A 288358-nucleotide genomic window follows, 5' to 3' on the forward strand; every position below is an offset into this window, starting at 1 on the left:
TGACATATAAATATTCTCTTTGAAACTGTAATATGATACATACTCTGGCACACTGCACCACCTACAACACTACTTCACCTCGGTTCATACAGTATTTCTCACTGACCCCATTTTACACCTGAAATGAAGTATGTCCTGGCTTGTAGATTAGATGGACCAAATAAAAAGAAATTATATATTTAGTAAAAAACAGAGCATGTAAATTTGATAGTAACTGCAATATGTCTATGTACGTTACTGACATGCATTTTTGGGGATACTCAAATGTATGCAGGTAAATTATGTCTTGATATCTTGAAATGAGACGGTTCCAACATAGCCTTCCTTTGTCTAGGATTCTGAACCACATTGGTGGACCATATGATTTTTGAATAGATTTTTGTTTGTCTGACGAGAGCTATTTTAAGTTGACACAACCTTACTTTGCGGTGGTAATTATATTGTCTGGCTCGTGCGGCATGGTGAAACCGTGTGTATTGTTTATTTTTTTACTTTGACAAGTAATGAGCATCGCAAAATGTGATTCACATATATCCAAAAGGTAACAAGATTGCTCTGACGAGCACCGCATGAAACTCCCATCAGGACACGCTCCCATTAAAAATCAACCAAAGTAATGGTTAAATACGATGCAGAGATAATCATTTGAACTTGTGAGTCGATTTGTTTTAATGAGTGTAATTAAACGCTTCCTGATGTTTCATCTTAATTTATGATTTTGATTGGCCCCCCTCACTACGTCTGTCTTTTTGCTCTTGTTCCTCTTTCTATACCTCTTTAAATATCAAACTGATTTCTCCCGTGGCTCTCTTTTTCCTCTCTTCTACCTTTTTTTGTCTTTTTGCCCTCATTTCTCTGCTCCCTGCGCTCTTGTTTTTCTTCGCTCTGCTCTCATTTGAGAATTGTTGAAATCAATGGGACAAAGTGGAAGAGTGAACCTCTCTGTCAAGGCTGAGCGAGGGAGTTAAAGAAGGGCACTCACCCCTGAACTCACCCCCCAATGTAACTAATTGCCTATAATTACACCGACAACTGCCACAGAATGCAAAGCAGCTGAGATCCAAACGCCTAATCTGTAATGTAAATCAGTTTCATGTCAGCGTCTGACTGAGCTGTGTAAAGTACTATACACAATAGCATCAGTGTTGAAAATGATAGCATGGCTTGAGCTGCATTATATTGATCATTTACAAGAATGTCAATTGTTTTCAGGAATCTCTTGCAATTACAGGAGAAGGAAGTCTATTCGGAGGTCTTGTTCTCAGCTGTTTTTTGTTCTTTTTGACCCTCAGGAGGAATATTTGAATCCATTGAAAGCGGCCCTTCTGGAGCAGAGGAACTAGCCTTTAAATTTGCCTTGAACACAATCAACAGGAACCGCACCTTGCTCCCCAACACCACGCTTACCTATGACATCCAGAGAATAAACATCTTTGACAGCTTTGAGGCTTCCAGGAAAGGTGAGTCAGGAGATATGAAAAGGACATTTAGCAGAACCTAACAATAAGTACTTTTTTTTGTAAATGTTGTAGTTTGTAGTAATTTCTTGTTTCTTGTTTTTCATTGGCTAAATCTGTCTGTGAAAATAAAAGGTTTGTCATATGGCTCCTATGCATTTAGGAAATGTATTCTTAACAGGTTTGTTAACACAAAAGTAATGAAAATGATGACACTTCTGAAAGAGGACATTAAGCATTCAATAAGAGGAAAAAACTCCATCCAAAACTCAGTTACAACATGTTAAATGTTTGCTATTGTCTGTTTGGTGTAACAGCTCACAAATTATGAGAATTGAATATTAACTACTAACGATTGGAGACAAATACAGAAAATCAATTCAGGCAATCATGGGCTGTGTCTGAAATAAAACAGTATTTACTGTCCACTATTTAATTTGAGTGTGAAATGTATGCACTATACTGGAATAGTAGTCTGACACCATCTAAATGTCCACAACGGCTTGACATTAAATTGATGAAATAGGCTGCTACATTTACAAAGATTTTTTGCTAGTTTGCAACCTGCATTTTAAAATCAATGTTTTCATTGCTAGCCTAGTCTTCTTCTTCTCTGCCTTTGCTGGCACAGTGCTACATTTTTGGAACATTACAGCCACCAAGTGGATTAGTATAAAACCATTGGCAGAAATGAGTATCTCATCACCCATAGGGTTGTGTGTCCTCGCAAACAAAACCAGCCCCCCTCCACATCAGTTAGGTTGTGACCATTATTAAGCACCGGATTTTATATATGGGCAAAAATTAAACAACACCAAAGACATTTAGAAGCAGTGGAATTTAAAAGCCCAACTGAAACATTAATCTAACTTGTTGCTTCTTCCGCTTGTTACCCTCCCAGCATGTGATCAGCTTTCCCTCGGGGTGGCGGCCATTTTTGGCCCCTCACACAGCTCGTCGGCCAACGCCGTCCAATCCATCTGCAATGCTTTGGGAGTGCCCCACGTCCAGACCAAGTGGAAGCATCAAGTGTCAGACAACAGGGACTCGTACTATGTCAGCCTGTACCCCGACTTCTCCTCCCTCAGTAGAGCCATTCTCGACCTGGTGCACTTTTTCAAGTGGAGAACAGTCACTGTGGTGTATGACGACAGCACAGGTACAGGTACAGTCGGTGTCTGTCTTTATCTTTCAGTGGTGCTTTTGTTTTGCATGCTGAGCGCGTCAGTGTTTAAAAAAACCTGCGGCCTTTAAACTTTAAAATGCCCAGAAAAACAAGAGGCACCAGGTGAACTACAAAAAGTCAGAGTTCAGGGAGTGCTTTGTAACCTGTCAAGTTGATTCAGAAATCAATAGCTTACTGTTCTGCCTCAGTCCTGCAGGTGCTGCCCATGTCAGTCTTCCAGGAGAGTGAGCAGCAGCATTAAAAAAAGAGAACCACATTACCCAAAACGACCCGGTGTCTCTTCAGATTAATGCAGTGCAGAATTGTAGTATGTGGGGGCTGACAACAGACGTTAATAACACAGAGACACTTGATCTCTGAGGGTGTCTATCAAATGTGTCTGTGAGCCATTTTGTCTATCCTGTGACTTTGTGGAGAGTGGCTCGTAATATGCATTTTAAAAGACGAGTCATATTTTAGCTGGAGTGCAATAATATTTTTATGAGGTAAAAGAGAAGATAACAATATTCAAATACTCATTTGCAATTTATGAGCTAGTTGGCATGATGTGGTTGACAGCTTAATGTAGGTAAATTAGACCGAGTTGAGAGGAGGTTTAAATTTTAGACAGGTTGCGTAATGAATTCACTCCCTACTCTGAGCAAATTAATATTTTCTTGTAGTTGTCCCAAATTGTGCCATTTAATAAGAAATTGAACACCTCTTCTGTTCCTTTTTATAACTAATAGTTTTACTGCTATTTTGCTTCTTCCATCATCTCTACTTTCACTGATGCATAGATTTAAGGAAACAGCCAATCCTGCAGCATGCTAGCGCCTGTGTGCTAACCCCGGACGAAATCCCAATGACTTGTCCCACTTGCCACATTATTCTGACTCATCTCCTTGACCTCTCTTCATTTCCTGCCTTGGGGCTTAGTATGTTAACACCCTCATTCTCCAGCAAACTGCCCCAGTGAGATGCCAAAAGGTGACCTCTCGCCTCTCTCTCTCTGTCAGATAGGAGCAGCTTGGGCCTCCTCTGTAGAGCATTTCTGCTATAACACACCTGACGCCCTGAAAAGTGTGACAGCTGCATATCAGCCACGTTGCTTCCCCCCACAGCTTCCACCTGGTCCCAGGCTGTAATCACACAGCTTCATGCTCCAGGGCCCCGCACTGCTGATTGGAGCCTATTTGACGGCTGGCAGGAAAAACTATCGGAGGGGATAAAATATTCACACACAGCCGTCCAGGGGGAAAGTCTGAAGGCATTAGCCAGAGCCTACAAACATCTACACTGACAGTGTTTCCCAAACGTTGAGCTCCCTTGACAGATTTTTTTTTCTTGCTTAACACCTCCCAAAGTGTCAGTACGAACAAAAACAGGGAGACAAGGACATGCCCTAGAGTAGGGATCTATTGGGATTACCTGAGGAAAGTGCTAGATGGTTCAGTATTCCTCCCTGCAATGGTACTTTTCACAACAAGACCTGCATGCTCCTATTTCACACCAATATTTCTATAGGCCTCAGGGAGACCCAGCCCCACTCACAGTAAGACCATTAAACTGCTCACACAGCACTTCATTTCAAAATAAAAAAATAGGCTGAGCTATCTTAAAGTGGTTCCACAAAGAAGAAAAAAAAGAAATCCCATCTCTCTCCAGTTCCCTCTCAAACTATCCTCAGAGCTCCATCCATTTTTATACATGACAAGTAATCATCTCTCCTATCAATCCAGCCTCTTTCATCCCTGCACTCTGAAGTTCTTTACTGAGGGAGAAACTCATTGTAATCTCATCGCAGTATCTCCCGGAGAGCTTTCTACCTGAGTGTGTGGCCAAGAAATGAAAGGTGAAGATTGTAGCTCAATATGTGACGGTGGCGTCAGGCTCCCTAGGGGCAAGTACAAGCTGGGCAAACAGAGCCTCTCTCATCAGAGCACATCTGAAGTGTGTGTGTGAGAGAGAGAAGGCAGGAATGGCCGCAGCTTTCCATCAGGATAAAATTGAACCTATTCCATGCTGCTGTATGGTATCATGGAAGACAAGAGCGAATCAACATTTCGGAGGCTTCTGTGGGATTGGAAGTTTCTGTAGGAGGGTGCAAATAGAGGTTCTTTCCATTTTGTGCGTTTGGTATAAAAGAGTGCAATGTGCTGGGTTGGTGTTAAATTCTCTTGATACGTCTGTAGCAGTCCATTTGCTTGCCAAGCATGAGTAGGAGGATCAATAGACTGTGGATTAGGAAGTCATACATATGGGCCTATTTTCTGCTGAGAAAACCTGAATCCAGTTGTTTTTTGTGGCCTCCTCAGCTTCGGAGATACTTCAAAATGGCAGCAGATCAAACACAATATGTAGCTGCATCTTTATAATTCTTTTTTCACACTATATGTGTCCTCTTTGTCTGCAGGTCTCATTCGACTGCAGGAGCTGATTAAGGCGCCGTCACGATACAACATTCGTTTGAAGATCCGACAGCTGCCCACAGAGACCAAGGATGCCAAGCCACTTCTGAAGGAGATGAAGAAAGCAAAGGAGTTCCACGTCATCTTTGATTGTGGACATGAGATGGCTGCATGGATCCTAAAACAGGTATGAACCCAACTTAATGAGCCAGGATAGTTCATTAAATTCATTTCAAATACCAAACCTGGGGGGACTATTTATGGCTAGTGATTAATAATAGATGAATGAATTATTATGAGATTAATATTCAAGTCAACCCATTATTATACAAATCAATTTCTTCATTGTTATTATTATTACTAATTCTAACAGAGTTTTATTTTTTTATTTTTTTACTAAAGAGAGTTTAGTAGAGTTTATTCAAAAGCCTGTTTTTATTTCACAATGTCATATTTCTGATTTCATAATGTCACCTTTCATGACACCGCCCGCTCATCTTTCAACCAATCACGTGCCTCCTGATTCTTAAGCCTGCTAGCAGCCCTAGAGAAACAACAATGTCAGTTATTCTGGGCTTTGTGATTGGCTGAGGGGAGGTGACTGTTGACAACGCCACTGTCATGAAAAATGACAGTATATATATATATATATATATATATATATATATATATATATGAATAAAACGTCACATGAAGTAAAAGTGCACGCCAATATGAAATAAAGCAGACTTTTTAAATTGTCTATAATTAAATTAAAATGAATGATGAAATAACATTTCCTACTGGTATGTGAAATTATTCCACAAATTGTTGGTTTGTTTATATATTTTACACAATTAATGTCATTGGGGTTCCATACCATTTACATTTAAGTTTAATATGTAAACAGTAAGAGCAGTTAAGTTAATGCAAACGTCATTTGTGAATAAGATGAGTGATATATCTTCCTGAATTAAATTAAATATTAAATTACTGAATTAACTGCAGTCCCAAAATGTGCGTCATTTCCCCTTATAGAAACATAGACTCAGTACAGACTCATAGTTCATTCTTTATGTATATGCACTAAAACAATAAGCTCATACAGTATGTGTTCCCTTTATTGCTCTTTCTCTCTTTAAGCACTGATGCAAATGATTCAGATATATACTTTCTGCTCTGTGCGTCTTTAATCTCTTTGTAGAATATTAGATCTCTACTACTGACCCATCATAATGGAAGCCCTCCGTTGTACAATAAAGGTTTTTTAATTAGAAAGTCTAATTCTGCTCACAGGCATGTTAAATTCATTTTACAGAGGCACATTATTTATGAGAAAGGTGGGGGTTCTTTTTGAACTGAAGTCTTCTCAGAAATGAATTGCACTGCTTGAATTCTCCATACAGCTGTGTGTCTACGGGAAGCAACAAGAATGATTATTTATTGATGGCCAATACTTGGTAGGCACAACAAAACAAATACTGTATGTCAACAGCTCAATTCAGTGGCTCTTCCAACACACTCCCTACTATTGGCTTAAAGTTGGAGTATACATCTTTGTCCAATAACTGCAATGCTTTCTTGTATTTGTTATGGCCTCACAGTGATTTCCTGACTGTAAGTGTAATAATAATTCTATACATCTTTAATCAATCATCAACCCCACCTGGCCGCCCAATTCAAAATGGTCTAGCACGATGCTGTTCTCTTTTAATGTGAAACATTTTCTTTTCTTAGCTAGCTTCCTGGTCAGTGAAGAGATCTCAGTATCAGACTATACAGGTTAAATAAAAGCTAACCGCACATTTAGAATTAATTGAATAGTGTAATACTTTCATCAGTATTAATCTAAATTAGAAATATGTATTAATTTTTACTTACTACACTGATGTTTTTTTCTTCCTGTAGGCCCTGGCCATGGGTATGATGACAGAATACTACCATTATATTTTTACTACCCTGGTGAGTACGCTTTTTTATGTTGACAAAATGCAATTATTTACTATGTTGCCAATTTTTTGCACAGCACTATCCACCTGAAAATGTGTGTGGTTTGAACAGTTTTGGAGTTTTTGTTGTGGCTTCTTGCCCTGCTTGTTGCAAGGCAAAAATACAGCTGTCTGTCTATGTCTGAAAGCAGTGTTTCTTCTCTGAGAATAAAGTTAAATATGAGTCAACCAGGAGCCAGAAAAAGAACAACATGCTGTTATTACTACTTCAAACCCATATTTGTGCTGATAGAAATAGATGGCCTTTAAAAGCTGACTCATTGTCATGTTGTTGATTATAAATATACTCTTTCGATTGCATGTCTACAAATCTGAGTGTAGGAAAAAGCAGTTGGATATATTTAATTCTGACTCTAGCAGCGATTGAAGTTCTCCAAAGTTCTTTGATCTAGCCACTACAAAGATTGCTCACCACTCTGCAGATGAACAGCAGCACATCTTCCCTGAGCCCAGAGAACAGAAGACTGAGAGCTCAGATAATAGCCCTAAGCAGATGAGACTGTCACCCATTTGGTCCATTATAGCTAACAAATAAATGGCATGCTGTGTTGTTTGGAGCACAATTGGAAAGTCTGATGGAAAGGTCGGTGAAAACTGACCTGAAAAAGACATTTATTAGTGGACAGGACATGTAACTATCCCTTGTACACATAAGAACCTGGCAAGATGAAAGTGGAGTGAGTGACACCAGGTATGTCATTGGAAAAGGAAAGAGAATAGTGATTATAGGCCTCTGTCAGCAGGCATGCTTCTGCTTGTCGGGGTGGAAACATGCCTAACATCAGCCAGTGTGTTGGCTGGTTTGAGGCCACTGTGCCGGCCAAAGCTGCTGTATACTGGTGCCGAGCCACGCATGCTGCTTTCGGAATAGGACAGCAAACATTGACCGTGGCACCCCCATTCTGCGTCCATCACCTGCTGTTGCTCTGTCAACTGTGTTGTTGCATCCCAAAGACATCTGCCTGGTGAGATGCCAGACATGCTGTATGCAGGACAATTGGGTTGTCCTTTCACTTCCACATGATAGATGGCAGTCCACCAAAAGCCTGCCTGTAACCTTGAAAGCCTTGCCTTCATTAAGGCTGCTGCCTCCGCATGAGATAAAATAACTCCTGAAATACCTTCAACTGCACTCTTCTGCTCTCACTTGCTGCCACTCAAATGACTGCTCTTAATTACTGAGGACACATGAGAGATGTACAGTATAGAGGTGTACAAGCAAAGATGAGAAATTAATTATTTATGCAGCTTAAACACATCTAGATTTGAATCCTTATGTATCCAGGACCTTTTTGCCCTCGACATGGAACCGTATCGTTTTAGTGGAGTCAACATGACCGGGTTCCGCATCCTCAACACAGAAAACTCTCAGGTGTCGTCAATCATCGAGAAGTGGTCAATGGAGCGGCTACAAGCCCCGCCCAAACCAGACTCAGGCCTGCTGGATGGATTCATGACGGTAGGCTCAAACCTTTTTATGCTGCTTACATAATATGCTTATAGCTGCACTTCATCCTTGTATGTCAAAATGACCAAATCAATCTGAAGCCATATGAAATGTAATGGCTCCTTTGGGGGTTTTATGCTGCAGGCACTTGTGTGTGTGTATATAGAATGATGTTTAAGAAGCAAGGTGACTGTACTTTGTTTTAAAATCATGTTTTGAAATATACAATAATTGTTGATGAGAATAAATGAGCACCAGTTGTCAATCACAAGTTCCATGGTAAAGGGCTTCTGGGGTGAGCACGGGAGCAGAATGAATGCCCACTGTGTGGTGCATTCGGGCTGGTGCTCCTGGGTCTAAATGCTCCGTAATGAGGTGGTGTGAATGGTAATAGCCGTTTATCTGCCCTCCTGCCTCTCACAACACTCCTCTGGGAGCGTGGCCAAAATATGACAATCTGTCAGTGTTCATGCAGAGAGAGGGAACAAATTGGATGGAAATTATGGCCTTGGTTTTTTTAGGATGGCATCCAAAAAATCATGGGATAAGGTGATTTGAAAGTGAATGGAGCTTATCATGGACATTCAAGGTCCCTCTCTGGGTCTGGGTGTAAACAGTGAGTTTACGCCACCTCCCTCGCAACACCTTCCTTGCAGACAAACACCTTTTTTTCTAGTCTTTCTTTATCTAGTATCAGAAACCTGTGTAATGAAAGATGTGTCTTTTCATCAAAGACTAAAAGAAAGAAGTGCCTATTCATATATCAGTCACAGCTTTAATTTACACTTACATGTGATAAAAAATGAAAACACACAATCACTTATAGAAATCAATGTGTCTTTCCTAAATAAAGCCATGAAAATATACCACAGTTTACTTTCTTGCCAGAAGCATACAGTAAATATAGACATATATTTTATTTCCTTCAAACAACAGTATGTGTATCCTTTTTTCTCATTTGGCACCAAAGTGTGCAAAACCAAGCGAAGCAGTTATTGTACGTTTGCAAAAAGATTAATGCAACGCACAAAGAGGTTAAATCACTTGATTTATTTCCTCCGCCGGAAATTACTGCATATTAGTGGAAATGTTAAATTGATTAATTAGCATTGCATGAATCATTTTGTCAGATCCTATACTACATATTGACATATCTCACTGGACCCAAAGGCTCATGCAAGCTTGATAAAGTACTTCATTAGAGTGCTCTATTTATAAATCCTGGCTCTGATGTATTTTATTCTTTAGAGTGTTTCGTCTTAAAAGGATTCCTTATAATGCGTCAATGAAGAAACGGCAGCATGAATATAAAAACATTGTCATTTTAATGGTATAATAAAGGAACAATGGAGAAGCAGTTCTGCTGGTGATTTTGAAAAATAGCCCGTACCTACATTATAAACGTGTGGGGTAGAATAATGGTTTGGTTTCTCTGCAACTCAAATGTGTTTAATAACTTTGTAGATCTGCCTGATATTTATGCTGCAGTGCTCTGGGCTCAGAAGCCACCTTGAAGGGTATCATTAAATGAAAGAGGACTGCAGCAGCCAGTGTGTGACCTTCCACCCCCGACCCTCCCTCCAGCCTTTTATTTCCCCTCTCTCATGCCTTGTTCTCATTCTCTGCAACAGAGAAGCCTTGCTGGGCTCTGGGCTTGTTTGTGCTCGGTGACCAGGCAACAGTTGTGTAGCGATGGTTACCAGGACAACGCCGTCCATGTCACCTTGTGATTTCATGAAGGATTGATTGATTGAGATGGGAGGAGGAGGAGGAGGAGGAGGGTTGGGGGGTGAGATGGAGGCGGCAGGAGGGGAGTTGATGAGGAGAACGGGCAGGAAAGATGGGGGTGTGGGTGTTCCGAGCATTCGAGTGGTGCATGCGATGTTTTGCCACGCCACTAGGCTCCCATTAATGCAGGGTAGTGTATAATCACAGTGACACTCGGAGCCTTGGGTGAGGCCGAGTGTTGTCTCAGGGAAGGATGTATAATGAGAAGTCCCTCCTCGGCCCAGGCAGCCTCGCGGCCACAAACACACTCGGCCCCTTCCTCTTAACGCTGTTTGTCAGAGATATCTCTGACATGGAGCGGTGCATAATAAGAGCAGAGATGCTAATCAGTCCAGTTCATTTGTGTGTGGACGTGAAAGTGTTTGTGCTGACTCTTTAACCATATCCCTAGAGTAATTTGGAGCTCAAATTGTTGTAACCTCGATCTTAATGTGAATTAACAGCAGTTAGAGACCCAAGACCTGTTTAATTAAGATGGATGGATGGATGGATGGATGGATGGATGGATGGATGGATGGATGGATGGATGGATGGATGGATGGATAGATGATTATTTATTTTTTTCAGATCTGTGGATAATTATTGCCTGGAGCTAATTAGATATTTGGTTTAATGCTTCGTTGTAATTTGCATTCTTTTAAATCCCCATTCACTGAGCTAAGTATATACTTAGATTTAATTGAGGAAAAGACAAAAACAGTTTCCCATGTATGCCTCACTGAGGCTTTAGGGCCACATATATTCTACATCGACATCATTTCATTTATGTCTACATTTCGTTGAGCTATAATTACCACAACAGAGGGTGGGATGTTCTCCAGTGACAGCAATGCAATTCTGGTGTAATAGCTCATAATAATGATGGGGCTGCTGCTTGACTTCGCATGGGACACTGTAAAATGCATCTTAGCGCAACACAGGCTAAATGATTTAGAAACACAACAGGCACATGAAGATACTTAAGATATTGGCATCAGTAAAGAGAATCCGCAAATGTGACTGTTTTTGTTCCTTTCCATCAGCAGATATTGCTGCGATATCCTTGAGCAAGACACTTAAGTTGAAATCATCACAACATGCCTGCTCAGCAAGCTTTCACAGGATACTGTACAGTAAATAATTGCGAATGACAATGATTTAAAAAAACAACAACAAAGCAGCATTTGTCCCCAACACAGAAAAGTTAATTGCCTTTTTTTCTTCCCCTTAAAAAGCTGTTCAGTCATAAAAACACTGTTTCACTGTACATTGTACACAAGGAAAGCTAGTTTTAGTGACATACAAATAACGAAAGAAAGGAAGAGAGAGACAAATACATAATGAATGTAATTTACAAATGAAAATTTACTTATATGGTTAAAATCCTTAAAGGGATATTTCACCGTTGGAAAGACGAATATATCTTTAAATTGGGTCACTTATGTAGTAGAAATATGAAAAAAGTATAGAAATTGATGCCTTCTAGGCCGATATAAGCCAGAAAATGTGTTTTTGGCTCATATGGATGAAAGACACCAAATCCTAGAATGCACTTGCTTCGCTGCTTTAGACTCCACTCCCAAGCCACGCCTACCGTTACAGACAGACAGTGAGGCAGCATTCAACTCAAATGTGTTTTATTGTCATTTCAACCATATACACGAAACAACGTTTCACCGTGGCTCTAGTGGTGTTACACATTTAAAATATATAAAAACGACATTATATAAAAAACGACATATGAAACAGGCTACATTTAGCTAGTGCACACACATGCTCCGTAAAGTTCAGCTAACGCATACTAGCATTAGCGCTTGGTAGACTGTAAACACGATTACAAACACAGTCGTACATTTGCATGGAATGTAGAATGGTCAGCATTTAATAGTCACAAACTCCACCAGCAGGACCAGGGTAGGTGAATTTAAACAATGTCTGAGTTGAAAACGCATCTTGTTGACACGTAAGGGCCCTGTTCATGTGGCACAGACATATTAATTGCATGTTGTGTCTTTTAAGAGGCACAAAGGCATTCTAAAACTTGCCCCAATAACTGCCGTTTTAGCTCAGGGGACGCTTGTACATGTAGCTGCAGCTTCTCCGTGTTGCCTGAAAGTACTCGCGTAGTTATAGCAATCAAGATTAACATAGAAATTGGCCGGAATTCTCCTTTAACACAGGCGTGCACCTACATAGTAAGCTTTTTTAAATTTAAATTCAAAAAATGTTCAATGCCTTATCGCGCTGATGTGACCGAGCCCAACCAAACATCATTTCTAAATATCTGTCCGAACCCGGCCCGGCCCGGCCCGGCCCGGCCCGTCGGGTCCCGTCGGGTCCCGACGGGCTCGGTTCGGGTATCCATCCTCTAATGCACAAGGGATTAACAGGAAATGATGCATTCACATATACTGAGTCCAATTTTTCACCAGATTTGCAAGCTGTGATTTGCAACGAGATCATTTCCTGTCATTGTAATTCGGACACATTTCACTAATTGAAACCAACTCTGTACCTGTACCTGCCAATTTATCTGCATTTGTGAATGACAATCATTTGACAAGCTTTTGTGAAACGTGGCCCCTGCACGTTATTCTTGAAACAAAATCTGAAGCATACGTGCATTTTAATAAGAGACAACATTAGATCGTGAGTTCAGTGGACTTCTTTGTTAGACTTCGATTAAAACAATGATCCAATGGATTCCTCTCAGCCAGTGTTTGTTTGAGCGGCCACTCATGGTGTGTTTGCTGTCCTCAGTGATCGATACACGTAATTATGAACTGAACTCTGGGACCTGTATTATTAAATAACACTTACCGGTACCACAAGTGACCCCCAGATTAATAAAGGTTTTAGTTTAAATTTTTAACTTTTCAGGGTGGATGATTTGTTTATATTAAGAGTAAAGATTGTGTCTTTGGAAGGCATAAAGGGATATTGTGTACAGAGGAAGAGAAACATGGAGGGAGCATTGTTGCAGAGAAATATACAGGGGGACAGACAAAGAGGGAGAGAGGGGGGAGAGAACAGATACCTTGTGGCATTAACAAGCACTGCTGGGAGTAGAGTAGGAGCCACGCACATAACAAGAACAGTGTAGAGGAATCTGCTAGATGTGTTTGTATTGTACTGTGTGTAACTGTGAAGCACATACTGTAAGATGTCTGATTCACTTCCCCACGTTTGGTGGCTCCTCCGAAGGGGAGGACTTGGCTCAGGTTTGTTGTTGGGGAGCACATGGCTGCCTGCAATCTGACAATGGCAAGAGAATAGCGACACATGAATCCCTCTCCCTTGTGAGCTTCATTCATGCAGCATTTCAACCAAATGAGAGTCCTCATTACACAGTCTGTTATTTTTCCTGATATGAATCAATGCACAAATAAACTATACTGGAAATTAGATCCAGTATTTGGGGATTCATTTTATTTTTTCAAAAACAGAGTTTTCCCCTGTAGCTTAAATAACTTCCACAGCATATTGGAAGTGCTCAGTAAATACCCACATACAGTGCAGCAGATTCCATTTAATTCAGCAGCCAACCGATGCATTAGCATGACTGTTATTATCGGCCAATTTTAGCTTATCACATTAGTATCAATATTAATGTCAGCTTATTAGTAACAAAGGATAAAAGTACATAAATGCCAAAAATGTCTAAAAACAGTGAAGCAATGACATAATTTGGCTGTTAAAGGTTTGTCATATGTATCACCTATAGCCAATTTATCATTTTAGATTTTTTTTTCCTCAAATATATATATAAAATATATATTGGTAAATGTCAGGCTCTAATAAGGTGTTATTGCAACCTGCTCTCAGGTGCTTTGATAACACATTTTCTTTGCAGCTAAATAGAATAGTGCAGTGCTTCAATGTTGTATTTGATATGCAGAGCTAGCAGGCTGCACTCCACACAGGTTCACAGGTTGGTTGCTTCCATTACAGCAATGTGATCTCCCTCCCTCTGATCCCAGTTGGCAGAGGAGAGAGCCTTTTAAAGACAGCAACTGTGGAGAGCAGACACTCGATGCCCTGTGCCGGACACCACCAGCTGGGCTTGGCACAGCATCAACATTATTAGCACCAATGCTCCCTTGGTCCATAGAAGCCTTTTGTGAGCGAAAACAGGCAGCGGGAGAGAGATGGAGTGGTGGAATTTAGAACGAGAGATTTTTGTCAATAGGTTAAAACGACAAAACACCGGCTAACAGATTACCTAACAATATAATTTGAATTCCAAAAGCTTTGTTACTATGGAAATTTTGGAAACTGTATTTATCTGATGAAGTGAGGGGAAGAAAAACCCGTTGGCACCTCCAAGCTTCTTAAGCTAAACGTGGCTGGAGGCTGACTAAATATGAGGAAAGGCCATATGTTAAACAGCCACTTAATCAGATGTAGGTTAGGCAGCGTAGTGCTAATTATGGTGAACTCTGAAGTGGACGATGCTGCCAACAGCATGCTGTTGCCTGAAGGGTCTGGTGGGACACCACTGCTCCGAGCATTTACTACCTCTTTTGTCAGACTTAATAAAATAGTGAGGCACGTATCATATTTGATGTTTCTATTGTGCACTTACTTCCAATAATAATCTGTGATCTCCCTCCCTCCATTTCTAGCCTAGCTAGCGGCATGACTCTAGGGATGGCAATGTAGGTCTGTATGTCAGTTGGTCCACCACTTCTCCACTGAAATATCTGAACAACTATTGGATGGTTTGCCATGAAATTCTGTACACATAGTTATAATCCCTAGAGAATGTATCCATAACTGATTGTGGTGATCCCATGACTTTTTCTCCAGCGCCACCATGAGGGTAACATTTGTGGTTTTGAGTGAAATTAAAAGGATTCTCATGAAATGTCCCCCTCAGGATGACTTTGGTAAACCCTTGATTTGTCATCTAGGAAGTCAAATTTTGAATGTATCCAATATTATGGTTTATGACCAAATACCTATGCACAAATCACATTCCTATCAGTCTCAGCTGTACTTTGTGTTAACTTGCTAATTTGCAAATGTTAGCACGCTAACTTGCTTAACATCAGCATGTTAGCATTGTCCTCGTAAGCAAGTTAGCATGCTGACATTAGCTTTTAGCTCAAAGCACTGCTGTTGATAAATGCAGCCTCACAGAGCTGCTGGCATGGCTGTAGACTCTTAATCTTGTTTTGTGCAAAATTAATATATTCTGCTTATTACTTTCGCTTTCACCCAAAATTAGACATTTCTGTAGGGAAAAATCGTGTGTGCAAGAATGTGATTCTGGCAGCATCAGGGGTTTGTTTGGAACAAACAGAAGCGTAAGGTAGTTAGTATGAGCATGTTTTCTCCCATTTAGCTATGTATACAAATTGTTTGTTTTCAGCGTTTGATAAGGTCACTAACTCTCTCTCCCCTTCTGACTATTTTTCCCAAGTTCAAATATACTATTTATTGGTGTTACAGAATATAAATATACAGTGTTGAGGCAAGTGTTTCGGTCACAGTGGGGATTTGTCATCATTCACACATCTGTCAGTATTTAATAAGATACTTTAATAGCACCACATCAATACTGAATACACATACACCAAAGAGAGTTCAGCCCACTCTCTCACCACTCTCACAGGGCAGTTTCTTTTAAACAAAAAAACTCTGCAGTGTAGTCCTTTATTCCCCTTTAAAATGTGCTTAAATCTACAATAAAACCATGAATGTGCTTTCACATAAATCCTGCACCATCAATGGATCCGTTGCCCAGGGGTCCTCGTCGGAAGAAGCCAGTCTTACTTCCTTGTGAAAAAAAAAACAACTAATTTAAGAAAAGAAAGAAAAATGCAACAAAGCTGCTGTGTTGCCAAAGCATGTGGAAATGCAATGTGAGAAAGGGATTAAACCTCCAACGCACAAAAAAAGAGGGAAAATGACAGTGACACTACTGGCAAAGCCCCAAATATACCCACACTCTCAGCAACACTCATGCACAGCTCAGTAAAATACTGTAGAGAGCAACCAGGGAAGGCAGAGTGAAGACAGAAAGACAAAAGGGATGAAAGAGAGAAAGAGATACAGTAGAAGTGAAGGGAGGCCGGACTGAGGAGAGGCAGGGGCAGAACATTGGCGGCCAGAAAGAAAGAGACAAAGAGAGACAGAGTGGAAAAGTTATGGACAGAGAGAGATGGCACCATACGGAACAGCAGTCACCCGAGGGCTTTTTCCCCACCGAAATGATTTGACACTGCCTGCTTTCCCTTCTCTGCTGCGAGGCCTCAAACAGCCATAATATGCCCCATAAATCACATATGTCACATTTCAGTGTTTTTCAACTCCCGTCTTTTCATTTTTGTCCTAGAAGTGAAGGTTTGCACAATTCTTAGTGCACTGACTCAGTTTCATCCCCCAGGGTCTAATGTAACACACCAATGCCAGAAATACATGGTTACATCTTGCATTAGAATTTAATTACTACAGTAGTACTAAAAAAAGCAAAGGCGTAATAATATTGAGAGAATTTTGAGGCATCAGAAACATCTGTAAACTGTATGCTTCTTGGACTTTAAAGGAATAGTTACATTTGGGAATTACGCATATTTGCTTTCTTACAGAGAGCTACGAGGGGTACCAATCTTCTCATGTTACTCTCGACAAGAAAAGAAATACATGTATTTCCCAAAATCCTCATTGTAATTGATATGACAGGAAGTGTTATGGAGCCTCATCCATTTTCAGAGAATCCACTTTTGTTAATGTGGTTTGCTCACCCACTAGCTGCTCTTTAAGAGGCCATATTTCTTGCTACGTTTAAAATTCATCACTAATTATGTGAAGACATTTCCCACCAGTGTCCATCCTCCTCGTGACAATTTCATCAAATTCATTGTCTCACTTAGTGGGGGGTGAGTTAAATTTAAATATCATGTTGTAGTTATTACAGACAATTAACTAACAAAGATTTAATTGCTAAACATTATAAAGTTTAGAAAAGCAGTAATGTGTCTGACAGCAGAAAGTGTGACTCAAAGACTTGCACCGACTGTGCAGTGAAGCAGCACAAATACATATAAACTATGGAATGAAATGAATAATTACCTCCTTCTTCTATCAAATCATCAAACCCCATGGGTCTGTCTGTGATCTGAGGGCAGAGTGACTTCGGCTCCAAGAAAACAATGAGTTTCTCTCTCTCCCGCTGACACTGTGACTCTGATGCTGATGGCAATGCTGCGTGCGCGTGCGTGCGTGCATGTGTGTGTGCGTGCGTTGCATTGCGTTGCTCTGGGCCTGGCAGCTGGAGCCCAGTGATGCATGGTGAATAACAGGTCAGTACTAATCTCATTAGGGCTAATCAGATGTATATGATATGTATAAACAGTGGAGTTCTACTGTACACAAGCAACGGCAGTACAGGTCCATCACCAGACAGGTTGTGTGTGTGTTAGGGCTGCACAATATTTATTTTTTTATCGTCATCGCAATATCAACTGCCGCATTATACATATCACCAAAGGCTACGACATATCGCAATAGACACTCAGAGATTTTTTGTGTTAGTTTAAAGAAAATATCAGTAAAAAATTACACATTAAAAAGAAAATGTCATTCTTTTTTTAGTGGTGCCTTTTACAGTATATTCAATGTTCAATTTGTTCAATATTTTAGAAAAGTGTGTGTGTGTGTGTGTGTGTGTGTGTGTGTGTGTGTGTGTGTGTGTGTGTGTGTGTGTGTGTGTTTTTAGAGGAATGCTGGGGAGAGGACAACTGATTGAGAGAGAGATGTCGTTTTTCAGGGTGCAACATTATGAGAGGAATTATGCACAGGTGGAGAACTGGTGTGAATACTGATGCAGTGAAAATTTGTGTAAATACACACACATACATAAACAGACACACAGCGGCAAGTTCAGTAGAGTTTGCATATATCTGTTATAAATTTAGGAAACTGCATGCAACTACAACAAACAAGGCATGCCTCTGGGAAGCTTGATGTTTGTCACTATGTCTGAGCGTGTTCCTGTTTTGGTGTGTGGCGTACACACATCTTGCTAATTGGTTCCTGCATGTGTGTGTTATTATTTGTATGCTCCTCATGTATCATGTTTATGAGAGCGAGAACATGCAAAGATGAACTAAGACATCATGGGGTGGAAAGGAGGATGTAATACGTGGAAAAAAAATATGAATCATTAAATGTAGCCTAGGAAAAGGGCATCTTGGCTGGTATTTTTATTGAAGCAGAGAGAGCTCTGTGTGTGATTTCAGATGGTTATGTGGGTGTTTGAGTGAAAGAGAGACAGAGAGAGGCGAGAAAGTCAAGGCAACAAAGGTTTTGGGCATCTTGTTTGAAACCCTTTCCCCTCTCTGTCTGAGTGTCCCTGGGGTTCGAGATTGGTTTCACTTAAAGCACTTAAAACACCCCATAGGACCCATGCTTGGCTCTGAAAAAAATATCAAGATCACTCTTGGATTGTTTTTAAATTGAATGCAATCTGCCAGAGCTGTGAGCCATCATTTCACTTGCCCCCCCCCACTTCTCTTGATCTCTCCTTCTTCCACTTGATGCCAGCCTCTCTCTTTGTTTCTATCACAAAGGGGTTTTCAGGAATTGTTCTGCTGCAAAGGCAAATAGGAAAAAGATCTTTGCCACATAAATCCTTAGAGCCAGACAATATTTGATATATCACGGCAATCAAAAGTTAAAAGATGGAGGAACTGTTTCCAGGAACGGTTGTTAAGTCTGAAATAGCAAATAGATCATCATTCAAACAAAGAGGCTGATGGGGGATTCGGTGGAATATTTGGCCTCAGAGTGCAAACACTGCAGCAAACACAACTGTGTTTACAATGTAAAGCATCTGATAAACTCCTGTTCTTAAATAAACTGATATATCTTGAAGGCAAATCGATCATTATGTTACAATAAACAATTTCCCGTCTATATCGTTGCCTAGACAAAAAACTGGACAGGGCCACGAGGTATGTATTATTAGAACGCGATACAATTGTCATTGTAGCATGTTTAAGGCGTCAAAGTTTTATTTTGAAACAGTGTACTTCACATACCATATGCAATATGTGATTCCTCATGAAGTAGTCCCTGTCATTTTAAAAAAAATCCTAAATTATCAGCCTTCAGTCACGCATCAAGGTTGTGCTAAAAATATCCCAGCTGGATTTAAAACTCGGTCATTAGTCAGTAGAAAAAGGAGAAAATAAAAATAAACTTGCAAGCAGAACTTTCAAACTCTATCTAATTTTAGTGAACAAGATGTCTGATTTCTTTTCCCAGAAGTGTTTTTCACCGAATATATTTATAATGTTTTATTAGAAAATACTGTGCATGCTGTAGCTTGACCCAAATTAATAAAGAGTTTATAGATGGAAGAATATGAATATGAATGTAATATTGATTTGATTTTGGAAGGAAAAGGTCAAAAGCAAAAACTAAAGTAAAGAGGTCGCCAAAAAATCTTAGTAGAAAGCTGCACAGATTTTATTTGACTTGCAGGAATTCAACTCTGTCACTGTCAAACTAAAACCATTTCCAAAGTGAATTTGCTGAACAAATGAATTCAAAATATATCATGCACTTTAGAAGTGGACTGAAACTGAATGTGATTATTTCAACTTTTCTCAAACCAGATTGAGCCGTTTAAAAATAAAAAACTTGTATATAGTTTATAACAATAATTGGATGATTGGACATCCAATCTTTCCCTTCAGTTGAGAAAGTAGTGTTTGGATACTGACTGTGTGTAGAACTCCACCCCCATATTCAATAAAATAGATTAGCAGAATGACTTTTCCTAATCTGCATTTGCCATTAACACCACAACACTAGCACGCACTTGCATCCACACACTGCCTGCCTGCACTGGGAGAGCAGATATGGCAGTAGCTGTCCCCTTTCCCAAGGAAGCAGTCAGGATGAAAGAGTGCAGAGATGGGTCTCCCATCCTCTGATCTGCTGCTGCCTTTGACATCAGCAGTCACCAAACTCCAAAAGCAGAGAACTGAGGGGATGAGCTAAAAACTGATAATCTGCCCACCACCACAACCACACACCACTCCCTCCCCTCCTCTCTAACTTGAATGTTCTCTTTTCTTGCTGTTGGGGGTAAGATTTATTTCTTTAATTGACTTGCCACTATAAATATAGGTTGGATAAATTGTACATGTAGCACAATTTCTGCCCCTCCCAGACCCTTCCTGCATTCCTTTTCTTCCACACGGATGGCATGGACGCTCCACTGCGCCTATAGAGACAACATAGGGAATTAATATGAGCTGAACAGCAGCTCACTGGTCTCCTGCTGTGTGCCTAGCTCTGCCGAAGCCCCGCTCATTCTCTCTGACAGCGGGCCCATCCACAAAGACCCTATAGCTGCGGATACTTTGTGGTCTCAAAGTCATTTTTCATACTCCCTCGCAGGTTGGTCATCCAGGACTTGTCAAATAAGATCACCACAGTGTATTTCAGCCTGTGTGGGACCATAGAAAAAGCATCTGAGCAAAGCTGTAATGTGTTGACCTGGGTAAATGTAGAGTGTCTCAAACTGTGAGGACAGACGGCATGAAAGGAACTCATGTGTGCCAGGCAGAAAGTAAAGATAAACCTCAGCATCGCACTGTCAGTGTGAGAAAATTTAGCTCAAGCATTTACTCTCTTTGATGACTTATTACTGGGATTTTATGGATGGCTATCATATGTGTTTTTCAATGCATTTAAACATGTATCCCAGCTATGCTTTGTTCTGTGTACTTAGCATGTTACACCAAGTCTGCCAGTCAGAGTTGTCCCTTATGCACAGGTGCCTGGTTTGCGTTCCCTCCCTCTAGAGAGCAGGCTCACCCATCAGGAACCATTAGTCTTCACAGTGACAGGCTGGCCTTCCACTGAGAGACTCTTCCTGGCGGAGCTTTCTCCTTGCCTTAGACAGTGGTTGGGTATTTTTTACTAACAGGCTGAGACACCGTGCCATTTGTGCGGGGCATTTACTGCTGGCATTACTTCTAATTTATGTTCTCTTGTCATGACAAAAGAATAAAGCAAGTCACCCAAGACTTCACACAGCTTCTGGTATCCCTCCGCAGGTGAACAAATGGACGGATTAAAGGTAATGTGGACAGATGTATTGGCAGGTGTTGTGAAAATGTCTAATGACATCACCTTCCTGTTTGCAGACGGATGCAGCGCTGATGTACGACGCCGTGCATGTGGTGGCGGTGGCGGTGCAGCAATCGCAGCAGATCACAGTCAGCTCTCTGCAGTGTAATCGCCACAAGCCGTGGCGCTTCGGGGGGCGTTTCATCAGCCTCATCAAAGAGGTACAAAGCCATCAGTGCTATCAATGTGCGCCCTGTCTTCACCTATGGAATCTGCTGAACACTGTAGCTTGCGCATGTTGTATTGATCAGCGCAATTATATGTTTGCAAGCATTTCCTTTGTGAACTTCCTTTCAGTTGCACATTTTACATTACAGTATTATTGTCTTTCTCTTGAAGGGCATTGCGATCCTCATGATAAAACCCATATAAACATATTGCCTAATCTTAACAATACACAACACAATAATCTTCATTGTAATATAATCTAAATAGCAACCTTATTATCCACAGTAACAACATGTTTTTTTGTGATGTTTCACACCCTGTCTCCCACTCTGTCTCTGTGCATGTCTCCACCGTGTTTTTATCAAAGCCTCTGTGTGTCTCCTTAACTATAGTCGGGGTCAGCCATTTGCTTTGTTCTACAAAGCTCTTTCATTCTGTGGATGGTATCATTGCAGGTAATTTTCAGAATGAGCCATTGTAGTAGCTGGCGCTTCCTCCCCCTCTTGTGTCTGCTATCGCTCTCCATGCCCGTCTGTTCCTCCAATGGCTTTGAAGTGAAACTTCAAGCACAATGAACCACATGCATAATGAACTCTTACCTGTCAAACCTGCTTCTATTCCGGCTGCTTTATTGTTTCTTGTTATGTTCTTGAGATAGACAGTGAAGGGAGAGCCAGACGAAATTCATAATTGGGACAAAAAAAAGTGTTATGGTTAGCGGTTAGATTGATATTGTTGCAAAAGACGATACATTGAGGTTAATGGAATGGCGGTGCTGAGGATTTTAGCTTATAATGCTGTGTGCTTCTGACTGCAGGCTCACTGGGACGGTTTGACAGGACGTGTTCTCTTTAACAAGACCAATGGACTGAGGACAGATTTCGACCTGGATGTCATCAGTCTGAAGGAGGATGGGCTGGAAAAGGTGTGTCACACAGTGGTGTAGTTGTTGATGTGTGACTTCTGAGTCTTACAGAAAAACATTAATATTATTTTTATTATCGGTAGACAAGGTGATATAAACATGACACTGAACTATGTCAACAGATTGGAACATGGGATCCTCCCAGCGGTCTGAATATGACAGAATCTCACAAAAGCAAGACATCCAACATCACAGACTCTCTGGCTAACAAATCCCTGCGTGTATCCACCATACTGGTAGACAAAGACAAATGAAAACACAAGCAGCACACACAAAGAAAAGAACGACAGCTAAACTTGTTTTCCCTGTACAGGGGGAGCCATATGTAATGTTTAAGAAGTCAGACAAGCCTCTGTATGGGAACGACCGTTTCGAGGGCTTCTGTATCGACCTGCTGAGGGAGCTCTCTGGCATCCTGGGCTTCCGCTATGAGGTGCGATTAGTGGAAGATGGGAAGTACGGAGCGCTGGATGAGAGCACGGGTCAATGGAACGGCATGGTGCGGGAGCTAATGGACCATGTGAGTCAACTATCACCAGGGCTGCACATAGTAAGAAGGGAAAAATCTGAAATTTCCTGCATTTTCTAGCCAGTTTATTTACTTATAATAACCAACAATGCAATGACCTAATCATGCCTGAGACACGTGGGTAATTTTTGCTTTAATTCATTTTCGTTTATTGCGACTTCACCACTAGTTAGTTAGCATTAGCAACATAAAAAGAAAAGAGCGCCACCCACAGAATTTCAAAAACCTTGAGCAGGAAATCTAACAAAGAAAAAGAAAACAGTAAAACTGGCACTGTTTGATGAATAACTTATTTCTTGGAGGGATTATGCAAAAAAAAAAACTCAAGGCACCAAAAACGGCTAATTTTACGTTTGAGGGGGATAATCTGTCACAGATTAATCTAATCCCCAAATTGCCTCAGTGACTCACCTTTGACACCACATAAGAAGGATCCGAAGGACATATAACCTGTAATTTCCAGAAAAACTCAGCTTCCTAACTGCTAATCCATCTGAACTAATGACCCCAGCTATTTTCTCTCCTCTGTCGCGGCTCTAATTCCTGTACACATTGGCCAGACCAGCTGTCGATAGAAATCAGACGTTAATTCGATTGATGTTTTTTTATTGGTTGACTCAAACACCTACCCCCCCACCCCACTCAACCCCTTATTATGTCATTGCAGAAAGCAGACTTGGCAGTGGCTCCTCTGGCCATCACCTACGTCAGAGAGAAGGTCATCGACTTCTCGAAGCCCTACATGACGCTGGGGATAAGTATCCTGTACCGCAAGCCCAACGGCACCAACCCCGGGGTCTTCTCCTTCCTCAACCCCCTCTCACCCGATATCTGGATGTATATTCTGCTGGCTTGCTTGGGTGTCAGTTGTGTGCTGTTTGTCATAGCCAGGTAACATGTCAAGTACAAGTACAATGCTGACATTGTAAGAGTACAATTCCTACAATTATCATGATGAACTCACCCCCCCTAAAACTCCCAATGCATGACCAATGTGGAAAGATGTGTGTTAAGCCCAGGGCTCCTCTTCCGCTTTGATTCCTGAGAGGTTTGGATTTAATGCACATTTCATCAAATGTTACCGGCACAATGATCACATGAGAGGAAAGCAGCAACTGTCACCTAAGTTAGTTCAGAATATGCAAATTATACCCGTAGCCCTTTGTTTCCACGGTTGGTCAGGGTAAGTGATTAGCATGCAGTTATATTGATATTCTTCTGGTTGTAATGAAATGGCCTCGCTACTTTTATTAAATTATAATGCTCTTGTCTGCATGCATGCATTGTGCCTCTTTTTTGCCCACCATGGCAATAAATATTGCTTGTCCTTACACTATGTGTAAAAATATTCAGCAAAGTTTAAATCTGAAGTACAGTGTTTTCTTCTTCAGTTCGCTGAGTTAGTTTTCTCATAATTGTAGTATTGATTGGACGGCCACCGATTGATTGGTCAATCCCCCTAAAGCAGAGTATATTATTTTCTTTAATCCCCTGCAAATAGAGTGAGTGGAGTGAGCTTATGAAGGTCTGGTTTCCCCCCCCCCCACCCCCCACACACACACACACACACATCTTTTCTGATTAAATAACATATCTCATTTCAAGCTCCAGAGAAATACATTTCACTCAGTGGTTCCTTCTAGCTCTGTTTGTGGTTGAATTGATTCCTCTGTTTATTAACAAAATTGTATTCTCTCAGATCGCAAAACCTCTTCCAGTCTAGAAAATGTCCACCTGCCAAGACGAATAAATGATTTAAATTGCATTATAAAATGTTTACATGTAATTACAGGATGTTGCAGTTTGGCAGTCCAAGTCCCAGACACCTGTGATTTTAACACCCCCAACACAGCCTCTTCACTTGGCCTGAAGAAAGGCAGCAGATCTATAATGCCAGCCAGAGTAATTGAATCCAACAGACAGTTAATGGAGGGAGCGTGTTGTGTTATTGTGGCCGGGGACGGACGAAGGAGAAGTGGAACAGGAAAGGGTGGGGGGATCTTTTTAGAATTCTGTGCACAATTCGACATGTCCCTCGTACTCGATGTGAGGAGGTGACCTTAAGTCCGCCTGTTTCACATCCCCTTTTTCCTGGTGATCGGTGTGCAAAACACGGCCCGCAGGAATACGGGCCGGCTGCAGGCAAAGGTCATCCAGAGGAGCCACTAGGCCTGTTGCATACAGAATACATGTGTAGTCACTGAGAGGGACAAACGCAATCCAATCAAGAACATATTGTATAGATTTACACAACCTCACCTATGGCACATATCAGATGTCACTCACAATTGGCCTCCAGCTGCAGCTCAACATTGTTTTTCTGTAAACAGCAACGTAAATAAATCATCATCGAAAACATTTGACTTTGAGATGGATTTGGTTGAGCAAATGCAAATACACAGTTGCAACCACAGACAAATGCACAAAGCTATAAAGGCACATGCGCAAACAGCCATAAAACCACACACTTATACGAACACATGCGAGCGCACACACTGCATTCTGCACATCCACAAGGCCATTGTGCTGTTTCAGTTGCCTGTGGTTCCAAGGAGACCAAGCTCATTGACATTCCAGCAAATCTGACATCCTGATGGGGCTGACAGCAAGAATTATTGTGTGTCATCACAACCATGTCCAGGTAGATGATTATCAAGGGGATGGCATAGCAAATAGCTGTAAAGGCAGAGCAAAATGACAAAAATGTTGCACATTTACGATGCTTGTTAAATAAGGCTGTTAATTAGGCTGCTTCAACAACAAGGAGAGATCAAATGACATATCTGTATGTAGATCTACAGCAATAATGTTGTATCTGGAGCAAATAGTGCTACTATAAAACTGCCGCCATGTAACATTTGGTTTGGTAATGTGAAATACTGCTCTGTGCCTTGTAAACACAGTATATATCTATATATTTCTCTGTTCGTCTCTAAAAGCTGCAGCTGACAAATGGCATCACATTTTGTCGCAGTCTGAACCTTTAAGACTCGGCCCGTGGGCTTATTAGCATGCCGCATGTTGGGGGGGAAAGCTGCTAAACAGCCTTACCTGATGGGCCCCTCAACTCTGCATAAGCAATGTTCCCGCTATCACCCACTTCAGCACAAACTCAATCAGTTCCTGATGCTTAACACTAACCCAATCACCCTGCACTAATGCCATGCCACTTTTGCTTAGGATAATAAATGAGAAATGCCCACGACTGACCTGCAGAAACTGACAATCATCCAAGGCAGGCAGTGGGAGGCTGAGGGTAAAAGGGGGAGGTTCATAGGGAAAGCAAGGTAATCAGGGAGGAAATGCGGTGTTGGGGTGGGAATGGTGCAGGATGGGGAAAATAGATGTGAGGGGAGTGTGAGAAAGGAGTAAAGCAGCTAGGGGGTGGAAGAACAAAGACGGCTGTTGGGAAACCAGAAGAAACAAGAAGACAAGTCCCATGTCGGGGGTGTGAGGAGGACGTGGCATTTGCAGAGTAACGGTGATTGCAGTTGCTCGGGGCAACACATTAAAGCTCCCGAGTCAGTGAATCCAAATGAGCTCAAAAGATCATCACGTACTGGGACATTATCACCAGTGACAGTGTTATCCCAGCCTATTGATCTGTTCTCACAATAAACTGATGGCATTTGAATATGCCAATAAGTTGATCTCGGTGAAAGCCAGAATGATTTGCTTTGGTCTCTGCAGCAGCTTCCGACCCTGAGGCCACAGGATTCCCACACATTTACATTCCTTTTGTTTCTACTCTCAATGTTTTGAAATGTATGTTTTATGTGCTGTTTAATCTGCAGCGGGGAACACACTGTCCATTGCTTTGTGCTGAAATATGTGTCTCTGTGCTCTCTCCTTTTATAGGTTTAGTCCTTACGAGTGGTACAACCCGCATCCATGCAACCCAGACTCGGATGTAGTGGAAAACAATTTTACGCTGCTCAATAGTTTCTGGTTTGGAGTTGGGGCTCTCATGCAGCAAGGTAGTTGCCTCAGTCTGTGGCTGCTGTTGCTCTGTAGAGCTGAAGCTCTCTTTATCCCACTGTCTCTGAGGGTTGGGTTGTTTTGTCCAAGCCAGCGGCAACAGAGAGAGACCTCTGGGGGTCCACTGATAGGAAGACAGAACTTAGACTAAATGTGCATGTCATGTTTTTATTTATTTAATCAATTTAGCTCACAGGAACACAGAATATATGTGTATACAGGGTAGATTCAAATACCACTTAGAGATGACATTTTGAAGAAATGTTAATCAATGTTTTTTTATCAACAGCAGCTCAAATAGCGTGGCTATTGAGATTTATTCACATGATACACAGTCTATTATTATGCTTTTTATCAAAGTAATGATAGTACTATTATACCCAGCGTCCTCTCCTCTTGCCCTTGGCCCATCAGCACCTAGAGATCAGTGGGGTGTGGAGTCAGGATGTGAGGTTACCTTGGGTACATGACTCTCTGGCCCAAACAGCCTGTCACTGTGTTTGATTTTCTAGGATTGATTTATGCAAACACCTTGTTCTTAGGAGACATTTTTAAATAGTGTTTTTCTGCGTTTCCTGCATTATTTAAAGCACTCACTTGTGACTGAGACAAGATAATTTCCATAGTTTGAAATCCAACAATCATCTTGTTTAGAGAGCTCTCTCAAGTGATTTCTTCTTGAAGCGAGTGTTGCATCTGCCTGAGCTGAAAACTTTTTTTAACAGGAACAAATCTAATCTTGATTCTTTTTTTACATTTTAAACAATGCTTCCTGCCACCTCCCTCACACCAGGCTCAGAGCTCATGCCCAAGGCCCTGTCGACTCGAATAGTGGGAGGCATCTGGTGGTTCTTCACCCTCATCATCATTTCCTCATATACGGCCAACTTGGCTGCCTTCCTCACTGTGGAGAGGATGGAGTCACCCATAGACTCAGCCGATGACCTGGCCAAGCAAACAAAAATCCTGTACGGGGTGGTGGAGGACGGCGCCACCATGACCTTCTTCAAGGTAGCTGGGTCCCCCAGGGTGTTTACAGGGTGGCTTTATGAGGAATCCTTCTTTCTCACTTATTCAATTTATAATCCTTAAGATTTTAGACATCCATGGTCACCTGTGGTAACAGCAAGTGTTGTTTAATACCCCAGAAAACTCTTTAAGCAGCTACTTTTTTCATAAATACAACACAAGAGCAACTGCTGTTTCTGTTTTACTGTGCAGCTAAACAAACTCATTTTGTTTTATTAAAGCAGTCACTCAATAATTATTGCAATATTTAAAACTGATCTGCTGTCAAAAAATTACCATGTTCTGTTTTCTAGATGCATTTTTTATGAAATCATGTTTAGCACTAACCTTGGGGACAAATGTATTGTATTTCCTGTGACTACTTCACAATAAAAGCCACCACCTGTTTTGCCAGTTGAACACTTTTATTGTGAATTAGCATCAGTAGGAAATGTTCAGTTTGCATTAGCAGTAGCTCAGTGTTACGAGAGTGAACAGCAAACAGTGAGACTGATATCAATGATAACATTTGAAAACATAAACGCTGGATTACATCCATGCATTGCGTCCTGTGATTCCCTCATGTTAAGGTAGGCAATTTGAACTCAGCGCAGGATTGGCAGACCCCGTCACTAACAATGAAAGCTATTGTATAAAATGTATTTACACAATGTGTTGCTGGAAAAATGCCAACCCTAAATAGTCTCAGGCCGTTGATTTCATGAAAATCTTAAGGATTATAACTTTAATTTCCTTTTTTTTGTCATAGAATTATGAAAGTATGTCTCTTTTGTTTATCAAGCTAAGTTTGGTAACTGCATTCTGCAATGATCTTAAACAAATAGTCTGCATAATAAAATGTTACAAACAAACCAAATGATCATAGCTGCAGAATTTAGTGTTGACCACCACATTTATTCCTAATACCGGCACCAATCTCATTCCCCTTCTATTCTCTGTTATCTTGTAGAAAACTAAAATCTCCACCTACGACAAGATGTGGGAGTTCATGAATAGCAGGAGGCAATCTGTGATGGTGAAGAACGTGGATGAGGGCATCCAGCGCGCCTTGACCTCAGACTATGCTTTCCTCATGGAGTCCACCACCATTGAGTTTGTCACCCAGCGCAACTGCAACCTCACACAGATTGGAGGCCTCATAGACTCCAAAGCCTACGGAGTGGGAACACCTATGGGTAAATAACCTCAAACCTCTGTATGCCTCTGTGTGGCTGCCTGATGTGTTTATGAAAACGTTTGAAAAGCTTTAGGTCAGAGAAAGAGACGGCAGATACTATGCAACAGATAAAGGTATATACATGTAGTGTGGATGATTGATAAGCTCTGAGAATGAAAAGGTTGACCTTTATTGATGGGGTCACAGATATAATGCTTCAACAGTGCGAGGTGTAAAAGGTATGAAAAGCGAATGGCTGAAGAGGTTGAATTTATGGATAAGGTTAAAATGTGCCCAGAGCTCAAGAAACAGGCGTCCTTTGGTTTTTTCTAGCCATAATGATTTTTAACGGTGTGTTTTAGCCTACTTTGCAGTCACGTAAGGCAGTGAGTGCAAGACAGTGAAACAATCACAGAAAGCAACCAGTAAGTCAATTTAGTGCAATTCCCTGTGACTTACTTGACACTGTCTGAATTATGTCTGAGCATTAAACCACAAGAACAAAGCCCTTCAGAGAGTATAAAACGAGCACTAAGAACTTTCCAAACCTGCTTATTTGATCCAGCTTTTGTCAAAAAATCGCATTCTGACATCTTAAGGTGCCATTATCCTATGATGAGACAGAGGAACCAAAACCGTTTCCACTTTCTGTATTATGATAACAGTTTTGTTGCATATAGAGCAGTCTTTGTTAATTAACATGCTGCTTACAATCCTGATACTCCAGGGAAAGCTGGTGATGGTTTCAATCCTCATGTCACAGAGGTTAGAGTGGTCATGACGAGGCCACAGAGAGCATTGCAACCAGCTGTAATAGCCACATATATCATCAGTGATATGAAGGCTATCAAAATATGGAGGATTAATTCTGGCCATCCACATCTGGACCCGGCTACTGCTGATGAGTATGGGCCGGTTATGGATCTGCAGGGATGCCATGATTGCCGTGGCTGTAACAAAGCTGAGGTTATGCTGTGAAATATAGTCCCACTGTGGCACCGTAAGTGCAAAAGTGCATACACTGATGCCCTTGAGATGGACACAGTGGATCAGCTCTATTTCCATTCATGTGGTGATATAGCATATCAAATATATGACCACAAAATATACCCCAAATCGCTTCAATTCCACGATAAGTGGTTTAGTATTTTAATGCATGAAAAATGATTAAAAACGTCCACTTGCAAAGTTATTACTGCCCTGTAACTCATTTCAATCTCTAATTCTGATGTTCATTGCTCAATATTTCAGAAATAAAGCCTCTAAAATGTTTCTGCTGTAATAGAAGTGGTCTTGTTAATTGCTTCATTAATTCAAAGTGAGTTCTGTTTTCATGCCAGATGTCGTCTTGGAAGAATAGGACTATTTCATTTGTTTCTTCTTGTTTCCTTGTCCCAAACACCATGAAGACCTCAGCCTTTATGTCAACCTCTAGACTATAACTTTTGCCCTGCTCAACACTGTTTAGCGGTGCATTCCCTGTAGGGCTGTTACAGCAATAAACCAGAGCAAGTCGTATAATAAGTCTTAACCTTTTAGTGCTTGACGGTTTTCACACGTCCTGTTCCCAAAACGCAAATGCGTCATCTACGGCTATCGACTTAAACTATGATCACATTAATACTTGAAGCCAGACAGTGTGGGAGTGATGGATGTCCTCTGCTGTTGAACATCTGTCAGGTAGTTGTGTATGCACAGTGTGTCAAGCACAGTGCTTTTCCATTTGCCTGGGCCCCGCTCTCCATATCCTCCTCTCTAAGGACCCATCCTATTAGCATTTATCCAAGGCCTGCTTTGTTAGGCCATCATTAATCATTTGAAATATGAGGGGAGCCAGAACCAGGGGACTGGGATACTTGATAGATTTCTCATCTTCAAATAAAGCAAGCATATGCTTTTCACATTCCATTCTGTGCATGTACAGTAGATATGCACAGCTCTGAATATGCAGTCATATCTACTGTACATGCACAGAATGGATGGATGTAAGGTATATGTCTCAAAGTGTGCATGTCACATAGAACAGCACATACACCCAGAAACACACCACTGATACACTCACAAACATGTCATGATCAAAGAAGCAAACACTCTTATGCTGTTCACAAATCAGCTGCACTTTGTATAATTTTCCATTTTTGTATTAATGTCCCCTTTGTCAGTCTAAATACACAGAGACATGGAGATGAAAGAATGATGGATGGTAGCAGATACATGATAGATGAGACAGAGAGGGAATCATCTAAAGGGGCTGACAGACAAAACTGTATGAGAGCAACAGACACAGTGATGCTACCTGCTACCTGGGGCCATATTGAATTAATTCCCCCCAAAGTTTTAGCTCAAAATGTTTCCATGTCCGTAAAATGATTTCTATCATGTCGATAGTATAATTATTTTTACATTTTACTACTGTTTAATCTCTTTTAAGTCACTCTAAATAAGCACATTAAATGGAAATGTGCAACCAGGCTTCATTATGTATGAGTTTGTAATCATATCAATACACTAACAAGCTTTTAAACCAGTTTATAAATGAAACATGAATGCTCACTGTAAGTATGAATCTTTCCTGGCCTGGTTCAGGCGGGGTGCGCTGCGTCTGGTTTAGCCGTGTGTTGTCTCACACAAGCTATGGATGGGAGAGGAACACGACCCCATTCGGGTACTCCGCAATGATTACTCCTCCTTTGATCAAGCCAGCACCCGCTGTGCCTTAATGCTTTGTCGCTAATTCTGGCGCCTTCCCACTGTCTGCGGATTTGGGTTCTTTTACTCATAATGACACTAACATGCATAAAAACACACTGATAGGGCAACCCTATCTCAGATACACACATTTAATCCCATACACATATGCACCCTTGTAAAGTAGACTCCACTGGGCTTCTCTGTTTTTTCCTGTTTATACACACAATTTATGGCACATGAAAGCGTGTGCAAACAGCAGCTAATTCGTCAGAATCAACAGCAGCTCTGATACACAAAGCCAAGTCTTTGTTGCCAACTCCCTGTGCATTATAATTTGAGGAGTGAGAATTTTGGAATCACTTCGTGAATATAGGGATTAGTGGGATTTGAAGAAGGACTTACAAAAGAACTCCCTCTAAGCAGCCAACAATAACATAACAGGTTATATGATCACATGCAAGCCAGAGTGTGTTTCATACAGTACACCCACCACCGCTGGTTAAATATACACATAAACTCAACAATAACTTTGCAAGGCATAATCTGGTTTTATCATATCCTGCTATTATCCGTGCTCGCTAATCTCATGTCTCCTCACAGGCTCTCCGTACAGAGACAAGATCACGATAGCCATTCTGCAGCTGCAGGAGGAAGGGAAGCTGCACATGATGAAGGAAAAGTGGTGGAGAGGGAACGGCTGTCCCGAGGAGGAGAGCAAAGAGGCCAGCGCTCTGGGGGTGCAGAACATCGGCGGGATCTTCATCGTGCTGGCTGCAGGACTGGTGCTGTCAGTGTTTGTGGCTGTAGGGGAGGTGCTTTACAAGTCTAAGCAGAATGCCCAGCTGGAAAAGGTACTGGAGTCTTTTCTGATGCATGTTAAGAATTAAAGCTTTTGCCAATTTGTCTTAAAGATGATTCTTTAAGGTAAAGCAAACCATACATCTGACAAATTAAACCAAACTATCAAATACAACATACATACTGTGTTGTACACTTGTAGTGCATTTTTAGTTTACATGTTTGTTCTTTTTTGCAGGTTTGGGAATGAGTTGGTGATGAAACAATACTCACATGCCCATATGTACGAGTCATTGGTCGCTGTAATTGTTCCTTCTGTCCATACCAGCTGTGAAGTAATCCCTTGAACTTTTGCATGGACTGTGGATTTTTTCCCCCATCTCTTAATTTTATGCCACATCAGGATGGGATCTCTGCACAGCCACTATGGACGAGAGGAATCATTACAGCGAACAAAAACTGCATGTAAGACAGACTTAAGAAAATGCGAATTTATCCTTTAATCTCGAGATTTGTCTGAAGACATTCACCATGCGCATAGTGCAGCATATTTGCAGCCCCCCACCCCGCCCCTCTGGTTATGTTTCTTTCTAGCAAAAGACAGAATATATTTCAGACTGTTTAATCTGTGCTCTATTTTAGTAATGAGTGCACATGATTCATCACACAGTGTGGAGTATGTATTTTAGTGTTCTTTAACTCTTACAATGATGTTCCCAGATAATTGTGAAAGTTCTTTTGATAGCGTGTTTTAATTATTTACATCTACAGAATTAGCACAGCCCAGTGGCATGTTACTTTATTGCAATAGTAATTAGTTTCTGGCTTTTTTAAGGTCTGCATATGTTTCAGAACACATCTCAGCTTCAGCTCATCATTAATCAAGAGCCGCAAGACTGGGTCACAATATTCAGATAATTTGCAAATGCCACAGTCTCTAGGCTGCCAAGGTGCTAGCAATTTGCATGCAGACAACAAGCCTTTTTTTTATTCTCTTTCCCTGCCAACCTCCTTTTTTACCCCCTTCGTTCTCCTTCGTTTCTCCATCACTCTAATCCATATCCCTCCATTTCACCGTTTCTTTTTTTCTCACCCTTTCCTGCCCCTCTCTACTTCTGTAATCACTCATCTTCCCAAGTGTGCGAAATATCTCATTCATGCACCAGACAAATATATGTAAAAGATTTTGAGAAAAACAAAAATACCTGGTGCATAAGCCACCTACAGATATCCATCTCACACACCTACACACATACACAAACAGAAAAATAATAGCTTCATATTTTACTGCTCTCCTTCTTCTTTCATATCGTCTCTCCTCCTACACCCTCTAAGAATTTGAATTAGATTTTGCATAATCAGAGAGTGAATGCATGGGAATTTGTCTTGGCAACATTGATGCACAAGCATATTGACATTTTATAGGATTTCACACCACATACATAATCCAGGGATGAACGAGGCACATATCACTGATGTTACATAACACGTGTCACTCTATGAGGGGGTGATTGATGTGTTAAAAGAAGGTACCAATATTTTTGGATTTAATCTGCTGAAATGGATATTTTGTCCTTTATTCAATATATTTTCATTTTCTGCTAGCACACCAAAAATTGCAAGTGTTGAATGTTTCTCTTAGTTCTTGGCAGGGTGCAAAAGGCTCTGAAACACCATTCAGATCTTTGTGTGATAGTAAAGCTGTAAAGCTTGTGTCTACATAATTGTGTGTACTTTTGTTCTGAAACAGTTTTTATAGTTTGTTTTTTAATGTTCAACATAAAGGGGTGATGTTTGAGTGTGCACATACTTTTGGCCGTGTATTGTTATATGATACAAACAGAAGAAATACTTTAAAAAGGGAGGCTAAAAAGGCTTTGGAACGCTTAGTGGTGTTTTAAGCCTCCAACGTCGCCTTCCAGGCAGCTAACCTTAACCCTAAACATAACCATTGCCGCGCTGCCTGGAAGGCGACGTTGGGGGCTTAAATCACCAAACACCCTTTGGAACACACCATTGTCTTAAGAAAATATACATTGAAACAATAGAATTAGTATGGACATGAATAGCCCCACCACAATGTTACCAATGAATGCATATTGTATGTAGAAAAAAATAAAATAATGGTTATATTTTGTGCAGCAGAGTTGCATAGATTTGTCTAGTGTGGCAAAACAGCATGGTGCCAGCAATAACTTTTCCCTCTTTCCTGTTGCCTTCTGCAGCGATCATTTTGCAGCGCCATGATGGATGAGCTTCGTGTGTCTCTGAAGTGCAAACGCCGCCTCAAACAGAAGCCTCAGCCGCCCGTCATCGTTAAGACAGAGGAGGTCATTAACATGCACACGTTCAACGACAGGAGACTCCCAGGAAAGGAAACCATGGCATGAACACTGAGCATACCCCGAACACACCCCTCGATAAAAACCATGGAGGGGAGACGGGGTCAAATGAACGCGTACTTAACCGCAGACTAAGGGTTAGTAGTCAAAACAGGATTCTTTTCGAACCCACTTGCTTATGTAGATGGATGTTTCCTGTGGAAATATAGATACCTGAGCAGTGTCACCTAACTGTGACGTTCATTTTTTGAAGGGAGCTGGAAAGGAAGGACTCAAAAGTATGTAAATTGCAAAGGGATCCAAGCAGGTTTGGGTCAAAACATAAGTCTGGTCCACACTAGAAGTGGACTTAAACACATACACATAACATATACTGTATACATACACACACACACACACACACACACACACACACACACACACACACACACACATACACCTACACACTCTCATCTGACACACCTGTTCAGAAGGGAAAACTCTATTGTGACAGTAACACCAGATGTAGTTTTTCTGTTGATGTCAATGCCCTTTTGTCTTACCTCCATGTGTGTTTGACCCCATTGGTCCCTCCCATCAGTGGCTTGAGTTTCTTTCAAATTATTTAAACAAACACTAATCTCACATCAACAAAGGGAACGGTAGTCAGTGCCAAATGGTTTACTATGAACCAATGTATAAAAGTGATGTTTAGTTTGGAATCACCTATGCTGACCTTGTCAAATACTCATTGTTTTCTTTTGTAATTCCTTTCTCGTGCCAAAGTTCGGCCATTGTGAAGAACTTAGTTTCTACCATGCCTGTTATTATGTTCAAAGCCTCTACAAGCAATGTATACTGTCAAAGTCCTTATTCATGTCCATACATACACGCGGTCTGCAGTTTTCACTGTATCAGTTGTTGTTTAAAAATGCAGGATTTCTACAAAAAATGTTTGTTTTTGTACAAGAACAAGAGGTTTTGTAGTACTTTGTATCATGGTAGCCCCTCCTGAGGACAAAATATGTAGCAGATACCAACTCAGCCCTCAAATTCTGTCAACTAGTGGCTGTGGGGCTTCAAACTCTGCTGTGTAGGGTTCATTTCTTTCATCAATCAGAGATTTAGTCTTTTGTCTGTCAGTATCAAGGGGGCCAGCAGGTACATATTGTCTGGGGGCAATGTGGTGGTTTTTGTTGGGTAAGAACAACGAAACTGTAAACTAAGTGGTGCTCAAAGTTGGAAAGGTGGTGACTCATTCTGGAAATAGAAACAGAGCTTCTATCAGAAAACTCTTGCTGACAACAAGTGGTTAAATATCTGTAGCTATGATGAGTCACCATGTAAGACATAGTAAAACATGCAAATGTTGCTTGTGAAAGTAAACATGTAAACAATGCTGTTACCAGGCTACATTCTAGCCCTCGTTGACAGCAGACAATTCAAGTTTTATCATGGGATCTTTCACAGTATCGAGTCCTAAAAGTCCTACTTAAGACATAATGAGTCAAACTGCTGCACTAGAAGAAGAAAAACATCACTTGATACGAGACGTATTGAAACTAGTTGACTTGATTGAAAAGAAAAAGATTGAAATAATCCCACAGCACTGACAGATTATGTTTTAGAAAAAGAAGACTTGTAAATAAATGTAGATCTTTGCATTGTGGACAGGCAGTGAAAATGAATTATTGGCTATGAATAAAACACAAGTCTCAACCCAAGGTCCATTTAGTAGCTGGTGTGCAGCTTTCGATTGTATCATGATCTTCATCAGCAGCATCTAAGATTTGCTCAGTTGCCATGTCAACATCTAATTGTCAACTTTTGAGCCGATGGATGAGAACGCCTAAAAGTACTCATAAAAAAATGGAAAATTGTAACATCTACCATTTCAACTGAGCAACTCTTTTCTGCTGAGGAAGATCATGTAAAATAAACGAAAGCCCTAGTGCAGCTACTAAGTGGTATTTAACTGCTGTTTCCATGGGCAGGAATGAATTTTAAACCTCAGTGATGGGCGACCTGTGAATGTATGTAACAACTGCAGTAAATGTGATGTGGGAATAATCAGCAGCTTTGAGGCACTTCCTGTTTGTTACCATAGTAAATGTCTCACCTTGGCTCGTTGCTTCGACCATGTTCCCTTAAGGGGACTTGAGCGACCCAGGGGGCATGTTGTTGATGATAACCTACGGGCGGAGCAGATCATTTATCCACTAATTGTCTCCAGATTCTCGTCACATTAAAGTGACACAATCACATTTGGCCCCACGACACTTTTTGTCTGTTAACTCTGTCCCATGTTGTGAAATGACAAGCATACTTGGTAGCCTACTTCTTCACTGCCCCTGTCTTCTTAAACTAGGTAATCATTGGATTGGTTATTCCAGGGATTTCAGAAACAAAAAAGACACACAATGCTAGTGATGACATCTCTGCTGTACATGAATGGATTTAGTCAATGACTTATTTAAAACAACCACATATACACATTAAGAAAATTGACAGGGAAGACATAAATCCTGAAACTCGTTGGCGTTCTATCAGTGCTGCTTGTCATTTTTCCATGCAGCTAAATCTAGTGGCGCGAGCTGAAGTGATTGAATACCTGGATACATTTATTAAAAAAACGATTTCAAAGGCTTGGCTGTCCTGTCGAATACAAATATGAGCTCATGGAATTTGACATTGATGCAAGGTTTTACAAATAATGTCATTAAAAATGTCATAATTGTAGTTTTGCCTTTTATTATTCATACAACTTTTTTCATATTCTTTTGGTAACAAATGAACTGACGACAGGAAATGTTTTGGTAACTCAGTTTTACTGATGCCATCAAGCATAATGATGAGCATTATGACTTGCAACATTTTGAAATGTCAGGCTCTTCTTATTGATTAGAGGAATACATTAGGTATTTGCTACATTGTTAATCAAATCAAGATTGTAAACATGTTGAGCAGCTATTTTTCTGACTGGCTCATTGATCCATCTATCCACCTGTGCCAGCCTGTATCACACTCTGATCCAGAGGTTTTGAAATACCCCTCTGAGATCCAGCAAATCCAGATGACCATAAGTATATAGCATTCACAATGATACACAGGAGACTACACAGCTTGATAATATGTTCCTGAGAATGTTCCACACCTCCTGACTCTCTGATTTTTTATGTTTTATTGTTATTTCCCTCCCACAGGTGGTTGCAGGCAGGCGGTCAGACAGCTCTGGGTTTCTGACAAGGTTTTTCAGGAGTAATGACGAAAACTGTTTCTGCAGCCCGAGCTCTGCCGCCACAACATAAATGGCCACCCTGTCTGCCCTCCAGATTGACAGGGAAGGTCAGAGCATGCGTCAGTGCGTTCAGCAGGGACCGTTTAGTCTGTCACACTTATTTCCATCATATTAAGTCCTCTTCCTTCTTTTCCTAAATGGTCATTGGAAAGGTATCCTTGAATAACATCTTGTTCATTAGGCAATTAATGGCTGAGATTGCGTTGTGGACTGGAAATTGCTTTCTGAATGTGACTTTGGTTTGTCATACAGATATTATAGGCTAATAGCACCTGCCAAGGAAGGTTTTGTGAAGGAGGAAATGTATTTCTCTGCTCATTTCCCAGTGCTTTTAATAATTCAGGATCCCAGATTAAGAATCATGTAAATCCATTTTTTTCCTGTGAAACAAGTAGCAGTACATGCACTTGTTAAGTCATTACAGTAGCGGAGGGTGATATAACAATACACAGTCTACCATGACATTTTATAAATGCATCAATCGTCAGAGATTTCCATACAGTTTATACTTTGGTATTTATACCCTAATGGTTCAAATTAATGAGCAGGACTGCTTTATGGCAACATTTGATTTTTATATTATTAATGCACCAATGTGATGAAGTAGATTTGTCATGTAATTAATTTGCTTAAATAACGGTAACACATTCCTGTTCTGTTATTGTATCCACAGTTTTTATTGGACACTTTTGATGGCACCACCATGTTCACATATGTGGTTTTGAGTGTTGCATCGATTGCCATGAAATTTTGTACCGACATCCTGTAAAAGTACCACTAGCATAGATGTAAACTTTCATAGTCTTGTTCACTTGATTTTTCAGAAAAAAATACAATATCCTAAGATATAAAGATAGAATTAGAGGCCAAGAGTAATTTGGGACAAAGCGCCACCTGCTGGAAACTTGAAAAAGTTTGTTTTTAATGGTACTGAGTAACTTAGAAATTGATGTGATTCTGGATGAATGCATGACATAAAAATCCTCGGTTACTGCTGTTATTTATCACTATTATACAATTTATGGTCAGTGGCTGGATGAGTTCGGCTCCAAAGTGCCCCGAGTGTGGGAAAACAACAATGCATGCTCAAAGCCTTTGGCAATGAAAGTGCACACATTTGATACCATGTGGGCCTGATTGCCTGCTGCCCCTCTGCAATTTAATTGGCTAATGGCTATTTCCCAGGTGACGTCATTTGCTCGTAGTTAGCAGAAGTTTGTTAGTTGTTTGTAGCATAGTAACTGCAGTCACCATGAACAATGTGAATAATCTTCTACACATGCCTTTTGCAGAAAAACTAGAGATTAAACACCAGATTAAATGCTGCGGGATATTGTTATAAACCAAACTGCTGGTAAAAAAAGAATAATCAGATTTAATTTGGGGTGGTTCTCCAGAGGGGAAAAATGGCTAACTCCTAGCTTTTCAGACCAAATGCTTTTTTGCTTCCTGTGTGTGTTATTATTCAGAGGGGATGTAACCTAGTAATAGTAGTAAAATTGTGTAATTACAGTTACAGGATTTTATCTATATCGCTCACCCCTAGCACTGTATAATAACTATACTTGTCACACCTAGAACAACTGCCGACTGCAATTAAAGATGAACAATCAAATCCCTGCAATTTAAAGAATAAAGCTTGGAAATATCACTCATCTAAACATCTATAATTGGTTTCATTTGAACTCAAACATCTGAGCAAATAAATAAAATAAAGTGTTGCTAAATAGAATCCTTGTGTTTCAGGTAAAAGTTAATGTGCAAACTAAAAAAGCACTTGTTGCTTTCAAACAAAAAGGCAAAAAAATCTATATTTAACACCATTCGATACACCCTCCCTAAAGCAAGTCACTGATTCCTGGCATGGTCCATGTAAATAATTTAATGATTTGTTACCATGTGGCTCATATCAACAAAGCCAGTAGCAATTGTTGGTGCAATATTCAGCCTGCGGTAGATGATCCCCCTTCTGTAGACATTTCAGCTCGAGAAATGAGCTTTGACTCCTTTCTGTGGAGTTCAGCATGTATAATATGAAATCCTGGGGAAATATAATAAAAGGGGAATAGCAGTAACTGTCTGAGCTGGGCAGGCATTGTTGGTTGAAAACGTGATGATTTGGTACGCATTAGGGTCTTGCCCAGCAGTGGCATGTGTCTGCCCAGAGATATCACAGGTGGGTGTATTGGTAGAACCATTGGGCCCACACAAATAAATCTAATGGTCTTACTGGAACTAAATGTATTATCTGTGTGTGAGTGTGTGTGTGTTTGTATGCACAGTCTCCAGCATTTGCCACCTGTATGTGGATTTCGGCAGTCACACATTTGTGCCCAGTGGGAGAAACCCCAATTCGGCTGCAAATGAATTTCAATTTGAAGAAGTGATCTTTTGTGTCATGTAGCTATTTTTTTGGATGTGGTTTTCTATCGGGATGGGTTTTTTTTTCCCAGTGGCAGATGTGTTGTGGTGGGTGGCAGCTGCAGAATGGAGGAGCACAGCTTGCTAAGTGATTCACCCTGTTTCTGGCGTCTCCGTTACCCCATGAGTCTTTTCACTGACAATGTTTTCATTTCTATTTGCTTTATGTGTAACTAGGATGGTTAGCTCGACGCTTTGACAGCTCTGTCAGGAAAATGACAGTGCTGGTTGAGGTGAGAGAAACTAATGGGATGTTTGGAGGCTATTTCATTTTCATGACCTATTCTGCACTTGTCCTGTAAAAAACAAGGTTGTGGATGAATATGAAACCAAATTTTGCGATAGACATATTGATGGCACTCTTTCTGATAAAACCCCCAGACTGATACTGCAAATGAGCTCGCTATCTGATGACATCTCCTGTATTTTTGTATGCCCACACCAGAAATAACAGTGCTGAGTGTTGAACCAGTCACATCTCCTGACAGGGGAATTGCTTTTTTGTTCACTGTTGTCAAATAGCACTCTCCTTCCTCACCAAAATCCCCCATTAGGTTCACTCAAACAAATGTTCTTTCTCTCCCACTCTCTCTGCCTTTGAGTCATTCATACTGTTGATTCCAGCTCTGAAGAAATACATCTGGCATAACGCCCTTTTCTTTCATCAAGGCAGCAGCTTTAAAGTAATTTTCCTCCTCTCATAGGGAGCCAAATGGAGACGAGAAGATGTTGATTCTCTCATCTTTGTCTCTCCCCTTTGATCTCTTTCAACATGAATTCCCGATGCACAAAAAGTAAATGGGATTTTTTTTTTTTCTGTCTTTCTCTAGAGCATGGTTGATCATACAAAATTGACCACAAATGACTCCTAATGACCCCTGTGTTTTACTCAACTCTGGCACACACTGACTATCATTACCTATAGTGCATTTTAATGAAGGATGAATAATTCAGGGTGCACTTGTCGATGTAATAGCCCAGTGATGCTGATGCTGTGAACATCTTTATGGAGGCTTGGCCATCTGCATGCCTGTATGTGTGTGTGTGTTTTTGGGGATGCTGAAGGTTTTGTGAGAAAGGACAAAGGTTTTAACGGTGCCTGCATGCCACTGTGTGTTTATGTCTGTCGCATTAACAGACAGCAGTTGTGATTTATCTTGTATTCCCAGTGCAGGGGCCCCCTCTACCTCACTGGAAAGGTTAAAGCATACAGCCCGGAGGCGGTACTACAAAGGTCAACATGCAGTTTAGAAATGAGGAATAGAACGATAGAGAGAAAGACTAAGAAGAAATTTACTCCTCTCCTCTCTTCGGCCTCCATACTGCCACTGACATCCTGAAAACACACACTGCACTGTTTGCAGCCAATTTCCAGCAATATGTATCCTTTAGTTCTCTCTATCCTTTCTCCCCTGTGTTCTTCTTATCACCGCCTCCCTGTGATACCTCCAATATCCAATGCCATAAAAATAGCTGGCCTTGACAAAGTCATCTCCAGAGATTGTGTATGAAAAAAGGGAGCTGTGTAGGAAAATGATGGTGGGTAACAAAGGAAACTGTAAACAAAGAGCATTCATTTAATGGACCCCCTCAAGCTTGGATGTGCTTAGCAGAGATACTGTGACAGAGACAGCTGGTTATAAAAACCAAGGTGCTGGGCAGGAGAATAGAGAGAGGGCTGTGAAGAAATACCAGCTTCTTTGGTGAGTCAGATGCGTTGAGGTGATTCATCTGTTATGGATGTGTCCTTCACTGGCCTGAGAGGAAGCAATGATACAGTAGCACTAGGTTTCCTCCTAGTGGAGAAGAAGAGGAACTGATAGAATCAATTTCATTTTTATGACATACTAATGTTATATATACTGAATTTTGCTTGTTGCCTCTTTTTTTTTGTTCCCTTTAGCCCTGCCAAGTTCACCTGCAAGTCTGCCACACCCAGCCTCGTCTTTGTTCACCACTGTCCTCACTCGGATCCCCAATTCACTACACCTGGACACCGGCTCCATGCCCAGAGACGCCCTGTTATTCACCTTTTTGCCCATTTTACTTGTTTTTTTGTGGAACAGTGGAACTGTGTCTGCATTGTGTCTTCTGTTCTGGTTTATATGCAACAATACTATAACTTTTTTATGACATACTACACTATGACTTTTAAAAAAAAAATACTATACTACAATTTTTGTTTAGATTTTTATGGCATACTATACTATGATGTTTTGTGACTTTTTAATGACATTCTATACTACTGTATGTCTTTTTATGACTTTTTAATGACATACTATACTATGTCTTTTTTCACATTTTTATGACATACAATACTATGACCTTTGTTTACATTTTTATAACACATAAACTATGACTTTTTTAGATTTGTATGGCATAGTATACTATGATATTTTAAGAAATGACTTTTTTATGACTTTTTATGACATACTATACTATGACTTTTATTTACTTTTTCATGATATACTATAATATGACTTTTTATGATAGACTATGACTTTTATTTACATTTTTATAACACATACTATGACTTTTATTTTATTTTTTATGACATAGTAATGTTATATATATATATACTGAATTTTGATTGTTGCCATTTTTTGTTCCCTTTAGCCACGTTCACCTGCACGTCTGCCACGCCCAGCCTCGTCTTTGTTCACCACTGTCCTCACTCGGATCCCCAATTCACTACGCCTGGACACCGGCTTATTGTGAATAAATTGTGGAACTCCTCCCTGTGTCTGCATTGTGTGTTCTGTTCTGGTTTATATGCTTAACAACTATACTATGACTTTTTTAAGATATACTATATTGTGACTTTTAATTACTTTTTCATGACATACTACACTATGACCTTTTATGACTTTTTAAAGAAATGCTATACTACTTGTTTACATTTTTACGACATACTATTATATGACTGTTTTCGACATGCTATACTATGACTTTTTTATCACTTTTTCAACATACTATAATATGACTTTTTATAATTTTTTTCAACATATTATAGTTTGACTTTTTATCACTTTAATCGACATACCACACCACACCATGACTTTTTTCAACATGCTGTACTATGACTTTTTTATCACCCTTTTTTCGACATACGATAATATGACTTTTTTCGACATGCTGTACTATGACTTTTTTTTATCACTTTTTAAGACATACTATGCTATGACTTTTTTCGACATGCTATAATATGACTTTTTTCAACATATTATACTATCACTTTTTTATCACTTTTTTGACATACTATACTTTGACGTTTTTGACATACTATGCTATGACTTTTAATATTTTTTTCGACATACTACACTATGATTTTTTTCGACATGCTATGCTTTGACTTTTTTGGACTTACTATACTATGACTTTTTTTTAACACTTTTTTAAACATAGTATACCATGACTTTTTTCAACATGCTATAATATGACTTTTTTGACATGCTATATTATGGCTTTTTTGACATTTTATGAAATACTATACTATGACTTTTTTTAAGAGATACTATACTGTGACTTTTATATGATGTTATATACTATGACTTTTTATAGAAATACTATAGTACGACTTTTGTTTAAATTTTTATGACATACAATACTATGACTTTTGATGACTTTTTTATGACGTACTGTACAATACCTTGACTTTTTTTGTGATTTTTTTATGACATACTATACTATGACTTTTTTCAACATACAATACTATGTGTCACAGTAAGGGACAGAACTTAGGCGCAGAACAGGAGTTTAGTGCCAAAGAAGCTGTTTATTTGACAGTGAGAGTGAGTTGGCAGTGGGGCGCTGAGTCCGAAGCAGGCTGGGGATAGCAGTTAAGGAGGTGGGTCCGGTGATGGCTGAGCAGGAAGTGGAGGTACTGGTTCTGGAGAAAGCAGAAGAGTCTTGAAGGTGAGTAACTCTAGGAACATGGAACAGACAGATCAGATTCACGACAAAAACTAGACTAGAAATACTGAGTGTAGGCTGGAGGAAACGCATACTGATGGTAAGCTAACAATCCAGCAGGGAAAGGAAAGTCAGACTGGTCTTTATAGGTGGATGAGATGAGTTGCAGGTGCGCTGATGAGTAACTGGTGTCAGGTGCAGGGAGAGAACAGCAGGAGGGGCGTGTCCACACACTGTGGAGAGTGAGGGTGACAAACAGAAAACAAAAACACACCAACCACACTGCAGGCATAACAAACTGAAGAAATAAAACAAAACACATTCACACACGCCAGACTGTCACTGGGCGTGACACTATGACTTTTTTTCGACATGCTATACTATAGCTTTTTTATCACTTTTTTCGACATACTACACTGACTTTTTTCAACATGCTATACTTTGACTTTTTAATCACATTTTAGAAATACTATACTATGACTTTTTTGACATGCTAAACTATGACCTTTTTTCACGTTGTCCGACATGCTATACTATGACTTTTTCATCACTTTTTTTTGATATACTATACTATGACTTTTTTAACACTTTTTTTCGACATGCTATACTATGACTTTTTTATCACTTTTTTCGACATACTATACTATGACTTTTTTATCACTTTTTTCAACGTACTATTCTATGACTTTTTTATCACTTTTTTCAACGTACTATTCTATGACTTTTTTATCACTTTTTTCAACATAGTATAAAATGACTTTTTTAGCACTTTTTTCGACATGCTATACTATGACTTTTTTAGCACTTTTTTCGACATGCTATACTTGGATTTTGTATCACTTTTTTCAACATACTGTACTATGACATTTTTATGACATACTATACTATGATTTTTTTCGACAGACTATACTATGACTTTTTTAACACTTTTTTTCGACATACTACACTATGACTTTTTTATCACTTTTTTTGACATACTATACTATGACTTTTTTATCACTTTTTTCGACATAGTATACACTGACTTTTTTCAACATGCTATACTTTGACTTTTTAATCACTTTTTCGAAATACTATACTATGAGTTTTTTGACATGCTAAACTATGACCTTTTTTCACGTTGTCCAACATACTATACTATGACTTTTTCATTACTTTTTTTTGATATACTATACTATGACTTTTTTAACACTTTTTTTCGACATACTATTCTATGACTTTTTTAGCACTTTTTTCGACATGCTATACTGTGACTTTTGTATCACTTTTTTCGACATGCTATACTAGGATTTTTTATCACTTTTTTCAACATACTGTACTATGACATTTTTATGACATACTATACTATGATTTTTTTCGACATGCTATACTATGACTTTTTTATCACTTTTTTCGACATACTATATTATGACTTTTTTCGACATGCTATACTATGACTTTTTTAATTTTTTATAAAATACTATACTGATATTTTATGATGTTTTTATGACATACTATACTATGACATATTAATGACATACTATAGTATGACTTTTTATGATGTACTATACTATGACTTTTATTTACTTTTATATGACATACTATAATATGACTTTTTATGACTTTTATTTACATTTTTATAACATTCTATACTATGACTTTTACTGGACACCGGCTCCATGCCCAGACCAGTTATTCACTTCATACATACTATATTACACATAACATACTATACTATGACTTTTTTCGACATGCTATATCATGACTTTTTTATCACTTTTTTTGACATACTATACTATGAACTATGAATACTATGAATTTGTTATCACTTTTTCCAACATACTATACTATGAATTTTTTCAACATACTATACTATGACTTTTTAACACTTTTTTTCGACATACTATACTATGACTTTTTTATCACTTTTTTTCGACATACTATACTATGACTTTTTTCGACATACTATACTATGACTTTTTATGACCAATAATACTATGACATTTTATTACTTTCTTGTGACTTTTTATGACTTTTTTATGACATACTATACTATGACATTTTTTGACATACTATATTATGACTTTTTATGACATACTATACTATTACTTTTTTAGATTTGTATGACATACTATGACTTTTTATGTAAACATTATACTATTACTTTTTATGACTTTTGTATGACATAAAAGACTTGTTATGATAGATTATAACTTTTTATGACATACTATACTATGACTTTTTTATGACATACTATACTATAACTTTTATGACATATTATACTATGACTTTTTTCACATTTCAATGATACTAAACTATCACATTTTTATGTCTTTTTGTGACATACTATACTATGACTTTTACTGGACACCGGCTCCATGCCCAGACCAGTTATTCACTTCATACATACTATATTACACATAACATACTATACTATGACTTTTTTCGACATGCTATACTATGACTTTTTTAATTTTTTTATAAAATACTATACTGATATTTTATGATGTTTTTTATGACATACTATACTATGACATTTTATATGACATACTATAATATGACTTTTTATGACTTTTTATTTACATTTTTATAACATTCTATACTATGACTTTTACTGGACACCGGCTCCATGCCCAGACCAGTTATTCACTTCATACATACTATATTACACATAACATACTATACTATGACTTTTTTCGACATGCTATATCATGACTTTTTTATCACTTTTTTTGACATACTATACTATGAACTATGAATACTATGAATTTGTTATCACTTTTTCCAACATACTATACTATGAATTTTTTCAACATACTATACTATGACTTTTTATCACTTTTTTCGACATACTATACTATGACTTTTTTATCACTTTTTTTCGACATACTATACTATGACTTTTTTCGACATACTATACTATGACTTTTTTCACTTTTTTCGCCATACTATACTATGACTTTTTATGACCAATAATACTATGACATTTTATTACTTTCTTGTGACTTTTTATGACTTTTTTATGACATACTATACTATGACATTTTTTGACATACTATATTATGACTTTTTATGACATACTATACTATTACTTTTTTACATTTGTATGACATACTATGACTTTTTATGTAAACATTATACTATTACTTTTTATGACTTTTGTATGACATAAAAGACTTGTTATGATAGATTATAACTTTTTATGACATACTATACTATGACTTTTTTATGACATACTATACTATAACTTTTATGACATATTATACTATGACTTTTTTCACATTTCAATGATACTAAACTATCACATTTTTATGTCTTTTTGTGACATACTATACTATGACTTTTTATGACATTCTATTACTATTCATATTTTTTACATTTTTATGACATACAATACTTGTTATGATAGACTATACATGTTTATGACATACTATACTATGACTTTTTATGACATACTGTACTATACCTATTTATGACATATTATACTATGACATACTATACTATAACTTTTGTGACTTTTGTATACTATGACTTTTTATCAGTTTTTACGACATATACTATGACTTTTTTCACATATGACACACTATACTATGTAAGGGATAATGTAGAGCGAGGCGGTTGTTATAGAAAATACAACCCCGACAGGGTGATCAGGACCCCCACACAAGGCGAACGGGTCTTGAATCAGCCTTGAATGAAGCCATGTAATAAGACTTTTTAATGATATACTATAGTGTGACTTTTTATAACATACCATAGCATAACTTTTTTTTCATGACGAACTATACCATGACCTTTTATATAACACTTACCATAACCCAACTGCTCTGCAGCATCTTTCGTTAAAGCTCCCCATTATGGTAAATACCCATGGCTTAAACTCTAAACCTTGGGTTTGTAGTATAAGATGTTTTTTTTATTTGTAGTCTCCAAGCTCAGATAATCACTTACATTATCTTGTTAGTTACTTTGTAGTTCTGGAGAAGCTTCATCAAGACTATTTTCAGTATTACTTCCCATAATTAGTAAACTGTTCTTGATGTGTCCAATTGATGGAATTCCCCTTTAACTGTGAAACATACCTATAATAATAAGAAAAGTGTGTGTGCAATTGTGTATGTGACAATCTGAATTACATAGAAAAGAATATCCGAGCAAGCATTAAACCACTTCAATGTCTAGTAGGAAATTATACATACTTTAATGCCAATATGATAGGTTTATTTTCCAATCAAGTAAAACATTTAAGACATATTTAAAAACCCAATCCAAGATTCACAGAAATAAAAAGGCAGTACACTTACATTGGGGCTAAAATAATGAGTGATATGCACATAGAAGAACATTTTTCCCCATTCAAAAGCAATCAGTGCTCGGCTCTAGACATACTCCAGGGAAGGAGAGCCCAGAAGACACCCTCTGGCCACGATGCAGAAAGTAAAAACATTAACAAACGTGAGAAATGTGAGGTTATTAGTCAATACAAGGAGGTATCTGCATTTTAAACTGTTTGGATGTATAGGTCCTTTCGAGGTCCGATGTTCCAGTATGATTTCATGTACATAAACACAACATCAGACATAATACAGTTCAGTTAAAAAAATAAACATCATAAATGATCATCCCCTAGAATACATTGTTTTTCCAGACAAGGCAAAGCACAGAGCAGCTGTCAAAGGCAACAAACCTACTTACGTAACAACCACATGAGGGAGCACTGAGACTGGCTGCTGAGGTTTTCCTGTCTGGCATAATGGCATATTACATCCTGTCTGTCTCCAGAGGCTGTTGATACATTGTAATGGATAATTCAGGTTTTTTGTCTACGTTTTATAGGCCTAAATGTGATTTTTATATCCATCTTGGGTTTTGGGGTAGTCTTTGGACCATGAGTGCATGGTTTCATTTTAGCCATTTATCGTTAAGCATTTCAAAATGTAGATGCTGCTAACACAATTGTTCCTTCAATCACATTATATTAGTTGATATAATTATAATTTCATTAGGATTAAGTCAAATGAAAACCTCAAATTAAGTGAGTTTGAATTTTTAAAATAAACTGAATGTTTAAATGTTCCTGTAAGGTTTAAGAAAAGGCCAATAAAACCCTTTTTAAATTGAACTGGATTATCTCGAAAATACAGTGCCACAGAGATTAAAGCAAAAATTTGAGATTTTGGAAAATATACTGTACTTGTATACTATTCCAGCAGCTGGTTAGCTTAGCAAAAAGATTGGAAGCAGGGGAAACAGCTAGCTTGGCTCTGTACAAGCCAAGGGTAAGTTTGCCTATTAACATCTCAAAAGCTCACTAATTAAACAAGATATAACATTTTCACTAATTAAAATGTTACATTCACTAGTTTGCTAACACATTCACTATTTTTAAAACTTCAGACAGAGCAAAGCTAGCTGTTCCCCTTTGCTTACAGTCTTTGTTCTAAGATAAGATAAGATAAGATAAGACAACCAGCTGCTCGCTGTAGCCATATATTTAAACCGACAAAAGTGAGACCGGTATCGATCATCTCATCTAACTCTCCACCAGAAAGCAAGTAAGCATTTCCTAACATGTTGAAGTATTCATTTAACATTTGGAGATACATGGTTTTCACTGGATAGCAACAAATCCAGCCCAATTTTAAATATACTTTTTGTGTCCAAGTGAAACCAGAACTTTCCATTTCTTTTCCAGAGGTAAGAGAACCTCATTTAAAATCCCAATGACATTTGTAACTTTTCTAATTACTAAAAATACAGCCTTGGAACACAGCCTTTCTCAACAGTATGTTGTGTGGCTCACTTCATATGTTTAGATAAGGACGGTCGTTTTTGAAAAACTATCTAATATCGTTGTTTATTCCAATCTGTATATATCTTTTAGCAGCCTTTAGCTAAGACAATTTCCCATAAACCCTGGACATTCGCATGCTAGCATCAAAAGACGAGTCCATGTGCGAGTCAAGGGTTCACGGCCAGCTCAGCTCATTTTAGACAGCAGAGATTACAACTGGAAAGTAGAAAAAATTATATAGTAGTATAATTAGTAGTAACTATAATAGTGAGTTTTATGGATATGGACGAAATCAAGTTACGATGACAATACCCATGCTGCCCCGCTTGTAGTTTTTCCTATGAGAACTGTAGTTTTTACTATGCTTAAAGTAATCGTTAAACTTTGTTAAAGTCACATTGCCAAGTTTAGTGTTCCTATGAAAGGAACACTAAATAAGAAATTGCATTGAATGAAGCCTCTTAACTTTTAACTACTCATATGCTAGTCTCGTATTGCCAGACCTACTTTCACAGCGCTCCATTAGAGGGTCTGGCTAGTCCACACAACATTCCGAGATTAGAGAAAAACGTGCTCTGGTTTATTGGCATTTCCTTAAACCAATCATAATCGTCTTGGGCGGCGCTAAGAGCCAGACACAATGACGGTGCCTCTGCAAAATAGCCTCAGGAAGGAACTTGTTTTGGTAGAACGTGTACGTTCAAAAGTTGTTTGAGTCGTTCAACAGAAAACTCAGATTCGACAGATAGTCTAGCTAGCTGTTTCGATTCACCCTGCAGAGATCTGAGGAGCAGTTAACCATAGCCCTTATAAATCGACGGAGTTTAGAATGCCAACACAAAGAAAGCAGAAGGTGAGGGACATCCGGCCGAAAATGAGGGACATCCGGCAGAATTACCGGCGGCACCTGAACAATCCCGGAAATGAAACGATATAGACAACGCGTACACAAACGCATGGTGGCTGCCTTGCGTATCCTGGGTCCGTTCACTCTGTCGACTCATAAAATGAACGCACCGCGGTTAAACAGCAAGTATACAGTATGTCGGGCTTTACAGAAGCTCAAGGAACAGAGGCTAGCTTGGATGTGATCTTGTGACCTTGACTCTCTATTGTTTGGCAAAACTAAATAAACAGTAGACCACAAAATCCTGAATTATCCCTGACTCATTGCTTGTGTTGTCTAGTGTTTGCATGATTCAAAACTTAAGACAAGTGGGAATATTAATAACATGATTCTACCAATTTGTTATCCTACATGCAGCCTTGACAAACCGCTATGATAACCATTTCATTATTATTAGGTTATTCTCTTGTATGAGAGGGTTTTCTTGGCTGTGTTGAATACTGAACAGGACAATAAACAAGAGATCAATCAGTAGTTACATTGATTGGAAGAAAATATAAAGCTACTAACAACAATAATATCACTATGCTTTACTGTGGTTGTGTATTTTGTTCATAACTGGCATAAACAAGCTTTCAGTTCCATATGTAGGCCAACTGAAACATAGTGATTCTCTCAGCTGAGTGTTAACAGTAATACTACAGCCATTATGCAAAATCAATCTTTGATCTCATGCGTTAGTTTTTTTAAAAGAACTTTTAACAATATTCATCTTCATTACGCCTATGCGATGTCACCGTTAGTACAAAATCTACTGATTTAATGTTAACTGTTAGCAATGCCGCTCTAAATTACAAATATAGTTTGCAACAAGAAGGGGATTCATCTCCAAACCACACAACTTCTGATTATCTGAGGCTGTAAAAATGGTTGACAAAGGCCATTACCATGGAGCCCAAAAAGAGGAAAATATCTATTTGGTAATAGGGTCAGACAAACAAAACAGAGATAGGCACTCCTTGTGCGAAGTACAATCCTATTCTTCTCCACCTTAAGCCCATCACATGAAGTGGTTACAAAAATGGTTATGATAAAATACTTAAAAACAGTCCATGTCTTTTCAAAATGTGTTCACACTGAAATGTTAAATATTTCATATTTAACACGTCTATAGCTAGCCCAACAAACTGAGGTAAACCCACATGCTGTCTGCAGCTAAGTGATGAGTGTATACTGACGGTATAACACAGAGCTGGCAGAAAAACTTCACCCTGGATGTGTGAGACAAACTCGCCCGTTCTGAAAACTTGTGGATACCCTTTAAAAAAGGGGCTTTGATTGTAAGATATTTGGAGTCACGAGTGACGAGCCATTTCAGGGCTGATTCATTGAAAATGTGGTGTGACTCTAGTGCGACAAGTGGCAATTCAATGAACAAACAACTGCATGAAGGAGGTAGAGGGGGTCTGGGAGGAGGTAAGGAGTTTGTGGAGGAACAGCGCATATGAGGTAGGCTTTTGCTGTAAACAAAATAAAAAGTTTTGCAGTAAAAGAAAAAAGTAACTCATCAAATCTGGGAAGGAAGACCAGGGAGTCTGTGGCAACACTAGGGAACTTCTCACACAACACCTCAGTACAATAGAGACCTACAGTTAATCATACAAGCTCATCAAAAAATATACAAGACAAAAGGAAATGCACAACTATGTATAACTCAAGAGGTAGTTGCTAATATCAGTACATGAACTGGTTACATACGTCTCTTTACCATTGCTTAACAGTTTGTTGAGTCATTCAGTGGATGATTCCCAAAAGAATAAAATACACTTTTTTTGGTTAATTCCCTGAGAACAGTTCATCATCCTGAGAGGAATTGTGTGTAAAACTGTACAAATACATCATACAAAAAGATGTTGTTTCCATAAAGATTTGAGCATGGGCTGTGCTCCTTATGTGGTTTGGTCTTTCACTTTTTTCTGTCATGCTGCATTGTTGAGATTTGATTTTCTTTTTTTTTAACGCACACACACATTCAAAAAGCTGTACATTAAAAAAAAATAACTGCAGTGTTGCGCTTTCAGCAATAAGTCCCTCTTATTGTGAAAGAGCGAGGATAACAAACACTTCAGCAAGTCTAAACTTTAAATGCCTTCAAAAAATAAAGCCAAACTCTTTGGTATAGAAATATACCAAAAACAGTTGGTTGTCTACTTAGAGCTTTTAAAAACACACAAGCTAGTTTGATATCATCATACAAAGTTATTTGATTTGTCAGAACATTAAGATACAACTCCAAAGCGACCCGACATGAACTTTGTGAGGAGTCGACTTCAGATAAGCTCTTTTCACATTCAATATGGTCAGAGAAGAGTTGTAAGGTCACAAATAAGTGCTACTAAAGCCATGCTTGGGATTCAAGTTATACCATTAGCAGCACTCTTTCTCTCTCTCTCTCTCTCTCCCTCTCCCTCTCTCTCTTCAGTGAGTCTGAAGAAGCAGCAGCAGCAGCGACGGCCTCCCATCCCAAAGAGGACTGAGCATTACCTGGCTGGTGCTAACTAACAACTGGTAGGCACAGATGGAAGAGGAACAGGTGGTTGGATCGTACTGCAACACAGCTATGAGAGCAAACAGCTTGGCGTTCTGTGACATTCTTTTCCAAGAGGAAGTATTGGTGAGGTATTAAATAAGTAGAGCAGCTGTGATGACACTGTAATGGTCTGCACCTTTAATCGAACAAGGTGAGTCTTTGTGCTGGGTCAGAGGTGACTGCTGACTATTTGAACTAATGAAGAAGGCGTGGCGTCATTTTCTTTTTTTTTTTTAAAAGGTCAGTTTGATTTGTCATGGATGAAAACAGTTAAATAGAGAGCAAGTTACGAGTTTTCACACAACAACAAAGTATCCCATGCAATATACAGGGCTATTCACCTATGTCAGAGCCGATTCCTTATATATGCATTACTTAAAGTTAATATAATTTTAATTATATTAATTATGATAACTGTGACTTTACATATATTAATGACTTATACTATGATTTATAAACTGTAATGTTATTTTCAACTAATTATGCAACAACCAAAATGTCTAATGATCAAAACTAAACTATGATCTAACTGGATTATATGATAGTCTTATCTAAAATGGTCTATCTCTAATAACAGGAAACTGAAACGTTATTAGTGTTGACTCGCACCTGGAGCAGAGGCCAGTCTGACAGTTATGCTTTCTTTCAGAGCATGCACAACACACACATACAAGCACACACGTTCCTGTTTCCTCTCTCAGTCTTGCAAAAACACACATGCTCACTCTGTGACAATCAGTTGGTCCAGTCTATTTCATGTAAGAGAGAGGTTTGTTGCGAGTGTTTCCAGATTATAGAGAATTTCTTTTTAGCAGCTCACCGTCGTTTTAAAAATTCCCTCTGGAATCCATAAAGTTTCCCTCAAGATCTTCATAAGCCAAGCTAACAATCCTATGGGTCTGGATTATTGCTTAGAGGGTTCTGAGCTTTTAAAAGTCCTCTTCTAATCCTTTTTAAAATCTACCGTGTGTGCCAAAAGGATGCAACATGATTTTAGAAATGATTAAGCTTACAGGATATAAATTTGTGGCTTTAAAATCGACAACATCTGTAAAGAAAAAACATTCGAAATGGCCAACACTTAGGTCCAAGGAGAGAAAAGAACAAGATTCATACCACGTTGTTTCACTCTTGAGCTGCACTGATTGAAACAAGTCATTCCCTGCAGTCACCATTCCAGCGGTGGTTTCCATAGCTGCACAAGATGACTGCAAGTCAGTCACACACATTCACAAACGTCCGTACCCCATTGATCGTTGCCATAGCTGCGCTGGTTAGAAAAATAAAAATAAAATAAACAGTAAAGAAATCAAGACCTCCCATTTTTTTCACAGGTGTGAGGTAGATGAGGGGGGGGCTTCAGGTATCCTTGATTGAGGGGAGACATGAGGGTCAGGAGTTTGCGGTGAAAGGTTCACCTCTATGGGCTGTCTTCAGGATTTCCTCCACCTCTGGATCCGGGGGCCGCGGTGTGTGTGGGGCTCCTCGGGGGAAGAGGAGGAGCCCTCCAGGGGAGACGAGGCGGCACGCTCCTCCTCCTCTGGGGGGCAGAGGTAGGGCCCGGTCCCTGGGCTGAAGGCCGAGGTAGACGCATGTTGGTCCTGAGAGCCTGTGGCGGGCGCCAGCGCCTTGTGGGGACACTGAGCCACCATGTGCGTGATGCTCTGGCAGTAGTGGCATTTCTTTGGCTGGGGGGGCAGGCCACACTCCTTGGCATGGTGATCCAGACCTCCACAGTTATAACAGCTGCCGGGGATGGAGGAGACAAGGATGAAAGACAAGAAACACGGGGTGATGACAAACATATCCAAGAGCAACAAAAAGTAGAAACCCTCATCACATTAGGTTTTTACGTTTCTTGTTTCATGCAACACAACTCAAAGTTTTAAAAGTGACATTGTAGCAGAAAAATGTAACTATCCTTTTTTTTAACTAAATAAATACATGACTCAAAGGCTACGTTCACACCGCAAGTCTTAATGCTTAATTCAGATTTTTTGCTCAGATCCGATTTTTTGTTTGGCTGTTCACATTACCTTTTAAAAAGTGGTCTATATCAGATTCCAGTGTTTCGAACTGACCGGCATGCGCAAAAGAACAATGGCATCAGAAGTAGCAAGCTGTTGCACTAAAGTTAGGGAGGTTATGGAGGAAGTAAGCATTTTCGCTTTTATTTCAAAATGTTTGTGTAATGGCAGCCGAACATTAATGAGCAGGTGCTGAGGAGGAGACGGTTACGGTATGATCCTTCTAGTTTTGATTGAATTGAAGTATCTTCCCATACACTAATTAGGTCTAACACCTCACTCACCCTCCATTGACTTGCTCCATCACTGTTCACTGTTGTAAAAGTCGCATTAAATCCGCCTTGGTTGTTCACACTGCGGCCGCATTGAAAAGAATCAGACCTGGGTCTGATTCAGGACCACATATGAAAGTGGTCTAAATCTGATTTGAAAAAATCTGATCTGAGCAATATTTGAGTGTTCACACTACTTCTGAAGAAGTCTGACCTGGTCACTTGACCCCAAAAAAAAAAATCAGATTTGGGCTACTTTTGCCTGCAGTCTGAACGTAGCCAAAAAAATAGAAATACACAGTATATCCTCATAAAACATCACCACTGTGGAGTTGAAATGCCGGCTCCAAGTAGGATTCACCACTAGATGGCAGTAGGAAACAGGATATTGCTCTGGATCAAATGTGAGAAGCCCTCTGTGGTATGCCAAACTACACTGTGTTATTAAATTTGACAAGAAGCAATTGGGTGCTGAAAGAGTTAGAATTAAAAAAGAAAATATTTCATCCCATCAGGTATGCCACAGACGGCTTTTGCTCTTTTAGGCGTTATATGCTCGTATTTCAGGCTTGATGTCACTTTACAGGGTTCAATGTCTTTGTTATTGCTAATCTGCTGTGCAATGCTCCACAATGTTTTGAAATAGGGCACCTGGGTAGCTCACCTGGTAGAGCGTGCAACCATATACAGAGGCTCAGTTATCAACGCAGCGGCCGCAGGTTCGGATGCGGACCTGCGGCCCTTTGCTGCATGTCATTCCCCCCCCTCTCTCTCTCTCTCTCCCCTTTCAAGTCTAAGCTGTCCTGTCAAAAATAAAGGCCTAAAAATGCCCACCAAAAAAGAAAAAAAAATATAAAATATTTCTCTAACACATCTGTTTCACAGTGATTTTAATTGAAAAATACTGCTAAACACAGTTTGGTTTTCTTTATGTAAAAGCTGAAAGCAGCAGTAGCTCATGAAACAATGGTTCACTATCAGGGTTTTAAATACATCCAGTTTGACAGCCAATTAACAAAACGAGCATGGACACACAGTGAAACAGTATGTTAGCAAATTTCTGCCACTTCATAAGAAAACAAATCATGCCAGGTTTTTCTAAAGAAGTCTGTTTCAGTCTTCATTGCTTTGGAACATGGGCTGAATTATTTCCAGAGAGCATTTAACATCCATGGATGGATGGATGGATGGATATTTCTTTGATGCATTTCTACAATGCTTCCTAATTACAGTAAAACCTGGGGAATATATCATAAATAAATCCAGTTTAAACACAACCTGGATTCAATAGCGTAATTTCAATTAACAGCCATAACCATAAAAACAACAATACAGCAACTCCAATGGTACCAACAATTATGTATTAACCTGTAGTAGAATTAGGGTTATATTTTGTAGTTTATTATATTAAAGAAAATGATTCAGAAATCATTTAAATTCATGTGTCAGATTATGCAGTTATAAAACAAACAGCTTAATCTCAGCTAAATTGACCTAAAGGTTTTAAAAAGAAAAACAACGTTGTTTCAGAAATACAATTACATGTTTATTAGCAATAAAAAAGTTGTCATTTCTAAAGCTTTTTCTTCTAAAGATTAAATAATGTATTCTGTAAAACTTTTTTTTTTTTTTTTTAAAGTAATTGTTTTTGATACCTTGTATTTATGGTGATTCATAAATCACATGACCAATTGATGAACTATATTGTCTATAAAGAAACAGGAAATAACTTCTGATACCACCCTAATGAACAAGGTAGATGAAAACATTTGGGGAATAACGCATGGTATACCAGAGAACAGTTGTAATGTGCAGTGTGTTTCATTTTGATGGAGACATTTTCTGGCAGTGGTTTTGTTTTTGCACAGCTTTCATAATAACTGTCTTCACTTATTATTTCCACATAAGCTGAATATTTCGACACCAGTCTTAAATTAAACACCTTAAGAGAGCTGAAAACCACAGAGCAGTAACAAAAAAAAGGACTAGGACTACTCAACAATGGTTAGTTGCATAACAGAGTGACCAGCAGGGGTCAGTCAGAGCAGCATGACTGCCACAGGAGCCGCTGGCACTGAGCAAGACACAAGTTGACATCACAGACATCTACCTGCCATCTCTGAATCCAATACTGCCTTGCTACCACCTTAGTAGAAGGTAGAGACACTTGACCTAACACTGGATCAATTACCCCAAATAAACTGAATTATTCAGCTGTGTAAAACAATCAGGGAGGCTTCTCTCCCAGATACTGTTTCCTCCTTTCTAACAAAAGCTTTTCTTTTCACACCTTAAAAAAAAACGTGACGATGCAGGGTTGTTCCACTATAGCAGCTGTGGCGCAGAAACAAAAAGAGTGGCAGAGCTCGACTTTCTAATATAAATGCAGCCTTGTAGTCATGTCGTGCCTCCCCACATCAGATACTACACATACTCGGTTCTGCCTGGCAGCGTTAGCTATACATCGTTCTCTGTCAATAGGAGGACAGGCAAAACAGCCTCTTCTGCTTAAACCACCAGGCGTTTTCAAGGAGCTCCATATCGCTCCCTCTGACAGATATTAGCAAAGCACCCTTCAGTATTTTACTGAGGACAAAACAATTGATTGAGCTACTGCCGCATTGAGATGCATTGAGATGCATATAAGCCCCATCCATCCCTGTGCTAATGCCGTCTCTACTGTAAAAGCTGGCAAATTGATTTAAAATATTGGCAAAGGAAGGCAAAGTGCCCTATTCAATTCCTTATTATGGTGCACAATAACCATAGCAACAGGCATGTACTCGGGCAGATTGAATAGATTTAATCTATAATCTCAGCCCACTCAGAAATAGCTCACTGCTGTGAGATGTACATATAACATATGTCTCCTTCTACTATAGAAGCCCTGCTTTCCAAATGCAAGCTGGCAACACTCACATATATTCAGCTTTTGTTGGATGAAGCCAAGACTGATGCGTATGAATCATTAAATTCCTGCAGACACAAAAAACATAAAAAAAATAAAAATAAAAAAAAAAAATAAAAAAACTTTCCTTTTTTTCATTTCCATGTTTCTTAAATTTTATCATACTCACCGGTCTCCCTTTGGTTTGCGTTTCTGGAGTGGGACCTTCCCTTTAGGTCTTCTCTCGCTGCCTGCGCAGGGTCCCCCACCAGGTCCGGTCACCCGCAGGGACTCCAGGCCCTTACAGGACTTCTTATAGGTGAACTCCACCTGCTCACCCTCCTTTAAGCTGCGGAAGCCCTCCATCACCAGTTTGCTCTGTTGGGAGAAAAAAGCAATTATCCATTTAAAGGTGGCAGGCACTAATAGCTCAATGAATTCTTTGCAAAAATGATAATGCCTGCAATACACAAGGGTCTGTATTTAAGTCAGGGGTGCCCAGTTTGTTGCATACACTAAAAGAACAATTCAAGTTAGTCCTCATGTATATACTGTAGTGGTATCAAGATGTACTTCACCATGACTGGTTCTCCTTGTATTTCTTAACCTTGAATAAACTGTTACCTGACCAAGTCTATGTTTTACACATGAATGGTCTCCGATAAGCAGGTGAAAGGTAAAGAGCCTCTGTCTTGAGCAGAAAAGGTAATATTTTTTAATGAAAAGACACAATTTAATGTCTTAGTTCTTAATTTCTGTCTGCAAAGCATAAAGCTCAGCATTAATGTTTTTCAAGTACACACCCATCACAGCTAATTTAACACTTAAATATTTAGCAGTTGCCTGAGAGCATTATCAGGTACCCGATCAACACTTTTCATCTCTAAATAATTGTCGCAGAACAATCAAAACTTATGAAGACATGTGGGTGGTTACTGTGGGGAATTGTACGCACTGCTGCATAAAGTAGAACACAATGTACACAGAAAGTCATCATTCAAACATGGTAGATTGACTGTATGTGGTTTGGACCAACTGCCATGACAGTCTGTGCACAGAGAGACTTATCTCACAAGCGTCCTTGCTTTTCTCCCTTTATCTACTTTTCGCAGAAGCACCACTTCCTATTCCTTCAGCAAAGAGAAAAGACAAGTACATTGCACCAATGCAATCATTTTCTCCCAGCACACCCACCATCCATCTTATCTACATGATCGGCATTATTGATTTAGTTAATACATAACCACTGGACAATGATTTATTTCTTGTTGATCGATCAAACAGAACGGACGACTGATAGGCACTGTATCCGTGACCTTCATGAATCGCAGCGAGCCCTGCAGATCTCAGTATAGGCAAACACCCACCCACATGAGCACGCAGTGTGCAGAGCTAACCTACTACTATACATCCAGGCCTATAAATAACACGCAGGCTATCTGTAGATCACGGATGTGAAGGAGAAAATGGCAGAAAAAGGAACAAATGATCAGAGGGAATCAAATGTGAACCTGTACAGGAAGGAGAGAAAATGTGCTCAGCGGCATTTTTTTTTCCATCTCTGTGTCAATGCCTGCAGTAACTGGAAGCTAAAGGTGCTCTATAGGTTGTCTATTAGTGGATATATATATATATATATATATATATATATATATATATATATATATATATATATATATATATATATATATATATATATATATATATGTAAGAGAGTAAAAAGGTGGAAGTGTATAAAGCAGTGAGACAAGACAAAGTGACAAAAGATGTGTGAATTAATTGCAGAGTATTATCAAAGAATACTGTCTGAGTTCACTGCACTCTGATGGATATCTATCATACCCGTACAATGAAATAAAGATAAAAGTGTAAGATTGGAATAAATCAGGGATTACATAAGAAAGGAAAAATTCATTAGAAGACATTCTGTTTCATTGTATGCTTCTTAAAAACAAGTATGTTGAGAATAAAATTGGAAAAAAAAAAAAGGTAAATTGTTTAAGCCATGTTTCATTACGAAGCTCTTAATTTGTTAAACATAATTTAAAATAAAAACAATATAAAAAGTAAAAGGAGTAAAACAGTAATGAAAGAATTATCTTCGTCAATTAGTACAGCTTAGAAAAAAATGGCTTTTAGACAAATGTCACAACAGCATCTTCATTACCGTCTCACTGCAACATTTTTATTCAAAAACTTTAAACTCTCATAATGTGGAATAAGACTTCTACGTAATGCACAAAAAGCTTTTCAGAATATTAAAATGTATTAATATCTATTTATTTATATTAAATTAATCCGTTTTAGGTTATCTTAAAAAGGAAGTTTTCATTCAATTCCATTTTTAAAACATTTTGACAACTGAAAATTAGATTTTGTATGTATTAGCTTTAAACCTAACTTTAACTTTATACATAAAACATTTTGTATGAAAGAAACCTAATACACAAAAATTACTTTTGATTAAAAGGAAAATAGGTTAATACAATTTATTATTTTCTGTCTGAACTAACACTTTGCTACTGTAGATGTTTATGAAGGGCCAGTATGGACATTTAGAATTTCAAAAATCCTTATGTATTTTAGAGAATTTTAAACTACTGTGTATATTTGGATTTTTACATTAATAGTTTTGTTAGTTATAGTTTTTAGTCCATTTATCTTGAGTAAAAAGGAGTAGCTACAAATGGTATCAAATTCAAAAGGCACACCACATATATCACACTGACTCAATCAAAGCAACCACAAGGAACAAAATAGTGGTTCAGAACAACTGTGCCTTGTGCCTTAAAAATCTTCCAAATGACCGAAAGGGATTCCTGCAGCAGGAATCAGCAGAAAGTGAATAAAAAATGGTGCCCATCCCCCACAAAACAAAACGGATTCTGAATAATGATGAATAATCATCCACTCGTCTCTAGACCGGGTGGCACATGAGCCTTTCCTGTTCCTCTCCTGTCTTCAGTCTACAGGCAGCATGTCTCTCCAGGTCAAAGTTGAGTGGTTTGTCTCAGCACCCTACCCCCTCTTCAACCCTGTCAATGCCCACAATGCACCAGTGAGGAAACCACACAACCTCTTTTGTTCTGCAGAAATGCAGGAAAACACACACACGTCCTCCATATAAGACGTGGTATCACACTCATGCCTTCATGCCTCAGATCATTTCTGAAGCAGGGGCTTGCAACAGCTCAGTCTCTGCACAATTATGTAATAAAACTCAGCATGTGGATTTACATGTGTGTGTGTGTGTGTGTGTGTGTGTGTGTGTGTGTGTGTGTGTGTGTGTGTGTGTGTGTGTGTGTGTGCATGTGTGTTCACAAATCAGAACCTGTAACCCGAGTCCCGTCCTCTCGAGTGACCTGGCGGGTGTCCTGACCCGTTTCAGTTTACGCACAGAGGTCAGGAAAGGGCACGGCCAAGGAGAGGGAACGAGAGAACGTCAGAGAGGGAGAGAGGGAGAGAGGGAGAACACAAAATGGAGGAGTGGCCTGGAGCAGGGGGGGAGGTGGATGAGGGAGGGAGTTTGGAGGAGGAGGGGAGGGGGTTGATGGAAATGCCTCCAGCGCATTCTGTTCAGCTCCAATGGAGGAGCAACTCCTGATCAGTGGCTGGACCTGGGGGGAGCCCAGGAACAAAACCCCCATTAGATCAGGAGCCCCACAGGTCAGCAGCAGAAATCCGTGGGTCAGTGGCATAACCATCCCAGCACCACCCCCTGCCCGACTGGTGGACCACACCAGCTCTCATCCCTTTAACTCAGAGCCACCAGCAGCTATTGTCACCCTAAAAAGAAAGCTGAAGAAACTGAGCCAACAAAATGGATACCGACATACTCTAAAATGGCTTGATTATGCTTACGAGCTTCCTTATATGTAATATATATCTTCCTATGGCTCGGTTTGTGTGTGTATGTGTGTGTGTGTGTGTGTGTGTGTGTGTGTGTGTGTGTGTGTGTGTGTGCGTGTGTGTGTGTGTGTGTGTGTGTGTGTGTGTGTGCGTGTGTGTGTGTGTGTGGGAAGAAGCCAGCGATCAATAACGGACTCCAACATCATGGATAGAAATAGCCCTCCTTTTCATCAGCCAGGACCTCGTCATCACCAGGCCCAACAATCAATACAGGAAGTTGTAACGTGAGGGGATGGGGAAGCGCAGAGAGGAGACCCACCATCCTCCACCAGCCTCTCTCTGTGGTGACCACCGGCTATGGAATGGCTAATTACGGGATGCTTTAAATCAGAGGTGGCCCACGCAGAGCCGCACACTGGATCGTACTCGTATTGAGAGGAAAGAGGGGGGGTGAGCGTGAGGGAGATGGCGGTCTCCATGTGGCATGGTGCCATTAAGTAGCTTTTTACACACAGGAAATGCTAAGTGGACAAAGCTGGGCCAGATCAGCTCAGATGGACATAACCCAACAGGACGCATGTAAACCAAAGAAGAAAGGGAAGAGATAAAAAAAAAGGAGCGAGAAAGCTGGACGAAAGAGGAGGGGGAAAAAAAGAACACACAAATATGCTGACAAAAACCACCAACAGAGCCGCTCCTATGACGCTGACACCCCAGTCCTCCTCAACACGTTGTCATTAGCGGCCCTGACCCTTGAACCCTCCCCAAGCCCCATCAAACACTTAAAAGCCTTCATGTTTTCCCCTGCCTCAAATTAACAACATCCAACACCCCCGATTATGACTGGGGCAAATATTTGATCTGAGGGAGGAAGCACTAGATCATCTTGCTACGTTTATCAGCACGAGACGGGAAATGAACCTCGCTGAGGTGACTGGTGATAAAACACACAGCCTGCTAATAACTGGAGCTATTCAGAACAGAAGCACACTTATGAATCTGTTTTTACACAAATGGTTGTGTTGTGACACTTATACTCATAGGAAATTATGAATGGCAAAACAATACTTATATATATATATATATATATATATATATAAGTATATATGTATATATATATATATATATATATATATATATATATATATATATATATATATATATATATATATATATATATATATAAACTTGAGTAGTTTGAGAATAAAAAGGTTCTTATTAAACATTCTTTTCTACTAAGTCAAGTCAAGTCAAGTCAGCTTTATTGTCAGATGTGCTATACATGCATGATGTACGGCACAAATGAAATTTCAGTCCTCTCGGACCTATATTCTATATAAATAGAAAAGACATAGAATAAACAATCAACAATTTAACATGACCATGACATGCATTCACCATGATGCATAGCATAACTCAGACCTATTGTTTCAAATATTGACTGTTTGTCTTTAAGTTTAAGTTGTATGAACAATATTAGTATAACACATTCAATTAAAATCATTATATAATGGATGCTGTTGTTGCCAAAATATACAGAAGCAAAAAGCAGCAGCTAGTTTTTCTTCTGTATATTTTGACACTGAATTTAACCTAGTTGTATTAGCATGATGCATGTCAAACGTCACTGACGTGGGATAACGCTTATTAGTTGATTTGCTCGCTTATGACGAAGATATTAACAGATTAATATGATCAAAGTAGGTCTATCTACCGTGTTTTTCAGAGAAAAGGTGCAAAGGTATTTTATCTCTTTCTCCACCTTTTCAAATTCAAACTCAATTTCCAAATATACTCTGGTCCCTGCTTTCCTAAATGTCACAATTTGATGCTTTTCTTTTTCATATAAAATAGTAAATTAAATATATTTGGCTTGTTTTGGTTGGTCAGGTTAAAAAAAACTACTGGAATAGGTCACTTAAAAGAAAAGAAAAAAACGATTAATAAAGAAAATAACCCGCAGAATAATCGAAAATGAAAAGAATCGCTAGTTGCAGCTCTATTATTTTGTTGCTGTAATGGATACGTTCTTTATTCTGCTAAGAAATTAAACAGACAAAAAAAAGCCTCTTTCAAACACAGATCTTGTTTGCATTATTTATGTTTTATTGTTGTCTGTTTAGATGTTTTAAAACAAATGAAATAAACAAATACCCAACACTGTGAAGGCGTTTTTTGGGGGGATTTCAGGTGAACTGCGTCTTGTTTTAGCCCTGCTCTGCTTTCTACTCCGCCACCTTTCCAATTACCAATCATCTCCGCTGTATATGGCCAGCTCCTCAAAAGGAAGTCACATGACTAGTCTTTCTTCTTCTTTTGCGTTTTTTGATGAGGGTGGGTTGGTGGAGGGGGGGGGGGGGGGGGTTTTGCAGTGTGGCTGCAGGAGAGACAAAGCCTGATACTGGCTATCTGGAGGCAGAGATGGGTGGGGCCTGCATGCCAAACGGTGACACGGACCAGAGGTTAATCTCACTAGGGGCCCACTTTAACCTCGCTACACAAAACACACACACACACACACACACACTCTCGCGCGCACGCACACACACACACATTCAAAACCTCAAACATCTTACAACGGTTCACATGTAGGCACAACCTGGTGGTGGAGAGCAGAAAGTAAGAACCACACACACACTCACGGGGGCTCCATAAATTGAACACACACTCTGGAGGCTTTAGGAGAATAGCAGCAGCAGCAGCAAACTGTTCAACATTTCAAACTGATTACCGACAAAGGGCAAGCAGCCCCCCACCTCACGGCCACACACCCCCTCACCCCACCCAACCCTCCTGCCTTTTTGTCTTTAAAGAAATTCCTCTTTTTAAAAGAATGCCTGAGAAGAGAGCACACCCCCCCACCCCACTATGTCCCAGCAGGAACTTACACACACAGTTACACGCAGAAAAACACTCAGTCCAGGTAGAGAAGGGGTTGACAAACAGAGATAATGAAAATGTTTTGTGTGTGGAATCACTAAGCAGAAAGGTAAAGTGGGCAAAGAAGCTTAATTACCCCCCCCCCCCACACACACACACACACCTTCCAAAAGGAAGTGATCAGATAGGAGCCCTGATGAAGAGGCCTCCCAGTAAGCAAACTCGTGGTCGGGCAGGGACCCTCTCGCTGACTCACACACACACAATCTCACCCTCCCTCTCTTAACTCCTGCTCTTTCACTCACTCGTCTTTTTCCAACATCTTGCTCATGTTTTTCTCCTCGACTACCACTAGCAGCCCCCCACCCTCCCCCTGCACCACCACCCCTCACTAACACTTATTTTCCCAGATCCCTCCTTTTTCCTTCTCCTAGGAAATCTCCTCCTCTTTCTCCTGTCCTCATGCTCCCTCTTCCTCTCTCCATCGTTATTATCTCTACCTCTCTTCTCTCTCGTGCATATAGGGAAATAGTTGTGTAGGAATAAATCTGAAATCTCTCCACTATTTCTAGTAACTGACAGCTAAACTTGTATCATAAATGCAGAAAACATTGCATGACCTTTTAGTCAAGCCACAATCTCTTTCAATAGCTTGTACAATAAAGGCCTGTTATTTATGCATCAAAGATTTCACAGATTCCCCATACTTATCATTAAAAATATAAATTTCAGATATATGTCCAAAGGTCTTCAGGCTGACAGCAGAGACACAGAGAGAGAGGAACCGGGAACAGAGACTCTTTAATGAGAGTGTACAGTATATGCAAATACTGGAGTGTTTTGCATCCTGTATGACAATGTGCTTATGAATGCATATTGTCTGCTCTTTGTGCTAAATGACAGCTGTATTATTTTAAACACGTAGCTGGAAACACTGGGAGGGGGAAATGCACTAGTGTAAACATGATTCATTGTGTGCTAGATAATTCTTCTATTATAAAAAAGGTTTTAGTGGAACAATTCGCATTTTTTTTTTAGAACATGTAAAAATGCATCTAGCTACACATAATTTAAGAAAATCATTATCCAGAGTAGAAAGTGACAGTGATTAACTGCAACCATTTTCAAATCTACACCTTTATAATCCAAATACCTCACTAGATGGCATGCATTTGAAAAATATTCCCACAGACACCTATATGGCACCAGCTACCCTTTTCTATAGGTTACAAACTGCTGAGACAGACAGCATTTATTTGACTTCTGCTCAACTCTTCAGGCTGTTTTCTCAGACTACATCTTCCTTCTCAATTGCTGATCCCCTTCTAAAACCTTTCTGGCCAGCAGGGACATTGGCAATGCTGCAATATACACCTTCTCTCCTTTTCAAATATGCACTACAGTGCTCACATATCAAAAACTGGATCCACACACAAATAAAGGCTGAAAAGAAATATGAAACATTATTTGACATAGGCCTACACATGATAATCCATGCTATGACAATGGAGACAGATGGAGCAAAGGTCAACATATTGCACATAATTCACTTAAAATGTGAATGATTTTTTTAGCACCAAGTTTACAGTAGATTTCAACTTATTTTATTTCCAACAGAAAAATCTAAATTCATTTTTATCGTCAGTATAAGAGATCAAAAATAACTAACTTGATATAGATTAATGGTACCTTTATAATGAAAATAAGATGCAAATCACAAAATATATATAAAAAAATAACAAAATAAAGGGAGGATAATGCAACAGAAATGAAAGAGAAATGTTAAATATAGCAGTATTAAAGACCTCATTTCATCACTGCAAAGTGTCCCACTGGTGTACAGCTGAGGCACAACAAATAGGTTAACAAAATCTTCTTTTTTTCAGCAAACCATGCCAAACTCAGAGCTCCCACTTTCTATTTTAAAACTAGATGCAACTTAAAAAAAACAAACAACATATGATCAAAAGTTATTGAAGTTCCAAAAGAGTGGCATGATAAGGAAATAAATCAATTACCTTTATGAAACCATAATTTACAGATCTCAGTACTCCTAGTTTGCCTGATGAGTGGATTATTCACCACTGCTGACATCTGACCCATAATATGCCCCCCTCCCCTCTTGCCACCAGTTCAGCACTAACATCCCATGAGTCCACAATAAAAACACCTCTAGGGGAGGGTGTCACATGAAATGGCGAAAATGCCTCTCCTCATCCTTCTTCACAGAGTATTTTAAAGCAACTTTATAGGACCGTAAAAAAGGGCGATTAAACGTGAGGGAAAGAGAAGTTGAACGAAGGGAGACTCTTTGTGTGCTGCAGAATAAGTCGAAAACAAAGCCTCAGAACTGAACAATAAATCAACAGTAGCTATACATGCGGTGGAAACAGGCCAAATGTAAAGGGAGGTTTCGAATACATCCAAAAAACAACAGCAAAAGGAGCAAAACGCCTCCTAGAACAGCTCGAGGGTTCACAGTTTGACTTTTTAAAAACATGTTTTCCGACACGTTAGCTGGCTGCATATGAATCCAGCTCTGCTGTCCATTAGAGCCAAGTGTGAATCTAACCAGGTCATAGCCACACCACATTTCTTCCCTTCCCTTTACAGTGCAGAGGGAAGCGAGGGAGGGGACGGCTTGGACACATGTGGCTTAAAGAGGAAACTTAACGTTTTTTTTTTTGTTTGTTTTTTTCACAGTAACATGTTGGGCAATGCAAAACATCCGGGTGATACAATGTAGCTGGCGCTCTGAGAAGAAATAAAAGGGGGGCCTGCGGGGATCAAAATGGGATTTGAAGTGACAGTGAAATTGTTGGAAAATGAAATGCAACTAATCAATCATTCATCGCTTTAGAAAACCAAATCCGGATGAGGCCGGTGAGCACCATATCACTAGCCTACACCGCAGATGTTTACTCCTCCGTGGTTTACGGCGTCAACTTACTTGGTGGACGAAAACATCCAGAGGGGGGTCAACGGGGCTCTCTTCGCTGCTGGTCATTGAGATAAATCCAAAGCCCATCCGGACGTTGAACCATTTGCAGAAGCCCGATCCCGACAGGATCTGAGGTCGAGTCCGGTCCTCCTGCTCGGTGGACTTGGCGGGGTCTTCTCCGCCACCTTTACCCGGCCCTCCTGAAACACACAGGAAGCAAGTTACATCATATGACAGGCTCGGATACGTTACAGGACGGCTACTTCACTACGCGCATGAAGGTTTATATAATGGGCTCTGTTACTTAAAAAGAACTTCTTGGAGAAGCGTGGGGGGAATCCCCTTCACTAGCAAAGACGGGCTATGTGAAGTTCAGGGCCGGTAGAAATTCCCTACACTACTATTTTCCACATCACATAAGCGATCAGGGGGCGCGTGGTGCTGTTGATCCGGTGTGCATCAACGCATACATTCCCTCAAAAAGTTGTTTGTTACTCCCTGACAGATGATCGTCTCGGACTCGTGCACATGCATCTCAGTCGGTAACTTGTGGAGGATTTGTCTCGTGCATCTACAGCCCGCTCCTACAGTGGAGTCGCATGCTATAGGATCCAAAAAAAGGGCAGGTGTACACATGGTTCCTCGAGCTTTACCAGTGGGCAAAGTAGCATATACGCTCTAACAATGCATATCTTAATGCAGCGAAACGTGATAAGACATGGTGCTATAGGCTACAGGGGCGGTTCGGCTCGGGTTTGAGGTTTGGAACAACAATCACGTTGCACCTTGCCCCACCACTACCTCCTTCCCCGCGCGAGCAGATAGGGAGGAAAAACTAAGCAGAAAATAGAAAATAATTGCAGAATAACCTTCGGCCATGTTTCCCCGCGGACCCTCTGCGCCCAAGTTGCAATAGAGAAGCTTCCTCTGCGAAAACGGGCTGCGGTCGTCACCATTAATCCGACATCCTCGATCCCATCGGTCACTAATTTAGCTCGCATGGTACGGCGTGCTTTCTGCCTTTTGATATTTTTGTCATGTCTCTCTTTCTTCCCTTCAATCCCTTCCTCACTCTCACCACCTCTGCACTGCTGTACCTCTTTCTCTCTCTCTCTTTCTCTCTCTCTCTCTCTCTCTCTCTCTCTCTCTCTCGCTCTGCCTCCCTCTCTCTCTCTCCCTCTCTCTCTCCTTCACTCTCATTCGCTCTCGAGCTGGCTGTGCCCGTTCCCGTAGTGAGAACACGTGACTTTGTCAATTACATGCTTTCTTGCTGCTAATTCCTGCCCTTAGATTCAGGAAGAGGGGAATCGGACTCGCAACCACGAGCAGGATATACTCCAGTTGTGTTATTATAATACAATCAAGCCCTGTGTTAATAATAGCCTCGAACATACAGTAGATTGTACAGTTCATACTGTGTTTGTACTATTTATATACTGTGTTTTGTTGATGATAAAGCTGTCTGTAAGGGGTTGGTGTAGCTACAAAAGCTATTATACTCTGAGATTAGATTAGATGGGATTCAATTACATTTTAATGATTCCTTCGGGGGCAATTGGGTGGTCATAGCAGCAGGACAAAAGAAAACATGGAAAAAATATAAACAATGAGGCAAGAAATTAGCAAAAGCAACAACCGGTTTATGGGCTTTTAAAAAAAGATTATTATTATCAGGCATGAACATGCAGCACTTGTTTTTGTCATTCGTGCTTTATAAAATTGAAAACCAACATGTAAATAGATTTAAAAACAAAATATGAATATTAACTTGCAGGTTAGTTAGTTAGTTAGTTAGTTAGTTATATAGGCCTATGTACATAAGTGCCCAGCCCACATGGGCTTATAAAACACCAAAAATATTTACAAGGTTAACTTACCACAAAATCATAATACCAATAATATCACTTCTGTGGAGACACAGCACATAACAACGTTTTTCTATATCTTTGTCTTACCCTACACTAACACTGAACTCCAAGTCAGCAGTGGTGAACAATCTACTCATCAGGCAAACTAGCAGTACTAAGAACTGTAAATTATGGTTTCATAAATGTAATTTATTTATTTTCTTACCAGGCTACTCCTTTGGAACTTCAATAACTCTTGGATGGTATGGTTTTTTAGTGTTGTATCCGGCCTTAAAATAGAAAGTGGGACCTCTAAGTTTGGCATGTTTTTAAAGTCTGATTTATATTTCAGTTAAATAACCTCACATCTTTGTTACAGAAATAACCAACCACACATTGGAGACCGAAAATCCCTTTACCTGAGAGCAAAATAACTTGTAATAACAATGCAGAATAAAAAATGTAATGCTCATTTTCTATGCATAGAACATGTTTTTGAGCTCATGTTCCTCACATACGACCAGTTACCTCCCAGCATCATAGTGGGCACCAGAGGAGAGCTGAACTCACAGCTTTGGAATGTGACTGGAAAACCCAGAAAAACAAACCTGAAAACTGATGTGTTCACTTGTCAGTGTAGAAAATTAACCCTCAGGCCAACGGACACTTTGCAGAAGCTTTTCAGAGATACTTAAAGGGATGTACAAAGTGATGATTAAATGGTGAGTGCCTTGTGTTTGATTCTCCTCTGCATTACAAAATAATAAAGCTACAGCAAATGAAAGCTTGTGAAGACATTTCTTTTGCTCTGAGTGCGAACCAGTTTACTTTCAATACAAGTTTGGCATCACCAAGTGATCCTAATAAAGCAAAAAAACTAAACAACAAGAGACCCTTGATCTTCATATACATAACTTGTGTCCGATTGATACTTATTATGTTATTGATGCTTATTTTTTTGAGAAAAGCTATGCATTTACATCATAAAAATGCATGTCATTCCAACAAAAAACTAAACAAATGTGTAAAGCCTATTCCACAAAAGTAAAATCAAGTGTTTAAACTCGAATACAAGTCTCACTGCATATTCAAATTACACGTTATGTCCACCTATATGCGACAAACACTAAGTCTAATCATAAGCTGCGTTACTCAAGGCCACACAGCAGATCAATAACAACAAGCCTGAAAAATACTACGTCTATTGAGAAACTGCCCTTCTTATCTCACATCTACCCTGGTGGGGCGTTTCTCGAGGAAGTTATTCCCGGGTATGAGCAAAGAGGAAAACACGTTGGAGGAATGAAACAACAATAAGCCCATCTCCACCCACTAGGCCTAAAGAGCCCACCCTCTGGAATTCACAAGCTTTAACCCTACCCCCAATCCATCCATCTCAGCCCCAGCGCAAAGGCCTGTTTTGGAAGATGCTTGTAGAGGAGGCCTCTGCAGTGGCCATAGAATTACTGTTTGGGTCACAGGGTTGGATACCAGTGTCAGATGTTATCCACTCACTCATATCCTGACAGGACCTTTCTGATTAGGACAAGTCAGTGGAAATCCCCATAGTGCAGCTCACTGACGTGTGCAAGCTAATGGTGAGGAATAATTTAAATATGGGTGGCTTGGGTGTGCCTGTTAGTCAAAGGAAGCAACTGAAATACCAAAACAGAGATTAGTGGAGATTTAAAGGTACCTTAACTCAATGTGAACACCTTTAAATGGCTGAGAAAAATCTTGTTAATGTGAGCTGAAGGGGAAATATTAAATAAGGTGTTTTCAGGGGACAAAGTCCTTAATTAAAGCTTCACTTAAACACATAACTTCTTTTCTTTATATTAGTTGTTTGTTTTCTAATAAACACCAACTAGATATAATCCATGTACATTTTTATTGTCTTTATGCTACAGGATAAGATTGTTTTCAAACTTGTTTTAACTTCAGATCTTTTCCCCCACTTTTTATTTGTGGAATACAGCACGTGGACTAAAACAGACACTTTTCTTATGAAGTTTTGGAAAATAAAAGTTAGGGATCGACACCTTTGGTTTACATTGTTGTTTTTATAATTAACACTAAATAAAAGGCTTATTTAAGCCATCTTTTTGTTTGCCTTTATTGTTGAAAAGATTGTTTTTAAACTTCTCATAATTTTTTTTTTCTCCACTGTTGTGCGAGTGTGTGGAATAGCATCGAACAAAATGGCAACCTTTTATATAAACTTAGGGAACTCAGATGTGTAACATGGCCATTCCTTTTTAGATGATCTGAAGACACAAACATTAGATGTTTGTTTTAAAATGACCACCAACTAGAGGTCAAACATTTATTTATTTTATCATTCATTTGTTTTAGAATCACCACCAGGTACAAGTTATACTTTGGCTATACCTTTTTTATTCTGCAGGATAAGGTTGTTTCCAAACTTCAGACTTTACTTCAATCTTTTTTCCACATTTGTATTTGAGGAGAAATACATTTAAAGAGTAATTTTTCATATTAAGTTCCGCATAAAGTTAGGGAATTTGTATTTGTTACATAACCATTCACTAAGATGAACTAAAAATACAACTTGTTGGGTTTATTTATTAGTTGTTTATCTTATAATCAAAATACTTAAAGTCAACCTTTGGCTACCTTTTTATTTGCCCTAATGCTGCTAGTTTGAGCTTCAGATCAATCTTTTTTACACATGCATATTTGTAGAAAAGAGTAGCATGCATAAACAAACAGAGCAACTTTTCTTATGAAGTTCTGCAAAAAGTTAGAGAACTCAAATGTCTATGAATTGGCCTATTTCTAAGATCCAGTTAAAACGTCGTTATTTTGTGAAATGTATAAGCTTTGATAATAATGGCATGAAACATTGGTAAGGGTAAGCTATTTTGGCAAAGTTAAATATAAGATTTTGAAGTTTGATGTACAAAAAAAAAAACTGCTTGTATAAGAAAATGTTATCCACTTATGATTAAAACGTTATAATAGAAATGAGGTACATTACTTTTTGTAACTATAACAAGAACAGACTTGTGCAAACCCTTTCAAGGTGAAAATTTAGATTGCATGGAATTTAGATTTAGAATCAAGACAGTGTGTAAGTATTCTGGTTTGGTGTATTCATAACATTTGAATATATTTATAAAACACAACATATCAGACATTCATAGGCATATATAATGATGTTTTCACAGTCAGTCATAATCAAACTTGTGTATGCCAGATATGGGGTCTTTTAACTTAAAGACTTAAAAAAGAGAAAAGATTTATATATATATATATATATATATATATATATATATATATATATATATATATATACCCTTTCTAATAATGTAGGTGATTGTTTGCTGCAATGAACACCAACAGGAGGTCATACATTATATTTAAATACTATTTTCTTTTATTTATCTGTACATAAGATGGGTTTTTAAACCTATTCAAACAATCAACTCTTCAGAAAGAGCCATTAAAGGAAAGTGACTGCAAAATGAAATCAGTCTGAGATGTATAGGCAGTTAGTTATTTTGACCATAAGAGATAATTATATGAGCATTTAACCTCACAAGCATGAGCAGATTCCTGAGCTGTGTGAATCCCAACTTTCTGAGCAGACTTTGGACTCCATCACCCCAGCTAACCTCACCCAACCCCCACTGCTCACCCTGAAGGCTCCCAGAGGAAATTTGCTTTTACCCTGCTGCTGTCAATGCAGTTCAAAGGGTTCACTGGGTTGGTCTCTCCCTTTTCTCCTTTCTTTTTTAGTGAAGGTGTTATTTTTTTTGTCGTTTTCTTCATGCATTCCAGCCACCAATCCTTCACTTTTTTATATCCTGTGTAGGGAAGTGTAAACAGTGTTGGCAACGCATCTCCTCTCAGTTATTTTTCGAGAACTGGAGAGTATGAGCAAGAAAACGGTTTTTACACGTAAAGGGTGATTGTCCTTTTCATTTTTTTTTATTTTTTTTATTCATTTAAAATTGTAAACACAGACCAATATGGCTTAACTTAGTTTTAAATAACACTCTTGGAGATTTCTGCCTCTATATCTGTAAAAGAAGAAAACAATATTGTTTTCTATTTAAATGAAGTTCTTTATTGGGCTTGTCTATAGATTTCGTTAAGGGATATTTTGAATCAACGAAAAACATGACAAGTCTCACAAAAGCGCATTGATCTGTGCCATGTGCTCCATACTTGACCACCAAAGTAAACCAAAAACTTGTAGGACATGTTCTTCATTTCCTCGCTTCATTTAGCAACAAAATTAGCATTAAATCATTCGTTTAAAATCAGATTGAATATGTGTGTTGATGCAATACATGTTTTGTTTTGTTTTAAGATACTTTAAATCCGACATATTTTCAAGAGCCTGTGGACTATTTTTTATTTTATTTTTTTTTACCATGTCTGGAACCAGCAGGATGGTTTTAGGTGGGCAACACCGAGAAACATTACGAAAATAAACTTTTTGGTGGGTAGATCCCGGGATTTTAAATACCTTTTTTTTCAATCCGAAAAAGTCTCCTCCAACAGGAGTAAACAGGGTGGAAATATGTGAATGAAATATCGGTGACGTCAGAGAGAGGGGGGAGGTTTGCAGAAGAAGCGCCTCTACAGCCGGTGCGCCACAAATTGCGCACAAATGGGACAAAATATCCGCGTACACTTCTCCAATTCACTGTTTTATTTTTCTTCTGCTCGGATTCGGCGGGTCAGTACTTTATTTGCCTCTTCTTAGGTTCATTTGACATTTTAAAGTTTTCCATTTGTTGATCACCTAGGCTACAGCATGTGAATAGACTTCTAACCTAATGATCGATGCATTTCCTTAACAAAATATCATGCTAATATTCCTATAATATTCTTAGAATAAGTCTGAGATGGCAATGATCCATTACGTTTGTGTTTTAATGTTCGTCTTCGATCTCTTCTTTTGTATTATGTCCTTATAAGGATCAGTTTTGATTTATATGTGCTATTTATTCTTAAACAATAGGCTTCAATATAGGCATTTGCGCGTATCTGTAACTTCATAACTTTATTGAATGGGTATCATCAAAGAGCCGATCCATCACTTTCTCATGTTGTTAGTAAAAGCCGGTCATTTCAGGTCAGTGGTAAAGGAGGTTCTACAGCTTCACAGGGGTGAGCTGAGTGTAGCAGCAACCATTCAGTGCTTCTTTCTGGACATTAACATAAGTCGAAGAAAATACTCATCAAAAGTGACTCACCTGTAGGAGACGGAGCGGACATCCTCCTTTTCTTTCCTCCGTGAATGTAAGAGATGGCAACGGCAGAGCAAGCGTTTCTCCCGGTGTCCCTTTGATGGAGCAAATGTGGGGGAAAAGTCGAGGTTCAGCCTGCTGGACTTGAAGCCTCCCGACGCTGTAGTTTAAATGACATGTTTAGGTTGACTTTAACCTGGGGTATGAAGCCAAGTGACCGGCTGGAATCAAAGAGATTTTCCATGGATGAATATTTTATATAGTGCACTGTAACATAAGCTGCAGCAGGGTGAGAAGGGGCAGGAAGACTTTGTTTTTAAATGTGTCACCAACAGATTGCTGGGAGCTTGTGGCACACATCTGGAGAATAATCTCCAAAATGATCTATAGCCTTTATGAGAGACATATTTCATTGTCAGCTCCCAATTTTTCACAAAAGCTTGCTTCTGAGCTCAAAGGCAGTCAATCTACTGCTCCTCAGCATTTTGCATTTATGAGAAAGACTTCCAGGTGAATCAGAGGGAGAGATTAGCTACAAAAGAAGCATATTTTTTTTTTGTTTTCTTCCCAATAGCCAAGATAATGATAGATCATTGGTAAATTTAAACCCAATCCTCTGCATGCCTTAGAGCTTTATCATGGCTCTTCAAACCATGTGACATTCTTGGCCTCCCCCATCATGCCCCTAGCCTTCCCCCATCTCTTTCTCTCTTGTTGATAAAGATCCATACTTCACATCCCCCACCCAGCTTGTTTACAAGCAGTATTCAACTATTTAGAAAACCTGAAAAAAAAAGACCATGACAATAAGTCATTTGACCTGATCACACATAAAACAGGATTACAAAAGGTCTCATACCTTAATGTATAGCCTAATACTATAAATGAACAACCCCAAACCTTCCCTACTGATCTGACATCTGCTCTTCACTCACTCAGCCTTGTGTCCTTACCGAGCAGCACAAATAAACTGTTCCCAGACCAGTGATTGGGAGTCGATAAGACCAAAGAGTCAAGACAGAGAGAGAGAGAAGATTAAAATAAATAGCGCCACCCATTGGCTCGCTACACACGATCCTGTGATAGATAGATAGATAGATAGATAGATAGATAGATAGATAGACAGACAGACAGACAGACAGACAGACAGACAGATAGATAGATAGACATCACTTATTTATATTTTTTAACTGCAAGGTCCACACTTTTCTATTTTTATCCTAAGTTATTTTTACTGTAGGCCTATATTAGTTAAACTTTACCAATTTATATATTTGACTACAATGTTGACTACTAGGCTATGTGTTTTTTAAGGAGTATACAAGTCTGGAAATAACGATGTAATAAAAATAGACATAATGATTGAAACATGCCTAACACATAGGCTAAGGACCTGCTGTTTCAGGGGGAAAGCAAACAAAATAAAAAAAATTATATATATATATATATATATATAGTTTAGTAGTTTTGGTGCAGTTGATGCAGTTGAGTGTTTGTCCTTCTTATCCTCTTAGAGTGCAGATTTTAACTACAGAAATAAATAAGTAAAATTACAACTTTTATAGCAATAGGCCTACTATAGTTAGGCGATGTAACAGGGAGTTATTTCATTACTGCTCTTCCGCCGAGTAATATAGTTCCCCAGCGGTGGCTGAGCGGCGATTTCCGGTTGGCGGATTAATATCTCAGTATGGTCCCAGGTGTGTGCTCATTGGGTATTTTAGAACGTCTTCAAATGTGTCAGCCAATCAGAAATTAGGACCCGTCCAAGCAGTTTCAACAGACATATTAGGACGTATGGTTGATAAGAAATATTACAGGATCCATATTAAATGTGTTAAAAGTTATATTCTAGAATCTATAATGTTATAGTCTATACTCGGCGTTATGAAGTCTGTAACATACGCAAGCAAATCAGCTGGTCTGTACTTGAATGCACCACCAGCTTCGGTTTAGAGAATTTGAAACAAGGTTTGCTTTTTAAAAGTCTGCACATCAGTTTGCAGTCATATGTAGGACTACAGGGTTGGTTTTACAGGACTGTCAAGCGCCCTCTGGTGGTTCACTACTCTCTCGTGCACGTGCACGCACATAGGCCTGCATTACACAGGCCTACATAAATTGCTTGTTTAGTTGGGAGATGATTAAAAGGACATTGGGCTGATTATCCTCTTTATTCTTTCTTGTCAAGGACGTGATCAATTTACACAGTAGTTGTATTGTGTATGCCACCTTTTGTTACCAAATCCTATTAACTTGAATTTTGTAGGCCTATTTCTGGTCTGCATGGGGCTTATTTTTTAGTATTTTTAGAAAATGATTTTTAGTAGGCCTAAATGTAAGTCTAATCCCACGTGCATACTCTGTGTTTTGCAAAAACCTGCAAAGATTTTGAATTGTTCACTCATGGGCTATGATGTGAAAAGTTTAAAATGTATTTAGTCTATTTTAAAAAATAGCTTTTTTTTTACTGTAAATATTTAGTCCACTTAATTTTCAGGGTTTTGTGTTTAAGTTTTTAAAACCATTTCTTATAGAGAAGCTGAGGAAACATTTAGATTGATGTGTGATTGAAACAGGTTCATCTCAGGTTTGTTTTACTGGATCATTTTACAAAAACAATCACTTTTATTTTGTGGAATTGAATAATCTGAATATTTTCATGAAATTATTAAAATCCCAATCTCAAAACTTTCAGCAAAATAAACATTTCAGTTTTGATTTTTCCACTTTCATCCAGACGTTTGCCAAAAAAATGATTTAACATTTCAACCTTCCTAAATTTCCACTGCCCTGGTTTAAAAGAAAGAGAAAACATGTATGGGCATTTAATGAATCGAGAATGACTTATAAGGTTATTTTACAAAACTTTACTGAGAATTGTGCATTTATTTGACATAATGTGAACGTTTATATTCAAATTAAAAGGTAAGTGTGTTGTGTTCATTGTAAGAATCTATGGATCTTTTGCTCAGACAGTTTCATCCTCCTGAATTCTCTTTTCATGCTGTAGTTGTCCACAGCTGTGTAGGCCTAACAGCCTTTTCTCACTGGCCTTAAGTGATTGAAATGTTGTATTTTGAGAAAATGTCTTAATAGAAGAAGAAAAAATGAGTGAAAATGTGACTGTTTTAGTACATTAAAATGGTAAGTTAAAACAATTTGTTTTTTAAATTATTTTTTGTTTACAGTTACAGCCTTTCACATTTTAATGTTGAATGTTTGCTATAAATCAAACAGGAAGTTATGAATTTAAAAATGAAAAAATCCATAAAATCCATAGAAAAAAGTTTGTCCAAAGTCTTTTGCTGAATTTAATTTTCACTCTGAAATAAGTCGTGAGTAGGAAAAAGTCAGATTGAGAACATGTAATTTGTCTTTCAAAAGTACCTGCACTTTAAAATCCACCTCCATAAACATGAAAGTGGGACATCAGAGAAGATCTAGAACATGAAACATGTATGTTGAGTAATCCATATGGCCCCCTGTCAGACCACCCTCATTTTCTATTCCTGCTGCACGTGTTGGTCATTTTTAAAGTGACTGCCCCCTGGTGGAGGGCCAGACACTTACAGCTTCAGGTGCTTTGTTGTCTCTTCCCATTTTTGTGTGTAAACAGGGACTTGTCTCACAATAAAATGCTTTGGATAAATTAAATACATTTAAAATATGTAAATTAAATTGATTGAAAAGACCCAGTTCTCTTTGTTATATAGTTATGATAATAATCATGAGATAAATGTGGATACAAATTTATCAATTTTGTGGATACTAATTTATCAGTTCAAATCTTTTTGTTTTGTTGAAGTTAAATATTTCACTTTGTGAGTGACAAACGCGTCAAACTACAGCAAACTTTCTTTCTTCAAACAGTCGTTCTCCACGTTGTAGTTATTAACTCTTTAAATGTTAACTTTAAACCAGAATAAATGGGCAGGATTAATCACCGTTTAAAAAGTTTATTGTAGTTGTGGCATTGTGTTTTGTTCCCTTTAAAAGGCAAACAATCAGCACATGTCAAGAGGTAGAAACAATTATCAGTCTAAAATAAATGTGGAAGGACGGACGGACGGGCGCACACACACACACACACACACACACACACACACACACACACACACACACACACACACACACACACACACACACACACACACACACACACACACACACACACACACACACACACACACACACACACACACACACACACACACACACGACTTGCGGATTTGCACTATACTTGTATGTGCTGGACGCCATTCAATGCCCCATAGCCTACATTCTGTGCACTAACGTAAAATAAATAATATGCATCATGTTTAAGCACCCAAAGGATGCAGATGTTCAAATAAACCTTTGCCACTTCGACCTCATGACTGTAACTGCTGATTGGCTGATTACTGTAACTGTGAAAGTACCCTCTCCCTTTACACACACATTTACACACGGAGAGGGACAAAGATAGATAACCACAAAGACAAAAATAAAAGATGTAGTGATGGTGGCTGGGTAAACATGAGTTGAAAGATCTGGCACTGTGTTGGCGTGAAGTTATAAAGAAAGTGTGAACAGCTGATGATATGAACAGCATTCAGAAGATGGTTTGAGAAAAGGAACAAAAGAAAACACACACACACACACACACACACACACACACACACACACACACACACACACACACATTAATGGGTAGCACAGGTTATTTGACCCAGGAGATGTTGAGACAGCGAGCGATAAAGGCGTATGTGTCGGCCACCTCCTGGATGACCTTGCTAGTGGGCTTGCCGGCACCGTGGCCTGACTTTGTGTCCACAAGGATGAACAGAGGGTTTGTCTGCTTGGGGCTGCGGCCTACGATGTGCTGCAGGGTGGCGATGTATTTGAGGGAGTGGAGAGGCACCACCCGGTCATCGTGGTCCCCTGTGAGCAGTAGCACCGCAGGGTACTGGACCCCGTTGCCTTCTGGGATGCAGATGTTATGGAGTGGGGAGTATCTGGCAAAGAAGAGCAGTGGGAAGGTGCAGAGTTCAGATTATAACACGCATAATACACAAAAGTGTTAATAAGATATTTCATATCCAAGTGTCGGGAAATATAAACAAGCTGTATGTTGGTTAGGGCTGAAAATAATCTGCAGTTTATATTGTCTGTCAAATGTCAGAAAATGGTGAAAAAAATATTCCCAGAGTCCAAAATGGTGCATTTAAAATACCCTGTTTGTACAAATAACAGTCCAAAACCCAAAAATACTAATTTTACTAACAAATATGACAAAGAAAAGCAGCTATATGTGTTTTTATTAGACATGTCTAATAAAAACATTGATCTTAAAGTGCCCATATTATGAAGAAAACACTTTCTGGGATTTGGGGTGTTCTTTTGTGTCTCTGGTGCTTCCACACGCATACAAACTTTGAAAAAAATCCATCCATGCTGTTTTGAGTGAGATACGGTTTCTGAATGTGTCCTGCCTTCAGTCTCCGGGTGAGCTGTTCAAAATCGGCACGGCTTGTGACGTCACAAGCCGAAATGAGCTTGCTAACCGCAACCATTAGCTCGTAGCGTTAGCATGCTAATGCTAACGCTAGCATGCTACCTCGTTCTCAATAGCAAAGCACTGCTACAACACACACAAATTCACCATAATCTACAAAAGAACTACTTACATGTGCGCCCCCACCCTTCATCCCAGCTAATCCTGCCTTGTAACTGACCGAAGTTGGAGAAACAGCCTTTTTACTGTCTATGGAGCTAGCTAGCTGACATGATCTACATCTGAGCTACTGCACATGTGCGAGTGCAATCAAAGATAGTACAGAAGAAGAAAAGAGGTCTCACTCTGTAGCTAAAACAGAGACCAGGCGAAAAGAGGATCTGCAGCAGTGAGAGAGAACGGTGCAGTACAACAAAAATATGGTGTTTTTTGAAAATTAAACCATGTAAACCTATTCTGGTACAACCTTAAAATACAAGTATGAACCTGAAAATGAGCATAATATGGGTGCTTTAAGTAGGGCTGTCAGCATTAAAGCGTTAATTGCGATGCGAATAAGGGCCGAGCATAATGAGTTCATTTTTTATTTAAATCGCATGCCGGCATTTATTAATTTATTTTACACTTCACTCGGCTGCAGGCATGATGGAGAAACACAGCAGCAACACAATCTGAATGGAGCTTTTTATTTTCCAGAACTCCCAGACGGCTCAGTAGACAAGTCGAAAGCTATATGCACACTGTATAAAGCCGAATTAAAATATCACCAAAGCACGTCAAGCTTGAGCTACCACCTACGGAGCTAAGCATATAGTTCAGTTAACTACGGTTGGTGTGGGGGGGGGGAGACAGTAGTTTCACCACACACAGCCTGTACCACACGGAGAAAGCAGCCACAGTGGAACCGGTGATCACTGGACGTCAGTGAGTAATCAACATTATTTAGGAGTTACTAAACAATATACTGACTCCGGTAAGGATAGGGATTTTTAGTTTTTTAGTTAGGTACTTGGATGAATTGTGCAATAATGACAGATTCACATATTTTTCTTTTGTTTACACAGTAAATAATTACAAATCTTAAAATCAAGTTCATAAAGTAACTTTCTTTGCATTCTTTTGATTCCCAATCAAGATACACTGGTAAGAATTGCTTTCGATTGTTAATATGTACTTAAAAACTGTTCTGAAATGCAAAATAATAGAATTTTAATCATGCGATAAAATATGCAATTAACTATAGAAATTCAGCTGTCAAATTTATCGTTTGACAGCCCTAATCTTAAGACAATGTGTCTGGACCTGGTTGGTTTATTACTGCTGGTGAACAGTATGGCGGGGAAGCACAATATTCTTTTGTGTGGAGCATGTTGTGGTGACTTTAAGAAGTGGCAGGTCCCGGATGAGTGCAAATAACATGACAAAAATAAACATGATAAATATTTGCAATCAGCATTCAACTCATAAAACTAATCTATAATATAACATTTAGTGTCAATACAGAGATGAGGAAAATGGAAACCCAACTCATTCCCAATCAACACAGCTACAGACAATTCAACAGAAATGCTTGCTTCAGTAAGGTAGTTGATATGAGTTTATTTTAGAGATATATATATATATACTGCCGATTTTGCAGGTTTTCCCACTTACAAAGCATGTAGAAGTCTGTAAAAATAAATTAATAAAATATCATAGGTATTCTTCAACTGTGAGTGACGGAATCCAGAAAATCGCATTGTATGATTTTTAAGTAATTCATTTGTATTGTATTGTATTGCATGACATAAGTATTTGATAAATCAGAAAAGCAGAACTTAATATTTGGTACAGAAACCTTTGTTTGCAATTACAGAGATCATACGTTTCCTGTAGTTCTTGACCAGGTTTGCACACACTGCAGCAGGGATTTTGGCCCACTCCTCCATACAGACCTTCTCCAGATCCTTGAGGTTTCGGGGCTGTCGCTGGGCAATACAGACTTTCAGCTCCCTCCAAAGATTTTCTATTGGGTTCAGGTCTGGAGACTGGCTAGGCCACTCCAGGACCTTGAGATGCTTCTTACGGAGCCACTCCTTAGTTGCCCTGGCTGTGTGTTTCGGGTCGTTGTCATGCTGGAAGACCCAGCCACGACCCATCTTCAATGCTCTTACTGAGGGAAGGAGGTTGTTGGCCAAGATCTTGCGATACTTGGCCCCATCCATCCTCCCCTCAATACGGTGCAGTCGTCCTGTCCCCTTTGCAGAAAAGCATCCCCAAAGAATGATGTTTCCACCTCCATGCTTCACGGTTGGGATGGTGTTCTTGGGGTTGTACTCATCCTTCTTCCTCCAAACACGGCGGGTGGAGCTTAGATCAAAAAGCTCTATTTTTGTCTCATCAGACCACATGACCTTCTCCCATTCCTCCTCTGGATCATCCAGATGGTCATTGGAAAACTTCAGACGGGCCTGGACATGCGCTGGCTTGAGCAGGGGGACCTTGCGTGCACTGCAGGATTTTAATCCATGATGGCGTAGTGTGTTACTAATGGTTTTCTTTGAGACTGTGGTCCCAGCTCTCTTCAGGTCATTGACCAGGTCCTGCCGTGTAGTTCTGGGCTGATCCCTCACCTTCCTCATGATCATTGATGCCCCACAAGGTGAGATCTTGCATGGACCCCCAGACCGAGGGAGATTGAACTTCTTCCATTTTCTAATAATTGCGCCAACAGTTGTTGCCTTCTCACCAAGCTGCTTGCCTATTGTCCTGTAGCCCATCCCAGCCTTGTGTAGGTCTACAATTTTATCCCTGATGTCCTTACACAGCACTTTGGCCATTGTAGAGAGATTGGAGTCTGTTTGATTGAGTGTGTGGACAGGTGTCTTTTATACAGGTAACAAGTTCAAAGAAGTGCAGTTAATACAGGTAATGAGTGGAGAACAGGAGAGCTTAAAGAAAAACTGACAGGTCTGTGAGAGCCGGAATTCTTACTGGTTGGTAGGTGATCAAATACTTATGTCATGCAATAAAATGCAAATTATTTAAAAATCATACAATGTGATTTTCTGGATTTTTGTTTTAGATTCCAAAACTCACAGTTGAAGTGTACCTATGATAAAAATTACAGACCTCTACATGCTTTGTAAGTAGGAAAACCTGCAAAATCGGCAGTGTATCAAATACTTGTTCTCCCCACTGTGTGTGTGTGTGTGTATATATGTGTGTGTGTGTGTATATATATATATATATATATATACTAAGCACTTACTTGATGAGCCAATCAAACTGCTCTTTGTCTTCAGAACAGCCAAAGTCTGTGGTCCAGGCGTGGCCGATGGTGAACTTGTGGAATTTCAACATGTCCATGACGCCTACCTGAGCGACGGCACAGCCAAACAGCTCGGGCCGCTGGTTCACGCAGGCCGCTGAGAGGGGAACGCACACAGTCAGACACACCACGGACTGATGCCTGTGCAGGTGAAACTCGGAGGCTCTATTACAAAAGGATTCTCGCTCTATGTATATTATATTCCTCAGCCAGCAGCGTACATACCTACAAGCAGGCCACCGTTAGAGCCTCCATTTATAGTCAGCTTGGAAGGAGAAGTGTATCCCTCCTTGACGAGATATTCAGCTGCACACTGGAAGTCTGTGAAGCAGTTCTGCTTGTTGGCCAGCATGCCAGCTAAAAGGGCAACATACAACGTATGTAAATGAGGAGTTTGTTAGTTTGGTATTATTTTCCAAACAAGATAGAGGAGCACAATTCCCCTCACCTTTGTGCCAGGTCTCCCCGTACTCTCCTCCTCCCCGAATGTTGGCAACAGCCAGGACTCCCCCCAGATGTCTGACAAAGATGAGTCGGGAGACGCTGTAGCTTGGCGTGATGGAGATGTTGAAACCACCATAGCCGTATAGAAAACCTGGATGGGAGCCGTCCAATTTGATGCCCTTCTTGTGAACGATAAACATGGGGATTTGAGTGCCATCCTTGGAGGGATAGAATATCTGAGACATAGAGAAAGACACACCATCAGGGACACAAATAGGACTTGAAACAGAACCAGGAAATAACAGAGAATGGGTATCTAAAGACACATGGGAGCAGTGAATATGGTATTCACGCAAACATCTTTTTCAGTGTTTGTCCTGGTGCTAATAAGGTTTGGCAGTGAAGCTAGACTTGAATCATCTGTCCTTGTGTCGGAGTCAGGTGAAAGGAGAGGACAAAGAGACTCCAGAAGTCCTCAGTGCCTTGCTTATTTTCACTTTTACAAGGTTATTTCTAGGGTCACTGTCCTCAGTAAGAATATAACAGTACATCTGACTCAGACAGTCAACTGCCTTTACTTAAAAAATAAATAAATAAATTAAAGCTGCAAGCAGCGATGAACGGGCCCTCGCCTTCTTGCAGTCGGGGGTACTGGCAGACGCAACATCACATGTAGACCACACATTCTAAGTTTCATGTAAATCGGAATAACTTATGCCAAGATACAACCGTTCATGTTTTAACAGCCACCTACAGGAAGTTGTTCCTCCAACTCATGTCAATCGGAATCAATCTTGGTAAGATACGCAACTTCCTGTTTCGACAGCCACCTACAGGAAGTTGTTCCTCCGTAACTTAGTTTTAGCAGTTAACTCCGCATTGTTTTAGCTATCAAAATTCTTTTGATAACTTTTAGTCACGAGGTTCCACCGAGTCTATATCCAAGTCTTCGTGCAGATTGGACTCACAGCCCAGGAGGAGTTAGACAAAGTATGGCGATATATTCCCATATATCGCGATGTGGCTAATTAATAAAGAAAATTGTAACAGCGCCATCTAATGGCCGATTCACTCTAAATTTGGCATGGATGCATGCTCAATGCGGAACAACTGTGTCATGTTTGGTGTCAATCGGAATAAATCTTGGTAAAATACGCAACTTCCTGTTTCGACAGCCCCCTACAGGAAGTTGGTCCTCTGTAACTTGCGCATTGTGTTAGCTATTAAAATTCTTTTGATAACTTTTTGTCACGAGGGTTCTCCGAGTCTATATGCCAGTTTTCGTGCCGATCGGACTCACGCCCCAGGAGTAGTTAGACAGAGTAGGTTTCCCATGTATCGATATTTTGCTTATTAATTAAAAAAAATTAAAACAGCGCCATCTAATGGCCGATTGACGCCAAGTTTGGCACAGATGCTAAATCGGCCATGACGAACAACCTTGTCAAGTTTCGGGGCATCGGAATAATTGTTGCCAAGATAACGCAACTTCCTGTTTAGACAGGAAGTTGCTGTAACTTGCGCATTTTTTTCAACTATCAAAATTCTCTGGATAACTTTTCGTCATGAGGGTCAACAGATACTACCTGCAAAGATTCAAGAAGATTGAAATCACGGCCTAGGACGAGTTCGAAAGAATGTAAAACACATGAAAAATGCATAATTAAAAATGGCGCCTTCCGGTTGGGCAGAGCTAATGAAGGTAAATGGGAAATATGTCCGCAATGATTAGAGCAATATGGGTATTAAATATGGTGAAGATCAGAGCAACTATGTCAAAGTTAAGGCCTTCCAGGCATTAGGGGGCGCTATGGAGCCCACTTACAGGTTTGGGCCAAATCGCTGTACAGTCTCGCAAAGCTCCCAGGTGTTTATGTGGGCGCCAATTTTTGTGAGTTTTCATATATATTGAGGCCGTCAAAAATGTGCCCAATGGCTAAAACCAATTAGGGTCCCATAGGCCACGTCCACTTTGACCAATCAGTACCTTACTGTAGGGGTGGCCTCATGAGTGGCCCTAAATGGTACCCTTCAAATTTTGTAAAAAATCAGATGAGCCGTTCATGAGCTATAAACTTTATGTACTTGTAGCGCCCCCTTGGGCCAATTTTCGTAAATTGTGTGGGGCATCTCCAGAGGGTCATGGCAAATAAGAATCTTAAGTTTTACATTGATAGCAATAATTTTGGTCGAGATAAGGCAATGTTGGTGTTTTCATACTTAGCTACACAAATTTGTTTGTGCGTAATATGTGCAATTTTTATCCTATAAAAATTCTTTGGATAACTTTTTGTCAGGTCCGTCTGGAGATGCTACCTGCCAAGTTTCGTGCAGATCGGTCGCACGGTCTAGGAGGAGTTCGGCAAAGTAGGTTTTCGATAAATCGCGATTTTTCACGCATAAAAGTCTAGTCTAGTCATTCAGGCACAAACAGATGTGAACATTTCTCGGAAAACGTTTCACACAGCTACACGAGAGTTCTTCAGTGATCAGGAAAGAAAATGAAAAGAAGGAGAAAAGAATCTTTTCTAGAAAATCATGGAAATACAATAGTGCACACTGAAACACTGAAATGTTGTAGTTACCTGGGTGGTCTGGTAGTCCGAGGGGCTGAAGCCTTTGACAGTGACCTCTCTGAAGATGTGGGGCTGCAGCGGCTCCTTAGTCAGGTCGCAGTGGTAAATGATGGCTGGATGCCAAAGAAGAAAATCATCTCATTTGTTCTACAATCTTTAAATCACTTTGACAATATGAGGGAAATGTATTTTTCTGTAGCACATTTATTTCATCCTTATACAGCCAGTTTCAATATGAAAATACTAAATGCAACCCATAAATTAAACCAAATGTACTATGCACTGCAGCAGGCCACAATAAAACCAATTACAAAGCACACTGAATCGCACTGGCTTTACAGTTTATGTGTCAAATGTCACAATCATGTTATCCAGCATTGTTAGGAGTTTTTTCTTTTGCCCGTTCCCTCATACATTACCCTGTGCATTTTGCAGCACCTGATGTCTAAACCTTTCAAACTAGAATGATTTTCTATTAGGGCTGGGCGATATGGAGAAAATCAAATACCACAAAATGTTTGACCAAATGCCTCGATATTGATACCGCAACGATATTGTAGTGTTGACTATTGGTGCTTTCACAAAATACTTACACAGTGAGATGTTTGATAAATAATCATCAGTAATGTGGATATAATGACTAAGGGGTAAATGCAAATAATAGAACTGTTACAACAGTCTGGTAAGTTCAGAAAATGACATCACTTTACTGTAATGCAGCCTTTAAAACCAGGAAAACAACACTTATGCCATATTACAATATCCAAAATCTAAGATATCTAGTCTCATATCACGATATCGATATAATATCGATATATTGTCCAGCTCTATTTTCTATAGCAACAAACGTGACATAGCATTCACAACTACTACACAAACTGAGCAGTTATGATAATAAAAAAATAAAACACTAAGTTTGTATTTAGCGTTTCCGTACCTGGGGAGAGGAAGGAGGTGAAATAGTAGAAGATCTCAGAGTCCCTCTTCCGTCCTGTGAAACCCACCACGGAGCCCACGTCAAGAGGGAATGTCCTCAGCTCCTCCCCCGAGCTCAGACGGTACATTTTCAACACATTCTTCACGTCGTGGAGGAAACACACAAACAGGTAGCTGGAGTATGTACAGGTGGCAAACACTGCAGAGAGGAGACACGGTCAAGGAAAGACAACAGATCAGAAGTTGTGCATTTCTGGGGGAAAATGTAACAGCCATTCCTAGTATGTTAATAGTACAGGTCACTAGGGCTGTAACAATCCCAAATTTTGCTGTGCAATTAATTGTCAATATAATTGTCTTTTTCAGGCAAATTTAACATGTATTTATTTATTTATCACTTTTTAAAACTAAATTAAAGTTTTAAATAAATCCCAGGATACATATGTTGGCTATATTACTGTTATGTGACCCAGTTAATGTAATAACACAAATATCCAGCCTATGAAGTAAACAACGCCTCTTTATTATCATAAAACATTTTTACTAACTGTATCCCCCTGCCATTTTTGCTGCTATGAACGTGTATAAGGTCAAGTGCCAACAATTAACAATTGATATGGTAATAAATAATATATATAGTCTGACCAATAATCACTTATATAATTACAATTTGGCATATCTAAACAAAATCAACAATTACCAGTCATACGCCTCAAGACCTTAGCTAATGTATGCAATTAATTGCGGTTACACAAAGAAACCGCGATTATGTTAAAAGCTCACCAATAACATCCTTGTCATGTTGAGGGATGAGCTCTTTCCAGTTGCTCTGAGCTGGAGAGGCAAAGTCGATGTTGATGAGGCGGTAACGTGGGGCGTCCAGGTTGGTCTTGAATGTGAACAGCGTGCTCTCGTTGGTCACGTACTCATACTCGGCGTCGAAGTTGTCGATCAGCTTCACCCATGGCAAAAGTCCTAAACATAAAAAGGAGTATTTTAGTTCAATAATGAGATCAATGAATATACACAGACAAACTATAAAAAAACTATATTGGACTATAAAAAACGAATGGATTTTACAGTGATGTGACACACAAATGGGAATTTGTTCCCCTTTTTTTGTGGATAGAAATTGAGACTATATATGCCAATATAACAATAGTTACTAGCTAATGGTGAATACCAACTGAAAATGCTGAAATGAAAAACCAAAAAACACAAGCATTACAGCAGGCACAGATCAAGAAAATAAAACAAACCAGTGTAACATACCTGTAATACCCTGAGGAGTGGTCTTAAGGTCACAATACCACAGTCGGTTGACCGGATCACAACCTTCCCTGATAGACAGCAGCACGTAGCGTCCATCGTCTGATACCTGCAATATACCTGTATTCACTAAACCATACCTTAATATGCACACATAACACAGGCATTCTTCTTAAGTCATTTGTTTTAGGAGAAGAAAAAAAAACAAAAAAAAAACACGTTCTGACATGCCTCAGCTCCACCCATCCATTTGGGGTGGTCAGGAAATTCAGCGCACAGCACGTCCTCAGACTGCGGAGTCCCCAAAACATGGAAGTATAGCTTCTGGTGCAGGTTGGTGGAGGTCTCAGTGCCTAGGAGACAAAGCATTTTACTTCTAACATCTGTGGTCTCTAGTGGTGACAAAAAAAACTGAATTTGTCTGATGAGAGAGGTAAGGAGATGTGAAGCGGGGGGGGGGGGGGGGGGTGTGGATTGCAGAAATAACACGGATACATCAACGGTGTAGGAGCAGAGGAAGCTACAAATCCATCAGACTAAACAAAGAAGCACGTAAAAGTGTGTTGATTATGCAGCCTAACACTGTCTTCTTGACCTCACCGTCACTCTTGCCCTCCTGCTCAGGGTAGGAGTTGTAGAAAAGTCCCTTCCCATCATGAGTCCAGGACATGCAGCTGAACTTGACTCGCTCCAGGAGGTCCTCCAGAGGCTTGGCGCCTTCAACCTGCAGGAAGTGGATCTCCACCCAGTCCGATCCACTGGCGCTGGTGCCATATGCCAGGTACTCACCGTCCTCGGAGAATGCATAGCCTCAAAGTAATCGGAGGAAGAGAAAAGGAACGTTAACAAAGACATCAGGACTCAGTTAACATTCTTTATTTAGCTGTCAATGTGGATGCTATAAATAGCAGGCTATTTCTAGACATGAAGACATCACAGATTCAAAATTCAGTCTTTTTTTTTTTTTTTTATACCATATCAAGAAACAATTCTGTAAAATCTGTTCAAGTGCATTCAGCAAAGGCAGTGCAATGAAATGCAAGAATTACAATGAAATGCATACTGTAAATATATAATGCAATATAATTACTATCGAGTGCAATATCTATATGAACAGAAATATACAGTGCTTTGTTGATACCTCGCAGGGCAACAGTCCCATCATCAGAAAATGTGTTTGGATCCAAGAAGACTGTGGGCTCAGCATCCAGGCTCTCCTGCACGTACATCACACTCTGGTTTTGGAGGCCTGTGTTGTAGAAGTGAAAGTACCTGAAAAGGAGGAGAGGAATGTTAAGTTGCCAAGGATCTTCACAGATATGTGCTCCACAGATGTGTTATTGAAGTGCTAAAACATGATTGTGTTGTGGCTCACCTATTCCCCCTCTTGAAGGGACAGCTATACTTGGGGTAGTCATATAGCTCAGTCATGCGCTCCTTGAACAGGTCTCGCACCTCACAGCGCTCTAAAAACGGCAATGTCAGCTGGTTCTGAGCGCTGACAAAAGCCTGGTGGAAAAAGACAACAACAGACGTTTTTCACATCGTAATATAATCTCTGCAGCCAGTTCCGAGAAGCAGATGTACTGATTTATCTGAATACTTCTGCTGAGTAACAGGTGCTTTTACATCATGTTCCAGTCCAAGCGGATTCCAGGTTTTACTCAGCAAAGTTACCCAGATCACTCAGTCAACAGGCTTCTAGTGAAAAGGCCCCTGGTGATATTAACAAAACTTGACGGTGGTGGATATGAGTGTCTTTTTAAGTAATCAGATAACACAACCAGCACCAATATTTTGTTTACAGAATGGCAAAAGTGACTTGTGCCAATAAGAGATCAAGAAAATATCAGTGCAGAAATAGTACTAAAAAATCATGTGTGTCCTCAGTCTGTAACAAACTGACATTTTACCTAAATATGGAATGAGGATTACCTGTGTCTTTTCACTGTCCGGGTCCTCCAGCCAGCTGTATGGGTCTGGTACTTTGGAGCCATGATAGCTATCCACCTGAGACAGGTGAAACAGTAATGACAGCGGTTAAAATCTGAACTAGCTAGCTAGCTAGCTAGCTAGTTAGTTGTGGCAAAAACGACAGACTTCTGCTACCAAGCTGGCACGTTGAGGTTGGTTAGCAAACAGTAAAGGAAATATTAGCTACTAATAAGCATAATATGAAGACATGTACATGTAGTAAGTAACGGCTAACGGGGAACAGCTGCCCATGCATTTGTCAACAAAGACAGTCTGGGTTTTCAGAGCAAGCTAAGCTAACTAGCATGCTAACAAAGCAGGCGCTTACTTCAATGAATGAAAAAGCATGATGATTAAGCATCCCGGCTTATTAGCACGCTAGGCTAGTTAGCTAGCCACATTTACTTACAACTGCATCGTCACGGTAAGCCTGTGGATACTGAAAAGCCATTTTAGAGGTCAGTTTTCGGGAATTGCGTAAGAAAAAAAGCTGCCCCAGAGATTGAAATTGTGGTTGAGAAATGACCCTCTGGATCCTGTAAAACATCAACTTTAGCACTGAAGCTTTTTGACAGGAAAAGATGCCCTGCTTACACACAGCCAACAAGCACTTTGAAGACAATACTCCTGGTTGCTGGGGCATCAGCCCAAATGTTATTGCGCCCTCTACTGACAGAAAACGAGAACAGCACTCATAGATGAATGGCTGTGCCACACATTTTATTTGCCTATGAATAAAATAATAAATAAATGAGTCTGTGACTAATTGACACATGGTGTTGGAGCAGTTTACCATACCATACAGCACACAGGATATCTTTATGCTATTTCAGTTCAGCCAACCTTTCTAAAAGCACTTTTGGAAAACTGCTGTGGCAAATCCAAAAGTAAATCGTCAGAAAAGCCTATAGGCCTACACTGTATATGTAAATTCAAAAGTGAGGTTCAGTATCACCCATCAAACAGTTGACGGATTACCTAGTGGTGTTGCTTTGGGAATGTTTCAGTGATATATTGTTAGCCAATATTTTATAGTAGCCTAGTAGCTATAGTAGGCTACCTATTTATAGTTTCATTTAAAACAATGTTGGTATAAGTAAGAAAAGCTCAGAATGACACTTGACCGCTTTTTTTTCCATTCATTTCTACTTTAAAATCAGAAAATAAATATACAGTCAAAAAGCTCAGTTGTATGCCACCTCACTGTTGATGTTGTGAATATAAACAGTGCACACTAGTTAATAATTATAGAAATGGGAATAAAGCTCTAGCAAATCTAGAAAGTGGCCCTATTTCTTTCCAAAAATCTTTATGCAGAGAAAATAGCGAAGTTGTAAAAAGTGACATTGCACCTTTAGTTAAAGGTTATCTAAGTCCAACAGGAATCTCCATCACCACTCTTATCTAGTGACAGAAGAGGATAGGGGTCAACCCTTCACTCTTCTTTCTTTCTGCTCATCATCCTCCCCTCCCTTCCTTCCTCTCTTTACTTAATCAATCAATCCTGATTTGAACATCATTATCACTGGCGCCTACTCTTACACAATGACTGATAGCATGAGACAAGGCACACTCAGGTAGCACGTTACTTGAGGAAATGAGTGGATTTGCTGAAGTGAATGGTTATTTTTAAGTGATGAATTTCTCCAATAATGAACACCTGGGATCTTTAGTTGTATTTGGTTTATTAATGCAAACATAATTGTTTCCAGCCAGTCTTTATTATTGAATGGTTACGTACAGAGGCCATCCCGTTGAATGTGTTGTTTTAATCCACCATGACGCAACATTGTGACTGTAAGTCATTCTACAGCTATGCAGATAAGAGCCTTGGGACAGGTTTAATTACACAGTTGAAAAGGAAATGCATTGTTTGGATACCACTGCTGATCATAGTTAGATGTCTTCTGGGAGATTCCAAAGAAAGTGTTGTTACAGCTATCATGCTGCTGAGCCAGATTTTAGAGGAAGACAAGAAGCTTCTCAACTATCCTCTCATGGGTGAATGCACAGTAAAAGTGGAGAATGAACGGAGCTGAGTGCAGGTGGAGGGAAAAACAAGTTTTGTTTTTCTTAGTGAAGAAAATGTAGTTGTTGGTGTGTCGATATATTCTTCCTCTTTTGGTCTCTTCTGATGGACTTTTGGTATCGTAAATGTTTGTAGGTGGAGGTTTGGGTCAAAGGATGGTCTCTGTCCCCCCTTCCCCCCAGCTCCATTCTTCTTCCCTTCCCGTCAGGAATACCCCTTTATGCAAAGGGGATCTCTTCCTGTTTGCCTATGTCAGGCTCAGATATGGGTCAGATAACTATTGTCCTCTGACGCCTCTGTTTCCCTAACAAACCAGGGAGAGAAAAACACTGACAGTTTGAATGAGCGTGTTTGTGTTTGCATTGAAATATGGACTTTTTATTCTCATAGAGTGGGTGGGTTTATGCATTTGTGTGTTTTAGGCTACATAGAGTTGGGCTGGGAAGTGGCCATGCATGAATTAAACCTTCTTGTCGCCCTGTTTTCCTTCATTGTCCAGAGTCAACAGTGATTTGTCCCGCGTAGTCGGAAGCACCTGTCTCTGTTGCGGTGGACAAAGGAGCATGACCACCTGTTGTGTTTCACTGCATAGGGTTACCGCAAGGTTAACTCATTCATAAATCTCTATGGCTTCACTCTGAGCGGCTCCTGTGAAGCAGTGCATTTTGTTAATGGTGTATAAAGCAGGAAGAAGGCTGTTGATCATGCCAATCAATGGAGATGAGTAGACATAACATTCCAATTCTAACATCATGAGATTGGATAAACCGGTACCAAGATGCACAAAGAAATTATTTCTTGTGAACCCACGTATGTTCACCTCATCAGATCCTATTTGAAGGAAAAACTCTGATAAGATGCCAGCTTCTTCTGCTATCAATCAGACTTTTGCAACATGTAGGCTTCTTAATACCTTCACTTCTGGTTTGACTGTTCAGACTCACAAAGGACTCTCCATTCCTTCAAATGTAAAACCAACAAATGCACTTCAAAAACAGTTTATTTTTTACACTTAATATTTACTTCATGTCATATGTATACAAGTATACATGCTAAACATGATACATTATACATGCTAACCATCAGCATGTTAGTATTGTCATTATGAGCATGTTAGCGGGTTGTAGATTTTTACCAGATTTTATTTTTGAGTTTTTCCTTATCTGAATCCAAGGTCAGAGAATAGATGTTGTATGTTATAGAGATTGTAAAGAGACAATTGTTTTTACTCAATATTATTGTAACATGCTCTCCTTCTGTCCTATATTTTTTTTAATTTATGGAACATTTTGACTGTGGACAAAAATGATTGTTATTTTTGTTCATAGCAGCAGCGATACTAGGTTGCATATAATGTGGACACTAGCCTGCTCAGTGCAGGTTAATGTGGCAATTTCTTATAATAATATACAATGGGGTTTTTTTTCATCACAAAAGCTATGTGCAATAATCCATGTTCCTTTTATGATATCTCACCAGCTACAATCTACTGTCACAGTCAAGTCACAGTCTTCGAACTTAATAATAGTAGTGCAAAGGGATCCCAACGCGACAAAACAATACACAAGTAATAATAAGGACGCTTTTAAATACAGAGATCAGAGGGGACAGCTTCCTGCCTGTTTCTCTCATTCGGCTGTCATTAGCCGGGGCCAGGATAACAGTCTCTGCTCTGTCCTGTGTGTGATGTGGTGGAGGGTCAGTCCAACCTGCCCCCTCAGATGTCCTCAGACAACAGGATGTTATTGAGGATCCAGTGAGGGAAATTATAGCACGCACGTAAGACGGATGTGATCAGTGCACAAATTATAGGAAATGCTAACTGCATTTGTCATCATGCATATACAGCATGTTGGCTCACTAAGGTAAAGTTGGTTGAAGTTTGAGGCTGTGCCAGTTTCATTGATGCCCCGGATAAAGGCAAAATACAGTGACTAATAGGGCTGCACGATATGACCTAAAAACGATTAATTAATTGCACATTTTACCTCGATAACGATAAATTAACGATAATTAAAACATTTTGTGATTCTTTTTTTTGTCCTCATAGTTCATTGGTAAGTTTGTACTGTAAATAGGATCAAATATCGAAGGTGAGCTATTTTTCTAATTCAAAAGTGCTTATTTTTGTTATTTTAAAATAATTGAAGGAAACACATAAAGCGCGAACTATTATGGCTATTTATTGAAAAAGTATAACATTTAAATGAAAGCACACATTGCTTGAAATAAAAATGTCTTGTGAAAAAAGTCCCATTTTAGTTTTATAAAAAATGATCGAAATTATCGTCATGGGAAAAATACGTCGATAACAGCTTCAGAATTTCGATGTCGATTGAGATGATCGTTGACAAAAGAACAACCATCAATTTTGATTTGAACTGTGCCAACAAGTCCAATGTTGTCCAGTGGTGACTACATTTCTGTCGGTTTCAGGATGACAGCGAGGCCATATCTAATAACGTTCTGTCAGTTTCTATTCAGACGTACAGTCATGAGTTCTTTCAACAACAAATAACATAATAAGAGTGACAATAAGACTGAGTCAATCACCCTGAGGAGAAGGGAAGTTTATCATTGTTTGTAGTGATCATGTTGAAAAGGGAAAGAGTGCACTCAGGTTACTCAAAGCCAACTTGGTGAAAGAGGTGAGGATAAAAGGACAGTTTTACAAAAACATAATTTTCAGGTGTAGATTGGTGCACCGTGGAAAACAGTAATTCCAGTGAAAAAAGCCAATGTCATTGTCTGAAAATAGATCTTTATCTTTCAATCAAAGCAATTTGTATCTGTGTTCTGGCACTGTTTTCCTCCTCATCAAACTTGTCAGGGCACCTTTTCCCACTACAATCCCATCTCAAGTCTTGCCAAAGCTCATTTCTGGACAAAGATTCTCACCTCAGACATCTAAAGAGACTTTCTTGTCTTAATTAGTTAGGCAAGCGCGAGCTAAGTGGTAGAACAAAGCTGAGATCTAATGACACTGGTTTGTAATCATGTTTGCACTGACCGGAGTAACAGGGCTTAAAAACAGCATTTCCCCCTTGTCATTACACCACCAATGTGTGTCCATCATCTCTACACATCTCCTCTCTTCATGTCTTTTTCTCCGTTGTGTCTTTGAACCTCACCTGCTTTGTTTTCTGGGTTTGTCAAAAAAAGAACAGGAGGAGGGTAAATGAACGTATCGCTTGCGTGCAGACGGATATAACCCTTTTAAAAGCAAAACAAATATGTGTGTGTGTGCATGCCCTGTAATTTTACTGTTGACATGTGCACTTACAGTGGGGATCTGGGACCCTGGTAATGACTGGGGCAGGTACCACTGGAGACAGGTGGAGGACAGTGCTGTCTGACTGGTCCTGAAATAAGAGAGAGTGTGCGTGTGTGCGTGAGTGTCAGACACAGACTCAGACGTGCAGACAGACACAGTGGCACCTGATGATGTCATTGATGTTGTCACTGAGTGGTTGTAAAGTTCCCCTTTTATAAAGGACGCCATTCATAGGCAGTCGACTCAAACCATTTAAACACACTGTATTGTACTCTTATTGTGCTCTTGCTCAATGAGAAAATTTACAATATTGCACGGGGCTCTCGTCAACAGACCATAAATGCAACGCCTATATATATTAAAGGAATAGTTTGGGACATTTCGGGAAATATGCTAATTCATTTTTTTTTCAGTTAGATGAGAAGATCGATATCACTCTCATATTTGTCCATTAAATATAAAGCTACCTAGCTAAAGCTATCTAAAGCCGCCTACACATGATACGCGATTTGCTCTCTGCGCACCTCTAGGTAGGGCACGGAGCAAAGCGGAGTGCAGGTATTCATCATCAAGGGTGGCAAGGAAGCTATTTCCCATTGCTAGGTAACGACATGCTGTTATCTCATTGGTTGCGCTTTCGAAAGGTCAGCCGCAACTAGGTCAAAGTTGAAATAATTTGAACTTTGAGCACAGCGCAAAGCGGAAAATCCGAGCAGTGTGCAACGCCAGGGCCATAGGAAATCAATGGAACGGCCGGCGCAAAATGGTTTTGCCGCCTATCATGTGTAGGCAACTTTAGCTTAGCATAAAGACTGGACCTTTTGACAGAGCCATGGTAGCTGGCTCCCATTTTCAGACTATATGCTAAGCTAATTGTCTGTTGGCTGTAGCTTCTCAGATATGAGAGTGGAAGCAATCTTCTCATCAATCTTGGCAAGAAACCAATTAAACATATTTCCCAAAATGCCGAACTCTTCCTTTAAGCGTTGGTCATAAAGGGAACTTCACACATGTTCTGTCAGTGACAACTCTTGTATCTTCTGTTACCATAATGATTGATGCAGCGATACTGCTTTTATGAACAGGTTTTACTTAATTCCTTCTTTGAAAAGGTTTATTTAAAGAACACAAAGAAACAACAATCCAAGTGAACAATTACAACAGTGTTAGAGATCCGTGACACTCACATAAGACAGAGATCGAGGCACACAGTAAGGAATGTGAATGCATGAATACGCATATACGCAATATTGCATCAGCTCATATAGGGGTCACAGTCAGTCTTTCTGTGTCTTTATTTGGAATATCAGGCCCATGACTCCTCATTGGAGAATGTGTGTGTGTGTGTGTGTGTGTGTGTGTGTGTGTGTGTGTGAGTGAGAGAGAGAGAGAGAGAGAGAGAGAGAGAGAGAGTGAGAGAGAGAGAGAGAGAGAGAGAGAGAGAGAGAGAGAGAGAGTTATGGGAAACTCTACCCTGTGCCACAGTGTGACAGCATGGATCAGGTTTACCTCTGTTTGTTCAGTGGCCATCCAGAAATATGGCAGGAATCTGAGAACAGCAAGCTACCCAAGGCTGACTGAGCTGAATCTGCAAGCTGCTCCTGAGAGACAAATGGACAGAGAGACAGACAACCAGGTACATAAACACACACATCCTCAATGAAAGAAATGCATTAAATTCTACAGTGTATGTCACCATTTCTTGTAATGTCATCACATGCAATAGTCGCAATTTTTTCTTCAGTTGGGTGAAATGTCTTAAGCTCTGCAGGACATGTAACAGTTTATGTGTGTGAGTACTGTAAGTGTGTGCGAGTCTGGTGCATCCTTCCCGGATGGTACATCTCACTGCTGGTCATTATTACAGTCTGTCTTAGTAATTAAGAGGAAGACAAAACAATGTGAGGAGCCTTTTAATGCAGTCAGGTGTGGCTCCTGGGGGTCGGACACTTCCTCCTTAAGAAGTCTGTCAATCTGGTGTTCAGTAGGAAAACCTTATTCTTTAACTGAGGACATTAAGGTATCAGTAATGCTGCAATTTGACAAAAGTTGAGCTGATAAAAAGCACCTGCATGTGTTTTAAGAGATATAATTATATGATTTATTTAGGTGGAAAGTTTAAAAGTCCTTCAAGAGCCTCTGTAGTATTTGTTACTAAAGGTCAGTTATAAGGAATACCAGAATTGTCAAATCAATTGTAGTAATCTATTGAAAATGGCTGATAAACAGGGCTGGTTGAACTACAGTGGTGTGAAAAAGTGTTTGCCCCCTTCCTCATTTCCTGTTCCTTTGCATGTTTGTCACACTTAAGTGTTTCGGAACATCAAACCAATTTAAACAATAGTCAAGGACAACACAAGTAAACACAAAATGCAATTTGTAAATGAAGGTGTTAATTATTAAAGGTGAAAAAAAATCCAAACCATCATGGCCCTGTGTGAAAAAGTGATTGCCCCCTAAACCTAATAACTGGTTGGGCCACCCTTAGCAGCAACAACTGCAACCAAGCGTTTGCGATAACGTGCAATGAGGCTTTTACAGCGTCCTGGAGGAATTTTGGCCCACTCATCTTTGCAGAATTGTCCTAATTCAGTTACATTAGAGGGTTTTCGAGCATGAACGGCCTTTTTAAGGTCATACCACAACATCTCAATAGGATTCAGGTCAGGACTTTGGCTAGGCCACTCCAAAGTCTTCATTTAGTTTTTCTTCAGCCATTCGGTGGTGGACTTGCTGGTGTGTTTAGGATCATTGTCCTGCTGCAGAACCCAAGTTCGTTTCAGCTTGAGTACACGAACAGATGGTCGGACATTCTCCTTCAGGATCTCTTGGTAGACAGCAGAATTCATAGTTCCTTTTATCACGGCAAGTCTTCCAGGTCCTGAAGCAGCAAAACAGCCCCCAGACCATCACACTACCACCACCATATTTTACAGTTGGTATAATGTTCTTTTATGAAATGCAGTGTTCCTTCTACGCCAGATATACTTGGACACACACCTTCCAAAGAGTTCCACTTTTGTCTCATCGGTCCACAGAATGTTGTCCCAAAAGTCTTGGGGATCATCAAGATGTGTTCTGGAGAAATTGAGACAAGCTTTGATGTTCTTTTTGCTCAGCAGTGGTTTTCTCCTTGGAACTCTGCCATGCAGGCCATTTTTGCCCAGTCTTTTCCTGATAGTGGAGGCATGAACGCTGACCTTAACTGAGGCAAGTGAGGCCTGCAGTTCTTTGGACGTTGTTGTGGGGTCTTTTGTGACCTCTTGATGAGTCGTCGCTGCGCTCTTGGGGGTAATTTTGGGCGGCCGGCCACTCCTGGGAAGGTTCACCACTGTTCCATGTCTTCGCCATTTGTGGATAATGGCTCTCACTGTGGTTCGCTGGATTCCCAAAGCTTTGGAAATGGCTTTATAACCCTTTCCAGACTGATAGATCTCAATTACTTTCTTTCTCAATTGTTCCTGAATTTCTTTGGGTCTCGGCATGATGTGTAGCTTTTAAGGATCTTCTGGTGGACCTTACTGTGTCAAGCAGCTCCTATTTAAGTGATGCCTTGATTGTGAACAGGTGTGGCAATAATCAGGCCTGGGTGTGGCTAGAGAAATTGAACTCAGGTGTGGACAACCACAGTTATAGTATGTTTTAACAAGGGGGGCAATCACTTTTTCACACAGGGCCATGATGGTTTGGATTTTTTTTCTCCTTTAATAATAAACACCTTCATTTACAAATTGCATTTTGTGTTTACTTGTGTTGTCCTTGACTTTTGTTTAAATTGGTTTGATGTTCCGAAACACTTAAGTGTGACAAACATGCAAAGGAACAGGAAATGAGGAAGGGGGCAAACACTTTTTCACACCACTGTAAAAGCAAGTGTGAGAAAAAGGAAACACTTCACTCAAGACCAAATACCCAGAAAGGGGTTTTTTTTACGGTATGATGACATTAAGGGTTAACCACAATGGGTTGACATCTCAAGGCAGGGTGGTGTTTAGCAACCAATCCAATTTGTGTGCTTTGTTTTAAACATGAAAATGTGTTTTTATGATATGCTCATACATTATTAATTAATAAACTTCAAGTAGAATAGCTGTGTGAAGATACCATTAGTTTTTCTCAAAATTAGGGGAGAAATGAAACAGGTTTAACACAGTAAAATCAAGGTGTTTAAATCTGTGATAATCAACAGATAATCTATGATTATTACGATGACAAGGAAACCAGGAGCCTGACGGTCAAACAACAAGGACCCCAGACAAGAGATAACATCAGCTGTTTGTGAACGCCAGACGAAAATAAAAATCAGCATCCAGGGGTCAGTGGACGGCTGGAAAGAGATCACAGAGGACAATGCCAATCTTTGTTCTGACTGAAGTCCCATACTTAGGTCATGTTATGCCAAATTTTCTATCTCTGTCACAAGTGAGAAAACTCCTTCCACTGAGGAAGACCTTGAGATGTGGTTGAAAGTGCTGGAAAAAGCGTTTTGTGGAACTACTGTTTCATAGGTAACGCTTATCATTCAGGATCGGAACCAGAAGAATGTCATCACAAGGCAATGTAAATGTGTCTTTGACTTGGCTCGCACAGTGCACCAAGAATAAAAAGGATGTTAAAAACACACTTTTCCAACATGTCTGAGAGGTGGATTGCACGGTTGTCACATTCATATCAAGCAGAACGTCTTATGTAACAATAACGAGAATGAATGTGGTTATTGGGACATGCAAATCATTATACCAAAGCACGAAGGGGTTTTGTCCCTAATTATGGCCCTTATAACTGATTACGAGAGCATGGGTTAATAAGCAGCTGCTGGTCCAGTCGATCCAGAGCGAAGTTTGTAATTTCTGTCTCACACGGGAGAGACAGAAATTAAACACGACAAATGTTCCACACGTTTCGATTACACTGCAGACTCCTCAACCTGATACCCGGACACCCCGTGAGTTGTATGTTAAGTCAATTTCTTCTCTGCTGCTTTAAGACGGGTTGGCACACAAGTCACCTCATACCAATAACAATCAAAGGGGCTAATGCTTGATTTTGATTAATCTAATTTAAAACCTGAAGAGGTAGTGTAGGTCTCAAATTGAAGCCAATCTATAAAAAAGCCGACTGACTTGATTACATTGGATATACTGGTTGGACATTTATATGCAAATCTTTTCTTGGAAATATAATCCTTTCTTGGCCCCCTGGAAATACTGCCATGTGCAGGTGTTGTCTTTGTAAGTCCACGTGTGTAAGCATGCACGCATGCGTCCTTGCTTTGTCGTCGGTGTTGGACATTACCTATCATTCACAGACGTCTATGCTGCCGGTCAGCTGAGTACAGTGATAGTGTTTTCTCCTCATCTCTGTGGGTGGTTTTTGTCCGGATTTTAAAAGACATCTGTTATGAAGCGCAGTAGCATTCCTCTTAGCCCTGAAACCATGATAATAACCCTCTGCCTGTCAACAGGAGATCATCTACCGGTTGAGGGAAGATGGTTGGAACACTTGGTGGGTGGTGGCTGTGGTGCAGTGCTGACATTTATTCACATTCACACCTAAAGTGGAAAACAGGAGGGATAAAAAGATGGAGAGAGACAAGTTACATCACTGTTTTTCTGTGCTAAATGTATTCATTAAGTTCATATTGCTCCTGTCATGTCAATGCCGTGCGTATGAGTGATTTCTCCACCACAAGCTGAAGAGAGTGCAGGGTAATGCACGGTAAAGGAAATCACTTAAAGTAACGAATGAAATGGACGGGGAGGCTGACGGGGCTGACAGGCTGATAACAGCACAGCATGGCAGGGGAAAAGTGAGGGTGAAAAGGGTCAGAGTAGGGGGCTGTTCAACAACAAGATAGTTGTGATAGAATGCAAAATATTTCTCCTTGAGTCAGCCATAAAACTTTAAGAAAGGCAGAGGTGGAGGTTGCGTCAAACATTTCAGCTGTAATGGGTTATAAAATGGGCTCAGCCTCCATCTCTGCCAAAAATCATTGTCCTCATCCTCGGGGGAGGTGATGGGGAAGTAGTGGTCACCTTTAGTCCTACTGCGAGAAATGACCCTAGGCAGGTACAGACTCAAGCATGGAAATTACAGGGCTTAAGATACCTACGCCATTTACAGAGGCCCCAAAGGCACCCTTAGCCTGTGTACAAGCAGCTCTCCCTATTCTAGTTTATTGACATTTGACTGGTGACTAACTGTATCTTCGGCCAACTGTAAAATGCAAATTTTCCTTTTACTTATAAGTTATTGTTAAAGCAAATGTTTACCCAACATACAAAAAACATATTCTTACTGTCCTGTAGTGACATCTAACCATACAGATCGCTTTGGTTTTATTTGCCCGATTTTTAAGATATCCCTTCACCTCAGTACAATGGAGGTATGTGGAATTGTGAGCACCGCATAAGAAAGTCCATCTAGCTTCATAGTATCGGGGTGAGGGCAGTAATCTCAGAACCAGGTAAGTTGAAGTCAAACAAAACTTTTTGTATGGCTGGATACCACTAGGAGGCGTCTTCTTGAGACCATATAACTTATAAAATAAGAAATAGCACATACGAATATTCTCTTACAAATGAAAAGTTGAATTCATAAGAAATAAAACGCACTCTTGCTCAATTCAATACACCCAGGTTTTTTGCTTCTACAGCCTTATTCAGTCTTGTATGTTGCGCTGGGTACCGAATTCGATGCTTTTTAGGCACAGACGGAATTGCCTCCTTAGTATCGAGTATCGGAAAAATACCTCGTCATTCAATACCAAATTTCAATACCAAAGGACTAATAAATCTCATCAGCGTCAGTGATTAGCATGAAGCATGCTTCCACCAAGATCTAACAATGCTGCTGATTGGCTGTCTAACATTACACGTTGAGAGGCAGGCAGGAAAAACTCTACGTTACGCACAGAGACAGGGCTCACGTAGTAGGAGCGGAAAAATAAATAAAAAGATTTTTGTGCCGTATAGCTGAGTTTTTCAAGGAAATGTGATTATATAGCCTTCATTCCATTTCATATTGCCTTTGTATTATATTTTATGTTTTTTTTTTTTTAAGTAATTTTATTAAGTAAGTTTGTAATGTTCCCTGGTTGGAAATGATTATTTTTGTGTGTATGATGCCGAACTGTTACACTGTAACACTATGCTACATGTTTGTAAAGTTTTGCAAAGAAAAAAAAAAAAAAAAAGAAGAAAAAAAAAAAATTGATGTTATAAAATTGGTAACGAAAAAAGTATTGCTCAGGTACCGGTATCAAAGTCACAGTATTGTTATTGGTTCCGGTATCGAAAACTTGACTTTGAACGATACCCAGCCCTACTTGTATGACCACTGGCTTATGGTGGCTAATGTCAAGGCTGTTTTGTAACTGACATAACTGAGTCTGATTCTTCTCATGCTACTATAACTGTGTGTTAAAGGGAAACTATGCAGTTTCTTTAGCTTAATTTACCTTAACTAAACAGCTTCGGAGTCATTGGAATGGTTCTATGACTTTTTTCGGGTTGAATGTTGGTCATCTCGCTCCCCCCTAGCGCCTGTGAGAGGAAAAACCACCCTTGCAACTTTCGGACGGCGAGCATAGACAGTATATAAGAATGGACCAACAGATCCCGTTGCTCTGGACGGAGACCAGTGAAGGCCATTAGAAGCACTTTTCCGGTGATGGCTGAGCGTTACTGCGCAGCCTCCAACTGAGAGAGACGACGTAAATGTGACGTGAGCAACCTGTCTGAAAGTTGTAAGTCTTCTGATAGCTGTGCCAAGAGAAATCTCAATCATTCCGAATATTGCAGAGACGGAGAGCGTAGGTATATGTAAAGAGATAACATAGGCACAGGCTAATTATTGCTAACTAAAATGCTAGTTAACATTAGTAATTACACTTAAACAGCTAATGTGAGACGAAACTGCCTGCGCGCTTCTCCTGTACTATACGGTAATTCCTCTACTATGCGACAGTAAGTCGCGTGGTTATGACACAATCGTTAGCCTAATTTTAAAAAAACGTCTGCTACGGAGCCATAACGTTAGGTACAAGGTAATGGAGGCTTTTATACATTGTCGTGTTTCTTTAGAAATAAACAATGGACAAATAGAGTCTTTAAGCGCTTCAGATGTAAAGTTATTTGCTGTCAAAGTGGCGCCAAAATGAATGGCAGTCAATGGAATGCTAACGGGAGGTGATGGCTTATTAGCATTAAAATGGCGCCATAGGAGGTTCGCGGTCCGAGGAGAAGCTTACCCCCTTGACAGCGAGCCGCCGGCCTCAGCTTCAGGAAGTATCAGGAATATCAGGTCTCGCGATGTAACGAATTGCTTCACAGCACTGCACACATACACCCATTCAGGAACCGGATAGCTATAAGAACAAGGTAGCGATGGAGTTTTTCACACTCACGTCATGGCTGAACTGGCAAAAAAGAAGCAGAAAGCTAGAAAAGCATTGTCGGAGGAACAGAGAAAGAAGAAACGACAGACTGACCGAGCGAGGACTCAGACACAAGTAAACATAGGAGCTGCCTAATGTCTATTCCGAAGCTGTAGGGGGAGCTCTATAGAAAAACAGCGAAGAAATGGCCAAAACTGCATAGCGCCCCTTTAAGACAGAATGTGAAACAAAGTTTTATGGGTGGCACGATTGCATACAAAGTAAATGTAAAGAGTCACTCATATACAAATTTGCCTGGGGTGCTACGAAGTGACACAAACACATGTCCGTGCAAGTTAAAAATGTTTCAACGTCAGTGGAAAATTCTCACATATTCTGGCTATATGGTTTCATAAAAGTACATAGATGAGAGGGAAAATGAGATTAAATGAGGAGAGTAAAAGGAGAGCAAAATAACAGAAAGAAACCGAGTTTCTCAGAGGCTGAGCTGAACACAGACACACTCCCACAGACGCTAATATCTGTAGCAGTTAATGTAATAAAGTAATTTTCACTTTTTCAGCAAAAGTCTAGGTGTTGCCTGGTACATCATGTACATGACCTGTGTTGCTGCTATGTAACCTTTTTTTTTTTTTTTTTACAATGCTACCTAAAAAAACTTAATGTATCAAACAATGTCTCTGCCATTGTCAGTCAGGGAACATGTTCTTCTTGTAAATAGTAAATTACATTTCCTTTTACACAGTCATTTTCATGTTGTCAGCCTGTTATGTGAAATAACAGGTAGTCCAAGCCAACTACCAACTAATCACATATATGCCCACGCTCAAAGGCATCCACTCACACATAACCAAAGTCCAGCTCAGAGGCCTCTCCACGATGAGAAAAGTTCAGGCTGTTACGTGAATTACTCACACAGTACGTACAGTATATGAGTAATAGGTGTAGTAAAGCGAAGATTCAGATAGAGAGGCATTACAGAGGAAGAGTAGCAGGTGGAGGAGAGGAAAGCTGAAAAGAAGGTGATGAATGAGATGACTGAAGGCAAAGAGAAAGAGCAAAACAGTGAGAGAGAGAACTGGATTTTAAATTACATGGTGGCTCATGTCAGCAGCCGTAATTAGCAGCTTGGTCAGGTGTGATGAGTGGGACAGGAAGCATGAAAAGAAGGACAAAACAGCACAAACACCAAGGAGAGTCTATGAGGAACAGAATCTACTTGACACAATGGCAATGCAATTTGAAATTCCCTGAAGTGGAGAAAGTGAATGAGAACAGTATGCATGGCAAATTCATGGCTATGAATGGAAGTGAGCTCACAGACACGCAAACATGGCTGTGGTTTGCAGTTTGTCGCGTTCATTCAATTCAGACAATTCTTAAGCTGGCTGGCAGCCTGCCAAGTTAAATGTTGGTTTTGGTGAAAGGAGCAGGGGGGCAGACCGGGGTGAATGCTGGGTTACAGATAAACTTACAGCATGATACAAGTATCTATTCTGGATCTGACCCCCACTGAGCAGTCTCCGGAAATAAGAAAACGCAAGATTAAAAAAAACGTTCCTGCATGCACCAGAAAACACAGTATTCCTATAATTTATCTATATTTTAAGTGATGGCACAGTTTCATGTTGTAGCCTCTTGCACTCCTCAGCAGCTGAGCATTTATGATGTAGAATAGTTTTTTAAAATGGGATACACGTTTTCAGGATACAGTATATAAGCACAAACACAATAAGGATTTTTTGAAATATAAGAATGATGCCAAATGAAGCAAAAAGGAATTTGATAGTTCCAGGTTGTCAAATGTGAGAATTTGCTGCTTTTGTTGGTCTTACATTGTAGTAAAATATTTAGGTATCGGGCTGATTTGATGACATCACCTTGTGCTCTAGGATATTGTGATGTTTAATTGACCAAACAATTAATTGAAAAAAGAATCCGCAGATGAATCGATAACAAAAGCCCTAATTGCAACCGAAAGTCGTTGTCATCGATACTCTATTTTTATGATTTAAAACAGACTTGATTACCGCCTTTTTGTAGTAGATTACACATTCCAAAATGGCACAGTTATCAAGCATTACTCTGACCAAAAAAATAAATAATCAAGAATAATTCTGTTTTACCTCTGGTAAGACTCTCTGGAACTCAACATTAGCAAGTATGCAGCTGTTGCAGTGAGGAAGAGTTGGATATTGAATATCAACCTATTCAACAAGTGTCACTTTACATCTAATTGAGCTGCAGAACAGACAATAACAAGGATAATATGGTGTGCTGCATTTAATCCTGAATGCAAACAATACCTCCTTTGACATATTAAAAACTTAAACTGAATTGAATTAAGGTCTTTAAAAAAACCTTGCTTTACACTACACAAGCGCCAAAATGACCTCATCTCCTCTGTGCTGTGGCCTTGACTTCCGAACACAACACAGGTATGCCTTCTTTACACCCAAAGATGGAGTGGGTGACTGTCAGAAAATGAAGATGTATATGTCTAATCCGGACATAGCTGTGTGACAGCCAGTGCACCCCCCCCTCCCAAAGAAATCCTCATGCCCCGGGGCAAGAGAGTGACACACGCGCACACACACACACACACACACACACACACACACACACACACACACACACACACACACACACACACACACACACTCTTTCTCCAAGGAGGAGTCATGGGGCAAAGGGGAGGAGGGGAGGGAGCACAACAGGAGGAAAAGGGAGTGTATTTCTCAAAACACACACCTTCCCTCCTCCCATGTAAGAAGCAAGAGGAAGACTCACACACTCAAGTGTTCAGTTGTGCAGCCAGTCACACACAGGTTCACAGGATACTGAGGTTGGGTGAGCGACTAGGAGAGAGAAAGAAAGGACAAGAGACAGAGGACAGCCACTAGTTGATCATAGACACTCAAGCTTTCAAGGAGAGCACTGATAGCCTACCATATGTGTGGCTCCTCCCAAGGCTTCACAGTAAGTGTGCATCTTTTTCAAATAATTTGAATGATACTAATGTATCATAGATCTTGTGCTAAGTATTCATATTATTTACCAGTATGAACTGGAGTTCATTTTTTTTAACCTAGTAACTTATTCATTCACATTTTCCTTTGCATTACAACACTGTCGCGCGGAACATAATGTCAAAGTAAGGTAAGGAGTGCTTTCTAGAGTTAAATGTTCTGCAAGCCACACAGCTGTGTGCCTTTGACTCATGTCTTGATTTTCAGAATATATTTTCTGCCATGTCACTGGGGTTTGATGGTTTCGGAGTGAGCTGTCACACTTGTGATAGTCATTCCGAGTCAGCTGTGGTGACCACACTTCAGAGAAAAATAGGGGGAAACGTCGTCCGTAAATCTCATCTCTCTGCACTTTTATCTGAACTCCTTTTGTTTCTCTCCTCGAGAGTAAGCTGAGATATTTTGTTATTGCAGCAAACGTGCCACTATTGCATATATATTTTAGATTATTGTGTGAGCTTCGAAGGATTTTTAAATAATGAACACAACTTTTTTTTTCCATTTAGGCAGGTTAATTTAAGATTTGTTTATACGTGATTGTATAGAATTATATGCCAAAGCTTCCCTTCAGTCTTCATTTCAGTTTTGAGTTGAGTTTGGTCATCAGGAGGTCACATGAGTTTCGCAAATATTATCAACCACAGACCTTATCTGTCACTATCTCAGAGGCAAACTGATGAGCCTGAAAAAGGAAGTTCTGAGAGGGCACATCTGAGCATTGTCTTGTAATCACAAGTCTTCTATCTCCTTCTCTTTCACTATTTGACTGTTTCATCCCATCAGCCGGGGCACTCTGCCTTTGTCAGAGCTGAGGTGCCTGACAACAATCTTCCTGAGAAGAGAGTGATAGACAGTAAGGAACAGACACAAAGAAAGAGACTTTAGACTTGGCTGAGAGCCAAGTCAGTCAGTTCAGAGGAAGTCTGTGCGATTCACTGGGAGTGCTGATTTCCTTGTGAAAGTGGTGCTGCTCCGGGGGCTGACGTGCACAGGAACCTCCCTTATAGCCCAGAGGTTATGAATTGGAGAGTCACAGGATGTATGGGACAGTGGGGGCAATGGGGCAGCAAGCACCAAAGTTCCACTTTGAAGTTTGTTTGTCCGGTAGTTGCTGTTGATGGGAAAGTTAGATTCTCCGCCACTTCTCCTCCTCCTTAACATCCCTGACTTGCCCCCTGCCTTCTCTATGTCACATCTCGCACTCTGGAATCTAATTTTAGCTCCATTCAAAACTTGACTTCCCTTGGTACTTCAGCTGTTGCTTGTGTCTGTGTTTGTTTCCCTTATATTGTGACATAAAAGGAAAAGGTAAAAGGAAAAAAAAGTCTTTGGTCAATACTCCCATCGCCAGAATCATGTTTTTTTTTTTTTAGATATGGAATGACAGACATTATTTTATGTCTCTATGTTTTCTGTAGGCCTCCTCCTCTTCGTGCACCACAGCCATGTTAACCCCAGAAAGCTCACCGCAAAGCACAGGGGTCATCACAGCAGCGATGCCAGAGACACAGGATGCAGACATGACATCACTGAGCGAGGCAAACTTTGAGGAGAAATGCACTTATATCGTCAAGGACCAACATCTGGAGGAAGAGTCCGAAAACAACAGCAAGACACGAGCTGAGAGATCCTTACCCAGAAACCTGGCGCTGAAACGCTGCCACATCTCGGCAGAGGTATGCAGTAAAGCAGATCTCAGTTGTTGGTGTGTGTCATTCAAATTGTCTAAGAAAGTTGAGTTTTAAGGAGTTCTTACAAAAACCAAAGCAGGAAAAAGATGCAATCCCAATACATCTAAATGGTATGTAAGCATGTACTGCAGTTATGTTTTGTGTAACTGCCGACAGATTGCGTCACGCCAACATCCTTCCATCCACTCATCCATCCTGAGGAGGGAAGTACTTGACATGTTGTCTAATTTCAGCCTTTCCTCTCTGCTATGTATGTGTTGAGGCAGAGGCTGAGAAAGGCAAGCCCCTCAGCACACAGCCTGAGGTATCTATGATTAGTAGCTAGTACTGCCTCAGATTCCCAACCCTTTGTCCCAGCACACAATTACACCGTAAAGCAGAGCACCAGCACCGGCACCCACTTTATGGATTACACCATGAACATCATCCGGATTAAATGCGTCAGTTAAAGTAAGCTGAAGTGGAGGATAGGTTATGTTTAACTGGATGGACTAGGAAATTGCAGATAGCGAGATAAATACACGATAGAAGATTAGCCCAGTGCACTATCAATGGAGAGGAAACATTAGCTTTCCTTACGCAAGATTAGGGTTGGGCCTCTGTAGATGAAAGATGGTCAGGCGAGATCAGAGGAAGTAGCCTCAGCGTCTGCAGTCAATTACCTGTACTACCACTTTGACCTTCTAATAAGGTCTGTCTGGAGTCTGGTTGACACCAAAGAGCAGGATACATTGCAGTAATCTGTGACACAGGGGCACCTCAAATGGAGCAGTGTGACGAAGCGAGGGTATAACTAGCTGGATAGACTGGAGATAAACTCTATGGCTAAGCATGTAGTGGTTGATCCAGCTACATACACCAAGCCAGTATTGCTCCAAGATAAAAGAGAGACTACATTACAATTGCTTGGGGGGACTTGAACACGGAGCTCAAAGTGCAGTTGACTGGTCCGGGTGTGCCCATGACACCTTATCCCTCCCACACCCTGGAGGCTCGAGACAGAGGGGTGAGTTTCACAGCTGCGGGTAGCAGAACAAGAGTGGTGGTGACATTTTAATATGGTGGAGAAACTAAAGATAACGTGGGCGATTGCCTTAGAAATATTCAGCATGTGAAGGAACGGACATATTCTGTCACAGCTGAGCAAAATTCTCATTTTCTCTGGGAAAGATTTGTCATGACAGCCAATATATACAAATGATATAATAATAACAACAAATTGCTTGGGTGTTTAATTCCTTTTTCTAGAAATAGCAATTTTCCAGTGAATTGACCCGATCCCTTTTGTTAATCACCAAGAAACCAGCACAGGGTGCAGAGTCAGATAAGAAGGACTGTATTCCCAACATTGGGAATGTTTTTCAGCTCTGAGAGCATCCGGCTGTTTGCTCAGGCCTCCAATTTGTGTGCCACTCTGTTGTTTGATGATTTCATGTCCTCCTTGTTAAACAGGTGCTTGGGGTGACCAGTAAGGAACTGATTCCTAAGGGAACACGTTTTGGCCCTCTGGTGGGGGAAAGCTACACCAATGAAACGCTGCTGAAAGACGCTGACAGGAAGTACTTCTGGAGGGTAAGTGAGCTGCATGTCAGTTTCTGGATTTGAGCGCTTGCATGTGAAATTAATCTTTATGTGTCAAAACTGTGTACATCCTGTATCTGGAGACGCTGCTGTGGCATGGCACGAGTTAGCAGTTGTGGTCAAAGGTCTGACATCCTGTGAAAGTAACGACTCAGTCTGCCAATGCTTGGGTACCTTTAAATGATGCTGGATCATATGGGTTTAAATGTGCATGCACTGTAAATGTGTGTTTGCCAGTTCTCTGCATGGCTGCCTGAGGTCACACACACAGCTGTTTGGTTTCAGTGACGCAGCGGTTGTCCTCTCTCTCCGCTTCTCTCGGCAGCGGTATCGCTGCCAGTAAATACACCGTGCACATGTCCGCACTTCTCAAGACTCATAAACTCTCACACTGACTAAGCAAGGAAGTGGCTTTGAGCCTGAGAACTGTTATGTTACAAATCAGCAGCATCTTCCATTACACACGAACGCCTGTGTAATTCTACAGTTTAGAGTCAGCAACCTTGAAATCATGCAACCCCAACCAAAACTTGCCACAGCCATAACACAGACAATGTGTTAACATTACAGCCATGACTCAAATGACAGCACAGCCTCAAAGAGCAGATAGCAAAAAAAAAAATGTATAGGCTGAAAGAGGAGGCTATGTCACCGCAAAGACGATAGGTGAGAGTCGTAGTGGGCGAGATAGTATACTACAATCCAGTCATATGGTGAAATTCTTATTCACTGTTGCTTTCATCACTCTATGACTTGTGTGCTGCAAACACAGGCAGCACCTATCTCAGCTGAAAGAACACACAGTATTTACCATAAAGGCATTAAGAAACCTGTGACATCATAGTTTCTGATTCAGGTCATGTCATCATCAACTGACTTCTTGTCATATCTCACAATGCAGGTTTTCTCGGAGGGGCGTTTACACCACATCCTGGATGGTTTGATCGAGGAGCGGAGCAACTGGATGCGTTATGTCAACCCGGCCTGTACTGTGGAGGAGCAGAACCTGGTTGCCTGCCAGAGTGGTTTGGACATCTACTTCTACACCATCAAACCACTTCAGCCGGGCCAGGAGCTCCTGGTGTGGTACTGCCCTGAATTCGCCAAGCGCTGTAACTACCCTCCACTGGGCCAACTCGCTATGGACAGTGTTGGTAAGTGTGTGAATATCCATTTCTTATATCTTAACTTGGTGGAAGGACTGAGTGTTTTCTGGACACCTTAAGTTAACAAGAACCATTCCTGTGCCCACGCTTTGAGACACATCTGTTATTAAAAAGCTCCCAATCAAAGTGCCCGGCGACTGACACACTCTTTGTGTGCGTGTTTAAGAAGTTACTATGTCACACACACGGCTCTTTTGTTAAAGCAGGACACAAAGGAGGAGAGTAGAGTCCTGAAAGCAGAGAGGGTCTGTCTGCCAGGTATAGTACCTGTGTAAGATGAGACCAATTTCAGGACTATAGGCAATGTTGCAGTTTCCCTTTTTTAACTCCACACAGAAACACAGCTGGCAGCTCTTTGACACACAAAGCATTCGGCTTTTCATTCACAAACACAAAGAGTGCACATGCTAACAGAGAGACCGCATGCACACACCAAAATACTCATTTACACGCATGCTCACACACACAGAGGCTGCCTGAGGTGCTAACAGCATTCTGGCACGACTGCTCTTATTTATTTGGCTCTTACGAAGGAAGAGAGGTAGGAACCGCTCCAGTGACTACTTGAACTTCCTGACAAGACGACCTGTTGACAGATTGATATCTCACTGAGTGTTGGCTGTTTGTTTGCTGAGAGCTGGCCTCTTAGGAGAGGGGGGAGGGTAACACGGGGGAGCACACAGTAGATAAGGGTTGCTCTGTGTTTGTTGATGTTAATTGTGTCCAAGAGTAGGTGAAATGTGCATGCATACTTCTGTATTTCGTCTTCCTCTGTTGTCAGCTTGCGTCCTTTGTCTATGCAGGAGCAGAATCTCTCCTCGTGACTTCCTGGATAGAAAGTGGGAGGATTTGCTCAGATGAATTACAGCTTTGGATTTCATAAAGTTGACCTGTGTGTAGACTTTAGTTTTATTCATAGGTCAGTTGTTGTGTTGACGGGTATATATTTTTCACTTCATCAAGCATCTTTAAGAATGATTCATGTCTGTGGTTCATCAGTCACTTATAAAAAAGAATTCCTTATCCTGTGCTGTCCTGCTTGTGGTGGAAAATACTGCCCAGCATTCTAATGCAAATAACATACTGTTGCTATCTGTATCCTGATCAGACGTCTATTGTTTCACATGTGGTGTCCACTTTCATAGAGTGCCACGGCAAATCTGAGAGACAGGCAAACACACCTTATATAAAACACACACACACACACACACACACACACACACACACACACACACACACACACACACACACACACACACAGCATAAAGCTTTGGACTTGAGCACATACCTTTGAAAGTAAAGATACACAGTGATTTCAACAAGGAACTCATGTGCATGATCACATTAATGTCATGGGTTTATGTATGACTCAACTGAATAATGATGATATTGTTACTGAAAGTCTAAAAATGATTTCACCTGTTTCTGATGTTATGTCCCAATTTATTTGTCCCACAGATCAGAGTCAAGCTCAGAAAAAGACAACAGAAAAACGAGGACACAGCGTCTCTGAAATCCTCAGAGACGAGCCGTCCAAATCCCTGACTACCTCCCCCAGACGTCTGGATAGTCCCTTGTCTCATGTCAACCTCCCAGCAGTTTTTCCCCTGTGCCCCCGTGTTGTCTACCCAATCCAGCCCAACTCAGAATCCATCCATGGCCACAGACATGCAACTCTACCACATCTGCCATCCGGTAGCCATCCAGCTGCCAAAAGACCAACTCTAAGTGGTCCTGTCCCTTCCAGTTTGCACTTCACCTTTCAGCACAGTCAAGGCCCTGTTATAGCCAAACCTTACCAAGAGCCTTCTGTGCCTGATCGAGTTCATCCTGCACTGAGGCATTCTCCCTATTTACTGCCTCACTACTCGCTCGGCCTTAACAGCATTCTACCTCATTCTTACCCATTGTACAGAGATCGACTGAAACCTCACTTAACACTCTCATCTAATTTACTGCCTTATGCACACTTCTTCCAACCTCTGGCCAACGGACACAAAGACTTGACACTTGCGCTATCCGACACCAAACAAGACCTCATTCTTTCACCAACCAGTGAGCACAGAGACAGGACAAACTACCTCAGAATCCCCTCACATAACCTCAGAGATTTCACACACTCTCCTCCCAGCAATGTCCAAGCAGACCTTACTATACCCACCACGTCCAGTGCTTCATCCATGGTCACCTCACTCCGCAGAGCACTGCCCTCTCTTGCGCCTGGAGGATGCTCACCACCAGTGGGCATGGCCGCCTTTTCAGATTGCCTTCCTTCCAAACCCACCTCTGCCACTCAGAGCAATACTGAGGATGCAATGGACCTCAGGAAGATCACACGAGGTGGGCAGGTTATTGGCTACAAGACCCTGTCTTACCCCCTCACTAGGCAGAATGGAAAGATTCGGTATGAGTGCAATGTCTGTGGAAAGGTCTTTGGGCAGCTGTCCAACCTCAAGGTTAGTTCCTCTTCATCATATTTTTAAAGGGGAAGAAGGGAAACAATGCCTAAACACAGTGGCTGTAAACTGACTTGCACAACATTAAAAGTGGCTAGAGAATGTTAGAATTTACCAGCCACAATGGTTTCTTGAGTTTGACAGAATGAATAAATGTACGGTAAATACTCATTTCTGACATGTTGTCCTCAGGTCCATCTGCGAGTGCACAGCGGAGAGCGTCCCTTCAGGTGTCAGACCTGCAATAAGAACTTCACTCAGCTGGCCCATCTGCAGAAACACTACCTGGTTCATACGGGAGAGAAGCCTCATGAATGCAAGGTATGACTATATCTTAAATTAAAGAAATAGTTTGACATTTTGGAAAAGATTTATACCATTCTGACGACTGTACGGTAAATATGTGGTTGTAGCCAGCAGTCAAGGGTCCAAGGGTTACAAAATCTGCCAACCTGCACCTCTAAAGCTTACAAAGTAACATGTTATATCTTGTTTTTTTAATCCATACAAGAATTCAAGTGTAAAAATGTCAATTTGCCGTTTAACAATGGGTTATTTGTTTATTTCTTGGCCCGGACAAGTGACTTCATAGAGTCTCCTGGCCAAGAAATAGTTCAGCACATTAATCCCCCATAACACCACAACTAGATGTTTTTACATTTACAAAAAAGCATATATAGCTATTGCTTTAATGTCCATAAATCATCCTCAAATATTTCATCCCCTTACGCTATCAAAACTAGAGGTATACTGTGACAGATCTAAAAGATTCTAAAACATTTACTCCTTGGCTGTTTTGACACAGGTGTGCCATAAGCGATTCAGTAGCACTAGTAACTTGAAGACCCACCAGCGTCTACACTCAGGTGAGAGGCCCTACCAGTGCAAGCTCTGCCCAGCCCGCTTTACTCAATTCGTCCATCTCAAGCTCCACAAACGCCTCCACACTGGAGAACGGCCTCACAGGTGTCCTTGCTGCCCCTGTGCCTATCTCCACTACTGCAGCCTCCAGGTGCACCTCCAAGGCTTCTGCCCTCTCTCCCCTGCGGCATCTCACAGACACTCACCGGAGGAGCTACACCGAGTCAATGCGGAGATTGAGAGGTTTGATATGAGCGAGGCGGCAGAGCAGCTAGAGGCCATGGCTGCAGAGGCCAAGATGGACAACGGGAATGTTACTGATTTAATAAAGAAGATGGAGACTCATTCCTCTGGCCCCCATGATGACGAAGAAGGGGAGACTGAGCTGAGCATCTACACATCAGCAAAGGAGTGTTCTGCCGTTCAGCTGCATCATGCCAGCCCTCTACCTCTGCATTCAACCAGCATCAAGCTGGAGTCAGGCTGCATATCAGAACCCTAAAACAGCCTTGCTAATCCAGCCATATAATCCTTACAGGTCAACTCAGCAGCTGTCTGTTACTGCCCTATTTGAAGCAAAGCCTTATCTCAATCATGGAATGCATAGTCTATACTCTACACAGGCTGTAGCATGTGAAGAATCAAGACTTTACCAGCATGGCCTGGGGCCAGTGGCTTGATTGATTTACATCATTGTTAATTTATTCTGTTCTCTAATATTAATCTAAAATGTAGATTTGGGACATTTTCTGCAATTTTATTTTTGTATATCTGGAACATCTTCATGGAACAACAACTAAACATGTGATTTTGCATAAACAAAGCTTGTGGTTAATTGCGTGATTATTGTGTTTATTTGTGTGTGCGTATTTAAGCCACCTATTTAAAGTGTCAATTACTGTACAGGCATGACTATGTAGTATCGGTGAGTGTTGAAGTATTAACACAGATGAAACCTCACTTTTGCATGTAATGTATATAGTCGCCTTTGTGTGTGTGTGTGTGTGTGTGTGTGTGTGTGTGTGTGTGTGTGTGTGTGTGTGTGTGTGTGTGTGTGTGTGTGTGTGTGTGTAGTGTGCTAATGTGGTGACGTAGATAAACATCCTGTTATGAGTCCTGGGACACTCACCACCAGTAAGTGTCAACCCTTCACCCTGGAAAAAAAAACACAACCAAATTATTTTTTACTCTCAATAAGATCCTGCTGCTAATTTTGTACGTGTACTTCCATATTTTAGTTTCAGTATTAATCAGATGACAAGACAATAAACCAACAACCGATGACTCTACAGTTTATTCCGAGACATAAACACAGATGTTAGATTATTTCTGAGTATACTTTTACAGATAACTGTATAATAACACTTACCAACCATATATCTTAGAGAAATGTAGGAATGCTTCACAGATACTACATGAAAATATCATAACACATTGGGGCAGGAGGCCTGGCATGCTCTGTGACTTTCTGTGCAGTGATGTTCTGTGATCCTCACTTTACCACTTCAAAAGGGTGTCAGGTGGCCACCCAATTATTAGACAAATTACAACGTACAGAGCATGCATCATCAATGCTGATGACACTCCTGATCACAGCGTGCCTTCCAGCTGCTCTGGAGCTCTTCTGCCTCCATGCAAGAAAAGCAATGGAAGAAGAATATTATCTATTAACATAGTGCTGTAGCCTATAATTCTTGGGGAAAAAACCTGACCTGTGACCTCCCTGTACTGGAGGAAATTAAAACTCTGATCAATAATAAGTCTAGCATAATGAAATAAGTAAGATATGCATCCAATGAAACATTAGGGTATTTATAATTTAAATAAGTGGAGGGAGGTCGGGGAAGAGGTAATGTTTCCAAGGTGGAGGGAAGGTGAGCTCTGTAGTCACAGTTACAGTGGACGGTCGGTAAACTGATGCCCCTTTAAAACCGCGCAGTGACGTCACATATTTTTGACTGGGGGACAGGCAGCGGGAGAAGAAGGGAGCAGCAGATGTATCCAGGGTGAAGGATGCCCAGGATAATGTCACCAGTGTATCCACTCTCTCACCTATCCGTATCATGATAAACGCTGCTGGGGCGGTCGCACGCAGGATGCCGTCGGCGGTCCGGCGGAGCGGATGCTGGATAGCATGGTGCCAGGCGGTCCTGCTCGGCGTGTCGGCGCTGGTTATCGTGGCCGAACGGACCGCTCGTAAGTGGGCATAGAATACCCCGTGCTAGCGGGCTGCTAGTTTGCTGGTGCGGGCTGACACTGAATATGAAAACAGCGCAGGGGAATGTTTTATTTGTGTGGAGAATTTTCCTTGGCTTTAATGAATGAAAAGGGCTGTTGTTCAGCCATTGTGCTTCGTGCTGGAGCTTTCCAGCAGCAGCAGCAGCCGTAGTTCAGGTTACAATTCAAACGGTGACGCTATAGCACAGCCTTTAGCTACTATTGAATTGACAAACCTAACGTTAGCTACTTTTATTTCATGTAGAGCGATGTGACATTGGCATTGGATAGGTCACAGCCGAAAATGATAACCTTCGCAGTAAAAGGTTGTCCTTAATATAGGAGAATAATGCTCACCTTTTAGATTTCTCTCGTACCCACTCTCCAAAACACATTACTGAATAGCCCATTATTATAATGATTACTAATGCTGTTGGTATTAGTATTATTGCACATCTGAAATCTGTATTGAAAATAGTGTGCACTCCCATGTGTGACGATTCCCTGACTTAGCAGATCAATGGGGCAAGGGCAGGACACAGGAGAGACGAGGTGACTGGATGTGTACAAAGTGTGACTGCCTTCAGCAGGTAGGCCTATACCATTCCCACAAGATAAAAAGACTGTGCTGCTGCTTGAACTGGGGTCAGCGTGTCACAGAAGAAATTAGACAGTTCTCACAGTGCAAGAGGTCTTAATTAAAGACACATACTAGCAGGCTGTGTTAAAGCCAGGAGTCAGACTCTGGCCTTTTCTTGGTGGAGCTTGTGTCATCTCATCAGAACAGCTTCTTCTCATATCAAACTTTAGGATAATTCACTTGGGCAATGTGTATGTGCTCTTTAATTTCTCAAGGACTCTGTCGTCTTCTGCAGCTCTCAATACATCCGGCTGGGTTTAATATGTTTCCTTTAAAAACTGCATGACTATATGATGAATCAGACTGTACTTCATCTCATGAATTCTTAACCTAAAACAAACACATCTCACTTAGAAACACAAAATACTTATACCACCTTGCATCTGCGTGTCTGTATTGTTTGTGTGTTAGTGATCTACTGTATAGGGTTTTACCTTTGGAATGAGGAGACGCAGTGGGCAGGCCTCACTCTTGGCCTCTTTCTACCGGGGACGGCAGTTCAGCTGCTTAGTATGAAATGGTACTATGATGACGGTGATGACAGGCGATGCTACCTCTCTGTCATACACATACTGCACTTGGGCATCTTCAAAAGGTAAGATCTCTGCAACTCCAGATGTTATATTACAAAATATAGCATCATTTGCATACATAGAATATGTTGTTAGGATTTAACCCATTGTGTCCCCGTAGGAAACAAACCAAGTACACGGAAAGAAAGATTCTGTAACTGAAACCTTCACCAGGAGGTTACTGTATCACTTCTCTGGTATCTGTCTCCCTCTTCTGGCAGGTTCTGGGACTGCATGAGGTCTGTGTTGCACATGCAGGGCTCAGTGGCTGAGCTTGGAGCGGCTGTCATGCAGCAGGCAGATGTTGCTGCTCTTTGGTTGCTGGAGGCCCTCGTCCTCACGCTGCCTCAGAGCCTGCTGCAGGCATATGTCGTGGTGTCCACTGATGTGGGCATCATGTCCCCAGGTAAACTGATGTTAGCATGACTTATTGGCTCTGCATCTTGTTTGTGGCATGTCAATTGTTGTAGACAGTGTCAGTATAAGAGATAAAAATAGTTTTTTCATACTTTCACCTTGTGTTTTTACCCTCAGTGGCCTATTGCTGTGGTCTGTGTGTGCTGTCTATTTCCTGGGCCCTGGTGCTGTACAGCAGAGCCTGCTGTCTGATACGACCCGGCCACCTGGCAATGCCTCCGGCAGCCCTGCTGTGCCAGCTGGTGTGGAGGGCAGGCATGCTGGGTGCAAGGGTGACTTGCCTTATGTTCTTTGCCAGGGTCTTTAACTGGTGGGTCTGTGGAGTAGCAGGTGAGCAGCAAGCTCCGTGGGTGATTTTGTGTAGCTGACACTGAAAGGAAGAGAAAGGATGCAATGAAATGATAATATATTATTGCCTTATAGTAACATAGTACACAAATGCAAGTAGAGCTCAAAGACTAATTTAGGTAGAGATTCTTATTAATTTATACTAAAGTTAATAAGTGATGTAATTATCCTCAGAGTGATGCAGCATGTCCTCTTAATCCAGTTTTCACTTGCCTCTTTGCATCAGCTTGATACACTGCATATGGATTCCCTATTGCGCTTTTATGTCCTTGTCTACTTTTACGTTGACCTCTAGGTTTCCACTGGCTCACGGCCTCCTTCTGGCTGGTATCACAGCAACCGGACATCTGCACCGGCCCCTGGTGTTGGCGTGCCTTTAATGGCATTATGGGGCTAGTCCACATCTTCTTCTTCTTCAACGTCAAAGACGGACCCTCACGCTTCCGCATGGCCAGTTTTTATGCAGTAAGACGTGACTTTTCACTGTGATTTTGGTGCCTGTTTGTAATGTTTTATGCTTCCTGTTTTCAGCACTGCCTCGTTGACTTACACACGGGGCAACTACGCACATAGATATACACACACAGGCAGACAGTTTGCATTGTCATCGTCACCTCTGCTTGCCTAGTGTACAGTGACGTAAAGCTTTCAACAGATGACTGATGGCGTGACCTTCTTTCCTCCTTCAGTTCATGCTCGTAGAAAACGCCACTCTGCTGCTGGCCGCCTCCGACTTCCTTAGCGAGGCATCATGGGACAGCATGACCCTTCCCACCACTGTGCTGTGTAGCTTTTTCCTCGGTGAGTGACTCTCTCTCTCTATCTGCACTCCCTTTGTTGTGGAACAGATTTGTCTCTGATGTTTTAATGTTCAATGCTTATCATTAGACTAGTGACAAAACATCCAATAGTTTCAGCGGTATCTTAGTAATTAAACCCCAATGGTGATTCAAATCAATTAAAACTAATTCTAAGTAGGAAACCACAGCTATGGCATTACAAATAGTAATAGCCCTTTGAGCGCTACTACTTGTTAAATAACAGAGATATTAGAAACACAATTGATGATATGGTGCAAGTTTACCATCCTAACAAAGACATTATGTGCAAAGTATTTATATGCATTTATATTCTGATTTTTATTTTTTCATTTTAGGTATAGTTGAACATGATGGTAAATAAACAGTGATCTTTAATGCATTGAAAACTGCATTGAGCAATCAAGTGACAGTGAGCTGTAAAAGTACAAGTATACTAAAACATGCTGAGTGTACTAAAGTCAACTGTTTCCTGTTCTTTGCTTCCCAGGTGCTACCTCTCTTGTCCTATACTACCGGTTCCTCCATCCCAAGTCAACAGAGATCAGCCACGGTACGAACCACAACCACATGGGCAGCACATGTATAGATCAAGGGGAGTCATCCTACTCTTTCGGGGATAAAAGCCTACCAGCTGCCTCCATTCAAAACCACGGCAGCTTCTCCCTCTCAGGTGTGGCTGGTTCTCTGCTGGAGCACCCAGGAACCTGTGGGGGCCAGGGTAACAGCTCCTGCCCTTGCTACCACCACCACTGGCTCCTAATCCGTCTGGCTCTGAAAACAGGAGACCTGGGGAAGATCAACAGAGCGTATGGGGCCGACGGAGCAGCAGCCATACTGGACATGGAGGAGTATAACCAAGAGTTTAAGAGTAACGAGGGCATGACTATCACAGCAGGAGGCAGCTGTGGGGGGGTCTCCACTTCTGAGTCTCAGGGGAAAGGCCTGGCACCTCTCTCGGACTGCAAAGATGAGTTTCAGAGCGTGAGCGAGCCCACGTCAACCGGACAACCGGAAGAAGAGGATGACAGTCTGGAGATGGAGAGCCCAATGGAGTCACCCGCATCAGATTTCAAACGGAGCTCACCAGAGGGCAAGTCTGTGTTTGGAGACAGCCCCGAGCCGTACTTCTGCCCTACAGAGTCAAGTTCAACCTTATATTTCAGCGCTGATCCTCAGTCTCCCAGCAGTGCCAGTAACCCCCGTTTAGACCGGGACATTGGGGGTCTGGAACAGGGGGTGCGCCTCACCTCGATCCCCAGCGACCCAGCCCTTCACAGAGATATTCGTGGGCTAATGGGCCGGGTTGGACCACGCTGCACTTCCACTCCTAAATTGGACTCTGGAGCACTGGACTCCCCATCTAGTGTCCCTCATTTCACAGGTCCCAGGAGGCAGCTTATAATGTCCCGAAGAGATGAAGGCGATAACTTCTAAGTTTCTCAAGACAGAATCAGGGAAAAAGTAACAGCAACATATCCAACATTAAAGGAAAATACCAGCTTTTTGGAAGGCTGCTTTTCTATCTGATCAGTGCTGTAGGATGAGAAGTCTGCCAGAGATTTCACCTCTGTATGTCTATACATTTAGTACACTGCGGGGCATACTATACGCATAATTTTTGGGATAATGCTAAGCTAAACTGTATTCTTCTCACATCATAACTATTTTCTAATTTCCCAAGTGCTGGACACACAGAGGTGAAACCTTTAGCAGTGTTTTCATCAGACATGAAGAACATTAAAGAGCTAATTGGCCACAAAGGTGGTATATGGAGCTCAGGCACACCTATCTGACTAAACATTTTTTTTCTTCTATTGATTTGCTAGCAATTAACTTAAGCCTCAAGAGTTATGCTGTGCAACAAAAGTGAACACTGTTTCTACCAGATTGTTATAACATATTGAGGAGGTAGCCATGACTTTTATTAATAAAAGTCATTAGAAATATGCAGCGTTTTTATGATTTCAGGCAACTGATGGTCTTTATATTACATACCGAAACTGCTGTTATTCATGTTAAAAATTGCCAGCAGTAATGAGAACAGAGAAACTATTCCTAGATCTAAAGGGGACAGGAGTGTCTGACCTCTGAATCTTTACCATCTCAGCATAAGCCAGAACTTTGTTGGCTTCTTAAAAGCACAATTATCTTCTATACCATATGTATATTGCTGTGATTTTTTTGTTATTCCCATAAAAACATCCCCTGCCCATCAGAGAATAATATACTGTATTTTTTGTATAATCATATTAACTGCCATCGCTTTGAGCAGGGCTAGTGTGCCAACCTGGCAAAAACTGTTTCATGTTTTATCTTTATTTACATGTTGACCATGTAATTGCTAACATGTCTTTTGAATTTACATTATGTTGGGGGGGGGGGAAATAATGTCTCAGACACTGACTTTAAAAGCTTTCAAATGTCTATTGTGTAACAAAATGAAAGATGCTAATGAGGTACTTGTAGTGACTTTTTTATGTGCTCTTGATTGCTATTGCTAGGGCACAAATGAATTTTTGCTCATTACTGTTCTGTAAACGGTACGAAATCCACTAACAATGCAGTGAAATGATGCTGGTTTTTCCTCTTGCACCCAGGTGACTGCCTAGCCACTGGTGGCTTTAAATAAGCAATAAATAGCCAACATATTGGGGTGACTGAATACAAGTGTTTGTAATTATTTAAACGTTGTTTTTATATTTATGGTATCAAGTAAGTTGTTTTTAAGTTGAATTCATTCTGAATGTTTTTGAGCATTTAAGACGTCCACTGCTCTGTGACCACACCACCAGTGGGGGGAAGAAGTATTCCGATTTTTTACTTAAGTAAAAGTAGCAAGTAGAAATACTCTGTTAACAGGTTAAAGTCATGCATTCAAACTCTTACTTAAGTAAAAGTAATAGTATTGTTATAGTAGTATTAGCATCACAATATACTTTGATGTACCAGAAGTAAAAGTACTTGTGTAAATGTTTATATATACCCTATGTTATAGGATTATAATTAGTAATGCATTAATGTGTACATTACTTTAATGTTGCCGCTGGTAAAGGTGGAGGTAATTTCAATAACTATATACAGTATTGTTGAGTAGCTTTACCTATAATAATATATAATGTAGTTGATTTCTATTTTATATTAATAATCTAAACCTACAAACTAACTAAAGCTAAAGTGGAATTACCGGTACTCAAATTAATAAAGTAAATGTTATAACAGACGGAACTTATTGTGTACATGGCCTTAAAGAAGGTATTTATGGCACTTGCCCTTTAAGAAGTCGCGCATGCGCAAATCAGTGAGAAAGTTAACTGCTGAACTTCGTAGTCAGAAAAATTCTGATTTATAAAATAGCAGGGAAAACACCATTGAGTTGACATGGCATTTCGCCGAAGAAACAAGAGTTACCCATTCTTCAGCCAGGAATTCTTAATTCAAAACCATGCCGACATCGTCTTCAGTTTGGTGATTTTCATTTTGATTGGATTGATGTTTGAGGTGAGATGAACTCAGATTATCTTTTCCTTCCCTCGTCTCGCTCAGCTGTTTTAAGATGGCAAGCCCGCTGCTGCACATTCAAAGATGTAACTTTGTGCGAAGTTGAAACGTTAGGTCGAAATTATCTTTTGCTTCTTTTTTCTTTTTTTATGTTTGCTTGATTGTCTGCATCTGAGCTTTCTAGCAGTGTAAGGAGTTCCGTGTATATGATGGCTGCTTAATACTGCAGTTTTTTTTAACAAGTTCTGTTAACAATGAATGTTGCTTAGTTCGCAGTCAAAGTAGCGACGTATGCTTTTAAACTAAGCAAGAAAGTTACAGCTGAAAACAGCTGGGTATAAACGGCACCTTTACACGTTTATTGCTAGTTTATATGGTCAAAGTTTTCGGTGTCTTGCTCTTAAAACTCGAATTTCTAACGGAGTTTTAACCGTAGACTGCGAAAAAAGAAGACTTTCAACCGGGATGCAATTGAAAACTCATCTGTTGGCATAGCTAGGCATAAGTGGCTACTTATAAACAACATACTGTGACTTATTTGTTTCCTTAAATGTACGTTTTTACCCTTTTGACAATGTCTTGTTCCAGTTTCCAGCAAAAACGTACCGCTGCAACATTTTGATTCCAAGATTTGTCAGTTACCGCAGAGAGCCTAGTTAAGGCAGGAAGTAAATCGTTTTCAGCATTCAAATTAAAAGCACCGCTTTTGCTTAAAATAGAATTCAAGCAAACGTCCGACATGGAGGGGCTTTACTTTGAAAAGCGTAGAGGGAAACTGTATTACTTTTCGTCGCTAGCTTGGCAGTGGTAGTTAACTGCCACGTCTCAATCTTTGAGCTGCTGGTTCTCCGCGGGCTCAACCTTGGCCGCTTTGACCTGAAGGGGTTTTCACAATTGACGTACAGTGACTGTATTAATGAGGTGTCTCGTTAGAAAATAGCTTTTTCTACGTGCGCACAAACTGACTCCCCAGGCTGCCGCTTCAGCTTTTAGTAAAGTTTCAATCCGGAACCCTGGTTGGGCTCACACAGCTGGCCGAGTAAAAAAATAACTAGGGGATTTCCTTAATTTTTCTCGTTTCGGAAAAAGAGAACAACAGTGCTGCAGCTGGTCTTGAATGTGACATTTGACGTAGACGGGTCACCTGTTGCCTCGGCGTGCAGGGAATGACTGGTGACTTGTGGTGCCCAAACTGGGGCTAGGGGACCAACGGTCCCTTCAGGATGCCTCTTTGCGTAGTCCTATCTTCTAAAAAAAAAGGAATGCTTAAGACAAAACTATAAAAATTCCCATAATGTTCCCAACCTGATGGGACTTCCCCAAGGGGTTGAAGATAAATGTGAGGGCTCACAAAAGTGTATCTGAAAATCACCATTTGATCGAAAAAGTTACAGTTAATAGACATAGACAACCTGTGAAAGGGGCTGCAGCTAGACATTGCTTTATTTAAAGTGGTCACACGCTTGAAAAGGTTGGAAAACACTGTACTAATGCATGTCTTTGTAGGGATGCTTGTCATAGAATAATTTGGGAAGCTCGGTTATGCTTTCACATCCCAAGTCAATACAAGCCTTGTCACGCCAGCACCACTACTTTTAGCTCCTAGCAAGTTATTATGATTCTCTCTTGCTCGCTATCCCCATACACACTCACAACACCTGCCACAAACATACTTCGATGATACTTTGATGTCCGGCCTCTTGAGCTTCACTGAAATATGTTGCTAATTACCATCTCATCTAATTTCCAGGCAACAGCCAAGACGGCCATACTGTTCATTCAGCCTCAGTACAATGTCACCACACTATCACCAGGTATGCAGTGCAGTTGAGGAATTCTTATTTAATACTTAATACTTTAATCCACAGTCTATGACCCATCTACCTATTTTGAACTCCTGCAGTTCATACATTTCACAGTTTCACTTCTGCTGTTCCTGCATTTTGCATCATTATATTACTGCCATTGAATTGTGATTACAAAATGAGTTAACATTGCTCCAGGATCTTTAACACACCTTGATTGCCGTGTGTATGTTTAACCCGTCCTGTGTGTGTGCTTAGAGGGCGAGGTGACGTTGTACCATTACGGATGGAAGGATTCTGCCACCATCCTCTTCTATTTCTTTACCGCCATCATCCTCCATGCAGTAGTGCAGGAGTATCTTCTGGATGTAAGTTACCCAGTCACTGTGGCACAATGCATCAGTCAGTCAGTCACAAGATTAGGCATAGTGGATGTCACACAGGGAGGTCCTTATATACAGCAATAATACTGTCAGAGTGATAGACATATAAAGGCAAGAAAAGACAACAAATATTGCAAATGGCTCCCTGGTCCCCAAAAGAGGCAGCACAGTAATGAGTAAATATTAAAATAAGGGCATCGCATTTATTTATATTGAAATAAATAATTGCTAGTGTAGAAATTCAACACTGCCTCTGTTTACCATGACTCGTACCAAAAAAGGAACCTTTTGGAAATTGTTAGGAAATTATTCAAACATTACGGACCCATAAAATGGCTAATATTAGGAATCAGCAATAATATTAATAATATAAGGGACATTTACGTACAGTACATGCATTATATTCCATCAATGTTAGGGGATATGAAGAATCAGATTGTTGTGCGTTCATGAACCTGAAAAAACATAAAATCTCTGCGATGTTTTACTCCATTTACTCTTTCCTCAGTAAGAGTATGCTATTTATGAATATATTCAAGGTTATGAAGATACATCAGGGTTCATTCGCATTTTAACCAATACTTTTCCATGACTTTTTCGGTGACTATGATTTCCTGAAAATGTCAGTCGACATTATACAATAACAATACAAATCTGTGTTAAAGTTTTCCCCTTAGAGGTTTAACAATAAAATGAATGACAATTTATGTGGTTCGTAGTGGGATTCGTAATATCGCGCCCCGACTAGAACGTTGAGGTTAGGACGACGTGAAATACATTTATTAATCACGTATTATTATGCTGTGTTAAAAAAAAAAATTCCATGACTAACCTTTCCAGGCCTGGAATTTGCATTTTTTAAATTCCATAACATACCAGGTTTTTTTCAAACCGTATGAACCCTGATACATATTTAGTGTTTTCGTCCAGTTGCACTTAAAGGGACATTTTGAACAGAACTGTTTGAAACATACCACATCAAAAAACATAAGAGCAGCATTCTGTTTCAGACAGGCTGACATTGCTTCAGTTCTCAGAGAGAGAGAGAGAGAGAGAGAGAGACAGACACATTAAATCCATCTGAAGGTATGAGCCCTTGTGTCATTGTTTAGAAATAGGCCAGCGAAGAGGAATGAGGTTTTATTTTAGATCCATCAGCACGGTTTCCAAAGTGTCTTTAAACAAATACTTCACAGAGGAGAGTTTTCAGCCGCAACCATAAATAGTATCTGCTGCCTTTTCTTATCCTAGTTATTTGTTTTACCGTGACATTTCCTTGTGAATGACAATTCAAGCAGTCAACCGGCCACCCATTATGACTGGATCCTGCAGCATTCACACGATCTCTTGTACTGTTCATGTTGCAGAAAGTGAACCGACGTCTCCACCTCTCAAAGAGCAAGAATACCAAGTTTAATGAGTCGGGTCAGCTGTGTGTTTTTCACTTGGTGTCGAGTGTGTGGAGTTTTTACATCCTCATAACAGTAAGTGAGAGTTGTATCATATTACAGTATTCATTGACAACTTCCTACTTTAGGAAACGTCACATATATTCTTAAACCTATCAAGGATAACTAATGTATTTCTCACACACTAATGAACAACAGTATAATGTGTTGTATTATCTGATTTCTTCACACAGGAAGGATATCTCCTGCATCCCAGCAGCCTTTGGGAGAACTATCCCCATGTACACCTCAGGTATGACTGATGTGTTCATGCTTTGTCAATGTTATATTTACATAAAAAAATGTATATAAACTTTTAGAGCTAGTCAGCAAACAAGTACACTTGATTATCTATCTATCCTATACATATACATATACATATATATATATATATATATAACTATATATATATATATATATCTCTCTCTATCTGCCTACACTACACACACACACACACATTTGATAAGCTTAAAGCAGTGATATGTCTTTAAAAAAATACGTATGTTAAAACACCTGTATTTTGCAATGTGTTTACTGATATTTTAAGTTTAGAGCATATTAAGTTGTCTATTTCTTTACAAAAAGTCACATATATAAGTGCTTATTGCCTATTTTATAGCTGACAAATACTACTAACTGGTATTCAGCTCAAAATGAACAATTCCTTTTTTAGAGAAGTTTTTTTTTTTAGAATAAATGTCTTTGACCCTTTCCCCTACTTTCCTTCTGCCGGTCTGTGTTTCTGGTCCAGGTTTCAGGTGAAGTTTTTCTACCTCACACAGCTGGCCTACTGGCTCCATGCCTTACCAGAGCTCTACTTCCAGAAAGTACGCAAGGTCAGTAAGGAGGCCCTGGGAACTGGAAGACTTCTGGAGTGTGAATAGATAAGCTGTGTGCGTGTGCGTGTGTGTGTGTGCGTGCGTGTGTGTGTGACAACAAAAGCCTTAAAAATACGATACCTTTTGCAAAGAGATGCTGTTTGTTTTTCAGGAAGAGATTTCTCGCCAGCTCCAGTACATCTGCCTGTATCTGCTGCACATCGCTGCAGCCTATTTGTTAAAGTAAGCATCCAGCAGAAGGATCTTTGTTTTACCTACAAATAATGAAACACTGAAGTTTAAGTTTTGAAAATCCTTACAATTCTCTGCAGCAGCTGATTCAAAGTGGTGTTACTGATATTATATAAAATACTGTATATGGTTTTTATAGAACCCTATATATATGTGTGTTCCCCACTGGCTTATGCTCCTTTGTCCCCTTATCTATCACCTGCTTCCCTCTTGTGTAGTTTGAGTCGTGTAGGCCTGGTACTCCTCTTCCTCCAGTATGTGTCAGAACTGGGCTTCCACATCGCCAGACTCTTTTACTTCACTGATGAGAACCATCAGAAAATGTAAGTTTTAAGTGATCAAGCTTTTAGTCCTATTGACTTGAAATAAATATTTATTATGTCCATTTAAAAAAAAAAAAAAGATTACATCTTTGCTGTGTGTCATGATTCAGGTTTGACCTGTGGGCGATCAGCTTTGTGTTTACACGGATGGTTACTTTGACCCTGATGTTCCTGGTTGTTGGCTTCGGTTTGGCTCGTGGTGAAAACCAGGGGCTGGACTGGGAGATGGGCAACTTCAACACTGTACTGATAAGGTAATGACCTATGTCCAACTTCTATGGATAATAAATTATTTTGTGGCACTTCTATTACTTTTTACAGCTACTGTGACAACTGTATAGTCAAAATGCACTTACCATCCATAAAAGAAGTGTTGACTTTTTAATGTTTTAGTGTTTTACAACATACATTCAAAGTGGATGTAGTCAGGAATTTTGACACTGATTGACAGAAAATGACTGTGTCTCAACAAATGGATTAAATGGGGTTTGAAATGTCACCACTACATTGTGACATTTTAATGTCGTCCATTTTCCAAAACACACGATTGCATTAATCTTCTTGCCTTTGGGTCCCTTCAGGATGACTGTTCTACTGCTGGTATGTTTGACCCAATCTTGGCTACTCTGGAAGTTTATCCGCTTCCAGCTGAGGCGCTGGAGGGAGTTCAGACACGAACAGGCTGTTCGCAAGAAGGCTGCCGCAAAACAACCCCTACGGCCACTGAAGAGAGACTCACGTGAGTTTAAACACCTGCTCAAACAGGTTTCCTAACACTGACGTCCGCTCCTGGTAGTTACAGTCAGGAGATGTGACTTGATTCCTTACTCAAACCAACTTCCCCTACTTTCTTTTGTCCTGATCACACTGAATGTCTGGTATGTACTACATTATTAGAGATCCTGACTTCTTACTTCTGTCTCTCCTGCTAGTTGGTCACCATGAAAATGGAGTTCTAAAAGCTGAGAATGGAGCCTCTCCTCGGACCAAAAAACTCAAATCCCCCTAAGATAACACATTGACTGGCCTGAACAGTGGCCTTAGCCCTGGCTAAGGTTTCTCATCAGCACAACAGGGAAGCTGGCGGCCACTGGCCACCAAGCCTCTTGTTGAGTATGTCCTGAGATGTTATACGGACTCAGACTACAGACTTAGGCTTGAATGCTGGAAAATGAAATCCAAGGAAATCCCTCAAGACATTTACTCTTCATATCAGTATTTTTTTATACATCCACGCAGACAGCTATCCCACCCTAAGGAGCAATATTGTATGCCGAATGACTAAAATGTACAGTGAACACAGTATATGGCACACATGCTATTGTGTCTGTCAATGTTGAATGTGTAGATGCATATCCTCATACACAAGTACTGTATTGGTTGTAGTGTTGTCCGATTTTCACAGCTGTTTTCAGCTCGTCATTGAGCCGGCTTTGCTTGTTTTCTAGTCTGGTCCATTGGAGCAGAACATTTTTACTGATGATATGGTATGATATGAGCTTACTGTATGCTGGCCTTAACAATATCTCTTTACCATGTCAGGGAAGAGATTTTGGCCAACCAATCACCTGGGCTCCTCCCTATGATTTATGTCTGTTTGAAATCCTTGATTCGTCACTGGTCACTTAACAGAAAAGCATCACGTATGTATGTTGGATATTACCGCATGTTTTTTTTTTTTCATTTAATTGTTTTGTTAATTACTTTATTAAATAATGCAATTTTCGGAAATATTGTGACTGAAGTCATTTTTCTACTGTCTATTTTCATTTTATACACTTGACATATATGTCAACAAAAATGGCAACATTTTCAATCGTCTTCATAATGTTTTATTTTGCGGCAATGAAAAATGCATGCATTGACAGTTGGTAAATAGAGACAAATACATGCAGAATTACATTTTCTACATTTCCAATGTTCTTTCATAACACAGTAAACAGCAGGGTGTTCAAGTGATTCTGAATTGGGTGTCTGCAGGTGGACTCAACCGAGGGTGGCACTGAGCATGGTGGAGTCCCATCACCTATGCTTTTAGCTAAATGCTAATTACAGCATGCTAAAAGTGTCCCTGGTTTGGTCTTCTGTTTGTTTTATGTGGCTGAGGGACCATAGTTTTCTCGATAAAATGTATGTTTGATTGCTCACCTCAAACATAACTTTGTATTTTTGAAGTAGCCAATTAGATTTTAGGGTAGGCCTTGGCAACCGCTTGGTAAATGCCCGATTATTAGAAGGGTATTTTGAGCTTGATCTCAACACCAGTTGAGAAGCTGTCAGATTTTGCCAAAAAACTTTTTTCAAATCACCTTTTCTGCAGCAGGCCCACTGTTTGTTTATTGTGTTACGAAATATTCAGCAATGGTTTTGCTTTGATTTATTTTACTCCCATTTATTGGGGAGTGAATAACTTTTGAGGCAATCCAGCCTTCCCTCACATAATGAAGATGGCTCTGCTACATCGTCACCTGATAAAGAATGAAAAAAGCATGTGCATAAATTGTTAGTCAAACATTTTAAAAAAAGTGGAAAAAAATTATAACTGACAGAAAGTTCTAGAGAATTTGCTAGATGGCTGTTTAGATATTTACCATTCTGGTCAGCTGGCTGGTTATTTGCGGTTGACACACCCAGCTTCTGTCGCAAAGAATCCAGTGTCTGACACGGGATCTGGCGTGCGCTGGACTCCAGGTACGTCAGCACAAAGTGGTCAGCATTGGTCAACACAAAGCGGCGGCTGAAAACTACAAAAACAGACGAGAGAGGGAGGAGAAAGATGCCATCAGCTGAGATTTTAGGTTATTTATTGATCCTCTATTGGAAAATTAAATTAAACGCAATTATAATAGATGTCTTTCTTAATGTATCAAGGAAGACATGTACGGTACAGCAGCAACATGAGTTATACATTATGAATAAAAAAAAATATTCCTTTAGGAAACCAAGACACAGTAAGTAAATACAGGCTGTTAAACTGAGAATGTTACCCTTCACAGTGGCTCCAATAGCTAAGTCTGCAGGTGAGTAGAACTCAGGTTTGGCCGCTGTAGAGTCTGGCTTGGGGACGTGTGTCTTTTTCAGGACCTGGCCACCAATGATACCGGGGACGGGCTTTTCAAAAATACTGATCATGTCATCGGACAGGAAGTAGGACAGTATGAAACATCGGTCCTCATCTGCGAGATTCTGGGAGTCCTGGCATGTCAAGTAATGATTGAGAGGGATTACTTTTGTATTAGTCTATACATTGTTTTTGAGGAAAGCGTTGCATATCATACCTTTAAGCAAGGAGGGAAAGGATCTGTTTTGTTGATCGATGGCTTTGAGTTTCAGAGAATGCAGTTTGGTGACTTGGTAAGTACATATAACCAACTCATTCAGAAGGTTAAGTCAAAGAAGCAGCAAACAAACATGTTCTCACATATGTTGACTTACCAGTCTGGCACTGTAGCGCAACACTTTGTTTTGGTTTTCCAGCATCTTTAGCACATTCTTTTTGGGAGTCTTAGGAATTAAAGACAAACAATTCTGGAGAGAGTCTTCAAGTGAACCAAATCCATTATAGGGAGGAACCTCCTGTAAATATGGACAGGATAGAGAAATGAATAAGAAAAAAATAATGATCTAGTATAATAACATAAAGTCACATACCCTCAGGCAATACAGTTTATATAGTTTTGTAAAAGGACAAGAAAAGACGAAGATGAAAAATACATTTCAGTTTCTCACCTTTCTCTCCTGAAGCAGGTCAGTCTTTTTTGGTACCCCTGAGGGTTTCATCTCCATATCAGGGTGGTTCTTTTGGTAATACTCTTTAGTGAAGCCATCACAGTCATAAAGCAGGAAGCGACGGCCCATCAGCTTTATCGTTTGACCCACATGGAAGTCTTTGGGGGAGTAGTACTCATCTACTTCCGCTGTTGAAGCCTCCAGCACACAGCTGGGAAAGGTCTCTGGATAGAAATAAGTAGACTGCTGTTATTGCTATTCATTTGTCTTTAAATCTGTTTTATGTTGTTTCTTCTTTTTTTTTAAATCAATTCTGCTTTTTCTCTGTAGTGCAAAGAATAGTTGACCAAACATTATAACCCATACTCAATTACAGAGCAATATGATGTAAATTGTGCTGTAAATGTGATGTTACTTTTAAAATGAGAGTCACTTTCCAAAGGCATCAAAGAGACACCTGAACAATGCACTGTGTAAGATCTAATGCAATTATATATGTCAGCTATGTCTGTAAATCATTCCTCTTGCACCACTGTACATATTGTATAATCCCTCCAATACTCACACTTTGCACCACTGTATATACTGTATGGTTATTTATTCTGTATTACCATAACCATAGTCATAGCCTGTACATACCTGTAGTAATTGATACTCATATAGACACATATCTATATATTTGTATATCATTTCATACCTTGCACTCTGTAAATACTGTATCATATGTTATTTAATCACTGTTTAAAGCACTTCTGGTTAGACGCCAACTACATTTCGTTGCTATGTACTTGTGACATGTGCAATGATAATAAAGTTGAATCTAATCTAATGGTGACACAGACACAGCGTTTCATCTCACCAGACCCAGGTTTGATTTTCTTGGGTAGCTTCAGTCTGTGCATCAGGATAGGGAAGGGATCGCGTCCGCTGTTGGGTTCACGGACCGCGCTGACCTCCACTGTGTCGTCTGCCAGGTAATACTGGATGGTAACAGGCCTGTTCTCCCCGAACAGAGAGTCAGCATCTTCCCACAGGGCAAAGAAACGCAGCACCTGACCAAGAACAGGTTAACAGCCTGAAACTAGAATTGGTATGCGAAATGCAAAATCTCAATGTACAAAGACACCTGATTAACGATGCAAGATCACTTCACAAGATCACTTATTTCAAACATTTCAGTGGTTACGAACGACACATTTTTAGGTTGACTTTGCATTTTTGTGCATGTTTTATAAGAGTGGCAATTAACTTCTACATTTAGCTTCACTTATAACTGTTGACACAGGCTCAATCTTATATTGAAGAAACACATACTTTAACAAAATTGATATAAGTTATATAAGTTGAGCTAGGTGACCTAGACTGATATCTGCAAAAGCCAAAATAACATCATGGCAGGTATAAAAAAAAAAATATATAGATCATTTTTGTTTTCTAAATAGCTTGAATAGGAGATGTCATTGTACTCCTGATTCTCTGTTAATAGCTGTCCAGATTAGGGTTTGTGATAATTGCCCAGTGAATTTGAAATGGAGGAAATTCCCTTTACCTTAGGATCCATGGTAAGAAACTGGTATCTGCTGTCAAATTGGGAGGGTGTTGTGTAGGCTGAGGGTTGTGAAGGCTGAGGGTTTTTGCGACGTTTGCCCTGAGGCATCGGCTCAGGGTCATTCAGAACAAAGCCCTCACTTTCCAAGAATTTCTATATATGAGACACAGACAGAGAGACATTCATATTTTTGTGTCAGACACAGAAAACAATAAAGATACACAATGCACTGTTAATTTATTCATACAGGGTGTGGTAGAATGTGCTAAATTTAGACTAATAGTGCCCTAGGTCACATTCGTAGGGTAAAGCCCAACATGTTCCATTCGGAAACACTTCATCACAGCCTGTGTAGACCAGGCTGTACGGCAACTCTGGGTTTTTAGAGTTGAGGGAGAATAAGCAGCTGAATGATAACAGAAGGCTCGGGCCTGTGTGTTTCTCTTCCTAAGGCCCCCGGAAATAGATAACGCCCTACACACAGGGAAGACACTGTTGAACGAACACACACACACACACACACACACACACACACCCCTTAGGATAGTCTCTATTGCAGTATGGTCAGGCTGACATTGTTTTCATTCTGTGCTGAGGTGTAAGGATTAATGATTTAGGTAAGCGAATGTGTTTACTGCACCAGTAATATCTTCGTTTGCAGTGAAGGTCAGAGAAACTCCAAATTTGGTAAAGAGCTAAACTTACTATAACACCTCCAGCAAGAGTTAAATACTCCTTGAAAAGGCAGAAATCCTCTGAGTTGGGATGGCACTACAATATTAAACGCTTCTACTTCTCCTGAAACTTCTTCCAAGTCTCTGAATTTTGGCTTTCCAAAATTCTACGACACAGGGGAGTGTTGTACCTTTGTAAAAGCATCGCAATGTGTGATGTGGTACTTGAATCCGTACACCTCCAGGTCCATGCCAATATTGAGGTCTGTCCACTGGTAATACTGTCCATGTTCATTATTGGGCAGATGCTGGCGACTGACCCGTTTCCCCTGCGGCATCCCAGAATTCTCCACCATGGGCTCAACCATGGACATCGTGTCATCCTCAAGATAGTAGTTAATTACCACGGGACGCACACGGAACTCCTCTTCAGCTGAAAAGGGGATATTTTCACGAAAGTATGCATAGTAGCGCAGCACCTACAAGACAAGAGGGTGGTGAAGAAGAGACAAACAAGAAATGAATTGGACAGTTGGTTGAACAGCAACATCTTTTTTTTTCAAATACTGGTCTTCCTGGCCTTATTGTACCTTCTTGTCAAGGGCCACATAGGCTGGGATGAATTCTTCTACTACGCTCTGTTCAAAGGAACCATAAGAGACGTCTGGTGTCGAGGAAAACTCACTGATCTCTTGTTGGTTCAACTGCTCTGATAAAAGAGGATCCTGTTCAATGCCCACAGTGGGTTTACGGGGGAAAGCATAACCATTCTTAAAGTCCAGTGTCTGGGGACGATGGAAGGCTGACTTCTGCAGAGAAAGATCATTGAGGAGGGACTACATTAACTCTGGTAGATCACAATACAAATCCATCTCCAATCACATCACACTGCGATTCATATGAAATGTAACATAAATATCAACCATGAAGTTAAAACAAATGAACCCACAGTGACACTAAGCCTTGCTGAACTTTTATTGCACATATGAGACTAAAACTATTAAAATCAGAGGTGTTGTAGTGCTTCGGCCCGTCTTTAAGGGCTGCTATACGTTTTGCACGCCACCAGATGTCTCTGTTTGCGCTGTGTTTGAAGCCCCAAAGCTTTAAATCTTCTTCGGCACAAATAGAAAGAAAGCCCCAAAGCTTCATAAGGCCATATTCACCCATCACTATAATAAAAACAACAGTAACAATGACTATCACATGAATAATTATTAAAAAAAAAGTCACAATGTTAACAGTTACAGTAGTTAACTGAATGGCAATATATAGATGTGGTATTTTAATGCAGGCAAAATAAAACAAGGCAAAATCATAGACTGTAAAAATAATTTGTAATAATTCAATTTTACAGTCTATGGGCAAAATACATCAAAGTGATTGCTGACTGAAAAGATAAGGCACTGTGAGTCTGTTGGGCTGGTCTGGAGCAGGCTAGCTGCACAGAATAAATCTCCATGGTAACTTGTATGCCACTGCTTTCATGAAACCGAATCAGAATCAGCTCTAATGAGCAAGTACGTGTGAACACATACAGTAAACCTCGAATTTGACTCTCTTTTTTGTTGCTCTCAATGTACATACACAGAAATAGACATATGGCTAAAAACAGTGCTGATGGTCCAGGTGCTGGATGAGATTTTTTTCCTCTGGTCTGTCATGGAGTTTGTGATCACCTGACTGTTTGGCGCTGGGACAGTGAGCTGGGTGAGTTTGGTGTGTTCAGTGCTGATGGTCCAGGTGCTGGCTGACATACATCCTCTTCATGGATCCTGAGCGCAGGTGGGGCGGTCTGTGTGTATGTGTGTGTATTGGTTGTTTGGAAACCCATTCAGGTCATGGCCAGTTGATGGGTCCCTACAGTGTGAGGGGATGGCAGACTGTAGTTGGTGATGTCCTGCAGGCCTCTCTACACAGACGCAGAGTTGTTGACTGAGAACTTGTTTTTTTCAGCTTTTCTCTCGTCATTGTGTTTCTGGCCTGGTTGTAAAAAGGTCTGTTCCCACTTCTGTAGGGCAGGCCTCCTCCTTGGCATGACAAAGCTGCCTGAGTTTTGCTGTGAACCTGGGTTAATGATTGCTGTATGTGTAGAAGGTTTAAGTCGGCACACACGTCTTCACAAAAACGGATGTAAGATGTCACAGTGTCAGTTCATCCAGATCCGTAGCTGGAGCCTCAAAACCCTCCTATCAGTGCAGTGAAAGCAGGCCGGTCACTATCCGCTAACGTTAGCTACAGCTTTGCTTCGTCACGGGAAAATTCAGCCAGGATAACTGGAAAACCCCGGTTTTGTGAAATAGCCATCTGTACATTATAATGGAATACAATACAACCCTGGAATAAACTATTTCATCTCGCAAATTTTAGCTAATAGCATCCTCAGTCAGGTCCAGTTATTGGACATTATAGAAAGAGAATAACAGCACATTTTCTTTTAAATGTGACTAATAGTAGTAAAACGTCAAAGCCTTAGCTACCTTATCATAATTGAAACTGTTAGCTAGCTAAGGTTAGCCACTTTTATGTTCAACTTTTCCTAGCTAACGTTAATTTACATGCTTACCGTCACATCCCGAAAGGTGTTTCCTGGTAAAAATGGTAGGCCATGGTTCCAAGACATTGTCGGTCTTAAAGTACGTTTTTTGTTTGTTTAATATGTCCTTATCGCCACAAGATGTTTAACAGTATACTTTTCGTGATTTGTGTTAATAATTAGGTTTTGTTACCGCGTTAACTGGTCGTAAATCTACGGTATCCATGGAAACGGCACGGCACAGCAACAATATAAAAAAGTAAACACATATTTCTGAAAACCTAAGAAAATAAAATAATATCCAGGATGATATGAAGTTGTTTTTAATTAGCTTACGTGCTACAATCAATCCAATTAAGGTTAATTGTCAGAAAATCATTTGCCATATAAATAACTTTATCATAAATGATTGACTTCATACACACTTGATTAAAATTGAAGAGCTCTTACTTCTCCACCAAGAGGCGAGTAACACCAATGCATCTCACTGATAGAATTGCCCACAGGTCATCCATCAGTTCACATCTTGTGATTTCGTGATGACATCATTGTACAGTGTGTTAACTCCATAGGCTATGTAATATCACATTATTATGAGATTAGAGCAGTTCCTTTTCTCTGAGTACCACAGTACAGAGCAAATATTGTGCATATTTGAAGTGACCGGACCACGGCCATGACAACAAATGATTAATGAATTTCATGAGTGTGAGTGGGTGCATGAGTGAAATAATGTACTGTAGTCTATGTACGGTGTTGTATGGTGCAGCAACAAAAACCACGATGATGTGTCAGAAAGGAGAGAACACAACTGAACCCAAGAGGCTTTCAAAAGTTCACTCCTAGTGATTCAGTACACTGAAAAAAACAATTTTGCCCATCACCAACATGCAAGGAAAACTTCAGGAAAGCGCACAGGACTTCCATCAGGCTGTTCTGAGCCTGAAGGAGAGGGAGTGACTACCGGAAGCGGTGACCCATTCACCCAAACGCTACTGCCAGCCAAGTCGTTGCCCAAAATGATGTCAACCCCTTCCCTTTCGGTAATTCAGGTCTCACACCAGCAGGCACCTCACCCTGCACCAAACCACATTCTAGGTTCATGCTATGCACTGGACAGGCAACACCTTCAACAACATCCCCAGAAAGCTTACCGTCTATGACTAACTCCAACTTTTAAAAGTTCTGGCCTACAGAGCCTGTGTTGCCAGTGTTACTGATGAACCCAGGAGCTGCCACTCTACTGATGACCCTCTGCCACGCCCATCTACAGTAGGCTACCTGCAAGGAAAGCAACCACACAAACAAAGTAACAGGCAGACATGATGAAGAGGGTCATCACAGTGACATAAATGCAAAACATAACTTCAGACTAAAATGTGCAGGTTTAAACAAAACAGTGGGCGAGTTATTTTGAACAGTTTATTCCAAGCACAGGAGTCATAATTTGTTCTCACTTTACCAGCTATCAGCACATTTTAACCCCATTCAAATTTAAACACAAGAACTGTCTTTATAAAAAAATCTATATAGAGTGGCAGTCTTTATGTGGATGACCCTATATCCTGTATACTCTCAACTAAACTCTCAGTTATGAAAATACCAAGCTTTTTTTATGAAAACTATAATTATTCCTACGCTTGAATCCAGGGCAGCGCAAACAGAGCTGGATTGACAATAGCTTATTTTATTAAACTGGTAGCATGATTCAAGAGACGCAGGTTGCACGTCCACTGTGAACCTTTTTTCAGTGCTGGTTCCTTCTCCAGACGAGCAGCGATTATCACAAGCATCAGGTTTAGCACTGGTATCTTTGAAATAAGGGCACTGTTGACACAAAACCTGAAAAATTATTTGTAGCAAATTTATCTGGTACAAAATTGGCATATTCTTGGTTACGTACATTTACATCTAGGGAGAACAGCAAGTGCAACGTGTGACAGAGACAAATTTTACACATGGTCCACAGTAATGATAAAAGGGGAATACGTATATGACAAAAAAAATAAATTGGGATATCCAATTAATAAATCATTTGACCAGTTATTGGGTTATACTGTACATTAGCTGCACTCTTGACAACAGTGACTTAATAGCTAGAAAAGGCACTGCACTGTGAATTAAACATACTGTATCAAAAATAAGGATAAATCACTAAACCTCTTTGAGGCTCTTTATATGATATTTCTATTTCTTTTTCTTTAAATGCTGACATTAGCTGTTTAAATGGGCTGATCCCCTTCTTAGGAAGCAAATACATCAACCAAACACAGAAACACTAGGATTGCATCCCTGAGGTGCCAGACAACCTTTGCCAAGTATAAAAATATCTAATTAATAAACCATACTTGAGAACAAAAATACACAACATCAATAAACTATTAAATATTATAAAATAGATTTCATAAGGGTTGAGATGAATTCCCCCCAAAAATATCTTTTGGTTTTACATAGTTCAAAAGGCAGCATGGTTATTCACTGTGGAAAGATTGTCTTACATTGTCCCATTGTACACTTCTTTCTGCTTCATGCTCCTCCTCTGTAAAGTCCACACTTGAATACTGGAGGGTGCTGAACATAAAGCTCCAAGTGTCACAGTCTTTTGCAGGAAAGCAGACGCATCTGAGGCCTTGGTCCTTCAGTCACCATGTAGTCTCTACAGGCCTATGTGTCTAAGGCAGCTAACCCATAAATCCCCACTTCAAAAAGGCCTGCTGAGGTCACAGGCAAGGCAGTGTAGCCTGTCACCCCTCGCTTCCAGCAGAAAGAGGTGAGCTTACCATGCAGAGTGGGAGCTTATTCTCTTATTGAATGGGGTACAGCTTATGATACCCAGAGGAATATGCAAACGAGCAGAGAGGGAGGTCATTCTGCAATACCTTCTACTGTTCTCATCAGTGTGAGTCCACAGTTTTCATGCTTGCTTATAAAGCTTCATGAGGGCCATGCCTCTTGCCCCTTCCAACCCAAGTGCGTCCTAAGAAATGTTCAAGTCAAGTACGCTTTTCTATTAAGCCCATTAGCAGTCCTCAGTAATACCGATTGAGGCTCCGTGTCCCGGGGATGTCAGGTTGCCCGTTCATCCAGATCTCTCGGATGATTCGCTCCCTCTCCTCGAGCCTCTGCGCTCTCTCCAGCTCTTCCGCTGACGTGAACACGTTCATGTTTAGCGTGCGTTCGAATCGCCGGTGCCGCCGCGCCGACAGATCCGAGGTGGTGTCCCAGTCCGAGTCCGAGTCGCTGGAATCGGAGGACGAGTCGGCGGGGCGTGCTCGTTTCTTGGCGGGAGGCCGCTGGCGGGGCTGGCAGTCAGTGCGACAAGAGATCTGGACCACCAGAGCGAAGAGCGTGAGAAAGAGGCCCAGACACACACCACAGACGAAGAAGAGCGCCGCCCTCTCTGGGTGGTCTGTTATGGAGGAAAAAGACAGAATAAAAAGTGCTACGTTTAGTTGATTACTGTAAGAACACGTCAAACATTTAATTGAATCTCTATGTCTGATGTCTTTTATGTTCAGCCTGCTCTGTTATAAAAATGTTCACTTGATGGCTCACTCACTATGATGAACAATATCTGCAGACTTACAGCTCATATTAGTCACTTCCTAGGCTTGGTGCCTTGGTTTGACAAAAATGTCTCACAGATTCTAACCCTGCTGTGTACTGCACTTCTCCTCCCCCTCGTCTTCAGAAACGTATTTTCACATGTTGTTCATGTTGGTTAATGTGTCCCGCCAACTCAAACTGCAAGTGGACAAGTGCTGCTCGTCCTGTACCTCTAAATAGGATTTGTCTTTCACTACTGACTGAACTAAAGTGAGACCTATTCCATCCATCTAAGACTTTGGTGTGATCATGTGAGACCTGCTGTGCAGAAATGACTCATTTTCAGGCTTGATTACTGTAACGGCTCTTTGCTGGCTTTCATACATGCTCATAGACACTTATTAGACTTATAGACATTCAGTTCTCCTGCAAAACCCTCAAAGCCTTCACACTATCACCCAGCCATACACTGTGACTCAGCTTAGTATCTTTTCAAATCATTAGACCCTCCAAGTTCCAAATGAAAAGTGGAATAAACTGCAAATATTAGTAAAACATGTTTTAAACAGATTCAGCTTAAGTTTTCCTAAGACCACACTTAAGACTTATTTTGATTGGTGTAATATTCCTCAATAAAATGCATTCTATAAATGCAGATCATAAAACTTTATGGCAGCTTACAAATATGAGAAAACTGGAGTTAGCTAGCCACATATGTTCAGCTTCCATTACAAATTACAGTGCATGTTTATTTGACTGTATAACTTATGCATTTCACTATGTATAAACGTTTATAAAATGTTTATTTGAGGTAATAAAACAGGAAGTATCCCAAGTAGTGCAGCGTGTGTTTTAGTAGCTGAAGCAGGTTACTGACAGTGTGTGTATGTAGCGGTTATCCCTGCCTAACGTCTGCATTCCTCTGGCCCACATTTACCCACCTTTCAGTCCCAGTCCCTTTGCAAAAGATAGCGTGCCACACGTGTACCGCACATGAAACCATGCACTCAAATCACTGTCTGAGAACTAATCTAGAGCTAATACGGCCCTTTAATATAATAATCCAGACCTGTTCTCGAAATATCTGTCAGGTTAAGGTCTCTAAGTTACCTGCATCTTTAGGCTACTCGTGTGATGTGATGTCACACAAGATTATATGAATGTTGCCTTACCTGATATGTAAGTGTAGGCTGCCAGTGCGTTGCTGATGAGGGCCATGTTGGCGCTAGAGGTGGAGTTGATAATGGGATTCATGGCTGGGGGCGGCAGTGGACTTTCTCCTCCACCTCCTCCTCCCCCTTCTGTAAACTTCTCCTCGTTGGGGTTAGTCTCCCTAATCTTCTTCCTCTCTGCAAAAGCAGAAAAGTTCAGTTTTAAGAGGATAGTTCATTTAGCATTTTAATTATTTATTTAGGCGCACGCACGCACACGCACACACACACACACACACACACACACACACACACACACACACACACACACAGCTGTTTTCCTTTGTGGGTAGAACATGACTACACTGAGTTCAAGGAGAATGTTTCAAACATTTCAGTACCACACTGGTTGGGTCATTTACAGTAAAGTCTGAGTATTTTGTCTCTGAGGTACTGTGACTATTTAGACCACTGAGTCATCCCAAGTCTCTCACTCGATTTTAGGAGATACGCTTCTGTAGAAAAGATGCATTACGCATAAAGACGCACACATGTTCACAGAGAGTTGTGTGATTCAGATAATACAACATCTGTATTTGTCAAACTCATTCTGACTCAGGTCATTAAGAGGATCACATGGGAAAAGTTTGCACTTTGGCAACATTTCAAAAGCTTCCCCAAAATCTCCGAAAACAATCTATTTATAGATGAGAACAACTGTTTCCCCCTCTGGATTTTCATCACAGTACGACTTCTACACGCTGGCTTGTTTATGCAAGAGTTGAGGAGTTGAGATGAGAGAACAGAGGAGCACGGAGTGATTTCATTACCTAGAGTTATACTCATTTTATGAGTGTAGTCACATCTAGTTAACTTGAAGAAGTGTTTAGGTGGGATATGTAACTACTAAACCTTCAGATAAAACGACCAAAAAAAGAAATTCACTTCAATGACTTCATAGTGATATTGACATGCTTGATTGTTTTTGTCGGTGTAGGTGAGCATGCTTCGGTGAACTGTCACACACACCAATGACCACTAATTGTAGAGTCTCTTAAGGTGTGTCAGACTCTCTTTATCTGATAAAAGCAGTTTAGACTGGAATTGCTTACTGAGGAGATAAATGTTTCCACCTGGACCCACTGCTGTGGTGCACACATCGGCTAACATTCAACCAACAGACCACAGTCTCTCTTTTTAACACACAGGCAGATGAATCGTCAATAGAAAACACTTGCAGTGCTTGAAAATACAGAATACATAGCAATTGAAATGCAGTTGTTGCTCTTTTGATTGAATACTTTTAGGTAAAGCCGTTATTAATAAATATCTAAATAAACCAATAGCATTTTAACAATAACAAATGCTGCATCTGTGTTGGCATAAAAATGATCTGCCTCAGACAGAGTGATATACAGTATTTAGATAATATTTATGTTTTTAGCTTCAGCAACAGAGGTGTGTTAAGAACAGACATAATAGGAACTGAGAGTTATGGGTATAGCCAGCATCATGGCTTAAAAAAAAAAAAAAAAATACTGTAGCGGCCAAATGATCTCTGGGAATTGCAGTGCAGGAACACCCTGGCAACAAGAAGTTAAGACCAAAGATGGAGAGACGATACATAAGTCAGAATCTTGCGGTTTACAACTTTAATGGTTCTAACAGGTGTGTCAATTTCCAAAAATGATCCTGTCCTGCCAAGTGGTGCTCGAATTCACAAATTTTATTTTAAATGCTAGACAAAATCCACAATGTTTTCAAAGACACAAATAAGCCAGGCTGAAATTTGGGGGAAAATAGATCATTTTCATTTGATATGAGAATGCTGCCATGACATTTTGGACTTTAATAATTAACTCAATGTAAGCATCACATACCTCTAATAGATTGTAAAAAAACAAAAAAAAACAACAACCCTCCCATAAATACATAAATGGGGAAACATATGAAAGTTGAGTGAAAAGAGAGGGAAAAACAAGAATTGAAGGCACAGATTCAACGTATGACGTTGTATCAACTCTCTAATCTTACTCTCGGCAAGAAAACGAATGAGTGTAATTCCCAAAATGCTGAACTATTCCTTTAAGAAGTATGTTGTGAAAATGGTGATCCAGCTGTTTAGTCAAATACCTGTTTCTGCACGCCCATCCCTCTATCCAGTTACAAATAAACAAAGAGAAATGAGAAGAAGGAACCAAAAAGATCAGGATACCGGTATTTACAGTAAAATATTTCTTGTTCCGCCTTCATATGTTTCATTCCCTATCTGTACATCAGAGATGGAAACAGGTTTTTCTAGATGAGCTTTAAGTGAAGTGTTTGAAGCAAGGAAGTGAAGCTATTCATGCGTCAGCAGCACACATTCATTCATTCAACTCCTCATTCATTCGTCTATCCTCCTAATCAGTTCAGAGCCGGTAGCTGAGCAGAGTAATTAGTGTGCTGGATGCAGGCCACCATCCCTCATGAATAAAGCTTTGTTTAAGTTTCCTTCCTTGCTGGCGTCTCCTTTTTCTTTACTCTTTCATTTCATTGTTCTCGCTCTGTCTTCTCCCTCTTTCTCTTTATGGGAGTTAGACTGACTGATTTAGACTGTGGTCACATCATTGACTCTTGGAAAGCAGTATATTTTAAAGACCAGTGATCATAAATGGTTCAAACCAATGGCTCTGCTTGGATACATATGGAAACAGTTGAACCCTGTGTAACTTTAAATATACATAACTAATATATGCTCTGACTTGAGACCTGAATTACTGTTTCTGTTGATGCCTGGGCCTTGGGACTGTTAAGTGTTAACTGCTCTCCACGGGAGGCCGTGAGTGTGTGACAATGTTTGTGAGAGTGAGAAAGCTTATATTGTTTTGCTCACCTGGAACAGCGTCAGGGCTTTTGACTGAGCTTCCCTCCGGAGGACTGTCTCCCACTATGTTGGGGTCATGGGCGCTGGGTGGAGGGGAGTACACCGGCGGTCTGGGTCCCTGCTCCTGGAGCAACTTCTTTGGGACTACAAAGAGAAGGATAGGTGGAGCAAAGGAGGGGAGTTTGGGGGCGAGGGAATCAAAGAAAGACAGAGTTGTGTTAATCTCACATTTTATTTAACGTAAAATGAAAGCGAAAACATGGAGTATTACTGTAATGGAAGAGTAAGCAGCTATTGGCTGTGATTCACACACGCTTCCTGACCTTGCGCATGATTCCCGAAAGTTAGGTTGCCCTCGCCCTCCTCCTCCTCCTCCTCCTCACCCCTTCACATCCCCCAACCTCACAGTGTCCTGTGAGTAAGGGAGTCTGCACTCTTTCCCCACAGACACAAACCTACAATGTAGTGGGCTGTACATTCCTGCCCGCTCACATGTGGTTTCAAGGTCCGGGCCACGCTCCGGTCGCTGTGTTTGTATGCCCTGTCACATCACAGTGACTTACAGCTCAACAGATGACTGTCTGTCCAGCTGTTTGTCTGTCTGCTATTCTTGCATTTCCATTGATCTGGACAAACAAATAGGCAGTGAAGAATAATCAGCTGCCTGGTTTTGCTGACATTAGTAGCACTAATAGTGAAACTGTGACATGTGATTTAGGGTAAAAATGGACCATTTATTTAAAGACCAAATGAATAAACACACTGATCAAATTTCCAGAGACGGATTTTGGCAGTGGTCCAAGAGTCAATCAAAGTGTAGGAAGGAGCGGAGCAGACCTCACAAAGCTCCCCCCCACTGGATACTACTTATGCTCTGGACATGTTACAAGATTTTTCCAATTGTAAGCAATGATGAAAAGAGATTGAGCAGGAACATTTAACTACGGACATTTACTGTACAGATTATATAATGACATACAGTACTTGCCTTTATTAGACAGTTGACCATAGAGATTGACAGGATATACTGGGGGGTACATGGCAACCTAGCTGCATTCATTACAAAAATAACGACAGACAATATATAATAGAGATTGATGCAGCTGTACAAGTCATTGTAAGTCAACTTACAATTAAGTCTGATCATCATGCTAACTAAATTCTATTACATCTTGCAGTCTATTTGTCTGTGATATTTTCATACTAAAGAGATCAACTTGCCGCAGTTGTAATTTGTGCTGTGACTTGCAGTGTTGGGAGTAACGCGTTACAAAAGTAACGCAATTACAGAAATGTATTCCTTTTTGCTGTAACTCAGTAATGTAACGCATTACTAATTAAATTTCGGGTATTATACTCGTTACAATCTCAGTAACGCGAGTTACAACGCATTTTAACGCAACATTTAGTGGTGCATTGTTTTTTTAAGAATTCACCAACACCGCGACACATTTCTTCACAGGAAAAAAAAAAAAACCGTATTATTTTCCTGTCGCTGTATACGATGGTTGAGATGACTGCAGAGACGGATACATTTGCGAGATGGATATTATTTTCAGGAGTTATTACGCTGCGTTGAAGTGAGCTGTCCTGTTTCTGTTCCCGTGGTCAGAGCCAGAACCAGAGACGGTACGGACAGCATGTATGTCCCAACAGGTGACGGTACGTCAGCGGCTGACAGATATAAACATATCGGGAATTAATGTTGAGGCTTGATACACGTAAATATCATTGCATTTTATCAGCCGTGGAGAGTAACTATGCCTGTAGTGGAATGGCTTCGAATGACGACCAAAAACGCTTGTCTTTTACTGTGACCATTTACTGTTCAATATGTTGCAGTTTTACAAACAAAAAAGTGAACAACTTGAGCCTGACGGACATATTGCATCTCAGTAAGCTAGCAAGAGTAGGCTACACAACAGACAACTTCCGTCAACTTCAAAATAAAAGCACTTCATGTGACGTTCGCAATACAACTAAATTACTGTTAAATAAGGTTGTGTACTTTTTCACAAATCAGCTGTAAATCATGTACTGTAAATAATGTAAATAGTGAGTTTTAATCACACTATAAATGAACATTTCCTTTAGAGTGTTTTAAACTAAACAACATGAATTTCTTATTCAAGTGCTATAATCAAACATTTTACAACAATGCCGTACTTTTAATTGAGTATTTTCATTTTCTCCTACTTGCCTATTGTACGTTTTACTTATGTATTTTTTATAGCTTTAGTTACTTTGCATATTTATATTAATTATACAAAATATGAATAATCTATGATGTATTAAAGTGGATAAAGAGGAGACTTTATGGAGCCGGTGGTGAAATTCACAAGCTAGCTGCCAAATCAAACTTCCCCTGTTATTTTGGTGAAAGTAACTCAAAAGTAATGCAAAAGTAGTGTAACGCATTACAATTCAGAGACAGTAATATTGTAATATAACTAATTGCTCTCAAATGACAGTAACTAGTAATCTATAATGTATTACATTTTGGAAGTAACTTGCCCAACACTGGTGACTTGCACCAAGAAAAGCAGACTGAGATTAAAATGTCAACAATTTTAATAGCAAAATTTCCGGTTGGAATTTAAGTATATGGAAAGTGCACACCAATAGATTATAACATTTTTAACCCAAAAGTAAAACATGTTTTATTGTGACATTGCTAAATTGCACTGTATGAGAGAGATTGAGCCTTTCACTCACTCATGTAACAATTACATTTGCATATATACAGTATAGTGCAACTACTGTGACTCTCTAATTGTGTAACTGGGTTCAAAAGTCGATTAATGTGTTCCTTAAAACATTGAGTTACTAAAATAACACAAATCTTCTTTCACTGCAATGCAGCCAATGAGAACAGTAATTGATTAACTTCTCTACTCTTATTTTGCCATACGTGCTATCATACCAGCTGAACAGAGAGAGCTGTCTGGAGCAATGCACATGTGAGGAGAGGTTTTTGATCATATCTTACAGCAGAAACTCTGAGAGCCAGTCAACAAAGCTGGTTTACTGAAACTCACAGTCTTCAAAGAGCGCCGCTGAATCTGGTTCCAGCCTTTGCTTTTTCTACTTGCCATGAGCAAAAGGGGCAGGAGGTTGATGCCAGACTAATAGAAGTAGTAAATTATTTCTGGTCTTTGTTTTAATCTGCTTAGACGGGTTCACTGCACTACATCAGGATAATTCATATGGTGTTAGTTGAGTTGCCAGCTGTAGAAATGTATACTCTACATTTAAATACCTTTCTGTAATTGCATCATCTCATGTGGCACACCGCATCAATCTGTCGCCTAAATAGGTTAAAAAACCATGAATTTGAAACCCCATTTTATCCAGGTCTGGTTGGCACAAACTAAATAAAAAAGCCCCCCCATATGTGGAGGTTAAAAAAATGCAGAGAAATGAAGAAATGGGATTTAGCATGGCAGCTCCTCCTGTCTTTCCTCATCAGTCTGACACTAATCATGGGTCTTAAAACTCCCCCACTGCCACCATCTCCATGCCACGCCCTGATTACAGCCTTCTGATTGGCCCTAATTGGCTGCACATGTGGCCCACGGTCACAGCTGAGAGACGTGTCCCAATGTCCCAATACATAGTATTTCAAATGCAGTATGCCAAAAATACCAGGATGTTCTCCTGCATCTGGTCACATTTTGCAGTATGCAAGCCACCATGCTTTTCTGGCAATTCTGACCCACAATCCTCTGTGCAGCACATATGAGCAAGAGGGTCAAAGTTCAAGGCCCAATATTATGAAGAAGTAGTATGTCACAATAATATGCATAATGCATGCACCATACATACTTTGTAAGGGCAGCTGCAGTACATACTGAAATTAAAAATAAAGCATTTTGGAACTCAGTGACTCTCACATTTTACACAATTAGGGGTTTATAATTGAGATACCTCCGTGCATGCACACTCACAGCCACACCTGATACATGTGCGTACATAAAACACACATGTGCATAGACACAGTCTAACACACTTGTTTGAAGGCATACTATGTAACTTTCCCTCTTCGGTCCCCCTACAGGTTGTCTCATTGGAACTACAGGTTGTCTCATTGGAACTACAGCTTGCGCGGCTGTAGTTCCAATGAGACAACCTGTAGGGGGACCGAAGCGGCGGGGTGTGAGAGCTGTAGTTCCAGTGAGACAACCTGTAGGGGGACAGAAGAGGGAAAAGTTACATAGTATGCCTTTAACATCAGAATATCTATGCTTCCAAACCATTTTCCCATGTTTTTCTATGGGCTTACTTTATTGGCAGAGGTTGGTACATTATAGTAAATTGACTGCTGCTTGTCTAAAAATAATTGTGAAAAAGCTAAAACCTCTCGAAGTAAACGGCCACAAACCACATTTAAGGAGCCAAGCAGTAAAAAATGAACCAGTGAAAGAGAGAAAGAAGAGTGCAAGGGAGAGAAACCGAGGACATAAATCACACTCTACAGCCTGCATTATAATGACATGGTCACATAAACGCATGGCAAATGAGTCTTAATATAACTCCACTAAATGGGACCCGGGCCAGCGCTATACCTCTCAGACCTCAGGACCGCCACGGGGAGCGAAGATACGAGGCGGGAAAGAGTGCCCATAACAATGGGTCGTGTTTACACTGGCAGAGCCGGCTTTGTTTTCACTGGGCTCTGCAGGCCAGAGTGTGTGTGTGTGTGTGTGTGTGTGTGTGTGTGTGTGTGTGTGTGTGTGTGTGTGTGTGTGTGTGTGTGTGTGTGTGTGTGTGTGTGTGCGCGCGCATGTAATGTATTTGTTTGTGGGCCATGTGCTGACCAATGCAGAACACAGTTGGGACAAAACCCTGTAAGCCAGAGGGGATATAATGAAATATTAAACCATGCTAAATCTGAGATGAGATCAGACCTGGGCCAATGTTTTAGGGCAGAGATCTTCAACAGGGGGTCCTCAGAGTTACTGTTTAACTTTTATTGTTAAAAGTTAAAATTAGATTTTTTTTTTTTTTTAATTAAAATGTCTTAATAGCTTAACATTAATCCAACACATTATTAGCAAATATAAATCAGCTTATTTTTTTTAAAACAAACAAAAAAACATTAGATACTGGCCTCTAGGTAAAGTAGTCACTAAGGTAGCCATCCACAGATACAGTTAAGGTTTTAAGGATTCACTGTGCCACATATATGTTTAACATTAAAACATGATTTAAATAATCATGCCAACAACAACAATTTTGATAGCTCATGCAATAAAAAAAGGTATGTAAAAAGGCTTTAGGCTGCCCTACACATTATTGTAGGCCCAGTTTAATATGCAACTTCATTTTATACAACATACTGTATGTAGTAGGAGGTTCCTGCTCTGTCTCGGCTTTCAGTAAAGGGGTCCTTGTCTTAAAAAACGTTGAAGACCCCTGTTTTAGGACATTCTTTAATGCTCGGTCTGCATTAGCTCGCTGAGATTTTGGTCCTAATAAAGACAGCTTAATCTACACTATGACTTTTCTGTGATGCACTCTAAGCTTAAATCTTAATACGGTGACACTCATCTAAACTACGCTCTATCTTGGGTGAACCAAGAATTATGTGCAACTTGAGCCAGGTCGGATTGAAATTTACTGTATATTCATAAAACTGCAGTGAAAGATGGGAAGTGTGTGAGAAACTTTTTGACACTAGATGGGATTCATTTGCACTCCCGAGGCCACGCCTACATTTTTGTAACATAAAGATATGGAGAGTTTTGTTCTAAATCAGATTTGAAAAAAGCACAGGTATTTAGTGATAACGTAAGTGCTTTGATGATAAAATGCACAACACTTTGGGTAATAATTTTCCCTTGAAGGGGTATATAGCATTTTGGAAGGGAAACAATGAAACAATGAGCTGGCATATGTGAACATATGTGTAAGAAGTCTGAGCAAAAGCGTCTGGTTTCAATCAGCACACAGCCAGTGCCTACTTAATCTACAACATTAAAGTGATAAACATTAAAGACCCAATATTCACTTGATACACACACACAAAGGCAATGCTTCAACAACTCAAATCAATGTTTATAGACACAATTAGACTCACAAAATGTTTTAGCTCTTTCTCCTGCTTCCCACTCAGACACCACCAAGACAGGCATGCAGACATCTGCACGTTCAGATTTACAAGCCCATCCACCCACGCAACCATTTTTCACTGAGCTAATGGCATTCCTGTAGAACAACATGCAAGGTGAATAGGGCAGAAGCTGAAGGTGTTGAGATTGCATTCCTCCTCTCTCCCTTCTCCTTTTTTCCCTCCAACCCCCAGCGTAACACTCTAACAGTATCCAGCTGACAGCAGCTGATTGGGCTCAAGTGTGTGTGAATGTTTGTGCACATTTGACAGCCTTACTACATGCAAGAAATTGACTCTATATTCAATATACAGATACAATTGTGTAATGTTTACATCAGGATGGCACAGTAAAGAATGTGAGTGTATGTGTAAGTGGCTTAAAGAGATGCAACCCCCCCCCCCCCACCTGAGCCAAGCTGGGGCAGAAGTCATGTTTATCTTCCCATAAATGAATGCACTGCCTCGACCTCACACTGTGAAAATGAATATCTAAATGCATGCATGCTTGCATGACTAAGAGTGTGTCACAGGACATGATTAACACACTAATTCTCATCTTGTGTATAAAAAGCAGACCTAGTAATGAGACCTCTATCAAGGGACTGGTGGTCTAAGCTGAGGGCTTTTTCTGGTTCTGCTCCATTTTTATGTTAGTGTGGGCAATCTAACCTCCTTTGCTACTTTATGAGTTTTGTTGTAAGTATCTGTGTGTGTGTGTGTGTGTGTGTGTGTGTGTGTGTGTGTGTGTGTGTGTGTGTGTGTGTCTAGTAGAGAGTTACAACATACATTGGGACTGCGGTAACCTTAAAGGAGGCTATAGCGGAGCATACCGGTGGTTAGTTGAAGGTTTTAGCCCATTAACTCTAAACTAATCTAATTTACATGACTCTCAACAATTTTCCAAAGCATGCCATATATTTTATATTAAATCCCCACCTTCAAGACAGCCATTGATTTACATTAATTTCACTAAACAATGCACAAGACATCGAGAGAATTGTCTTTTTCGTGCAATAGTGCAGCCATAAAAACAAGTGTTGGAACAGATGCTTACAAACTTGAAGAGGTTGAATTTATAGAATCATTAAGTTGCCTTTTAAAGCCTATAGACAAACAATGAATATGAGTTGGGAACGTTACCAGTAGGCGCACTGCCATCAATGTGTCCTTTAGCAAGGCTCTTAATCCACCCCAAAAACCCTTCAGGAGCTCATCTAAGGCCACTTGTGGAATACTGGCTATGCTAGAAAGTTCACTACAGTGATTGTTTGTAACTGCATGAATAACAAGCAGGCACAGCTCAGAAAACGTTTACAAAAAGTTATGAGAACCAAGCCTCAAATCCCTAAGATCCATTGACACAGATTATGAATGCTTAATCAAATCAGTGGTCTCAAGTTATCATGTCAGCATGGACTGTGTAGGCTAGAAACGCCTTTACCTGGCAGGAGCTTCTTCTGACAAGATCTGTCTGCTAAAGAGGCTTGTGCTCATGCAGTACTTTAATAAAATACAGGTATATTTTACTGCAAGACATAGCTGTATTGTGGTCAGACTGTGGTGACACAGTCTGAAAGCATCCAGAGTTGGGGATGTGAAGGTTGGGAGTACATTCCAGGATAGAGAGAGTGGAACAGCTCAACCCCCCATCCTGCTTCACTGAGCCCCCTGTCCTACATTCTGAAATGTTTCCCCATTTACTTTAATGGATAACACACATCCCTGTGAGACACCCACAAATGCAAATGCAAATGTACACACACACACACACACCACAGCATGGGCTCTGAACGCAATCACTCTCACTTCCCAACAACCATCAGCTAGACTCGAAAATCCCAGCTGTTTTGGCTAAACACTCCTCACATGTGCACACGCATACAGTTGGTGTTATTAACATAGATGCAGAGACAGAAATAGATGCTCTGTTGACAGTGTGGGGTCATAACATTCAGTGAGAAAATCACTCAGTTGTGGAGCTCCCCCCTCAGACCCCACACAGACAAGAATCCCACTGATGTCTCCAATACTGATAATAACCTCAGTCCCAGTTTGAAATAGGCACAAAGAGGAGGTGCCGAGTGTGATGATAATCAAATTACACAAATACACATCCATTTTCTCCTAGATTTTCATCATCATTGAATCCAACCTAAACATCTGGCACTTTTGGTTGCCTGTACTAATCATGCCAGTTTGTATGCATTTGTCTGATTAGCAGTATTTTATTACAACTACCCAGATGCAAACTGTAATCCAGACTCACATTTTCAAGAGCAGTTATCAGTGTTTATCTTAAATAATCAAAACTGTGTAAAATTAGACATAAAACAATACATCGAACAAAATATATTAAAAACAATTCAACAGCAAAACACAATGCAGTTTAACCATTTTCCAACTTAGTTTACTTATATAGAAGGATTCTGGGTCATAATCAGCAGCTAATTTGTGTTTTTTCCTCAATTTCTTTTCCTAACTATATTACTGAAAAACATCTGAGCTGTCTTTGCACTAAAGGACCTTTAGCACTGTAAACTATGGTGATCAGGATTTTCTTGCAGCAGGAACCTTTGCGTTCGTCATGGGAACATAACATTGTTTTTTCATCAATCTGCTTCCTTTAAAAAATCTGGGTATTATTGTGTGAGCTTGATATGACCTTTGACCCCACCAGACTAGAGCTGCCTCACTGAATGCAGATAGCTCTGTTTGTATTTCCACATCTTAATCGACTGGACGTGGGAGAGGCACACTGTCGAAGTCAGCACTGCCACATCATTATCTAATGTTCCACTGGGTCAACAAGGATGTGACCAACGCTGAATCATCAAATCAGGCCACCCGCCTAAACTTACTCCTTCATATCAGAGTTGTGAGGTAATGGGACAACTCTGGGTCAGAGAGCTGCTGAGGTCATGAAATGACGGAGATCGTCATTTGTTGTCGCTGACATAGAACAGAGAGAGGACAGATAGTGGCAGGACCTGTCTAGACACAATCGTGTCAGAAATAAAGTCAGCAACATTCAACAAGCATGTTCCAACACATGTCATGGCTGATCTAAACAATGGTGCTATCTTTAGCAGACAGCAACAACTGCTCGTACACGGCAGTTAATAAAATCAACACTAAGTCTACTGGGACCTGAGTAATGAATGGCGTTTTGGTGAAAGATAAACTATGCTTAGCTAAAAGTAGCCCAGTTTATCCCTCTCAATATACCAATAGGTCTCTATTTAACTTTTCATGCAGTGTACAGTCGTCTTTGTTATGTGTGACAGTGTTTAAATGAATGTTGGGATGTCGACATTCTTTCTTTCTCTCTCACTCAATCTCTTGCATGCTTGAATACATCAAAAGGTATGACTGACAGAGCCCTAAAGTGACAATAAGATGGATCAAGGTTCATTCCAGTCTCTGGTGTGGGAATTGTTGTCCTGTTCAACATAGAGTTTCCCTACTGACTGTCTATATAGCATGATAAAACATGTCATCACGACTCCTGAAACACGCCATGATGGTGGTGTACTGTGCAACGGGGACGGGCGGATAAATACCTGAAGTACCATACCACCAAATACTGTACCACCACTAAGTTCATACCACCAAAACGTAAGCCTTTTTTTGAGTAGCGATAGTATAGGGTCAATTAGATTGATACCAAAACAATGTAGCAATCCAACATCAAGTTCTGGGCCTAATCACTTTCACAATTTCAAAATGGACATACACCAAACGTCTCAAAATGTTGTCAGAGATGACTGTAGAATGAGTGGACGAGATGGAGTCGTTTAAGAAGAGAAGCTCTGCTTTACTCCATCCAACAACAGATAGGTCAACGAGGTCAGCACCTAACCTGCTGAATGGGCCTCCTTGATAAAGCTATCTCCATTAAAGAGGTGAATTGAGATGTGTGGGGACAAAGATAATATGGTTCAGGCACTGTAACACATACATCCCTGGTGTATTTGATATGTCCCTGAAGTGTTCTCTGTTTTGTCAATGTGAATGTTCTGACTGCACTTAATACCACTAACTTCATATTTTATTGATGGCTATTAGGACTTGTTCTTTCTCCCCTCCACAAGTTGTTGAGTTCAACAAGCTGTACATTTAGAGCGCTACATTTTAAAAAGGAAATCAAACTATATTTAATGAACAATATGCACCCTTATGAGTTGAGGCAGTAAGTGTGAGCACATAGTGAAAGGATAGTTGAGATTCTGACCTCAGTGTCACATGTTTAAGACCCTCTCCATGATGCATTGGCTTTTCAGTAAACACCCAGAACTGACTTGATTCGATTAGAAGCCATTGTGCTAAATGACGGCGCCACAGCAAAATAACACAGCGGTTTGTTTTAGCATCTGTGTGTCATTATATGCTCTATGATTTGATGCACACTCCATCACTACCACTTTATCATTTGGGTAAAACACTACCACCTGCCTCATATAGTGCCTGTCTATCATAGGTGCTTCTGTGCCCTGTCATTGTCAGGTAATTAGACGAGCCCTAAGTGAGAGTGAATCACAACCAGAAATATTCTGCCTAAACGTTATACCTTACCTCTTCCACAGAAAAAGAACTGATGCAAACCCAAGCAGTGTGTGGGAGTTGCCGTGTTGTTGCGTGTGTAAAAGAAAGGGAGGCATTTCTTTTCTCCACGTGTTGACAGGGTGCTGGGCCATATTAGTGGTCAGGCCTGGACAGAGATAATAACAGTGAGGTCTGGGTCAGCCTGAGTCTGTCATCGGTCTTATCACCAAAAGTGCACGCGGCACACACATGCATATTACCTTCTGTTTAGAATGCTACTTCAACGCTGGACTCGAGCCAGATATTGTTTGATGTTTTTTGATAATACCAACAGTGCCAAAATTATATTTTTTTGGTTGTTTTTTTTTATTTGACAAAAGAAGCCACAGTTGTTGAATGCTGTCTAAATATAAGCAGCCATTTAAGAACATCACCTAAATAAAAAGCACTGGACCAAACCTTTCCCATCTGAGCAGACTTTTAAAATTACTTTTCTCGGGACTATTATTAGAACCAAATCTGAAAATAGACATTAGCAGGCGGGTGCTATCACAGGATACACAGGGAGGACATGAGAGAAAAGAGGAGAAGCAGCTCCACAAACATTTCCTTTCCTTTTTCCCCTTTACTTGATGCTTGAGGTTTTTTGGCACACAGGAGCACTGAATACATATAATGTTCTAGCTGGGTTTCTTTATAAAAACACATGCACTTGTTGCAATTATGTGAACAGCAGTACACTCATTGGGTCCATAGATGATGATGATGAATGATGAAGTGTCCCATGTGCTCCAAAACTTTGGCATTGGAGACTTTCTGGGTACAGCTGGTTATCGGTTTGTCCTGCTGTCTATATTTCCTGTTACATCCAACCTGTATCCTGTCTTCTTCTGCCCCTGTCAACTTAGCCATGGTATATGAACAGCTTGAGCCACAACATATGCAAATGCATGTCTTTAAGGGTTAAGAGTGGAGAGAATAAGAGCACGAGAGAGAGGAGTGATAGACACAGAGGCTGCCAGAGACACTTTTACACCAGTCTTTAAAACAAACACCTGCTGCTGTGGCTGAAGTGCCAGGGGACATCAGAGAGCCTGCAGTCTGTAACCGCAAGGCTGTTATTAGATAATGAAACTGAGCTAACAGAGCTACAACATTACAAATTATCTTAAGTCCTCAGGTCATAATTTGATATCCTGCATGGGCACACGGAAACACACAAATCAAACTTGCAGCCAGAGCTGTAGTGGAGGGTAAACGCACATAAAACACTGTTTGCCCACCTCTCAAATTCAGCACCCATGAGGATTTACACAAAGTATACATCTGTTAGTGTCTTGAAACTAGGTTTCCTTTCTCAGTTTCTGTTGCAAATTCTAGGACTGTTCTCACTCGAGCATCACAAGAATTAAGGGCATTTTAAACTAATTTCAAACTCTTGATTTCACTCAACCACATCCTAGAATGCAAAGTGCACCTGGCTACAGGAGATGGTTAGCTCAAACCTACAAAGTATGCCTTGTAGTTGGGTCAGAACGAGGTCAAATCACGTTCCCACCACAAACAAATCGCTCAAGAATTTGTAACTGGACTGAGGACTAAAGTTTCTTGGTTCAGTTGCTTTGGTCCAGACCTTAGTACGACTGTCGTGTTCAGATTTACCTAAGCGAATAGCACCAATGGGGGAATACGAACCCAAGTCTGAGTTGTTTTAATTGTTTCTTCATTTTGAAATATCCCTGGTTCGTGTAAAAGAAAATGTGCAATACATCTACATGTGAAGCCAATAACAGATTATTAGAGGTAAAAAGATAAATGTAAGCACAACAAAAATGCAGCAGGGTAAATGGATAGATGGAAAGAGTAGCTTTACCCACCCTTATCATTACATCCCTGAATACTGTAACAAATAACTCTTTACCCAACAGAGTCAAGCCCTTTTTGTAGCTGAGAAGATTTGTCTTCTCAATCCCCATCTGCAGTATTTTCATTCCAGCTGCTGTAAATCTTTCCGGTATCAAACGGCTACAGAAACCCTTAGACAGTGGGCCAACTGTGGCTTACAGAGTTAAAAAATGGTTGGTTGTCTCTTTCTTTCACATTGCATTGCTGCAGGGTGTTTAGTGCAGATTTGACATAAGGCAGACTCACACAAGCATATACTGACACATGGATCAACACTTGGCATTTTAACTCACACACACATTATGCAGAACACCTTTTCAGAACTAATTTTCAACCCTGAGACAGAAGAAGCCAGAAAAGTGGTAGTGGAAGCGATGGAAAGAGAAGGAGGGAGACAAGGAGAGAGAAAATTAAGACTTTCCATGAGGGTGATGCAGACAGATCAGCTTTAGACCAAACAGTCTGAAATATTTGTATCTATTATGTCGATATACCATTTATATGTATTGCATGAGGAATACAAATGACACTTGGAAATGAGAAAGATGAGGAACATGCAGACAGAAATTTAAAGAAATAGTTTGACATTTTGGGACATAAGCTAATTTGCGTTTGGATTGGCTGGGAGTAGTTGCTAGGCAACCAGCGGAGACTCCAGGAAGTTACTACTCCCTGCCAAGAAATAGTCCAGCACATAACCCTCTGTAAAATGGTGAATTGTCATTTTTTACACTTTGGTTGTTTGATGGGTTAAACAAATGACACAAAATGTTAATTTTTGAGCTTTAGGGTTGCTGGAGGATTTTGTTAGATTCAAACGGAGCCTCACAAGCTGTTTTCTTGTTTCTAGTCTTCATGCTAAGCTAACCGTCGCCTGGCTCCAGCTATACATTTACCCTTCATATGTGAGCGTCATATCAATCTTCTCATCTAACTCTCGGCAAAAAAGTGAGCAAACGATTCCTTTACATATCTGCTAATGAATTCATGCTGATAAATAACAGTGCTTCGTTTCCTGATAATTTCACTAAAGCATTTCATGCATGCAGGGTTAAGCATATGCCAACTTTGTGAGGAGCCAGAGTCTACACTAAAAGGATTCTTAGTAGTAAAAGGACCACCCATGAATTCAGCAGCACTGAACTTTATAGGGCAACTGTCATATTAACCCTGACAGGAATTTTATTAGGCAAATCAACAAGTAGAAATCTTGTGTTCAAAACACAGAGCATTTGGTTGTCTGTAACAATTTTAAAAGGGGTCTGCGGGACTTTAAAAAGTCTGTAAAGTCTTTGTACTTTTATCATGCAAGACATCCCATGTGGTTATTGCTACCTTTGTTCTGACATCACAACTGTTTCTGTAGCTGAATTTTTGTGGTCAAACTATAGTTACGTTTATTCATCCATAATCAACACATCTTAGAGAGCGGTTTTGTATGCTAGCAGAGCTGGATTGTTAGTGCATCTGTTATTTAGAGAACAAAATGCTAAAACGCTTTCAATGTAGCCTACTCTAAACTACAGTGAATCTGGCACAGACAACAACATAGTCCTGATGTTTGCTTGCATCAGCAAGTAACCAAAATTTTGGATTGCATAAAAGTAGCATCCCAAAATCTGTCTGGTTTGGCTACGGAGGCCAGGATTCACAGTGGCCTCACTAAACAAACACAACTTGGAGGTCTGGCTTCGCTTTGGCTGACGGACGTCATTATGCACCGTCGATTAAAAACCAACACACTGGCAGAGTGTGAGACGTCCAGCTTTTCAGTGTGGGCCTAGGGGTGGAAAATCCCCATATGACAGGGTTATACAGGAAAAGAGAGTGAAAAAGTGAAAGACACTGAAGTCAGAGTCTGAGGCTACTTTTGGCTGATGGACAGGATAGTCTATTTTTTCATCTTGGCATTTGTCTAATGCCAAGATACCAACATACCACTTAAACAGTAACTGCATTGACAGTAAAGCTAAGTGCTCAATAGACGTTAATGTTCCTTCATTGTCACAGAGAGCAGGTAAAAGAAGAGAGCAGGGACTATCCAGGTTCATCCAACCAGGTCTATTATTGTTATAAGTGGAGAAAAGCCAAGATTCAAACAGAGACGGCCCCCTTCAAGCGTACACAAGACCTAACAGTGGTCAGACAAAACAGCCACTATTACCAAGCTATACTGTATGCCTGATTAGAGTACACATTATTTCACACTGTTCCACACAGATACATGTGAAAAAGACGTATTTGCATGACTCTAGATGGCAGAGATAATGCATTACCACACACTCAATATGAATCAATGATACACAAGTCAGCAGTTCCCACACACTTTGGCTGAAGCATGTCTACTATATCACACTTGAATCACATGAGAGCACATGGGCCACTTTGTACCAACATAAATGACTAGCTGTATTAGGATAGCAGCTAATCATAAAGCCTGCAATAGCACAATCTCACACACACACACACACACACACACACACACACACACACACACACACACACACACACACATCTCAGAGGAGCAGAACCCAATCGGGCGCTGGTGTCATGTTGCAGACAGGAAACAGATGGCCTGCTGGGAAAAAAAAGAAGAAGAAAAAAAGCTTGCCAAAGAAGGCCAGAGAGAGTTCTTTCCTCCCTTTTCTTCTCCCTCCATCCCTCCTTTTATCATCCCTTCATCCTCGGTTGGAAGAAAAAGGAAGAGTGAGGCGGCGGTGGTGTTTGGAGGCTAGATCAGTGGGCTCTGGCTTGAGATCAGAGTGATGGAGTTCTCTGGGAGACTTTTAAATAACAGCCCAGCATGGCTCTACTGTACTGGGCCAGGCTGGGGCTCAGAGCCTGCAGGCTATTTAGGACTATTTAGAATATATTTTAAGCCTTCGGGGAATAATATTCCTATCAAGTACATTGTGGGTGTTGGTTTGCATATTTTGGAACATTGGACAGACCAGCTGTTTTGGGGCTAGCTGTTTCCCCTTGCTTTCAGTCTTTATGCTAAGCTAAGCTAACTGGCAACTGGTTTTAGCTCAATACTTCAAACCATAAACGTGAAGATTCATACATGTCCTTATAATATTTCAAAATAAAATTTCAGTTTACGACAACTTGGGTTTCAGTTCCGTAGCTCTGGCCATCATTTCCGAATCGGTTATGATAACATTGTACTCACCAAGTTAATTGCTGATATCTAAGAACATGGCGAAAACTGCTAAAAAGAAGTCAAGAAACATGAGCAGTCAGACAGGTTTTAAAATAGACAACAGTTTGCCAGATAATATAACTACTTTATTTGGAAGTAAAACCGAAATGTAAGAAATAGTCAGCCTGGGCTGAGGAAAAGTGTGCACACAGTGATGGATATTTAATTTGGCTAAAAATGTTCAGCTGCTTTTTTCTCTTCCAACTAAGTTTGGCTAACCTGAGGGTAAGGTTTAAAGTCTGACTGTCTGACTACTCTCTTTTCTTGTCACTGCATTCCCCCATCTCAGGATTAACTTGGTGAGTACAATGGTACATACGGTGAATGGTAAATACAAGATAGAAATAATAGCCCAAACTATTCAATTAGATCCTAGTTATGCTTTAGTTCTTCTTTTAATTTCAGTTTTTATACTAGTATTATAAAATATATATCAATAAAGAACAGACAGAGAAAAGTGTAAATCGGTGGTACCTGAATACCATCAGACACATTCAACAGATGACCTGTGAGGTTTACTTCCTCCAAAACAACCTCCTGACCTTTGCCAGGTCCACAGGACTGACCCATCAGCTGCTGATGACAGATAACCTTTGACTCTGAAAACAGCTATCAGAGATCAATATTGTCTTGAGTAAGGTTTCTCTCCACAGAGAACGTATTGATAAGTGGACTGACCCTGGCCATTTGAGGTCATGATACATCACATGTTTACTTGAGCTCTGTGTCCTGGGGTTTTCTTAGATCTCTAATCTCAGATTTTTATCATTGTGAAGCTTCTCATGCCGATTTCATGTGAGATCATCTGATGTCTAGAAAAGTCTTGAGTCAGGGACTCAGGAGAGAGCGTCAGGAGGCAATCGATTAATTTGGCTGATGTCAAGCTCCTCTTCTTGATGTTTGAGCATATAATGCAGCTAAACTCCAAGTGGAGGATTTTAATCTCAGGCCTGCTTAAATAAGCACATAAATGTTTGATTTACAAATATGTACTAATTGCAATATGAATATCTAAACTTTCCCATTCACGCCATACATTTTGCTTTGTCAATTGTTACAACAAAAATGTTTTAAAGACTGTTTTGAAGTCTTGGCAAAGTTCAGATTGAACAAGTGCAATCTCTCCATTTTTAACAAATTTACAGACATGTATATCATTATACCATTACTCAGTTATATGTATAGTATACTTCAAAATCTACTTGATGTCAATATCCTGTATCAGTAAACCACCTTGAAACTCTTCTATATTCAGCAGTAGCTATTTGTTGTAATATTGGGATAAAATCCAGCCTCTAAAAACGTAGTGCTTTATTAGAGATCACTTGCACAAATTTACTTACAGCAGATGTTCTTCCTTCAAAACCTGCCTAACATCTGCAGCTAGTCATTTAATGCTTCATTCAAAAACCCTGGGCTGTAAAATCTACAGACATCATTAAGCATGTCTGCTAATTTCTAAAACCTGAAATACAGCAGCGATAAAATTACTAAGGCAACGCAACCCAAAACACATTTTCTGTATATTGAAACCTCCTAAATGTGGGCCGACATAAAACACGTTTAGATAGAAACCTCTTCTCAGAGTCTCTTCATTAAATTGGCACCCTGTAATCCTGCTGCATAACATTTCAACCTTTATTGGAAGTCTTGGGTGGATTGTTGAGGAGTGTTTGAGCTTTTTGAAAGTCTCCAGACTTCTAATAAGGAGTCAAGTAAGCCAAAACATAAAACACTGTTGATACAAAGAGTGCTCCGTCTCTCCTCCTCTGTCTTTGTCTCTCTTTTTGTTCCTGTCTTTTTCTCAATTCAATTAGGTCGTAAAAAAGCACTGTAAGTTGGCCAAAGCACGCCAACAATGGTTCATACATTTCAAACTATATGCTGATGATTAACTACTTGAAATGTGTTATACTGTAAATGTCTCTCCTTCTCTGAGCCAACAGCCCTTTCTTTTTTTCTAACATGCCACTAAATCCTCCTCTAAATCAAGTTTCTCTGCCTTCTTCAGTCCGTGCAGCACATGTTGCTGGACTCATAGCGATCCTTCCCTCTTTTAGAACAAATTGAGTTTAATGGGGGTGAGGAAGGGTGAGCTGAGGGGGAGGAGAGGGAAAGGAGAAGGGAGGGCTGTAAAACACACCACATGCTACTCCATGCCAATCCCCTACGAGGAGAACACAGCAGCATTACCTCTTTTACCAAATCCAACAGTAATATGTTCTGGCCAGAACCAACACCTACTGAAACAGGAAATCACTGCATGGCAAAAAAACATGAGGGATTTAGTCTTCAACTGTAATTTTCTTCACACACTTTGTTTTAGAGAAATACAAGATTATAAAATTGAATCAAAAAAGAAAATTCTGAACAATCCTGTTTGTATTCATGTGTACAGAAACCATTTGCGTAGTTACTGCCGTTGTCAGAGAACAGTTTACCCCTTCACTGACTTTTAAACTGTCACAACTTCCAGTATACATGCAGAGTCAAACACCATCAATCTTTTTGACCCTCATCTTATACACACAAACCTGGCCGTACAGGCAAGTGAGCAAACATACACACACACACCTTTGGCAAAACACTGACATAACACACATAGGTGGTATGCACCTCAACACTGGTCTTTTTTAGCTCCGCTCATGGTGCAATGGTTTATTTAACTGGACTACTGTGAAAGTTCTTCTAAGGCCAGCACAAAAACACACACACACACACACACACACACACACACACACACGCACACGCACACGCACACGCACACGCACACAAAGGGGCAGCATCCTTCACCCTGACCAGGTTGCCTTAGAGAGAAAATTAATTTTCCTGGGTGAGCATGGCTTGCTAAAGGGCAACTAAAAAAAACAGAAAGCCTGTTGAATAAAGCCATTCAAGAAGTTATCTGGCACTGTGCACATCTTCCAGACTTGAGCATGAACTGGACACACACATGCTGTCTGGATAAGTGCATACTGCAACTACCGATCTACTGTAATGCTTTTGTTATCAATGCAAAGTCCCCTTTTTATTAGATGAATGTGAAAACTTCTTCTAGTGTTAAACTCGGCACATGCATCATTCTGCACAGCGTAGCTCAAACTTTCAAGTGAAGTAATATTAAGCAAAACATATTTGTGAGTGGAGGGGGGGCTTTAAAATCCAATCCACAGACAATGTATGTAATGTGTTAATGGGAATAAAGAACTCTGGGATAAATGATTCTCCGGCTTTGTTTCTCTGCTGCATCGTGACTTATGTGTGTTTTGGATCCTCAGGTGTTCATATCTGTGTGTGCTCCCATGTGTACAGACCATGGGGCATTTTTTCCCTCTCCCATCTCACTGACCTTTCAAATCTAGCAGGATCCAGGGGACTTACCCCCACAATCTCACTGGGAGATAAATGACTCCCTTTAAAGCACAGAGAATTGGCCCAAGAGGAAAGGAAACATTCTTGTAGATGAACTATAAAGTAAAAGGCTCTACCCTTTGGAAGCAGAACTATGGTCTGTAGAGTCAGCTTGTTAACAGAGAATTATGGTGTATAATAAGTAAGACTGGGGGTCCCTGCAGCTATGATACTGGAGACAGCAAAAGAGAGGGGGGGAACGTGGGCCAAAGCCATACAGATAATGGTGTGATGAGGATGTATACAGTAAGTATTACTGAGATGGTGGTGGGGGGGGGGAAATATAGGATGATATGGGGGACAGGAGAACCCCACCACCCCCTGCAAGCAGCTGCATGTTGGTGCTGAAGAATGCAAGGAAGTTATTTTTGGGGGGGGCACATCTGCTTCAGCTATCAGGAGACCCCTTCACCTCCCCTTACATTTTAAAATGACTTGTGTTTTTTAGAGCAAGACTTGTTCTAGAAGGAAGGAAGGAAGGAAGGAAGGAAGGAAGGAAGGAAGGAAGGAAGGGCAATAGTAGGAAGGAAGGAAAAAAGAAAACACCCCTCTAGAAGAACGGAAGCCATTAGGAATGCATGCTGAGTTTCAAAAACAGAGAACAGAGAAGAAAAGGATAACAAAAAATCAAATCAAGGGTAAAAAAGATGGGGGTTGGAAAGGAAAGAGAGCTTTGCTTTACTGTGAGAGAACCAGGCCAAAGCTTAGTACAGTGCCAGGTTCCATTCAGACTAGACAAAGTAAATAAAACCACTTGATGAAAAAGAGCAAAAGGAAGCCAATGGATGGTGGAAAGAGCACTCCAATTAGGGGGGTATGAAGCTATGCCATGTTATAAGGATGAAGGGACAGGAAACGAGAAGGTCTGACTTTCTGTTGTCTGTTGTTCTGAGCAGTCGGCCTTATCTGATGGCCGGACACAGATTTACACAGATTATCACAGCATTGTAAACATGATGTCACATCTCTGTGTGGGGATGAAAAGGAGGAGAAACGGACAACCATTCATCGTCCCCATTAATCATTTCTACTGTCATCTCAATTGTCCCCTCCATCTCCAGAGGACATCCAGACTGCTAATCTGACATTTTAAACAAGTTAACATCCAGCTAATGAAAATGAGCGCTGGAGCAGGCTGGGCTTATTCCTGTTCCGTCAGCCTCTGGCCCCCCCTCTTTTCTCGTAACCCAAACCACACACTAATTCATGAATTACAAACAAAGAGTCCCTTGTGGTTTGGGAGGGACCAGGCCGACACTGCAAACGGGCGCTACAGCTGAACGGCTACGTGTCAATTACAGGGAAACCTGGCTGACAGGGAGAGGTAGGTGTGGATGCATGCACACACTAACAGGCTCACACACTTACACGCTTGCAAAAAGGGAGGCAGGAGCACAGGCCTACTGTATGAACATGTTCACAACACACACACACACACACACACACACACACACACACACACACACACACATACACAGGAAGCCATCTGAGCAATTTTGTCATTTTGGAGCCCAGGAACTGACTGCGCCATTGTCTGGTGTAAGCAGCTCGCTGGGTTTCTCAGCCCTGTTTACGAGGGCTGACATGCATTAAGGTGGTGGGCATGCACCACCGGCATTTAAGGCAGGCTTCTGTGGAAAAAAACAAGTTGAATTGTGGGAGACGTTGCTACAATTGTGCGTGCGGATTAAACATTGAACATGTTTTGAGTTTAGCGTCAGATAGAAAGGAACCCATCTGCTCTACACCGAGATGAGGCTGATTATCCTGGTTCAGCTCAGTTAATTGATTGTTATATGAAGATAAACAGAATTTATGGAATTACAGAATCCCTTGTTGGGGAGATCTCTAGCTGGTCTCTAGGCTGAGTCCTTGGCCCGGGCCTGGGGTGCGCATCTGACCCACGGCACTTCGCTGCATGTCATCCTCCCCCCTCTCCTGTCATTCTCCAGCTGCTCTATAATAAAAAAGGTAATAAAAGCCCAAAATATAACCTCAAAAAAGGCTCTCTTGTGAATCTTTTACGACCTAATTTGTTTAATTTCATTGTGATATAGATCGAGGCTGAAGCACAGGGGAGACCGCGCCTTTGCAGTAGTAGCCCACAAACTCTGGAATGAGTTGCCTCTACATATTAGGCTGGCCCCTACACTGCCTGTTTTCAAATCCTGTCTTAAAAAATATTTTTATTCCCAGGCTATTGACCTATTAGAATAGTTGCTTTTCTGTATTATTGTCATTTTGCAGTTAAAATGTTGTCTTTTTGTTATTTTTGTGTTCACTGTGTTCTTTCTATATTTTGGTTTTTTTCTGATTGTACAGCACTTTGGTCTACTGTTGTTGTTTTTAAATGTGCTTTATAAATACATTTTGATTGGATTTGGATATAGATTTCATCACATCACCCAGCCCTACAAATATTTTCAAACCAATAAGACTAGACATGCAGCAAAAAAAAGATAAGTGCTGAAATGATAAGTCAATTATGTGATTAGTCAAACAGCAGAAAATTAATGGGCAACTATTTTGATAATTGATAATTTCAGTCATTTTTCAAGCAGTTTTAGTTCATTAACTGAATATCTTTTGGTTTTGAAGGGCTGGTCGGACAAAACAAGAGATCTGAAGACGTCATCTTGGGCTCTGCAAGTTGACAACCTTTTATCATTTTCTGATATTTCATTGAGAAAATGGTTAATTGATTAAGGAAGAAATTAATCAGCAGATTAACCGATAATGAAAGCAGTTAAGTGACATCTTTTCAGTGAGCTCAACCCTGCTGCCTGCTCTGAGTCAGCACCAGTATTTGCATTGTGTGAATGCCTCGCTGCCGCTTGCTGTTGGTTTTACTTTATTATGCACCCTGTGGTTAATTACAGTGGAATCAAACTCCTGCCAGCAGAGCCTGTTCTCTACTAGCAGCTCATTAGGGAAACAACACTGACCATCTATGGAGATACACACACACACACACACACACACACACACACACACACACACACACACACACACACACACACAGAGGAGGATACATGAAAAATTATTTTCACAGTTCCTTTTAAAGGTATCAACACTGAGTGGGGTGTCAGGTACGGTCTTGTCATGTGCATGTGTGTGCACTGTTGTCTGTATCTAAGTGATCTCACACTGTTGTTACCTTATCTGTCCACACGTGAACCCTGCAGTTCCCTGTCAGAGTCTAATCCAGTCAGTCAACCTGGCAAGTCTCCCACTCAGCTCCTGAGCACTTGTGTCCTCCCTCACGTTTCACACACACCATCTTCCAAATAAATAACACACTCACACCATTGTATCCGCTCTTACGTTCTCACATCCTCAACAGCGAGAGCTGAGACAGCAGTGACATTCCTGCAGTGCATCGCCAGGCGAAGCAAACTCTTGTGACGGATTAAATATGCAGAGAAAATTACTTTTAAAGATTCAAAGTTTAAAGCTTTTTAGATGGACAACAGGAGGGATGATCCCACTTCTCAAATAACACAAAAGTCTCACAACTGTAGCACAGTAACCAACAGGCAAAAGTAGCCAGACAACAGATTTACAGGGAGATTTCAGTGTGTTCATACAGATGACGAAGTGACACTTACACACACATAGCTGAATGGAAAATCCTCCGAGGTCCAGGCAGTAACTTTCTCTCTCTGAGCGTGTGTTTGTGTGTCTGTCTTGTCAAACAATGCTCCCTCCTCCCCCTCTCCGTCCCGCCAGGAGAGCTGGGACTAGCTTCGCTGTAAAAACAAGCGCTCACGTGAATAGTCCACTGTGGGTCCGACCACAATAAGAGAGCACAGCCCAAAAAAGGAAAAAAAAGAAGAAGGGAGGGAATAAAAAATAAAATAAAAAGAGTAAGCCCCTTTATGAAGGTAAGCTCTTTTAGGATGACTTCCCTCTTTTTAAGCCAAATGGAGTATGAAGAGAGTTCCCTCTTCTTTACTTCTTCTCATCCAGAGAGAATAAGGCTTTTCTAATGCTTCTCCTCTTTTAGTTTTCCCTTCCTTCCTGCTCTCTGGGAGAGAGAAAGTTAAACCCGGCTTTAGACAACTGGAATGTGACAGCAGGAGAGAGCGAGGGAGAGAGAATGAGGTGGTGAGGGAGGGCGTGAGGGAAAGAGAGAGAGAGGGAGACAGAAGCAGGGGCATGTAGTGTCCACCTACACAGCACACTGCTGTGTGAGTGAGTGAGCAGTCACAGAGAGGTAGGAAGGGGAGGGGAAGGAGCACAGAAAAGAGGAGGAGGAGCAGGGGGCTGTGTGTGTATGCATGAGTGTGTGTGAGAGAGAGTAAAAGAGAGAGAGATGAAAAAGAGTGCAGCTCCAGGATGTGACCTGAGAATTTCATTCAGCTCAGATTGGAGACCAGGGACTGTGGTCTGTAAGAGCTGGAACATGCTGCTCCTGCATGGCTGCATGTAAGCCAGCGTGCGCCGTCGGGTTGGGCCATATGACCATATATGCCATGAGACAATATAAATCTGTCAGAGGGTTTTTCACACTGTCCCTATCTGCCCCTTTGTTATCTCTGGTTAAATTAAGCCATTGTGGGCACTGTTGCACATCAATGAGCAGGACTGCTTGATTGCAATGTTGGGTTTTTATAGAGAAGTGCATTTATTTGTCGGGTATTTTATCCACACATTTTCTTGATTGATTTACCAGAAAATTTGCGAATATCGTGAATGCGGTTTTCCAAATTTGTTTTCCTGACAGGCAGTTGGATCAACCAATCAGCTTGTTGGACACTCAGAGCTAAAAAGAGGAATAAAAAAATCATCTTTTGCAAATTGATCTTAATACCTTAATTAAAAACAATGGGGTAATTTCCATAAAATCATCTCTCAATGCAAATCAAACCAGCTATTATGCTAACTGAAATAAAACCATGCCAATCTCTAGGTATGGTGAAGGGTATGTGATGATGTGGGGCTATTTTAATTCCAAAGGCCAAGGGAACTTTATCAGGATGCATAGTATCCTGGATCCATGAAATAACTGGCCTTTAAAAATAAACATCTGCCTGCCTCTATGGGAATTTAACATAGGGGTGTACTTACTTATGCCCCCTGTATTTTAAGGAAGAACATTTATTTATTTACGATACATTATTCATTCAAAAACAAAATTGGCGTCCTTAAAGGTTGGAGTTTTCCTCATTTTTTTAATTAAGGCATTAAGATCAATTTCCAAAACTTTAGCATGGGTGTCCTAATTTGTTCACATGACTGTATATATATAGAGAGAGAGAATGTGCTTTTTGTTCCCTACAATTTGGATCGAAATGGGTAAAACGAAATGTATTTAATTAAAAGGTATGCTGTGGAGTTATCTTGTAAACAAACATTTATAATAAAAATGATATTTACATTCAGTGTTTCTTTCTCATAAAACATTTGTAAAGCGGATATCTCAAACATATTAAATCTTGCATCGTTTAGACCCGCGTTTGCTAGATTAGTCTTCTTCCTCCTGGCGCATTGCTTTATTTTTCGGCACTATTTTGCTGCGAACTGTCGATCGGTGGTAGAGCCTGAAACCGTCAGCAGGATTTGTGCTGCCACGCGCGTGTGCATCCTTGTGTGCGTGCATGTGATTCAAACCAAACAGGGACCCCCGTCTTGAAAACATTGCTCAGTGGTGCTACTAAGGGTCAAAAACTACACAGAGGGACTTGAATTGTAAAAATTGTATTGTCAAAATACAATACTCACAAATCAAAATTACTTATTTTAGTAAACTGACTATTCAAACAAGAAAGCTGGATTAGATAGAAAGAATGTGCTGTTTATTATGTTTTTATATAAAGGCATCCCCCCGGCTACTGTTGTTGTTTAAAACATGTCATTGTAAATGAAGCTGAAGCAGAAATATTTGGGAGGTGTGTACGTTGACTCCTTTGCGAGCCTCTGAGACCTATAGTTACCCAGAACACCGTTCTCTGCGTGGACCTACAGTGACATTTAAATGTATCCTGCATGCCCCCCTCCCCCCACACACACACTAATTCTACCTTCTCCCTTCCTCTCTCCTTCTCACTCTGTCCTCGTCCACCGCAGGAGGAAAACTGAAACCAGCCACAGACTGGAAAGCATTAGTCTACCCCCCCCCCCCAACACACACACTCATCTCTCCGATTCAACACACTCTATGTACAAACGAAAACAAGAACGATAGATCATCACAAAAAGAGTGGAGAGTTGTGTTCGCTGTGAGAGCAGATTGACACAACAACAGTAGTGTACACAGTTTCCGACTTTGTGAAGCCGACAAAGTTGGCAGCCAGTTCTTGTCCAGAGCTTTGCCTATTTTGCAGTTTCCAGCCCAACAAAGAAGCAGTTGCTCATTTGGGAAAACAGGCCAAGTAAAAAACCACAGGATTGGAGTGAGAGGGGGAGATGTTGTGATGTTTGTGTGTACAGTGTTTGTGCATTCAGTTTGTGCTGCAGAGTATAACCCATTTATGCTTGTTTTAAAGTGTGTATGTTTGTGCATGTGTTTGTGTGCAAACATGACTGGATGTGAACTTGACTGCATGCTCCTATTATACTACATTTCTAAAGCAGACAAACAGCCTAAAGCCAAACGCAGAACATTCCTCTGCTCTGGAAAGCGCTTCCTATGTTGGGGGCTGGAACGGTTACAGGGACATAAGTGGCTTTGACTAGCGGCAGCAGAGCGACAGACCCCAAAATGATCATTAGAGAGGCCAGCTTTCTCCCTGTTCGCATACAGACCAGTGCCAATGAGACCTATAGCCTCACTAGAAGTGCCACAGAGGCCAGGTCAGACTGAGTGGTCAGTATTGAGACAGTAGGACAGACAGGAGGGAAGATAGACATTGCTTATCTGCAATGTCATGAGACTGTCTGCACAATGAAGATAACGTGAGCATTTCTGCAAATCTACAGTGCTTAAACAGAAAATCAAATAATCACTAATTAACTCAAAAGTACAAATCTCTACCTCATGCCACTGATAACACACTTAGCAACGACTACAATAAATACATCCACCATAGAATAAAAACCATAAACAAGTAGAAATTTAGCATCTACTATGCTGATACTTTAGGACATGCCTTTCAACATCAAGGAGTCAAAGACATTTTATAAGCAAACTTAGTAATCAAATTCTTTACTTGAGCAAAAGTAGCAATACTACAATATAAAAATTCTAATCACCAGAGATGTATAGTAATTAAGTAGAACTACTTCACTACTGTACTTAAGTACTAAAAGGCTGTATCTGTACTCTACTGGAGTATTATTTTTTTCTCCTACTTCCACTTTTACTTGAGTACATATTTTCGATGAGTTTAATACTTTTACTCCGATACATTTTTTTATGCGCTGCATCGTTACTCGTTACTGTTGTGAATTCCTGTCTGTGTAGGTTACAGTGTGTGTAGTTACGGCTACGTTAGTTACCTAAGAAATCCCCGAGATCACTTCGTGTTTCTTTTCATTACGGTCGCCTATTCAGAAGTCAGAGACGATGTAAGTTTGTACTCTTTCTATTTAGCTATTGTTAAGCTATTCCTGAGTTGTTTCAGTCTGCCATACTACTGAATGTTAACCGTTTTACCCTGTGATGTGAAGCTGTTGGTTTATCTGTATTTTGCTAGGTTGTTAACTTCCCTGTTCATCACACGTTACTAGCTAGTGTGTGATACGGTTTTTGGGGCTATAATTGTTACTGTGCTGGAGAGGATGTTCATTTTACTTGCACAGTGTGATAATTGTACATTTTATTTCAGTATTTGTTCATATTTGTTATTTTTAATATAATATATTTAATATTTGTTAAATCCTTTGGCTACAGCCTTGGCTAAACATTTGACATAATATAAACAATATGATATTCAAACTTTTGACTGCTTTCTTTAATAACTACATAACACAATACTTGTACTTTTACTTTCAGTACTTGAGTAGTACATTTTAAAATAAACTACTTGCAATACTTAAGTACAAAAAATGTTGAATACTTTAGTACTTCTACTTAAGTGTGGTGCTTAACTTCAACTTCTACTCAAGTCACTTTTTTGATAGAGCACTTGTACTTTTACTCAAGTATGGGTCTGTAGTACTTTATACATGTCTGCTAATCACATGTTTTGTATACATTCTTTTTGTAAAGTACCTGTAACTGTTAAATCAATGTAGTGGAGTAAAAAGTATTTCCCTCTGAACTGTAGAGGAATAAAAGTATAAAGTAGTAGGAAATGGAAATACTAGAGTAAAGTATCTCAAATGTGTACTTGAGTAATCAGTTCTATTGCACCACTGGTCCTCATTGATTGAACCATTGAAACTTGTCACATACAAACATGATACAGTATTATCACTGCATGGGTTTATCTTGTGTTTCAGGTGATGATGCACATTTTGACATTTGCCAACAGAACGGATAAGCCTCTTGAACACCCCCAAGGTTTGAATTGAGTTCATCATACTCAGAGTACTGAAAGTTGGCTCTGCGCCTACAGTATCATGCAGCAGTCACCTGTGTTATCTGTCTGTATCAGTACAGCTCTCTGTTGTCGCTCTCCTGTGTTTACTAAGCAGTCTGTAGATAGTGGAATCAAAGCGTCACACAGTCTAGTTTATGTTTACAGTTTTGTCTTTTGCATTTTATTTCAAATAAAATAAGAAGACTTTAAAAGATTAGATTCTAAACAGTGCAACAGCCTATACTGTAGAATTAGCTTCAGATTAGGTTGTGTTACATACAATTATACAAGGGAGCTGCCACCTGAAATAAAACTCTGAGCATCTTGGGAAGCAGTTACCAGTTCAGTGGATTTCTCCAAGGAACTATATACTAACTCAATCGTTCCCCATGCCCAAATTTATATTTTCCTCAGATAGTCAGGGACATGAACCAGTCCACTTCCAGCTCTAACCTTGAGGCTATCGCTGTCGGAAATGGTGGACAGAATGGAGACAGAAGAAAAACAAGGAAGACAGATGAGATGAAAGGCAGGCAAGTTGTGAGGGTGACATGGACAAGGAAATGGAGAACATTGAAGGGGACAGAGCAAGGAAAAGACTGCAGACACCGATCACGCATAGCGAAAAAGACAACATAGATGTGAGTCGAGAAAATTAAATACAGCAAAGCTGTGAGGACTTAAAAGGGAATTTAACACCTTGTCCATTTTGTTCAAGGTGCATTTAATCTGATTAACCTTCTTACAGACCTTCCCTCAGGGCCAATGACCACATCGGCTGGGTATTAAACTAGATTTGTAATGTATGCAGGAAACACTACCAGAATGAAGGTGTGATTTTATTCGCTTGTACGCATTTGTACCAATGTGTGTGTGCTGTGCTACATGTTGCCAAATCAGCCAACAGATACCAGATGATGCATGTTGATGAGACACAGGGCCAGACATCAGCTGACTGAATATGCTGGCAAAGCACAGTCCCACAACCCGTCGTGTCAGCAAATCACCACAGCGACAGTGTGTTCCCGCCAAACAACTCCCTCCATGTTACTCGTCTTGCTACGGAGACCACACCCTGGGTGGCTTCAACTTTCAGCTAGTTACTTTACAGACTTTAGAGATTATATCATACTGTACCAATCAAACTCAATGCCTTTTATGGGCATTGGCTGGATCAACCATTACCACTATTAATGCAACACACACACACACAGGTCAGCTGAGGTCACATGCTGTGTGTTTTCTCGCAGCAGTGTTCCTGAGAGTGCCAGCTGCGGCTGTTATCCATGCAGGGTTTCTGCAGAGTCAGGTCTATACTACGAGGCTGGGGAGCATTTAGAGAGGCCACTTCATTCCTTTCTGCTTGCCTCTCCACTCACTAAAATCAGACACACCACGGATCACACTTGGGTCAAAGACTGTTTTCAAAACACCTTTTTCTGGTTCTTGGTTGGTTTCACCCTAATAAATCCATGTGTGAGGTGGGTCATAATGATGCAATGAGAGCCAGAATCCTCTGACGTTACCACCAAAGTATTTGAGGGTGAAGTCAGGCCATTTCCTTTCCATCCTGTGATTGACAATCTACTTGTTACAATTGGATTGTAGGCACATTGTAGGATTGTGTGCACTCAGGTGAAAACATTCTCAAAGAATTCATTGTTTCTTTTTGGCTAACAAGGTACAACTTCAACATATTAAGTAAAAAATGGACATGGCTGGCATTAGGACAGCAATGATTGATTAAAATGAGCCACACCTGCCGAGGATTTTTTTCTTTTAACTATTGTTTCATGGAAGCTGCTTCAATCAAGTTGTACATTATCTAATCAAGCAGCATTGACAACCCTGAAATGAAGCTTCCTGAGAAATACAGTCTTGAAATAAGTCCATAGGGAGGTTGAAGGAAAAAAAACTGTCTTTGCTTTATAAACCAAAAGTAAGTTTTGTTTTTATCACACTCAATCAATAAAGGTTCTCATGAGAATCACGGCCACAACAACTGTAAAAAAAGGGAACAAATCCACTCTAATAGATTGATCTTGATAGAAAAGACTTCAATAATGTAATACATCAATTTGTAACTCAAATTTCTCTGATTTGAGAAACTAGAAATGTACCTGAAAACCGTCATTAACAAACTATGTGTGCAAACCTGCGTACTGTATGTGTCAGAGTAGAGATACTGGAAGAAATGTTCATTTAACTGTCCACAGTATTGAGTACGTTTTTGCCTCCAGTCCTGCAGCTATAGTATGAGCTATAAGGGAAAGTGACAGGGCCCAGCAGCAGCAGCAGCAGCAGCAGCAGCTACTGCCTGCCTGGCTGGACGGCAGTTCCACACAACTGGGCCAAAATAAACATCTTTCCCACAGTCTCCTCTGCTAAAATGACATGAATGTGTGCAGGGGAGCTGGACGAGTGTGTGGCTTGCAGCGGTCACATGTGTGCCTCAAGTATCTTTGTGCATGTATATTTGTGTGTATGCGTCTGTGTGTATGTCTGTATAACCAATTGGGATAATCCAAACCCTCAAGCTTCTGAATTACATCTTTATCTTCCTCTATTTTCCCCTGTTACATCTAAATCAGCCCCCACGAGCCACATGTGGGCTGACAGAGCCTCTGCTACTCGGATTGTGTCCATTACAAACACCACAGTCCAGTGACCACACCTCTGTCAGTCCCCTGCAGTTCAGTCTCTACAGTGTTACCAGCTCCTGCAATATCCTTTTTAAGACGACGGAAAAATTAGACAATTGGTGAAAATAGAAGAGGGAAAATTTCCTTTTTAAACCAGCTTGGACAATAAAGGAAATTATAGCATTATATTTTAGTGAATCTTATGAAGTGACTTTTGACAGCCACCAGAAATCTAATAGTATTACGTTTGTTTTCTATAAAACTCCAACATTAAAAGATCAAATTCGAAATGACTTTTTGTCGAGTTTAGTGTGGAAATTGAAACAAGCAAAACAGGCCCAGAAATAGCACAGTCTATAATAGTTGTTGTTTTTTTTAAATGTGATGAGTGAATGTTTCCCTGACTGACTGGTGAGTCCGTTATTACAAACACATCATATTAAATTAAATTTAAACATCTATGTTTTCATGGAGATTGAGCAAAATCCATCTGATGATAAAGATGCATGATTTGACCAAAAGCTACAGAACCGCTATTAAATGGACCTTAAGATAAGACTACTTTGTCAAAAGAATCGTCATATTTTATTTGTAGTAATGGTTGACTCCATAAGTTTAAAGTTAGTTCAGCAGCTAAGCTGCATTAGCGTCGTGAGACCGTCCTGATCTCGCGAGCTCCAGTTTTCCACTCGCAGATCAGTCTGACATCTTGAGATAGAGAAAATTTGGAGCCGTTCGCCAAACGACTGACCAATCAGCGTTGGTTTTGAGGCGGGTTTAGGTGTGACGCAATGAGAAGCGACTGTTCAGTCTAAACAACATGGCGGCTTCCACGGATGAGATGAGCGTAGCTATCGCACAAGTTTTATCCGAATTAGAAAGTATTCCTTCATTGAAAGAAGAGCAAAAAAACGGCACTGGAGGCTTTTCTCGGAGGAAAAGATGGTTTTGGTCTTCTCCCGACTGGTTTCGGCAAGAGTTTGATATATGAACTGGTTCCGCTAGTCGTGAAGAAAATTAGCCTCGTGAGACCGTCCTGATCTCGCGAGCTATCTGGCAGAGTTAGGTTAGTGATAGACAGATGGTTTATCCAATCAGCTAACCAGTATTTTCGCCCCTTCCCAAAAGTTCTCCAATGGAAAGTTCCCAGATGGATATGCCGAGCAAATGCGAAGCAATCCATCTGGCGGAGTCAGTTTAAAGCTGCATAGCTTTGTTTTTAAATCTGGTCCAAAAGCCATAGTAATGGCAGTCTATTTGAAAACACATATATCCTATATGTGTTAATTAATGGACTCATTATACTTTCATTAGGATTTATTTTTAGAGATCCTATTTCCATTTTGAGGTTTCAACCCCAGGGTTAGAAATGTCTGTTCCACCGAACCCCCCTTCTCCAAACCCAGACCCCATCTTAACCAGCTAAGTGCCGCAATTAATCCATTTCCTCCTCAGCAATTAGACCTGTTCATTAGGCTTTCCATAACCTTTTATCCCCCTGAAAGTCTGCTCTGTGTGGTTCAAAAGAGGCTGTGTGGCTTGTTCAGGGTGATCCATTACACCGCAGTGAACGCTCTCGAGGGAAAGCCTTGAAGGGAAGTTTAGGAGAGAGGCCTTGATATAAAGTCTGAAACTTTAATATCTCTCAGGGGAGGAAAAGAACTGCGCTCTGTTTAGGGAGGCCTGTGTCTGGGACTGACACAGGAAGGAGAAGAGAAAGATTCTGCTGGATATGATCTGATCAGCTTGGACATCCATAAATCACATGTTGTTACATGGAGTTTAAAGTTATATCGCTGTGCTTTATGGTACAAAAAAGCACATACAGATTCAGGATGCCCTCAGGCTGTATCTCTTAAGTCACAAAGCAGAGGAAGGATGATGCTGTGGGGCTGCAGAACAGGCCTCAGAGGTCTGGTTGAGCAAGCTGTATAAATAGGACGCTTCCTACACATGATCCAAAAGACACGCTTACACTAGTCAAACAGCATCAGACAGAACTGAACTTTTTTTTATCAATTATTATACATTTTCATTCCTGCAGCTTAAAAAAGGCATAGGTTAAATCCTGACAAATTAACCAACACATTACAAGAAAGAAACTTCAAAGGGGCCATATTATTGGAACCTTGCTTTTTGAAGAAAGTGCCTCGAGCAGGTTCATTCATCAATCTCCAACAGTTGAGGGTAAATGTTTCCAAGTTTAGCCTATAAATAATTTGCAAGACAGAACTCGTTGCTGCAACACATTTTAAACTTCAGAGTTGTCAAATATTTAAAGCTGTGATCGGACTCCTGGCTGAAGTACTTCTTTTGACAAACAAACAAACCATAGGGACTTCCTCCAGAGGGAGTTGGATGTAAATGAAGCCTGACAGTGGCGGCTGTGCGGAGTGTGTGTGATCTGCCGGGAGACTGATGGCAGGTTATGGACCATTTGCTGCTGTGTTATTGCTCAGAAGTAAGTCCACTCCTGGGGCTGTGTGAGGAAGAAGCCGGAGTTTGAAGGGTTGATGGCTTTATAAATTACAGGCAACCCGAAGCCGATAGTGAGTTCATAATGTGAATCAAACATTTACTCATACCTGCGTGTGTGTGCGGTGCACCCAAACACCAACCTAGACACAAATTCATGCACACATGCAATTATTTTATTCTTGGCAGGCTGCAAAAGCCCCTAAAATAGCACTTAGACAGGGACGGTAAAGATTTTAAGTGGGTTAACACCTCCTTCAGGCAGCGTGGTTTATGCTACCCATTTAGTGGCACAAAAACTCACACACATTCACACTCAAAGTTAACTTCATGGGTTTTTAGAACAAACCAAAATCATGTTTACCTCCAAAAGTCCATAAATCTTGTGCTATCAATCACTTTCTGTAAGTACCACTTTTTAATTTAGCTGGAACCAAACATTGCACACACACACAAACCCCCAATCATGTGCAGACAGACATCCTTCGTCCTCTACTCTGACACAAATGGGGTCAATCCTACATACACTCGACCACCAATGAAAGAGGATCCCCCCAAATTACTACTTTGCTGGAGCCTGGATCAACCAGTGACTTCATGTCTACAGCAGCTAGACTGATTTACTCACGTTTAACCCTCTCCACTAATACCACAGCGCAGAAAACCAATTCCCCCCCCTCACAGCACGTTGTTGAACATTTACACCATCCCACATACCCTACATATCTCACACAATTACCAACCAGAGCTGTTAGGAGAGTACGCTGTGTTATCAGTGACAGATAAGGGAGGTCAGTCAGAGCCAAATGACTCCATAAACATTGTATATGTGTTCTTGTCTGCGCTGACCGGTTGCTGCTGAGACACAGGATGGATGGACTACAATCTGACAAACGCACAGCAGTTGGAGACAAAGGACTCAGGGTGGTGGATCCTCAAAACCAGACAATAAACAAGCCATAAAGTGTGATCAGAACATAAGAATTAAAATTCAGCCCAATTGCAAATTCAAGCATTGGACAGATCTGTAGAAGAAGGACAGGGGGAAATGCAAGGATGCACACAGGATTTGATTCATTTACAGTCCTATGAGGCACATAATAGTGATTTTCAAGCGACTCAGAAAATCCGGTCTTTAAAATCAAAACTTAAAAATCACATAGAAATGCCAAACGTAACAGTGGTCCTGCTCTGGATCTGGGTCTACATGCCACTGATTGTGGTGTAAAGGATCCAGGTCATGGTGCTGATTGAGCAATTCCTGGTGCTAGAGGTGTCTGGATAGCGTGTGTGTGTGTGTGTGTGTGTGTGTGTGTGTGTGTGTGTGTGTGTGTGTGTGTGTGTGTGTGTGTGTCTCAAGTGTGTGTCAAGTGTGTGGTTAATGAATTACAGCCTTGACAGGTCCGGATTAGCCCAGGGGTGGGGAACAGATAAAAAGGAAGACCATCATTCTCCCTCATCCGCACAGACGAAAAGTCAAAACAGAAGATACTACGCCAACGTTGTTTTTCTTAACTCAATTTTGGAGGTGTGACTTGAACATGGAAAATAAGTTTAGAGGCTTTGAACTTCATGTTTGAGCTCAGTCTAACTAAAGAAACTGCTTCAATTGTCAAAAAAAACAAACCCTGCATTCTTTCAGAAAGCATTATATTCTAAAATGTAATTATGACACTCTGTCCCTTTAATGAAATCCTTAAATTTAATTTCAAAGTAAATAGAAAAGTACTTCAAAATATAAATGATAGCCAGGACACAATAGTTCCACTGAGGCTACCATAATACAGTTAGTGGCACCAGTCCTATATTACCTTTTATTGTTAACTGGTAGAAAGATCTTTATAAGTGTGCACCCAATAGCATCATCATCATACCTTAAAAATACATATTATTCTTTTCGGAGTATAACAGAGCCCATTTTAGAGCTTGTAATTCTAAAACACAGAGCTAAAACATCATAAAGAGATTTAAGTCAAACTGATCAGTGAGTGAACATCACCTCCTGGTGGTAGGAAAATTAAGCCCTCAGTAAGGGTGCATGGGGACTCACCACAGGTGTAGATGACACTGAGGTACTTCCTGGTGCCAGAGTAACACGGGTCTCCAAAGTCTCTGGTGGAGGCTCGAACCAGACAGCTTTTCTTTCCCTGGCAGCGGGCGGTCAGAACCTGCAGAGCCACAGACGACTGGCAATCTGACAGAAAGATGGAGAGGGGTGGGGGGAAGTATTGAATTATTATTAGACATCCAGACTGAGGAAAAGTGATAAAGCTGTAGCTAATTATAAATCAAAAGAGGGGTCACTGTTACTGGTTCTATACCTTTTCTGATAACGCTTTATTTGATGCTCCATAAAAATATTAATTCCTAGAAAGAAAACTCATTTCCATTAGTCAATCAAAAACATTATTGGCAAATAATTTAGATGATTTGAGTTATTTTCTAAGTCAACAGCCATTACAGTTACTGTAATTGAAAAACGTTCTTCTACCAAAGTCTTTTACAGCGGTCAACTTAACATACAAAAATGTAAATATGATCTTTCTGAGTTGTAAAGTAGCCTACAGACAAGAAATAAATAATAATAAAATAAATATGGACAATAAAGTTTTCCCCAAAAGAGAAAAGAATAGAATCTCTTAGCAGAAATGTCTCTATAAATCAACGGCTGCTTGTAAACTCTCCCCAGCTATGTAACTACCATATCAAATCCTTGTTCGTTCTTATAACCTCAAATTAATGAGTCACTACATATTTTGTCTCCAAACATTTATCTTATTAGTTAATAAACACACATTAGAAAATCTCTCATCCATATACGATGCATTACCAGAAACAAAGTCTACATAACTTTATATTCTCATTATACTGAATATATTGCACATATGAGAGTGTTTGATGGACAAGTAGCACTTCAGGCACAAAAGAACTACATAAGTCTGTCAGCTACAACAGAGATGGACACGGACACACACACACACACACACACACACACACACACACACACACACACACACACACACACAGAGACCTTACTGGGGCCTCACATTGTCTAAAAGGATACCTGATCCAATGTGTGTGTGTGTGTGTGTGTGTGTGTGTGGAGAACATACATTCATACATCATCCCTAAGCAGCCGCCAGCTCCTCCAGACCCTCTGTTCTGCAGCTCTCATGGCGAGACAGATGAGGCTCTTCTCTTTCCTTTTTCCGCTCTCACTTCCTTTATCTCTCATATTAATAACAGGACTACAGGAAACGATAAGCCGCCATGCTGTGTTCGCAAATGTTTGAGTTCACTATTTAGAGCTCAGAAAACCAGGTTTACAAGCCCATGTTTTAAAATAGGGCTACAACAACAAACGATAATAGTAATTATCAGTTCATCTGCTTATTATTCTCTTGATTAATCAATTAATTGTTTGTTCTAGAAAATATCCGAAAATAGTGAAAAGTGACTAGTTTTCAACCTACAGTGCCAAACCCAAAGATATTCAGTTTATATCATATCAAAGCAGCACATCTTAACATTTGAGAAGCTGGAACCAGCAATGTTGTGGTACTTTCAAACAAAAGATTTTAATGGATTTTCTGGTGACATAAAATCGATCAATCAACCATTCGTTTCAGCTCTGTCTTAAAGACAGCCAGAGACAGACCACGGTATATGATCTGTTTGGAAAGGAGTGGATTGTTGGGCTGCATGATTTTAGCCAAAATAATAATCACAATACATTTTCTAGAAAATAAGATGCTTAATTATGTTTTCAATTTATTTACTACATTGGCAGAGGGGTCTGGAGATAAAACATTCCAGAGTCAAAAAATCAGTAGTTTAATCTAATAAAAGTGTTTATAAAGAGACAAAACCTGTGGCTGCAAACTCATTGATAAACATTGCAAATTCTGTTAACCAAACTTTCTAACTAACTAGCTAACTAACTGTAGTTGAATCAGTATTTTATGTTCCACCACGCAAACTTCAGTGACACCCCAAACTGAGGTGTGAGGAACGCTAATTAAGTTGGAAGAACCTCCCGCTGAGGCTTGTGGGAATGTGGATGGGTCAGGGTTCCACACGGATGCCTTCCACAGGCTCCCACGTTCCATCTCACCCCAAAAAAACAACACAAGGAGATGAGCCTTTGAAAGTGGACACTGGTCTCTCGCACTGTCTGCCCTGGTGGGCCCCAAAGAGAGACAGAGAGATCAGACAGGTAGGGAGAACAGGCTGGTTAAGGTTTGGCTCACACGTCAACAGGCCACAATGAATTATGGCACGGGTCAAAGGGCAAATGTCCCAGTCAGGAAGTTAAAGAGGGAAATCCAGTGGTCATGCAGAGTGTCAACATTGAATGGTCCATAACTGTGCAGTCCTGTCTTATTGGATTACAACAACCATGATCAAGGGCCACGCTTTATTTCCTGGTAATGACTGTGTTTGAAGCAAAACCAGATCAAAGTCTACGAGTAGAAAAAATGAATGGGAACCTGAATCAACGTCTGTCCACTTGGACGTGGTTCGAAAGGGCAACCGAACACTCCCCAGCAGGAGCAGACACTGGAATTCCCAACCAGGATGAATTGAGGCGGGAAGCCTGTGGGAACCACTAAGTGTAACTGGATAACTGATTAGACACCTCAAAGGGTAGACAGTTCTCACTGTCACTTTAAATACAACACGTTTGCATTCACTGATTCACAGTGATTTCAGGAAACTTCCGAGATACTTCTGGCACTATGATGGCTTTTGGGAGAACCTAATTCCCTGTTGCCTTGAATATACTTTTTTATGCCACTCTGCTTGTCTCAGAGGAGAGTGTCTCCAAAGAACTGAATGCAGCTGTTATTTTGGTACACCTCTCCACATACAGACCCGCCTCTCTTCCTGCTTGTTTAGTGCAGTAGAAACATGTTTGGAACGTGCCTGCAACAGTTTCCACCATAAAGGAATATGATATAAACCAGTGTCAAAATATGTTTAACACAAATGTGGTTAGTATCAGTATGATTACAATGAATGAATGTTTACTCAAGCCTGATAAAATGAAGAAGTAAAAAAAAAGTAAATAAAATGACTTAGCTGCCAAAGTCTTTCTAAAATCTGTAGGGTGGCAGGCAGCAAGAAAAACAATATGATTAAGCAGCACTTGAGTTTTCGGTGGCTATAGGCTTTTTATTCTAAAAGGTGTAGACCGATATATTCAGTTTACTATCATATATGACAAAGAAAAGGATCAAATACTTACATTTGACAAGACGGAGCAAATATTTGGCATCTTTGCTTAATAAATTACTAAAATGAATAATGAATTATTAAAATTGTTTGCGGTTAATTTTTTGGCTACAACTAATCATTGCAGCTTTAATTGAGGTACAACAGTATTTCAAATCAACAGAAATGAACATTCAGACAGAGACAACCAGAGGCTCCATTGATTCCATGCTAGATTTGCCAAAATTAAAAGTTAGAGACTTACAAACAAAAGTTGTATTTATCCTTCTCAATGACTTCCACTCCAAATGTTATTTGGCTGTGTGTAGATCTGTGTGAGTATCTGTATCTATATCAGTGTCTGTGTGCAGATTGCTCTCCCTCTCTCTTTTCCTTCCCCAGAGGGCTCGTTTGAGCTTGTGTGCCACGCTGAGAACTTTCTTCTATGATGAGGGAGTCTACTGACTGACAGGCCCCCATTAGCTGCAGCTTTGATTCCCTGACTGGGTGATTAGTTGAGCAGGGGGCCCGCTGAGAGGGAGGGGGGCAAGACAAGAGGATGGAGAGACACACACATACACATTTATTCTTTGTCCACTGCCTCTCTGTGCTCATATGTGCACTCACACACACACTTTGCAGTTTAAAAGAGCATTCCTCAGGGTCTGACCTCCTCTGGCTCTCATTAGCGGCTTTAATACAGACAGACAGACAAGCACACAGACAGACAAGCATGCGCACACACACACACACACACAGACAGACAGACAGACAGACAGACAGACAAGCGCGCGCACACACACACACCTCTAACCTTTACCCTAAACCACCTCCGAGCCTGTGCACCCACCCTCTAGCCTCCACACGCAACAACGACAGGCCTATGGTTCAGAAGAGAAGGTCCACAGTCAAGAGAAGCAGTGACTGAGGGAAACACACACACACACACACACACACACACACACACACACACACACACTTATTCTCACTCATCACTGATCACAGCGGGAAACAGTTACAGAGAACAACAACAACAACGAGAAAATGCAAAGGTATAACGTTTCTTTAAATGACCCATGGATGATCACCCACAGCTTCTGACACCTGCTGAAGCGGAACACTTCTAGATTGAGAAACCTTCGGCTAACGTCTTCTTCTCTGTCTTGCATGATTTTGAGATGTGTGTTGATATGCTGCCCCGCACCAGCAGCACTGCTTTGTTGCTCAGCTCCGTTTGTCACATCAGTCATCCGTCGTACATCTTACTTTCCGCTGACTTAAAACCAGCATCAGCCTTGGATTGTGTTTTCCCACATCCACAGAATTTTACCATGATGGCATAATTTAACAAAGCAACAGTGTGACAATAATATCATCAAATAGTAGCTCCTGTGTGTTGTGATGGCTGTTGAGTTTCATTTATATGAAGACTAATGTGGAGTGTATTGTGGGTGCAGTATATGCTGAAAACATACCAAACAATACAATACAAAACACACCTCTGAGCATGTACAAATCCAGATACACAAACCCACCCACACATGCATAAACACAGACACATACAACCTTTCCCAGAAAATTCTCGCAGTTCTATGCAACATTCCATAACAATCCACCAGGTTTTCCACCCACGCACACCTTTCCTGGAATTTTCAAGACAATGGGTGGACAAAAACATACTCCTCTCTTCTTCTACTCTGACTCACCTGAGATACGTATCATTTGATAGGGAGGCTTAAGTTAATGTTGTGGGATTAAGCCTTTGTATGATAGAAAAGTGTCCTGCACACGCAAAGTGCTTTCTGTGAATGCCAGTAATGAATTTGAGACAGCTCTCCCACACACACATTTACTGTTTAAGTTCTTTTCACTTCGGCAGGATTTAATTTGACTGTAACAAAGTGAAATGAAGTATCACAGTATATTTCTGTTCTTAAAGTGTGCAGGGGAACACACTCAAACACCCTTGTACGCACGCACGCACACACACACACACACACACACACACGCATACACACACACACACCTGCAGTGAGTTCTCTTCAGCTGTGTTTGTAAGTTGATAGCTGGTTATTTCTCGAGTCAAAGGCACTTGCGCATGTGTTTTATCACTGACAGCATGTTACCTCATATATTCAAACACCACAACCACTGAATTCAACCCTTTGCCCTAAACCTCGCATGAACCTGTTATCCTGGAAAACATGCAGACTGAAGTTTTCAGCTGATATATTGTCAGGGGTGTTATTTTATAGAAGTTTAAAATTTTATAGAAGGAAAACGAGTCACCACCAAGGATTCAATGACTGAAATCAGTCAACTACTGCTATAGCTGGACTATAGGACAGGTTTAAATAACATACAGAACTGTGTTTTATCTAATCTAGTCCAAAACAACACAGACATCCTGCTACATATCTGCTCTGTATGCATCGAAACCAGAGAGAAATGTAGATAGAGTTACAGTGAAGCAGCTTGAACTCTAACAACTGGAACAGGCGTCCAAAAGCCAAGATAAATTTGACCTGCAGCTGTGCATGCTCAGCTTTTAAAAGCTACGGTGATCATATGAGACACCAACCAGCCCGTGCTTACAGTTTTAAACTGTAGTAGGCCTTGTCTGAACTGAAGCACAAGTGAAAGTGCAGTGGCCTTCAAAAAGAAAAAAGCAGTCTGAGACCCTACATGCCAAGCATGGGGGGCTATTTAGATGTCAAGAGGTGTGTGTGATGGTAATAGGGCAGATGAGAGAGGAGGGCTGAAGCAGGCCCCTTTTGCTTTGAGGATTCTCCATCGCCGCCAAGACCTGTCCTACTCCACCACTCCCACCCCACCCCAAAACCAAGGAGCACACAAGATCAAAGAAGTCTTACTTTTGTGCGCACATGCCTCAGTATGCACTTGTTTTTGTCTGTTATACTTTTCAAGCAACAAATAGCAGCTCTCTACAACTCTCTATGGTGGTAAACAGACTGCAGAATTCACAAGCTAAATACGATTTGTAGACTAAATAAAACATCTCCAAAAGATGCTTGCTTTTCAGACAATGTCGCCAGCAAGCCACAAAGAAAAATCTACTTGTATTTGTATAATCTACGTATTTGTCAGGTCGCTGGTGTTGAATGGCAGCCCTAGTCTAAAGATGAAACAGAAATAGAAGATGTAAGGAAAATGTTTGCAGGGGAAATTAAATAGTAACTACAAGTGATTCCCTGCTGCTCTACACTGTTATGTCTTTCTATGTGGATCTAGACTTAGTTCACCTGGGCAGGTGCAGCCAGCCGTGTGAGTTCAGCCGTTGATCTCACACCTAAGGCAGCGGTGAGGTTGCCAGGACGGTGCGGTTTAGGAGATTACTATAACCTACCTTGTTGGCACATTCAAACACACATTTAAAAAGAGACATAAAATCAAAATAGGTGCAAAACAAACTTGCGCATAATGTGACTGCTAAGCCCAAGATTATTCAGACATGCAGAGCCACAAACACACACACATGTGAGGCAAAAAGAGGGGAGAAAAGCATTTTAAATTGTGTGTGTCTGAGCTGTCACTCAAGACACCCTCACTTCCTGCTCCTGGTGACATGGGAGCCACATCAAACACAGAGCTGACAGGGGGAATCCCACCAGGGCACCGCTAGACTGTCTGGAACAGCCTGAGGAGGGGTTTGTGTGTGTATACGCATGTGTGTACATGTAATACAATTTGATAGAAAAATGCACAGGAACAACACACACAAGGTTAACCTGAGATTTGACAGTAAACACAACTCCTCCTCTGCTCTAATCGGGCTTTTGTACAACTGTAACAGTAGAGTCCATTTTCCATCAATGCTGGGAAAACTCAGCTACTGTATTTAATCCTGAGTCTGAAACCAGATATCAGGTCCAGCCCTGTCTCACCTACCTGTCGCACATTCCTGTTCCACCTGCATGTGGCCAAGGACTGGCTCATATAGTATACAATAACACACACACAGACACACAGACACAATGCCATTCTTTTTATCTGTCTCTGATTACCCAGTGACTGACGCCTGTGTCAGCCTTTCAACCCCATCCTGTCACCTCTGTCATACACACACAAACACACACTCTTCAGAGCATGTTTGTATTTCATTGTTTAAATTGTGAATCAAGACAAATTATATTTATCCTTCCTTCACAACTTCATACAGTGTGTTTCTAGCCCACGCAGGCACGCACACACACACGCACGCACACACACACACACACACACACACACACACACACACACACACACACACACACACACACACACACACACACACACACACACACACACACACACACACACACACACGTTAACCTACACCTGCTCTGGCTACTTATTTACAAGTGCAAACATCAGTGTACATGTCCTTCTATACATTAACAAAACACAGGCAGCGCAGGCTAAAGTGAAATAAATGAGCTGCCGAGCAAAGAGGCCAGGGCCGCCTCGGTAGCTATGGTTATACTACTTGTCATGGATCCAAGCTTAGAGTCATTAATATTCCCCTAAACAAGGGCAAGGGTACATCTGGATATCCCATGCACTCACACATGCACATACACACACCTATATACTATGAGGGAACTCAATACAGTCCCTTTTCTACTGGCCAAACTCTGTGCTTTGGATGACAGAGACACCTGATCTACATTCCACCCCAATTCCCCTGGCAATGTGTGTGTGTGTGTGTGTGTGTGTGTGTGTGTGTGTGTGTGTGTGTGTGTTTACCTGAGCTTGAATGGTGGTTTTATATATCTAAGCATGCTTTCATAATAACAAGCTAGAGAAATGCTAAATGGTGATATGTTTCTTAAAGTTGAATTATCTATGAGTAATCGCAGTGGAACAGTGTAAAAAGTTGGTATCAAGGATGGGTGTGGCAGGCCAGTGTTTGCTCTAGAGCCTCTGGGGCAAATAAGCTATAAAGGAAATGATACAATCTACCAAACCACAACAGCATCTCAAGGCAATATCACCCAAGTCAAAGTAAATGAATAGGGAGATTTAACAGGAGTTATAAGCCTGGGAGCATTGGTAGTTCTCTTTGTGGTTCAGAGGTGCTCAAGTCCTGACGCGTAAAACAGATCAATAAAAATGTTTAATTTTCCCCATCTGCTGGATGCATAATGACACCTGGTATGCTTTTGCTCAGACAAATCTTGGCAAAAAGAAACAAATCAAAGCCCAGAGTGACCTGAAGTTCCACTCTCCCAAATCATTAAAATGTATAAGAACATTAGCAGGACAAGGAGACTCATTTTAACATCATGCAAACGCAAGCAGACTCGATTTGCATTCCCAGCTTGTGTCTTCATGTAAGAAATCTCATTCCTCTCCTGACCTCACACTGACCCCAAACTGATATAATGAATAGAACAAATTAAATAAATGTCAAACAGTATTGATGTTAATATGATTATCACCCCTTGCCCACGCTCTTAAGGCAAGGTCACTACAAAACAGCACCATGTGACCTGAAAGGAATACAGTATCTTGCAGCACCAGGAACCAGGATCGGGCTACACAAGCTATTCATTAATCCATTACTTAGTTTGTGTGTTTAAGTCCTTACTAAATCCTTAGTAAATGCTAGCTAGTAGTTAAGCTAAGTGAGCTTGGTCTACTACTTAGTATCTAGTAAGTTTGCATAGTAACTACTAGCTACCTAGTCTATATCCTTGACGTTCCACTTCCGGGATGGGTCATGTGCAGCAGGAAATTCCACCAGATGCATGTATTTTCCGTTTCCTTCCGCTTTCTTTGTGTTGGAATTTTAAATTCAGTGGATTAATGAGGACTATTGTTGACTGCTCCTCAGCTATCTGCATGGTAAACAGCTAGCTAGACTATCTGTCCAATCTGAGTTTTCTTTCGCACGACTATTTTGCAGCGGCTCTGTGCGGAGCTTAGCACCGCCCATGACGATTCTGATTGGTTTAAAGAAATGCCACTAAACCAGAGCATGTTTTCCTGGAGTAGCCAGACCCTCCTTCAGCGCGCTTTGGAGGAGGGTCTGGCAAAGCGAGACTACTAGCTCCCTACTAGCTAACTACTAGCAAACTAAGGATTTACTAAATCAAGTTGCACCAATCAAACTTAAGATATAGTAAAGACTTTAGTAATGTGTAAAACTTTTGCTTTTTACATTTGTGCGCCATACAATCAAAAGGAAACCAACTATGCAAACAGGCTGTCACTGTAGCATCAAAAGCCATATCATAACTGCCAAAAATGAAAGTTTTAGAAGCCCGAGTGATATGTTAAACTTGACTTTGTTTTATTTATATGTAACATACATGGAAAAATATGTTTCAGAGCCTGACAGCTATTTATTCATTTAGCCTGACGCTATTGGCATATTGCCATCATTAGAGGTATGTGTGTATTATTTTGGTCAAATGTAATAATTTAAAATCTTCCCAGTTTACATCGTTATTAAACACCATTTTGATCAAATGTCAGGTCAGATAAGTCAACCATATTGTACATTACCTCTTTTAATCTTTATAGCATCTTAATCTAGCAAGCTAACTAATTATAGTTGATTCTGCCACTTAGCTCCTTCAGTTAACTAAATGCATCCAGCTCCTGCGTCCTTTGGCACTAAACTATCTTACTACCCACAGTGTAAGAGTTAGAAGGGGCCTCACCTACTGACGGGGCCCGTCTGTGGTGCAGGGGACACTCCAGGGTGCCCTGTTGAGTTCGACCAAACATGGCGGAGTAAACAGCGATCTGCATACCCCGTTTGCAGCTCAGCCTCATCCTCTCTTCCTCACAGACCACCTTACTCTTGTACTCGTCTGGAGAGGGAGAGAGAGGATACAGATGTGTTACAAATAATAAAAAAGCAAAACCAAAAGACAAGTTTCTTCCCAAAGGCATTGTTTTAAATTTAAACGAAACAAACAATGTAACGTATTGTTTGAATTAATGAAATAGGTTGTGATTTGAGGGCTCATAAATCTGGAATAACAAAAATGGAATAAATAAAGCTGAATTTATGAATATTCCATTTACATGTATGAATAAAATATTAGCTTTCTATGCAATGTGATCCCTAAAACACTATAATAAACAAAATAAAAAGACTAAAAATATCACAATCATTCAGTTAACTTCATGTCTTGCCTTGTCGACACTAAGTTATCTGTTGGTTATCATAATGACATTTTTTTTCTTCTATTATTCTATTCCATCAATCTTTTCTATCTTTATTTAATCAAACCTCTGTAGAGTAGCTTTTAGTAAGCACAGAACACATAGGACAGACAAAAGGCTTTATTCTGTGTAAACAGGCAGAAACAGAGGTAGAGTTGCTCTCAGTGGACATGTAGAGCCATGCTGAGGCATTCCTCACACACATCCAGCCACAGTGACCTGTGACAGCCAGAGCAGCTCCACTGGCCAGCAAATAAAAACACAACAGCAGCCGCTTGTATGTCCATGTGGGGAGTGGAACAGGAATGCAGAAAGAAGAGAGAGGAAGAACGCAGAGAAAAGGGACAGGACGTGGTTTGTTATATCTCTTGGTGATGGATTCACTCTTGTTCACTCTCACTCCCTCCCTCCCTCCTTCACTTCCTCTATCCTCCATCCACCTCTGCTTTCAGAGGCAGTGACACCTGCCCGTTACACCTCACTAACACAACATGCAGCCTTTCTCTCTTCCCCTGAGAAGTCACTGGTTAAGTGACAGTGAACAAAGAGCTGTTGATTGGCCCCGGGGTCCGATAGAGAAAAAAGGGGATCAGTGGATTAATGCCCACTTCTGGTCACTCTAGTGTGAACTGCTGCACAGCTCAGTGCAGCTCGGCTCAGCACAGCACTGAGCCATGAATGGAGACTAGAATCTAGGTGGGATTACTGAACTGTTGTGGCTCTCCTCTGGAGTGATATTCTTAGCTTCCTGGCTCACAGAGAGAGGGAAGGAGAGGCACGCAAATATATTTTTTTCTGCTTTTAAATTAAGCAGGGAAGATGGCAGACTCACATAGATACTGTGAAACTTAAAGGTATACTTTGCCAATTTTAAACCAGCTCTGTGTCATCTTTGTGTGGGCAGTGTCTTTAGATAAATGGTGTTTGATTTCCCTTCGTGGCGCCAGTGCATGGAGGAGCGAAGCAGCGGAGGTCTGCCGAGATCCAAGATGATGCGAAACAGTGCGTTTCGCCGCCACCACTTGATGCTATTTTAGTAGATTTTTCTTTTAAAAAGGTACATGATGTCCTGTAAAAGTCTACAGTTGCTCTGTTTTTGTAAATTTAAAAGCTAAGTTTCAGTTAAAAAATCCCTGCCGCTACACGCTACATACACTGTACATTAGATGGAAATGAACAATATCAGAGGAAATAGACCTGATGATGTTCATTGGTTAAAAGGAGGATGTACGGGGCGCCCTGGTAGCTCACCTGGTAGAGCGTGCGCCCCATGTAACAAGGCTCAGTCCTTACTGCAGAGGCCTAGGGTTCGATTCTGAACTGTGGCTCTCTCTCTCTCTCTCTCTCTCCTATCAATTAAAGGCCAAAATGCCCAAATACATATGAATAAAAAAAAAAAAAAGATAAGATGTACACTACAAAGCAACAATTATTTTAGGTCTATTATTAATATATATGAGACCTAGGGTTGATCATTTCAACAATGCTCTCTAAAACTTCAACTGTACACAATTAAACCAGAATGTGGACATGGATTTTCTTTGACTGTTAATGTTGTCATTCCGTTTGTTTTAAGTGCAAATGATTTGACCCCACCCCTGGTGTATTTTTGACAAGATGTGGTGTGTGAGAAAAGAGCACAGATAGTCCGAGCACAGAAAGGGACAGAAATGTGTGTCGCTGTCAAGATACGAGGCGATGAGGGACTTACTAGGTCTGCATTTGTACCAGACAATGAGGTATTTACTGCTGCCAGGACACTGGTCCGTCCCAAACACGCGGCTGTTGACAAGGACTTGACAGCTCCTTCTGTCTTGGCACTCGTCCAGCATTTTCTAAAGAAGGAAAGAGTGACAGAGAGCGGGGGAAGACCAAAGACAGGTTTAGAGGGAGAACAATAAGCCAACGATGGTGAGATCAGTAGCAGGCAAACATAAAACCACTTCAAACACGCTGCTTATGGCCATTGGAATATGGAGGAGAGGAGCAGGTAAAGAGAAAGCTCCACTCATTTCCTGGCTTCCTTTTGCTTCTCTAGTTTCATCATCTTTAGCCAGCTGTAACCCAGGTGAGAACATTCCAACACAATACCTTGTCCCGTACTGAAATCCCACTCACTGGGGGAATGACTCAATGGATTCTGTTCCGAGCCTTCCCCGAATTTAACATAAAAAGAGAAGAATTTGCTACACTAGATCCTGGAATGCAGAGGGAGAACTAAGGGATATCTGTGTATCTCCCCCTAATACACAGCATATACATATGCAGGTCCTTTTCGGATAGGAGTTTATGACAATAAAAAAAAAATACAATAAAGCCAGCATAATAGTTTAAGTTAAAATGTATTAGGCAAGGTAAAGCAGCTTTATTTGTACAGCACATTTCAGCAACAGGGCAATTCAAAGTGCTTTACATAAAACATTAAAGAGCAGTTAAAAACAATAAAAAAAATTAAAAACAGATAAAATACGAGAATAAAAGTTACAGTGCAGTATAAGAAACTCAGAGTTGCGGCAGACCTGCAGTTTTCTGGGAGACTCTGGGGACAGAAAGCAGACCTGTCCCAGATGACCTGAGAGGTCTGGGTGGTACATAGTGTAGCAGCAGATCAGAAATGTATTTTGGCCCTAAACCGTTTAGTGATTTATAAACCAGCAGAAGTATTTTTGGAATCAATTCTTTGAGGGACAGGAAGCCAGTGTAAAGACTTCAGAACTGGTCTTAGTGAGGACTCGAGCAGCAGCGTTCTGAATCAGCTGCAACTGACTGATTGATTTTTTAGGGAGACCTGTAAAGACACCGTTACAGTAGTCAAGTCTACTATAGGCAAAAGCATGGACGAGTTTTTCCCAATCCTGCTGAGACATAAGTCCTTTAACCCTTGATATATTCTTAAGGTGATAATAGGCTGACTTTGTAATTGTCTTAATAGGAATACATGGATCTCTGTATCACATGTCATTATATCACGTCATTAAATAACCAAAATGCTTGTAGTATGATGGAAAAGAGACAAACTTCACCAACCACACTGAGAATGTATTAAAAATACCACTATGCTGAATGCTGCTACCAGATTTTCAGATGCTAATACCAGATTTTAAATGGGAGGATTACTTGGATTAGTGAAACAATTAGTCAATTAACTAATTACCTGTTTGACAGAAAATCAATCTGCAACCAGCGTTTTAATTAATTAATCATTGAAGTCATCTATCAAGCAAAAAATGCCAAATATTGTCAAGTTACAGCTTCTCAAATGTAAAGATTTGCTGTTTTGTACCTCTTTTAAATCGTTGTTAATCAAATACCTTTGGTTTTTGCACACACACAAGAAAAAAACCATTCTTCAAATACCATATGTGCTCAAGGAACTTGTATAACTATTATTTATGGACATCTCATAGATTAAACAATTAAAAAATAATCATTAGATTAACAGATAGTGCAAAATAATCATTAGATCGGGATACCCTTGAAATAAGCCTTTTGTATGGAGACATTCATGTATTACCAACAAACCAGAGGTCTTGAACAGGTGGTACAAAGGGATTCTTCAGGGTTGTACTAATGTGGGTGGCGCAGCAGTCAGTCATTCTCTCACTTTAGCACAATGCACTCTCTGTGTCTGTGCATTCATGGCTGTCCTGTCTATTATGGAAACGGAGGGTGTTCGAGGCTAGAAGGCAGGGGGACTAAGAATAAACCAAACAACCGCATGAAAGCAGGATGTGTTTGTGTGTGTTTGTATTGATGCTGCAAAGCGGAGTTTCTAGTTCAGTCGCATCCCAAATTAGGAGTAATGCTAGGGCAAAGACCCCATGAAATCGTTTTGTGTCATGGGAACAAGCATGCTTCCTCTTTAGAGGGTGTAATTTGCCGGGAAACGTCCTCACAAAGCATTACATAATCAGTGCTCCTCCAATAGAACCCTTGGCCAATTTGACCATTTTAGAGGACACTTTCTCCCAGGAGGATCCGCAGCCCACAAGTTAGGGTGTGTATATGTGTGAAGAGTTGACTAACTGATGGAGGAAAGCCAAAAAAGCGATAAGATCCAGGTTTATGACACATGGGCAACACTAGGGACGAATGTAGAGACCTGTATAGACTTAATTTAGGCTACTAGTTATTTGCAAATTGAAGAAAAGTAACCAAAACAATGACAAAATTATAATTTTTGGGATACAAAACACCACCAGGAATGTGTGAACTAAGTTATTTACCTGTAGTGCGGTGGACACAGAACAGTATCGGTCATCCTCCTGAGCGTTATAAGAACTTAGGAGTGCCTGGTAGGTCTGAGGGCACTGTTGAGGGTCAGAGGTGTCTCTCCTCCCGTAGAAAGCTGATTGGACGGTGATGGTGGTGCGGGGTGGGCAGCGAGCAGACAGGAAGTCTCCGTCACAGGCCTGCTCAGTATAGTTCCTCAACACTTTGGACAGGTAGCCTATGAGACGGCAAAATGCCAAAGCAGCTGTTACCTCAGACACTCCGACCATCACTTCATGCACATAACATTAAAGATGTCTTGATATTGTAGCCATATAGCATAACTTGCAATATACAGTATGTGTATCCTTAGGCTGTATAATTAAATATCACTGCACTGGAACCAATGAGGAGGAAAATGCTTACTAAGCAGATTAAAGCTAACTAATCTCTCATTTCATTTTACCATCATATGCAGAGAGGGTTTGCGGAAGGCTACAGTGTCCTGGGATCTTTTTTGTTCAATAATGGAGTGTTTCCACGGACATTTTGTAGTGCTGCATATCAGCAAGCCCTGACAGATCACAGCTTAAATCTAAAAGACGCCCCCCAGGCCTAGAATACCACAATAACACAGAGAGGCTAAAACATTTGCTTATTTAGCTGTTAGCGTCAGCCCTCCAGTCATGGCTGTAAAACATACTCTTATCTGTTCGATATTAAAAAATAACTGACAAGGATGATTTTAAAGCCTGACATTATTACACTTTTACCTACAGTAATAGGATACGGTGCATACATGAATACCTACAGTACTTACTGGACTTTTTCAACATGCAACAGAGTTCTGAGAGCATTTTGAAGCACTACAAGCTCTGCAAAATGTAATTCATAGCTTATAAACCAAAAAACAATTCAACGTGGTTCTGGCAGTGTGATAAATTGTTCCATGTTCAGGTACACCTACATTGAGAGACACCTCTGTTTTTTTTATATCTGTTATGTGCCACTCTTCAGGCACAATTAGCATGTATTTTGCTTGCCAGTAACCATGTTTACTTGCACCACACAACCAGATGGTATCAAGCCTGTAACAAGAAACATTACATAAACCATTTAATGGAACAAGCACCGCGTGAACTTTCATTAAGCCTTGGAGGGGCTTTATACCAAATAAAAGCTCTAATTGTTTTAAAACACTGAAGTTTTTCAGCTAACTCTTTTCCCATTAAGAGGCTTTGAGAGCTGCCAGTCAGCTTGTCAGTCACACAGGAGAACTGAACCCATCACAAAGCCACCATTAACATTCCAGCCTGTGAGAAGGAAAAACACAGATAAAGGAGCGAGCTGATCCCCCAGCCACTGTCATATAATGTCTTTCTGGACTTATCTGGACCATTTAAGGAGGAACAAACACTTTGCTTTAAGTCTCAGATTCTTTGCAGTCAAATTTCTCTGTTTCCAAATTCACCTTGGTTATCATGTTTAAATTGAAATCATACAGAGACAATTTCATTAACTTATTTATTTTAAAAAAATGCAACTATTTTTACTCTTTCAACAACTGAAAACAACTTCCAAAGCGAGCTCAAGCTTCCTGCTAAGTGCTCTGTAAACACATTTACAAGGAAGTCAACACACACACACACACACACACACACACACACTAAGTGGACACACTGTGATTCAATTACCTGTATTTGGTCAGTGTTTGATAGGGACGAGGAAATAACAGCGTTCTCTAACACACACGTTAGCACACATGCACGTACACACATGGATAAACACAAAACACACACATTGTCCCCTTATCACCATGGCCACAGTTAAAAGAAGTAAAGGAAACAAGAGACATTCTCAGGCTTTGAAAGGTCAGCCTCTTTAAATAGAGATGGTTATTAAACCACCATTGCTCACAGTAACAGGTTTCCACCTGTGGCTGGGTTGTGAAAACAGAGAACAGGTGCACATACAATCCTATTTTTGATTTTATTTAGAAATTATTTGCATGCCGCATACCAAATTTTAAGGATGTGAACTAGAAACAGCAGCTATCTTTACATTACAGCTCAAATTCAAACCAAGTCATCATATGGCATAAACTCTAAATAATTTAAACCCTGGAATAAGTGGAATAAGTGACATATGAGCATGTTGATGTTTAGATTTGAATAATGAAACATTTTCTGTTTGTACGACTTAATGTGAGTATGACCCAATTTACCATAAAAATGGGAACATTTTGATTTTAAGGCTGTCCGTTTTAGAAATTGCACTCTTATGGCGTCACTATTGAAATTTTGATTCTTTCTCTCAATTGCTTGGGATTAAATAGTTTCTTCCCCTCCCACAGTGATCTGCCCCTCAACACACAGGTCTGCTTTGCATGCCACATTCCACGCAGGGTGCGAGGGAACTTGGCATTCCCCTGGCAGCAAGACCACACACACACACACACACACACACACACACACACACACACACACACACACAAAACGTCAACACAAACAACGTGGTAGGAACAAGCCTTGCCGCTTGGCTTTCAAAGTCAGGGTGTGTGGTGTGCTGGTGTAACAGTATCACATTATTAAGGCTGGCTCTTGGCAAAGCGCCTGTGCCATGAGAGACCACGAGTTTGCGCAGCCTTCCAGCTAACCGAGCCACGGGTACAGAGCTGTAACCATGGAAACAGCCGAGGTTATGAAGAGGGTGAAACAGAGATGGTTGAAGATGGGTGATTGAATTCGCACAGGCCACTTGGAGGAGGAGTTTCTTGGGGAGAGAGAGAGAGAGAGAAAGAAAGAAAGATCGTTGAACACCAAGAACGCACAGATACGCCTTCCTCCACCCTACACAGTGGGACTGGGCCGGCTAAAGGAAAACAGATCATCTCACACAAACCCTCAGGTGCTTTCTACAGAATCCATTTCTCTTTTTTCCACCATCCCACTCTCCTCCCACTCTCTCTGTATCCCTCTCTTCTCCAGGATCGTCACCATTGTTCCCTTCACGGTACCTGTTGACTGAAGCCTCCTTTCAAGGCCAACAAATCAGGCGGGGTTAAGGCACCTGTGTAAACTGCCCAGCCAATGACAGGTGTCCCTCAGAGGCAGAAGGCTGAACAATGCTGGAGGAACACCCAGGCATCTCTCCTCCTCCCTGTTCCTTGGATTGAAAGGCGTGCAAGGTCCATTTAATCTCTGCACAAGCAGCATAGGGATTTTTTTTTTTTATAAACATAGACAACGGCACCTGCCTTTTGTATCTATTGCCCGATACAGATGGGATCCTGTCATGTGATGCGACTTAACCTGTCAGTAGGCAAGCGTGTCCACGTTTCAGCTGCAGTCTTTCAGCCAATTGTAAAGCTAGAAATTAGAGGGCCTTGTGATTGTTACCTCCTTATTTGTGGTCATTTGAAGACCCTAAAATGTGACCCAGCGATGGAGGGGGGTCAGGTATGATGGAGATTAGTGACAGCTGCTGTGTTGTGTCAACACAACACAGAAAGAGGCCTGTTGGAGTAGGCTTTCCTCCCTCGGAATCAGTGATTAGTCACAACCTGGTGCAGGTCACATATATTATATATATTACTTCTATATACAGTGCTGTTTTCCCCAGCTGGAGCTCCTACTGCAATATTTCCTGTCTCTCCTTTCAGGTCAGACTGGGATGAAACTCTAACTAACTCTCCTCATGCTCAAACACACTGAGGGCAGGAGGGAGGGCTTTCTGACTCCAGAGGCAGTTCAGGTGGAGACACTGTCTGTTACTCATGCTCAGGGCTTTCCCCTGCTTTTGAAAGATGCCGCCTCCTGCTATTGGCCGAGCCTGGAAAATGAACAATGAACAGCAGCATGAAGTATTACTGACGTGTTATAATAGCACAGGCTTAATGCTGCTTATTACTCACTTTTATGTTACTTGTGAAGTTCATAAAAGCCTCTTGCATTGGCCAAGAAAGTATAATATTCCGCAATATTACTAGACTATTATTAGACGATTATAGCTTAGCTTTATGGCTCAAAAGTGCCTGTTTACATTGTATTTTAGAGATCAATCAACAGCCTGCATGAATAAGAGTTGCAACTTCAAGCGCTTTAAATAGATTGCGTATGTATAATAAAGATATATCTGTAACAACACCTCAAAACACATTCCACAGAAAGTAAGTAACCACGACGTTCTTGAAAGCTACTAAATCAAAGGCTGTATCGTGTTTCATCTTCATACATTAGGTATTTAGGCATTTACAGCTTCATGACTTTATGGGTGTTATTTTAGGCAAATTATAGCCATCAAACCATCAAATGTTCAAAGATGCAGAGCTGCAGGCCTGCTGCTGGAGAAGGAATTCCCTTTAAGTGGTGATTACTGAAGAGCGGAGGTTTCCCTCAAAGACGCTGGCCGCGCTCTGGCAACACTCGAACACTAGAAGAGGCTGGGGGAGATGACGAAGACGTTGAAAAGTAGAGAAGAACATGAGTGACGGGAGAAGGAAAGTGGTAGATAAAGACGTGCTGAATCTGAAAAGACACCTGCTAAAACACCAAGTGGTGATTTACGTTGAGAGGGCGGTGGTTTTTATTGGACAAGAGAAGGAGAAAGACAGTGTACTGGTCCTGAGCTCTTTTAGAACTGCTTACAGGATGTGGCAGCAGAGGTCCTACGGCCAGAGCTGGTGGCTTTAGGCCCTGCAGTAATTACTTTTTCTCCACAGACCACAACGGCCTGGAGCGGGGCGCGGCATGGGCTTTAGATAAAGCAACCACTGGTTCTAAATCATATGTGGTCAAAACTCTGCATTCACCCCTTCAGACCTTAACTTTAGCCGTATACATGATAGCTGAATGAGACAGGTTGATGATGTGTGCCAACATTAAATGAGACCTCAAACATCAGAAGAAAAGTGGCAAAAGTTCACATGGACACAAATCAGAATCAGAAAGAGATTTATTTCCAGGCAAGTAGCACTTACTAGGAATTTGTCTTGGTTGAAGGTGCATTCATAAAAACAATAATATAAAATACACAAACAATAAATACAGAAACAAATAACACATACATACATACTGTACATACATACAAGTGACACACCGCTACACAATGGACATGATGATAAAGGAAAGCTACGAGCAACTGCTGCTGTAAAGATGCCAGTCCTCACTGCTAAGCCATTCAGATTTGGATCTAAAAAAAATGCATTCCTAAAATGCATTACATTCCTCTGCTTACAATACATTAGTCTTGCTGCTATAGTCACGTTTTGGATTAGCCTACTTTTCTGCTAATCGTGCTATGGGGCAGAAAAAGAGCACAGAGATATTTTTGCTAAAACCGTAGCAGTTAAATTGAATTACTTTTTAAATGACTCAAGTACTGTAAATAATAGGTAGCTCATTCAAAAAAATGTTTTAAGTGCTACAGTAAGCATCAAGTGAAACCATCTAAAAGATTTTGTGCATGAATTTGAACAAACATGCAGCAGCTTGCCATTTTTGTTCAGAGCAAATATTTGATGGATTGTTGTGATCTGAAGATTTGAGGATCTATCATTCTGTTAGCTTAGCACACATCAGCAAAACTACAGTTAAGGTTAAGGTTCAATTTATTCACAAAAGTTAAAAGACAAGTACAATTATAAGCATAATGCAGATATGTGAAAAGGGAAACCCTGGTATGCTATTTAAAGCAAGGGGCCCAGACACTAGCAAATAATAAACATTATAAATACAATCATATTGTTTGGATAAAAAAGTAAACATGTATTATACAATAACATTTACAACCTACACAAAAAGAAAAAGTGAAGTCCAGTGTAAGCAGCTTCTTACTACGTGGGATGGGGTCCTACTTGGGCACAAAGGTGATTTTACGTAAGTGCAACACTTGAATCAAAATGCGATGATAGTTAGCAACTCGTTGGGTTACTGCCAATCGAAAATGAGGTTGATAAGAGCGGTAGGAGTGAACCAAATCAATTAAGTTTTAGCAGATATGGGCCGTACAACCACACCAATAAGCTGAAAGATACTGTGAAAAGCAACGTTTTAGCAAACTATCATGTTTATATAGTAGTTGACTGGTTATTTTTTTACTCAATGGTAGCGTGATCTGCAGTATAAGTGGAAGAGTGTGTGAGAGAAGCGGGTTGTATTGACAGGATTAATGGGTGGCACGTGATGGCTGTTGAAGTAAGTGAGGTGAAGGATTCCTAGAATACTTACAGAACATGTTAACATACACACCCTGTACACACAGTTACTGAGTGGGTGGGGGTGTCAGCTGAGGGGGCTTACTCACATGAGGTTGGTCCCCTGGATTTAACCCCAGCATTGGTTTTGCTCTTTAACTTCACAATGAACACAACTTCAAAACCAGAGTGTCCTCCCCTTCTCCCCAGGATATAAACCCAGCATGTGTTTCACACTTTGCTATCAGACTTCACTTAACTGATCAAACAACAGCTAATGAAATTGGGAAGAGTGTAGCGGCAAAATGAAGGAAAAACAACATGAAAGAGGAAGAGTACATCGCTACATTTAGGCCTCGCATCCACACCACTCCGGCGTTTCCGAGCCCCTAAAACGGAACATTTGGAAACACTGCTGACCCCTTATAAGTTTGACGGGCAGAAACGGAGACCTTTGGAACCGACGATGCACGTCAGTCAGTCTTATTGGTTAGGTATGCTAACATACCTTTCAGTAAGTACCTTTCCACCTCCAAACAAAATCCCCTAATTTTCGCCATTGCTGTTCTTTCTCCAAAGTATTTTCTGTATTTTCAACTTATACATCCATGATTTTCAACCGCAGAGAGTAACAGACAGTCTGCTTCCTGTTTAGATCGGCACTCGCATGCCCAGTGTATGCGAATGGTCATGTGATATGCATTGTCAGATAATATGTTAATATGTATTGATAACAGAAGAATGAGAAAATATGAGGGCTCAGCTCATACTTATACCATGATTGACTTGCTCAGGAAATCCCTCTTTTTCTTTCAGCCAATAGAGGTAACATTGACTTTTTATGCAACATGTGCCACTGGCAAACCATGTGCTTACACATGGGCCACCCGGGTGCATGCAGCATTAAGATCCTGCATTCATTCTCCCCTTTTTCAGTCTATCATCAGCAGGGGCAGCCACGAAAAAAACAAAACTAATTCACGTTTAGATTTGGTTCACTAAAATTCTGTGGTTTGGGATCCAGAGGCGTGAAAATTGAGTGTGTGCGAACATCCAAATATATATTTTTTTTTAATCACCACATGGGCTTGCCTCATGGTGTGTATCAATATCATTAGGCAACGCCCCCCCCCCCCAAATTTAAATAGCAGAGTTGCTAACATATCCCCATTCCTCCCCCAACAGACAGAGACCGGAGCCCGAGCAGCTGAAGTCATTAAAATTGGAGACACAAACACACTCTGCTTGCCCGGTCCTTTCCTCCTCCCTGAGATGGCTTATCTTTCTAACACCTACACACACAAACACACCCTCACATAAGCATATACACATAAACCCACAGAGGCTTGCAGAGGCACCCAAACTACAAGCTGCTGGACATAATCAACAAACTTCCACACCCACCCCTGCCCCCAGCTTTCCTGAACACGGCTTATTTATTTGCTTACACCATGATGTATGAATCCAACAGCAGCAGGCAAATAATGGGCTGTGTGTGTTATATGGCCAATGGATCTTAAAAGGATGACATATATTTTCAATATACCAACAGGAAAGAAAATTACAGAAAAGAAAAAAGACCAGGTAGGGGAGGCAACAAGGGTGTCATGCTGGAAGATGTATTATATCAATATATCTAATAGATAAAGTTAATAAGGTGTTGGGATACCCCCCTTGTTATGCGCATCCACTCATTTACTCAGGTTTTTCTTTTGCAGTAAATTGTCACCCATCTGTATATTGGAGTTGCACATGAATTAGAGGTAACAATGTACACCCCTTTGAGACAGATGACACAGAATAAACCCAGGTTGGCTCCAATGTGTCGATATGTGTATCACCAGAAAAGAACATAAATATTGAATAATTCTGCAAAACCCTGGAATAACATTAAATGGTTTTTTTTAATGCTTGCTTTTTGCGGTATCTACACATTGCAACTACGGGATGGTTATGGTTTGGGAAAGATTGTGACATATGATTAGTTAGGCAACTGAAACACTAGGTTAAGGTAACAAAAACACTTTATTAGGGTCAGGGAAAGATCATGGTGCAAAAAAAAGATGCAAACTTTGATTGCAGGTTGGGACGCAAGCGTCTCCTGCATGAGAGTTGCAGTGCTACACACACACACACACATCACACCCTTACTTTCCCCCTCATTACATATTGGGTACACTTCTTTCAGCGTTAGCACTTAGCGTTGGCATTGGACGTAAATCGTGAGGTGCAACATCATCCAATATGGCAATAATTCCAAAGGACACTGGGCTGCACGAAACTGATCCTGCTAAACATTGATGTGAAAGAATTAACAAGTTTCAACAATAAATGTTGCATAACTGTACAATTAAAACATAATTATTATATGATCCATATTACTCATAATTGATATGCTTGATGGTAGCAAATTCTAGCGTGCACATCAAACAAAAAAAACTGGTATTGTATGTGAAAGTTATATTAGATAAAATGATAGCTTGATGTTCGCTTTAGTTGATTTGAGCAACAAGGTGGGGTTTTATCTTCCAGGCAAAAAAAGACAAAAGATTGGAATTCAATAGAGCGAACTGGAGGGATGTCACATGCTAAGTCAGACACGTATCAGGCGGGATGAGGAATTCATGCTCTGAAGGAGAACATGAACACAGCATGCTCCTCTTGTTCACAACCACACATAGCCGAGGAAACAGATACACACTGAACATTTCGGCTTAAATGAAACCACAACAGAAGCTTAGGCTAATAGGGCCATATTTGCAACAAGGCCACGGTTGATATTTCAGGATATGGGCGTCAGCTGACTCCGACAGACAATGGGAAACCGTCCACCTGTGGGTCTGTTGTCTAAACTCATCCTAGGGGAGGGGGGGGGGGGACTGGGTATAAAACATCTGCCGGGCTCAGAGTTGGTGTCACGGTTGGAAAGTGGCCGCTAAGACTACCCTAGGGAGTCCCCAAAAACCAAACACTGGTCCCACCCAAGCCCTCCCATGACCTCTGTTAGCACGTGCCTCTCCTTACAACCCCTGGGGGTCAAAGGGCACTAGGCAAAAGGACGCTTTTACTCTGAGTCTCTGAGCATTTGCGTTTCTTATCATTAATGGGATGGGATGTGGGGGTGAGGGGTTAAAGAGTGAGGGGCACAGAGGTTCCGAGAACACCCTCCCTGATTTTTGGACGAATGTCCGGACGCCCACAGAGACACACAGAGCAAATGTGTGACAGAAAGAAAGACACCGAGAGATGAAGAGAAATCCGTCATTGTAATGGTCACTTTTATGACCTGAGAGAGTTGGGTGGCAGCCAGACTGCCCCATCACAGGCCGCAGTCCAGCAGACACCAGACAGATGCATTAGTGTGTGAGCTTTATTGTCCCAAAGTGAACGACAGATGTATCTTTCTTCAGTCGTCCTCACCACAGCAGATTGGATTTAAGTGATTGCTGGGTGGGGCAGTAGTAGCCTAAGGCTTAGAGAAGTGAGCTTGTGACAGAAAGGTCAAAAAGGAATGATCTCCTTTCACTCGTTTTCTCTGCTATTGTGCAGTTCAGTCAGAGACACATCAAGGAACTGACCACATATAGCAAGTTATACAGTTAGAGTTAGAGGAAAAGGTTATGCTCTCTGACGGAGCTCTCAAAGAATCTGATTCTGCTAGAGAACATATACCCTCTTAATAAACTTATAAATGAACAAATCTATGATAAATTACAAAAAATTTAGCAACTAAGGTGCAATCACAACGGTAGAAAATTTACAAGGCTTCATTGTTGCAATTGGTAACAAAACATTGCACCATAGTTGCAGAATTCATCCAAAATGGACTCTTCTATCTTTATATGTATACATGTTATCAAAGAACCAGATATTTTAAAACAATAGCTTTTGCCTTTTGTGTAGCCTTAGCGCTCCATAACCACAGGTCATCTAACAGTATGTAAGCAGAAAATGAACAGGACTTTTACTTCCACAACCCTGGACAGCTCCATCACTTTCCACCCTTTTTGTCAAAAGCCCACAAACCCCCTTCATAAAAAAAAAAAATCTGCAATAATTCCTAATGCAATAACAACACGACAGCATACCTCTATCAAGGTTCAAGCATGCACTGTGAAGAAAAGAGAGGTATTTCCTTCTTCTTTTTTTTTAAAGGTAGAAGTGGGTGGGCACTAAGAGGCTGAGCTTTTTGGGGAATTAACAAGCTTATCGGGGGGCAATTCTGTGAAAACAAGCAATAGAACAACTCCTGAGGAGCTGAGGGAGTGAAAGGCCGTCGGCAGCATGTCCAATGGGACTTAGCCGGGAGATCCCCTTCCCTTTACAACAAACCTGGACAGATCTGCCGGAATGACCAGACTAAATGTGAACACTTACAGTACCTTGCTCTATTCATTTGGAGCTTCCTGGAGAGTTTGTTATTGTATAGCTACTACTACTACTAAAGTAACTGGGGTCTCCTTGGATAAAACCTAGGCCTATGCCTTAACACACAGGACTTTCAAGACAAGGACCCGAGTTTGCTTCCTGTGGAAAACAAAAGCGTTTCACCCAGGAAATGCGTGTTCCTTGGGAGTGTTTTAATCCAAACCACGATCTTTTTCCTAATCTTAACTAGTTGTTTTGGTGCCCGATCTTAACTTTCTTCGCGGCAAAATGCTCATATTTATAAATTTCACCGTAATTTCCGCTGAAACGAGCGCCAGCTCGCGCCGCGCTCCACTCTATTTCTATGGGTGACGTCAAGCGACTTCAACGTGCACGCAAAGCATTCTGGGAAGGCGGCGCTGCATTTGAAAAAATGCTGCCCGTCCAAATGCCGATCTTTATGCAAATGAATCCGTTGAACGCGACGTGACTATCCAGTAGAAGTAGATGAAAATCTTTCAAACTAACCTTTGTCAATCTGAAATGAAGACAGATTCAGCAACTGTATGGCCTATTTCTCGCTTAAAATGTTTTCAGAAACACGTTTCTGTGAACTATTTTCGTAAAATACGAGATCGTCAATGAACCGCCATGACACTTGGTTGAAATTCTCAAGAAGCCAGACCCACGTCATGCGTTCATCCAATCAGCTGCCAGTCAGGGGAGTGGAGCATCAACCATGGATGTATGACGTTGCGACACCACGCTTCAGTCGTTTCGCCAAAGTGGATCTGTACTGTTAAACAACTAGCAACTGCCGCTCAGCGTCATGGAGCTTGTAGCCAGCTGGCATCACGTGACCAGCTGGCATCACGTGACCAGCTGGCATCACGTGACCAGCCGGCGGTCAACTAATTTTGTAGGATATCGTACATTTTGGTGTGCATACATTTTCGTACGATATCATACGTTCATGAGAATAAGTTGCACAGTTCACAGTAAACCTTTATAAGTGGACGATAGTTGCCACACCAAAGACATCTCACCAGAAGTTCTACCAACCAATCAGCCAACAGCCCAGGGTCATGAAATAGTTATACTATACAGAGATGTTAGAAGTGAGCCATATAATAACATTTGTCAAGATAAATCTAATAATTCATTCTGTTATATACATTCTTATCGTCCAGCTCTAACAAGACTCAGACTTTTTAAGTTTTACGATGACGCCATGCTGCAAATAGAACAAATTCCATCTAAGTTTGCCTGGTAGAAATCACTTTGGCTGAATCATGGAAAAAACAAGAGAAAAATCTCTCTCTGGTTTCCTCCCCCCTTACCTGAGCTAGCCAGAGGGGCCAGTGAGCAACAGATTAGCAGTGCTTTGGGAAGCGGGCTGCTGTAGCGTGCTGTAATGCAGACTGTCAGTACGACACAGTTGGGGGGCTACACAATGCCTCCTTGTTCAGACTGGCCCTTCTGTGCCCCACCTCTCTACCTCCCTCTGTCCCTCTCTCTCTCTCTTCCTCTAGGGGTTTAATCAAACCATAAAGACTAATGGTGTTCAAAATGCTCTTTTTCTCTATACTGAAGAAAGCATGGGGTGATACGGGAAGAGAGGATTGAAGGATGGAGAATAAAAAGGATAAAAAAGAAGACGGATCAAGGCGGACATGTTGACTACTAAACCAAACATAAATCAGCTCTCAGAAAACAGGAGAAAGGCAGAAAAAAAGATGAGAGGGGAGGAGGAGGGGCATCAAAGCATGGTTGACATTCTCTGAGATGCAGGAACAGAAAAGGTGTGTGTGCTAGTTTCGTGAGTGTGTCGTTGAGAGCATAATTCAACAGCCAGCACATTAGTGGGGTGGACATGAGGAGATAATTGCCAGTGCACACACCCACCAGTCTCTTTCTCAACACTTGTTTCTGTTTATCTACAGCTCAGTTTCATCCTTTAACTGGTTGGTGCAGCCCTTTGTGCTTGCAGCAGCAGGTATGATTGCTTATCTGATTCTTTTGCTCATGAAGTGAACACTCTCTGGAAAATACAGTCTCTGTTCAAAATATGACAAATGAGCCTGCATTTTTAATTAACTACACAATTGATGCCTAAACAGAGATAGCAAAGATGTGATAGCTCGCTAAACTGCAGCTGCGTGCAACAACGCCGGGGTGTCACTCAGGAATCTCCTTCACACGTTTCACTGTTTTCTTTGGGGCTTCTTTTACACCTCCCCCATGCAAGAGAGGGCAAGTGCAAACACACACCTGCAATGTCTTCATATACATCTTTGCAGTTAAATGTTTTAGGAATTAAACCTCCTCTTCTCTCCCCAATAACAGTTATTACTATACATTTGGGTGGTTTTAGGGATTGACAGAAATCTATGCTAAATAATGATTATCATATTTAGGGCTGACTGGTTTCTGCTGATTATAAGCTTTGATTAAGACATCCAGCCTTATACAGCTAGAAGTTAGACTCCTACACAGCCTACGTAGGTGATTTTCAATGCAGTCTGGGTTTAATTTGGGAGTTTTACCCCAGAATCAGGTACTGTATGACACAGACACCGTTTGAAAAAAGTGACACCTACTCTCACTCAGATTATAGTGATTTCTTACAGCCAATGTAAGCCCTCAGTCAACACCCTAATAACACCGCATTACAGTGTTGTATATTGCTGAGACAGTACGCTGCCTCACAACTGAAGTTTGGTTTATTTGATTCAGACTATGGGAGAAAAATTGCTGTCTTTTTGTTCTGGACCGGTCTTTGACTTGTTCTTTTTTTTTTTTTTTTGACAACAATGAACTAAGAGCATCCTGCTTCATCAGCACTACATGAACCCACATGGGGACAAAAAGGATGAAAAAGAGGCGCCTTGTACTGTAATATTATCGGGGGATAAATTACTGTGTGGGCACTGTCACTCACTACATAGAGTATGATACAAGCACAACACACCTCTGTTTTAATTCCTTTTCACTTTCTCTGAGACCAACATTTTCAGGTGGTCTTGGATACGGTGTTTGGTTCACAACAGCTTTCACAGCAGCCCAAACGAACCAAACGAAACGGGTAGCAAGTTGAGACTTTTGACACTTATTTTACACAGAAAAAATAATTTTCTGCAATAAACTTGAACTTTTTTCACATTTCTGTCCACCTGATACACCATTTTGACAGTTTGGAGTTTGTTTTCTAAGTGTTTGACCGAGGAAGGGGACCAGGAAGAGGGTATACCTCAACCTTATAAATCTTAAAGTGTTATATTGAAAAAAAAAAACATTAATTGTGAAACTGTAAAAAGTAACATTACCTTTGCACACATCATCCTAATGAAAGCTCCAGACAAGTGTGTTTCTGTTCTTTTTGTGGTACCAGGACATCACTGACATACCGGGACTTAATTTAGTGTAATATTGCCCCAACAGCAGCCAAATCATTTAATAAGCATTACCTCAGTCAGGATGTGCTCTCTTCCCACACATATCTTGGCAACGAGACAAAAACATATTTTGATTGGTGCACATTGGTTTATATGCCAGGACTTGACTCAGCTGCCTTTAAGGCTACTACGTCTACTATGAAGACATTTTCACATTAATCTTGTCAACACTTTTGTATTCTAAGATTTGTTCCTTTTATTCTGGAATTTCCTTCAGCGCATTGTTGTTGCAGTAAAAAAGCAGGTAACCTGATTCAGTTAAAAAAAAAAAAAAGCTCAAGATGTATAATAGACTTTTTGATCAGTGATGACTTTAAAGCATCCTTGTTTATTGCAGTGTGAGGTGGGAACATTTAATTCCATCATGCTGAAAGGGGAGCAAAGGGGGAAGAGTTGTTCCCTGTTGTAAACACCCATCTCTCATCACCAACACCACATTGTTGCTTTATGTGCGTGTTTGTTTATGTACTTATTGTATCCAGGGGGTGGAACTTACACACAGTAGGCCATGTCTGTCATCGCCATCATGTGGTGCCAGACTTCCGCTTTAAATTACAAAAAAAACACACACACACCCACTGTATGGCAACCACTGTGCCATAAATGCACACAGGAGCATACAGAAGTTTTCTAGGATTACATAGTTTCTTTTACTTATTAGACTGTGGTTGCAAAAGAAGTCTTGTTAGTTATATATAAAACCAGCATTTCTCAGGTATTAATGCTACATGTCCCACAACACACAGATAAATGGCTGGATATGGTGTTTCAATTCTCAGAGATACATTTTTAGCATTCTAGATGCAGACCTGTCTCGATAAGTCTCAATTACCTCTCGGTTTAAATAACCTTCTGTCTGTTGGTTTCTGATAGCTGGTTCGCTTTAAGATCGAATCGATTTATCTCACACTAATACATTTCTTATTCAATCTTTTTTTTGTTGGTAAAGAACAACTGTAATGTCAATCTCTGAGTTTTAGACCTTAAGTGTTAAGTTATCTATACATGTTGTCACTGAAAGCAACACCTACATGGATTTAATAAGGGATTTGAAAGGATTTACATTTGATAAGCGGATTCTAAACTAGTCTCAGATTTGATAAACCGTTATCAAACCACCGACCAAATCCTTCTGCAACTTGTCTCCTGTCTACAAAGAATTTTTGCTGGATTTAACAAATTAAATCAATACAGGTTTATAGTATAAACCTGACATCACTTGTGTGGTGCTTCAAACATTTGATATATATTCAGTATGTAGCAAAACAATACACGATAATATAAAAGAATTCCCTCCCTCGTTGACACCCAAGAACTCTGTGTTTTGATAGCATCACGCAATGAATCAAAATTTCTTGACACCTCACTCCCTTGGGACCCTCGTTAACAGAGACTACTCTTTGAATTGCAGCAGCACCCTCGCTCTATTCAGCTGTAGAGAAAAGCAGCCTTATGCCAGGCCCTCGTTGTCCGCCGAGCCGCCTGCCTCCAGCGCAGTAGACAAAACAAGCGGGAGGCAGGATTTGTTTAGACAGAGCTCACCTGGCGCACACAGAAACAGTGATCAGTGGTGGTGGGGAAAGAAGGCTGGTAAGTGTGTGAGTGGGGGGAAGGGAAGGGGCTAAGAGAGGAGAGCATGGGGTTCAGTGTGCTACCCTTATCCAGGGCCACTCAGAAATCAGAACAGATTAAGAGTTGAGGGGCTTGAGTAGTGCTCAGTAATAGGTGGAGGGGTGTGTTTGTGTGGGCAGTAAGGGGTAGCCTAATCCAGGACTAAGACATATAGGGTGATAGCATAGGTGGATTTGTGTGTCTGTGTGTGTTGGCTGCACTTTCAAGCAACAGAGCAATCAGCTGATCTGTCACGTAGGAAGGATCGAGCTCCCAAGTCTTTTTTACATCACAAGAGGAAGCGGGCAGTACATTTATTTCACTGATACATTGTAGGGCTATACTTAATATAACGATTTTGTTTTTCCATTAATTGATTAATCGTTCGGTCTATAAAAATATTGTTATGACAATTTCCTAGATCCAAAAGTGACATCTTCATATTTCTTGTTTTGACCAACCAGCAGTCTAAAAAATTAAAAATAATAAAATAAGGAAATGTAGCAAATCCTCACATTTGAGAAGCCGAAACGCTGGTTGATGATCAATGACTGAAACGAGTAATACTTTTTCTGTTGAAGACCAATTAATTAATTGACTTATTGTTTTAGCTGTATGCTGCAGCTGCTGTTTGATCAATACTTTTTCCTAGCTTTATAAATCCAGAAAACTACAGCATCTATATCTTTAGAGCTAAGAAGGATTGTGTTTCTTGGCCATTAGTAAACATGGGAACACAGATGTGGCTGTAGAGGCTCTGACCAAAGACCAACCACATCTAAAGGACAAATGATGCCTTTTCTTTAGATTGTAATGCTTTTTACTGTAGAATAAAGAAAAGGTGGAAGTGATAATTATGTTGCTCATGATTTCATTTATAATAATTATCCATAGCTGGGAACAAATTACTTTACTTCACTCCTGGCTGTTTTAATTATGCTCTATTACGGTATAAATTAAAGCGTGTTTCAATCGTTCAAATCTTTTTATCAAAACTGAAGGAAGTAAGGAGCTCTAGAGGCAAAACATCAAAACAAATTGAACCAACACAACTTAACAGCCCCACTTTAAGTTGTCTAAGCAACTTCATTCTCTGAACTAAATTTATATTCATGACCAAAAAAAAAAGTGTTGTGTTGACTTTCTACCTTTCCTGACAGTGGTCAACATGTGTGATGCGGTTTGACAGGGGGGAACAAAGAGCAAGATGGATGATAACTCCTCCTAACCACACACTCACAGTTACTATGGGTTGACCTCAGCTGACCCCTTGGCCCCTCAACAGCCTCACGTCCCATTGACTGGGGTTAAATAGGGTTTTGCCTACAGGGTTTTATGACAGAGAAAGAGAAGGAAAGTTAACAACCGATTCTAAAATGTTCTACGGTTAAAAGGAACATACAATACGTCCGTGCTTTGTAAGTAACTCGCAGAGGAAAGGCCCAGTTGTAGCAAATGCTAGATTCCCGTTATTGTTTCAGCCTTTTTCCCCAAACAGTCAAACATTCATCGCTTCCCCTTACCTTCACAACTGTAAGCTGTGTTTACAAAAATGATCATCTGTAGGACACAGACAAGCAGAAATAACAGCCAGTACTTACAGTAGCACTATCTCAAGTACTAGACACACCTGCCTAAAGGCACTGAGAACAACATCTATAATTTGCAGTTATAGATGTAAATTAGGTGTAAGACTGCGACTACTAGGGTTGCACAATATTGACAAAATGTGATATTGATTATGAATATTGCGATATAGATATTAATTTTGATATTTGTAAACATATGTAAAATTACAAAAGTTATGGGAAAACGCATCAAAATAGATTCATAACAAATAACAACACAAGGTTTATTTCAACTGACAGCCATATTGGACTGGTACAACATGAATAAATAAATAAGGACAGGACATGTTTTACTGGTTGAACAGTATAAAATAAATAACTAAAGAGACAACTTTTCTGTCGACGTATGCAACTGTCACTCTGTCGACATATGCACACACGTAGTACGCTACATAGGGTTTGTCACATAGTGGACCCTGCGCTGATATGTACTAACATGTGCAAGTGGCACGGTAACTGGCCAATGAAATGATGATCATTATATCATTGATTTAGCGGGCTCTAAATCAAACACAACTAAGCCACACAGCCAACAGACGGGATGCAGCGCTCCACAATATAAACAAAATATTGCAAACATTGCAAACCCTTTCAATATAATATTGCGCAACATGATATTGCGATAACGATATTGAGTCAATATATCATGCACCCCTAGCGACTACCAATTATTTTCATTATCGATAAATCTGCAGATTATCATTTTATTATCTGTAAAATGTCAGGAAATAGTGAAAATAGTACCCATCTTCAAAAGTCTTCAAATTACTTTAATTGCCAACCAAAACAAACATTTTAACACCTTTTCTCTTTAACCAACCTCCAAAGTCCAGTCTGCTCTGAATGGTCAGCGTTTACAATCTTCCGCATCTGAGCTCTTGGCATCTCTGCACCCTCATTGCAGCCGGAGAATGACTGTAACTGCACTGTAGTGGCACATTCTACCTATATGCAGTATAGTTACAACGGTACGGAAGTCCTGACGGCTCGTTTAAAAGGCACAGTTTCTAAATATGGGCTGTGTATATTTCTCTGTGGATTGAGCGTTTTGATACTTTAAGTATTTATATAGCACCTCGACCTGTTTTATAATTAAAAAGACATGGAAATCTCACTTTTTACAATATGGGACCTTTGAAGCATGTAAGATTCTGCCGTGTATTTGTGTTGCAGTGAGGTCTGTGTTAGCACAAAAAGGCAAAAAAGAAGCATGACATTCATTTCTGGTAATGGTTTGCTGCTAGCTGTCTGATAAAGAACAGTTACATAACAAGCTTGTTACATGAATAAGCCTGAGAAAAATACATACAGGACAGGAGACGATAAGGTTGTATTGTCCCAACAAAGTATTGATAATTTGTAAAACATAGAGCATTAACCCAGCTAGCTTGCTAAATTAGCCTGGGGGCTCTTGCGTGTTGCATGGCTCGCTCCACACCTCTAATTAGCCGTTGCTGTATAATAGAAGATGATAACAGGGGGAGAGACAGAATGAAATCACCCACCAACATACAGTAGTTTGTTTCCATGATGAAATATGAAACTGCCACTACTCCAGTTGTCAACAAACGATGCATAAACACAGAGAAGCATGAACTAAAAAAAGCATGTGATTGAATGAAATAATCTTGTACTACCATAAACGTTCCTTTGGAAAACAACAGTTGGCTCCTCAGGTTCCCTAATGTGACCAGATTGTCCACCATCACTGATCCGACCATCTGACTGAGGTCTGAGTGACAGATGTTAGATCTACCACTTCTGTCACGCTGGCAGCATCTGTCAATCAAAGCACTCATCTCAGTATCCAGGGAGACTCCAGCTGATCAAGAATTTGAGGACTGAGGTATTTCTTTGTCCCCGAGGTATTCTGAGTCCCCCCCCACCTTCTCATTTCATTCACTGGGGATGCTTAGTTAGCATTTCTGTAAAGGCATGTTGCACAGAGTCCCTTATGGGCAAAGAAGCATCTGAGGACTCAACACTGGCGTCCCTTCAAAACTAATCTCAGGTCCATGTAAAGCAAAGGGAGATCACAAAATGACAGCAGTGTTTCCTTCTCATCCCCCTACAGAGCAAAGTTATCAATGAGCCACTGAAAAGTCCAGAACTTTTCAGAACAGAGCTGACATTTCAACAAATTAACTCCTGTCTATGACATGGTATTTGCATAATCATGTCTAAGCCGGGGTATTGGTAAACCTGCTCCAAGCAGCGGAAACCTTGAATCAGCAGGTCTAACAGTTTCCCCTTCTTGCTTAATTAACAGCCATTTGATCAATCGTTTTATTTATGACAAAACCAACAACCACTGACACATGCATGGCAATTACAGAAATGTAACCTTGTTAACGGCCTTCACTACACCATGATCTTTAGCAGCTCATTAGCCTGCAACATGGGACACATGCACACACACAATCATACACAGAGCGGGCACGTTACATACATCTGCTCTTTAGCACATTTCCCCCAAAGTGCTATTAGCCTGCTCATTTCCAACCATTAGACCCATTAGAGGCCAATTAACACCGATTCAAAGCTCCCTTCCTGTTTTATGGCACTGTAAACAAAACCTGCAGGCTTGCCTTGGGCCCAGCAAAGCTCAATAGCCTTTAATGCAACACAAAATAACTCATTAGTTTAGTAATATGCTGCCTTTTCATAGCAGACATAAAAGCCTACAGATTCTGTCACACCGGATTGCACATAAACCTGAGGTAATTGGCAGGTCCCAAGGGCACTGACATGACTTGCATTGGCTTTACCTTTCAAACTGATTCTATATGACGCATAAAAAAAATGCTCTGTAGTTTGTTTTCTTCTCTGAGCTGTAAATCTGCAGTGGGACAGCACTCCTAGACAATAGTTCCCATCTAGTAACACATTAACCACATGATCCCATTTAACTCAACTATGCTGTACTGATAACCAACCCTTAATCCCTATAGCCAGGTGGCTGTAGTAAAGGATAACCTGTTGTTTGAAGTGCCTTATATGGGTCAGAATTGGCCAAAAGATAAGCACAACACGGGTCTTTTCCGCATGTTTAAGTTGTGTTCTACTTGGTTCGTGAATGAAACATTTGAGTGTGCATGCTGCAGCACGCCAGAGGCACGGGGTCGTCCTGAGAGGAGAAGTTCCTGCGACACAACACTCAAATCACTGCTCATAGTTGTTTTGAAAGTCGTGCTCAACGGTTAAAGCATGCGCACCTTATCCGACTGATATTTCATCTCCTATAGGGTCCAAATAGTTTAATTCTCAAGTGCCAAATAGGATGAGGCTTGAAAACACACGCAGAGTAAAACAAGTGCTGCTGGTCATCTGAGCATGCTGTTGTATCGTTGCTTTTTAGAGCTTGGAAAACAGTTTTTACACAACATTTATCTACAAAACACGAACACAACATAAGAATTCCCAACCTGAAAAGTCTGAAGAGCCCTTGGTGAGATCGCAGAGGACGCTAAGACACGTTATTCCCAACAAGAGCGCATAAGTGACGGATGAGAGAGTCCCATCTGAGAAGAACATCCTTGAAGCCTCAAAGTTTTTGAGTTTCTCTGTAGCATTAGAAAGTCCAGCAGCTGCATTGGGTTTCAGGTTCTGCGTCGCGTGCGGGAGATGTGCGGTCCCATGTCTCTAGTCCTCCCTCATCCTCCCACCAAACTGCTGCTGTGAGACTGAGGTTCCTCTGGGCTGGAGCAGTGCCCTGCTCGCTCAGTGCATTTCTAACTGCGTGTTGTGGAGGCAGCCCACCTGGAGGACCGCCGCTCCCCTGCATGGTCTCAAAGACCCAGAGTTCCCTACCAGACACATGCCACAATCCAATAATATTACACTCTGACAGAGGCCATTTTGTCCACCAATGAGTAGGCTACTTTTACTTTTGGCAATTTATGTACACGCTGTCATTATTACTTTTGTGCTTCTAAGTAAAATTATGGATGTAGGACTTTGCTTGTATTGGAGTTTATTTATACTGATATTGCTACTCAATTCATTTGTTTTGTGTGGTTAAAAACAGTCAACCGTAAACTTGTTAGAATAATCTATAAACGCAGCAAAAAAACATAAATTCGACTCTCCCTGTGTTGATGTAGCATGTATGGCTAACCTACATTATAAATAAATGCAATCGTTATAAATGGGCCTACCGTTAAGAAAATAAGGTAGGTAAGCTATTGGTATATTGCTTAGTTTTTATGCATTTTTTTCAGTATTTAGGTGATATTCTTATTTTTTTTCTAGTTCCTAAATTAAGAGCACAGTTGCGCACTTGATAGGACCAAATGAGATTATGTATAACCGACGAGACAGTTGCGACATCTTGTGGACAATATACTTTATTGCAGATTCGAACATTTCGCGTTTCAATGACATTTGCCCGACACAGCTTCCGTACAAGTTCCCATGTGACAACAGAAGGTCAGACATGGCAGCCTGTGCGAAAGGGATCGACAAATTTATATTTTCACTGAGGTTATTACGAAACCTCCGGCTCGAAAATGAACGTAAGTAGCTGAACACGCTCTCTTTTCGCCGTAAGGCTTTGAAGATGTGTAACGTTAGTACCTGTAACGTTAATGTACATCCACGAACTATGAGCTCAAGTTGCTAATGGTAGACTGTTAGCTAGCGATTTTTCAACCTAATAGCGACCATCTATTCTAAAACAATTACTCGATTGTTGTCTAATTTTCTTGTAATTTTCAGGGTCCATATCCACATCCATGTGTCGTCTTGCTCCTAACAGCGAGGAGCCACCAAAATTCACCCCTCCATCTAAACCTGTTATCATAGATAAAACACAGAGTGTGGCATCTCTGCGCAAGTATGATGTTTCTTTGACCTCCCTCTGACAGTCCCAGATACACACACTAACGCTGCATACTGTGTAAACGTATGGTTTTTAAAGTGCTTGGTCTCCCTCTCAGGTTTCTGAGCCCAGAGTTCATCCCTCCCAGACAGAGAACAGATCCTTTAAAATTCTCCATTGAGAGGAAAGACATGATTCGCAGGAGGAAAGTGCTCAACATTCCCGAATTCTACGTTGGTAAGAAACCAGTTTAATTAACAGGTACATTCCCACTGTTCGGTGACGGTTGCAAGAGTATCAAAACAATTTAATTCATCTTATCCTCAAACGTGGAGAAAGTCATTGACACTCACCAGGTTAAATTACTGCAACTAAATCCAATATGTCTGACACTGTACCTAGTTTATCCAGCTGTCCCGCGGCTAGATTACGCTAATCGTGGCTACTATTCCCTGCTCGCCTGTCAATTCAAGAATAGATTTTAAGATTTTTACCTTCAAGGTTTGTGTCATATGTTACTTGTTAACCCCATATGATCCAAGCTGCAGCCTGAGATCCTCTGCAGGGCCTTTTAAGCAGTTCCCAAATTTCACCTTGACTTGGTGACTGGACCTTTGCTGTCTGGGCCTCTCAGTTATGGAACTTCCTGCCTCAGGATCTCAGACATGCAAAGCAGTGTCCTCGTTTAAATCCCTCCTCAAAACCTCATAGGCAATCTCCTATAATTTTCAATAATTGTGTTGTTCTTTTTTACTTTAGCACAATGCTATCTTTGTTTTTGCAAAATATAAATTGTTTAAAAAAAAGTACTATGCTTGTAATGTATTGGAATTAATTTAAAAGGTGTACATTATTTTGATTTGTGTTAAGGAAGCATCCTGGGAGTAACCATGGCCGACTCTAATGCCAGCGGGAAAACTAACCGCTTTGTTGGCATCTGTATCCAGAGGGGTGGAAAGGGTCTGGGAGCCACATTTGTCCTGAGGAATATCATTGATAACCAAGGTGAGCACTGGTCTAACAAAAAGGCCTACTGAAATGGTCTGTGGCATGAAGGAATATTTAGTTTTAGTCAACCAAAAGGTTCTCATATATAATTGTAAATGTTAAAGTAAGTCTGCCTGTCCCTTTCCCTCCATATTTGTCTATGCATGTTAGGTTTTCCTCTGTAGTCACACAGTATGCCCGTCAACTTGAGACCCTCCCTCTATTCATGTTTGTTCTCTTAGTAGGGCAGCACAGGCATGTGAAAAAAAATGGTAAAAAGGGTTCCCTTTACAAAGTTCATAGTGTAACTGTTCCATGCTTAAAAACATGTTTCAGAATTTTAGAAATGCACACATAACTCATTTAGATGCAGAGAGGGCCGGCAGAGGAGAACACAATTCTACTTTAGTGTTGGCCACTGATAACTTGGTTGAGGGAGAGTAAAAGCTTTCTGATTTGCTTTCCTCATCCAGAGTTTCTTTTACATTTACAAGTAGTGAACCAAAGGCCTGTATTACGAAGCAAGATCAACATGCGCACGCGTTCCCATAAAAGAGGCGGTGTTTGCACAGCACGACCAATCGCAAACATCTACCAGAGCCGCATATTTTACATAAGAAGAGCAAACTATAATTCTACATAAATATGAAGAACACAGACACGGTTTTACAGGCAAAACGCAATGCAGTCGCTGCTTCCTAAAACAGGAAGGAAGGCTGGCAAAAAAATTGTCGACGCTGTTATACGTAAATCACAACGCTTATCAATATGACTTCCTCATCAGTCAGGCACAAGATCTGACCATAATTACACGTGTGCACTTTCCATAAACTGTCGTTGCTTTAGCTTATTATTTCAGTTACAGCCCTGGCAGTGGGAAGCCATCGTGAGAACAAATAAAAAAACATGAAAACATAATTCAAAACGATGTGCGCATTGGCAACACACGGCTCAAGAAGCCGACAAATAGCCGATACGTAATTCCCTCCGCTGAAAATCTATATCTTTCATAAAAATACCCATTAGGGAATGTTAACGGGGTTGTCGGTCTCTAAATGTTTTAACTTTTATGAGCGCACTTCTCTCTCCGCGCACCAAGCTCCACCTGATCTTCTAAGAACGGTGACGCCGTTATCAATAGAGTATTGATTGGTCAGTAGGCGGTGCTTTTACACCGGTTGATCTCTGATCTCCAACATAACCTGCTCCCGAGCATTTGAATTATGAACCTGAAGTTACCTCGTTAACGCCAAATCTTGCTTCGTAGTACAGGCCTCAAGTGTCCTTCAGGTAAAACACTGGTTTAAATTTATGTGTTTCTTCAGGCGTGGAGATCTGCTACGAGCTGTACAGCCCTCGTATCCAGAAAATTGACGTGCTGAAGCTGGAGAAGAGGCTGGATGACACCCTGATGTATCTGAGAGACGCTATGCCTGAGTACAGCACTGTGGACCCGGACATGAAGCCTGTGCCCTTCTCCCCCACTGGAGAGGTGCCTGTCAACAAGGTGAGGGAGCTTCATATTGTTAAAGCTATTTTTATAAAAAAATAAATGATGATAAAATGATCGTTCAATGGGTTGTTTGATCTAAAAAAGATTACAGCATATTGGCATTGTCTATTTACCAGATCAAAGTAAGGATGCGCCCCAAGCCATGGTCCAAACGCTGGGAACGACCCAAGTTCAACATCCAGGGCATCCGCTTTGACCTGTCCCTGACCCCAGAGCAGATGGAACACGCCCAGAAGTGGGCACAGCCTTGGCAGGAGTACGACATGCTGAAGGAGTATGACACGTCCAAACTGGAGGGGCAGATCCTCAGTGAGGTCCAGCAGGAGATGAGCAAGTGAGGAAGATCCTCCTAAAATGCATATGCTCTTCAGTTTTACCATCAACAGACTTTTGGGGAATGGGAAAAGACTGGAATATGCGATTTGCATGGATGTGGAACACTCTGCTCAGCTGGATTAAGTTAGTTCAGGTGGTTTATTCCAGTCACACCAGTGTGTATACGGAGGAAACTGGTGTTCTGTAGTCTGAGGAGTCATGCCTTCTTCTTTTTGTCTTGTCAATCTGCTGTACAGTAAGTTTTCAATGTTACTGGCCTTAGTTATAACATCCATTATATGGTTTCTATAATAAAAGCTATTGATCCTGACAATAGTTTTGAATTACATTTTGTTTGAAACATTTGTGTTTCTGTTTTGACTGCTGTCTAGCTTGTTGCATGCCTGTTATTGGAGTAATGGAGTCTTGACACTAGGTGGTGCTATTCTTCTATATATGTTACATCCATCAACAGTTGCCTAACCAAGCCTTTGTTGTGTCCGACAGTGTTTTGAGCGGTATGCTGCCATGCTAAATAAACAGTGTATTATTTTAGCTAAACAAATAATGAGAAGCTTGTTCCAAAAAGCAGGTTTAAAACCTGAAAGAAAAACAATTATTCATTCACATTTTCCAGATTTGAGGGGCTTCTCGGTTAAAATTAGTAAAGATTTCCAGATAAATCGGTAAACCTGCTTCATGGAATAGGCCCCAATACCGTGCACTTGGAAAAAAAAACTGGTATTCCATAGACCATGGAGGACCAAGGACACCCAGTAGTGTTTTACTGTTGTGGATGGAAAATTGTGGTGTTGAGATGGTATGTTAGAGCGTCAGTTGGGTAGTATAAAAACACTTGGACTCCTTATGTTATGTCTGCTCTCTGTGTGTGTGTGTGTGTGTGTGTGCGTGCGTGCATATAAACACACCGAATGAGTCCCTGCACTCTAATTTCTCCATATTACAGGATGAGACACAGAGAAAATGGTCTTTAATACAGGACTAGCAGATGTTTACTGAGCTCATTATGGACCACACAGATTTCCTGTGTGGAGATACAGAGGAATAAAGAGCGCGATTATTCCTGCTACATTTAAGGTAATGGAATGGAAGAAATGCAGCTGAGAGCTTTGGACGCCAGTTTATAGCGATTCACGTTATTGGGTAGAGTTAATGGTTCACCCATTATTTTAACCAAATTGCCAAATCTTCTGCACCTGTTGAACAACTATGTCTCAGCCTCACTTCAGTGTCATATAAAGTGTGTTTAGTCCCATTGTTGACTCATTTACTCTCTGCCCAATCAGACCTGCAGCAAAGAAAACCAACTCCGTCTGCTTCTGTGTACAGTACACTGAGAGCCTTTCCTGCACATTGTCATTATACTGCCCACTGAACCAGCCGGCCCTTTCACCTTTTCATTTCTGTTTAGGACTGATTGATGCTGACATGTGGAGGCGGTAACAGAAGTGTTTATCCTACAGCACACTGCCGAGTCTCTAGAAGCATTCCACGGCGACACCACTGGACTGGTAAACCAGCTTTAACCACAAAGTTACTGAGTCTGAGTTACTGCTTCAAGGAAACTTCCTGTGTGTGTGTGTGTGTGTGTGTGTTCTCAACGGTATGTGCCTCCCATGCCCTCAGGTTGACTTCTCTGCACCTGGAATAAAGTTAAACCCCTTGGCTGGGAAAGGAGATCAAACACCAGCACATACATGCATGCACACGCACGCACACACACACACAGCAACTCGCAGACAGGCTATCATATCAGCGTTCACAGACAGACACCTCAAACAGTGCCAACTGTAAACGTCTGGGACCGCCTGTCTGTCAATCCTCACGCGAAACAAGATATGCTCCATTTACGGTTGCTGTGGACTCAGGGTGGGGCATGCAGGTTTGAGGAGCCCATAATCCCACCCCTCAATAACAACAAACTGTAAAGCATGGTGGACTGATGATAGCTACAGTGCCACACTACTATGAAGGTCAGTGCAGGAATGTAGGGAGGGACACACTCCTCTAATCTGTCTTCCTCCCCTTCGCTGGTGCTCCCATTGCCTTCATCTCGCTCTCTCTCTGAGGGAGGATAGCACCAGCTTTGAAAAGGAGCCAGGTTGATGAATTGGAGAGGATGTGATACAGGGTGTTCAGCAACTCCCACAGGTGAAGGTTTTGGGGTAATGTCTTCCACTGGGCCAATGCATTAAATGCAGTTTCACCCTCTCAACCTTTTAGTGTGTTGATCTCTAACATCTCTGTCATTGTGTGATTTCTTACTCTCCTGTCTGCAGGCCTCAGGAAATTAGTTTCACTCTCTCTGTCTCTGCCAGGGAGTGTGAACTGCATTTGAGCTGTCTGTGTGTATGACAAGTGCAACGGGATACTGGGCCACCCATAGGCCCCAGGTAAATTACACCCTGTCACTGTGTGTGTGTGTGTGTGCATGTGTGCATGTGTGTACGTGTTACTCGGGGCCACCCGTAGTCCTAGGTAAATTACACACTTGAGTTTCACCATATGTTTCCAGTGAAACAGCATGACCGTCTGCGCCTCTCCCGACTGTCCCACGGGGCTGACGGGGGCTCCTGCTGCCATCACTCTCTCTTTGTTACACACTAGCACAGACAACCCGACAGTGCAACAGCTGTTAGGAAACATTACATTGCAAGCAGCTGATGCCTGAAGTTGAACAGGCACATATCACAGTCATTTTAATAATGTGATCCAGTGTGGAGTGGGTCTGGCAGTGCTGCCAGGGTCATGGGATCATTTCCAGTTGGGGCCAAGCATAAATCCTAAAAATGTACGTACAAAAGTGTCCTTCGAAATGGCATGTGTTCAACAATGTCCATAGGGCAAGGATGACTTGTGCACTGTACTAAAAGCTACAGTGCAGTCAGTAAAGTCCAAAAGTGTTGAGGGACGAATGAATGCATTGTAGGATTTTCTCTTTTCATGGGATTTGTTGACAATAACAAAGGTATGAAATATCACTGTAATCTTTTGGTGGTGCCTTTGGCGGGGCAGCAGGATGATCAATGGGTTTAATGGGTCATAATCAGTTTAAAGTCACGATTACTTGCACCATCATTGCTGTGTATTAACCAAACAGTAAAAACTGTTTAACTGTTAAACTATCTTCGGTTAGAATCTTTGTTAAAGTTTAACAGCTTGGGCCTTGATGAATAACAGGCCCTCAGTCACATGATCAGAGGAACACTGTGACCAGACCTGAGGTGAAAATAATTCTTTTGTTTGAAGGTAATCCAGTCAGATGTTGGATAATCATAGAGGCTATTTCAATTTTAGTCGCGCACCCTGTACATGTCCTGTACGTACTGCAGCAGGTAAGTTTAAAATATGAATTAAGCATAAAAAGTAATCTCTGTAATACTGCATGAAAAAATGTACTTGATTGATTCTAGGCCCGGAAGCTATAAGCATTAATATGAAAGGAAAAACAAGACAATAAACTTGACGACGTATTGGCACGGTGCCATATAATATTTCTGCCCAGCCCTCACAGCATTCCTTCACGTATTCAGGTCACAGCTGTCTGAATTTGTGCTTTATGTATATGTGTTCTCTTTGATCATATTTTAATGTATTTTTTTTCTTTTAGGATGTCCCTGTCCACATGAGTTCAGAGATAAGAGCACCCAAGACCTTTCCTTGAAGATTTCCTTGGTATCACTGTGTGTTCAGTCTTCTTTTAACGCTCCGGAAAAGAAAGCTAGGTCATAACACAGCACATTATTTGTTGTGATTGCTTGTTATTCCTGTTTGGTCATTGTGACCCTCCTTGGTACTTAAAGACAAAACAGCCATGTGGTCAGAAAGTATGCTTGTGCTTTGATGTGAGGAAGAAATATTGCGGTGGAAATATGAGCAGTTTCATTTTCTTGCCTCTGAGGGGCGCCATCATCTTTGTCTCACTGCTACTGCTTGTAAACAGGCTCTCAATTCCCTTGCACAGCTGGCCTTCTTCTCTCCTGAGCTGTAATTGCAGCTCTGTCCTGGGAAATAGAGGGAGGAAATCCCAGAGCTTTCGCCCTGCAACAATGACAATAAAAAAGAGGTGAGGAAAAGAGGAAGAAAGCATTTCAGCTGAGATGAAAGAAGGAGGGAGACTTAGGGAGGAGAAGTGAGGTGGAGGCGTGCTGGCTCAGGAGTGCAAAGCGCAGTGGAGGTAGAGAGGGAGAGATGAAGGAGAAAGCAGGGGAGGAGGGATGGTGTTGGTGATGGTAGTAAACGCTTGAGTTTATTAACCTCATTTAGTTGAGAGGCTGAGAGTGAGGGGAAGGGGAGGAGTGGTGTGTTCATACTGTGAACGTAGGGCTGGAGTTTACTAATGAGGGCTGCAAATACACACACACACACACAGCTCTCTCTCTCTCTCTCTCTCTCTCTCTCTCTCTCTCTCACACACACTCACACACACTTTTCTTAGCTCATACCAGATTCACCTTGATCTGATGCCAAGTATGCAGGCAGAACACACATTCACAGGACCGGGTACTGCCAGCTTCGTCTTACTGCCTCCTCACATTTTTTCCCTCTCATATCAAACAGCAGCTGAGAGGCAATTCTTCCCAAATTGCTATTGATATACCTAGAGGAAGTGGATCGAGGCGAGTTTATGCTCACAGTCGTTTGATTTCCAGCCAAACCACACCGCTTTAGGTTGTCTGACAGTCTGAAGTATATATTTTGCCATGTGTTGCGAACATAGATTGAAAGATATTTACATTTATGGGGAATTCAGAGTTGTATTTGACTGTGGGAGGGAACCAGAGCAGTTAGAGGGAACTCAGGCCAACTCTACACTGCAAGGCCCAGGGTCGAGAAGGTCAACAAACAAATAAGTGAATAATTTAAGATCTTGTGAGGTAACCCTGTTTCCTAAGGTAAGGTCAACTTAAAGATCCCCTCCAGAAAAGTTTGAAGACATATGAAAATACTCTAGCCTGAATAATAAGAGTAAAAAATGTCAATAAACTAGTTGCACATGTGACCACGATTGGCTCCCAAACTAGATGTGTTGTCACAAATCATGCTTGTATATACACACCCCTTAAATTCAAGATTTAGGGTGAGCACAGAGAAAACCTGTCAAACCTTTCACACACATTATTCTGCACAGCGATGGTCAAACATTCAAATGATTTAAAATATTGTTTATAAAAATATTTTTGAGTGGAGGGTGACTTTATATATTTGTTAGTGGTTTGTGGTTTGCAAAAACGTAAAAATATTTAGCTGAGGATAATCTCAATCTATAGTAGAGAACTGGACTGGAATGACAGTGTCACTATTCCATTTTTTGATTTTTTTTGCAAGCAAAATTAGAGATGAAAAAAGGTGTTTTAAAACAATCGTGTTAAGTTATCCAATCAGTTTCCGACAAGAAGAGAAAAACCTTTCACATTATCCTGATAACCGCCCACCCCATTCATCCATTATACACACTGACCACTAATGACCTGAGATGGACACAAAGAATGCACGCTTAAGACGCTCGCTGAAGACGAATGAGTAAAAATGCACTCTGAACTATTGACAAATGGCGTGAAACACACACACACACACACACACACAACGCAGACACACAATTAGAATGCAAAGTGAAGATGGATGACACAGTGAAGATGCTCCCTGAACTGAACTGTAGGTGACAAATGATCAGCCACCTCAGTGGGTGTACCGACCCCCTGCTATGGCTGAACAAGGGTGGGTTATTTTGTATTTTGACAAAGGTTAAGTGACCATTTCTTAACCTTCTCTCTCCTGCTGATTGGGAGACTCATAGATAAACTATGCACTGCTATGCCTTTCTTTGGGAGCAAATAATTACAAGTCAAGTTAATTTTATTTAAACAGCCCAAAATCACAAATTTGCTTTAAAGGGCTTTACAATCTCTTTGACAAACAACAGCGTCTATCTTGAGACCCTCGATCCGGATAAGTGAAAAGTTGCTAAATTGTACAAAAGTGCTGATACAACTATACTTAAAACTGATATAGAGGCAACCAAAAAGATCAAAATTTAACTTCAACTTTAATACATACAATAAGGCAAATACGTAACTACCATTTGGAACAGTTTTTCTTTTTTAAAGAATCAGTAGTTGATGCCTTATGTTAAAAAGACTTTGATACACATCTGTTTATTATAAAGATTTACATTTATGTCAAACTAAAAATGTGGCCAAACTCTGCATGTGAAAAAGGAATAAAACCATGGGCTTCCTTATTATTCCTGCATCATACCAAAACATAGACAGTGAAATAGCATTTGCAAGTTAATTAAACTATTTAAGGAGCCAGATGGGTGGGGTTTTCTTTGTGGTAAAACACAATGAATACAGAATAGTATAATGTCAACTTACTATTCTGTGACTAACAGCTAACCAAACACTCTTTGACACACTCTGATACAGTAAACCCTTCCCCATCTGAAACTTCAAGCAGGTTAAAACAAAAAAGTAAAACTAATTTGCAAATATTTGACCCAAGCCTGATATAAAAACAAACCCTCTGGCAGCCAGCAGACTCCACACGGGCCTGCAGTCCAGCACTCAGAATCTGATTTTAAAGAACTGTGACTGGTCATTCAAGGCAGCTCTGAATCGTTTGTCTACATGCCAATACACTGCCCAGTCACGGCGCTACACGCACATGCACGCACGCTCGCGCACACGCGCGCACACGGGCACACGCACGCACGCGCACACACACACACACACACACACAGTGATCAGCTCTGTCACACTAACGTTTACTTGTCTTGTCTTTGTTGTTTGGTGAGCTGTTATCACTCTCTAGCCCACACGCCTCATGATGTAAGTCAGCTGTTGTACATTGTCAGTGTACGATAAATCCTCCGGCATACGGTAAAGCATCACGCCCTCTGACTGTTCTATCTGAGCTGCCATCACAAAATTACACCCCATTACCCTGCAATAGCCCTCACTACCAAATTACTAAGAACTGTTTCACAGCTCATTACCAGCCAATAATATAAGACAGTTTAATTCTTTTACTGGCAGCATTGCTTGACCGTCAATGAAACCAACCGGTGTAAAAATGTGGATACTGAAATATCATACCTCCTGAGATAATCTCATTTGGCTGGTCGATATCATATGTTGTTATAGCATGTGGGTGTGGAGTAGCTGGTTTACAAAGCCTTAGCCAGCTGATAGCCCTGATAACAACACCGTATCCATTACTCGATGCTCTGTCCAGCCACCATTACGAATTACCTGGAGGTCAGGACCTTGGAGCCACTCAGCTTCCTTGCCACTCTCCCCAGACAACCGCTGGCCAGTACCACTCAATACCCCAGGTCCAGTTTCCCCATTGGCATCAACCCCCCACCCTCCTGTTCCCCACTACAGCCCCCCTAATAGTGTCTGGATGGGGGGGGGGGTGTTGGCGCCTAAACAGCAGCAGATGTGGCTCCGCAAAGAACACCGGCTCTAATTAACTTCAATGGATTTCCTAATGCGACAGCTACCATATTTCATTTACCGCGCACCCAGACCCCAGTGGACCGACGGGGGCCAACTGATACTTCCACTCTCTTGCATTGCGGAGAGTGGCGGTGGAGGGATTTGGGGAAGGGGTGCACTGAGAGTGAGGGGTGAGGAGATGGGGAGTGTGAGGTGAGGAAGAGGTGGGGAGTAAGGGGATGTCGGAAACCAGAGCAGAAGACATGACCCCTCTTACTGAGAGGAAATCAATTAATTCAAGCTTTTTCTTTTTATGACGTGGTGTGTCTGCGATGAGGGGCTGCTGCCAAGTCAGCAATCTGAGGTCGACGTCACAGCTAATAGCAAAGGCTACTATCGCTACATTATATCGAGAAGGGGAGAAAGGAACGGGGGGGGTGTTTGGGTGTTGAGGACTGGCAGAAAAAGAGATAAAAAGAGAGAAACGTGGACGCTGAGGGAGATGGATGCAGAGGGAGTAAGGGAATTTATGGGCCTGGGTCTTATTGTTCCTGTACACGTGAGAGTGCACAGCTGGGGGAAAAGAGGGAAATGGGGTACAGATGTACTGTATCAAACACAGAGGCCTGAACTTCAATAGATACATTACGATGCGCTCCCCTGCTGCACTCCCTTTTCAAACATCAAAACCACCTTCTACCTTTCTCACCCTTCTAGCTACTGCCCCCCCCCATCCTCCCAACACACACACACACATTTACCTGATAGCCCCTTTCTTTCACTAATATCCGCAGCCTGCCCGGTGTTTTTTTCTTGCTCTGTGGCGGTAGGTTGCATTCATTTCACTTTACTCACCTCATTCTCCTAACCCTTTACGGGCGCAGCAGGTATCAGGCTTCGCCAGAAAGCTGTGGCCTCTTTTGAACTGTGACTAGCTTGTTTTAAAACCTACCTTAACACACACACACACATATACCTTAACACACACACACATACACATGTTAGCAATGTCCAGCCCTAATGACATGGGTATATTATCATGCCCCAGACGACAATACATCACAGCTGTTCACACTTGCCCCCTCCTCTCCTTCCACATCCCTTTAACACACACACACACACACACACACACACACACACACACATACATACAAATCATTATGAGAGGATGTACGGAGGAAGAAGTGGAAGCAGGGGGAGGGTGGGAGAGTTTTGTGCCCCCTGAATCTCCAGGATTTGCTCCTTTTCTTTACTGCAATGAGGGAGTAGTCATGTGGAGCAGGGGTATCAGTGGAGGCACTGGAAGCGGACCTGGCCGTGACCCTCTCCTCCTCCTCTTCCCTGCTAACTAAAGAGGGAGGAAGAGAGAGAGAGAGAGGTTCCCCAAGGACCAGAGAGCTGAGACGTTGGATAATTCCCGGTGCTTTCCCGATGCCTATAGAGGAAGGGGCCCCTCTGGATTTGTCAGTTGTGGCTGCAGCTGTCTCTGGGCAAAATGGACCACAGTGGACCTGACACTTGATCTCTCTTCTCTTTCTCTGCCTCTCTTGCTGGTCCTTTTATCTCTCTCTCTCTCTCTCTCTCTTTGCACTAACTCTCTGTCTGTCTTGCTCCATCATTCCTTTCACTGTCTCACACTCTCTGTGTGTCTCTCTTTTTCTACTTGGTCTTCTATGTCCACACTGTTTTGACCCTTTTGTGTACATTACACTTGTCTTTTTCTCACCCAAGAAAATGGAGCTTTACAAAAACGGTCTCTAGAAATAAAATCAAATAAAATCACATTTCAGTGTAGCAAGACAATGTAGCCCATCACCTCCAGTCCACTCTGTGGTCACTTTTAATGTCAATATAGCTGATCACTTAACACACTTGTTATCATCAACCTGTATTCATTTCTATTTTGTTAGCTGACTTTGCCATAATAAAATTATGATTTGAGCGACGTCTCAGTGAAACAATGACGAAACTAGATCACAACATTGTATTAGCTACACTCAAATTACTGTTTTTATAGTGATTTAGTTGTCTGACAACATAAACAGAAAAATATGTGAATGACAATTACTAAATTGTGAGTTGTGCGGCATTAAAACACAGTATACTGTATGTAATCACTGAGAGCAGGAAGGGTCAGAATGAATAACAAAAAGGAGGTTTAGCTGGATGTTAAGGCATTTGATCTTCATGGAAACAACACGCAAACGCCACTTTGGAAGCAAGTCATTTTGTTATCTAATTTGGCCAGCTGAGTGTCAACATAGTCTCAGCTTCTCAGGTTCTCTCCCTATTGTGCTTTGAATATCTTTATCCATGTATATCTTTCCAATTCCACTTCCCTTTGTTTCTGCTTCCATCTATCTATCTTTCTCTTGACCCAGGGAGCCTTATTTATGCATACCTCTCTTCACTGCACAGGTATAAGGGTTAAGAACAAACTCTCTTTCTTCATCTAATAGGACGTTGTAAGAACGGATGCTGTTGGTCTGCCCAGTTTCGTCTTATCTACACTGTCTTCACAGTTGGCGTCATTATCGTCATAAGGCTGCCTTATCAGCCTAACTAACAAGAAAATCTTGTTGTGGTGTTAGCCGGAAAACAACAAACAATAATATATATTTCATGTGTTAAGCACCTTTCATACCTAAAATTTGCATAGAAAAGGAAAAACAAATGACATGACCATGACAACAAAAGACAGTCTACTTTGCAAAATTGAAAGGTGCGTCTTTAGTTTCTTTAAGAAATGTATAGAAGTTCTGAGATATTCACTGAAAAGTTATTTCACAGTTTTTACTTTTTTTATGCACTCCATAGGCAGTTTATCCATGTTTCTTTGTCTTAACTGTTTCAGTTAACAGTTAATTTATCTCTTCAGTGCGAGGTGAGAGAAAAGGATGCACAAAAGAAACCACTTTCATTTTTACGATTCAGGGCACATATGTTGCCGGGTGGCAGCTACCGTTCTGCCGTCTGAAAGCACCCTAAACTTAACACCTAACACACAGGATGCAAGACACAAACCCTGCCTCCAGTGTCATATCACAGTATGATAGTATACTTTGTGATTTTGGGGGGGGGGGACATTACAGATGAATGCAATCCAAGCAGTAAGTTAATTGGCAAAAATCAGTATATTAGTAGTATTTTTAAGTATATAAATGTATTTTGTAGGAGGCAAGCTTTACATTTTTCACATTAGTGCTCTCCTTTGCCTTGAGTGAAGTGTAATTGACATATCAGTGCCTGGACCTGAGTCTCAAGTAATTGGCCTACTTTGTCCATACAACACATCTGGCTCCCAGAGCCACAGAGTCAGGCCCACAGTCTCTATAAAGTGAAACACCATCCATAAAATCTCCATTAGAGCAGGGCTGCCTGGAGGTCGCCGTGAGGAGAATCAGGGGGTCACTGCTCCACTGTAATGCCTTCACACATGAGGTTAGAGGTGAGCGCTGTTGACATTCCTCCCATGACTGTCTGATAGCATGATTGATCTACCGGAGCGAGGCTCTGGAAGGTACACTCCCCACTTAGCTCCTGAACTTAAACATTTATGTTTGGTCCTGTGTCTTTCAATCTATCTCTTCTTCTTTTTCTTTGTCTGTCTGTGCACCTCTTTCTCCCTCTCTCACCTAAATGTCTGGTGGATCTCCAAGCGAGGCTTTAGTGTCACACAGGGATTGACCTTGGAGAAACGGTACCAGAGAGTGTTTATCTGGCTTTCCTCTTAGCTAAACCAGATAAAAGAAGAGAGTCGTGATTGATCGCCCACTCTTCGCCTGAGCCTTCATAGGTTTTCTGTTAGCAGTTCCATGCGAGCTACAGTAGAGGGCTGTGAGTTATTGCCTTGTCAAATTCCACACCTTCTGAGTGCCATTGGCCTTGGACGGGAGGTAAAGACTTTGACTCCTGCACAAGTATATGAGTGGTACTTTTCTTTTCCCTTTAATACATTCTAAGTTTTTACTGCCCCTTTGGACACGATGTGTGAAGTGATGGGGAAAAATTTTAAGGATGGTGTGCAAAGAAAACATGTACCAGACACAACATAAGGAGTTTAGCATGGCTTTTATTCCCCTAACCTATGCGAACACACAGGTTCCTGGGGACAAAATACAAGTGCGGATGAGAATCTTTCAAAACAGAGTTCTTGGCGATTACTTGCCAATAGTTTGGGGTGAGACGTTGTGTACCTGAAGTGTCCTTACTGGGTGCCACACCTCACGCAACATGAAGGTAGACTGCCACCTTCTCCTGGATTTGTTCAAAAACAGAGAGAACAAAATGTTTCCTCAATCTTACATGCAGGCTAAGAAAAATGAGGGTACAATTATGATTTACAGTAAGCATACATTTGAACAAAGCACACCCGGACTTTCTGTAGGCCGGTCAGTCATTAGAGCCCACTCACAGCCCAGCTTATCTCTCCCAATCAAATACACCAGCCCCATAATACCCCAGGATGGACAAAATCACATTTAATTGGAGGTTCTTTATTTTTTCCAAGTCCTTTCAGCCTGAGCCTTTGAGTAAACAAACAAACAAACAAAGTTGGAAACAGACGGTCAGTGGCTGGGCGGGCTGGTCAGGGTTCAGTCGCCGGGGCAACGGGATCCCGGGCCGTTTGTTTTCCCCCTGGGAGGTGAGGCGGGTGAGATCAAGGGGGGTGACTTGTTGTTTATTACTATAATTTGTCTGAGTGGCTCTGGAGAGATTTCAAGGCTCTTTGAAGCGGGGCTGGATGAAGCCCGGAGCGTGGCATGCTGTGCCGGGCTTTGGGCCCAATTTCCAATTCACCTACACCCCCGCCTCTACCCAATCTACCCCCTTTCTGTAATCTGCGTCCCAATCCTTTATCCTGAGCCGCGTCATCCCGGATCCTCCAGGATCTTAAGGGCCACACAAATGGAGAACTTTGCTTGGAAGTCAATCTCTCATGTATGTTTTTTTTTAGGTTCTTACACCTCCACATGTTAAATTACATCCCCCCCCATACACAAAATAGAATTGGAAAAGCAAAGTGATTAAGTATGCTTCAAAGTCAAATCAAACATTGATGTTTGTTTTTAAGTGTGCACCATTTCACCAAAAAGAAGATTTTTTAGTGTTCCCCAGGGAGCGTGAATTGTTGGTTGTGACTGACACGCTAACGCTGGTACCAGTAATTTGGTTGGTGCAATATCTGTGTAAAGGGCACTAACATTTTTTGTAGTTTCACTTCAATGCGATGTGGTTAGTTGTTGCATAGTCCCATCTGTGATATAAACACTCCCTACGTTACTCCGTTCATTAGTTACTCTGAGTTGATTCAAATCACAGGGCAACGTATGGCGTGCCGAGGTCACAGGACAACTTGTTGCTGTGAGTTTTGACAGTCTGGTCATTTTGCCATCACCAGAACTGGACTCAGGAAAGAGAGACAGTTAACGCTAGCTGGACCCCCTCCTTTCTGTAACATGGGACCAATACAACACTTAGTGTGCAGGAGCTGCCAATGACTCAGCTGTTGTTGAAATATAACATGAATAAAAAATAACATCTAGTGGGAATAAATGCTTATGCTGCATTCGTGCAATGTCAGAAGAATGGGAAGAACAGGAAAAACACTCCTTATTCTGACTTGTGTTCACCACCTTCAAATAAATAAATAATAAATAACTTAAATTAGGTTTTTGTTGTTGCGTATTTGATGGGTCACCGAGTGGAACCAGGTACACACAGTGTGTACCGCTGAAGAAATTAGCAAAAACGATTGTATTGGTATTAATTGGATTTTATTTTGATGTAACTACCAGCGGTGGTGCATTTACAGTGTGGGACAGGTCTGCTACTCAGCCTACCTTGCCAGCTACCACTTTCTGAGAGGAATACAAACTTAACAGCACGATGAGGATAAAATATTTCCATCTTTTTACAGTATATGTCATATCCTCTTTTGAAAAATATTAAAATATGCAATTGCAGTATCATTATAATAGTTCTCTAGTGTTCTCTAGTGCTCAGACAAAAAGTGACAAGAATTCATAATAATTTATGTCAACGTCAACATTTTTGTTTTAAAAGCTGCCTTGGCTGTATGTGCAACCAATGGCTGTCTGCATGTGTCAGTGTGTCTGTGTTTATGTTGTATCCCTACATAGGAAGTCCTCTCACGCAGGCCTTAGCCATCATGTGCATGGCTGTCTGTCTGCTGTGTCCTGGATGGGGTGCAAGGGCTGCAGTCAGTCCCAGAGCAGGTTTAATTGGTGTCAAGCAGGCCTCAGTGAAAAGCCATCAGAGACTAGGGACGCTCAGCGAGACAGGAAACCTTTTATTAGGGGACTTCCTCCAACTGCATGACTCTCAGTGTCCCTGTCTGTCCTATTGTCTCTCCCCATATCCCTCCCTCTTAAAATCTCTCATCACCGCTCAGTTTCCATCTGCTCTCTTCCTCTCCCACTCACTCTCAGTTGGCTTCAAACATTTACTATTTATCACTCGTCCTCCCACCCTCGATGCACGCTCTCTCTTTCTCTCTCTCTATCGGTGGTATTGTTTTTTATGTCTGAAGCCTGTCCTTGAGTGAGTGAGGGAGTTTGTCTCTGGGGGAATCCGGTGACCACAGCGGCACACCAAGCCAGCCAGACTAATGATGAGAACACTTCCTGATATCCAGCAGACACACTCACACACACACATCATACATTCACACTCACTCACACACACACACACACACACACACACACACACACAACACCAATCATACAATGAGACAGATGCACATCTACGCAATTATAACCCTCCTAATTATTACCAGTCAAGTTATTAATTTAAATATTTGATAGTGTTTTATATCAGATGACTTTCAGGTACATTTTAGAAAAAAATAAAAACTAATATCAAATTTTCTAAAAAGAAATACACTCATGCCTCCACTTGTTTTAATGCCCGTAAGCAAAAAAACTAAGAAATATGAGAAAATGAGACAGAAGCTTGCTTTGCTGTGCCTGCTTCTGCTTCTTCTTAAACTACATCATCATAACATGCCTCCACTCCCCCACAGAGCACCATGATGCTAGATTATTTAGATAATCTTCACATCATGTCATTTTGAAAATATGTGCATAAAGGTAGTTGATGGAAATTTGCAGACTCATTTACTGTGCTGACATTTCAGAAAAAGGCCTGTTTCACAGCAGACATTTTTAATTGCCATAGTAGGGAATGCACAGGTGTTACTAATAACATTAATGATGGCTCTGTTCTATTCAAGTGTCGCAGTAAGCCATGACAGTGTAAGAGCCAGAATGGACATAACCCAGGACCCTGACTTTTATTGTTTACATTTGTGCTTGTCAAAATGTCTTCTTTGAAAAAGCTTTAAAATGTGTTTGTTTTGATTGAAACAGAAGGAATGTTTCAGTTTATTAATTCACCAAATTAAGAATGCCTGTGGCTTTTCATAACACGCACACAGACATTTGCATAAATATACACAAACACATCCACCCACACTTGTACATAAAGACAATGGAGCAGCTGTACAGTGCAAGTGCTGCCTGCAGTGTTTTGTCAGCAAGTTTAACTGCAACAGTAACGGTAACTGCAATTACTGTTGCACAAGAGCAGTCAGACAGAGAAAACACACACACACACACACACACACATATATATGTGCAGTGTAGACAGCTTCTCTTCCTACACATGCTGGCACACCCACACACACACACACACACACACACACACACACACACACACACACACACACACACACACACACACACCTGCCTTTCAGGTAACTGAAGATATGATACAATACAATCACTTGGTTTGACATTTAAATATCAAGCAGTTGTGTTGTGATGACAGTGCAAAGTCAATACTTCTAGTCATGTCTTTTAAAGTGAAACAGTGCCACATGTGTTATAGGTAGGTCTCAGTAAATTTCCAGGCATAACTGAACCAGACCCAAGAATGCACAAACCACAATGGGAGAACATACCATTCTGTATGGCAGTGTTGGGAAGGATACTTTCAAAACGTATTCCGTTACAGAGTACAGAATACATGCCCAAAAATGTAATTTGTAACGTATTCCATTACGTTACTCAATCTGAGTAACGTATTCTGAATACTTGGATTACTTCCACATTGAATTGCATTTTATAAGTAGGAATGCGGCCATCACATACAGCTTACTGAACAGGCCTATTCTGGTGTGTTCTTCTGTTCCAACTGGCTGAATGTGTACCTAAACAAGCAGATAGATTTTTGTATTTGTAGTCCCGAACTGCATACTACAAAAATCTAACCGCAGTCTAATTCTACCATGAGCTAATTTTAGCTAACGTTAGCTAACATGTCAAACGGGGCTAGTCTTTCAACGGCTCTGGGGCTAGTAAATCAGCCTGTAGGAGAATGTAAAGTTGCACGTCAACTATAAAATAGCAAGGTGACCAGTAAAACTACAGCAGACGACTACCCCTGGCTAAAAATAACTTACTTTAAGATGCTTCTTCAGGTTGGAGGTGGAGTAATTTGGACACTGAAAGGAAGTTGGTTGTTGGCAAGCAGAAGTTGCACTGCAGTGCACAGTTATATTTCGTTCTCTCTTCTCTTTCTTTAATGTGAAATGCTGTTTGAATTTCCAAGATAGAAACGCATTCCTGCCCTGGCTCTGTTGTGCCGGTTCCGGCTCCATCTTTACCTCTATCAGTGATCACGCAAATAGCTACTTTTTTCGTTTTCATATTGGGGCTTCTGGGAAATGCATGGAGTTGCGAGAGTGAATAAACCCGTGAAACAGAGAAGTATCGTCATGTAATCCATGATTTCAATAATGTAACTGTATTCTAAATACCAACTATTTAAATTGTAACTGTAACGGAAACCAGTTACTCATAATTTGTATTCTGAATACGTAACGCCGGTACATGTATTCTGTTACTCCCCAACACTGCGGTTTAGGTACGTCACAGTAGACCTGTGAAGGGGTAAAACCATCTTTGTAACAGGAACCAGGAAACGAGGACAAGCAGAGACTCATCCTGACAACTAAGCTGGAACGGTGGACGCCTAACTGCCATTGTTACGAAAGCCTGCACAAAGTTCATTTGTTTCATGACAAGACAAGCTTGCACACTTTCCAGCGAAACTATCTGAATGATCTCTATGTACCTGCAGGACTGGGGATGTGTTATAAAAACAATCAAGCAGGTTTTGGCCTTATTTCCATATCAACTGCTGAAAATGCCAGTGAAAAAAAAAGAAAGCATCCCACCGTTTATCTTACAACTAGACACTCTGCAATCAGCCCTCCTGCCAATCTCTTTTTCTGTCTTTGTTCCTTTTCTCTGCTTTTTTGCCAAACTCTTCTTTTCTTTCAACCTCTACACCTCTCTTTTACTCTTTCTGAACCACAACTCCACCGCCTCCCCCTTTTCTCCTTTTCTCTCTTTCATTTCATTTATTCCTGAATGCCACCCTTTTCTCTAAGTCTCCATTTTTTTCTTTCTGCAAACCCTACCCTCTCTCCACTTCTTCTCCACCCCTCTCTTGTTCGATCCCTGACTCAACTTTCACATTCCTGGAGCATTCCTGTAGGATTAGCCTTTAGCATTCTCAGGCTATGCAGAGGCCACAGCCCCCCCACTGTGACGGTGGCAGGCACTAACGGACGACAAAGTGTGTGTGTGTATTATCCTCTCACTCTTTCATCAGCACCCTCCTCCTCCTGCCGCCCCAGCTCCATCGTGCTCAGATCACAGTCAGCAACCATCAACCCCCCCCCGGTGTCCTGGCACAGAGAGTACCTGTGCACGTCCCAGCAGATGCACACACACATGCAGACGTAAGCAGTTATTCAACAAATTATCAAATTAGTGAGAGCACTAATGATTATTAGCATTTACATTTTTGTCCAAATGCATACTACGAAAATGTCAACTTTCTGTCAAATACCTGACAAGCCAAGGAGACGTGTCACATTGATGGCCACAGTGTTTGAATGACCCAGTGGTGGAAGAAGTATTCAGATCCTTTACTTAAGTAAAAGTGGGAATATCAGTGTAAAAATACTCTGCTGCAAGCAAAGGTTCTGCGATTAAAATCTTACATAAGAAAACATGCAAGTATAAGCAGACCCCTACTTAAAGTATCAAAAGTGAAAGTACTCGATGCAGGAAAATGGGCCCTGTGAAAGTTGTATTATCATATATTATTATTATTATTATTAGGTTCTTATTATTGATGCATTCATGTGTAAGCTGTATTCTAATGCTGTAGTATAATTGTAAAGCTGCTGGGTTAGATCTACAACCATGCATTGTATTTTATCAGCACACCACATGTTTTATATGTAAAATATTAATCAAGAAAGAAACTAATAACTATAGCGGTCAGATAAATGTAGTTGAGTTAAAAAGGATAATATTTCCCTCTGAAATGTAGTGAAGTAAAATAGTTAAGTAGCATAAAATATAACACTAAAGTGTAGTACTCTTCAGTACAGTACTTGAGTAAATGTACCAGTGACCTCTGGGAAATGCAGTGCAAAAAAACCAACTCTAAATTAAAATAGAATTATAAAAGAAACAGTAAATTGTAATGTTTGCAATCCATTTTATCTAATATTGGGTTTGATAATTCATTTCTTTAAGGCTACTAAAAATATGTTGTCACAAATAATTAATGTATTTATAATTTAATAATTTATTTCCAGTCTTGTTGAGGAAAAATCTTTGATTGATTGATTGATTTCTTTTATTTTGAACATGTAAATAAAATCAAACATCAGAAAACAATAGTAATAAAAAAAAGTTAAAAAATAAAACTCCATAATTTCCAGTACTTAAAGACCTCTATTTACACATGCAAAAAGGAGTAGGAAGAAGTAAAACGTATGTACTCCTACCCCTTTGTACCCTTTCTATCATAATAAATGAGTTAGCTACAAAATAATAAGTCTATAGAGATAATAAATCTGTAATCAATGAAAGTATATTTTCAGAAGTTCTATTCACATTCATATATTTACCCATACACAACAATATTTATACACATACCACAAATTGTTCAATATAAGGTTATTAATTGCACTGTGTTTCTATGTACCTCTGGAATATAATTTCTTTGAACATCTTTTTGAATTTGAATATGTTTAGACATTGCTTTAATTCATTATTTAGTTTATTCCACAATTTTTTAATTCTATCACTTCATCATAACAGCTTCAACATTAGCTTAAATGCCTTTGCTGCTTATCCCAATTCAAGCCGTACTTTATACAAACAGAAAAGAAAAATTCAATTGTTTATCCATCTTTTCTCTCGCTCCATCTCTCTGATGGAGTGTACAGCTGCCTGCGGCACCATCGGCACACCAAGTAGATTAATGTTTATTTCACTCACACTAATGATCCTCAGCACCAAGGGTGGAATCTAGTGTTGATCCACCCCAATTACAGTCAGATTGACCTGCCTAGTCGTTTCACCAGGAAAGATGGGACTAAGAAAAAGTAAATGATAAACTAAAGAAAAAAAGGACCAAAGGGTATAAAATATTGTGGCATATGCAGAGACACAATATAGTAAATTGATTCATGCGGTAGAGTACACCTATTTCCGCTCTTCCCCTGCCTCCCTTCCTTTTTTATCCGAGCTTTCAAGTTAAAAGTAAAGCACTATGAGGTAATCATGGCCTTTTTCCTGTTTGCTCTTCTGTTCCTATAAGGGGGCTTTGTGTTGAGTCAGTGTTACAAGCCAAACTAGTAGCACTGGCCTACCACATGTGGAAACACTCACATCACCTCCCAGGACAAAAAACTTGGCAAGGACAGATGGGAGGAGGGGGTGAGGGCGAGAGAAAAAGAGAATGAGTGTGTGTGGGTGAGACAGAGAGAGAGACCCTTTTTGCTCATAAGTATCACCTTACTTCAGCCAAAATAAAAGTGTGATCAGAGCCAAAGACGCACCTCAAAAACCTCTCAGCTGTTTCCCTCTTCTCTCCTGCCAACATGACTCATTTTTATCCGCACCTCCCCTCCCTCCCTTCCTTTTCTCTCCCCCCTTTTTTTCATAACCCCAGTCTCACTCAATTGTCTATCCAAGAATTTTTGCACATAATTTAGCACTGGATCCTTTCCTGCTTTTCAAAATGCACTCTAGTATTCAAAATCTCTTTTATACCCACTCCGTTGTTTTTTGCTCAGCTCTTTCTGCTCTGTATACCTCAACTCTTTTCATTCTCTCCGCTGTTAATTTCCCTCCTTATCTATCCCTATATCTAAATCCCTCTCTCCTGTCTCATATTGCATCTCTTTCTGTAAATGTACAGTACAGTATTCTGTTCCTCCACATCAAGCTGATTGCTTTCTGTCAGAGTGTACTGCTGTAGGGGCCCCAGGGGGGCCCGGTTCCTCACATCTAAACATCTGTCCATCCCATTACCGTAGCTGCTGCAGAACTTGAGCCCCTTTTACTCATGCTGACAGCAACACTGGCGAGAATGGGAATGATATCCAAGGGAATGCCGGCGTTCCCGGGTGTCTCCTCAAAGCTCCTGATTATGTGAGCCAGCTGGTTGAGAGACGTGAGGAGTCGCCAGGCGGCGTTCCGCAGGGCATCTGATAGGGCCCCGGATGTTTTCATATGGGTATGGAGCATGTACAGGGATCAGTGTGAGGATGGGAATGCCTGCCCTGCGCCGGGCATCATTCGACTGGGTCGTTTGGTTGGAATGTGACTCAGGAAACCCATAATGGGGATACTGTATGTGCCGTCAGGATGACTGTTGTCTTTTAGCACTGTGAGGTACAGAGGAAAAGGATATGCCCAGGGGTGGTGGTAGTGATGATGATGATGATGATGATGATGATGATGATGATGATAAGAAAAACAACAATCACTTTTTAACTAATCAAGATGGAAGCAGAAAGATACAAGCTCACGTAGCTTGTACCCGATCTCTTGGAAATTACTTTCATATCCTACTGATTTGCAGCAGAAAATACATTTTAAGGGAAATGTAATGCTGCCTGGATTACGTTTTTTGTCAACATAATGCGGAAACGTTGTTAATTAACTGTATCTACCAAGACACAAAATGTTGACACTGAATACATCTGCAAAACATTCCCTGACAACGTTCATTAGTCTTCTTACATTATCAGCTCTTGTAATACCATGACCAAAGGATCAAAATCAATCGAACAGAAACAGATCTATCCTCTTTTTTTATTCTACACATTCATTTTACTTTTCAAAATGTGGCAGCAACATTACCCACAATGCAACTCGACCAACAACAGCTCAGCCATAGATTCGGGTGCTGGTAGCCTTAAGGAGAAATGAGGAGCGGGCTGCAGAGGTCTGGGAAGCTCACTTCTTTCTAACTCCACACCGACGCTATCGATCCGATTTTGTGCAGTTTCCTCTGGAAAAAAGTGACTTGAGGCAGAAGACATAATTAGTTTACTAATATTTAACAAAAATCACGATCTTTCCCTGACCTTAACCTTAGTGGAACTCAGGATACAAACCCTGGTCATCGGTTTCAAAGTCCTGTGCTTTGTATGGGCGGCCATACGCAAACCACGCTCTGTATCGTGTGTGTGGTACATAAATGTAGCACCTCCTAAACTAGAAAAAACTTTGTAGAAGAACATAATCCCAGTAACTGACTAAACCAATTAGTATATGTCTCGAAAGAGTCAAGGGGAAAAGTCCATCTTTACAGTCTGTGCAGCCTCTGAGGCGTGAAAATACAGCAGCTTGTGAATAGCAGCAAAGCTATAGCAGCAAAGTGGCATTGATGGAGGACAAGCTGTCTATAGCATTTCCAGGGTGAAACTGGAATTTGTGGACGAACAAGCCAGAGAGACAGTTCAGAGATGGATGAAACCACATCCATCAAACCCAGGCATAGTTAACCAGCCAGAACCTTTGCCTGAATAATTACTCAAAACAGGACTTGTTTCGGCCATGTCTGTATACTTCATTGTGATGTGTTTGACAATTTTTTTGTTTTCCAACTTTGTCAAGTGTCAGTGAGCAGGTGATGCCAGATGGGAGCTGATCCTCAGTGATTTGTCCTTTAGATGGACTAAACAGAATCATTCCCCAAGCGCTGCTGTGACTTTGACCTCCTGTGTGGCCGGATCAGATAAGAGCTACAGGTAAACACAAACACTGTGAAAGGAGGGAAAACAAAGCTTCAATGATAAATGATGCACACACGCTTTGACACACACACACACACACACACACACACACACACACGCACACACACATAGTGCGTCTCACTATCTTTGTGGGGACCCGTCATTGACATAATGCATTCCCTAGCCCCTTACCCTAACGTTAATCATCACAACTAAATGCCTAACCTTAACCCTTACCCTCACCCTAACCATAACCTAATTCTAACCCTAATCCTAAAACCAAGTCTTAACCCTCAAACAGCCCTTTAACCTTGTGGGTCCAGCATTTTGGTCCCACTAAGCTGTCCGGACCCCACAGGTATACTGTATTCCCAGTTTTTGGACCCCACGAATATAGTTAAACAAGAACACACACACACACACACACACACACACACACACACACACACACACACACACACACGCAAGTGACCTATCATCTTTGATTGTGGCACATTGAGTAATGAGGGGTCATTTGCCTCAGTTAAATATGTTTAGGTTGTAGGGGGGGGTAAACGACCAGAGGCATAACCACATGCAGACACACTCAGACTGACAAAGAGTCATATACATACACAGATGCTCCCTTAAATGCATATAAATAGACATCTACGCCTTTACACACTCCTACTAACAGAGAGAGAGACAACCACATGCAGATGCATACACACATGCATACAAATTTGCAGATGCTTCTTCATGTGCGCACACACACACACACACACACACACACACACACACACACACACACAAACAGACCCCTCCACACACACTACACACTTGTCTTGTGTAAGTGAGATGTCTTCTGTTTCAACAATGTGTGCAGTGTGCGCTGCTTGCCTTTTCTTCCCTTGGCAGAGTTACCCAATCCCCTGACACGCATTCTGCATGGATGACGGCGAGCCCTTCTCATGACGCCGCCGGAGCCACCCGTTTAGTTCCGCCTCGACTCTGTACACGCACAGTTCACAGGGTCAGAGGGCCGAGGGGTGCCGCCGGGGTGGGACCGACTCTGTGTGTGAGCGGTTATGAAAAACCATAGCATAGAGTCTGTAATGGACAGCTTTGATCTGTCTAGCTCGTCCTTGTCCGAAGATGTAACATCTGACCGGGCCTCTTGTATATTTAGTCCCAGTACAGTGCCATACAGTGTGGACTCAGAGAAATATTAATGACCCTGGTTGTGATCTTTGAAGACCAGAACGCAGGAGTTCAAACCACTGAAAGCACCGAAACCTTGTGTTGACCTTGCTGGAAATTAGCAGATAGAGTGGGATTGTGTGTGTGAGTGTATGTGTGTGTGTGAGTGTTTGCATTTGTGTGTACTTGCCTGTGGCTATGCCCTCACCTCCGCTGACCCCCAAGAAAGAGCTCAAAGGCACAGAGGTGACACAATCTGACCCCTGACAGAATCCTAGCCAAATTAGATAACTCCAGTCATTTATTATTGCAGGTCGTGACGTTCCACGGATACCATGAGAACGTGCTCCAGAATCAACGGGCCGGTCGAGACCTGCCTTTGTCAGATCAAAGAGGAGAAAGAGGAAAATTGACTGCAGTAGTATTAGAGAGTGAGTCAGCAAATCAGGCCAGTCGATTTTGGCACGAGCATCAGTTCACATGTGGTAACCCATTTTATAGAGAATACACTTTGAAGGGCTTTACAGCTTGATATCGTGGGAGAATGAAGTGAAATATTTGAATCGAAACCAAATGAAATCTCAACCCTTTGTCCATAATTGATGGATTTTTTTTGCGCAAGCTTCTGCATGTAGCGCCTAAGCCAGCAACACCCCAGAGCCTCTCCCCAGCTGATTCCCAGAGAAAACAAGTTGCGCGCCCATGAGACTTTCAATTAAGACACACTGAGCTGGTTAAACTGAGCCTGAGGTCTGGCATGCAGCTCCCATACTCTCTCACTTTTTATGATGCTCTCCAATCTCTAAACTCACTTATTATATAATCATATTGCAGAGGCCATAAAACAAAGGTTTGTTGTGTATGAACGTGCACTGCGGTGTATATGTGCATGTGTGTAGAGGTGTTTCTGGGAGTATATTGTGGGAAAGTGTGTCAATAAATAATTGCCTTTTGTATAGCTCTTCTTTATCCCAGTGTGAGCGTTTGTGTGTATGCTTGGGTGTATTCTGCGCAAACACACAAGTGAATGCAAGATTGTGCCATTAGGAACGAGTTGTGTGTACGTAAGTACTGTAGACCGGGGTTTGGCATGACTGTCTGAAAGTCTGGCAAATAGTGGATGAAACTGGCCCGGGGTCATGTTGTGATGCCGCATATTGCGTAAAAACACAAAAAAACACACTACAAGAGTCCAAACACTGAAAGAGAGAAAGAAGGTGAGGGAGTAAGGAATAAACAAAAGATGCTTTCACACATTTGGGCTTTTAGTTTGCTGTTAATGGAACATCGGGAGCTGCTACAGCACATTTTAACAGCAATTTGATTACATAGTACCTTTACCTCTTAAGCATCATTCTGCCTGTTTTACAACTGTATATTCAAAAGCTTTATATTTCTGCTTTGGGCCTGTAAGTTTTTACCGGGCCTTTAGTAGAATGTAGTTTGAATAAAATGTAAGTGCTTTCACAATGCTCACATTTGACTTGTTTAGCACCAGTAAAATATATGAAATAGCGGAAATATAACAGCTTCCAAAGATACAACCCTTATTGTCTGCTATTATATTTGAGTGTCTAAGTGGGAATTGTATGTACTACATATTTAAAACTCCCGCGATAGAACAAAAAACTGTCAACGTTCTGCACTTTACTTTATACTAACAACCCAGCAAAGTAAATGGTAAATGGATTGCATTAATATAGCGCCTTTCTACCTTACCGGACGAAGCGCTTTACAATTTGCCTCTCATTCACCCATTCACCATCCATCCATCCATCCATCTTCATCCGCTTATCCGGGGTCGGGTCGCGGGGGTAGCAGCTCCAGCAGGGGACCCCAAACTTCCCTTTCCCGGGCCACATTAACCAGCTCCGACTGGGGGATCCCGAGGCGTTCCCAGGCCAGGTTAGAGATATAGTCCCTCCACCTAGTCCTGGGTCTCCCCCGAGGCCTCCTCCCAGCTGGACGTGCCTGGAACACCTCCCTAGGGAGGCGCCCAGGGGCATCCTTACCAGATACCCGAACCACCTCAACTGGCTCCTTTCGACGCAAAGGAGCAGCGGCTCTACTCCGAGCTCCTCACGGATAACTGAGCTTCTCACCCTATCTCTAAGGGAGACGCCAGCTACCCTCCTGAGGAAACCCATTTTGACCGCTTGTACCCTGGATCTTGTTCTTTCGTGACTCAGCCTTCATGACCATAGGTGAGGGTAGGAACAAAAACTGACCGGTAGATTGAGAGCTTTGCCTTCTGGCTCAGCTCTCTTTTACGTCTAACGGTGCAATAAATTGAATGTAATACCGCACCTGCTGTGCCGATTCTCCGACCAATCTCCCGCTCCATTGTCCCCTCACTCGCGAACAAGACCCCAAGGTACTTGAACTCCTTCACTTGGGGTAAGGACTCATTCCCTACCTGGAGAAGGCACTCCATCGGTTTCCTGCTGAGAACCATGGCCTCCGATTTAGAGGTGCTGATCCTCATCCCAGCAGCTTCACACTCGGCTGCGAACCGATCCAGTGAGTGCTGAAGGTCACAGGCCGATGATGCCATCAGGACCACATCATCTGCAAAAAGCAGCGATGAGATCCCCAGCCCACCGAACTGCAACCCCTCTCCACCCCGTCTACGCCTCGATATCCTGTCCATAAATACTACAAACAGGATTGGTGACAAAGCGCAGCCCTGGCGGAGGCCAACACTCACCTGAAACGAGTCCGACTTACTGCCGAGAACCCGGACACAGCTCTCGCTTTGGTCGTACAGAGATTGGATGGCCCTGAGAAGGGACCCCCTCACCCCGTACTCCCGCAGCACCTCCCACAGTATCTCCCGGGGCACCCGGTCATACGCCTTCTCCAGATCCACAAAACACATGTAGACTGGTTGGGCATACTCCCAGGCTCCCTCCAGGATCCTTGCGAGAGTAAAGATCTGGTCCGTTGTTCCACGACCAGGACGGAATCCGCATTGTTCTTCTTCAACCTGAGATTCGACTATCGACCGAACCCTCCTTTCCAGCACCTTGGAGTAGACTTTACCGGGGAGGCTGAGAAGTGTGATACCCCTGTAAGTGGCACACACCCTCTGGTCCCCCCTTTTTAAAAGGGAACCACCACCCCGGTCTGCCACTCCTTAGGCACCGTCCCAGACTTCCACGCAATGTTGAAGAGGCGTGTCAACCAAGACAACCCCTCCACACCCAGAGCTTTAAGCATTTCTGGACGGATCTCATCAATTCCTGGGGCTTTGCCACTGTGGAGTTGTTTAACTACCTCAGCAACCTCCACCAGGGAAATTGATGCCAATCCCCCCTCATCCTCCAGCTCTGCCTCTACCATAGAGGGCGTATTAGTCAGATTTAGGAGTTCCTCAAAGTGCTCCTTCCACCACCCTATTACCTCCTCAGTTGAGGTCAACAGCGTCCCATCCTTACTGTACACAGCTTGGATGGTTCCCTTCCCCCCTCCTGAGGTGGCGAACGGTTTTCAGAAGTACCTTGGTGCCAACCGAAAGTCCTTCTCCATGTCTTCTCCGAACTTCTCCCACACACGCTGCTTTGCCTCTTTCACGGCAGAGGCTGCAGCCCTTCGGGCCCCTTCGGTACCTTGCAACTGCCTCCGGAGTCGTCTGGGATAACATATCCCGGAAAGACTCCTTCTTCAGTCGGACGGCTTCCCTGACCACCGGTGTCCACCACGGTGTTCGTGGGTTACCGCCCCTTGCGGCACCTAAGACCCTAAGACCACAGCTCCTCACCGCAGCTTCAGCAATGGAAACTTTGAACATTGTCCACTCGGGTTCAATGCCCCCAGCCTCCACAGGGATGCACGAAAACCTCCGCCGGAGGTGTGAGTTGAAAGTCTGTCGGACAGGGGCCTCCTCCAGACGTTCCCAATTTACCCGCACTACCCGTTTGGGCTTACCAGGTCTGTCCAGAGTCTTCCCCCACCCCCTGACCCAACTCACCACCAGATGGTGATCGGTTGACAGCTCCGCCCCTCTCTTCACCCGAGTGTCCAAAACATATGGCCTCAGATCAGATGAAACGATTATAAAATCGATCATTGACCTTTGGCCTAGGATGCCTCTGCTGCCCAGGTCTGGTCCGTCGAGGCCCCTGACCTTCAATGCCACCCATGTGGCAGCGCACCCGACCCCAGCGGTTCCTCCCACAGGTGGTGGGCCCATGGGATGGAGAGATGTCCGCCACGTAGGTTTTTCGGGCTGTGCCCGGCCGGGCCATTCACCCATTCACAACACAGTCATACACCAATGGTGGCAGTATCTTGCTCAAGAATATGCGTACAGGAGGAGCCGGGGATTGTACCGCCAAGATTGTGATAAAAGGACGATCCGCTCTACCTCCTGAGCCACAGCTGTCCCCAAGAGTAATGCATTACATTTTATAAAGGCTAAAAGTATGCATGTGCAACACTTTGCCTGCAAAATAAGGTGGTTTGTAAGTGTCCAAAATGTCAATTTACAGCTCATTATTAAGTTTGTTAGATAGCATAGAATAGTGAATGAGTGAACAATGGAATGATTTTGGACACAGCCACAATAGAATAGAAAATAACCGAATAGAATTAAACAGAACAGAAAATAATATAACCAAACAGAATAGAACAGAATTGCACAAAACAGAACACAATAAAACAGAACAGAGTAAAATACAATAGAACGAAACAGAACAGAACACAAATACACAAATACAATGGAAGAGAATGGAGTAGAATAAGATCAAATACAAGAAAATGGTTTGGCTTATATATCTTATATACAAATATAAACAATAATGGATAGTAGGAGATTCTTTCCAGCCCCCTCCTACACATCCTGCCCCCTGTAGCTTCTCATGTGCTCCTCAGGACCTCCACTTCCTTCCAGGGTTACAGCCCAGACCTTGGCCTTTCACCAGGTGGCTCCTGTCCAGCCACCAACCCTGCACATCCCACCCTGTCTCGGACACAAGATCACCTAATTGAACTGTCTGCAGTTACCTTTCCACGCTTTGTGAGACCCTCTGATTTCTGAATCTGCTCAAAGCTCATTTGGCAGCTTTTGTTTAATAATCAGTCTTCCTAAAGCATACCAAATAGGAAAGGATGTGACAAGGGAAATACCTGCAAGTAAATTTAGCATACTTTTTACAGTCAGTTGAGTGTGACTGACATCCTACCTTATGCTGAAGTGTATTCTCGCACCACACCCTTTCAGCACTCTGCAGGAAATAACAAAACATGAATTATTTTCAACCATTCTTAGCCAGTTTCCATTACATATCCAGCAGCTCTGTCTTCCTGCCTCTGTCTGTCCCTCAACTCCCTTCCACTCTCCTTACAATCCCACTGAGCCTGTGTGTGTGTGTTTGTATGCTTTGTACACAACAAGTAACCAAGTGTGTTTTAGCTCCTTGATTTCTACATAATCACAGGTTCAAGCTCTTTTTTTCTCTGCTTATCTTGTTTGAGCTTTTGTTTGCCTGTGTGTATACATGTGTTCTGTGCTCATATATGTGTGTGTGTGTGTGTGTGTGTGTGTGTTATTTAAAGGAAAAAGCATGGCGGATGTACAATAGGGACTCCTGCCAGACACCTCAGTAACAATCAGAGGGTCTCCGCTCAGTTTCCTGTTTGACTTTTTATTGGCTGCATGCAGTCATCACCGCCGCGACACAGACAGGAAGTGCTGCACCACTACGTGATGGACAAATGGACAGGAAGATTAAAAACATGAGGAGAGAATGTGCGGATACACTCCTTAATCTATTTCAGGCTTTGAAAATACATACAGACACACATAGGCATGAACACACACACACACACACACACACACACACACACACACACACACACACACACACACACCCACCCACCCACCCACCCACTAAGGATGCTTTGCTTCCTGCCCTTTGCCACCAGTGAGTCAGACATTTTTACTTTTGCTGTGTTTTGTTTTGAATACCTTTCTCTTCCTTTCAGAAGAAACATCATCAAGCCTGTTTTGTGGACATGTGAAAAAGCCACCAGTGTATATACAGTGTGAGTGTTACGGCTGCCACTTCAACAAAATACATAGTATAAGACCACACCTCTCAGAGCTAATTTAACACTTTAACACATTATTTCTCATACAAATTATAAAATTGAGTTTATAATAATAGAATAACCCATCCAGCCACTGAAGCAGATACAACTCTGCTGATTCCTTTAGGTAGGCTAGATCATTTTAGCTAACTTTAGTGTAAGTGACATCACTGAGTCAGTTCACAGACTCTCTCTTCTTCTATAGCTCCAATCATGTTTGTTTACAATAACTTCCAGGTAGAAAGCTCCTGTGTCCAGTACATACAATTTAAAGGTGCTGCGCAAACGGGGACAAGGACAACTGGATATACTCTCATCTCTATCAACTTAGATGCATGTTTGATTATTTCACAGTTAAATAAATTAAATACTTACATTAGGTTGGAGACCTGATTTAACTGTTGGGCTACAGATTTAAGAAAATGACAGAATCCAAAACTAGCAGTTAGTCCAACCAGCGGTGAGATGTTACTGTTCCTAACCCTAGATTGGGTTCATCAAAGACACAAAGCAAAATAAGCACTACAGAAACATCAGACCACCATGTTTAACTATATATCTTCAAAAGTTAAGGCTGAAAATGACAACAGAAATACAATTGATTCGTACAATGTGAGCCATTGGTTACAGTCCTGTTTTTTTAGAGGCGTGTCTACACCTCCTTCTCCATGCCCATTCCCATCTCCCAGCCCTGTTCCCAGCGGAGTTCCCAGTAATCAGCGCTCCTTTGATGGGGAAGCAGTGCAGGGAGAGGCACAAGGGATTATGACTGAAACAGCCGGAGCTTTGGTTACGGTCTCTATGTTTTCTAAGCCAGCACAACGGCAATCTGGGAATTTTCCACTGAATCACAGAAAAAGAGATGGTGGGGAACATGGCTTGCACACGTGATCACAGAAAAATGTACACAAGACATATGTGCACTTTTATGTGCAAGGAAAAGAATGCACGAAGCACCCGATATATACAGTGACGACAAGAACTACAATAACTGCCTGAATGCGGCTCAATTAAATTCACATTTATGCGGTTAGTTAACACATTTGTTTCAATACACAAGGAGAAGTTATGGAGGCAGTGGTGAACATTTTGACCATTAGACAAAAGCATGGGGCCCTCAACAACCAAGGGCCATATATCCTTACTCAAACATTAACGAAACATTAAGATGCAAACTTATCTAAAATGAGTTTTGCTGCTCTAATTACCAGCTCTCCTTTTCCCATTATCTCGAACAAATTGTTAACACAAACATCTCCCATTATTTCCTTTCATCTTATTTGATTTTATCCTTATTTTATTATTATGTGTTCTCCCTGACTATATTATCATCAAAGCTCCTATTAAGAAACATCCCCACCAGGGATGAGTTATAATAGACCACTTTATTACACATTCATTTTAAGATCTTTAATTCCCCAAAAGAGTACATCTCTCATATTACTGTATTGGTGTGAGCTGGGTATTCCATTACATCATGACCTTCTTTCAGGGCCTCATTAGCCTGCCCATTATCTCATTAGCAAATTGAGAGGACCTTGTTAGCACCTGTAATCTCCACCAGGATGGTGCTGGTTAACAGGGTGCTGTTTGTTAATGAGATTGATTTATCGGATACGCAAGCGCTTCACTTTTTCTTTTTTCTTTTACCATTTTGGGTAGATTTCTGCTCTCAATGAGTCTGAAAAGGGCTGTGTTGGAAAAACATTTTATCACCATGAACGACACCAGCCAAGGTCAGTGGTGTATGTTTGTGCATCATCCTACCAACTTAAAGCTTGCAGCCATACACTTTGACCACAGCAGTACGCTGCTGTTAAGATGGTTGAGAGGAATGTTTAACTTAATAGATAGCAGCCTCCTCTTCTGCGTTGGCAACAACAAACACACAAATACATTTAGAATAGCAGGAAGAGAGGTTTTCCCTTTAAAATAATGACAAACAACAAACAACAGCTCTGTGTTTCCTTTTAAAGAGCTTGTTTGAATTACTCCTTTATTTGTGTTAAGGGCCTGTGCATTTCTGGAAGTGGAAATCCTGAGGAAAGAGGGGGTGGGGATGGAAAGTGGAGGGTGTCCTTTGGGTTAATTTGGCCCTATTTTGTTGGTGGTCATGCTAAAGCTGTGTATCGCCAAGAGGGACATGCTGTTTGGGATGGGGGGGGGGATTTTTTTTCTTTAGAGGGGACAAAAATGCACAGAGGAAACACTGGTAGCACTTAAGAAAAGCCAAATAAACAATTTGGGTCCAAATGATTCACAGGTGCGGGCAGGCAGGACCGCCATCTGCGGCGAGGCCTACGGTGGCACTCTTCCAGCCGCAGCGGTGACACGGTCCTCCGTAAGAGCACGATTATGTAATCACCTCAGCTGTCGGTAGGGCTCAAACCAAACCACAGAGGGAGGGAAGATGGGCGCTGTTGACTTTTTGGTGTTGCTGTTCAGAATTTGTCTTCCAACAGCACTCCATGAATAACTCTGTGTGCTCGCATGTGTTCAGAGTTCTCACATTCCCTGTGAATTTTAAGGGTCTGCTATGAGTATGCTGTACTTGACAACTGGTTAGTCGCTATTTCACAACACCTCTTCTTTCTGTAAAGCCGCGGTCACACCACAAAGTGAACTCACTCGTCCACGTGAAAAAGGTGGAGCCAAAAGCTGGGTGAAGTAGTGACTACTCACAGAGATAGTTGGTAAACTGCTTTAGCTGGCGAGCTAACTGTTAACTGGCTAGCAGGCTGGGCTAGTGTTATTTAGTCACAATAGCTCCCAGAGGTTCTCTCAATGTTCTCTCTAGTGTTCAGTTTACTTCCCCCTGGCATTTTGTTCACCATTGCACACCATTTTGTTCAATAAAGAGTGACTGAAGAGGAAAAATAGAGCTCTCAAAGCTGAAGAGCTTGCTAACGGTCAATTAGCAAACTTGTCAGCTCATTAGCTTAGCTCAGTTGCTAATGAACGAGTTTATTCACAAGATGTATTTGTACATGCTTTGTATGTGCTTCCTTTATTTTGTACTTTCGGGCTCTCTGTCCCCTCAAAAGGTCAGCACTGTCAAGATGGCTTGCTATTGGACAACGACACAAATTTACGGGTCCAAGTTCACCAAGGCTAAACTCTATGCAGAACATTCACACGGTTTAAAGTCGTCTTCTCAAGCGGATCTTCTGATTGTTTTAAATTCTGGTGTGACAAAAGCTTAAGATCAGCTAGGGTGGCTGAATAAGTCAAATTTTTTAACCAAAATCTCACAAATTCGGACAGAAAAAACGTTCTGAATGGGAGAACGTTTGTTATAACAGCGTGCATTTAAAGATTTCAGATTATTCCTGCAGGACTGGAAACTGGAAAAGAGCATCAACATTTAAGTAATCTCAATGCACTTATGCCGGTTAAGTCTCTGAGTACAAAACAACTCAATAATGTTCAAAAGAGGCGCCAAACACAACACACACAATGCAGCTTTTTGAACAACCCTCCTTTCAATGATGGCCACAGCGGTCAAAATCTTAACTTGATTAGTGGGATAAACATCAGCTCAAAAGCATTAGTGCAGTATGGTAAAGTGGTGACCTCACTGATAATGCATACACACACTTAGCAAGCACTAAAACTAAGCTCAGCATGGGCAGCTGCCAAGGCCAATCAAAGCCCTCTGTACATCCTGGGAGCAGCTGTCGCGTCCAATCGTAGCTGCACGTGTGTCATCTGCCTTTCAGTTGGAAATGAAGTTTAGAATAGCACAGTGTGAACCCAACGGCATCAATCTTTTTGGTTGCATGTGTCTTCTCGTCAGGGGAAAGAAAGAATTGCATTTATTAAAACTGAAAGTCTCATTCAGATTAAAAATAGATTTTTTAGAGAAATGTGGCCAAAAGATTTTAATGACAAATTGAAGAACAAAGCGTCAAAGACTACAGTTGATCTAACACAGCTTTGCAACAGAAGCCTAAAACTAAATATCTTTTATCTCAAAACAAACCCAGCTTCTTACTTTTAATCGTCATGAAAAAAGTCTTGATCCATGTTATCTCTTTTCCTCTATGATCCCTCTAATAACAAGTTGGCCTAGTCACCTTCCCAGCAGGCGGTGGAGTCTGGGATTCCCATTATTTTACCCACCATTACATTCCCTATTAAGCCATCAAAGTCCTATCAGTGCACACAAGGACCCAGGCAGACTCAGGTGACCTCGGGTGACCTGTGTGCAGGTCAGTTCCTGTGTCCAGGGGCACCTCGGGGCTCGCGATGAGCCAAAGGTCATGTCAAGGGGGGAAAAGAGGGGACGATGGGAAAAGAGATTTAAAAAAAAGATGGAAGTTGCCCCCTCCAACATGCACACACAACTCAGTCCTGATTATCTAAGGATAACCAACTGAGGTGTAAGTGTTCTCCAGAGGGGGGTGGGACAGAGAGAAGCCCTGTTTCCTTCGCTTCTGAGCACAAAGTGTGTCTGTGGTGAGGTCAGCTGGTGACAGCTGAACGCTCCCAATCTGTACACCTCAGCCAACTACTGCTTCACAGACTTACTGAAAAGCCTGATTCATGCATTCATCCTGGTAGCAAAATGATTCACAGCTTAAACACACACACACACACACACACACACACTCACACACACACACACACACACACACACACACACACACACACACACACACACACACACACACACACACACACACACGCTACACAAACACATTTGGACCCCAAGCAGGAGCTGAAAGGTCTTAACACAATCACCTTTTCTTCTTTGTTGGAAGGCAGGAAAAACAGCAGTGCGACACGGCGGCTTCTCTGCCCATGTGGAAAGACTCATGGGAGATTATCGCAGTGTAGCCTGGGCCGAGGCCGAACAAGGGCCCAGCTGTTGAACAGGAAGTCACCTCCGGCACGGCAATGCGCCGCCAGCAGTCCTCCTCGCTGCCTGGCCGGCAGCCGGTTGAGGGAGGAAAGTCAAAACTGACACTGATACAACAAAGTCTCAAGAAAGCTTCCAGTGTGCTCAGACTGTTTGTGTAAATCTGAGAGAGGCAGAGAGACGGTGGATGGAGAGCAGTTGGACACAGCGATGGACATACAGAAACATATATAGAGAGAATGAGGAAGTGTAGTGCATAAAGGGGAGGATGAGATTGATTGAGAATGAACATTTCTCAGGTTGAATAAATCCTGTGCAGTTCCTTTGCAGTTCCTTTGCAGTGGGAGTAAACTTATGCCTTTACAAAGAGGTGCTTAATACTGAACGGAAATCTGAACCTGATGGGAAATCAAGTTGAGAAAGTGAAAGAAACTGTCCCACAGCAGCAGTCCCATTAAAGTGAACTGTACTGATGTTGCCCTCACAATGGACATCTGATGGAGCAACCACAAAGAAATGTTGTAAACAATCTTTCAAATGACATTTACTAGCAAGATTGTGCCACAATCTGCGCACAGCTGAGCCATACGGCTTCTTTTGACGTCTAGAGCTTTGATGCGGCTTCAGATCTGCCGCCTACGCAACTGCAGAGCTGAGGAAAGAGGGAGAGAAAAAGAAATTTGTTGAAAAGAAGAAAAAAATGAAGGGACAGAGATGCATAGAGAAAACACAACCTCCCTGCCAGAGAGAGAGAGAAACACACTCAGTCATTAGCATTGCAGATGCTAGCGATAGAAAGTGTGAATGGGCCTCATGCATACAGCCTGAATCTGAGCATTGTCTGAGGACTGCGCAGTAGTCTTACTGTACGGCAGAGTGTGGGAGTGGAGTTAGAATCCAGTGTTCTGCAGCGGTCGGAATTCACTGTGGATATGTGTGGGATTCAAGGCTTTCCTCTTATCACAGCCAAATGTCAAAGTGAGGATGTAGCGGCGCGGAAACAGAATAAAGCATAGCAGGAATACTTCTCAGGCTGTGTCAGCGGCATACTTTACATTCAGCAGCAAACTCAAGTGATGCACTCTCTTATTTCAGCTTCCAGACCTCCAGCTGATATGAAAATCCTCAGTTTCTATTTCTGCACACACAGTTGCATAGCTGATCCCCACTTATCAGACAATAATTACACTGCTTTATAAATCCAGATACTGGTGATGTCCGCAGTCTAATCAGTTGCAGAGTTTACACTATGATCAAGTCTGATAAGTGGGTAAAAGGTGAGGTAATCCCCTGTAACTTGTTGACAGCAAAGGCCGCCTTTGTAGTTTTGAGTTATCTCCTGTAACATCCATGATACCTCATCCAACATGATCAAATGCAGCCTAACAATGTTAGCTCTGCCCTAACCACAACCTACACTCCCTCATGACCCTCATTAACCGACTACGTCTGGCCACTGCATGGTCCATCAGTTTTGTTTGAAGTGTGCGTGTGTCACTGTCTCCTCCAGCTCTGGGACAGATGACCCGAAGACCTTGTCCTTCAGAGGCCGAACGATCAATACATACAAGGGCTCCTCCTGCTGTCATCAAACATGCTGAATCTGCGTGTGTTTAAACAAACATGTGTGATTGTACGTGCAAGTGTGTGTGTGTGTGTGTGTGTGTGTGTGTGTGTGTGTGTGTGTGTGTGTGTGTGTGCGCAAGCATCTAATCCTACCTACAGCTGGTGTAATTCTGATTCAGCAGACTGAGAATCAATATAATGAGGGGTGTAGCAGTTGATTAGCATAAACATGTCTATTGATCAGGAGTGTTTGTGCTGAATATTCCCCGATGCATACTGCTCGGTGTTTAAGCACATGGCTCACTAATCTATAGGCTCATAGTAAACACCATTTAACTATTGAGCGCATGGACATTTACAATGTGGCCATTTAGCTGCTGCTTCTTTACTAAGTAACTTAAAAATGAATGATAAAGTTACATACCTTGCTCAATCAAAGCTTGGCTATCAAAACTATTTTTATTTTCTGTACACATATAAGTAATGCTAATTGTTTCAGGTTTTTAAAGATTTCCACAGAACCTACAAACTGCGTTTCACCTTGATTTTATGACCTAATACATCAAGAAGTTGTGTTTTTTTGCTGAAAGAGGACAGCACCGTTTTTAGTACTAGGTCCTCGTGCACTGTTCAGAAAATACTTCTGGAAAGGAAAGTAAAGAGAAAAATGGTGATAAGCGTAATTGAGTGGCTGATTATGCACCAGCACCGTTATTTTTTATGTGATTTTCTAAAAGAGTTTTGTACTGTTGAACTTTCTCATTGTCATAATGGAAATCAAATAAAAAGAAGCCCTACATATAAAGCATATCCACAACTATATTTAGCATCAGAACACCCTCCCAATGTAGAGAGCAGTGCCAAAGCAATATGTAATAGAAACGTCTAGCTTTTTTCCTGTAATACATCAAATTATAGGAGGAGAGGATACGCACATAACTCACATCTTGTATTTTTCTACCTTTGAAAAAGAGAACTCAATATTAATGTGTTTGGGAAACGCTGAGCACTGCAATGACAGTAAAAATGTCATCTCCACCTTTAAGAATCGCTCGCACTGTAACCTTTTTTTAAACATTCACCTCAAATATGCAGCCCAAATTGGACAGTCACAGCAGCTCCCTGGGAGTATGGTTGAGCTGCATAACTTGAGGTGAAGGCGTGTGTATTTTCCATACTCGCACAGCATGGAGGGAGATTCGCCTTCACGTCTCATGGCAATCTGTCAGAGAGCCACAAGCAGCACGCTGAAACCAAAACAGGGGCTCCATTCTCCTCAAACGTTTCTCAACCTAGATGAGTCACAGAGTAACTGGCACTGCTTGAAACAAGCATGTCGGCCCTTCGGTTCCTTGCGGCCTGGGGCTGAGCGGATAATAAGAGAGCTGGTAGGAATCAGGGGCCTTTCTAATCCTAACCTCCACATAGACAGCACTATTATCAGCCTTGTGTTTAAGTCAGATTACATGCTACAATTAAAGGAGGCATCGGCAGCTCCTTCATGGGAACCGCTACAGCGAGCCAAGGGCCAAGAGTTTGGAGAGTTTCGGAGAAAAGGCCTTGTTTGTGGAGCGTATAGACCGACAAACTGTCCTGGTGGTAGTGGTGGAACGGTTGAGTCATGAGCTTATGCTAAACATGGGTGGAGATGCATAAACATGGACTGTACACAGAGGAATATATTCATAAACAACAGGGGGGAAAGAAATAGAGAAAGTGTTCATACACTTTTTATACACAGTCAACTGAGTCATACCAGAAGTATGCTGCTCAGAACCTTTTACAAATGTTATAACCTTGTGTTACAGGTTTGCTGCAGCTTAAATGAGCTGGTTATCAATTATGTTATTATTGGACAATCGACGACTGAGTAAATTAGAGTGGAAACAGATTATGGGTAAGAGGAGACCTGTTAACACTCAGATGTCCTTATTGCATTCCAGCCACTTATATAGCCTACATAACACGCACATGACACATGCACACACTTGAACATGCATGCATAAACAGTTACAAATGCAAAAACAGTCTCAGTTCATCTGTTATAAAGCAGATGACAGCTGGATCAAAAAAACGTCAATAGCACATGAATAAATGAATAAACAAATGTGTAAATGAAGAAGCAAACAGACAAGTGAATGCATAATTGTGAAAGGCCTTCTGTGCGCTCCTCCCGCTGCACACAGCAACGGGTGTGTGTGGTGCTGACGAGAGGCCAATAGGGAAATCAGTGGAGACGCTTTAAACGCCTTAATGCAGTCAAATTGTTTTCAGATTTCACATTGATGGACAGTTTCCTTCAACCATTTAACTACCTCTACACACACACACACACACACACACACACTCCTCCAGAGCACCGGTCAGTCGCTCCAAGTCTGGACATCGTTACGACGCTCTTTGCTCGACCCTTGCCCTCTGACCTGTGATCCTGAAGTGCTGTTGAATCGTGAGCCACTGAGGTGGGCAGGATGGAGGACTAATCTGGGACAGGAAGTCATGACCGGAAAGAGAAGGACAGGGGTTGGTGGAGGCTGATTGATATATACCTAAATAAACCAATATAGATCAAAGGAGGAGATATGCCGCGAAGAAGCGCAGAAAGCCCTCGTATCTGCATTGGTTTCTCTCACGGCTCAGCAGAAACAGAAGTCATAAGGTGTGAGGGATATCTGAAACACCAGTGGCATCCGGTTTCTGCCCGGACTTGTGCTTTACACCTGATTAGTTACAGGAAGTGAACAGATGAGTACAGATGAAATGAGACGGAAGACAAATGGGAAAAGAGTTGAGAGTGAGAGGGAGAGGAGCTGCCAATCTTAAGCAAAGATAATTAATGCCTCTTATCCTCAGTCACATCTTATCTATCTGGAGCTAATCTCCAATCATTTAAATTCTCTGGGATTACTCCATCCACTTAAAGGACCCTGCCTCCACCCTTCTCCGTGAATGTAATGCGAAAAAAGAAAAAAGATATTTATCTATGGTCTGCATATATATGTATGAGTCAAATTTACATGATCGCAATGTAATTTGACTTGATTTTTATTCTTGTTGACTTGATGATGATGTGCGTCAGATTTCTAACATGTGTGAAAGTGTTACAAGGTTTTAGAAATTCCTATTTCTCATGTGATATGTTTGTACCATTGTATGATTTGACACTTTTTATTTGGTATGCTTTTTTTAACCTTTTTCATCACATTTCATCACACATCCGAAAAACTGACCAAACTGGCTTTAATCTATAACTGCCATCCCAGCAGAGCTGAGGGACTGAGGCATGTCCAGACAAGTATCAGGGTTCAGGGTAACAGGGGTTTAGAAAACTGAGCGATGGATGGGTGGATGGATGAATGGATGGGTGGCGAGTATGGGGGTTGTGGGCAGTCTGAAAACTGGTGAAGAGAGGAACAAGTGACCGGACCTAAACACAGAGGACACTCTCTTGGGATGAACACACTTTAGCTGCAACTAACTTTTATTTTCATTATTAATTAATCAACAGATTATTGTCTCAATAAACCAAAAGTCCAAAGTGACGTCTACAAATGTCTTATTTCGTTTGACCAATAGTCCAAAATCCAAATATATAAAATTTTAAATAATATAAAACAGAGGAAAAGCAGCCAATCAAGAACAAGACAATTTTGCCATTATGCCTGGAAAATGTTTGTTGCTGCTCCAAAAGACACATAAGCTAATTTCTCAAGCAAGAAATGTTGGTCTATAAACAAAACTTTCCTTCTCTTGTGTTCTGTTGTCACACAATGCAATACTATAGTCAGAAGCATTAAGCATGTTATAACTTACACACACACACACACACACACACACACACACACACACACACACACACACACACACACACACACACACACACAGTCATGTGAAAAATTAGGACACCCATGCTAAAGTTGACTAAAAAGAGGAATAAAAAAAATCTTCTTTTGCAAATTCATCTTAATGCCTTAATTAAAGAAATGAGGAAAAATCCAATCTTTAAGGACACAAATTTTCTTTTTGAATGAATAATGTATCGTAAATAAATAAATGTTCTTCCTTAGAATACAGGGGCATAAGTAAGTACACCCCTATGTTAAATTCCCATAGAGGCAGGCAGATTTTTGTTTTTAAAGCAATTAAAATAGCCCCACTTCACATCATCACATACCCTTCACCATACCTAGAGATTGGCATGGGGTACTTTCCATAAAATCATCTCTCAATGCAAATCAAACCAGCTATTTGGCTAACTGAAATAAAACCATGCCAATCTCTAGGTATGGTGAAGGGTATGTGATGATGTGGGGCTATTTTAATTCCAAAGGCCAAGGGAACTTTATCAGGATGCATAGTATCCTGGATCCATGAAATAACTGGCCTTTAAAAATAAAAATCTGCCTGCCTCTATGGGAATTTAACATAGGGGTGTACTTACTTATGCCCCCTGTATTTTAAGGAAGAACATTTATTTATTTACGATACATTATTCATTCATGTGTCCTTAAAGGTTGGATTTTTCCTCATTTTTTTAATTAAGGCATTAAGATCAATTTCCAAAAGATGATTTTTTTATTCCTCTTTTTAGTCAACTTTAGAATGGGTGTCCTAATTTTTTCATGACTGTATATATATATATATATATATATAAATAACTTAGAATACAAGATATGCACCTGTTGAACATCAATTAAATAATGTACTATAATGTAACATTTTTAAATGTATTCAATTTCATTACAACTGCAAGGAATAGTGGATTCAAAACAGTTTTACCACAATGTCCATTAAGTAGCTTTTTTCGAGCTTTCGATCATTTGCTTCGTTGTCATGGAGTACATGTTCAATTTTTCAGCGCACTTTAAGACGTTCTTGTCCATGTTGGCTTAAAAGTTGAAATTGAAGATTCACTCAATAATTTCACCACAAGGTCCATTCAATAGCTGTTCTGGAGCCTTTAAATCTTGCAGGATCGGATTTGTTTTCAGTCGTTTGTTGCCTTGTGAGGCAATACTGACAATTTATCACCACAAACAAAACTCCAGTCATTTTATCATGCCTGCTGGCAGTTTGATACTTTTCCTGTATGAATGTTCTGTATACACAAAACACAGTTAGCCTACCACATGCAACAGGAACACTTTCCTTGTTCCTCTTTGTGTCTTTAGCTTCATTCCAATAATCCCTGAAATAATTAGTCATGTCAGCTCTAGTCTTTGACTCTTTCTGGCTGAGTCATGTTTAACGCAGTTTTAAAATACCTGCTAAATAGACAGCCACGACCACAGTTTATTTGAACATTAACGCTCTGAATGTTCTTTCATACAGCTTTGTATGTGCTGCTGCTAGTAATTAGTGTGTTTAGTTCCTATTCAACAAAGAACATATTTTGTGTTTCAAATCAAATATTTAATGCCTTTTATCACATCTATTTTCGTAATGCATTATCATGTAACACTATTACCTATCTCATTTCATTTGCGCCCCTTGCCTTTTGTCAAATCCTAAAACTTGCATCATTAATGGGTGTCAATGTATTCTTGGACGTTCTGGCCGTTTACTCAGAAACCAGACTTGACCAAGCATGTTTCGTAAAATAACCCCTTCATTTAATTTTTATTCTTCCTGCTCTTTTCTTTTTCTTCAACCTTTTCTTTTTGTTCTGGCAGTAAATATGAGACTTCAGGCAACACAGTTCTCTATCAAGAGGGTTTTCCGAGAACAATAACATGCTGTGACCCAGGAAGCACACACAAGCGTTTCAACCCCTCTTGCCTATGCACACACACATACAAGCACACACAAGCACACACACATAGACAACACACACAGCAACATCTGCGTATGATGAAGTGGTCAGCGCTCCAGTAAAACTGGTTGAGGCTTTAAAGACATTCCTCCATTTTACGGCTAGGTGAGAAAGAGAGATGGCTGAAGGTAATGAGGAGGTGAATGGCTCGAGTGTCACTGACACTACACCAGCTCCCTGATCTCTATCGCAGCTTTCCTCCAGGCCAAACAAACAAACAAACAACAGGACAAACAAGAGGTAGAGGTAGGTGCAGAGGTAATTGACATTCCTGTTGAGATGGAACACAACCCCCTGCAGGATTGTATATGTTTGTTTGTGCACACTCAATCCAGCACCTCAGTGCAGTGTAGATCGTCATTGCGAGGCTCACTAGGTGCTCAGTATTTAAATTCAATTGGAGGATGTTGTCTTTGCTACAGCAAGTGGGAATGAGTTAAGTTAATGCCTGATTAGTTACGTCACCAGGCTCTCTTAGACCGAATATGTGTTTGCATGAAAAGTGCAACATTAATGCTGTCCCTGAATGCAGATGCATTTTATAATGGAGCCCCCTCACTGGACTGTATTCATCATAAAGAGGAGAATGAGGAAATGACAGAAGTTTATTTTGGGAGGAAATAGAGATGTGGGAGAATCCAGGACTAAGGATGGAACTAAGGCCAGCTACACATGATCAGCGGTGTGAGATGTGGGGTCTAGGCTAAGGCGTAATTTCCACCCACACACACACTTTCTAAAATCCTGTTTGTGTCCCCCCCACTTTCAAAATCATTTGATATTATTTTATTTTATTGGTCTCGGACAATCAGCTCCTATTTTAAACAATAAAGAAAGTAAGACAACTTTCTTTTATACATGGTTTAGAACTATTCTTTCAGGCAGAATTGATCATTATGATCAACTTAATTATTTCCTATATTTTGTATCACCATAGTCCCTAAATGTATGTAGAAATGCAGAGAAGGGATTCAAATGGAAAACATTTGTTTGGCGGCGGACCCACAGACCCCCTGTTTTGTGTCCGCCCCACTTCTCAAACCAAAGTTATAACCTTGGGTGTAGGTGCACGTTTTCATCCATCATGGGTCACTTTCAGGTTACATCATGGACACCTCTCACCTCATTGGTTGTACATTGAAAGGTCACCAAAAAACTATGTCAAAATAATAAAATAAAAATAATAAAACTGACTGAAATCATGGTAGCGCCCAAGGTAGCACTGTGTTGATGTTCAAAGTCTTTAAACTGCCAGATTACACTGTCAGAACTGCTTGTTGGATGGTAAAATAGCCTCAGAAAACGCCTCTCCCAACACCTCTACTGCATTGGAATTGGAGGGTGGGTGGGGGCTATATCTGACAATTTCTATTAACTTTCTGAAACAGACAATCCAACATTTACACTCACTTCACAACGGGATTGGCCAGACAGTACACAGGTGTACAGAGGTGTGAAAGTTAGCAGTTTATTTGTTACACAACTATTTGTGGCCCTCTGACATATGTATTACAAAACAGGAATCAAGGTAAGTACATTTCTGATGTGTAAATTCAACGCATTAACATTATTTCGTAGAGTTTATAAAAAGTGGACGTCAGTGGTAAAAAGGATTTCAGCAACAAACGAACTACAATAACCTACAATGTCAAATAGAAATAGTAGTAATGATGGATCTAACACGCAGTACTAAGTAAAAGACTCAGTACAAACAGTCAAATGAAAACAATAAACAATCTGACTGACTTGCAACAGTGCATCCTAAATAAGGATGAGTATTGATCATGCTCAATCAATAAAACAGATATCCATAAAGGTTGGATTTGCATACACACTTCCCGAACAAGATCAATACCTAAATAAAGCGTTTGTGTCCAAATGGAAATCTTTAGAACAAACGTGTTGTAGCTCACTCGAAAATTGTAAAAGAAATGGAAATGAAAGGACTGACAGACGTAGAGGCTGGCTGACAGACAGATTGACAGCTCTCTGCCGTGCCACATTCCTCCTGTGTTGAGTCATAGCATGCTGCAGATCAGACACCACTTTCTCAGCAGACTTTCAGTGACTTGGTAATCTGGAGTGTCACACACCCTCTCCAATCCCGGGCCAAGCTATCCAAACAGCGCCGGCGAGGAGGGGGAGGAAATTGAATTTCCCCCGTCAAAGACAGGCCTCCAAATCCCCATCAACAGGAGCTTAGAGAGCCTGCAGTCCATCAAGTTTCATCTGCCACGGTGGTCCGGCCAATCAGGTTCCTTCTTTTATGCACACACTGCGTTGTCATGCATGAGCACACACACAAACGAGTCAGGATGCATGCAGAAAAACTGACGCTCACGCGTGCACTCAAGCACTCACAAGCGCTCACATGCAAGGAACGGATAACTATGCACACACACAGTCAAACAAATGCAAACACGCATACACACACAGTCGTACCCCTCCTCTCAATGCCCGCCTTAGCATCAACAATCTGAGGCATTGTGGAGCCTGTGATCCTATGACCTTTGACCTCCGGAGTTAACCCGAGAGCAGCCAGTGCTGAGAGGTGAACCAGGCGGCTCATTGATAGTCGGTGAAGTTCCCATGAGAACGAGAATGGGAGGAGAAGCTCAGAGATCCAAGACCCTGATGATGATGGTGATGAAGGGTTTGAAGCAGCGTTCCATGTTCTGACATGTTCGCTGTGTAGATGTTCAAAATGTAAAAGTAACCAATGTTAAATACCTCATGGCTGGGTGATACTTTCTTAGGAGTCACAATTAGTTTTTTTAATAATAAAATCACTTTCAACAATGTGCGGTACATTCTTACTGTTTCATAATAATTCTCTGATACATCAAAGACATCCATCTCCAAACTATCTTGAGCAAAACCAAGTAGATACTAATGTAACATAAGAAGAAGATTCAACCAAAACTCCTTGTGCCAGATTTAACCCCTCCTTCATTACTGTGTTGACAGTCTAACACACAACAGCTGCTCACACCAGCAGCATCTTTCCAGAGCTCTATCCCAGCTGCAACACCTCTCCCTGGGCATCCAGGTCAGTGGCCCAGGTCCCTCCCTGAGGGCCAAGGGTCTTGCATTTAAGGCACCAAAATACCCTCCCAATAAATGGAAACAGGTCGTGAGGTCTTGCAATGTGGTGACTTTGTAATGTTCCTTTTCCAATGGCAGTTTTAAGATTAGTATTGAGGGGTTTGCATGTTTCATGGTTCCCCTAAGACAAAGGTATTTGCAAGGTACTGCTCCATGTCTGAAGATACTGGCAGTCACCATATTTGGAGAAACTGCTGCTACAGTACACATATAATTTATCTTACAAAAATGCCACCAAACAACTGCAAACATAAAGCCAAACATATATAACCATACCCAGTTTCTTAAAATGTTTGCAGTGTTAAGGAATGGACCCTCCCAGTTTCATGTTGTGTGAACCAGACAATTTCAAAATGCCTAATTGGATGGTTGAAAAGTCCAGTGATGACACAATAAAAATGATGAGGAGCTGATAATGAGCTATACAGGATTGCAGCGATTCCCGTTGTTATGCTAAACTTGACCCATTTTTACTTGTTGTTTAGGATTGTAACATCATTGGGAAATTAAAAACTGAATAATAACCCAGCTTCAAAGCTTTTGTTAAAAAGTCTTTGCTCTTTCTTGTAATGATTTAGTATTGTTTTGACTGCTGTAATTAATTTAACACCAACTAATCTGCTGCTGCAAGCAATGAAAACTACAGTTCCTCATGGAGGGACAGTGTCATATTATATGAATCCCTTAACAAAAAGTGCTGCTTGTGATTCATTGGCTCTTAAAAAAAACTTGCTAGCTGCTGACTAATATATTAATTAATAACAGCACTAACATGTAGAGTACTTGTACATATAGTTGTATTCCCACATACTTTGAAACAAAACTAACCAGTTGAACATACAAAGTTACTAATTATGCTCTTTTAGTGTAACCTGAACCTGACTGTCTTTCAGTGACTAACACTTATGGAACATTTATTAGACATTTACTTTTTATGAAGCATAAAAGCATCACTTATCTATTTATTGGTCTATTTATCTATTCAGTGGACGTCTTTGACTGAGGGGTGATTGCACACATGGACTGGTTTAACTACAGCACATGCATACACAAATACTGTAGACCCATACAAATGTGTGATCATGTGTTATACAATCATAGTATGCACACACACACAGACACACTTTCTAACAGTTGTCTATATCCTGTGAGGCAGTGCTTCAGCGACATCTAAACAATGTATCCTTTAGATAAGGATCTGATCACTGTGTGTGTGTGTGTGTGTGTGTGTGTGTGTGTGTATGTGTATGTGTATGTGTGTGTGTGTGTGTGTGTGTGTGTTTGTTGCTGGCTATAATCGCCAGCATTCATGCTGCACCGGACTCCCAGCGTTTCTACAGCTGTCGCCTCTTGTACTCACTGACCTCCACCAACAGGTCCTGAGGCCATCGGTTTTTACGGCAGCCACTCAAACCCTCCCCCAGAGCCAGGGGAGAAGAAGGGCTCTTTAGCAAACTGGGAAGACACTTGTGCTGCATGCAAACATTTTACAGTCCTGACCCTAGATCAAAGGACAAACACAAACGCAGACTTGTGTGTACACATACAAGCAGTCAGGATTAGATCTAGTAGGTTCATTTACACGTAGAGCTGAATTTAGCTCTAAAATGTTTAGTCAATTAAGCGATTAGATAATTCTGATATAGTTAATAGTTTATGTAATCTATCCAGCTAAATATTCTGTTCTTTAGGCTTCTCAAATATCAGTGTTTGCTGCTTTTCATAATTTAAATTGAATATTTTTGACAGTTGATTGAACAAAACAAGGAATCTGATGATGAAAGCTTGGGCTCTAGGAGCTTGATATGGGCACGTTTTATTAGATTAATGACTCACCTGAAAAGTAACATATTTATATATTTATTGGTAAAGAAAATATTTTTAGTTGCAGCCTAAGTTGAATGTACAAGTTACTTAGAAATATATGATTATCAGAATTATGTGAGAAATGCATTGGTGTTACTTTCTTACTGTACATTCTTTTCGGTTTTCAAACTGCAACAGACAAGAAAGTTTTCAGATAAGAATTGCAAAATTCAAAAACTTTATTTCATAATCGCATATGACATTTTTCTTCTGTCCTAAACTTCATTCCGATCAAAAAAAAAGTCAATTTAAACCTAAAATGTCTTCCATTTAAAATCTTTCCCCAACATAATCAGGTAATTTTCCATAATTATTGGCAATTAAATAATTTATTTAGGTAGAAAATCAGATAATATTTGCTTCTAGAATATGTTGTACCAGGACAAGTATTCGCTTGTTACACGCACATGCATTCACAGACAAACACTCATCCAGCCCTGCCTCCAGTGGACTAAATACCCACTTCCCTTCAACACACTCTTCATTCGTTCCATAATGGCTATCGGGCAGTCTTTCGGGAGCCTCGGATAGATAGACCCTCTCTCTGTGGACCCTCAACCAGTCACATGAGCCTCATGAGTGTATACATCTCCCCCCCACCCAGAACAAGGCACACACAGACACAGTGTAATATCCATTACGGGTGGCATTCATATTTCCCAGCTTCAAGCCCGCAATGAGTGCAAATGTTCACTATTGGAATCATGTGCAGACAGATAAGTGCCCAGGAAAAACAGCAGAAAAGGAAATGATGGGGGCTCTTGAACAAGAGCATGTCCAGTCCCTCTTCAGTTCCAGCAGGGGTCAACTTAAGTAGATGGAAAACCATCTCAGGAAAGGGTCATCAACATTGGCACAGATGCTCTTCTGTTCTCCCTCTCTAGGTCTCTCCCATGTACACATGCAGACATACTGCTCTGTCAATCCGTGATGGATGTCCACTTCACAAATGTGAGGATATGAAGTCTGGGGATTCCCGTTTCCCAGAGGCCTTTGGGTGGCTTTGGCGGGAGAGAGGACCTCTTGTTACATAAACAAAGCAGGCTGCACTTCCTGCTTGGTAAGTGAGAGAAGAGAGGGAGAGCAAGCAAACGAGCAATGCTTTATCTCATTTCTGAGACAAAACACGGATCATGGAGGAAAAAGCAGGGGCAGGAGGAGCAGGGGGTGGCAGAGGAAGAGCCCTTTCCCTCTCAGCTACGCCTCCACTTCCTGTGTGGGGAGGAAGTCCCATGTTGGGCGCACAGTGATCTCATCTTCGGTTGTAAGGAGCTTTCGTCCTGGCGAGCAGCGGCACTTTAAACCGGCAGCCAATTTGAGGCAAACGGAGGAGTAAGGCGCGCACACACACACACACACACACACACACACACACACACACACACACACACACACGCCTGTCCTGATTATCGCAGTGGAAAACATACACACACCCACACAGCCGGCCTGACAGGAAACCGTGCTGGTTGGGACAAACAAGCACTTCCTGTGCGTACTGGGGCCTGTTCACAGAGAGGGCCCAATTAAAATCCAACGTCCTGTCCACTGCATCATTATCACCATCATTCAGGGGACATTACTGCTCATTTGCTAATGGCCACAAGGCCTTATTTATGCTTACAGCCCCCCCCAAAACCCCAAACACCCACTGCAACCCACTCAATGATGACCCAAGTTAGGACATGTTTCTCTGTGCGGAAGTCCGCTTTTCCTTTAAAAGTTGGCCACTAATTGAAATGTATTAGGCTTAAATTGCCTTTCCTTTCACCCATCATGTTGACAGACGACCCAATATTTAAGTTTGCCTCCCTAATTTGTTGTAGAAATACAGATGCAGCGAGGCAATGTGGCTCAAGGGGCTGTTGGTTTACAGTACCATTACATTGAGAGATGGCAGGAACAGAACAGCCATTATGTTCCCAGTTCACAGTACGGTCACCACTGGACTCCATAGGATCTGACGATGGTCACACACTGGGGCCAGCCATCTACAGGTTTTCTGTATTAACCGCAATAGTTTAAGTCTCCACTAAATGCTAAGGTGTCAACTATTACCCCAAGAAGGGCACTACATGATGTATATATCAAGCCTAAAGTTAATGTTATACAGAAAAGCAGATGGGTTGAAATCAAACACTGCTGCTCGTGCCTGTGATGTCATATAATGGTGTTTTTTTTTTAATCAAAAGATGAAAAAAAATGTAAGCTTTAGTACGTTTAAACTTTTTGATATTATTGAACGTCCGTTACACTCAAGCCATTGCCAAATGAGTTGCTACAAGGCTAATTAAGAGTATCAGCTCCACAAAACTCTCTCAGTATGGATATGTTCAGATGATTGTGTTGTCCGGTGACTTTCCCGAGCAGAAGCTCGAGTGAAGATAAATTACCTCTTCTGAAGAGTTCATCATGTTTTTTTAATCTTCCGTGTTCTCTTTGGCTACTAGCAACTACACGGAGGAGGGGTGGGGGCGCGTGTGCAATCATGGAAGGCTGTATCATGTGGACGTGCCGACAGTGTTGTTGTCATTACTTAGAATCCCTCATGGGGGCGACCAAAACTACGCACTATAGCTTTAAACAAAATTAATTAAAAAAAAGATGAGTTGACAATGCAATCTTTAAAAGGTTTACGGTTAGTGCTAACCACTGTGACAAATATATCACTTTTCCTGTGGCTACTTCACAATAAAGTTGTCCCTTGGCTGGGCAGTTGAATGCGTTTAATATAAAGCAACCACAGTAGAAAATGTTCGGTTTTGCAGTAGCAGTTACCTAATACAGCGCTGATACGATGGATAGAGAGTGAACAGTAAACAGTGAGGCTGTTATCAGATTCCAGTGCAGGAATGGCGGACTAAATAAAAACTAATTTGAGAGATAATTACAGAATGTAAATACATTGAATGGCTATTGTAGAAAAATCATAAATAGTAAATAGTATTAAAATTGGACTTTGATTTAACAAAAAAAAAAACTTGATTATAATTTAAATTTAAAAACAATCCCTAAAGCAGTTCTGGATGTTGGATGGACGCATAGCTTCGAAATCCCACCTTCCTCACCTTTCCATTATCAGATTAGCGGGATATGTGTCCGACCAATTCTGTAACTTTCCAAAACTGACAATACGACATTCATACCCACCTCACGTGGTGATTGGTCAGCTGTGCTGAGGTGAGAAAGGAGCTGGGGATTGAAACTCTGTTAAACCACTCAACCACCAGGACACCCCCATACCAAATGACGTTAAATTGCTATTTTGGAAGACTACATTGTGGAAGCTAGTGGATAAAATAAAGAATTAAACATTTAGTCCCAGCAAGGCCTATTCTATTCTATAATCTTCTCTTCAGTAGCATTAGCAACACAAGGCACAATGTCCACTAAGCAAATCCCACTACAAACTCACACACAACCACACTCTTTCCAAATCACTGAATCACTTTTTAAACAAATGATAACTGTGATAACACTCCACTGTTTGCTTCCAACCCCCTTTGTCTTTCTGTCTGTCCTTCTGCCTTTCTTTTCTCTTTGTGTGTGTATGTTTGGACCAGGAAGCAGCCTTCTTATCTGAACGCAATCCCAGTGGACAGCAGGACAGCCTGTGGAAGCTCAACTCTGGGTAAACTTTGCCTTAACTTTGAAGCTGGCCGTGTGAGTGCTTGTCCTCGGGGCTGCTCGGAGCACTCAGCACCGGTGGCTCTCCAAAGAGGAGGTCAATGGGACAGGTAAACAGGAAGTGCCAGTGCGGTGATTGACAGCCTGTTTAGACACAAAGAGATGGATACTCGGAGAACGCTGATTCACTGACAAATCACCTCTCACTGACCGGATTTAGGAAATAAATGCTGTAGGGCATGGGGATGGTTTCTTCTTCTCTTACTCACCTATAATAATTTATCTCCTGTTTCTTACTTTCGTGTATTTTATATTGAAATTGTTATTTCCATACATTTATCTTCTGACAATTTTACATTTTGTGGGTAGTAGCTGTCTTTTTTATTCAGTGAGTGAGGAGAATTTTATTGAAAAGTGGCAACTGCAGGAATCAGATGTGTGACATTTTCTGGGCATAAGACGGAACTCACTACGAGTGACACGCCCCTTTCTGGAAACGGCATCCAATTTGCATTTTATATTTACCTTCCAGGTCAAAAAGCCTGCAGAAGACATGCACAGATCAATATTTCATCTGGCTAAAGCTAATACTGATGCTTCAAAAAGGGGGCTGTAATATACATAAAGGGCTAAATGTTTTTACACTGTCTGGAGTTTTTTTTTCCCAGGGGGAGCTATTTGTTTGCAACACAGCAGAGGAGGAAGTTGTACTTTTTTCCCACAATTCTGTCAAATATTCTAAATAAAGTCACAATCCTAAACTTGTGGCCTATAACTAACCTCTTCATCTCCTCAGTCCAAGTCTTCTCTCGTATTGTCTTACTCAACTTTCAGACAGTGATTTACAGTATTAGTCTCCTGTACTCCCACCTCCATTGTTCCCATGCAGCGATGCTGAGGGTGCCTGCAGGCCAGCAGCAGCCTGGGTGGCAGACTGAGGTCTGGGGCTGCTGCTTGCTCACGCTAATCACGTTGATTATTGCGATTACAGACCATTTCCCCCCCTAGTGTCACGCTGCAACTTACTGACCTGGATCTGACAGAAAGTCCCAGTTGCCATAGGCGATCTGTCTTTCTGTTCTCCTCCATCCAAGTCCTCACCACCCACCTCTCGATCTAAAGTGCCGCCTCTTTCCCTCCTTTCCTTCACTCAAACACAATCGGTCCCCAAGGTAACTTAGGGATTGTTTCCTCATCCTGTTGCCAAGCAAGTCATGACCAAGAGGTTTACTAGAAACTCACACAAACACACGTGCACACGCAGACACACCAATTTTCTGTCTACATTTCCCTTTTCAGCCAGCTTCCTCCTTTTCATTAAAAGCTGGCAGTGGGATAAAGTTTTCCCTGCTACTGTGTGGCCAGCAGGCGTGCAGATGTTTTTTCTCTGCTCCTTGCCCATATGTTTATCAGATCATTTTGCTGTTTCATATCTACACTATGAGCACTGAGCAGATAACAAAGCCTTTGATCTGGGCCTGATTTCTCCTTATCCCCCCATGTTAAATTTAGCACAGTGATTACTGAGTGTGATTATGGGCCTCTGCGGCCTTATGTAAATCATATGGGACCCACACACACTGAGGTCCTGCTCAGAGGATGTGAGCTTGCATGGCGAGGGCAAAGTAATGTTCAAGGAAGTACGAATTTATTATATGTGACCTTACCTTACCTTTCACTCAGGGGTACTTAGGCTGAACATTTTTGTCTGGGATTCTTCTTATCAGTGCTCTTTTCAATTCAGCAGTATCAGAGACGCTTTTCATGCCTTCCATTACCTTCTAAAGCCCAACTCCCCTGTGTGGCATACTATAGTCAATTAGGCCTCATATGTTTGTAGCTGAGCCACAAAATACATTGCATTGTTACTAAGGCACGGCCCTATCAGGCCTCTTTGTTAATGGCATTCAGATAACAACTCATTCCCAACACCCTAATGAGGTACATTTTATGGTGCCTTCTGACACACAAAACAGCAAACAAAGTGAGTAGAATGGGTCGTGTTAATCCTTAAATGCAAATGTTTTTTTTAACATTTCTACATACATACTATAGTGACCTGGCACATAATGCAGATTAAGCCACATATTAAAATCATATGTAAATCATACCTGTAAACTTTTTGTAGGAGTTCTTCAGGAGTTCCTGATATTGGATGATTCTTTAAAAAGTTTTTTTTTGCGTCCAATGCCAACAGTTTATATATAACAATAACAACAATATATGTGAATGATGACTACAGTTGAAGCTAAAAAGGCGTCACTTGCAGTGATGAACCAAGGGAGAAATTTCACCCAGATCTGCAGCTCCCCTCAGCTCTACGGAGCATTTGAACTTTTTTTGTTCCACTGCCTTCAAGAGGCAAACAATTAATTAATGCTGCTTTATGATTAGGGAAAATGGTTAAAGCAAATAAACTATGGTTATGGTATGGTTATGGAACTAAACCGTTCAGTTAAAATCTTGGTTACGGTTATTTTAAAAAAGCAAACATTAACTGCATTACCTCCAGTCTCCTGCATTAAAGTCTGACACTCTACATCCCCATCCTTTTTGTTCTCGCTTTGCTACATAAAGAGCACACTACTTCCTGCGTTGGTAGTGAACGTTGGCACTGGTTCAAATCGTAAAATGCAAAATCATCCAATATGGATGTAATTCCTAAGAACTGGGCTGTATTGTTCTGTGGATACATTTAAAAGTACTGTTCACATGTTGAAGGTTTTCTACCCACACAAGTATTTTTGGATCATGTCCAAAAAGTTTGCTTCCAACCATAGACTGTTAATATTAATGGACAACGTATCCGGTTCGGCAAAGTGCTGCAAATGCGCAAGTGCCTTAAACCTGCATTCGATCTGAATTCCACCAGGGGGTGACACATGCAGTTGTAAAAGGAGGTCGGTTTCTGTAGAAGTTTATGAGAAAGAAACATTTTCATAATGAGTTTAAGGTCTCAATCGCTAGCTTTAAGTCTTCTGCAACACATTTTTTGAATTACGGTCTCGAATATAAAATCAGCGATAAAGCAGGGGGTGTTTTAGGGCGTGATATGATATGATTGCCAGTGAAAGTGTGTAACGTAACGTAGAGTGTAAGTAGCTTCTCCCTCACTCCTACCTCTCGTCTAAAATCGTCACATCCGCAACCAGGATGGGCTGCGCCCGTAACGGCAAACTTGACGACTCATAGCAGATCTCCACACACCAATGGGTGACGTCACACATGCGATGTCCATTAATATACAGTCAATGCTTCCAACACAGAAATGCTAAAAATATAGAACAACACTTAATGGGCTTGTGTAGGCCACTTCAGCCTGAAGCTGTTTCTGCCACACGACCCTCCACTGTTTGGAAGTGTGATACTCTTTGAGAGCATTGAGAGCATTTTCAAAAAGATCTGTGTTTTTTGTGATTTAAAATAACTTAAAACAGCATAAAAGTAGTTGATGGAAAGACAAAACATAGAAAAATATAATGCATTTTTCAAAATTGATCTGCATCAGTATCTTTGACCTGAAGGTAACTGATTCTCTCCGAGTCCAGGTACAGTCTGCTGCCACATATAGATGAATTAGGTCATGACTCATTTCCTGCTTGTTAATCAAATACCACATGCTTGTACTGAAAGAGGGGGGCAACAAGAAAAGAAAGAAAGAAACCCCCGGAGGAAACGTTGGCGTGACCTCACACCAGAGGAATGTAAGATCTGGCTTAATTGATTAGAGGACCACATGATAGAGGTCTTGAGAGAAGAGGGTGGGGAGGTTGTTTTTTTTTTTAATTTTGGGAGGAGGGGTGTTGACCTTGTGGAGGGCACAAGGTCACAGGCCTGTAGGCTACTGGTGCCTGTCAGGAATTCATCCACAAAGACCATCCTTTCTAGTAGATTCAATTGACAGCTAAGCATGATCAATGATGACAAGACAGGGCGATCTGCTGGGCCAAGGGTGGCTGTAGGAACACTGTGTCCCTGTGGTCAGAGTATTGTTCTCTCCATTTCCTCCTTTTCTCATCATCTCTCACACTTCTCCACCTCTCCGTCTGTTTTTGCCCCTTCTTTTTTCACTATTTTCTCTGCATGTTATCCACGTGTCCCGCAGCAGGACAGGTGACGTGTCTGTGACTGCGACACACACTCACTCAAACGCACACAGCCCGAACAGATGGGGCGGCATGGTCCGTCTGGCAGATTACCTTGCTGGTGGTCAGACCGAACCCGATGCCCACCGCTCCTCACGCCACCAACCGTCAGACGCGCGGGAAGTCATTTTAGGCAGGGGGTGCTGGCGGGGGGGGGGTGCAGACCACTCTACCTCTGTCTCTCCCCTCCATGAAGTAGGCTACAGCTGAGCTGACGGTGCGTACTGCACAGCGAACTCAGAACAACGAACAGCGAAGTATGTGACAAGTAAAGGTTACAGACTATTTGTTTCTTAATAGGCATACATAACATAAATCACAATCATACCAGGCTAAATACAGGCTACCATCTAGGAAAAAAGATGCAGAGATTAGACACTGTGTCTCTACTTTATGATGATTTCGGTACACCAAACGTAGATTTGCGCTCTGGAGTTCGGCTGATAAACTCTGCCATGAGACCTGTGGCACAAGTGGATCAGCTGTTCCACCTCGGTGAAGAGATAAGCTATTCCACCCTGGTGAAAAACCCTCTTGTTACTAAAATTATCCCTCTCTTCATCCCACACCCCAAACATGACATACAAAATGTCGTGGAACAGAAACAACAACCAGATATATTTATAAGCGATCATTTTATTGTCATCGCAGTTTGCTAACAGAGGGTGCTGCTGCACCAACAGGGGGTGTTGCAGCACCTCCAGCACCCCTACTTCCCGCGCCTATGCCAACCGTCCTTTGTGGCGAGAATTAAACACACATTCCACCACAGAAACAGTGAGCTACATACTAAGCATCTTCTACTCATGTACCTTGCATGAGTTATTTATATCCCTGGCTTTCAGTTTGACCTCCAAAAACATCAAAACAAAGGCGTCTAAATATAAAGTGCTTTGCATAAATCATAAATAAAAGACATCTGTTTTAATCTGAGTGTTTGATGCCACTGGGACCTGACATTTCTCGGTTAGAACAATACTTTTCCACTGTAGTACTTTATGTGGCAGGCTGACTGATTTCTTAGAGCTATCTTGAGAAAAAAGCTCAAAGGAAAACGACGTGGGAGGGAGGGGGGGAGGATCAGAGGAGAAAGACAAGGAGGCTGCCACATGCCTGTCAATACTCCAATCAAAGCCAATTCTCCAGAGACTGTCAGGAGGACGAGGGAGCATCACTATGACAACCCCCGGACCCCAAAAATCAGGACTTCAAAGGTGCAGAGGCGTCCCATTGAGTGAATGGGAGACCACCTCCTGCAGTCATTTACATGTCATTAGGATAACTGCCTTTTAACAGCAAGGCATTTAAACAATTTAAACATGCACACGTCCCAAAATGTGCACATGGGTTGGTATATGAAGGGAACAAACCAAACTAGACATGCACGTCAAATTTCATTACATAGATTAGACACCACTCATTAACTCAGGTAATCAAGCAAACAACCCCCAGTGATAAGCCACTTCTTTTTTTGTCCAATCATGCACCGCACCACACACACACACACACACACACACACACACACACACACACACACACACACACACACACACACGAAAGGAGTGTTTGCTTGTGTCTGAGATGTCTCACTTTGTTTTTGCACATGAAAACATTTTATCTCCTTTGGATCACTGTAGAACTAAATCTAAAATGTGTACAAGGACAGAACTTTTAGTATTTGTAGTATTCAGTGTACAGTATAACTTATATATATATATATACATACATACTGTATATAACAATCTTTTTTCTTGTGCTAGCGCTTCATTCTTTGATGCATTGGCTTTCTTTTTTGTTAAACCTGATAATTATGTATGTATGTATGCTGTATTATTCTTGATATTTGTATTATCTCTGGCTGGGAACCTGATTGGAGTTGCAGATGCAGTTTTGTTGTTCGAGAAAATGACAATGAACCTCTCTTGAACACTTCAATCTTGCAGAGTGTCTAATACTCTACTCTTCCCGTTATCTGTATTTAACCATGGCCATATTCAACTATGCATAACAGCTTCAATTACACCGTGACTATAATGTATATACAATGTATTTTGTCCATACTGTACATCTACATACTGCATTTTGTTGTATTAGAACTTAGTGTATTGTGTATAATTACAATAAAGTTGAATTTAATGTAATATATACCTTCTCATAATACTAAGCTAATACTGCTACCTATACCACGAGCAATACAACTACTTTTGATACTAGAACTACCACTGCAACTCCTACAGTACTAATAGCATTAGCATATTACTAGCAGTACTACTACAACTATACAGCTGTACCTTCTCACATACTACACACTGGGCACACACACAAACATGCACCCCACAAAGAAATTTAGGTCACGTATGTAGTGTCAACAGATGTGACACATCGTGAGGGCTAAAATTATGAGCGGAACCTGAACCTCTGAATACCACGAGGGTCCAGCACAGGAGGAAAGAATCACTCATCACAGAGACAAATGGATCCTTTGCCCACTGATAGCTAAATGCTGTTAGGACAGACATTTTTCTTGACCACAGACTTCCTGTTTAGGCCATGGTTCAGCATGATATCATTGAATGGTGCCAACAACACCACTTCCTGTCAACACAAACATTCAACTCAAATTTATGGCCTTGGTTTCCTTCTTCTCACCTTGCAAGCAAATAAAAATAACTGCTGTTGGATTGAGTGAACTTTTCTTTTTTTCTCTCTCTTTGACCGCTTCCTAATTCTCGTAAATCATGCTAATCTGGCTGGAGCGAACTGACAGGACGGAGCATGTTTGGAGGAAGTGAAACGTTCCATTTTCTTTCTCCTTCCAAACTGCACATTGATGATGTCAGGGGTGATATATCTGGGAACCCAACCCTCGAGGAGGAATGTATTTAAACACACACATACATGCACATACACATGCACACACTTCAACACACACAAACTGAAGGTCGATCTCCTGCCAAAAGGTGTTGAAATGCTTGTAAGACTTGAAATGCCAGTTGAGACGCTGAGCTCCCTTTTCACACACCGCGCAGCCAGGAACAAGAGAGCTGACAAATGGATGCGTTGAAACATATTAACCATCTCCCTTTGTGAGCAGACAAACATTTAATCTGGCTAATGACCCCTGAGGATCAAAACAAATGCAGGGAGATAAAGACGGGTAGAGGAAGGAGGAGGGGAATGGTAAAAAGAGCTCATTGACCTCCAGGAGGGCTTTGCAGGGTTCACAAAGGCCAAGGGCTTCTTTCTGTTCTCTTCTGTGGGTTATGTGTATGTGAACATGGGTAGATTAAAGTCAGAGTAAGTGAACAAATACTTGTTCTTACACATGTAGCTGGAACATACAGTAATTTCACTTGTTCTCATTAGTCTGTGTAGGGTAAACACAAATCCAAACAAAGCTTTGGGTATCTCGTCTCCATCAGTGTCCATCACAATAAACAAGTCACTTAGCGGAATGCTATCTCGCTACTTCTTCCTCTCAAACCCACATCAACTTTCTATCTCCAGACAGTGATTGCGCTGGTAATGTTATGATTATACAAAACACAATATCCATTATCAGTCCTTCTATCAAGGCTAACCAACAGCTGCACTAACCAGTCAGGTGAGGTCACCTGCACAGTCCTTTCAACACAGCATCCGTTAACATATTTACATGCACACAGTAAGCCTGCTTATTTGTCTTAGAAGGAAACGTCTAATACTTGTATGATATCAACAAAATTATAACAATGGGGACTCTTTTATGTTTGTGAAACAATGTACCATACCCTACCCAGTAGAAACTGGCTGAAAACACAACATTGACATATTTTAAGCTGAAATGGCAAACCTGTTACCAAACAGCTGCTTATTGACATATCCAGCAACATTAACAACATTCATTTGGAGTTGTGTTTCCAACCACTTGTTGAATGTAGTAAGTCCAATATTCACTGTCTTTTAGCTCTGTGTTTGGCCTCTACCAACTCCTGAGGGAACTATCTGGCTGTTTAGCCAACCTGATCTCACAGAATTCCGTGAAATGAACACGGCCCCTTAAATTCCGTGACGGGCCCACGGATGCGATGCCTATGTAAGTCAATGACAGGCATCATCCGTGGTCTACGCACGGATTCCCTGATCACAGCACGTTTCTTTCTGCCAGTTGGGCTGCGGCAGAGAAGCTGTATAGCTTTGCTATTATTGGTATTTTTAGCCCAATAACCGCTGTTTTAATCAACATGTATCACCAGATCGTATCATGGTTTATTTGTATTTCTTTTAATGTTATTATTTCGGTCTATTTCGGCCGGTCGGTGGATTGCTTTGTTGTTTATTTATATTTGTAAAACTATAACGCTACATCTAGCAACATATATTTAGATGTTATCATAGTATTCATTTCTTTATTTTAATAATATTATTTCGGTCTTACTACCGGTGAAATATTACAGTATGCTGTAGGCTAATACAGAACATTACGATATGATCCTAGCTACTGACATGCATTCAAAGCCAATATCCCACAATGCAATGCGGGCATTCATTCACAGAATCAGACAGCGATCAGCAGGTTTTTAACGCCAGTATCGCTTCAATGTATATATATACAATCAGTGGTTTAGTCACCAGCAACAACAAGTTGCTCAGCTTTGTTCCAGTAAGTTATGCACCGTAATAACGTTTAAAAAAATCCGCGCAATACTCCGGAAGTGACATGATATGTGCCGCTCGGCGGATAAGAAGATAAAAAATACATAATATTCATAATATTGATGTTTTTATCTAATGTTGTATTTGAGGATGTAAACAATGAAGATATTAATAATAATAAAATACAGTTTCATGTATTTGTCTCATGTATTGTGACAACAAATCAAATCAGCTGAAGACTCCGGAAGTGAAGTAATTACCGCACGGCGTCTGTGAAAGCTTGCTGAACGTTGTAGCCTACGTGAGAATTTGTACAATAAATATATGTATATATATACAAAAATAGTGTTTTATGCTTATGTTTGACTTATTAGCATTTGTTTTGACTTAAAAATAAACTACTTACAAAGAGAAGCATTTTTTATTTTATTTTCCATGCATCGTTATTTAAAAACGCAATTTTCTAATTTTGTGGTTGATGAATGTTAATAACAAAGACTAAAGAGAAAAAAAAACATGTGCATATGTATGTGTGGGACTTACTTTGATTGCTTTGACTGCATTATTAGTTGTTTTAAATAAATGACTTTCTTTTAGTTAAATTTTTTATTAACACCATTTATCATTCAGACATACAGAACAGATTCCACAATATGAACCTGGTAATATTGGATGGTGCATAGAACAGAGAAACACAAAATGAGCAAATAACTGACTTTTTTAAATATCAATTTATGGTAGGCTAACATATTAATTATTATATTCAGAAGATGATCCTCATATCAATCACCGTGGTTACAGCTTGTAGCCATATAGCCTTCAAAATTAAGAAGGGAGGAGTTTTAGGAAGCATTTCAGAAAATTAAAAGGATAAGCAGATTGTTGCTGAGGTTTTTGTTTACAGAGATGTAGCTTTGTTTGTGTATATGTACAACATGTGTTTTGGCATTTTTTTCACAAACTGAGCAGTTGTTGTGACGTTGTGACATGGGTCAGAGGGTATCAGATGTCATAAATGATGAACCAATAATCGGCTCAAATCCTATAGGCACCTTGGTGTTCATGTGGACAACACCTGGCTGGAAGGCCTGTGTTCAAAGTGTGTGTTATCATTTAGAGCAGACACTCACGGTGAATCAGAGGGTTTATGTTATACAGGGCTGCATTACAGAGCATAGTCATATGTCAGAAAGCATGACAATATGTAAAAAGATCTCATTTAAAGTTTGGTTGTCAGGTGACTGTCATGAAGGTTGTGGAGAGGAATAGAAACCAGTCTCTCCAGGCAAGCACAGAGAATATGGTCTGACTATCTTTATTCTCCATGCCAAGTAGCTCTTATCCTCTGCTGACACCCCAATGTAAACTAAATATTTCTAAACTATAGGCCTTTTTGGACCTACCTCAATTAAAACTTTAAATAATGTTGCTTAAGGCTGGTTGTGGAATAGCTTATGCATATGGTTGTGTGTAGGTCTTGTCACCGTTTGTGAAAGATGAGCAATAGATTGTGGCTGATAATGTGTTTCAGTCTGGCTGCATATCACTTTGTTTATGTTTTTTATTGTAATTATATGTCAGCTGTATGATAAAACAGTGTTATGTGTGAACTCAAGGCAGATATCCCTCTGGGGACAATAAAGTATCACCTGCAAAGTGGTCTCCATGATATAGTAAAAATGAAAACGTTGTCGTAGGACTATAGCAAAGACATCGTTGGAAACTTCTCAACCTGGACAGTAACATATGTCAGTCTGAAGAGAGTACATTACTCCTGCTTTGAAATATTGACCTCTGAACCTTGAACCCAGTCCATCTTTGAAGGCTTGTCATTTAGCAACAGAAGGTGCTACACACATAGGACCAGCTGTTATAGAAAGCTCTGGACCTCAGCTGTCATGTAGATATGGTCACCAAAGTTTACCCACTGTAAGCACTGTCAAATATGGTAATAAGCTATTTTCACCTATTCAACGATTATATTTTTTAAATCTGATGACACCAGTGTGTTCCCCATCCCAAAGAACCCAGGGTGTATCCAAAATTCTACACTACCAACTTCTAATTATGAGAAATATACCAATATATTTAAAAACTACAACTCCCACTATAGAGGGGAACCTGAACCCAGAACCTGTTACAAAGCTTGTGCACTTGTAGTTCTTCCGGGGAGGGTGGGGGGACATGTTTGACTCCTGTGTTTCTGCTGTCTGCCGTGAGTGGGCTTCATTCCATTTCAGATTGCCGCTGCCCACCAGCCGGCCGAGCAAACAGTACATGAGACAAATACATGAAACTGTATTTTATTATTATTATTAATATCTTCATTGTTTGCATCCTCAAATACAACGTTAGACAAAAACATCAATATTATGAATATTATGTATTTTTTATCTTCTTATCCACCGAGCGGCACATATCATGTCACCTCCGGAGTATTGCGCGGATTTTTTTAAACGTTATTACGGTGCATAACTTACTGGAACAAAGCTGAGCAACTTGTTGTTGCTGGTGACTAAACCACTGATTGTATATATGTACATTGAAGCGATACTGGCGTTAAAAACCCGCTGATCGCTGTCTGATTCTGTGAATGAATGCCCGCATTGCATTATGGGATATCGGCTTTGAATGCGTGTCAGTAGCTCGGATCATATCGTAATGTTCTGCATACTGTAATATTTCACTGGTAATAAGACCGAAATAATATTATTAAAATAAAGAAATGTATACTATGATAACATCTAAATATATGTTGCTAGATGTAGCGTTATAGTTTTACAAATATAAATAAACAACAAAGCAATCCAGCTTCCCTGGCCGAAATAGACCGAAATAACGTTATAATAAAGAAATACAAATAATCCATGATACGATCTGGTGAATACATGTTGATTAAATTGTCATCTGTGCGTAGACCACGGATGATGCCTGTCATTGACTTACATAGGCATCGCATCCGTGGGCCCGTCACGGAATTTTCGGCGATTCCGTGAAACTGTCACAGATTTTGAGTTAAGGGTCCGTGTTCATTTCACGGAATTCTGTGAGACCAGGTTGGTTTAGCTGCTAAATGCAATGCTATGTTAACCACCTAGCCTCTGACTTTGTGTGTCTGCTGTTTGGTGCTAACAGGTAGTAGTCATTTGATACATTTCTGATATATAAATATTGATTATAGCAGCTTTAAGTTAATCTCAACCAACATATACTGTATTTATGGCACCTTAATTCAACCCATAACTATTTCTAATTTAGAGTGCTAACACAACAAGTTGCTAGCAAGCTATCGAATAGATAGATCTTTAGTGGCATATGCAGCAACAATGGAGCATGATAGCTACATAAATCAATAGCTAGTTACAGATAGGAAATAGAGAGATACATAGACAATTAGACAGCTAGATAGTGTTGATCATTTAAGTATGTCTTTGCTTATTAGAGCAGAGTTCATTTAATAGGCTATGGCACTCCTGTCTGTGTGACTGACCCCCACATCAACATCAGTTAAATAAGGCTTCCTTTCCCTGATTCACGACCCTACAAACTCACCAAAGTCTCAATTTTTACAAAGAGCAACAACAGGCCTGTAAAGCTGTCATGGCAAAACTGAATTTACGTGCAAGACTTTAAACAGTCGGGCTAAGCGTTTCTCTCGGTGCAAGTCAGGAGAGCCTTTTTAGAAAATGGGTAGAGTATGTGTCTGTGTGTGTCTAACTGACTCTGGGTGAGCTGGCAGAGGAGCTCTCTCTTTCATTGAGAGACGGGCCGACTGGATCGTGTTGCTGGTGCCCATGCTGTTAATCCATCACCGATATTGATTTCCAGTTGATCGCCAGGCCTCCTAATGATGTTCACCTTCAGGGCCAAGCTCATTGATCCATGATCGTGACGTGATCTATAACTGGTAATGTGATCCATGCAACAACAGTGATGCACAATTACCTGCCATTTGCGCTGCAATGGGAACCGCTGAAGGCTGCAACTGATCAATCCAATGAATAAAACAGAAACCACTAATATGGGACACTAAGAAAAAATCAATGAAAGAAATATGCACAGAAAAAATCTAAGGATGGTAAATATATTCGTTTCGTGCCCTCTCATAATCATGTTTCTAATCTATACTTTCACTTCAGCATAAGGGTGAGAAAAACGTGCATATCACTTTTCATCTCGGAGAAAGCTCCCACACAGAGAGGATTCCTAGTTACCATTGGCGTGAAATCTCTTTATGCATTCTTCACCTGGTCCACTGGTAGGTAACTGCATTTCTTCCATTTTAATGGAATGTTGTCTGGTACTTCCTTTAATGGCAACCTTCAATGACACCAGCATCCGTATCATGGCTCACACTGAGATATGATATAGCTCACAGTGCTTAATATTCTGATGAAATATACCCATGTAAATTAGCTTGTGTGCCAAATTGGATGTGCATTACTGTAATATATTCTGTTACTTTATATATATGAAGACTTATTTCCTAAGAGGGGTGGGCCTTTATATTCATTTTCAATGTTTGCTAACTTGTCACAGGAAGGATTAACTTGGGAGGAATGGATTACTCCCGAGATCCTGGCAAAAACATACAGAAACATTACTAAAGTGGAAAAAGTGATGTTTATATATTCTATGAATCATCGCGTGTGCCGGTTTAATTGTATAGGTAGAACTGTAGGTACTTAGACACAGTTTGGAGGCAAGATGTAACAAGACGGCAGCCACTTCCTTCATGCAAGCACACTTCTGGCACACTCAAAAGTCCAATATCAAAAAGGCCAAAATACTTCCTCAACAAGTTTATTCTTCCCAAAATAGACTTGATGGGAAAATATCCCCCTAAAATAGACATGGGAAAAAATATTTGTCATACTAGTTTATATTTAAAATAACTTTATGATGTTGGAGAAAATGTTTTGGTAGGGTTTGTTCACTGAGGAATTGCTATTACTGTAAGATCTCATACAAATTCCTCAGGGATTTGTTGCAACTCGCTCCTGCTTTTTCACTACAAGGCCAAGTCTCTTACAAAATGTTGATGAAGTCATCTCTGGCAACAACGTTACAAAAACAGAGCTTCTTTTTTACCTGAATGATCATCTGAGTTGCCAGTCAGATTCTATATAGAGTACCCTTGAGCAATTCTAACAAGACAGTGAATCAACAGAAAATGAAATACCCATGAGTCCTACCTGATAACAGAATAATTATATTTGAACTTTGGTATTCTTTGGGTGAATCACTATTAATGGCAATCACAGAAAACTGTAAATGTTGCTGTTTTTATTACATTTATTTAGTAATAACTATTTCCTAGGGGCAAGCAAAACACACATGGCACTGTCAATGAAGTAAAACAAATGTCTGTCACCTGCATATTAAATAAAACAAACATAAATGGCATTACAAGACCTAAAACAAATGTCGATCCAAGATGTGAGTGGGACTGAAGCTGATGTTTGATTGGGGTGCTGTTAAGTGGCTTTAGGGATAAGGTAATGCCTGGTTTAGCTGCGGGTGAGGTGAAGGGGGTGGGGAAGGGGGATGTGTAGGCTCCACTGTGTTGGGGCGGAGGGTTTCGCTGGAGCTGAAATGTAATGATGTGGATCATGGTCAAACATAGCCTCTTGCTGGGAGTTGGTTTTGTTTGAGGAGAAGATGCCACTGTGGAATCTGACCTGACATGATTAAAGAAGAGAAGACATAATGCCTTTCACAGACACACTGAGTGAGGACACTGTATGGCGCTCTGAGCTGCTATATGGAACTATTAGCAGGTTAACAAGCTTGTCTTGTCCTGTGCAGGGTCCTATATGGACCATATATGAAGTTTCTGAATTACACATAAGGCTTTTATAAAACTCTCAGACTGATCTCATGAAGTGGCGTATGTATGACACGCCAATTCGTATACCATTATTGCCGTGTTATCAAGATGCATACTCGCTTTTTAGCGCGTTTATCAACGCCGTTTGGCCTCCATTGACTTACATTACCTTGAGATTGCATGTGAATTTACGCCATAGCGAGTAGTATGAAAGGGCGAAAATCTGCATAGCAAGGTTGGCCGGGGTGGAGGATGGGTAAAACACAGGACTTTCACCCAGGAGAGAGGGGATTGTGTCCCGCGTGTCACATTTCCTTTGTGTCCCGCGTGTAATGTTTCCTTTCCACGTTTGTTGTTTTCCTAAACCCAACCGCGTTCTTCTTTTCCTAAACCCAATCGTAGCTTTCTTCTTTAAACCCAACCGGTTCTTCTTTTCCTAAACCCAACCCGCGTGTGGCGTTTCCTAAACCCAACCGTAGCCTCGCGATAACACGTAGCCTCGCGATAACACGTAGCCTCACGATAACACGTAGCCTCGCGATAACACGCCACGTGGCTTTAGAAAGTGCCGTGTATGTTTATGCTCTGACGTTGCAGACTGCAATCCGCTGTATACAGCGTAGACATACACGCGGATAGCTCAAAATGCGTACAGATAACACGCCACTTGGCTTAAGAAAGTGGGTGTGTATGTTTACGTGAAGTCATGATATCACGTTGAAACTCGGATGCTGTTAAATGTTTGACTCTGCTTGTAAATAGAACTGGATTATTCATACACTTCAAAATACATGTCGAAATACCAGAATGATGACCAAGCTATTACCCAATGATAAAAAACCAAAGAAAGTTTCTGATTGCATGAAAACAAATGATGCATTTATATTGTTTAAAGTGGCACATTTTATTTGTAGAGCCTGGGAAAGAGGGCTCTTTGTTTGCAGTGTAATGTAGGGAGTTATGTTCATGTGTGACAAATGTCTCACCACTGTAACGTTATTATTTAGTTTGTTATAAATCCACAAGGGCTGGCCACTTGAATTTACAGACCACTGCATTTTTTTGCTTGCATAAATTGAACAATGTTTAATTAGATCTGCTGTTGCACTCATTTTAGTTGCTTTGGAGTAGAGTACATGTTAAATATATCAAATGGAAACTGTCATAAAACATGTTGCACAACTCTTCTCCAGTACACCATGATTTACTCAAACGTTTTTGGCTATCTTTTCTTAATCAGTGTGTATGTAATACTGTAACACAGTAGCATATACACTCAGTTACCAGTTTATTCGGTACAGCGAGCTAAAACTAATGCAGTCTGACACAAAAGTCCTGCAATAAAACCAAACATTTATGAAGATTATAATATTTCTGGTAATTTGCAGGATGTATTTTGAGGTGCTGTCAAACTGTATTACACTATACAAAGGTATTTGTTATTAAGCCAACCCTCGGTGATGTAAAGGGGGTGGATAAAATAATAGAAACACCTGTCAGTATAACGCAATACAGTCCAACAGTACCACAAACTGCAGCCTCTAAAATGAACGTACATTTAAATCAACACCTCTCCAAAACAGTTTCAACAACAGCTTCATGGAGGCAGAATGTATCGCAGTGCTGTTATAATCAACTGGCAACTGGGTGTATATAAAATGTATGTGTGATATTCTTATAAAATGTGGCCATAATCCAGTAAGACAATATACATGTTTAAATACAAAGAATAAAAATGTCCATTTAACGTTTGTGACTACATCCATGTAAGATTAAAATAAACCATGTCACTGAGTTGAACACAAGTTGCCCAGATAAAGCACTCTGTGGATTCAGACCATTGCTTCATACAAGTCTACCGTATTTGGTATTGTAATGTTTTTTTAATCTATTTCTAACTCTCAATGATTATATGCCATATCATGGATGAGTTGAGGTGATGTGATGACTGTATATACCAACTGTATCCCTAAATGTTTACACTATAAACAAAACTAAAACATCAATACGAACCTACACAGCCAGCTCTCTCTCACACACACACACACACACACACACACACACACACACACACTTCAAATATTGATATGATGTGCGTGCTCTCTAACCTAACACAGCCTTTCCCGATGTCACTGCAGCAGGTTTTATTCGCATATGCTTGTCTTTGCACTATCCACTGGGGTGACTTATGAATCTTTTATCAAAACTGGCCTAATTGCTTAACCATCCATGTCCCGGTCCAGTGGTGAATGGTGGGAGGAAGCCTAGGCATGCCATGACTCTCATAAAAACAACAGGCAAAGACGCCAGCATTAGTCCACCTCTGACAAGTCTGCCTTTTTCTCTACGTCTCTTTGTCTATTTTTATAAAGAGTTTATTTATCCAAGGTAGTCCCATTGTGAGCAGGGGGTTCTTTATAAGGGGGGAAGTGTAATTAGCCACATATTAAAAAATAATTCAATGAATACAATAAGTTGTAGACAACTAGGGAGAAGAAAGTGTTCATTTATTTTCCTTTATGTGAGAAGCGCTTTAATGATATGAATACAAATCAGCAGTAACCAGACATAACAATCAGCATCAACATCTGAGCAATTTAAGTGCAATCAGTGGGGGAACGTGTGCAGTTTATGTAAATGCACTCCTCCCCTAAGTGTCTTTGCCTCTATGCCAAGACAACAGCATAAAGCCAATATTCCCCTATCCACAGGCTTATTTTCTTAAGTGTTTACTCTGCTGGTCCACAGAAAACAAGCAGCAGTATACAGCTTCCTGTCCTCGCTCTATCGGCAATGGACAGAAAAAACAACTTTCCCTTCTGCTCTCACTCCCACTCTCTGCCCTGTTTCACAGCAGAGGAAGATGCTGCTGCTAGAGGGTCAGAGCTTAGTAGCAGTTTGAGAAAAAATAAGAGAGCCTGTGGGGAGTTTTTTACTCCCAAACCATCTCCCCAGTTCCTGAGAGCTGAGTAGCCAGTCCCAGGAAACTCCCTGCTATTCCTACTCTGTGAACAAAACAGCTGCAGATTCTCACTTTTCACTGGCTGTGGTTGTTTGAACTCAACCCCAACCGAGGAAAAAAATCCCAATATTTCTACATGCGGGGACTAAAAAGTATGTTTCTGGTATTGAATGGTAATTTTACTAAATTCATAAATCTGGGATCTACAGTGATATCAGTAATGTATTCATTAATTGATACATTAACATATATTTATTGATTTATTTTTACAAATGCAAACAAATGGTTTCGTCATCATCTATTGTCTGCATGAAAAAGAGTGTCATTCTTCCTACTCACAGCTGCCATTGAATCCGTTCTGCAATCGTTTCCCCGAATAAGTCAATATCAGGGACTGTGTACGCCTGTGCGCATAATTACAGATGCGCCATTCCTCCTAAGCTGTCATTAGAAAAGGGAATGGGAATGACTCCAGGCTACAACCACCGCTTGTGGTTACGTAACAGGCTCGTCTCGGATCCTGTCTTATCCCGGAGACAGCTGAAAACTCCCCGGACCTACACAGCCTTTTGCCTGGGGTAATGTCGCTCCTTATACAGTCCGAGAGAAGTCTGCTATTTTTTCCCCCAAGTGGCATTTTTTTCCTTGCATTTTTTCGTGGGGGTGGGGGTTTTGAAATCGATGGTGTTTTTATGTCTTTGTCTGTCTGGCTCGCTGTGTTTGGGGTGATTGTGCGCGTATCTGCTGCTGTTCTCTGAGTGTCCATATGAGGGCGCAGTGAGCCTTTCATCCAGGGATGTTGGTGGCCCTCAGACAAAAGAGATGATGATATTTTAAAGCTCTACAGGAGAGCAAGAGAATGGCAGTAGGATTTGAAGTGAAGGAATACATCTCTACACATCATTTGAGATAATACACAAGTGTGTGTTCACAAGAAGTGATACTTGTAAATGCCATATATAGAAATCATTATTTTACCACAGGAATTGAAAACAGAC

General features: G+C 40.9%; 9 protein-coding genes across 12 annotated transcripts; 5 read left to right on the forward strand and 4 right to left on the reverse strand.

Moving 5' to 3' along the window:
* The first annotated feature begins 264 nt into the window (after positions 1-264).
* Positions 265-37710, forward strand: LOC144533843 (glutamate receptor ionotropic, kainate 2-like). Its single transcript, XM_078275408.1, has 16 exons — positions 265-274; positions 1293-1460; positions 2359-2616; positions 5039-5220; positions 6921-6974; positions 8307-8480; positions 21404-21547; positions 22372-22479; positions 22602-22715; positions 22793-22999; positions 23676-23899; positions 26867-26985; positions 27780-27997; positions 28965-29190; positions 32463-32713; positions 34886-37710. Exons 1-16 carry the CDS (start codon positions 265-267, stop codon positions 35048-35050), a joined length of 2622 nt encoding a protein of 873 aa, XP_078131534.1. The 3' UTR covers positions 35051-37710.
* An 11060-nt stretch (positions 37711-48770) lies between these two features.
* On the reverse strand, positions 48771-69802 carry lin28b (lin-28 homolog B (C. elegans)). 2 transcript variants are annotated; one of them, XM_078275169.1, is made up of 5 exons: positions 69548-69802; positions 68688-68878; positions 59199-59386; positions 59041-59097; positions 48771-55568 (listed from the first exon to the last, which is right to left on the reverse strand). In XM_078275169.1, the coding sequence occupies exons 1-5, from the start codon at positions 69555-69557 to the stop codon at positions 55256-55258; spliced, it is 759 nt and encodes a 252-aa protein (XP_078131295.1). In that variant the 5' UTR covers positions 69558-69802; the 3' UTR covers positions 48771-55255. The 2 variants fall into 2 exon arrangements, with proteins under 2 accessions (XP_078131295.1, XP_078131296.1); XM_078275170.1 differs by lacking the exon at positions 59041-59097.
* Positions 69803-79693: 9891 nt separating this feature from the next.
* prep (prolyl endopeptidase) lies at positions 79694-92364 on the reverse strand. The gene is made up of 14 exons (XM_078274850.1): positions 92166-92364; positions 91718-91792; positions 91158-91291; positions 90924-91054; positions 90383-90592; positions 90014-90135; positions 89786-89891; positions 89297-89488; positions 88515-88712; positions 87587-87690; positions 85006-85237; positions 84783-84914; positions 84498-84654; positions 79694-80747 (listed from the first exon to the last, which is right to left on the reverse strand). The coding sequence occupies exons 1-14, from the start codon at positions 92301-92303 to the stop codon at positions 80453-80455; spliced, it is 2226 nt and encodes a 741-aa protein (XP_078130976.1). The 5' UTR covers positions 92304-92364; the 3' UTR covers positions 79694-80452.
* A 15860-nt stretch (positions 92365-108224) lies between these two features.
* Positions 108225-117076, forward strand: prdm1c (PR domain containing 1c, with ZNF domain). Its single transcript, XM_078273935.1, has 7 exons — positions 108225-108436; positions 109905-110162; positions 111630-111749; positions 112660-112912; positions 114383-115380; positions 115573-115701; positions 116186-117076. Exons 1-7 carry the CDS (start codon positions 108410-108412, stop codon positions 116741-116743), a joined length of 2343 nt encoding a protein of 780 aa, XP_078130061.1. The 5' UTR covers positions 108225-108409; the 3' UTR covers positions 116744-117076.
* A 1096-nt stretch (positions 117077-118172) lies between these two features.
* Positions 118173-123917, forward strand: xkr5a (XK related 5a). The gene is made up of 7 exons (XM_078273936.1): positions 118173-118437; positions 119510-119693; positions 119892-120076; positions 120205-120417; positions 120731-120900; positions 121125-121236; positions 121744-123917. The coding sequence occupies exons 1-7, from the start codon at positions 118305-118307 to the stop codon at positions 122688-122690; spliced, it is 1944 nt and encodes a 647-aa protein (XP_078130062.1). The 5' UTR covers positions 118173-118304; the 3' UTR covers positions 122691-123917.
* Positions 123918-124540: 623 nt separating this feature from the next.
* Positions 124541-131514, forward strand: tram2 (translocation associated membrane protein 2). The gene is made up of 11 exons (XM_078273937.1): positions 124541-124754; positions 126505-126568; positions 126818-126927; positions 128310-128426; positions 128585-128643; positions 129142-129226; positions 129381-129451; positions 129679-129783; positions 129894-130037; positions 130365-130522; positions 130716-131514. The coding sequence occupies exons 1-11, from the start codon at positions 124635-124637 to the stop codon at positions 130790-130792; spliced, it is 1110 nt and encodes a 369-aa protein (XP_078130063.1). The 5' UTR covers positions 124541-124634; the 3' UTR covers positions 130793-131514.
* An 85-nt stretch (positions 131515-131599) lies between these two features.
* On the reverse strand, positions 131600-138358 carry efhc1 (EF-hand domain (C-terminal) containing 1). The gene is made up of 10 exons (XM_078274817.1): positions 138302-138358; positions 136326-136544; positions 135927-136214; positions 135062-135214; positions 134372-134564; positions 133513-133736; positions 133219-133359; positions 132771-132978; positions 132375-132527; positions 131600-132251 (listed from the first exon to the last, which is right to left on the reverse strand). The coding sequence occupies exons 1-10, from the start codon at positions 138356-138358 to the stop codon at positions 132166-132168; spliced, it is 1722 nt and encodes a 573-aa protein (XP_078130943.1). The 3' UTR covers positions 131600-132165.
* Positions 138359-141289: 2931 nt separating this feature from the next.
* On the reverse strand, positions 141290-216248 carry eva1aa (eva-1 homolog A, regulator of programmed cell death a). 3 transcript variants are annotated; one of them, XM_078275017.1, is made up of 8 exons: positions 215874-216248; positions 195208-195431; positions 192693-192816; positions 190471-190623; positions 180639-180782; positions 145844-145978; positions 142990-143166; positions 141290-141680 (listed from the first exon to the last, which is right to left on the reverse strand). In XM_078275017.1, the coding sequence occupies exons 1-8, from the start codon at positions 215980-215982 to the stop codon at positions 141301-141303; spliced, it is 1446 nt and encodes a 481-aa protein (XP_078131143.1). In that variant the 5' UTR covers positions 215983-216248; the 3' UTR covers positions 141290-141300. The 3 variants fall into 3 exon arrangements, with proteins under 3 accessions (XP_078131143.1, XP_078131144.1, XP_078131145.1); XM_078275018.1 differs by lacking the exon at positions 195208-195431 and having other exon boundaries at positions 215874-215950; XM_078275019.1 differs by lacking the exons at positions 145844-145978; positions 180639-180782; positions 190471-190623; ... (1 more) ...; positions 195208-195431; positions 215874-216248 and adding an exon at positions 145102-145179.
* Positions 216249-216843: 595 nt separating this feature from the next.
* mrpl19 (mitochondrial ribosomal protein L19) lies at positions 216844-220431 on the forward strand. Its single transcript, XM_078275211.1, has 6 exons — positions 216844-216962; positions 217165-217282; positions 217386-217504; positions 218138-218272; positions 219580-219761; positions 219884-220431. The coding sequence occupies exons 1-6, from the start codon at positions 216884-216886 to the stop codon at positions 220103-220105; spliced, it is 855 nt and encodes a 284-aa protein (XP_078131337.1). The 5' UTR covers positions 216844-216883; the 3' UTR covers positions 220106-220431.
* Positions 220432-288358: the final 67927 nt, after the last annotated feature.

Source organism: Sander vitreus, chromosome 18 (assembly GCF_031162955.1).
Source record: "Sander vitreus isolate 19-12246 chromosome 18, sanVit1, whole genome shotgun sequence".
Taxonomy (NCBI): Eukaryota; Metazoa; Chordata; class Actinopteri; order Perciformes; family Percidae; genus Sander; species Sander vitreus.

Coding starts and splice junctions, on each gene's coding strand:
- eva1aa (XM_078275017.1), bottom strand. CDS start 215,982: ATGTTCTTCTCAGATGGGACTCTCTCATCCGTCACTTATGCGCTCTTG. Junction 190,624..192,692: donor CTGGTACAAATGCAGACCTA/GTAAGTCCCTCA, acceptor CTCCCTCTCCAG/ACGAGTACAAGAGTAAGGTG. Junction 180,783..190,470: donor CAGACGGGCCCCGTCAGTAG/GTGAGGCCCCTT, acceptor TCTTTCTGTCAG/ATTGCCAGTCGTCTGTGGCT.
- LOC144533843 (XM_078275408.1), top strand. Junction 22,480..22,601: donor AGGAGGATGGGCTGGAAAAG/GTGTGTCACACA, acceptor CTATGTCAACAG/ATTGGAACATGGGATCCTCC. Junction 32,714..34,885: donor AGAATGCCCAGCTGGAAAAG/GTACTGGAGTCT, acceptor TGCCTTCTGCAG/CGATCATTTTGCAGCGCCAT.
- prdm1c (XM_078273935.1), top strand. CDS start 108,410: ATGTGTGGCTCCTCCCAAGGCTTCACA. Junction 110,163..111,629: donor GCTGCCACATCTCGGCAGAG/GTATGCAGTAAA, acceptor CTTGTTAAACAG/GTGCTTGGGGTGACCAGTAA. Junction 115,381..115,572: donor GGCAGCTGTCCAACCTCAAG/GTTAGTTCCTCT, acceptor TGTTGTCCTCAG/GTCCATCTGCGAGTGCACAG.
- prep (XM_078274850.1), bottom strand. CDS start 92,303: ATGTTTTACAGGATCCAGAGGGTCATTTCTCAACCACAATTTCAATCT. Junction 91,292..91,717: donor CGGACAGTGAAAAGACACAG/GTAATCCTCATT, acceptor TTTTTCCACCAG/GCTTTTGTCAGCGCTCAGAA. Junction 91,055..91,157: donor CCCTTCAAGAGGGGGAATAG/GTGAGCCACAAC, acceptor CCTCCTTTTCAG/GTACTTTCACTTCTACAACA.
- xkr5a (XM_078273936.1), top strand. CDS start 118,305: ATGATAAACGCTGCTGGGGCGGTCGCACGCAGGATGCCGTCGGCGGTC. Junction 119,694..119,891: donor CACTTGGGCATCTTCAAAAG/GTAAGATCTCTG, acceptor CTCTTCTGGCAG/GTTCTGGGACTGCATGAGGT. Junction 121,237..121,743: donor GCTGTGTAGCTTTTTCCTCG/GTGAGTGACTCT, acceptor TTTGCTTCCCAG/GTGCTACCTCTCTTGTCCTA.
- mrpl19 (XM_078275211.1), top strand. CDS start 216,884: ATGGCAGCCTGTGCGAAAGGGATCGACAAATTTATATTTTCACTGAGG. Junction 216,963..217,164: donor CCTCCGGCTCGAAAATGAAC/GTAAGTAGCTGA, acceptor TGTAATTTTCAG/GGTCCATATCCACATCCATG. Junction 217,505..218,137: donor CATTCCCGAATTCTACGTTG/GTAAGAAACCAG, acceptor ATTTGTGTTAAG/GAAGCATCCTGGGAGTAACC.
- lin28b (XM_078275169.1), bottom strand. Junction 59,098..59,198: donor CGCAAACCAAAGGGAGACCG/GTGAGTATGATA, acceptor TTGTGTCTGCAG/GAATTTAATGATTCATACGC. Junction 55,569..59,040: donor CCAACAAAAGCTGAATATAT/GTGAGTGTTGCC, acceptor CATCCCCGGCAG/CTGTTATAACTGTGGAGGTC.
- efhc1 (XM_078274817.1), bottom strand. CDS start 138,358: ATGTCTTGGAACCATGGCCTACCATTTTTACCAGGAAACACCTTTCGG. Junction 132,979..133,218: donor TGCGCTACAGTGCCAGACTG/GTAAGTCAACAT, acceptor TTGACATGCCAG/GACTCCCAGAATCTCGCAGA. Junction 132,528..132,770: donor TATTGGAGCCACTGTGAAGG/GTAACATTCTCA, acceptor CTGTTTTTGTAG/TTTTCAGCCGCCGCTTTGTG.
- tram2 (XM_078273937.1), top strand. CDS start 124,635: ATGGCATTTCGCCGAAGAAACAAGAGTTACCCATTCTTCAGCCAGGAA. Junction 128,644..129,141: donor TATCCCCATGTACACCTCAG/GTATGACTGATG, acceptor TTTCTGGTCCAG/GTTTCAGGTGAAGTTTTTCT. Junction 130,038..130,364: donor TTCAACACTGTACTGATAAG/GTAATGACCTAT, acceptor GGGTCCCTTCAG/GATGACTGTTCTACTGCTGG.